Source organism: Pecten maximus, chromosome 5, assembly GCF_902652985.1.
Source record: "Pecten maximus chromosome 5, xPecMax1.1, whole genome shotgun sequence".
Classification (NCBI taxonomy): domain Eukaryota; kingdom Metazoa; phylum Mollusca; class Bivalvia; order Pectinida; family Pectinidae; genus Pecten; species Pecten maximus.
In genome coordinates, this window is record NC_047019.1 from 55,053 (window position 1) to 343,410 (window position 288,358).

Genomic DNA, 288,358 nt, shown 5'->3' on the forward strand with positions numbered 1-288,358 from the left:
AGATGGAATTGATACCTAATTTTGAAATAATTGTTCTTAAAAAAATGATGTCTTTGTTGAGTAAAAAAGTAATAATTGTTAAAAGTCGTCAATCTAAATTTTGATTTTATTCCAAGTTCAAAATAGAAAGGAATAAGCAATTGTTTTTACGAGATATTGAAAAACATTGCACATTTTCAACAAAAAAGTAGCAGGCACTCCTGTATTTTATATCGTTTCGACCTTTCTAATACCTAGGCTTATTAGGTATAAGCTGGTTTTAAACACATAAATGCAAATTTTGAACTACTTAAGTATAAAAGTTGGTTTAAAGTATGAATGTTAACGACATGTACCTAAGTAGAGGTTAGTTTGAAAAAAAATGAAATGTTTAACTTCTTAAGTAAAGGTTTGTTTGAAATTAGAAATGCTTAACTGCTAAATAGAAGTTGGTAAAAACTTGAAGATGGTTAAAACCATTATGTACATCGGAACAGTCTAAACCATTACATTCATCAGGACTGTGAAAACCATTTTGTCCAGTTGGTTTGACACAATTTAGTGGAAATGTTTCATCATGTTGATATCAGTTTAATTTCTCTTCTTGCTTTATTTCAAATATCACCTTTTACATCTGACTAACGCCTCCTGTAGTACTTTCAGTACTTTGATTAAACGACTTCTTCTCAATAACCAACAGTCCCAGAGACCTAATATTTGGCCTGTAGCATGCTGGGGTGAAGGGCTCTCAAGTTTTGTTCAAATGAATGACCTTGACCTTCATTCAAGGTCACAGAAGTCAAAAAGGCTATAACTTTAAACGACTTCTTCTCAATAACCAAGAGTCCCAGGGAGTTGATAATAAGTCTGTAGCATGCTGGGGTAAAGGGCTACCAAGTTTGTTCAAATGAATGACCTTGACCTTCATTCAAGGTCAAGGTCACAGGAGTCAAAAAGGCTAAAATCTTGAAACGACTTCTTCTCAATAACCAAGAGTCCCATGGAGTTAATATTGGGTCTGTAGCATGCTTGGGTGAAGGGCTACCAAGTTTTTTTCAAATGAATGACCCTGACTCACATTCAAGGTCACGTCAATCAAGTGTGCTTAAATCTTTAAATGACTTTTAGTGAAAAGCCAAAGTGCAGAGAGACATTATATTGGTCCTGAGGCATGCTTTCAAATAACTGCAGGATCCATATATGAAAAGATCACTGCATTGCAGGTGAGCGATTTGGGCCCATTGGGCCCTTGTGTTGTAGGTATCATATGATGCAGGCTGCTGTCATTCAACTGAACTCAGCTTCAGATGAGGCCCTTCTGTAAAGATGGAGGGCTTACACCAACAGTAAGTATTGCATTGTTACTGGGTTTTTTTCTTTCTAAATGTTTTTATTCAGTATAGTTACATTACAGATATTATATCTCTACAAGTAAATCATTTTGAATTAACTTTCAGCGCACATTAAGTTCAGCACCCAACATTCAGCCCATATTCAGTAACCAAAATTAACTCTTCTTAAATTGACATTCAGCACCCATACCAGATACTCTCAAATCAACATCCTCTTGACCTCAATCTAACCAAAACCAAATTTAGATTGTCATGCCTGCTCGTTTACTCCCAGTACACACTCAGCACCCACACTAATCAGTTTCATTTAACACCCAACACCCAGCACACAGTCTCCACAAATTAAACTTAAATTGTCTTAAATTTCACATTAACATTTTAGCATACATTTAGTACTTACACTTTATTTAATATTTCATACCCATCACATATTCAGATCTACATCTTAATTTACAGCCGGTGCTTTCATCACTCTCATTTAAACAACACATTTAACATGGTGCTATTTATAGAAATTATACATCCCATTCCTTGAAGACTTTCATTAGATATATCAATATTCATACTTGACTTCACATATTCAGTTCTACCTTTTAACTTACAGCTTACATCACTCTCATTTAAGCAAAACATTTAACATAATGCTATCTATAGAAATTATACACCCACTTGTTAATTGAAAAATCCAACACTCACTTAAATTACCATTACATTGTTACTGTTACAGACCCTGAAGCGTTTAACGATCCCTCCAAACGCGGCCGAAACGCAAAACGAATTGGGAAAACCAAACGCAAACGCTACTAAACGCAAATGCAAAGCGCTCAACGAAAAACGAAAAACGCGTTTCCGTAAACGCAAAACGTAAAACGCGCACGCTCGACGATAAATGCAAATGGAAAACGGAAAACCAAAACTGAAAGTTATGAATGAGACCGGAAAAGCAAATCTTCATCGTAGTTACCGATCCGGAGTCCGGTCGTTAAGTGATCCGGCACTTACAAATACTATCGGTGCTTGGATTCTACGGATATCGTTACCATTTCAATTTTTCTTTTACAACTGAAAGTCGTCTCATATAACATATTATCGTTTTGCACATATATATTACTATTCCAAAACACTATCTTAATATATTTCGTGGCACTACTGAAAATCTAATCGGATAGTGTGTGATTTTGCATCTGCATTTTAGGGGAAAAAATAATAAAATTATAAATATGAGGTCAAAACACATCAGAAACATTTGGATAATTCTTCTCTGAACCTTTTTAAGACATGGAGAAAGTAGCATTAAAAGTAATAAACGGGTCCTTTTTTTTTTAAACTTCTGACTTGTATCTCGCGAAGTCAGTAATTCACTGAAAATTTGTAAAAATACATGAAGAGTACTGCAGTAACTTTTATCCCTTTTTCCCTATCTTCAGGAAATATAAGTCTACAATCATATTATTTCTTTGGATTTTTCATAATATTAATCAGTTCCCGTGGCTCTGAAGACCAGTGTGTCAGTCAAGGCCCGAGAGACGAGGATCGTTCCTGATTGGTTACTGCATGTGATATAGTTGCTACGTGTACATGGACTTTTTCGTAACACAGGTGATACTGTTACCCGTTCGATTATTAATTAAACAAGACTACACACGTACTACCGTACACAATCAGACGATGGCGTACTTTTGTTGTACGTGTACAATGTATAGTCAATAGTCATAGTAAAATGTATTAAAACCGTATGTTTTGATTGAAAAAAACTCCCACACTCCTTAGCAATGAACAAGAAATAAAATGATAATGTGTTGACGTTCTAATAAATGATGGAAGTATATATTTTCATCTACAATGTAGCCACACGTCTGCTTGACTTTAAAATCCTGTTTAACTGGCCTGCCCGGACAAATAATTTTCTTGGTGAGCAAATTCATAATGTTATATTTGTTTTACGTAAATATCACAGTGTTTCAATTTTCTTGTTTCAGGTATCCCGTGGCTGAAATACGTCTGCAGAATTTCCAATCAGATGCAGTTGTCTTACCTGTATCTAGCCGTAACGAGCCTGGCTATCTTGTTTGATTTAAACACACACATACACACCCTTATATGTAACATTTTGACAATATTCATAATATAACAGGACGTACAGATATCTTGTAACATTTTGATTATTTTCGAAATCAAATGGACGTAAATATCGTACAGAGACACATATGTATCATGGACCATTTTAATAATTTCCTGAATAGAAACAGACATGCGTATCGTTAGCATGTTTATAGGTTTGTGAAACATAAAGAAAACGGGATGTACTTGTATTGTCCATGTTGGTAACTTTCTCTTTATAACGGGACGTATATATACAATAGTGGGTCACATTCTAATAATTCATTAAACAGAACAGAACGAACATATCGTACGACTATTTTTATGGAGGCGTTTTTACGCCTGCCATATTGCGATCACCTACGAGTTGTGACATCACAATCTCTCACTTTCGTTTTCGTTATATTTCCTTTTACAGTTCATTTTGCGGTTTCTTTCGGTTCATATATGATGTAGTTGAACTATGTATATATTTTTTAATATAACAGTATATGTATCGTGTGATATTTTGACAATTTTCTTGATACAATAATTTGTTATATCACTACAGACTAAATATGTGATATAATTGTAGTAGCTCCAGACCAATATAAAAGAATGGGAACCAAAAGGTTATTTTATTTTAGGTAATAATATGTTAAATCATATATCAGGGATATAGAATTCTCGAAGGAATTCCAGAAGTAGAAATTTGGATCAACCCATGACTAGCAAGAGGATGTCTTCATAATTTCATCAGATGAAAGATCGTGAGGTTGTAGTACAGAGGACGTAAAACCTGTTAAATAGATAATATGTAGAAGGAGTGGAAGCATGCAGTCACAATGTAATTTCGGTCAGATGAATAACTTGCAGATAAATACATTGTTGTTTGATATTGACTGCGCATGTGTCATTTAAAACAATGATTTGATAGCTTTGTCAAAAACTGAAATACATGTATATTCCAAATCTGAAAATAATAGGAACAAGTTACCCAGACGTTGTTATTTTTGTGAGTAAATGTGGCCACATCGCTATAGGTTGACGGATACGAGTTGGAAAGGATACCCGTCATCTGTTAAATTAGTCGTATTGGATTTAATCAATATTATAGCTTTGCTAGCTGTAAATATCATTGTGAATGTCTTAATGTATCGATGTTCGTTGTACGTCAGTTTTCAGCCACAGTTAAATCAGAGACCTATATAATAAATATAGGTCTCTGGTTAAATCTAGATTTTCTATGAATTTCAATCAAGATTAAAAACTTGGACCCACGGACGGATAGAACATAAAAACATCAGAACACATATTAATTTGCTGATCTTCCTTGTTAATTGATAATAAACATGGTGCATTTTGCGAGTATAATATGATCGATGTCGCAAAATAGAACCATTATGTTTGTGAGTTGTATAATGTTCCCCATTTTAATAGTGAATCGTCTGATATGGATGCAAGATTACCCCCTTTTACAAATAATACCAAACTAACAATTATATATCATATTCGAGGTTATACAAATAACTTGCTGCATTTACGAAAGCGCCAACTCTATCAAAATTACATTTGGTCAGAACGGAATGTCTACCGGACATATACCCGACACCTGCACATGGCTAATTAGGCCACCCGTGGATAATGTCTTGACAGAACACAAGTGCCAAAATAATACAAAAATATAAGATAATATTTAACACTGTTACTTTCGTCAGATATTTTTAATTTTATTTTTGTTTGAGGGGTCGATGTATGACGTTGTGTCCTTGCCATGGATATCCACTACTTAAATTATCAACGGTACAGCCTGAATTTGTTACCGTTTGGATGTCCGTCGTCCATTTGTGAAGAGAAAATTTCATAAGAAGCAAAAATTCATGCACTATGTTATTGTTGAAAGAATCTGATGTTGCCACTGCCCTAGTTAGTTACAATACACAACCTCTGCTGGTCAAGATGACAATAATTACATGTCAATTATCTTGTTCACTCGACCTATATGAGAAGTTATAGTTATATTTAGAAAATCGTCAAAATGATACACTGTGTATACCTGCTGTTCAGAAAATTATCAATTTGCTACTGTACACGATATAAAAATGTGTGATTAAATGTGTATCTCGTTGTATTCAACAAAAATATTGTACGATACACAACTGTTTACGGACGTAAATTGAGTCTCTGATGTGTCCCATTATTAACGTCAGGATGCCTTTGGCACCTGCCGTTAGAGTCGTGGGTAAATGTTGTTAATCACACATTTGTTTCCGGCTAACGACTTCTCTTTTCTGTAATACAAATGACATTCATCCGCAGCCACATATAGTTCCTATTTTAACACAGCAATTATTGACACGATTTAACTGATGGTTCCCGTGTTTACTGCAATTACTTAAGATGAAATATGAATTTTCGGTGTTCTAAACTATTTTATAATATAAACATTTTCCTCATCAGTATAATTATGCAATTTTGTTGGCGTAGGATTACGTAGTTCTGTCTCAATCCTGCCTTGAAAACGAAAGTAAAAAAAATCAGTTTGATCATCGTGGAAATTTGCATGCGTCCACAGAGAAGCTGTCCACATGTCTTAGACTCATATGTTCATCCTGAGATCATATGCAGGAAATTTCATATAAGCCTAAAACCAACTGGTTTACGTAGTCAAATGTTCACAAATATATAAATAATTCTGCAGCGAAACAGGGATAACTTCTGTCACGTGACTAATCACGTGATCATCAGCCAAAATGGTGGTTATGTCTAATGTAACTAAACCAACGACCGTTCGCAGTTTCATATTTATTTGTCTGTCGCTAGAATACGCAAGAAATGTCAACAGGAATTGAAGGCACGTTGTAACAAACTACAATGTCGTTTTTCATGAGGATTTTGTTAAATAAGATTATTATGTGTTTATTTGAAAAGAATCTAACTATTATGATCCGTGACTGATGTACCACGGTACTAGCATCTTGTTTGTCAAAACTGTAGGCCTATATATGTCTCGCCGGACAGCGTGACCGACAGCGCGACCGTAGTTTTATATCGGAGGTGAAATATTTGCATTTTCGATGTTACTAGGGGTAATAAAATAGGTGTTTGTTAGGCCTAAAGTAATTAACATCTTATGGTATAGATAAAAAAACTTAGGGTGTGTACATCTTGGAATATATCTCTGGTTGTACAGTACATGTAACTGGTAATAAACCGATTTGTCCTTCAGTAATGTTTTTTCAAAGTTTACAAACAGCTTTACTGATTCAGAAGTATTATCAATAGAACTATACTCAGCTATTGGAAAGTTTTCAGCAGATAAATTTGTTAATCATACATGTTTTCTTGAATATATATATATAATAGGAATAACCAGATTAAGACATTTCATCTGATACAAATGTAGCTGTCTGACTATAAATTCAATTTTAAATTTCTTATTTTATGACCTCAGACCCTGACGTTTCTCAGGGCCTTTGGCCCTTTGATACTAGCAAAGACGTATTTATGAAATCGATCAGATATACATGTACATGTGATATATATATGTCTGCATATTTGGAAATTTATTAGAACGCTACCGGGTAAATATGTCAAAATATGTTAACGGATATAGGTATAAAGTATTTATCAAAAGTGATAAATAGCCAGATTCGCTCAGGCCGTACACAAGTAAGAAAACTGCAGCAACTGGTCAGAAATTTGGTCCGATTTTCTGCAATCGTATTACAGCCATGGGATACCTGAAACAAGAAAATTGTAAAAGTATTATATTTATGTCAAAACAAATAACTTGTTTACTAAGATTAAGACTAATATTTTTCCAATTCTGTCAATTAACCATTAACACAGCGATGAATCCATATTTAATTAAAAGGACAACAGCGGCACTCACGCTAAGTAGTGCAGGTAGCTAAACATATATATATATCGGGGTTTTCCAGAACACGGATAATCGTCGTGCCACACCCAGCAGCTGGCTCCACTTTTAGTTTTTCACGCGCATGCGTACTCAACTGTTGTCAATTCTAACAGGGAATTACAACCGGCAGACGATTCGCAAACGAAAGGAAACGCAAAATGCAAACGCACGCAAACGCAAAGGCAACTAAACGCAAACGAACGCAAACGAATGGAAATGAGCGCAAAACGCAAACTCAAACGAAAAACGCTCAATGAAACGAAGCGCAAACGAAACAAAACGAAAGGAACGCAAACGTAACGTAAACGCGTTTGAGGAAATGTTAAATGCTTCAGAGTCTGTAAGTAATGGAGATTATTATTTCCCAACTTAGTAAAACGGTGAGGGGTGTATAGTCATGTGTCAATGTGACAATAATTAGCTCACCTGGACCGAAGGTCAACATTTGCTTCAAATCGCTACTAGTCAAAACGTTTTTATTGGATTTTGACCAAATTTGGTCAGAAACATCCTTGGCGGAAGGGTATCAGATTTTGCATAAATGGTGACTCTGACCCCCAAGGGGCCGGAGGGGCGGGGCCCAATAGGGGAAATTGAGGCAATTCCTTTAAATCGCTACTAGTCATAAAGCTATGAAAGGAGTTGAACCCAATTTGGTCAGAAACATTCTTAGGGGAAGGGGAACAGAATTTGCATAAATGGTGACTCTGACCCCCAAGGGACCAAAGGGGCGGGGCCTAATGGGAAAATAGAGGTAATTCCTTTAAATCGCTACTAGTCATAAAGTTATGAAAGGATTTGAACCCAATTTGGTCAGAAACATCATTGGGGGAAGGGGAACATATTTTGCATAAATGGTGACTCTGACCCCCAAGGGGCCAAAGGGGCGGGGTCTAAAGGGGAAATAGAGGTAATTCCTTAAAATCGCTACTAGTAATAAAGTTATGAATGGATTTGAACCCAATTTGGTCAGAAACATTCTTAGGGAAGAGGAATAGATTTTGCATAAATGGTGACTCTGACCCCCAAGGGGCCAAAGGGGCGGGCCTAATGGAGAAATAGAGGTTATTCCTTCAAATCGCTACTAGTCATAAAGTTATGAATGGATTTGAACCCAATTTGGTCAGAAACATTCTTGGGGGAAGGGGAACAGAATTTGCATAAATGGTGACTCTGACCCGCAAGGGACCAAAGATGCAGGGCCTAATGGGGAAATAGAGGTAATTCCTTTAAATCGCTACTAGTCATAAAGTTATGAAAGGATTTGAACCCAATTTGGTCAGAAACATAATTGGGGGAAGGGGAACAGATTTTGCATAAATGGTGACTCTGACCCCCGAGGGGCCAAAGGGGCGGTGCCTAATGTGGAAATAGAGGTAATTCCTTCAAATCGCTACTAGTCATAGAGTTATGAATAGATTTGAACCCAATTTGGTCAGAAACATTTTTATGTGAAGGGGAACAGATTTTGCATAAATGATGACTCTGACCCCCGAGGGGCCAAAGGGGCAGGGCCCATGGGGGAAATAGAGGTAATTCATTTAAATCGCTACTAGTCATAAAGCTATGAAAGGATTTGAACCCAATTTGGTCAGAAACATCATCGGGGGAAGGGGAACAGATTTTGCATAAATGGTGGCTCTGACCCCCGAGGGGCCGAAGGGGCGGGGCCCCATATGGGAAATAGAGGTAATTCCTTTAAATCGCTACTAGTCATAAAGTTATGAAAGGATTTGAACCCAATTTGGTCAGAAACATAATTGGGGGAAGGGGAACAGATTTTGCATAAATGGTGACTCTGACCCCCGAGGGGCCAAAGGGGCGGTGCCTAATGTGGAAATAGAGGTAATTCCTTCAAATCGCTACTAGTCATAGAGTTATGAATAGATTTGAACCCAATTTGGTCAGAAACATTTTTATGTGAAGGGGAACAGATTTTGCATAAATGATGACTCTGACCCCCGAGGGGCCAAAGGGGCAGGGCCCATGGGGGAAATAGAGGTAATTCATTTAAATCGCTACTAGTCATAAAGCTATGAAAGGATTTGAACCCAATTTGGTCAGAAACATCATCGGGGGAAGGGGAACAGATTTTGCATAAATGGTGGCTCTGACCCCCGAGGGGCCGAAGGGGCGGGGCCCCATATGGGAAATAGAGGTAATTCCTTTAAATCGCTACTAGTCATAAAGTTATGAATAGATTTGAACCCAATTTAGTAAGAAACATCCTTGGGGGAAGGGGAACAGATTTTGCATAAATGGTGAATCTGACCCCCAAGGGGCCAAAGGGGCGGGGCCTAATGGGGAAATAGAGGTAATTCCTTCAAATCCCTACTAGTCATAAAGTTATGAATGGATTTGAACCCAATTTGGTCAGAAACATCTTGTGGGAAGGGGAACAGATTTTGCATAAATGATGACTCTGACCCCCGAGGGGACAAAGGGGCGGGGCCCCATAGGGGAAATAGAGATAATTCCCTTAAATCGCTACTAGTCATAAAGTTATAAATGCATGTTGTAAACTCAGAGAGTCTGGACTTCATTATTTCTTTTAACCATATATAGCATTGTTTGAGGTTAACAAACAAAAGGAATTGAACATGAACATTATTTTGACATTTGGTCAAATCCAACCAGGTGAGCGATACAGGCCCCATGGGCCTCTTGTTTGTTAATTAGGGTTTGGTGGTCATCGGTCAAGGCTAAAGGTCAAAGGTGCAACTTGACCACTTTTGAAATAACAATCATGAAGTTCCACATTTGAAAAGATTTTGGTCCATGTTAAAGATTAAATGTCGTACTTGTTGACTTTAAAAAACAAAATGATTTTGTACAAGATATCTCATGGATTTGTGGACAGATTTAGTCCATATCCACACCATAACATCACAGCATCAGGTTCTACACTTGATAAAATTTCAGTGATTATCAATCCAGGTTTTGGTAGCTCTTAATCAGTTTTAAGATAAAACAGATTGTGTACAAGATATCTCATAAAGATTTATTAGTCCCCTACCGGTGAAACCAGGGGGACTAGAGGTTTCCTCTCCATCCGTCTGTCCGTCCGTCTGTCTGTAAGTTTGTCCATTCAGTTTCCGAACTTCTCAGCCTTGCTTCAAGGTATGTTTTTTGAAAGTTGGTATACAACTTTGGTATGAGTAGGGCCAGATCAAGTTAGAGTTTTGGGGTTTATGGGGAATGGTAGGGGACAGGTGTTGCTCTAGCAATACCCAGCATGCTTGTTGATGATGGGGTGGGGGGTGTATCTATGTGACCTCCTGCTCACTTTATTTTATTTCATTACAGAATCTGCCCTGGGTAGACGGGACCACACTGAGCTATGTGACATATATGTACTGTTATCCCAGAAGGAAGAACTACTGAAAGCTATTGCCTCCCTTCAGCTAACAAATTACACAGATGTTATCAAGGTAAATAGCAATGATAATTCAGTGTTTTTGTTTGGCCAGTTTTACCGCCGAATATCGGCTGTTTCCCCTATGCCAAAAATGGTGTATTTTCCTAAAATTTCAAGGAAGTTTCCAAATAAATATAGTTGAAATTTTTTTTTTTAATTGGTTCTTTTACCTACTTTCTGACATTTTGTAAATGATACCATCGCGATTTCCGAAGCCATAAAGTATTTTCAAAACCTAACTAATATGAACATTATCACTTCAAACATGTAACATCATCCTGTAGGCCTAGTTCTACTAAAAAATATGTGTACATACAACCGCCCTGTGCGGGGCTTGCTACACTATCGGCTGTAGCCTGAGCAGGAGGGATTTCTATACCCTGTCGGAGTGCAGTGCATGCAGGGTATGAATACCCGTACTCGTTCTAACCAGGATTTGCCACCTGAACAAGGAGCTTTCGTTGACTGATTTAGAGGAACTTGTTGATCTTTTCAAAGGATTAAAACAACGAATTCAAAACTTTACTAGCAACAAGTCATATCTCACCATGATGGCATATTATGGGCACATTATGATTTTAGACCACTTATAATGTGTTCGTTTTGTAGCATGGTGAACTATATATTAATAAATTTATTTGACAAAATCAGTGCTGATTTTTTTTTTTGCAATTTGATATTTTCCCAAATTTCTCAAAATGTCGATGAATTTTCCCAACTGAAAAGCCACGGGAGGCTGAAAAATAATTGGAACAAAAACACTTGATATATTTCTGTAGGACTCTCCTGTAGACTAGAAGAAGGTATAACAATAATTCTGTATTCTGTTTAAATTTATTTATGAATTCATTAAATATTATTTTTTAAGATATGTAATATATATGAGACCAAACACACGTTTAAAAAAAAATCAACGTTATTAAAATTGCTTACTTCGATGAAGTTCTATGTTTTAAATATTGTATTAGTTATTCAGGTTTCATACTCTATAGTTTAAAAGATAGTTTATGCACCAAAAAGAGAAATAATTGATTAAAATGATATGATTGATGCTGTAACGGACGTGATTTGTCAAAAAGATAATAAGCTGAATATCTGCCAATATAGTTTAATGAACCTATCTGGGAGTTAAATTCGTGATGCACGACATAAAGCATACCTATTGCATAGATAATATACTGTTGTATGGCTTATATATACGAAATACTAACAATTGACACAGTCTTGGCCCCACCTATGAGCATAAAAGTTCTGTCAGTACAGAAAAACAATCCTCTATCCACTGAAACTAAACTTAAAATGAGTTTACCATTCATATGTAACCAGACAGTAAAAAGTTACACAATTAGTCATTAATTACTGTATTTTTATCACAAATATGTAACAGACATACAATGGACAATGTAACGGATGTGATGTAACGGATGTGACGATTGACAAATATTTTGTTGATAATTCAAAGTTATGTTACCACAAAAGAATAATACATCTTATTATAACAATAAGCAAGATAGATGAAAACTGGATATATAGTTCAATTTATCTTTCAATTGTTATTATCTTTTAAATCAATAAAGATTCCATGTTGTCAACTGTCGTGTCCGTTACTAAATTCTTCTAATGAAGAAATTAACAGTGACTTTAACGTTATTGAAGTCACAATCCTTCCACAGGCTAATTTTATATTTCTCAAACCACTACTGATAATTGAAGTGTTATAGAAATTGACAAACGAAATATGTTGGTAACGCACGTTACTTTTGACAAACATCAAGACAACAACTTATGTCAACATGCATCCGTTACCCTACGTCGTTATATCTAATAATCTAGCGAACAATCTGTCTAGTTGGAAACCCTGCTATGCGTGGGTTCATTTTCATCAAAAAAACATGCAGAGCATTAGTTAGTAATGTATCATAACGCGAATCATTCTTATAAATTGATAACGACTGTGAGTTTGGACATACATGGTCGATGTCAAACATCACAGCCGTTTGCCTGGTCAATGCTGTTATCGGTGATATTCTCATTCTTTTCATGGTTACGGTGGCGAGGCAGTAATCCATCGGCATTCTAAATGTGCCATTAAGATATGATCCTCAGTTTGATCATATTGTTGCAATAGATTACAAAGATAATGTGTCACTTGGTAACGGAACGTGACAACACAAAACGGACATGATTATGCTCATACGATTGACGGAAAACACTGACCGGCCTACAGGTACAGCCATCTTGAATTCAAGTTCGCGCGGTCGTGACGTCACATTGATTAAGTGCAGAAGAGTTCCAAAAAGGCCCTGCATCGCGGCTATTGTGATTAACGTGTGTTTTATGCTTGGTTGAAGATGCGGGTAACGGACATGATTTTTTGACGGAATCGTGCTGTTGATTGTTCAAAATGGCATTCCGTCTTATCTCGTAATATTGATGGTAAAAGCATGCACACAATGGATCTAGACTATATTCAGTACAATTTCCTCGGCAGAAAGTATAGATGATGCATTTGTAGATATATATAAAAAAAATGTATATGTTACGACATTAGTTGACGGAAAAAATCATGTCCGTTACGCTGATTTATTTTCCTAAAATCAGAAAATTTAGTGAAGAAATACAAATTTTACTTATGTACAACTAATATGTATTCCTTTTCATTATACTTAAAGATTTGTCCGATAAAAATATGATGATAGAAATAACAATAAATTACGATAGTTGCTTGGCACCTGCACAGGCGACAAATTTCACCCTAAAAATCGGGCATTTTTAATTAAATAATGTTTCTAGTTTATTCCTCGTATTTCGTAGCGACATAAATTGATGTATAGTATACATGTATCTCTGTTAATATTTCTTTCCATTGGTACCAATTTCAACAAAATCCGATTTAGATAAATAATTATACCACTTCTTATCAGCATACCCCAAACACTACACCGTAGCGTGTTTTCTCTCATATATATATTAAAGTGATGTCATTGAGTGTGATGTAGTAGATGATAGCCTTGACTGTTACATATAGTTTCTGTGACCTTGACTGTTGTAGTTACTCTGACCCCGGCCATTTTTGGTACATTGACCTTGACCTTGACTATTTTAGATACTCCGACCTTGACTTTTGTAGGTACTCTTGACCCTGACTGTTGTAGGTACTCTGACCTTGACTTGTGAGTACTCTGAACTTGACTGTTGTAGGTTCTATGACCCTGACTGTTGTGGGTACTCTGATCTTGACTGTTGTAGGTACTCTGACCTTGACCTTGACTGTTGTGGTTACCCTGACCTTGACTGTTGTAGGTACCCTGACCCCAACCTTGACTGTTGTGAGTGATCTGACCTTGACTGTTGTGGTTACTCTGACCTTGACTGTTGTAGGTACTCTGACCCCAACCTTGACTGTTGTGAGTGCTTTGATCTTGACTGTTGTAGGTACTCTGACCTTGACTGTTGTAGGTTATCTGACCTTGACTGTTGTAGATACTCTGACCTTGACTGTTGTAGATACTCTGACCTTGACTGTTGTAGATACTCTGACCTTGACTGTTGTAGATACTCTGACCTTGACCTTGACTGTTGCAGGTTATCTGACCTTGACTGTTGTAGGTTCTCTGACCTTGACTGTTGTGGGTACTCTGACCTGGTCTGTTGTGGGTACTCTGACCTTGCCTGTTGTGAGTTCTCTGACCTTGACTGTTGTAGGTACTAGATGCAGTGAAGTGGAGGTGTAGACTTTTGAATGCATGTGAAGGTTCTATCACAGGAGAAGAAATGGAGTACCACTACATGGCCTTACACTGGCACATGTTCTACAAGAGGACATGGCCCCTAATTAAAGACAGGTGGCACAGTGGTAACACACTTGCCTTTCACCGAGGCGGCCGGGGTTCGATTCCCCGATCGGACGTGAAAAGGTATGGGGTCACCTGCCCGTCCACGCGGGTTTTCCCCGGATACTCCGGTTTCCTCCCATACTAAGACCCCTCACGCGCTTACATCCGGGCCAACAAGCGTGATTAATATAAGTTAATATAACTTCGCAATTGCTGAAAAATAAATAAAGTTTACATAATGTATTTTCAAATTTATAATGCTGTTAAATATTACATATATCTTGTTTGAATATTAAGGATGCTTGCTCTTTGCTAGAGCCAGCTGGTTCATGAATTTGCCCTGATGCCATAGGTAAGTTCCATTTGCGATGTGTGCATACTTCAGTTGAGCCATACTTTTGAAATCTACATATAAGAAAATAATGTAATTTTCCTTGAAATCATTAATTCTGAGTCATATGCAACTGAAAAATTAAATGTTTTGGTCCTTGCAGATGAGTACCACATGAAGGTTAAACAGATTCAAGAGACTCTGAAAAAATGTGACTTGAATAAAAAGACTGAGGATGATTTGACTACTGACATTATCAAATCACAGACAGAGAGTATTGACATAGCTACCAGGTCACCATGGCAACATGTGCGTTTGTGGCCCTCGTTCCCTTGTTGCTGAGGAAACATCAGTCCGTCATCTCTACTCTCGCAACATTCCTGATGGATGCCAGAGCTTAACTGACATCTGTTTGACCTTCACCCAAGTGTCCCCAGAACAAGTCACTCAGTACAAGAACCTCGAACAAACTGACCAACAGGTAAAGTCACAGGTCACTCAGTGCAACAACCTCGGACACACTGACCACCAACAGGTCACAGGTCACTCAGTACAACAACCTCAGACACACTGACCACCAACATGTCACAGGTCACTCTCGGACACACTGACCACCAACAGGTCACAGGTCACTCAGTACAAGAACCTCGGACACACTGACCAACAGGTAAAGTCACAGGTTATTCAGTACAACAACCTCGGACACACTGACCACCAACAGGTCGCAGGTCACTCAGTACAACAACCTCGGACACACTGACCACCAACAGGTAAAGTCACAGGTCACTCAGTACACCAACCTCACACACACTGACCACCAACAGGTCACTCAGTACAATAACCTCGGACACACTGACCACCAACAGGTAAAGTGAGAGGTCACTCAGTACAATAACCTCGGACACACTGACCACCAACAGGTCACAGGTCACTCAGTACAACAACCCCGGACACACTGACCACCAACAGGTCACAGGTCACTCAGTACAACAACCTCAGACACACTGACCACCAACATGTCACAGGTCACTCTCGGACACACTGACCACCAACAGGTCACAGGTCACTCAGTACAACAACCCCGGACACACTGACCACCAACAGGTCACAGGTCACTCAGTACAACAACCTCAGACACACTGACCACCAACATGTCACAGGTCACTCTCGGACACACTGACCACCAACAGGTCACAGGTCACTCAGTACAACAACCTCGGACACACTGACCACCAACAGGTCACAGGTCACTCAGTACAACAACTTCGGACACACTGACCACCAACAGGTGAAGTCACAGGTTACTCAGTACAACAACCTCGGACACACTGACCACCAACAGGTAAAGTCACAGGTCACTCAGTACAACAACCTCGGACACACTGACCACCAACAGGTCACTCAGTACAATAACCTCGGACACACTGACCACCAACAGGTCACAGGTCAATCAGTACAATAACCTCGGACACACTGACCACCAACAGGTAAAGTCACAGGTCACTCAGTACAACAACCTCAGATACACTGACCACCAACAGGTAAAGTTACAGGTCAGATACACCGACCACCAACAGGTAAAGTTACAGGTCAGATACACCGACCACCAACAGGTAAAGTCACAGGTCAGATACACCGACCACCAACAGGTAAAGTTACAGGTCAGATACACCGACCACCAACAGGTAAAGTCACAGGTCAGATACACCGACCACCAACAGGTAAAGTCACAGGTCAGATACACCGACCACCAACAGGTAAAGTCACAGGTCAGATACACCGACCACCAACAGGTAAAGTCACAGGTCAGATACACCGACCACCAACAGGTAAAGTCAAAGGTCAGATACACCGACCACCAACAGGTAAAGTTACAGGTCAGATACACCGACCACCAACAGGTAAAGTCACAGGTCAGATACACCGACCACCAACAGGTAAAGTTACAGGTCAGATACACCGACCACCAACAGGTAAAGTTACAGGTCAAGTTCAAGTTCAAGTTCAAATATTTCATTAAAGTGTCACACATCTGATTCACAATATAAATACAGAGTATAAAAAGAGTTAGTGTAAAAACCACTCTTAAAACTTAAAAGATTCATATCTACACAACATTTAAATCTGACGTCCATTCCACATTGGAATTATGAGACACTATGAGTATCAATAATATTTTTTTTTTAAACAAAAAGATATATCACAATCAATTACTACTTATATAGGATTTGTCTACGTCGACATAACATATTATAGCAGGTCTTGGCAGTAAAACGTAATAAACTAGAATCACTGAGAAGCGCTGACATTTTATCCATATTATTCATAGAGTTAAAATTGTCAATAAAATATGCAGCCTGAGCTTGGAGCTCCTTACTTAAGTCAACATACACAGGACATTCGAATAAAACATGCTGCTCGCATTCAACTTGGTCTGTACAATTAAAACATATTCTCTCCTCAACTGGCAATCTCTCATAACGCCCTGTTTCTATACGTAACGGTGCTACACCACACCTAAACTTAACGAGAGCACTTCTATGAGCTTTAGGCATTAAAACATGTACATATCTCTCGGGTTCATATCTATGTTTAAAAAGCTTGTAAAACCTCAACTTATTTCCACCTTGTCTCCCATTCTTACTTACATCTCTATTTACATCTAAATTCCAATCCTTTAAAAACTCATCCATTCCTCTCTGCTCGCCGTTATATAAAAGTTCATTTGTATTAAAAGGGCCGTTATCAAATATCGACAGATCTAATGATCTTAGCCTCTCACGCACATAATATACATAACTTCTACAGCGGCGCGAACTTCTACGGTAAGCATACATGAAAAAATGTTTATTTAGTCTATCGTTAGACATATTCAGAAATCTACCCCAGATCACTCAGTACAACAACCTCGAACAATCTGACCACCAACAGTTAAAGTCACATGTCAGATACACTGACCACAAACAAGCAAAGTCACAGGTCACTCAGGACAGCAACCATAGACACTGTGCAATGACCACCAACAGGTTAAGTTCAAGGTCACTCAATACAACAATCTCGGGACACACTGACCACCAACAGGTTAAATACAAGATCACTCAGTACAAGGGGGCCGCGGTGGGTGGCCGAGTGGTTAAGGTGTCCCGACACATCACACTAGCCCTCCACCTCTGGGTTGCGAGTTCGAAACATACGTGGGGCAGTTTCCAGGCCGGTGGTTTTTCTCCGGGAACTCCGGCCTTCCTCCACCTCCAAATCCTGGCACATCCTTAAATGACCTGTCTGTTAATATTTTGTATAAAATAAAAATCCATTTTAATTTTGATTTTTTTTTTCCACAGCACAGTTGGATGATTCTGCAAAAACAACTGTTCAGAAAAACTTTGAACTGTACAGCTGTGAAACATATTGACTCCTGGCTTCAGTGGAGTGAAGAAGAAGAAGAGCAAATGAACTGTACAGCTGTGAAACATATTGACTCCTGGCTTCACTGGAGTGAAGAAGAAGAGCAAAACACAGCCATGTGTCACCGTAACGACAGTGTCTATGTATGTCACATTAAACAGATAAATCATAATGTCTGTTCCTTAACATATACCTGCAGACTTGATTCATTGTACATTTTGTAGAAACTTGAAGTTAATTGTAAAGATAAAATTCTTCCTTGTAAAGTCCAACAATAATTTAACATCCAGACTTAAATGTATCAGGATAATTGAATATATTGTCCTTGGCTGAGTTTGATATAGATATTTATGAACCTGAAGATAGTGATATTGACCGATGTAAAGCTGTTACCTAGTGTACACTGGTTAATGACCATGGTCACCTATTCTAGGCAATGTAACGACACTGATATATTTAATGTACATTTTTAGGTCATCTGACCCGAAGGGTCAGGATGACCTATAGTCATCATGCTTCGTCCGTCGTCGTGCGCTGTCCGCCGTCCGCCGTGCGCCGTCCGCCGTGCGTAAACTTTTCACATTTCAAACTTCTTCTCGAGTTCCATCAGTGGAATTTAGCTGAAACTTGCCTGAAATGATGCTGGGATGGTCCTGACCAAGTGTTGTTATTTTTCAGGTCAGTCTGAAATCCAAGATGGCCGCCACAGCCGACATTTTGAAAACACATTTGAAACTTCTTCTCAAGTTCCACTGGTGAGATTGAGCTGAAACTTGCCTGAAATGATCCTGGGATGGTCCTGAGGAAGTGTTGTTATTTTTCAGGTCGGTCAGAAATCCAAGATGGCCGCCATGGTAACCATCTTGAAAAACACATTTTAAACTTCTTCTCCAGTTCCACTTGTGCCATTGAGCTGGAAATTTGTGAGGATGTTAAGGAAGGAGAGCCAACAAAGTGTTGTTATTTTTTGGCCACGTAAAAACTTTGACAGGGCAGCCATGGCGGCCATTTTGTAAAATGATTGCGCAATCATGGTTCTTCTAAACAACACCTATTTAAAACTTCTTCTCAAATTCCAGCAATGGGATTCAGCTCTTACTTACCAGAAATGATCCTGAGATGGTCCTGAGGAAGTGTTATTATTTTTCGGGTCGGTCAGAAATCCAAGATGGCCGCCATGGCAACCATCTTGAAAAACACATTTTAAACTTCTCCTCCAGTTCCACTGGTGCGATTGAGCTGGAAATTGATGAGGATGTTAAGGAGGAGAGCCAACAAAGTGTTGTTATTTTTCGACCCCGTAAAAACGTTGACATGGCAGCCATGGCGGCCATTTTGTAAAGTTATTGCGCAATCATGGTTCTTCTAAACAACACCTATTTAAAACTTCTTCTCAAATTCCAATAGTGGGATTGAGCTGAAACTTGCCTGAAATGATGCTTGGATGGTCTTGACCAAGTGTTGTTATTTTTTGGGTCATTCTGAAATCCAAGATGGCCGCAACAGCCGCCATTTTGAAAACACATTTGAAACTTATTCTCCAGTTCCACTGGTGTGATTGAGCTGGAAATTGGTGAGGATGTTAAGGAAGGAGAGCCAACAAAGTGTTGTTATTTTTCGGCTTCGTAAAAACTTTGACATGGCAGCCACAGCGACCATTTTGTAACATGATTGCGCAATCATTGTTTTCCTGAACAACACCTATTTAAAACTTCTTCTCGGATTCCACCTGTGGGATTCAGCTCTAACTTACCAGAAATGATCCTGAGTCTTGATCAAGTGTTGTTGTTATTTTTCGGTTTGATCCAAATTCCAAGATGGCCATCATGACCCACAGTGCCACTATACCTGCTACAGAAAATGCATACTACAATAGTATAAGGGTCTTTAATTTAGAGTCAGATGACCGTTAAGGCCCTTGGGCCTCTTGTTAACTTTTAATACCAGAAATCTAACCATTTCAGGCAGATGTAAACAAAAATTAAGAAAAAAATGGTAACTTTAACATAGAAATCTAATTAGAAGTTAATCAGCCTTTCAACTATATTTAGCCCAGGGGATAATTGCAAAGACCTATTTTGACTCATTTTCGACTCGTTCATTTAATGAGGATGTTGCACAATCAATTAATTGGAATCAATTGATTGTGTAAGCCAACAGTTATCAATAATTATCTATCATCAACACTAGTTATGTAAGAATGTTTAAGGTTTTTGTAAACTTTGATTCTCACAATGAAACCTTCACCTCAACAACAACAACTACTGTGTGTATAATCTATTTAATATCTTTTCCTGTCAGGGTCCGTATGCATTCCATACGGCCATGCCAACCTATGCTGTGTGTACATTTCTGCGTGGGGGTAGCCAGGACAAGAGGCCCATGGGGTCCAGCCCATCTGACCTCCAGTGTCTACAGGTGTATCTAGGACAGTGTCAGGCCCAGGCTCAGAGACTCTTGTTGCTAGGCATCTCTGGTCACATGCCTCTTCGTTGTCATGCCAACAGCTCTCTCCAAGGTAAGTTCTCATACTTCAAAGTCATTATATGGTTGATATTATCACTTCACAGGGATATCGTTGGGCTGTATGCTCGTGACATCTTATTTTTAAAGCAGAACCTTAGGCAGGTCCTTAATTCCATTCAATGTCTTTGACACTATCAAGGATTAAGCCACCATTTTGTGTATGTATACCCCAGTTTTTAGTAAAAATTATCACTTTGTCTGTGTGTCCATATATATATAATGTGCATGTGTCTGGCTATCCATCCATGAAAACCTTGAGTATACGATATCTCATGAATCCCTTGACATACATGTATTTAGTTCATATTCACACCGTACCGTAACATCACTGCATGATTAGACTTTGGTGGTTATCAGTCAAAGTTAGAGCTCAAATGTCGCACTTGGCCACTTTTGAAATCACCGAAAAAAAGCTTAGAATATTTCATGAACCCCTGGACCGATTTATTTTATTGACAAGGGTGGGTGGCAGTGGGTATATCTATGTGAGCCAGCACTCACTTTTATTGGTTTAAGATGTTTGATATAATACAGTCAAACCTGTCTATAACGACCGCCCAAGGGGAGTCAGAAAAACGGTCACTATAGACAGATTGCCTTATATCGCACCAACCAATTTACGTGAAACTGCCATAAATAACTTGTCATTGAACAGGGCATTCAGAAGACCAGCCAAAAGTCAAATAAATGCATAAACTTTCTTAATCTGAAGGGTTTAATCTTTAATGATTTTGTGGACCCAAAGACAAAATATAACTCAAAATGGTCTTATGGATACTTTTTTTAGCTCACCTGGCCCGAAGGGCCAGTGAGCTTATGGCATGGCGCAGCGTCCGTCGTCCGTCGTCATTTAGTCATAGTATAACAGCTATAACCTCCAATGTCACCTTTAATATGATATAATATTAAAAAGTCCTGGTCCTGACGGTAAAATGTAATACAACTCACTTTGACTGAGCTTAAGCCTTCAGTTGAACGAGTAAGCGGCGCGAAGTGTCATGGCGTTATTGCATCCGGAACTCCTCTGGGAATCTACATTTCAGAGACAAAACCCGATGAGTTCAGGATGGGAGTTTACGTCATCAAAACACTCGATCGTCTGCTATTTATAGCAAAAAAAACCTGTCGAGTGGAAAAATACTGAGAAGGTCGAAAAATAGGCCATTTCAAAACAATCTTATGACCGTTCTGTAAAAGATATCAAAAAACTAAACAGACCGTTTTCTTCAAGAGACATTTATCTATTCATAAGTGCGATAAATATGTTCTGGATTTTTTTTTTTTTTTGAATTTTGAGGGCGATTAAAACAGAACCTCTTAGTCAAAATGACGATTTTGGCATGTTTGACCCAAAATATCTCATAAATACGAATTTCCACAGGGATACCAGATACATCCAGACCTAGATCGAGCCGAGTTTTACAGTGGTTCAAAACCCCATCAAAATTGTATGTGCCATTTTTTTCACCCCCAAATCGCTACAATAGCCGGCAAAAATCGCGAATTAGCTCATTACGTTCCGTAAGGAACGATGACGAGTTATCGCCCCTTACTACACTGCATTCTTTATTTTATAATTATAACTAGTGTGGTGACACCTGAAGGATGTCACAGAAAGAATGAAGTGTAGTGAGGGGCGATAACTCTGTTTCAGCAGTCTTCATCAAAACCGCTCAAAATCTAAGTTTCGACCAATAAAATGACTGTGTGGTTCCTAAGACAAAAATAATGCCCATAAAGTTGAACTTGCATTCCCCTAATGCCTCCTTTTACCAAATGTAATGGAAATAGAACTATATATATCTAAATTTTGACCAATCAGAAAGCAAGAAATTGGCTGCCATTTTGTTTAAAGCATGAAAATGAGGCTACGACAGGAACTGTTGTCCCTTGATGTACTTGCATATCAAATTTGGACGATATCTAAATCCAGACCAATCAGAGGTCAGGAAATGGCACTAGTTTGTTTACATGTGAACATGAAGTTACAAGAGTGACCGCTGCCCCATCATGTACCTACATATCAAATTTCATCAATATTGGACAATATCTAAATATGAACCAATCAGAGCTAAGTTGATGGCGGCCATTTTGTTAAAACCATGAAATTGAGGTTATGAGAGGGACCTGTGTGCATGATGTACATGTAGGTATGGAATGTCATTACAATCTGACAATACTTTAATTTGGACCAATCAGAGGCCAGTAATTGGTGGCCATTTTGTCATAATGTGAAAGTGAGGTTACAAGAGTGACCGCTCTCCCATCATGTACCTACATATCAAATTTCATTAATATTGGACAATATCTATATCTGAACCAATCAGAGCTAATATAAGTTGATGGCGGCCATATATATGCATTTTGTTAAAACCATGAAATTGAGGTTACAAGAGGGACCTGTGTACATGTAGGCATGGAATGTCATTACAATCTGACAATACTTAAATTTGGACCAAGCAGAGGCCAGTAATTGGCGGCCATTTTGTTATAATGTGAAAGTGAGGTTACGAGAGTTGCCGGTGTCACGTGATGGACTTACAAACCAAATGTCATTAAAATCAGAAAATATCTTAATTTGGACCAATCAGAGACCAGAAAATAACAACCATTTTGTTAAAATGTGAAAATCAGGCTACGAAAGTGACTGAAAAATCAGACAATATCTTAATTATGAACAATCAAAAGCCAGGAAATGATGGCCACTTTGTTAAAAAAAAGTTAAAGTGAGGTTACGAAAGTAACCGATGTCCCATGATGTACCTACATATCAAATTTCATTGCAATCATACAAAATCTAAATGGACCAATTTCCTCAAGAAAGAGGGATTAACTTGTTCAGATGTAAATCTCCATAATTTTGTGGGAATTAACTCACCCCAATTTCAATCTTCGAGGAAAAGGTTAATAATTCATAATAATACAGCTTGCGTGAGGAAAATCCCATTTCTTTTTATTGCCCAGTGGAACCAAAATACAAAAAGAGAAGGAAAATGTTTTGGATTTTTGCTTAAGCTATTTCAATAAAATGGCATTTCAAGAATTTCCCTGTTGTTCAAAGTCATGATCAGTGTCTGTGTTAGTGGTCCATGTCAAGCAAATTAGGAAATGTCTATAATATTTTTTTTTTATTTGAAAATTTTGCAACTTCTTATAAGTAGTGTTTGGAATCGATATAAAGTTCTTGATCGATCGATCATCATCATTTCTTAAACAATCAACGATCAATTATTGATCGTTCATGAGTAGAAAGGGAAATATCAATAATTGCTACATTATTATTTATAATTCATTTTAAAAGTAAACATCATGACCAGATGAGCAAGTTATCTCCCTTTATCTTTCCCTGGTGAAATATAGGTAATTAGCAGGTTTTAAATTGTTTTAAGTCAATCTGAACAATACTGTATGCAAATGAAGCTTAATCAAGCATAATACATCATGTTTTTCTTTTTAATAACTTTTTTCAACCCTTTTATTAGATAGCAGTTTGCCCGGTTTCTGAAAAATAACTGGCATCTCTTAGTTTGAGGCTGGTTCTCATTGTAGTAGTTGGTGACTACATAACTGAACAACATGCAGGTGGGCTGTCGTATGCCGGCATCCAGAACACAACCACGACAGCACTGAAAATAAATATCTTGCTCTTACATGTTTGTTTTCTATGATTCCTGTGACAATCACCCTTTTATTTAGAGGTGGGTCTCTTTGTAGTAGTTTGTGAATACCTCACTGAACAACACATTGGCAGCCCGTCTCACACCATCAACAGTAACGAAAGTACTTAAAAGTGTTTTGTCCAAGGACAACAATGACAGCATAGACCAGGCTGATTTTCACCTTCCCTTCTCTATAAGTAAACATCAAATTACTGTAACAAATAATTGAAAAATGTGGAAGATAGTGTTTTCTCAATATCTGAATAGCTTGAAATTGAGAGAATAGTACTAGTTCTACAATATGATATTAAAACCAGATTTTGGGCTAAGTTTCAAAATATTAAGTAAAACATGTAGGGAAATTTACTGCTGTTTGAGGCCTTCGATCACTTTATTTTTCTTGTTTCTACAGTATGAAAAAGTTACAATTGTAAAAGATGATTATTTATCAAATGCAAACCAGATTTCTGGCAAAGTTTCAAAATATTTCAATTTATTTTTTCTTCAGTAGAACATAAGAGGGAAATTGATTGCAGTCAGGGGCCTGTAAAGTAGAATGCGCCTCCTGATGTAAATATATTTTCCGTGGCAGTGTGGGCAGAAACAGAAACACACTGCGAACTGTTTACACAGGTCCCTGTGCATTCTACCTGTGTACAGATAGCATTTTGAAGACTATTTTGTAAAATTTTGATAATTAGATCCTGTTATTTAATTCTTTGATTTTGTCAAATAAGATCTATTAAACCTTTTGTAGTAAGTTAAAATAAATCTAAATACAAAAGTAATAAAAATCATACAGTATATGGTTCCCCAACTTACTACAATACCTACGAAGTTGACTTAATGAGACATAAATATCTAATTTAATAGTTCAATTTTTTTTTCAGGTTAAACTTTTAATTTGAAAGAATTTGTTTCTTGCGCATTCTTTTCTTCGATATATGTAAGTGAAAGGTTTAATCAAATATGGTACAGTTAGTATGTTATTTGAGGCAAAGATATTTTCAAAATTTACTTATTTTTACCTGTAAGCAGATGACATTTCCAAGGGGATTATTTTGTAAACTAATCACTTTGTCTGGTTATTTTCTATAATGCCTTTTGTATTGAGTGTGAAATTATTTTAAAATCAAAGTATCAAAACAAACTGTTAACTGTTACCTTTATAACATGGTTTTGAAACAAAAATTACTGAATTTAACTTAATGTGACATAATAATTTAGTTGTTTTAGTATAATTTTGTTATAACAGGTTTTTCGCAATGTAATTAAATGCGACAAAATGTATCAATTCATAATTGACATTATTTTAGTACTTCATAATTTTGTAAGAACAAGTTTATGCAAACAAAAGGTTGAAATATGTTAACTTGATATGGAATTTATACTAAAGCAAGCAACTTCAGAGATATATTTGAAAATTTACTAATTCATGAAATCTTGAGGTAAACTACACTGTATTTTGTTAAATTGTGATAGTTAAAGCCTGGTAACTGTTTCAGTCTTTGATTTTGTCAAATAATTTTCCATCTGATACCTTCTGAATAGGTTAAAATTAGTTTAAAATTAATTTTAAAAGATAAAAAAATATATGACATGCATCTTTCTACACCCAAACAGAGACTTGTATATCTGATATACAAGTCTCTGACCCAAAGTAACTGAATTAAACTTATTGCCACATAATAATTGACAATATTTTAGCATGAATTGGTCAGAACTGCTTTCTTGCATATTATTTTCATCGGTGCATGAAAATGAAAGGTTTAAAAATGTTGTATGGTATTTGAGGCAAATGTATTTTAAAAATTTACTTCATTTATTCATTTATGCAAAAGATGATATAATTTGACCCTACCCTAAGAACCATCTCAATGAAGGGCAGGTCAGAGACTTTTACACGTTTGTATTTCAAAATTTAAAGCATTTGAATATAAATATTTCATTAAAAAAAATGAAAAAAAAATCTATTAATGAAAACAAGTTGTTTATTATACTGTTAGTGTGTATTGAAGTATATGTCCAGTAGTCCCTGAAAATTTGTGTCATCGTTAAAGCTAAAAATATGTCCGTGATAGATTCTCGAAACGTTGCTACTCGACATACACAAATATCAGCTGATCAAGATATCAAAACATCAACATGCATCAACTAACGAAACAGTAATTTCATTAAACAAACAAACAATAAAGAAAATAGATATTTCCTATTCAAACGTCGCCTGTCTCTAAAACGTTAATGAACACGTATGACGTACATTTACAGAAGGCCTACCCGAACTGGCCGAAGCTTGTTAGGCCTATCGAAAATTATTTGAACGCTGGTCTGGGTTGACGATGCATTCTGATCATGTCAAGCAACACATTTGGTCATAGTAGAACATGCTATCACTTCCAATGTCACCTTTGATATGAAAGAATATTGAAAAGTCCTGGTCCTGACGGTAAAATGTAATACAACTCACTTTGATTGCAGTTTAGCCTGGAGTTGAACGAGTAAGCGGCGTGAAGTCCCTTGTGTTATACCATCCGGAACTCCTCGGGTAATTATTTCAGAGACAAAACCCGATGGGTTCCGGATGGCGTTATCCTTGCGTCATCAAAGCAGACGGTCTAGATCTATTTATAGCAAAATACCCCTGAAAAATACTGAGAAGGTCGAAAAAATAGGCCATTTTCAAAACAATCTTGTGACCGTTCTGTTAAAGATATCGAGAAACGAAAAAGACAGTTTTCTTCAGGAAACATTTATCGACATATACGTGCATTGTATTTGTTTCTGAATTTTTTTTCGAATTTTGAGGACGGTTTAAACAGAACCTCTTGGTCAAAATGACGATTTTGGCATGTTTGACCCAAAATATCTCTTCAATACGTATTTCCACAGGGATACCAGATACACTTAGACCTAGATCGAGCCGAGTTTTACAATGGTTCAAAAGCCCATCAAAATTGTATGTGCCAGTTTTACCGTCCTCAAAGAGCCATTATATCCGGCAAAAACAGTGTATTCTCTCGTACCTTCATTTCGTTCCGTAAGGAACGATAACAGAGTTATCGCCCCTTACTACACTCCATTCTTTATGTTAAAAAATAGTTTGTTTCTGCTTACCACTCTCAAAATGTCTTTCGTGTTACCATGATGTTTGTCATGGTTTTTTTTTCTAAAGTCTGTCCAATACCACATGCAAATTGGTTTTTTAATTATAGTTTTGTTGAAACAAAATTGACTTGATAATTTTACATAATTTCCTAAAGACTGAGTAAATTGAAAGACGAGAAAAGCAGAGAAAGATTCGACTTTCCTTTTGTGACTAATATAGATCATACAATGGAGGATCTTTTGTATATACACCAGATACCATTTACTTTTATGTGAAAACTATATAAATGTAGTAGCCATATCAAATATTTTTATACAATAAATGTATTTTATAATTATAATGTTAAGAAATAGTTTGTTTCTGCTTACCACTCTCAAAATGTCTTTTATGTTACCATAGTGTTTGTCATGTTTTTTTTCCAAAGTCTGTCTAATACCACATGCAAATTGATTGATAATTAATCACATACTATACAAAAAATCAATCATCTTTAAAACAAAAAACAAAAAAAAACATGATATTGATGTATAACTATATATTTAAAGCAGTCATTTTGAGCATTGATACTTTTAACTTTTCACTATAAAATGTGAAAAATAAAACAAATTGATTACAGACAGCTGTTATTGTTATTTTGTTAAACAAATTGTTCTTCTCTGACGAGTTGATTTTTGCTTTTTTTGTCAAATTAAAATGTTATCTCTGATAATGACTCATATATGAGAACAGTTCCAAAGTGGCAAAGGCCATGATAGATTATTAGTTCTTAAACAAAATATAGTGACGCCGCTGGCGTTAGATTTGAAAGAATTAAAACCCCACTCATTCCTTATTATTTTTGAATATTAACATTGAATATATGTTAATTTGGCGTTCCATAAAAAACGGCCAATCAAATTCATTCGATTTTGTAGTTATCTTCTTAACGGTAACACAGTAAGCCCGAGCACAAAACAACAACAAACTGCCCATTGTGTTTGAATTATTAGCCATTTACGTCAAAGGAAAATGGTGTTTGGAAATTGGTAACAACGTTAGCGCTATGACCAGTCATCCCAACCACAAATGCCACCTATAATTCAAGCCTACTGTATGTCGCTCACACACGTAAGCTAACTATGTAGCTCCTCATCCCGATCAACATCCACCATGTAGCGTCTGGAATGCCGTTCTTAATATATTGCTTTCTCTTAATTACTGGTGTACACACCTTATTGTCAATAATGTAATATGATAGTAAATGTATTTAACACATTTAAATAGTTTGTTTGTTTGTTGGTTTAGGTTTAACGGCCAATCGACAGCCATAGTCATTAAGGGCCAAACAAAGCACTATTGATTTATTTTATTTAAATTTAAAAAAAAAGATAAAAAAGAAAACATTTTTTAACAGATTCGCATTGTATATTTAGATCATTCTGATAAAAAGTGGGTTACAATAATAAAAAAATATAACGAATATATTATGTGAACTTTCGGATGTATGCATAACGCCAAAGAGAGTAAGGTAATTCAAAAAGCTAAATAGAGCTTTCGAATTCACGGAATTGAAAAGAGTTTCCAATTCTGTGGCTCGAAAGTATTTATCACGAAAATGCTTGAATTCGGAACATTCTATTAGAAAGTGCTAAACTAGAAGGAAAGACAGAGAGTCGGAACAAATGATTGTCTTTATTTATGAGGTTTCCATCGATGTGGTTGAGGGCCAAACCGAGTGCACTTGCTTCCACAGAGAAAAAAAAGAGGCACCATCTGTTAAACGGATTGAAGAACAAAATGTTGATCGGTCAAGCATACTGCCGAGACCTTTTCACCATCTTTTGAGCCATCAGTGTAGATCTGAACATGATGGGACGGGGAAATCGACTTTTCACTCTCATGCAGAGTAAGGTTAATATCGGATGTTTCAACAAGCCACGGTGGTAGATCAGATACGGTGTACTTGGCTATATTGTCTAAACTTATTTTAAGTTTCTGTAAACAGTGTGAGATTCTTATGCCAAATGTGTGTAAGAGTTTTTGGTTTTGAGTGAATATGTGTCGGTATTGCGGATTGACATCAGAATCAAAATCAGGGTTTTTCGGACTTGACTTTAATTTGGCGGCATATTGTAGGCCAAATTTTCTTCCTTCGGTCATTTCAAGATTGTTCATTTGTCTATACATAAAGGCTCTATACTAGTGTTGTTCGAAAAGCACCAAGTGCTAGACGTAATACTTGGTTCTGGATAGGATTCCGCATCCGCAGGTAAGAATTGTGTGCCGATCCATAAACGATGGAGCCATAGTCGAATTTTGATCGAATAAGTGCCCTATAAAGGCGCAAGAACATACCACTGTATGCACCCTAATCAGTATGGGACAATACGCGTAAAATGTTCATTGCCTTTGAACACTTATCCTTCAAGTGTTTTAAATGTGGAACAACAAAGGAGTGATTCGAATGTAAAATTAGTCCTAGGGATTTAGTTTGCTCGACAACTGGAATTTTGCTACCATTTAATGTTAGTTCTGGATCATTATGTGGTTTTCATTTTTTACAGAAATGCATACAGACAGTTTTTGATCTGAAAAATTTGAAACCGTTTTCGTCTGCCATGTTTGTAGTTTACCTAAACATTGTTGAAGTTGTCATTCTATCGTGTGCATTTTTTTCGACCTATCGCAGATCAAGAAGTCATCAACGAATATAGACTCTTTAGTGTACTTACCGAGACATTTAGTTATACTGTTGATTTTTAGACCAAATATAGTTAAGAAAAGGATCCCACCGCAAGGGACTCCAATTTCTTGTTTGGTTGTTTTGAAATTAGTTGAGGCAACGCGAACTTTAAAATGTTTGTCAGATATGTAATTTGAAAAACAATTTGGGAGACTCCCGCGTACACCAATTTCGTGCAGGTTTTTCATATTACCATATAGGCATGTAGTATCGTTTGCTTTCTTCAGAACACAGCAACAATATGTTCCTTTTTTCCGAAAGCTTCTCGAATGAAGGTTTCTAATATGACTAAATGGCTTACCCTCCTCAACGATTTCTAAATCAACTTTGGAGTGGACTCAAAATATTATTGGATTCAAGGAACCGAACTAGTCCAATGTCTATCACCCGTTCAAGTGTTTACAGAAGCAGCTCGTTAGAGAGATAGGGCGATATTTAGTTGGTTCATTAGCGTCTTTACCAGGTTTTGGAATTGGAATAATAGTAGATTCCTTCAAAGACTCTGGGATCTTTCCGGAAGCCGGATACTTGATTAAAAATATATATGAGACATCGTAATGATGATTCTGGTATATGTTTCAGAAATTGGTAAGGAATTTCATCGGACCTAGCTGCTGAATCGTTTGATCTGTTTTGCGATTCAAGCAACTCCGGGAGGTCGAAAGGCTTTTTGTAATTTTCTGTGTTGCAAGACTTAAAGTTAAGACGTTTCTTTTCTTCTTTTTCGAGTGATTTCTGGCGCATGAGATCTGGGATTTATTTTTGAAAAATGTGTTTTTTGTTGATAAGATAGGGTGCTGGTGCTGTTTTCGCTTTCCACTTATTTTTCATATCTGATCCCATACCTTTTTAGATGATATTTTAGAAACGTATTTCTTCCGGCTATTCTTTTCGTCTCATTGCATAGATCGCCGAGCCTTCGCCCTCCAAATTTTAAAATTATTGTAATTTTCAGGGGCAGAGGAAGCCTAGAATCGTCTTAGAGCTGCCTTTTGGCCGGGTCTATTAAAAAAATATTCTTCAGATAAAAGGAGGTTTTGAAACGGACTTTTATATCGTTTTTGTGGCAAAAGAAGCTATTGTTTTAGTGAATATTTAATTGGATCATCGAGGTTAACATTTTTTGTACAGTAAGCTCCCCGTTGCACAGGTGTTGGAATTGAACCCAATCTGCTTTCTGCAATCTGTTTACCAAGAGGGGTCCCGATATTCTCACGAAAAATAGAGAAGTGGTCACTCCAACATAGATAATCATGGCATAATCATAGGTCGATGTCGGTACGAGAGCCTGTAGCAGGAGGTAGATATGTTGGGGTATTATCGTTCAAAAGACACAAGTTGTTTTTATCTATAAATTCCTCAATACGTCTTCCTCTCTCATCTGTGTTCGGGGAGCCCAACAGACTGTTATGCCCATTAAAATTTCCGAGAAGCATGTATGGTGCTTGGAGATGCGATACAAGATAATCAAGTTGTTCACAAATGAAATTAATACTCGGAGGAAGATAAATTGAACAGACAGTTACTTGTCTGTGTAAAGTAAAGAGTTATATGTTGATCTATTTCTGAGTAAGTGGTTTAAGCAACGGAGGCTGGAAGGAAGTTGTAAACATCCGGTACTACTGCGCGTATGGACGAAAATGTAAATATCCGGCGCTGCGTATGTGAATATGAATATACTGTACAAAGTTTATCGTTGACCTCTAGCCGATTCGCACATTTTCTACGTCATTAAGAATTCCCATTCATCATGGATGTAAGCTTTATGAGCGCATGCATGTGCAAAGTGATCTTCTGAATATAGTTCATTAGTTTGAGTAAAATTGTGGACATCTGTGTTGATATATCGCTAAGTCTATGGTTTGAAACGAATTATTTAAAGTAAGCCATATTGGATTGAAAACAGAAATAGAGACCCGTGTACGTTCGCAGTTCCGATTTTAGCGTGGCGTTTCCGTAGCACTTCCGTACCATTTTCGTAGTATTACCGTAGCACTTCCGTAGTATTACCGTAGCACTTCCGTCGCATTTCCGTAGCACTTCCGTCGCATTTCTGTACCGTTTGCGGCCACTCACCGTAGCATTACTGTAGGACTTGTGTTTACTTATTTTCACTCGCAGACCGTCTCATAACCGTTCGGTAGAATATTTTGAGAAGTGTATCTTTTATCAAAACGAAATTTCGTTAAAAAAAAACTTACTGAACGTCAGAAAAGAAATGTAGCGACAGCAAATAATTATATAAGGAGGTGAGAATTAAATAGATACGGCTATAAATCTGTCTGTATCTTTGTATAGAAAAAAAAAGCACGCTCGATCTTAGTATGATAAGAAATGACGGATCCTAGGAGTCGACGTATTACGATGGAAACAAGATGGAGATCGTGTCAAATAAACAATTTTACAGTTACTGTGGTAACCTTTAAGACAGTTACATGTACAATTCACTGGTCAGGTTACATGTATAGGGTACAAATGGTCCGGAACAGTATCACACAGGTAAACTAGGGTGGTTAGACTTAATTGTCACCAATGAAAGAGGCCGCGGTGGCCGATTGGTTAAGGTGTCTCGACACTTTATCACTAGCCCTCCACCTCTGGGTTCGAAACCTACATGGGACAGTTTTTCTCCGCAGGTGGTTTTTCTCCGGGTACTCCGGCTTTCCTCCATCTCTAAAACCTGGCACGTTCTTAAATGACCCTGACTGTTAATAGGACGTTAAACCAAAACAAAACAAAACCAAAGTCACCAATGATACAAACAACACACATGTTGTAAAAAGGTTAACTAAAGGTAATGCATTTTGTTGACCAAGTGATACTAGGTATGAAAGGTAAAACAATAAGAGATAATTAGGACCTAATGCTATAGACCGCATCATAAAACTTCCAATTTTAATGAGAATGCCATCGTGATCTTTGGAGTTATTCACTATTTACTTCAATTTTAACACCCAAAGGTCTAATCACAGAATTGATAACAAATTGATAAAATCATAAAAGTATATATCACATAATATATGTAAAATAATATATGTCTCTGATGAAGTATAACAAGAGTAAATAAATTACATAGAAAAAGCAAATACGGTATATAAAGTGCGTACACATGTAAAATAAAACTGATGTTTTAAATAGAAGTCATCCAGACAATCAAGTAAGTCATGTTATGAACAGTAAATAATAAACTGAATTCTGAAAACGAATCTTCGTCCGTCATAAATCTCTCAAGTGAGACGTTGAAAAACTGCCAGGAACATGACCAAGGCTGTAGTTAAAATGAATGGACTCTTTTAAGAACATTAGAATTTCTTACAATAATCCAGCATTTACAGGGATAAAGCAGGGTTGAGCTACTTGACCTAGTAAAATAAGATGTGGAACTAAAAAGTTAAATTCTCCTGTCAAAGTTCAATCAAGCAGGCCATGTACAGGTTTGAGTTAAAATACATGTATTAATGCCTACATACATGACTAGGTAAGTTCAATTATGTACAAATTTACATAGTCTAAGTTTGATTTAAAACACAGAAACTTAAAACAAACTGTATAACTTCAATCTGGTGTACGAGATTTGCTTGATATGGTGACCATATTTCAGAGCAGTAATCAAACTGACTGCACTAATGTACAGAGAGCGAAAAACATTTTACGTTTTGAAAATCCAAACATAGATACCTACCACTTATCTAACATGTAATAAAAAGTTAAGATTCGGAGTGAGCCATACACCAAATTCTTTAGCACGTGTGTCTTTCTTTAGATATTCCCCACCCAAGCTATCAGGATACTCAGTTGTATATCTTTTGTTGCTAAACCTTATGTAACAATATTTCTTATATTAACGTGCATTTTCAAGTATTACACCAGGCGAAGACTCTGTCAGATATCGGAGAGGAGTTCACCACAGTCTTGAATATTACGTGTACGTGTTTGCCATCATCGGCTAAAAGGAAAATGTAAAAGAGAAGGTAAATCATTTAGATCTGGTAGTTTCAGGATTTATATATCTTTTTTTTGTGTCAACACACTAACATAATCATCGAAGTCTTTATCGCTGAGTTCGCCGAATACCTCGTTAAAGATAGTTAGGATAGCACAAACTTGTGTTCATGGCAACGTTGCTTTACTGCATTAAGAAACACATCCGCTGCTCTTGAGATGATGGTTTCATGATATATGTTGGCTTAATAAACTTCGGTTTTTTCCGTAAATATCTAAGATTGCTATGATGAAAGTGTTTGTCTTGCCCTAAATGTATTCGTATTATGTAAAAATCTGGTAAAAATTTAATAAAAATAACAAAAAAATGTTATTTTAAGTAGCCTCTTAAATTAATTTGAATCATTATTTTATCATATCAATACTTGACATTTTCATATTTTCTTTCATGAAAAGTAAGAACAGGCTATAGCTTAAACTCACTCAGGTGTAAAATTTGACATGCTGGCCAAGTAATACAGGTAAATTTCAGAATGTTGGCTAAGTGACCATGAGCCATAATTGGACCCCGGGGGGTTAATTGGGGACAGGTTACCTGGCAAAGTGTACCATGTGTCAGACACAAAAGAGCTAGACTGATCATCATTTTACAGGTAAGGCGTGATATGATGCATGTCCTCAAGGCTGTGGAGGGGTTGCATATTGGGCCCAGGTGGCCATTGGCAACAGGGTTAAAGGCCTTTCCTAGATATATGGCTTCAATATAGTATTATGCAATGTACATGTAGTCCGGACATGTACATGTCTCAAGATCTGTCGACAGAACATGCAATGTATAATATCATAAAGATGACATGTACATGTTTCAAAATCAGCCAAAAAAAAGCCTTTCAAGTTTGTCGTTAAAATTCATATTGCTCCGAAATGTTTGTTTAAATGCACGGTATCTTGAATGAACAAATCACAGAATAAACATTTATTATCACTATGACTAGTAAAAGCATACATACGAAATTCAGGAAAGGACCGATAATTGAATCTGACAATGATTAGTCTAATATTCAGTGGTGACGTTCGACTTCGCGATGATGGTGTCGGCTTCGAATATATTTGAGGGAGTCATTTAATCAAGTTACCTATTAATAAATCACACACGCAAGGACTGTCAAAGTAATATTTCGTTTTGTGAAACTATATCATTTACAAATATAGTACCGAAGAGATGTGTCGTGCATCTAAAATATATGATAAGTTCATAACGAACTATATTTTGTCGCGTAGTGACTTGGTTCACATAATTTAGTTGCTACATTGGGGGATGTAAACTTGACAAGTTTATATTGGTAAGTAAAGAAGTTATGGGATAAACAAGTTCCCCAACCCGTGACGATTGTTTATATTTGTTATCCAACTCTCGTCAGTTAATTTTCTAATTTTGAAAAAACACTCGCTAAAGCTCGTTTCTTTTCAAAATTAGAAAATTATCTTACTCCAGTTTGCTAAAGATGATAAACAATTTGCACTCGTTGGGGAACCTCTGTGTTATGGTATATGATCTGTAAGTCTCAGCAAATTTACAATAATGTATTACTGAACCAAGTAATAGGCCAGATAGGCACATAAACATTGAACAAAACTACAACAAATACATATTTTTTTGGTTTTAGTCATTTTAATAGTACTGCAATTGAAAACTATGTTTTATTATAGATAACTAATACAGTTTTTTTACAATCCAGCAAAAATGGCACAATATACCACAGGATGGTTCTGCAAAACTATGTTTAGTGACTGGGAAACACACCTCAATGCATTTTGTATACCTCTGAAATATATTAGCCAATATCATCACATTTTTGTCAATGTCCATGAACCAGGATTTGTCACCTGTACGGAAAGCATTGCGTCTCCTGAGGTGAAATTGAACCTTCTGCGAAACAAATACATTCTCCTTGTGGCCGGAGCACTTCCTGAACCCATTGAATGGAAAGAACTTGAAATTGCGCGACAGTGTAATTTATTTTTGTCCTTTGGCTGAAATCATCATTTGATAATGTTGTTCATATAAAGTAGTCCACGATGATATCCTTTACATGTATTTTGATGTTATTACCAAGTGGCTATTTTATGTTTAAAAAACCCGTGCCCTTTCCATTTTCCGCCAATTCAGTGATATATTATCACGTTGTCATTTGGTTTGAAGTTTCTGACATAGCTGAAACTGATTACCTTCATGTACATAAAATGTTGCAGTTTTATATTCAAATTATAGTTGATTATGATGACAACTTAGTCTTAGATAGGCAACCTATTTGGAAAATGTGTACTTGCTTATCAATATGAAGTGATAACACTTTTCATTTGCATCTTAAACACGTACCTATAAGGGAGTTCGATGATCCTATATTGACACAAAGATCAGTTTAATTATTTTATATTAATAAATATATTATTTTCAAAACGAGAGATATAATCGGATCTCATACATCAGATTAATTGTTAATTAGCTCGTATACCAAACAAATTATAAATCTAGATTGAATTTCAATTATGTTGATATACTACAACTTAAGAAATGTTAAACATATAGGAAATATGAAAGATATGTACATCTATTACTTATATATGTAAGGTTGTACTGAATATGAATGAAGGGTAAATAAATTCCAACTAAAAGCAATTCAATTCTTAAGTCATCTTATAATGCAACGTCATCACCCATGTCGCTAAAATCGCTGAAGCATAATGGTTGCTGTATTCAAAGCAGAATCTCACAATTTATTTTATCACACGACTTCAAAATTGTGGAAACATGATATTCACAACAAGAAGTATAAACAAATGCGAACAAATATAAATGTGATTTTCTCTCCTCTGGGCCCATCTTGTCAGCCACGATCCCAAATAGTGTGCTTTGTTTCATTACTCTATAACGTGAACGTTTAGTTTTAATTTTAGTTTAAAAATGCATCATTGCATTTCCTCATACTTGGTTCCAGAGAGCATGTATTTTAAGCCAATCACTTATTTTCTGGCCTGTATAGTGACTGTATTTTAACTTTCAGAATGCCTATTGACTATTCAAAAAGGCGACTCTTACCGTTTCAAACACGTAAGCAGTCTGTTTATTTCATTGTTAATTGGAATCAATACACGTCATTGACAAGTTGCTGATTTCAAATACTCTAGCTTTCTTCTTAAAACTAACGCTATTCCATGCATACATGCATTTTTAGGCAAATGCTGATTAAGTGAAACAGCAATGGGCTTCATTATATGCCAATTAATTTAAAAGGATCAATTTTAACTTCATCTATAATCATTATTTTCAACACAACTGTCAGGTTGACACACTATCAAGTGACAGTTTCTGGTCGTACACCAAACAAGAGGTTTAAAGTGTAAACAATATTGATATATTACTAAGAATCCAACATCAAGCTTGAACCAACTCTTATTAGCCAGATTGTATACAAAACGCCAAATATGAGTATTTCTAACACAAGCATCAAAATAGTAAGCAAGCCACCTGATGTCTATTTCCTGGACACTTAAAGGATTATGCTTCCCGATTAAACGTCTATAAAAAATCATGTGATTGTCTTGGCAAACATTACGAGTCATCACGTTCTATTGAAACGTAGATATACCAATTTAGAAAGTTAATCTTAGCTGAATCCGGTTAACACTCCAATCAAAAGGAAAACAGAAACAAGTATAAGGGAACTTGAGGGAGGAGTGACGAATCCCGCTCCAACACAATTCTCAGCTCCAGTTCCGTTTACAAACTTGATGCGTCCCTCTAAACCATGGTACAGGGGTGACATCTCCTGGATGTACTCAGTCAGCACGTCCGTGTCAAGGTCACCTGTCAGGTACAAGAACAATGGATACATTTTAATTTATTTCAGAAATTAATATTACCTTATCAAAAAATATAATAGAATGTAATATCGTCCGATACTGATTCTTTATGAGCATATAAGATTTTATATGGACGTTGAAACCTGTATATGGTCCCATACAGGATAGATATAGAAGGGGGGTTTCTTATACCATCCTATACAGCTTGTAGTATGATGGTGAAACATATTTACGGCCACGTGATGATTTTATTCGGATAGTAGTTACTGTTATGAGGGGTTTCTGAAGTATACAAAGAGACTACTATAAGTTTCCAAATATATTGACTTTATTTGTAAAATGCTGCGTTAAGAATGACCACAATAAAATTTACAATTAGGATTTCAATATGTCGAGCATGCCTAGAATGCTAATAAATGGACATACATAAATGCATCACGCGTAGATGTTATACGATAAATATTTAAAGAGAATGTCTTTTTTTTATCATGTCAAAACAATCTGTACATACATATCCATACTAATCTGACATTTGGGGAAATGTGCAAATTTTATGAAAAATGTGGTGTGCTACACCATATACATATCAAAATACATTGTACATCACAAAATGAAACACGAAGTAATTTCAAGGAAACAGTAAAAATGTACACAAGTCACAATCCCTGAGAAATTGTAGTGATCCATTGTAGAGTATAGAATTAGTCCAGTAGGTTTCACATGTATATCTCACAACATCAGATGGTCACTTCACTGGTAGAAAATGGTCCATCGAGGCACATCGTATAAATCCAAAGAATACTTGTTGAATGCACAATGTCCAATACTTGAAATTCACAGTAATATGTTGCTCTTTCATAAAAAGAACAGGAATTAATGCACTCCAGTGTCCTGATTCTGAGTTGATTGTCCATGGATTCATGATGGCCAAAGCAATTAATTAGCGATATATGCGTACCAGTGCAGAAAACTTTAAAATGTTCAAATAGTTCAATCATTATAATGGGTGTAAAATTTCAAAGGAAATAAAATCGTGATAATATGTACAAAATCTATATACATTTATGTTGATGCTTTTCTAGTTATTGGGATATAATGCCGGAACGCAGGAATAATGAATATTCAACCTGTATCTATGTCTGGTAGAGTTTGTTACTGACATCTGTTGTCCGAGTAGTAGATGTAATAATGACAGGGTACATAACTCTTCCTAACTGTTTGTATAACAAAGCTGTAAATGTTGTACTAATTATTCTTTTAGTTCTGTATGCTAACAGAGGATTTAAGAATATCTTTGAAGGAATACTGAATGTTCGACCAAAACTTGTATCTTTTATTGAGAAACTTGCCCAACTAATATCCAAAAATGACCTGACACCATATGTGACCTTGAAATCTGACAATGAAGAAGATGTCAAGAAGGTTATACTATCATGTGCATATGGCAGAATGACAACCGGTATTAGAACCGTGTCCTGATTGTTTGTGAGTTCAAGAACAAGTTTGAATTTATCTTTCTTGAAGAAGTTGTAGAGAACAATTATTAATATTATGATAAGTGATCAAGTTCCAAGTACTTCTGAAGTAGAGTAGATGTGTGGTGTAAGGTTAATTGAGCCTGTAGTTGTAGTAACTGTAGATGCTGTAGTATAATGAAAAACGGATGGAAGTATATAGCTGTGTGCATTATTAGCTTTTGACAGCAGTGCTACAGTTGAAAGTAAAGCTCTGTACTTCAAGAATAAAAATGCAGAAGCTAGTAGGCTAAGAGTAGCTAATGCCGCTGAGATATAAGATAAAATTGAGGGAAAATCTATGTTCTGAGATAAATTACATCGGTAATTGGTAACATTGATTCTGATAATCTCTGAAAAATGACTTTATTCTCTTTTGCAGCTATGGCAACCTTCTTCAAGTCTAGTTTAGCGTTTTGTTCAGATTCTAGTATATTTGTGAAATTGTGTGTATTAAGCTTAAAATGTGTAAAATGTGGCAATTGTATGTTTAATGTTTGAGAAAAAGTTGAATTGGGTTTGATATCTATCAAAGATTGATTGAAACATTGGTGAAGAAGTATTAGGTTAACTCCATGAACTTTAGAAATAACATCAGTGTTATTGTGGTTACATCTATTCCCATATGGATCTAAGTACATAGACGAACTTGAAAGAGAACACATGGAATAGCTATAATACAAATGGAGCAACCTTTTTCAACTGTTTTACCATTCTCACAGTAATGTCTGAGACATTAAACTCAATGACTGTGATTAAGTTGATGACTTGTGGGTCGAATAATGTCTTGAACAAATTGGAAAACACAATTAGCATCAACATCTGCTTTGTTTTCATGGAAAAGACTAAACAAGCATGACCTATGTGTATCATTTCTTAAGATAATATGTTCATCACAGTGCCAAATATGATTATTTTGTGAACAGGCCTGTAGATCTTCAGAAGATATTTCACTATATAATTTTCCATCTTTAGATAATAATAAGTGATTATTTGTGCTCTGTAGTTGTGTACCATGATTTGTGGATTCATTAAGGGGAATTGGGAATGTAGCAATTTTAAAAAGTTGCAATGTGATAGTGGAAATTGGAAATTGTACAGCAATTAGTATGTTTGAAAACCTACGAAAAATAGCGAACTTTGCATGTTTGTAATAGAATGATGGATGAGAATGTGTTAAGTACAATCCCCGGGGCTGAACATTTCTTTGCATATGTGACAAAACACTACTTAAGGTGTGATGTGGTATTAGCTAGGGAGACAACTTTCCTTGCATTGTTGACAAAACACCTATTAACAATTCCTCAAATCTAGTTAAGATCCGTAATGTCAAGCGAGTTTGTTTAGTCATTGCTGCTAATAACTTTGCCTGAGCTACCCGACTAGATATTAGAGAATTATTAAAATTTTCTCCTAACTTCTCAATAGCCTCATTATTGTCAGTTATACCTTGAAAAACAGTATCAATTCTGTAATCAAAATTCTTGATTGCAGCTGTGAACAAATCAATTTGATGAGATGCAGCGTTAGCCATTTGCTGCTGCTTTGCCCTAATCAAAGCTACATTTTTCGAAAGACTGGTTAAATCTGAACTTGTGGCTGTTCCGAACAATGTTTTGCTATAGATTCTACAAATGGTAAAAATGATCTTCGTTTTCTTGAAATTGGTAATCTCACTAAGGAGTGGTGAGGTAACAGTGTCTTAATTTCACCCAAAATTGCTCCTACATCGAACGCTGTCTGTCTGTGTAAGGCTAAGATTTCCGCCATCGCCTCGCTGTACCATGGACAGTTAGAACAGGGTGAAGGTGTTTCAGACACATATGGAAAAGTTTGTAACTCTATTTCGAAGAAGTGTTTCCAATGATTTCCTGATGGATATAAGGTGCCTTTGTCCTCAAACGTAACACCATAATTGAAGAGTTCTTTTCTTATCATATAGCTTTCCTGCCACATTCCCATTTGCCATGGCGATGGAAAGTACACATAAAAGTATTAAAGGAGACATCTTGATTGGTTTAACTACAAATAGATGGAAAAGGTATTAAGTCTACTGATGTTTAAATATATTTATCATTTTTATACCGGTTTTACCTGTAGTCATATGGTTGATAGTAAAAACCATGGGCTATTGCAATTCACCCTAGCACTATTAAACAACTCAAATGAGAGAAAAACATGGATTTCAACTAACACCCCTAGGAATGACAGGCAAGAAAAATAAAAGTGCCAAAAAGTAGGTAATATCAAAATATTTCCAAAAATGATCTTATGCATTTCCACAAAGGATTTCTGTGGAAAATAAACAGATATCTGTCAATAATAATGCCATTATTTCAGGCAATCTTTCTGGAGCTACACTTATCTCTAAATAATTATGTTTATTATACTGGTTATGTCTAAAACCAACTAGTATGTGACCGACCTACATTGAACAACTCGCACCAAGCTGAGATCAACTTACCCATGAAGTTCTTGCCTCAATCTGAAACAAGTGTTGCAGGACAACCATATCTTGTAAAGATCTCTTTGTACAATACTCTAGCAATTTCTGAAGACTCTTGACTCTGCAAAGGATGAGCCTCACACCACTGAGAGAAACTGTCTACTACTAACAAGATATAAACATATTTCTCTTTACTGGCAGGCAGTGGACCTTATATGTCCATGTGCCATCTCTTAAATTTCCCTGCGACCGGTAACGGTGTTAGCGGTACCTTACCTTTTTTGTAGTCTCGTTTGCATGTTTGACAGACTATACATGATTTAACATATGTCTCCACATCTACAAACATAGACAGCCAATAGTACCTGAGTTTTAGTGCACCATGAGTACGATTGATACCTATGTGTACACCTCCAGCATGACTGTCATGAAAGGCTTGGATAATATTTTGCCTGTATGTTGTTGGTATAGCTAACCGCTTAACGAATCTGATTGGGCCCCTGACACCTGTAGTTCTTTGGTTCCAGATATGATAGAGTACACCGAGGTGATCAATCTCGAAGGAATGAGACTGAGCTACTATAGATCTTGCTTTACTTTTATCATCAGGCAATATACCTGAAAGCTTGAAGTCTACAATAGCCTTGAAACTGTCATCACTTCTCTGTTGAACAATAAGTCCTTGAGTTCTAATATTATTGATGTCAAGAGGACCCTAAGGTTGTATGTCATCAAGGTCTAAGGCTACATGTAAGTCCTCATCTGGTTCAGGTGCACTTACCTCTAACACTGTGGGTACAGGCTTAGACTGTAACTTTTCAACATCATTAAAGTGTACTTGAACCCACTCACCTGAGATATCAGAGTCAACAGTATGCTGAGCTAAAGATTTAGCCACTGGACCCTGGATAGCTGGTTCTCTATTTTGTTGGGGAACTGTACTTGCCTCATTAATCTCTAGTGAATCTGACTCACCTGATTCCGCTACCTGTTCATAAGTGCGTCGAGATAGGGCATCTGCATTTTTATTTCTAACACTTGGCTTATGGTGAATAGTGCAGTCATAACCTTGGATTTTCAATGCCCACCTACCTAGTCTTCCTTGCTTGTCTTTTATAGTTTTCAGATATTTGAGAGCTAAGTTGTCTGTATCAACATTAAAATGTCTGTTGGCCAGATAAGGGTGATATGATTGCACTGCTTCTACTAATGCAAGACATTTCTTTTCAGAAACACCAAATTAACCTCATTACCTCGAAGTGCTCTTCCTCCGTATGCAATGACACGCTCTCTACCTTGATCATCTAACTGACCTAAAACCCATCCAATAGCAGTACCTGAAGCATCTGTTGACAAAACAAACTCTCTATCCATCTGTGGAAATGCTAAGATAGGTGGTGAGACTAAAGCCTGTTTTAATGTGTCAAAGGCATTTTGACACTCAGTTGACCACTCAAACTTTAAATCTTTTTGTAGAAGCTTATTTAAAGGCCTCGCAATCTTAGCAAAATCCTTGACAAATCTCTTGTAATAGTTACAAAGGCCAATAAATGCTCTGACGTCACGAACTTTGCTTGGTACGCGAAAGTCTCTTACCGTGTCTGTAGTAGCTGGATTTACTTCTACACCATCCTTGGAAAGGAAGTGTCCTAAATACTCAATCCTTGGACAGGAAGTGTCCTAAGTACTCAATCTTTGGACAGGAAGTGTCCTAAGTACTCAATCCTTGGACAGGAAGTGTCCTAAGTACTCAATCCTTGGACAGGAAGTGTCCTAAGTACTCAATCCTTGGACAGAAAATGTCCTAAGTACTCAACTCTCTTTAAGGCAAACTGACATTTTGAAGGTTTTAACTTCCGATTTGCTGTACGCCAACGATCAAAAACTTGCTGTAAATGATTTAGGTGTTGCTTGAAATCTGTACTGTAATAAGTATGTCATCTACATAGACAAGAACAAATTTCCAGAAAAGACCTCTTAACACCTGTGCCATAACCATCTGAAAACTCATTGGTGCATTCATTAAACCAAAAGGTAACCTTTTAAACTGAAATACACCATGATGAGTTACGAAGGCAGATTTGTGTTTAGTTTTCTTATCTAATGGTATCTGCCAAAATCCAGAGGCTAAATCTAGGACTGAAAATACCTGAGCTTTTGACTCACCAACACTATCAAACACATCCTCTAGTCGTGGCAGAGGAAAGCTTACAGGACGAGTCTGACAGTTTAGTCATCTGTAATCTACTGCAAATCGATACTCACCTGTGCGATTCTTGACCATTACGAATGGTGCATTCCATACTGAAACTGATGGTTCTACAATATCATTATCCAGCATCTCTTTAACCTGGCGCTCAACCGCAGTTTTTTTCCGCTGGGGATGGCCTATACAACCTTTGCCTATGTGGAGGAGCATCATCTGTCTCTATCCTATGATAGTGTACATCTGTACATCCTAATTCTTCTATACCTACTGCCAATACATCCCTATTTTTTCCTATTAAATGTAACAAATGAGTTTTCTGGTCCTTATCGAGGTCTGCATCATCTAAGGGAATACCTAATGACTGTGCTGTAGCCAGCAACTTAGCACTGTCTTCTGAACTTAAGCTACACACTGAATGTTCATTCTTACCTGTGTCTTGATCAAGTTCCTTTGATTCGTGTAACTCTGAAATTGAGCTAGCATCTATGGGCAATAACTTACCAATGATTGTTCCAGCTTTCATACATACAGGTATGTTATTTGGGTTAAGAAGCAAACAAACAGATTTTCCATTCCTACAAGTGACTATGATTTTACCACCAACTAACTTAGAATTTTTATACAAATCTACTACTGGCTCCAGTATTGCAACTGTGCCTTCTGGAATTATAGACAACTTTACAGGGATCAGAACTTGCTCCTGTGGCTGGACAGTAATGGTAGTACTTACTCTAGCTACCCCGACATTGAATATAGAATGGTTCTTACTCTCTACCAAAGCAGACCCTACAAATATAGACATCTTTTTGTCCCCCACACTTACAGTTCCTTTATATTTCCCTAAAAAGTCCATTCCTAATATTACCTGTTGGTGTAATCTAGAAAATATATAGAATTTCTGCTGAACCTCTTTTTCACCCAAAGTAAAAGACAATATAGCACTCCCTTCAATTTTATGTATGTTTCCACCTACATCATACACATGTTCTATATCTGAATGTTCCATGTTTCCCTTTGGATCTATCTTATGAAATAGGGATTTTGTTAAACAGCTTACACTAGCCCCTGTGTCAACTAACAAACTAGTAAAAACATTTGTCCCAGAAAAAAGTAATATCTATAAAGTTATCCTTAAGTTCTGTGGAAAATCAAGGACTTAATGTTCTTGGTCTCGACAAGAAAACCCCTTTAACCTTGCTAGGCGAAAAATCCTATTGGTCAGACCTATCTCTCTGTTTGCACATGCTGTTAAAGTGACCAATTTTGCCACATTTTGTTTGTTTGGCCTATTGTGCTGTTGCTTGTGTGAGTGTGTGTAATTTTTGTTTTGCTGTTGGCAGACCTAATAACATTCACTTCTGTCCTGATTGATTTCATGTCAGTAGCTAATGCCTCTATCCTATCTAGCACTAGAGTTGCTATGTCATGTTCAGGTTCTTTCTTTATGTTTCCTGTCCCTACAATAGCTACCTCTGCTAATTCAGCTACTTTTATCAGTTCATCCAGACTGTTTGGTTCTCTTTGGATGACTGAAGAACGGATCTCTGGTCTTAAACCCCCTAGAATGGCATCAAATATTTGCGTTTCAGACATCTGGGCAATTTCGCCTTTATATCTAACATTTTGAATGTAATCTAGCACTGGTTGCAAGTATCCCTGACACATTTGATTTACTTCCCTAACACTTGACCATCTTGAATAAGCCTGTGTTGAAAATCTGTCCAGGAATGCTTTTTCAAGTTTTACTACAGCTTTTTTTACTGTATTATCCAGTCCATCGTACCACAGGTAAGCACTTGAGTCGTGAGTTAAGCTTAGAGCAAATAGAGGAGCTTTTTGCTCATCTTTCGCCTGCACGAGGGCTAAATAGTTTTTATATCTTTCAATGAATGCAACAGGATCTTCATCCTTATGGCCTGAGAATTTTCCTATAGACACACCGTGCCCTATAGATGCCATACCTTGATTTGTTCTGATTACTGCATGCTCTGACGTAGGCATATGACTATCTTCTTGTGTTGAAGGTGGCTGGTCTCTGCTCCGTAGCCAGAGCCCCACTCGATTTGCACTCTTCTCAGAAGAGAAGCCTTCTAAGAAGATCGCATTCCGTTAGATGTAAATCAAGTAAACCGGGAGAATATAACCAAAAATAAACAATTTTTTAAGTTTTCTCAAACACTATGATACAAACACATGCATGTATGTGTCATGTATCCTTCTCTAGTGAAACTCATCACTCGCACACTTAAAACATGGTCGCCGCCATCTTGGAAGAGAAATCTTCCAGCTTCGAGACGGAAGAGGTAGAAGATCTTCCAGAAGCAGAAGAGCTACAAATCGAGTGACCGGAAGATATATTCTAGAAGGAGAAGAGTGCAAATCGAGTGGGGCTCTGTACTCGCTTTGCACTGATGATGTGATGTCGTTTATAGGTGTTGACATCTGCTGTACGAGGTTCTAAGGATCTTTGATAATTCTCCGCCAATTGTTATGAGGGGTTTCGGGGGATTCTGAAGTATACAAAGAGACTTCTTCAAGTTTCCAAATATCTTGACTTTATTTGTAAAATGCTGCGTTAAGAATGACCACAATAAAATTTACAATTAGGATTTCAATATGTCGAGCATGCCTAGAATGCTAATAAATGGACATACATAAATGCATCACGCGTAGATGTTATACGATAAATATCTAAAATTGATTTCGTAGGAACCTCTATCAAGTTACAATGCAGAATATTCACAACGCTCATTCTGACCCCGAAGCCGGTGGCTAGTTCTCGGGTGACAGACCAAATAATTATGAGTAACCGTAATTAAAACATTTTTTTGAATAAATACTCCCTTATAATTTTTGATGGGTATTTCTTTAGCCAAATTCATGCCAAAATAAAAGATTTGTATTCTTCTAAACCTCACGACAATTGATCCGGAAATATAACATGTATATATAGAATTAGAAACGATTCCGGAGAGGAATTATAATTTCCGAATAGATGGTGAAAACGAACAATAAAATAATTACAGTAAAAAAGATTATTTACAAGCAGATATTAAAGAGAAAAACAATAAGAATTATTGTTCATTGGCTCGGACATGATTAATATAAAATTATTTCTATGATTTGTCATTCAATGAAAATATCTATTTGAACTACATGTACTCGAGACCAAATCATAAAAATATATACAAGTAAGAAAAATATTTAAGTAAACTTGACTCACCTGAAGTATACAAAGAGACTTCTTTAAGTGTCCAAATATCTTGACTTTATTTGTCAAATGCTGCGTTAAGAATGACCACAGCTCTGCCTTGGAAACTCTACTATACCCCAAAATTGTTGGAAGTTCGATTAACCAATCAAATTACTATTTCTATTATTTTAGCCAATCAAAAGTTATATTTCTTGTTAGGTATTTAGGTAGAATTTACTGCGCATGACAAGCGTCCACTACATGTCATAATTTGCTCTACGTAAATACGCCGTAAGCGTATCGCCTAAAATAATGCTTAATTATCGCCCATTGTAACACACCGTGGTGTCAACAGGTAACTTAACATACGCGGCTGTGAGTTACTTTGATTGATACAAATCAATACTGTTCAGCACGCTGAACTAAATAGCTATAAAAACACTTTTATAATTTTGTATAGAAAGGATTTTTTTCTGTTAGACGTCTAAATTGAGTTTTTATCTGACATCCTTTGTACTGAAACTAGTAGTACAAGTTAATGGCTAATTCCAACCTAACAATTACAGGATTAGGGTATTTTCTGCCTTTCCGAAAATCAAGCATTTCTAAATTATTGTCTGTTTGTAAGTAAATATAAAGTTTGATATAAAGTTTTTATTTGAATAAATTTAATTACTTTATTTATTAAAAATCACTTGATTAAAAGGCGTGATAGATTTATACCGTCCAATACACATTTAACATTGACGAGCTCTGTTTAACCTTCCATGCAGATTGCATATATACGGCGAATTCTTTGTCATCATACACAAATTTTATGTCAATGACAGAATCTTTTTTCCGTCTCATACAGATTTCATGTAGAGGGAAAACTTTTTTACAGTCAACTACATATCTAATATCGACTGCAAAAACTTTGTTAGAACTAGAACGTACATGTAGATGATTGGGAAACATTCGACAAAAAGATATACATATGCCATATGGAAATGTATGTGTTATGGACGGGGACACTTTTATACGATCCTATCTATATATTTTTTTTATGGATGGAGAAACCGTTATATAGGCTCATACAGATTTGTTATGCACTAGAATTGTTTATACTGTGCAATACAGATTGCATCTATACGAAGAAATCTCTGTACAGCTTCATACATATTTGATATGGATGGACAATTTTTAGACATTGCAGAACAGCTTCAATATGGACGGATATACTTTTAGAAAGGAATCAGTCATATCATTCAAATCAGATTTTATATGGACGGAGTCATATTATATAAAATGTACGGTCCATTACGTGATATAAATGGACAGGTCATTTTCTTCGTTTACAGATTTGATATGAGTGTAGAAGCCTTCCACACGGACCAATGCAGATTTCATCTGGAAGGAAAAAAACTTAGACTGGCCACTAGCCCCAAAGGTTTTTGTTAGCTCCACTAAATTTTAATACTAGATTATCTCCCCCTAGTTTGAAACTTAGAATCAGACATAGCCTAGTGACCAAAATCATACAGGTCAATTTTATTTATAATTTTAATATTCTAGAGACAGGGAGCCAGTCTAGAAACAACTTCATACCGGTCAGTACAGGTTTTTTTAATTGACAGAGAAACCTTCCTTCGCTCAGGTATACATTTCATATAAACTGGAAACATACAGGATTTAAATGGACGGTAAAATCATTGTCTGGAGAATTTTTTTTTCGGTCACATAAAATTTTTAATTGGATGCAGTATTCTGTAAACTGTCGTATACAAATTTTATATTGATGAGGATACCTTTATCACGTCAAATACAAACTTCGTATGGATGGGAAACGTTAATATTATCAAATACAGATTTTGTATGGGCGGTGAAACATTTAATGAGATACATACACATTTAATATGGACAGGAAGTTCTTTATACCATGATATACAGAGTGTAAATAGGCGGAAAGCATTGATCGGACATCATTATGTATTTCCATACATATCTTATATGGACAGGGAACCCTTATACCGTCCTTTACATATCTTATATGGACGGGGAATTTTTATACTGTCCATTACATATCTTATATGGACGGGGAACCTTTATTCCGCCCTTTACATATCTTATATGGACGGGGAATTTTAATACTGTCCATTACATATCTTATATGGACGGGGAACCTTTATTCCGCCCTTTACATATCTTATATGGATGGGCGACCTTTATATCGTCCTTTACATATCTTATATGGACGGGGGATCTTTATACTGTACATTACATATCTTATATGGACGGGAACCTGTATATCGTCCTTTACATATCTTATATGGACGGGAACCTTTATACCGTCCTTTACATATCTTATATGGACGGGAACCTTTATTCCGCCCTTTACATATCTTATATGGACGGGAACCGTTATTCCGCCCTTTACATATCTTACATGGACGGGAACCTTTATATCGTCCTTTACATATCTTATACGGACGGGGAACCTTTATAACGTCCTTTACATATCTTATATGGACGGGGGACCTTTATACCGTCCTTTACATATCTTATATGGACGGGGAATCTTTATACTGTCCTTTACATATCTTATATGGACGGGAATCTTTATACCGTCCTTTACATATCTTATATGGACGGGGAACCTTTATATTGTCATTTACATATCTTATATGGACTGGGAACCTTTATACCGCCCTTTACATATCTTATATGGACGGGGGATCTTTATACCGTCCTTTACATATCTTATACGGACGGGAACCTTTATACCGTCTTTTACATATCTTATATGAACGGGGAACCTTTATATCGTCATTTACATATCTTATATGGACGGGAACCTTTATACCGTCCTTTACATATCTTATATGGACGGGGAACCTTTATACTGTCCTTTACATATCTTATATGGACGGGGAACCTTTATACTGTGCTTTACATATATGATATGGACGGGGAACCTTTACATTGTCCTTTACATATCTTATACGGACGGGAACCTTTATAACGTCCTTTACATATCTTATATGGACGGGGAACCTTTATACCGTCCTTTACATATCTTATATGGACGGGGAACCTTTATACCGTCCTTTACATATCTTATATGGACGGGGAACCTTTATACTGTCCTTTACATATGTTATGCGGACGAGAACCTTTATACCGTCCTTTACATATCTTATACGGACGGGGAATCTTTATACTGTCCTTTACATATCTTATACGGACGAGAACCTTTATACCGTCCTTTACATATCTTATATGGACGGGAACCTTTATACCGTCCTTTACATATCTTATATGGACGGGAACCTTTATACCGTCCATTACATATCTTATACGGACGAGAACCTTTATACTGTCCTTTACATATCTTATATGGACGGGAACCCTTATTCCGCCCTTTACATATCTTATATGGACGGGAACCTTTATTCCGCCCTTTACATATCTTATATGGACGGGGAACCTTTATATCGTCCTTTACATATCTTACATGGACGGGAACCTTTATACTGTCCATTACATATCTTATATGGACGGGGAACCTTTATACTGTCCATTACATATCTTATATGGACGGGGAACCTTTATACTGTCCTTTACATATCTTATGCGGACGGGGAATCTTTATACTGTCCTTTACATATCTTATACGGACGGGAAACCTTTATACCGCCCTTTACATATCTTATATGGACGGGGAACCTTTATACTGTCCTTTACATATCTGATATGGACGGGGAACCTTTATACCGCCCTTTACATATCTTATATGGACGGGGAATCTTTATACTGTCCTTTACATATATGATATGGACGGGGAACCTTTACATTGTCCTTTACATATCTTATGCGGACGGGGAACCTTTATACCGCCCTTTACATATCTTATATGGACGGGGAACCTTTATACTGTCCTTTACATATCTGATACGGACGGGGGATCTTTATACCGTCCTTTACATATCTTATATGGACGGGAACCTTTATACCGCCCTTTACATATCTTATATGGACGGGAACCTTTATACCGCCCTTTACATATCTTATATGGACGGGAACCTTTATATCGTCCTTTACATATCTTATATGGACGGGGGACCTTTATACCGTCCATTACATATCTTATATGGACGGGGGATCTTTATACCGTCCATTACATATCTTATATGGACGGGGGACCTTTATACCGTCCTTTACATATCTTATATGGACGGGGGACCTTTATATCGTCCTTTACATATCTTATATGGACGGGGGACCTGTATATCGTCCTTTACATATCTTATATAGACGGGGGACCTTTATATCGTCCTGTACATATCTTATATGGACAGGGGGCGTTTACACTGTCCGTTACATATGTTATATTGACGGGGAACCTTTATACCGTCCTTTACATATCTTATATGGACGGGGAACCTTTATACCGTCCTTTACATATCTTATATGGACGGGGGACCTTTATACCGTCCTTTACATATCTTATATGGACGGGGGACCTTTATACCGTCCTTTACATATCTTATATGGACGGGGGACCTTTATATCGTCCTTTACATATCTTATATGGACGGGAACCTGTATATCGTCCTTTACATATCTTATATGGACGGGAACCTGTATATCGTCCTTTACATATCTTATATGGACGGGGGACCTTTATACCATCCATTACATATCTTATATGGACGGGAACCTTTATACCGTCCTTTACATATCTTATATGGACGGGAACCTTTATATCGTCCTTTACATGTCTTATATGGACGGGTAACCTTTATACCGTCCTTTACATATCTTATATGGACGGGGAACCTTTATACCGTCCTTTACATATCTTATATGGACGGGAACCTTTATACCGTCCTTTACATATCTTATATGGACGGGAACCTTTATACCGTCCTTTACATATCTTATATGGACGGGAACCCTTATTCCGCCCTTTACATATCTTATATGGACGGGAACCTTTATCCGTCCCTTTACATATCTTATATGGACGGGGAACCTTTATATCGTCCTTTACATATCTTACATGGACGGGAACCTTTATACTGTCCTTTACATATCTTATATGGACGGGGAACCTTTATACTGTCCATTACATATCTTATATGGACGGGGAACCTTTATACTGTCCTTTACATATCTTATATGGACGGGGAACCTTTATACTGTCCTTTACATATCTGATACGGACGGGGGATCTTTATACCGTCCTTTACATATCTTATATGGACGGGAACCTTTATACCGCCCTTTACATATCTTATATGGACGGGAACCTTTATACCGCCCTTTACATATCTTATATGGACGGGAACCTTTATATCGTCCTTTACATATCTTATATGGACGGGGGACCTTTATACCGTCCATTACATATCTTATATGGACGGGGGATCTTTATACCGTCCATTACATATCTTATATGGACGGGGGACCTTTATACCGTCCTTTACATATCTTATATGGACGGGGGACCTTTATATCGTCCTTTACATATCTTATATGGACGGGGGACCTTTATATCGTCCTTTACATATCTTATATAGACGGGGGACCTTTATATCGTCCTGTACATATCTTATATGGACAGGGGGCGTTTACACTGTCCGTTACATATGTTATATTGACGGGGAACCTTTATACCGTCCTTTACATATCTTATATGGACGGGGAACCTTTATACCGTCCATTACATATCTTATATGGACGGGGGACCTTTATACCGTCCTTTACATATCTTATATGGACGGGGGACCTTTATACCGTCCTTTACATATCTTATATGGACGGGGGACCTTTATATCGTCCTTTACATATCTTATATGGACGGGAACCTGTATATCGTCCTTTACATATCTTATATGGACGGGAACCTGTATATCGTCCTTTACATATCTTATATGGACGGGGGACCTTTATACCATCCATTACATATCTTATATGGACGGGAACCTTTATACCGTCCTTTACATATCTTATATGGACGGGAACCTTTATATCGTCCTTTACATGTCTTATATGGACGGGGAACCTTTATACCGTCCTTTACATATCTTATATGGACGGGGAACCTTTATACCGTCCTTTACATATCTTATATGGACGGGAACCTTTATACCGTCCTTTACATATCTTATATGGACGGGAACCTTTATACCGTCCTTTACATATCTTATATGGACGGGGAACCTTTATACCGTCCTTTACATATCTTATATGGACGGGGAACCTTTATACTGTCCTTTACATATCTTATATAGACGGGAACCTTTATACTGTCCTTTACATATCTTATATGGACGGGGAACCTTTATACCGTCCTTTACATATCTTATATGGACGGGGGACCTTTATATCGTCCTTTACATATCTTATACGGACGGGGAAACTTTATACCGTCCTTTACATATCTGGTATGGACGGGGAATCTTTATATCGTCCTTTACATATCTTATATGGACGGGAACCTTTATATCGTCCTTTACATATCTTATATGGACTGGGAACCTTTATACCGTCCTTTACATATCTTATATGGACTGGGAACCTTTATACCGTCCATTACATATCTTATATGGACGGGAACCTTTATACCGTCCTTTACATATCTTATATGGACGGGGGACCTTTATACCGTCCATTACATATCTGATATGGACGGGAACCTTTATACCGTCCTTTACATATCTTATATGGACGGGGAACCTTTCTACCGTCCTGTACATATCTTATACGGACGGGAACCTTTATACTGTCCATTACATATCTTACATGGACAGGGAACCTTTATACCGTCCATTACATATCTTATATGGACGGGGGACCTTTATACCGTCCATTACATATCTTATATGGACGGGAACCTGTATATCGTCCTTTACATATCTTATATGGACGGGAACCTTTATACCATCCATTACATATCTTATATGGACGGGGGACCTTTATACTGCCCTTTACATATCTTACATGGACGGGAACCTTTATACCGTCCTTTACATATCTTATATGGACGGGAACCTTTATACCGTCCTTTACATATCTTATATGGACGGGGAACCTTTATACCGTCCTTTACATATCTTATATGGACGGGGAACCTTTATACTGTCCTTTACATATCTTATATAGACGGGAACCTTTATACTGTCCTTTACATATCTTATATGGACGGGGAACCTTTATACTGTCCTTTACATATCTTATATGGACGGGAATCTTTATACCGTCCATTACATATCTTATATGGACGGGGAACCTTTCTACCGTCCTGTACATATCTTATACGGACGGGAACCTTGATACTGTCCATTACATATCTTACATGGACAGGGAACCTTTATACCGTCCATTACATATCTTATATGGACGGGGGACCTTTATACCGTCCATTACATATCTGATACGGACGGGGGACCTTTATACCATCCATTACATATCTTATATGGACGGGAACCTTTATACCGTCCTTTACATATCTTATACGGACGGGGGACCTTTATACTGTCCATTACATATCTTACATGGACGGGAACCTTTATACCGTCCTTTACATATCTTATATGGATGGGCGACCTTTATACCGTCCTTTACATATCTTATACGGACGGGAACCTTTATACTGTCCTTTACATATCTTATATGGACGGGAACCTTTATACCGTCCTTTACATATCTTATATGGACGGGAACCTTTATATCGTCCTTTACATATCTTACATGGACGGGAACCTTTATACCGTCCATTACATATCTTATATGGATGGGCGACCTTTATACCGTCCTTTACATATCTTATACGGACGGGAACCTTTATACTGTCCTTTACATATCTTATATGGACGGGAACCTTTATACTGTCCATTACATATCTTATATGGACGGGAACCTTTATACTGTCCATTACATATCTTATACGGACGGGAACCTTTATACTGTCCATTACATATCTTACATGGACGGGAACCTTTAAACCGTCCTTTACATATCTTACATGGACGGGAACCTTTATATCGCCCTTTACATATCTTACATGGACGGGGGACCTTTATACCGCTCTGTACATATTTCATATTGACGGAGTGACCTTTTAATGGCCGCAAACAGATTGCATATAGACGAAGAAACATTTATACGGTTCTCGTAAAATTTGCTGCAATTGGAAGACACTTATACTGTTTAATACATATTTGATATTGACGGTGACATTTTTATATTGTCAAAGATATATTTTGTATGGACGGGTGATTCTTACTACCGTCCTATGCACATTATATATATTGGCGGGGAAATCTTTCTCCTGGTCTAATACATATTTATATGGGCGGAACACGTTGATAATGTTGCAACAGGGTGTATTCTTTATGTCTTGATAGAAGTGGAATGATAAAAATTATTGTGCGTTTTGTAACCTTATATAAAGATTAAACATTATATATCATGGCATAATATGATGCATCTTCAATATATATTCAATTCCGTTTTTTGTGTTTATTATAGGTAGCTTAGTTTAGGTAGAGAGATCACAATTGTGACATTACACAAATGTTAGGTTAATTAAATTATTCATTAACCTTTGTTTAAAATAATATAAATGTAAGTTGTTGCATACGTAAAGTACAGTTTCGCTCTTACCAACAATATGCTCCTGTTCTGCGTTGTTTTTGATGACGTCATACCCGTCGCCTCCATTGACGATGAAATTAGATACAATCACTCCGTACATTTTGTCGTCGTCCAAAGGAAGGTATTCCGGTACTGGACAGTCCGAACACACAGCCTGTACGTCTACAACCCTATGGCCAACCGCCTTTGAAAGGTCATACGTAACATGCACACCTAAACATATTATGAAAAGATAAATCGTCAAATAGATGCTAGATTCCATTTTATCGTTTTTGAATGATCTTAGTTTACATGTTGTTTTTAAGAGCTCAACAGAACACACAACAGAGACTGCAATATTCCTCATTTTCTCATATTGTTATATTGACGTGTTTTCTTTAAATGCCAAAACATGAAGATCGACATTCCCCGTACAACCTAAAATCAAAGATACTACAGACACTTCAACAACAGTGCCTTACACCGATCTTTACTAATAACGTAACCAGAATGGCCAGCTTACTGAACCGTATGATTAACGTAACCAGAAGGACCAGCTTACTGAACCGTATCATTAACATAACCAGAATGGCCAGCTTACTGAACCGTATCTTAACCGTAACCAGAAGGACCAGCTTACTGAACCGTATGATTAACGTAACCAGTAGGGCCAGCTTACTGAACCGTATCTTTACCGTAACCAGAAGGACCAGCTTACTGAACCGTATCTTTACCGTAACCAGAAGGACCAGCTTACTGAACCGTATCATAAAGAATGGAGTGTAGTAAGGGGCGATAACTCGTTATCGTTCCTTACGGAACGAAATGAAGGTACGAGAGAATACACCGTTTTTGCCGGATATAATGGCTCTTTGAGGACGGTAAAACTGACACATACAATTTTGATGGTGTTTTGAACCATTGTAAAACTCGGCTCCATCTAGGTCTGGATGTATCTGGTATTCCTGTGGAAATTCGTATTTATGAGATATTTTGGGTCAAACATGCCAAAATCGTCACTTTGACCGGTAGCTTCTGTTTAACCGGTCCTTAAAAATCAGCGATTAAATCCAAAAATTTGAAACTCCAAACATAACAAGAAGAGATAGTTCTAAAGAAAAGTGTATCTTTAGTTTTTCTATATCTTTCATAGAACGGCCTCAATAGGGTTTTGAAAAAGGGTCGTATTTTATCGAGAGGTGGCGGATGTTACGTCACCAGTCACCTAAATATCCAATCAGTAGGCCCGGATGCATTCACCTTCCTATTAATTCTTCTGCCCAAACGGGAAAAACCCACAATCTATTTTTGATTTGGTGCTGTGGTCCCTAGAAGCCCTGATTTTGACATCATAATGATATACATGACATTTGTTTTTATCTTTGATCGTATATGTAATTATTAATCGATTAGAATACCGCGAGTAATCTGTTACTAAGATGAACTTAGGGTTGATTGTTTGGTTGTTTTATCACCACGTGTATATATATTGCAATCAGGATCGTTTTGAGGCTGGGTCTCCTTATAGTAGTGGATGACTACCTCACTGAACAACAACACACGAGAGACCCTAACGTATGCTTGCATAGATGCCAATTGATGTCTCATAATCAATTAATGTGTCATATTCCAGAAAACTGAAGAATTATGAAAATTATTACAGTGGTAACCCTCAAACCTTCAATTTCCTCGCGCCAGTATTAATATTTAAACGTATTTGAGAGTTTTAAATGTCGCGCGAATAAATTAAGTGCAAGTGAGAAAATTAAGTGAAAGTGAGGAAATTAAGAGCAAGTGAAGGTATTTATGCTAAAGGAAAGGAAATAAAGGTTTTTGGGGTTACCAGTGTTATAAGATAACCAATAATCTATTTAGTGCCCAACTTAAAAAAAAATTGACACAAATGTTCTTCAATGTCATTGGGTTTGCAACTGATCTTTTATTTTCCGATCGGTCAGCCAAGATGGCCGCCACAGACTTATTTGCCTCTGACTGGTGAAAATTTAGATATTGTTTGATTTCGATTACCATTGGTATATGGTATATATTGGTATTAGGGGACTGCGAATTCCATTGCATGGGTATCATTGCCATGTCAAGGCTTCTGATTTGTCGAAGTTTAGACAATGGATTTGGATGCAAAATGGTACATTTTTGTAAATAGAGGAATTCGAATTCAGCCACATGGGATTCATTGCCATATCAACCACATTGAGGAATTCAATCGGTCAAATTTTAGATGCAAATTCAACCTCACGGATATTCTTGCCATATAACCACGCTGATGTTTCTTATTGGTCGAAATATTGACATTGAACGATTTGATGTAAACCAGGACTCGTGCATGGAACCTCTGAACTCAAGACGGACATTTCTGTATCACCCTCAGCATTTATTTTTTTCTGTCTTTCGTGCTCATCCAGAGTTATCTTCCCTAACTCCACTTCATTCTTTCTGTGACACTCCTTTAGGTGTCACCCCACTAGTTAACATAACCAGAATGGCCAGCTTACTGAACCGTATCTTTACCGTAACCAGAAGGACCAGCTTACTAAACCGTATCAGTAACATAACCAGAATGGGCAGCTTACTGAACCGTATCTTTACCGTAACCAGAAGGACCAGCTTACTGAACCGTATGATTAACGTAACCAGAAGGACCAGCTTACTGAACCGTATGATTAACGTAACCAGAAGGGGCAGCTTACTGAACCGTGTCATTAACGTAACCAGAAGGACCAGCTTACTGAACCGTATGATTAACGTAACCAGAAGGGGCAGCTTACTGAACCGTATGATTAACGTAACCAGAAGGACCAGCTTACTGAACCGTATCATTACCGTAACCAGAAGGACCAGCTTACTGAACCGTATCATTACCGTAACCAGAAGGACCAGCTTACTGAACCGTATCATTAACATAACCAGAATGGGCAGCTTACTGAACCGTATGATTAACGTAACCAGAAGGACCAACTTACTGAACCGTATCATTAACGTAACCAGAAGGACCAGCTTACTGAACCGTATCATTACCGTAACCAGAAGGACCAGCTTACTGAACCGTATCATTACCGTAACCAGAAGGACCAGCTTACTGAACCGTATCATTAACGTAACCAGAAGGACCAGCTTACTGAACCGTATCATTACCGTAACCAGAAGGACCAGCTTACTGAACCGTATCATTACCGTAACCAGAAGGACCAGCTTACTGAACCGTATCATTAACATAACCAGAATTGGCAGCTTACTGAACCGTGTCATTAACGTAACCAGAAGGACCAGCTTACTGAACCGTATGATTAACGTAACCAGAAGGACCAGCTTACTGAACCGTATCATTAACGTAACCAGAAGGACCAGCTTACTGAACCGTATCATTAACGTAACCAGAAGGGCCAGCTTACTGAACCGTATCATTACCGTAACCAGAAGGACCAACTTACTGAACCGTATCATTAACGTAACCAGAAGGACCAGCTTACTGAACCGTATGATTACCGTAACCAGAAGGACCAGCTTACTGAACCGTATCATTACCGTAACCAGAAGGACCAGCTTACTGAACCGTGTCATTAACGTAACCAGAAGGGGCAGCTTACTGAACCGTGTCATTAACGTAACCAGAAGGGGCAGCTTACTGAACCGTATGATATCCGTGATGATTTCAACAAAATCATTTGGGTTTTTTTTCTATTTCTAGAAAGTAACACCTCTGCCTACTTTACCTAGTTCATGTCCCAGATGATTTGATATATAATGGTTGGTTCCCGTATTCATGATTCATCATGATTTCCATGACAGCATTTGACTACTAATGGAGAAATTAACAGCAACAGGTTTTGAGGTGTAGGTTGATGACATTTCCCTTGATAGCTGATGGGGACCAAGAATAATTGGTTGTATATTGACAAGTTTGACGGCTAATTGGGACCTGGAATGATTGATGGTATATTGACAAGTTTGACGGCTAATTGGGACCCGGAATGATTGATGGTATATTGACAAGTTTGACAGGTGTTTGGGACCTGGAATGAGTAATGGTATAGTGACAAGTTTGACAGATAATTGGGACCTGGAATGATTAATGGTATAGTAAAAAGTTTGACAGGTGATTGGGACTTGTAATGCTTAATGGTATAGTGACAAGTTTTACAGGTGATTGGGACCGGGAATGATTAATGGTATAGTGACAAATTTGACAGGTGATTGGACCCGGAATGATTAATGGTATAGTGACAAGTTTGACAGCTAATTGGGACCTGGAATGATTAATGGTATAGTGACACGTTTGACAGGTGATTGGGACCTGTAATGATTAATGGTATGGTGACAAGTTTGACAGGTGATTGGGACCTGGAATGATTAATGGTATAGTGACACGTTTGACAGGTGATTGGGACCTGGAATGATTAATGGTATAGTGACAAGTTTGACAGGTGATTGGGACCTGTAATGATTAATGGTATAGTGACAAGTTTGACAGGTGATTGGGACCTGGAATGATTAATGGTATAGTGACACGTTTGACAGGTGATTGGGACCTGTAATGATTAATGGTATAGTGACAAGTTTGACAGGTGATTGGACCCGGAATGATTAATGGTATAGTGACAAGTTTGACAGCTAATTGGGACCTGGAATGATTAATGGTATAGTGACAAGTTTGACAGGTGATTGGACCTGGAATGATTAATGGTATAGTGACACGTTTGACAGGTGATTGGACCTGGAATGAGTAATGGTATAGTGACAAGTTTGACAGGTGATTGGACCTGGAATAATTAATGGTATAGTGACAAGTTTGACAGGTGATTGGACCCAGAATGATTAATGGTATAGTGACAAGTTTGACAGGTGATTGGACCTGGAATGATTAATGGTATAGTGACACGTTTGACAGGTGATTGGGACCTGTAATGATTAATGGTATATTGACAAGTTTGACAAGTGATTGGGACCTGTAATGATTAATGGTTTATTGACAAGTTTGACAAGAAGGTGACCTAAAGTTCAACATAGCCTCCTTCGGAGATAAAATGGAAGTAACATGGATTCCGTAATAATTTGTATAATATTCAAATTCAAAAGAAAACAAAAGAAATATATTTATTTACATATCGAAATATCAATAGTTTAACTTTATTTAAGAGATTTATTGATTTATATATGGCAACAGATGCTAGTCATAATGACACTTAATGACTCCGTTTCGTTTCACGGTGCAATATTAAATGTTGTTTTAACTTGATAAAAATCGCACTGCTGGATTAAAAGCTCCGATTGATCAATTTCTGTAGTTCTGTGGTATAAAAGGTAAAATAATGGACGATTTTTATATTTATTTCACCAACTATATGTGTTGCCGGAAATGGTCTCGAGAACTTATGACACCACAACAGGAGGCCTGAAAGTTACTCTTATTACAAGAGCATCTCAAGAAATGCGATTGTTAGGTAGGAAAAGTGAAATTGTAAAAGGGTCAAATGTTAATGATGATTAAACATGGATCGACATCAAGTTTACGTATAGGTTAACTTTACCTATACACACATTCTCGAGATAATCGTAAACATATATTGAAACCAAATAATCAGCAAACAAAAACAAAAAACAAAACAAAAAACAAAAACACGAACAAACAAACAATGGTTTTCAACTATAATTATCTTTATAACGAATAAGAATACCTCAATTTCATCGGGCTTCTTTTGCAACAATATCTAAATTGATCATTCATCAGTTATATTTCGAAAGTGGTTCAGTGACAAGGTGTTAGAAAACATTGTTTGTGTCGTCAGACTTTTCCTGTGGGAAAAAAACCAAAGCAACAACTAAACTGACCTGAGACCTGAAAAAAGCGACCGGAGGGATCCACTGTGTTCCATCTACTAACACTGTTCTCTAAGGCTGCTCGAAGGTGGCGCCCCTGTAGACGAATCGTCTCCAACGTGTTCCTAAACGGTTGTACCTCCACGATGAGTCCAAACGTTATATTCCCTTTAGTGAATTGCGACAAAGACATGGTTAGTGATCTCACAGACATGGTTAGTGATCTCACAGACATGGTTAGTGATCTCACATGTGGAGTGTGTAAGCGTATTTAAGACAAAGACATGGTTAGTGATCTCACAGACATGGTTAGTGATCTCACAGACATGGTTAGTGATCTCACATGTGTAGTGTGTAAGCGTATTTAAGACAAAGACATGGTTAGTGATCTCACAGACATGGTTAGTGATCTCACAGACATTGTTAGTGATCTCACAGACATGGTTAGTGATCTCACAGACATTGTTAGTGATCTCACAGACATGGTTAGTGATCTCACAGACATTGTTAGTGATCTCACAGACATGGTTAGTGATATCACACCTGTAGTGTAAGTATAATAACTCTCACAGATGCACTATATCATTTTTTGTCTATGCCATTTGAACAAATTATTAATTGTGATCATTGACGTATGAATCATATGAATTATATTGTTACTGTTTGTCTCCATTTTGTTTTTACAGTGAAAGACTAGATATTTTTTAGTTGTGCAGTCAAGCATAGGCAGGGGAATATGGGTTGAAGTCAAACATCAGTCGGCTGATTCAGGAAAGCCTATCGGCTCTGAAAAACTTTCATTCATATTTGTTATTATCTTGACACTTTGACAGTCGGCTTATTTTTAAAGGTATACCAAAGGGTAACCATATTTTTTTCTCAACATTCCAAATATGTATCAGTCATCGAGAAAAAATAAATAAACAAAACGTTACTATATAATAGTTTCACAACGCTTGTTGGATTTTCCCAAGCATTTCAGGAAAAAGGTGTGAGAAAAACAGTCCATCATATGTCGGGTGTATGATTGGCCTATCCCACATACCTAACATATAATGGCCTTAATCTTAGATAGCATTTCATGCGCGCGGAGTAATCTGCGATCAAGTTAAAATACTCTTATATTGTCTGCATGTGTTAACATCTGCTAGTCGTTATCGTCAGTGGAAGGTTTTAAAAGTTGAACTTAACTGAATATATATATATATATACAGGGTGTCCCAAAAAACATGTCCCGAGTTTGACGCTTTATAAAAAATGTTTTAATAGACGGAGGAATTCGATGTATATACCATAAGAAAGGTAATGATCTGCTTAGTACAACGATATATAACAACCCTACAAAATATCTTTTTGTTAGTACTTATATTGAAATTCATGAGAAAGTGACATTTCGCTAATTTTGCGATTTGTTCAGAAAATTGATAATTTCAGTCAAAGAATGTGTTCGAGGTGTCCGCCCTTCTTTTCGATGACATGCTGAATTCTGTCCCTGAAATTCCTCACCACCTCCCTGCATGTGTCTGGCCGGATGTTCCTGGTTTCCCTGATGATGGCAGTTTTGAGTTCTTGGAGATTAGATGGAGGAGGAGTGTAAACACGGTCCTTGAGGTAGCCCCAAAGGTAAAAATCTATCGGGTTCAGGTCTGGAGAATGAGGTGGCCACTCAATGTCAGTACGCAACGATATCAGCCTATTGCCAAAAGTGTCTGCTAGCCAGGTCAACACTCGATTTCTGTGTGGGGGGTCGCCCCATCTTGCTGATACCACACACCATTTAGTTCATGTCCATTTCTCCTCAGTGCTGGTATGAACCTCTTGCTGAGGATTTGAAGGTATCGATCTGACGTCACAGTAGCCGTTTCGCCTGCCGACTCATAGAAAAAGGGTCCAATGATCCCATGTCTGCTTAAAGCTGCCCATACAGTTACCTTGTCACTATGCAGAGGTTTTTCTTCATAAAAGTCTGGTTTGGATGTCCCCCAAAACCTATGTTCTGCTTGTTCACTTGGACACTCAATGTGAAGTGAGCCTCGTCTGAGAACCACACACTGTCCAAAATGTCGTCGTGTTCCAGCACCCAGTTCGTGAATGTTAATCTCGACGCAATATCACTTTCTTTCAGGTGTTTCATTACAGATATTTTGTATGGTGTCAATTTGAGATCGAATTTCAGAATCCTTTGCACTGATGATTTACTTGGATGTTGGTTCATGTCAGACAGTACCTTTCTGATGGACCTCTTTGGTGTTTCCTCTATGATGGTCTTCACTTGACTGATGTTCTCGTCGCACCTAGCGCTCCTCCGTCTACCACTGCTTCCTTTCCTGCGATCGGTGACACATCCATGAGCTTCAAATTTTGACACAATTATGTAAATCTGCTTCCTGGAGATGGACTGCATACCTGGGTGACGTTTTCGTAACATTTCATTCACTAAAGTAGGGGATTTTCCGGTCACATAGTAGAGTTCAATAATTTCAGCCTGAATCTTCATGTTGCTGGAAAGTCACTGAATTGTGACATCATCGATGACGTCATCATTTTTATTATGACGTCATCACACGTACTGATGATGTAATCAGTACATGTGTTCCCAATTAAGTTAAATTAGGATACTCCTGCTTTCCAAAGCATTTTGAATTTTCAAAAAAAGTTTAGTATTGCAAAAGTTATTACCTGTCAAAGTCGGGACATGTTTTTTGGGATACCCTGTGTGTGTGTGTGTGTGTGTGTGTGTGTGAGTGTGTGTGTGTGTGTGTTTGTGATGATGATGATGTGTGTGTGTGTGTGTGTGTGTGTGTGTGTGTGTGTATTCCGTAAGTATATGTATCGTACCAGCAATAAACCGATAGAGCTCTCTGGATTTTCAAATTTTGCTTTTCCCATGCATGAATGACGAAAAGCTGCACGCAGTAGTTTTTGTTCAAGTCTCTATATACTGAACCCATTGCTAAATCTGCTTTTGTCTTCTACAATCGTTACCTGGGTCGAAGGAGGCCCGAATAGATCCAGAGTTGACAAGCGCTATGAATATCCTGGATGTTGCCAAGGAGTCGGCGTGTCGAAGGTTTTGATACACCATGCCATCAGCAATCATGTTCCCCATGTTACACTCCCACAGGCGGCACTTGAGGCGTTGTCCTTCCATTCTGACCAATGTACGGCCAGCAACCTTATTTCGAAAGGCATCTAGTTGTGGCCTGTATATATCCAACAAGACTTTGGCTGCTTCGTCTGGGCAACAAAAATAAAAAAAATAATAAAAATAAATGTCGACATTTGAGCATTTGATCCCTATACTGGACGCAGGGAAGAAGTTCATTATGAAATTACTTTGATTAGTTTATTTGATTTTTGCTATGTGAATTGTGTTTTTACGCTTATTATACTATTTTATCTGTTGAAATAGAGGATGTGGATCCTTAACAATATCCGGATTAGTAAGCGAGGAGGTAACACATTCAAGATATTTCTATTTGTTAAATAGTATCTCCTTAGACAAAAACATTGCTTTGCGCCATTTCTCGATAGAGTTTTGTTAAGACTATTTCAAAACCCAACAACAGTTCACCCGTGACATTTTCTAAAGTGAATTTAGGTGCCCACTGCTATAATTGATGGTGTTTTAGTACCCAGCTAGGGCGGGATATAATGTGTGGGTAAGTAATGCTTATTTATGAAACATACTGTATTTATCACGCAATGCTATTCAGCTGATTAATTTTCCCTGTGATCACATCAAAAGCCACCAATGGTGTCTACTCTCAACTTCTATATGGATTTTGTAGAACACACCATCAGGATGTACACCTCTGTTTGTTTGTTTGTTTGTTTGTTTGTTTGTTGTTGTTTTTTTTTTGTTTTTTTTTTTGGACGAACATAACTTCATTAAAGATCGTTCTTTTCCATACGTGCTCAGTGTGTCATGTAGATCATAGTTGGGCTGATATCATGTTATCAGAGAATGTGTCCACGTAAAACCCATGATATTGGGTCAAATCTTAAAGTCTCTAATTGTGTCATTTTAACCGTTTATGAAAGCTTATGGCCCGCTGAGATTGAATGAGCAATTGTTGGATCATCGGCTGGAAAATGACGGAGATATGGCACTTTGAAAAAACAGTTTTCACCGCAAAATTTAAAAAAAATCAGGCAAAAATGAACTTAAAATGATTCAGCTACTTCATCTATATAAATACAGACTTGATATTTGGCACAAAAATAACAGGTAAGTGTGGCAACAAAGTTCCTTACATTGCATTGACCTTGACCTTCATTCAAGATCACATTGGTTAAAAAATCAAATCAATTTCGTTTTTTAGTTCGTTTTAGTCCTTGCGCGCTAAGTGTAACGTGCAATTCATGGCAGTGGCAAGCTTTTCTCATTTACATGCTATCATAAAATGTGTCAACGTCAAGGACCCAATGCCAGGTGAATTAAGGTCAAAAACATCAACTTGAAATTGATTCACTGGAACGGAAATGTGTTTTGCGCAGAAATAACAATTCGAAAATAATTTTTTTTCCCCGCCAAACATTTCTCTAAAGTTCTCTAAAAAATGCGGTTAGTTTGCTAATACTCCTTTACCTTTTCACAAATTTCCTATTTGGTACATGTACATCTATACCATGCACGTGCGCCTAGATTTCGAATTGCTTTCCATTGACCTTGACATTCTTTCAAGGTCAAACATGTTAAATAATCATAATATCCTTAAAATAACGCAGAAACGTCACTTAGATATGTTTATTTCTGCCAAAATTCAAACTTATCGTCAAATTGCATTTGGAATGTTTTTAGCCAATTCTCTTACACATACATATTTGATTATTAGCGAATATTTAGCACGGATGACTTGCTACAAAAAGGAATGCAAATCGTTAACCTTGACCTTCGAAGTTCAAGGTCACGAGCAAGGTTCAAAGTCAAATGGACGGTTACAGAAGGGAAATAAAGATACAACGAAGAAAACGAATAGAAAACGTAAGTGAAACTTATCTAAGATCATTGAAGAATGAAAATTACGAGTTTTTATCTTGATCAAATCTAGTTATTTGTGGTATTTTCACCATTTTGAGGTCAGAAATTTAAACAAAAACAAATAAAAAAGATATATACTTTTCCACAATGTTGCATATTACGTTCATTTTGTTGTACATTGCATAGTGATACAGCAGAAATGAGTTTGCCACAATTAACAAGAAGCCCATGAGTTTTAACGGTCACATAGTTCTGAATACTTTTGTACTATTGCAGTATGCATACTCAGTAGCAAGTATTGTGGCACTATTGGTCATGACGGATAACTTGTATTTTTGACCGACCCGACAAATAGCAACACTTGGTAGGATGCAAAAACAGTTAGGACACGGTTGAGATGAATGCCACTAGTACAAGGTTAAAATATATGTTGTATTTAGGAAAACAATGGTTGCGTAAGCATGTTACAGAATAGTTGCCGTGGCTGTCATATCAAAGTTTTTTGCAATGCCGAAAAATAAAAACACTTTATTGGCTTCCATTTAAAGCTCAACCACACAAATAGAACTGGGGAAGATGTTTAAAATGTGTTTTTTACAATATGGCTGCCATGACGGCCATCTCGGAAACATCTCGGAAATTATCTCAGGATGATTTCAAGTAGGTAAGAGCTGAATCTCATTTCTGGAATTAGGGAAGGAGTTTGAAATAGGTGTTGCTCAGGAAAAGTATGATTGTGCCATTATATTACAAAATGGCCGCTATGGCTGCCGTAACAAAGTTAATATGGGACTGAGAAATATAGCATCAGCTTGTTGGCGCAGCGTCCTTAGAAGCATCGCTGATTTCCAGCTTAATGGCAACATTAGAACTGAGGAAGAAGTTTAAAATGTGTTGTTTTCAAGATGGTTGCCATAGCGGTCATCTTGGATTTATACTGACCCGAAAAACAACAACAGTTTGTCACGACTATCTAAAGATTATTTTAGGTAAGTAAGAGCTGAATCTTATTAGTAGAAGTTTGACATAGGTGTTGTTCAGGGAAATCTTGATTGCGAAGGCATTTTAAAAAAATGACCGCCGTGGCGGTCATGTCCGGCCATGTCAAAATTGTCACGAGGTGGAAAATAACAAAACATTGCTTGTTTCCTTCCTCAAGATATCCGCCAATTTCCGGATCAACGACACCAGTGGGATTTAAGAAGTGTGAATTGTGCTTTTCCAGAAGGCGAACATTGTGGCAATCGTGAATTTTAGACTGACCTGAAAATGAACACCACTTGATAAGGACCCTAACCCTAACCCAGAATCACTTTAGGTACGTTGACATAAGGACTACTCCAGAATCACTTCAGGTACGTTGACATAAATCCGACTCGAAGAAATTGAGAAGAAGTTTGATATAACAAAAACTTTTTTATCTATCAATTGATATAATTCATACACTAAGCATTTTCATGTAAGACTTACAACATTACATTTTTCTTTCACTCAATATAAGAAAAAACTAAATAGAGCTAAATTACTTGAGCTTCCAGTTAGGCAAACCCCAAACTTGAACGATCCCAAGCTTATCTTTGAGGCATAGGTAATGAGAAGAGAGATTTATTAATCTTGAGCGATCTCAAGGCACGCAGTAAGCAGCTTGTAGCAGGCGGTTCTATATGGATTGTTTCGGACAAGGTTATCCTAAGCTTGAGCGATCCCAAAATTAACTGTGGTACTAAGTTAGGGAAACAAGCGATTCCTTTTAACTTGAGCGATCCCAGGACACGGAGTAAGCAGCTGGTTGCAGATGGCCTTGCTTCACCGTGAAGAAGACTTGGAGGTCGCATGACTTCCATCTCATGTATTAGTTCGGCAATAACTAATCTATCGTTGTGTGGAGTTGATTTCAGCAAGGAATTCGCGATTTACTCTAAATAAGGCATATTAACGACGCAAGTGGAGACGGACGATCGATTTCTACGTTTTCATTGCTGAAATGTACTGTAAATTCAAAAAGTAATCAGATTAAGATGTTATTGTAATCAGTAACATGTTTTGAGAAGTATACACTATTGGGTTACTGTGATCCGTGTCTTTGTTTTCATCGGTCTTGAAGGTACGGTAGTATAAGAGCCATTGCAAATGACGACGGCGAACTGGGAACAAATTCCTTAGACGACTATTGTATAAATTATACTGTGTCTGAGTTATAACTGTATTTTTAACTAGTGGGGTGACACCTGAAGGATGTCACAGAAAGAATGAAGTGTAGTGAGGGGCGATAACTCTGTTCCAGCAGTTTTCATCAAAATCGCTCTCTATCTACATTTCGACCAATAAGATAAGACCTTGTGTTGTGGGCCGCCGTAGCCGAGTGGTTAAGGTGTCCCGACACTTTATCACTAGCCCTTCACCTCTGGGTTGTGAGTTCGAAACAAAAATGGGGCAGATACCTTGTTCTGACTCTAGGTCGGTGGTTTTTCTCCGGGTTCTCCAGCTTTCCTCCATCACGAAAACCAAGCACTTCCTTAAATGATCCTGGCATTTTATAGGACGTTAAAAAAATAAGTAAAACTGTGCTGTTGCCAAGATAATGAAACCCATTAAGTTTAATTTGCTGTCCCATAATACCCCTATTTCATTGAAATCAAACAATATCTAAATTTGGACCAATCAGAGGCTAGAAAATGGCGACCTTTTCGGTAAAATATGATTATTGTTAAGTGTTATACAAGAGTAACCAGTGTCCCATGATGTACCTACATACCAAATTTAAATTTCATTGCAATTGGACAATAACTAAAATCTTCGAAAATGAATACGTTCTGTTACCACACTTCATTCTTTATAATATTCTATCGTCAATTTATCCATCGGAATCATGAGATCTCATTACCACGATAGTTAAGAAATAATTAACGATGATTCGTGTATTGTTGCAGGATATACAACGAGGACGAGGATATTTTGCAATTAAATTAATAACGAAGGCCGCAGGTCAAAGTTGATTATTTCTATTCTACCATGTACTGTTTAGTTCTGAGATCTATATAGAAAAACGGAAAAGAAACCCCTACCATTTACTGTTTAGTTCTGAGATCTATATAGAAAAACGGCAAAGAAACCCCGGAAAAACCTTGTAATTTATTTCTTGAGTATTGCATTATTTTGTTGATAAATTATATACATTTGTATTTCTTTACAGGCACTACAGTACTACAATTTTTTTTGAATTTTGAAAATTAAAAAAAAAGGATGAACAAAAAATAGGCCTTCGTAGGATTCGAACTCGCGTCTTGATAAAAATAGAAGAAAGTCTAACCATTAGTCCACTCGGCTACAGTAACCGTATTACTTAATGGTTGAATATTAGATACATAACATTGTAACAGCCGTTACTCACAAACGTCTATTATTGACACGTGCGTGTATTACTGGAAAATAATACACGGTTTTTAACCAATCAAAACTGTCGTTGCATAGCAAACATGGTAGAATATTAAATAATTAATGAATTTCGTTGCTTATACTGCCATTCATTATATTTCAAAATTAATAAAATATTTCTATTACTAAGTTTAAAATACCTCTTGAGTATTAATACTAAAAAAACAATTCCACAAGTGTACACAAAATCCTAAACATCACTTCTGGTTATAACATCATATATTGGGACCGAGTTCACAATTAGCTTCGCTATATGTTTCATTGTAATATTAAAATTCATAATAAATTCCCAAAATTGCATTTACAACTTTCTATTTCACCTGGTCAAGACCAACATCTGAGAAACAAAATATAAAAGTTCAACACAGCATGTTGGACATTATCAGGAGATATCTGTCAGCAGATGTCAACAAATACCGATTATATACATCCGGGTCAGGGGTAGAGGTCAAATCTACACCCAAAAGTGTGTTAACGACTTGCGCAACACGATCGGCCAATCAGCTTGTGTTTCTCCTGATCCAAGTCCCTTTGGAGAATGCGTTTCTCTGGTTTGTAGCTGTTTTCCCCGAGTAAATACATGTAACACATGAAACGGGTACTGTATATAAATAGTAGTGTGTTGACATTTAGAAAATCACAAATACACACTGTTACTGAAAATAGACTGACGTAGGATTCTGGTGTAAAAAGGCGGGCATTCCCCAGGCTGGGGGTTCCCCAGTGCAGTACCCATGTGACTTAAGCGGAAACTGTTGCATCATGGACACGACAGGGAAAAGAACTTAAACCAGCAGTCAAAGTGTCGATTTTGGCGTGTTTGTACCCAAAATATCTCCATAACTAGATTATTCCCAGAAATACGGGATATGCCTGGACATACATGTAGATCACACCGAGTTTTGTAAGTGTGGAAAGTTTTATCAAAATGTATAGAGTCGCTTTTCAGTTAGTTCCGGCAAAGTGGTCTGAATTTGCCGCATGTACATTACATTCCGTCCTTCAATACACTACATTCAACCTCTACTTGGTTACGTCACTGGTGACGTAATATCCGCCACCTCTCGATAAAATACGACCCTTTTTCAAAACCCTATTGTGGCCGTTCTATTAAAGATATAGAAAAACTAAAGTTTTCATTTTCTTTAGAATCTTCTCTACTTGTTATGTTTTGAGTTTCAGAATTTTTCATTAAAGCGCTGATTTTTAAGGACCGGTTAAACAGAAGCTACCGGTCAAAATGACGATTTTGGCATGTTTGACCCAAAATATCTCATAAATACGATTTCCCACAGGGATACCAGATACATCCAGACCTAGACCGAGCCGAGTTTTACAATCGTTCAAAGTATCAACCGAATTGTATGTGCCAATTTTTCTGTCCTCAAATCGCTATTATATCCGGCAAAATAGGCGAATTAGCTCGTATTACATTACGTTCCGTAAGGAACAATAACTCCGTTATCGCCCCTTACTACACTTCATTCTTTACCAGTTTAAATAAATTTAAAAATAGATTTAAAATAAATTTAAAAATAAATTTAAAATAAATTTTTAAATGTTAAATAAATTCAAATAAATCTGGATTTCACGCTGGCGTTGACTGGTGTGCATTTAACACAAGCGTTTACTGGAAAGCATTAAAAATGTATAAATACATTTAAAATAAATTAAAAAATATATATATAAATCAATTCAAACAAGGAGCCGCAAAGCCTGGCATTATCCCCCGCGCCCTACAGTTGGTATGAAAACCCAAATACATGTATAAATTAAGCTCAAAGTAAGAGTTATTAAGGAAACAGTAATTTGGTATTTTTGATTAAGTCTCCATGGTGACAGAAAAAATACCGAAAATGGAAGGTCCGCAATAGCAAAAGGCACAACTAGTCTGATATATTCAGAAAGTTTCAAGGAGCTGCGTTGAACAGTTTTGGAGTTGTAGCCAAGAAACAAAAGGAAACAGTAATTTGGTATTTTTAATTCAGTTTCCATGGTGACAGAAAAAATACCGAAAATGGAAGGTCCCCAATAGCAAAAGGCACAACTAGGGCACTAGCCTGATATATACAGAAAGTTTCAAGGAGCTGCATTGAACGGTTATGGAGTTATAGCCCGGAAACAGTAATTTGGTATTTTTGATTAAGTTTCCATGGTGACAGAAAAAATACCGAAAATGGAAGGTCCCCAATAGCAAAAGGCATACCTAGGGCACTAGTCTGATATATACAGAATGCTTCAAGGAGCTGCGTTGAACAGCTATTGAGTTATAGCCCGGAAACAGTAATTTGGCATTTTCGATTAAGTTTCCATGGTGACAGAAAAAATACCAAAAATGGAAGGTCCCTAATAGCAAAAGGCACAACTAGAGCACTAGTCTGATATATACAGAAAGATTCATGGAGCTGCTTCGAACGGTTTTTGAGTTATAGCCCGGAAACAAAAGGAAACAGTGATTTGGTATTTTTGACTAAGTTTCCATGGTGACAGAAAAAATACCGAAAAATCGAAGATCTGCAATAGCAAAAGGCACAACTAGGGCACTAGTCTGATATATAGAGAAAGTTTCAAGGAGCTGCGTTGAACGGTTATGGAGTTATAGCCCGGAAACAGTAATTTGGTATTTTTGATTAAGTTTCCATGGTGACAGAAAAAATACCGAAAATGGAAGGTCCCCAATAGCAACAGGCACAACTAGGGCACTAGTCTGATATATACAGTAAGTTTCATGGAGCTGCTTCGAACGGTTTTTGAGTTATAGCCCGGAAACAAAAGGAAACAGTAATTTGGTTTTTTGACTAAGTTTCCATGGTGACAGCAAAAATACCCCAAATGGAAGGTCCGTAATAGCAAAAGGCACAACTAGGGTACTAGTCTGATATATACAGAAAGTTTCAAGGAGCTGCGTTGAACGGTTATGGCGTTATAGCCCGGAAAAGAATCTCGGACGCACGGACGCACGGACGCACGGACGGAGCCCAATTTAATATCCCCCGCAAACGCGTTTCGCGGGGGATAATAATCTGGATTTAACACTGGCGTTGACTGGTGTGCATTTAACACTGGCGTTGACCGGTGTCCATTTAATACTGGCGTTGTCCGGTGTCCATTTAATACTGGCGTTGACCGGTGTTCATATAACATTGGCGTTGACCAGTGTGCATTTAGTACTGGCGTTAACCAGTGTGCATTTTACACTAATGTAGACATATCAGTGTCAAATGCACACTGGTCAACGCCAGTGTTTATTGCACACTGGTCAACGCCAGTTTTAAATGGACACCGGTCAACGCCAGTATTAAATGGACACCGGACAACGCCAGTATTAAATGGACACCGGTCAACGCCAGTATTAAATGAACACTGGTCAACGCCAGTATCAAATGGACACCGGTCAACGCCAGTGTTAAATGGACACTTGTCAACGCCAGTGTTAAATGGACACCGGTCAACGCCAGTGTTAAATGGACACCGGTCAACGCCAGTATTAAATGGACACCGGTCAACACCAGTATGAAATGGACACCGGTCAACGCCAGTATTAAATTGACACCGGTCAACGCCAGTATTAAATGAACACCGGTCAACGCCAGTATTAAATGGACACCGGTCAACACCAGTATGAAATGGACACCGGTCAACGCCAGTATTAAATGGACACTGGTCAACGCCAGTGTTAAAGGGACAATGGCCAACGCCAGTGTTAAAGGGACACTGGTCAACGCCAGTGTTAAATGGACACTGGTCAACGCCAGTGTTAAATACAATTTTCGTTATCGCCCCTCACTACACTTAAGCTGGTTCCGGATTGTAAATTTTCAGACTTTGCGAAAATGTGTTAGTGCGTTGGATTCTGAGTGTAAAAAGGCGGGAATTCTCCAGGTGGGAGATCCCCAGTGCAGTGTAAATCTCTGGATTACTGTCTTTCGATCGTCCGTACCCTTGTGTCCTTAGCGGAAACTGTTGCATCACGGACACGACAGAAAAATGAACATAATGTACCATATATGACAAAACAAGATTAATCCTGTCTTTTGGATGGAGATATTTGTGAAAAATAAGTAAAAAAAAAAAAAAAAAAAAATGTGCAGAGAATTGTGTCGTTCGTATTTTCTCTGATATCGTAAAATTGTTAGAAATATTTGCAGTGACAGTAAAATACAACCAGCTCATCGAGCGCTATAAGTTCAATCAGACAAGCAGAACAGACTTAGTAACGTCGCTCGTGACGTACTTCCGTACATGTAATAGACTCTCCGAAATGTGTGACCTCGCGGTACATAGTACCTATGTTTAAAACCCTATTGTGACCGTTCTGTGATAGATATAGAAAAAATAAAAATACTGTTTTCTTTGGAATTACATGTTCTTGTGATGTGTGGAGTTTCAATAAGATGACTTTATGCGTTAGTTTTCCAGGCCGAGTTGTGCAGAAACCAGCAGTCAAAGTGTCGATTTTTGCGTGATGTACCCAAAATATCTCCATAACTAGATTATTCCTAGATATACGGGATATGCCTGGACATACATGTAGATCACACCGGTTTTATAAGTGTAGAAAGTTTTATCAAAATGTATAGAGTCGCTTTTCAGTTAGCTCCGGCAAAGTGGTCTGAATTAGCCGCATGTACATTACATTCCGTCCTTCAATACACTACATTCCACCCCTACTTGGTTACGTCACTGGTGACGTAATATCCGCCACCTCTCGATAAAATACGACCCTTTTTCAAAACCCTATTGTGGCCGTTCTATTAAAGATACAGAAAAACTAAATATTTCATTTTCTTCAGAATCTCCTCTACTTGTTATGTTTTGAGTTTCAGAATTTTTCATCAAAGCGCTGATTTTTAAGGACCGGTTAAACAGAAGCTACCGGTCAAAATGACGATTTTGGCATGTTTGACCCAAAATGTCTCATAAATATGATTTCCCACGGATACCAGATACATCCAGACCTAGATCGAGCCGAGTTTCACAATCGTTCAAAGTATCAACCGAATTGTATGTGCCAATTTTTCTGTCCTCAAATCGCTATTATATCCGGCAAAATAGGCGAATTAGCTTGTATTACATTACGTTCCGTAAGGAACGATAACTCCGTTATCGTCCCTTACTACACTTCATTCTTTACTAGTGTGGTGACACCTGAAGGATGTCACAGAAAGAATGAAGCGTAGTAAGGGGCGGTAACTCGGATTCAGAGTGGTTTTCATCAAAACCACTTAATATATAAATTTCGACCAATAAGAAGACTGTGCTGGTCCCAATGCAACCAAATCCATCAAGTTGAAATTTGCAGTCGCCTAATACACCAACATATCAAATTTTATAAAAATCAGACAATATCTTAAATTGGACCATGTACCTTATAATTTACCAAATTTTATTGAACATGGACATTATATAAAATTGCACCAATCAGAGGTCAGTGAATGGCAGTCATTTTGTTAAAAATGCTAGTTAGGTGACAAGAGTAAAGAGTGTACCATTTTGTACTGGTATCCTTTTCAAATTTCATCAAAATCCGACTATCTAACTCTGGGCCAATCACAGGTCAGTTAAAGGTGGCCATTTTCTTTAAATGTGAATTTTAGGTTACAAGAGTGACCACTGTCCATAGATGTGCTTACATACCAAATTTCATTAAAGTCAGACAATATCTAAATTAAGACCAATAAGAGGCCGGAAAATGGCGACCATTTTGTGAAAATGTGAAATGATGTTGCGAGAGGGACCGTTGTTCCATGATGTAGCTACATATCAAATGTTGTTGAAATTGGACAATATCTTTATTTGGACCAATCAGAGGCCAAGAAATGGCGACCATTTTGTTAAAATGTGAAATGATGTTGCGGAAGGGACCGGTGTCCCATAATGTAGCTAAATATCAAATGTCTTTAAAATCGGACAATATCTAAATTTAGACCAATCAGAGGCCAGAAAACGGTGGTCGTTTTGTTAAAATGTGAAATGATGTTGCGGAAGGGACCGGTGTCCCATAATGTAGCTAAATATCAAATGTCTTTAAAATCGGACAATATCTAAATTTAGACCAATCAGAGGCCAGAAAATGGTGGTCGTTTTGTTAAAAAAGTTAATGTGAGGTTACAAGAGTAACTGGTGTCCCATGAAGTACCTACATACCAAATTTCATTGCAATCGAACAATATCTAAATTTGGACCTATTTCCTCGAAAAATGGGAATTCACTCAATCACTTGTAAATCTTAAGGATTTGATGGGAATTTGCTCACCCCAATATTTTTAATCTTGGAGCAAAAGGGGAATAATTCACACTTGTATGAGGAAAATCCTTTTTTTTTTTTGTATTCCCAGTGGATTACAAAGGAGAGAAGGAAAATTATTTTTTTTTTTTTTTTGCTTTAGCCACTTATAAAAATGTACTCAGAACAATATTTCGAGACATCATCCATAGAATTCAAAGTCAGTATTAGTGTCTATTACAATAGTTCATGTCGAGCAAATAGGGAAATGTCTAGGTATTACAATTTTTTGCTGTTTTGAAAATTTTACAACTTCTTACAACTAATGTTTGGAATCACTTTAAGTATAAAGGTCATGATAGATCGTCATAATTTCTTAAACTATCTATGATCATTTATTGATCGATCATGAATAGAAATATATCTCTACAAGAAGCCCAATGGACCTGTATCGACCACCTGGCTCTACAGCAACTTTGAAATTGATTGAGGTTATTTCTACAGATACTATGCTGATTACCTCTTTATTCAAATATCATAGTTAGCTAGGTTCATTCATAATAATAAATTTTCTAGTCCTTCATTCCAGCATTCTTTTGGCCTAATATCAGGTCTTGGAGGCTCTTGGCTATCACAAAATTATTGTTTACAGATTTAAGCCGGTTTCACCCCTGTGAGTGTAGGTCAAGGTCATTCATTTGATTCAACTTGGTAGCCCTTCACCCAAGCATGCTACAAGCTTAACATCAAGCCCCTGGGCCTCTTGGTTATTAAGAAGAAGTCATTTAAAGATTATAGCCTATTTGACTGATGTGACCTTGAATGAAGGTCAAGGTCATTTATTTGAACAAAATTGTAGCCCTTCAACCCAGCATGCTACAGGCCCAATATCAAGTCCCTGGGCCTCTTGGTTATTGAGAAGTTGTTTAAAGATTATAGCCTATTTGACCAATATGACCTTGAATGAAGGTCAAAGTCATTTATTTTAACAAACATTGTAGCCCTTCACCCAAGCATGCTACAGGTCCAATATCAAGTCCAAGGGCCTCTTGGTTATTGAAAAGAAGTTGTTTGAAGATTATAGCCTATTTGACCCATGTGACCTTGAATGAAGGTCAAGGTCATTTATTTTAACAAACTGTTTAGCCCTTCACCCCAGCATGCTACAGGCCCAATATCAAGTCCCTGGGCATCTTGGTTATTGAAAAGAAGTCGTTTAAAGATTATAGCCTATTTGACCCATGTGACCTTGAATGAAGGTGAAGGTCACTTATCAAGTCCCTGGGTCTCTTGGTTATTGATAAGAAGTTGTTTGAAGATTTTAGCCTATTTGACCCGTGTGACCTAGATTGTGAGTTCAAGGTCATTTATTTGAACAAACTTTGTAGCCCATCAGCCCAGCATGCGACAGGCCCAATATCAAGTCCCTGGGCCTCTTGGTTATTGAAAAGAATTCATTTGAAGATTATTGCCTATTTGACCAATGTCACCTTAAATGAAGGTCAAGGTCATTTATTTGAACAAACTTTGTAGCCCATCATCCTAGCATGCTACAGGCCCAATATCATGTCCCTGGGCCTCTTGGTTATTGAAAAGAATTCATTTGAAGATTATTGCCTATTTGACCAATGTCACCTTTAATGAAAGTCAAGGTCATTTATTTGAACAAACTTTGTAGCCCTTCCCCCCAGCATACTACAGGCCCAACATCAAGTCCCTGGTCCTCTTGGTTATTGAGAAGAAGTTGTTTGAAGATTATAGGCTATTCGACCAATGTGACCTTGAATGAAGGTGAAGGTCATTTATTTTAACAAACTTTTTAGCCCTTCACCCCAGCATGCTACAGGTCCAATATCAAGTCTCTGGGCCTCTTGTTTATTGAAAAGAAGTCGTTTAAAGATTATAGCCTATTTCACCCATGTGACCTTGAATGGAGGCAAAGGTCATTTATTTGAGCAAACTTTGTAGCCCTTCACCCCAGCATGCTACAGGCCTAATATCAAGTCCCTTTGTCTCTTGGTTATTAATAAGAATTTGTTTGAAGATTATAGCCTATTTGACCAATGTGACCTTGAATGAAGGTCAAGGTCATATATTTTAACAAACTTTGTAGCCCTTCACCCCAGCATGCTACAGATCCAATATCAAGTCCCTGGGTCTCTTGGTTATTGATAAGAAGTTGTTTGAAGATTTAGCCTATTTGACCCGTGTGACCTTGATTGAGAGTTCAAGGTCATTTATTTGAACAAACTTTGTAGCCCATCATCGCAGCATGCTACAGGCCCGATATCAAGTCCCTGGGCCTCTTGGTTATTGAAAAGAATTCATTTGAAGATTATTGCTTATTTGACCAATGTTACCTTGAATGAAGGTCAAGGTCATTTATTTGAACAAACTTTGTAGCCCTTCCCCCCCAGCATGCTACAGGCCCAACATCAAGTCCCTGGGCCTCTTGGTTATTGAGAAGAAGTTGTGTGAAGACTATAGGATTTTCGACCAATGTGACCTTGAATGAAGGTCAAGGTCATTTATTTCAACAAACTTTGTAGCCCTTTACCCCAGCATGCTACAGATATAATATCAAGTCCCTGGGTCTCTTGGTTATTGATAAGAAGTTGTTTGAAGATTAAAGCCTATTTGACCCGTGTGACCTTGAATGAGAGTTCAAGGTCATTTATTTGAACAAACTTTGTAGCCCATCATCCCAGCATGATACAGGCCCAATATCAAGTCCCTGGGCCGCTTGGTTATTGAAAAGAATTCATTTGAAGATTATTGCCTATTTGACCAATGTCACCTTTAATGAAAGTCAAGGTCATTTATTTGAACAAACTTTGTAGCCCTTTACCCCAGCATGCTACAGGCCAACATCAAGTCCCTGGACCTCTTGGTTATTGAGAAGAAGTTGTTTGAAGATTATATGCTATTCGACCAATGTGACCTTGAATGAAGGTCAAGGTCATTTATTTTAACAAACTTTTTAGCCCTTCACCCCAGCATGCTACAGGTCCAATATCAAGTCTCTGGGCCTCTTGTTTATTGAAAAGAAGTCGTTTAAAGATTATAGCCTATTTCACCCATGTGACCTTGAATGGAGGCAAAGGTCATTTATTTGAGCAAACTTTGTAGCCCTTCACCCCAGCATGCTACAGGCCTAATATCAAGTCCCTTTGTCTCTTGGTTATTAATAAGAATTTGTTTGAAGATTATAGCCTATTTGACCAATGTGACCTTGAATGAAGGTCAAGGTCATATATTTTAACAAACTTTGTAGCCCTTCACCCCAGCATGCTACAGATCCAATATCAAGTCCCTGGGTCTCTTGGTTATTGATAAGAAGTTGTTTGAAGATTTAGCCTATTTGACCCGTGTGATCTTGATTGAGAGTTCAAGGTCATTTATTTGAACAAACATTGTAGCCCATCATCGCAGCATGCTACAGGCCCGATATCAAGTCCCTGGGCCTCTTGGTTATTGAAAAGAATTCATTTGAAGATTATTGCTTATTTGACCAATGTTACCTTGAATGAAGGTCAAGGTCATTTATTTGAACAAACTTTGTAGCCCTTCCCCCCCAGCATGCTACAGGCCCAACATCAAGTCCCTGGGCCTCTTGGTTATTGAGAAGAAGTTGTGTGAAGACTATAGGATTTTCGACCAATGTGACCTTGAATGAAGGTCAAGGTCATTTATTTCAACAAACTTTGTAGCCCTTTACCCCAGCATGCTACAGATATAATATCAAGTCCCTGGGTCTCTTGGTTATTGATAAGAAGTTGTTTGAAGATTAAAGCCTATTTGACCCGTGTGACCTTGAATGAGAGTTCAAGGTCATTTATTTGAACAAACTTTGTAGCCCATCATCCCAGCATGATACAGGCCCAATATCAAGTCCCTGGGCCGCTTGGTTATTGAAAAGAATTCATTTGAAGATTATTGCCTATTTGACCAATGTCACCTTTAATGAAAGTCAAGGTCATTTATTTGAACAAACTTTGTAGCCCTTTACCCCAGCATGCTACAGGCCCAACATCAAGTCCCTGGACCTCTTGGTTATTGAGAAGAAGTTGTTTGAAGATTATATGCTATTCGACCAATGTGACCTTGAATGAAGGTCAAGGTCATTTATTTTAACAAACTTTTTAGCCCTTCACCCCAGCATGCTACAGGTCCAATATCAAGTACCTAGGCCTCTTGGTTATTGAAGAGAAGTCGTTTAAAGATTATAGCCTATTTGACCCATGTGACCTTGAATGGAGGTAAAGGTCATTTATTTGAACAAACTTTGTAGCCCTTTACCCCAGCATGCTACAGGTCCAATATCAAGTCCCTTGGTCTCTTGGTTATTGAGAAGAATTTGTTTGAAGATTATAGCCTATTTGACCCATGTGACCTTGAATGAAGGCCAAGGTCATTTATTTGAACAAACTTTGTAGCCCTTTACCCCAGCATGCTACAGGCCCAATATCAAGTCCCTTGGTCTCTTGGTTATTGAGAAGAATTTGTTTGAAGATTATAGCCTATTTGACCAATGTGACCTTGAATGAAGGTCAAGGTAATTTATTTTAACAAGCTTTGTAACCCTTCACCCCAGCATGATACAGGCCCAATATCAACTCCCTGGGCCATTTGGTTATTGAGAAGAAGTTGTTAAAATGAACAAGAGATCCCAGAGGGATCTTGGCGCCCACCATTTAATGATTTTCATAGATTCCATGTCAGATTGATCTTTTCTCTACTTTCCCCTTACTGTAAGTCATACTAATCTGTAAATTCAGAATCGGCCCTCTAGTACTTTTCAAACCAGGGGAACCTATATATATAATTTAAGATTTAGCGATAATGGCTGTCTGTTGGCCATGTTGTTCCGATTGGTCCCAAAATGCAATACCAGGGACCAAGGGGAACCTACAAATGAAATTTCAGAAAGATCCCTTCAGTAATTTCTGAGGAATAGCGATAACAAATTTCAATTGTCAAAATTCAAGATGGCTGCCTGTCGGCCATGTTGTTTTCCGATCGGTCCCAAAATGCAATATGCAAAATAAGAAACCAAGAGGAACCGACAAATGAAATTTGAAAAAAATCCTTTCAGTATTTTCTAAGAAATAGCGATAACAAACTTCAATTGCCAAATCCAAGATGGCTGCCTGTCGGCCATGTTGTTTTGCTATTGGTCCCAGGATGCAATAGGCATAACTACAGTCCAAGGGGAGACTACAAAAAAATTGGAGAAGGATCCCTTCAGTACTTTCGGAGGAATAGCGATAACAAACTTCAATTGTCAAAATCCAAGATGGCTGCCTGTCGGCCATGCTGTGTTCCGATTGGTCTCAAAATGCTATATGCATAACTAGGCACCAAGAGGAACCTACATATGAGATTTGAGAAAGATCCCTTCTGTGCTTTCTGAGAAATAGCGATAACAATCTTCAATTGTCAAAATCAAAGATGGCTGCCTGTCGGCTATGTTGTTTTCTGATTGTTCTCAAAATGCAATATACATAACTAGGCAACGAGAGGAACCGACATATGAAATTTCAGAAAGACCCTTCATTATTTTCTGAGGAATAGCGATAACAAACTTCAATTGTCAAAATACAAGATGGCTGCCTGTCGGCCATGTTGTTTCCCGATTGGTCTCAAAATGCAATATGCATAACTAAGCACCAAGGGAAACATATATATGAAATTTTAGAAAGATCCCTTCATGGCTTTCTGATAAATAGTGATAACAAGAATTGTTTACGGACGGAGGGACGGAGGGACGGAGGGACGGACGGACCACGGACCACGGACGCAAGGCGATGATGTGATGACGGTGAGCTTAAAAGTTGACGCGGGATGGACAGACGGCCGGATGACAGACGCCGCACCACGGCATAAGCGAGCTCACTTGCCCTTCGGGCCAGGTGAGCTAACAATAACCATTCGAATTTGATGAAATATGTACATAAAAAACATCAATTATTAATTATAAAAAAGTTATCACAATTCGTTGATCAATAGTCTGAGTATGCAAATTTTGTGACATATAGGATAAAATGGCTTCCAATGTGAATCGACTGTGGTTGAAAACTATAACAGCTGCCGCAATGAAGAGAATAATAGGAAAATGGGTCAAACACAATCCTTGAATTAAACTTGGGAAGCAGTACAATAGATTGTAACAGTTCAAACATGAAAACAGCAGTAATACGGACGCTACGCTGCTGCTCGTATTCTGCTTGATTGCTGGAAAGTAGGTCATGACAATCTCGGTAATATTTACACAAACTTGATAATAGTTACACAAACTCAGTAATATTTACACAAAGTTGGTAAAAGTTACACAAACTCAGTAATATTTATACAGTCTGTACCAGTACATAGCTACTGTCACTATACTACCTGTATATGTACAGTGTTTACACTTATTTGCACATAAATGTGTGTGCCAGAATATATACAGAACATGTAATTTAACATTTTAAAACACTGTATAATATTGTTATCCAACTAACCCAGATGGAATATTTGTGTTGCCTCGATTTCAAAACAGTCACGTGATGATTTAAAAATAATTTCCGCGCTAAATTTAGAGGGTCCGAATAACCACCTTAATCGAGTGGTCAAGCTGGACATAGGGATCGACTGTGAACATTGGGACAGCACAGAAATATAACTGGAAAGGAACAAAACACATACATTCAATAAAAATAGCAACGTTTATACTGTGATGTACCTTTAATATCATACCATCCCAGATGACAAATTAGGAAATTAGCAAGTTTTAAAATATTTCAAGTGAATTTCAGCAATAATTTATGTAAATAAAGATTTAACCAAGTATAATAAATCATGTTATTCTTTTTAAATGATTTTTTTCAATCTCTTGTTATGTTTCAGTGTACATCAGTTTGGTCGGTTTCTGAAAATTAAGTGGCATCTCATACTCTGTCACATGCCATTGTCTATATTTGTGTATAGTTATATATATGTGTTTTGAATTACTCACTCTTTTCTTAGTTTGTGAGTACAAAGTTAAGTTACGCATGTGTGAGCAAGTGAGAACCGAGGACATGCAGGTAAATGGTAAACAAACCTTACATTGGAGCGCGAGGGATAAATATATGTTCAAAGCGCAAACTACAGCTTGTTGTAAGTTAAACTATTCATTATAACTATATATCTATGAGGTATTTAGGGGCCGCGGTGGCCGAGTGGTTAAGGTGTCCCAACACTTTAACACTAGCCCTCCACCTCTGGGTTGCGAGTTTAAAACCTACGTGGGGCAGTTGCCAGGTACTGACCATACTGCGAAGGCCGGTGGTGTTTCTCCGGGTACTCCGGCTTTCCTCCACCTTCAAAACCTGGCACGTCCTTAAATGACCCTGGCTGTTAATAGGAAGTTAAACAAAAACAAACCAAACAAACCAAAGTATATTTGGTTAGACAATTTTCATTGTTTAAATGCAGTATTTAGGTGTATTTCACCCGGTGATGTATGCGTACTCGGTACGGTGCGTGCACGGACTGTCTATATATTCGTGTGTATGGGGCCAGGTTTTGTGTACAATATTGTTATATATAAGTCCTACCGTATATTAACCTACCATACGTACATGCATATAGGCGTATGTTATTCCAACTATGGGCAAGCGTCGTAAAGACAGGAGACCATATATAATACAGATGGTCCCAGGCAGTACAAAGTTTCGTCGGTGTCCTTTTGAAATAAACCAGTATGTTACTGGAAGTGACTGGTCTGTGTGACCCATACCTGATTATGTACATAATGTCTGGTCTGTGTGACCTACATGCTACTTGCTGGTCTGTATGACCTACATGCTACTGATTGTGACTGGTCTGTATGACCTACATACTACTGATTGTGACTGGTCTGTGTGACCTACATGCTACTGATTGTGACTGGTCTGTGTGACCTAAATGTTACTGATTGTGCCTGCTCTGTGTGACCTAGTACTGATTGTGACTGGTCTGTGTAACCTACATGTTACTGATTGTGACTGGTCTGTGTGACCTACATGTTACTGATTGTGACTGGTCTGTGTGACCTACATGCTACTGATTGTGACTGGTCTGTGTGACCTATAATGTACATGCTACTGATTGTGACAGGTCTGTGTGATCTACATAAACCCATATTGACCCATGTATTGGATTCGCCAGAGAAGGAATCATTGGATACAGGCCCGTTCGAAAGACTGAATTTACTATTTCAATAACTGTAAATAAGCATTTGTATAAATTATTCATAATACTTAGGATATTGAGATATATAGAGAGATGGAGAGAGAACCAGTTGAATGTGAGAGTGACCATTTATTGTGTAATTATTGTTGTAAATAAATTGTGTATATTGTTTCTCAGTATTTAACCTTATGTATTAGGGAAGTGAGCAATCCTGTTCGGTTCTCGTTACACTTACATATATTAAATGTAAATAGATGTAAATATTTGCCTATGGTGGTGTGGACCTAAAAATAGAACCATATAAACTATTTACACTAGTCCCTGTGTTTCTGTATTTAAAATGTACGCAGATGACACCTCAAAGAAGACTATTTGCAGAATTGTTACCATTAAATCCTGGTCATTGTTTGAATTTGTCAAATATTTTTCAATAATACCTTTAATAGCAATAAGTTGAAATAAGTTTAAATTCAAAAGATAAAAAAATAATCAACTGAACATAATTTTACATGGTTACACCCCAAATTAAATTGAATTTAACTTTGTGCGACTCAATTAATACACAATAGTTCAAAAACTTTTAATATAAATTTGCCAGAATTGGTTTCTTGCCCATTTTATTTCTTTGGTATATGTAAGGGAAAGATTGAAATATGTTGGTATGGTATTAAAGCCAAGATATTTTAAAATGTACTTATTGCTACCTGTGTGCAGATGACATTTTGAAGACAAACTATTTTGTAAGATAGTGATTATAAAATATTGGTAATTCTTTAATTTTGTCAAGGAGTTTTCTATAATGCCTTTTGTAATCAATTGAAAATTATTTAAATTCAAAAGACAAAAAAAAAAATAGAACATGACTCAACATCATAACTTAGTTAATTTAACTTAACGTGACAAATCAATTAATTGACATAATTTTAGTTTTCTTTGGCAAATGGTTTTCTTTGGCACATGAAAGCAAAAGGTTGAAATATGATGATATGGAATTTATAATAAAGTGACTCAGATATTTGAAAATTTACTATAATATGAAATTCCAAAGAAGACTATTTTGTAAAATTGTGATAACTAAAACTTGCTAACTCTTTGTTTTTTTCAAATAATTGTTGATCTTATTCCTTTTGGAATAAGTAGAAATTAATATAATATATCTTTCTGCACCCAAAGTAACTGAATTGAACTTGACAAATTTTAGCATGGTGTACATGTGTTACCCTGGTGTACATCTGTTACCCTGGTGTACATCTGTTAACTCTGGTGTACACCTGTTACCCTGGTGTACATGTGTTACCCTGGTGTACATCTGTTACCCTGGTGTACATGTGTTACCCTGGTGTACATCTGTTAACTCTGGTGTACACCTGTTACCCTGGTGTACATGTGTTACCCTGGTGTACATCTGTTACCCTGGTGTACATGTGTTACCCTGGTGTACATCTGTTACCCTGGTGTACATGTGTTACCCTGGTGTACATCTGTTAACTCTGGTGTACACCTGTTACCCTGGTGTACATCTGTTAACGCTGGTGTACACCTGTTACCCTGGTGTAGCTATCAACACATGTTACCCTGGTGTAGATATCAACACTTGTTAACCCTTGTGTACACCTGTTACCATGGTGTACACCTGTTACCATGGTGTACACCTGTTACCATGGTGTACACCTGTTACCATGGTGTACACCTGTTACCCTGGTGTAGATATCAACATATGTTACCCTGGTGTACACCTGTTACCATGGTGTACACCTGCTACCCTTGTGTACACCTGTTACCCTGGTGTAGATATCTACACCTGTTACCCTGGTGTAGATATCAACATATGCTACCCTGGTGTACACCTGTTACCATGGTGTACACCTGTTACCCTGGTGTACATATGTTACCCTGGTGTACATCTGTTACCCTGGTGTACATGTGTTACCCTGGTGTACATCTGTTAACTCTGGTGTACACCTGTTACCCTGGTGTACATGTGTTACCCTGGTGTACATCTGTTACCCTGGTGTACATGTGTTACCCTGGTGTACATCTGTTAACTCTGGTGTACACCTGTTACCCTGGTGTACATCTGTTAACTCTGGTGTACACCTGTTACCCTGGTGTAGCTATCAACACATGTTACCCTGGTGTAGATATCAACACTTGTTAACCCTTGTGTACACCTGTTACCATGGTGTACACCTGTTACCATGGTGTACACCTGTTACCCTGGTGTAGATATCAACATATGTTACCCTGGTGTACACCTGTTACCATGGTGTACACCTGCTACCCTTGTGTACACCTGTTACCCTGGTGTAGATATCAACACCTGTTACCCTGGTGTAGATATCAACATATGCTACCCTGGTGTACACCTGTTACCATGGTGTACACCTGTTACCCTGGTGTACATATGTTACCCTGGTGTACATCTGTTACCCTTTCTGCACCCAAAGTAACTTAATTGAACTTGACAAATTTTAGCATGAATTGGTCAGAACCGCTTTCTTGCATATTATTTTCTTCGGTGCATGAAAATGAAAGGTTTAAGTATGTTGTATGGGACAGTATTTGTGGCCAATATATTTTTACTTCATTTTTGACCCTGTCCTAAGAGTCGTCTCAATAAATGGCAGGTCACTGAGGTCAGAGACTTTTTCACTTTTGTATTTCAAAATTTAAAGCATTAATTTGAATGAGTTTTTACAAGAATTTATTTAAGATATATATCGGTGTTTCTTTTATACTCAGAACATTTTAAACATACAGTTATTACAGTCACAATATGTATATAAGTAGATATACGTCATTGTCTGTTTTTATAATCAAAGTACTGTAAGTACTGAAGACACAGGGGTCAGGGGTGCACATGTTTTTTTTTTTGCAGTCATGAGAGAGGTAGGCGGAGCTCATTCTGGGTGTTGTAAGGTGTAGTAATGTAATTTGAAAAGTCGAGTACTCTACTTCACCCAAATACTATTTTCGTGACTATGATAATGAAAATAATTGCACTATTTCATGGATTCAAAATGTTTTTTTTAATATGATAAAATGGTAACTGGCTTATATTGAAAACTAGAAATGGCATTTACACCTCTAGCATATTTAAAGGGGAAGTAACTCCATACTATATGGATTGTAAGGTTTGCACAAATTTGTTTCAATATATACACTCATAAGCAAACAATACTTGTTGTGTTCATTGCATCTTTGCTATCATATATATATAATAAATATAATGATTATGTAATATATGTATCCACACAGTGTACTGGTGAATTAACCTACTGAATTTGTTGTTAGGCAATACCTTGGTACACTAATACCAAAATAATATATTGATAGTGTAAGTAGTAGATGGTTTATGCTACAAATTCCAACATTCTACACATATCTGCCGGAAACGGGCGATTTGTTTTTAATTTCTTTGTTTGCAACAAGTAATTGCTATAAATGCCAAGAACATTTTTAACTCATAGGAAAGTAACAGATCAGTCATATAGGCATTCGGACTTCGCCGAAAATAGCACAACGGAATGCAGGGACACATCGAGATTAAATGTCCCGTCACAAAATTAAATTCGACAACCTGAAATCCCCAGGAGGAGGGAGGACTTCCATGTCTTGCAGACATATTTCTAATTTCCAAAAAATAAATCCTTTCTTTATATATATATGTGTCTTTACATGCATGAGAGAATAAGAAGATATCTCAATTTTGTCCACATCATACATACTGTACCTCTCAAACATATCAAAGAATTTTCTAGTCCTTCATTCCAGCATAATATTTGCCTAATGTCAGACTTCAGAGACTCTTGGCTATCGCAAAATTATTGTGTACAGATTTAAGCCAATTTCACCCCTTTGACCATGAATGAAGGTCAGGGTCATTTATTTTAACAAATTTGGTAGCCCTACGACCCAGCATGCTACAGGCCCAATAGCACGTCCCTGGACCTCTTTGTTATTGAGAAGAAGCTGTTTGAAGATTATAGCCTATTTGACCCATGTGACCTTGAATGAAGTTCAAGGTCATTTATTTGAACAAACATGGTAGCCCTTCACCCCAGCATGCTACAGGCCCAATATTAAGTCCCTGGGCCCCCATGCTTATTGCGAAGAAGTAGTTGGAAGATTATAGCCTACTTCCCCTCTGTGACCTTGAATTAAGGTCAAAGACATTTATTTTAACAAACGTGGTAGGCCTTCACCCCAGTATGCTACCGGCCCAATATCAAGTCCCTGGGCATCTTGGTTATTGAAATGAAGTCGTTGGAAGATTATAGCCTATTTCACCTCTGTGACCTTGAATGAAGGTGAAGGTCATTTATTTGAACAAACTTGGTAGCCCTTCACCCCGGCATGCTACAGGTCCAATATCTGGTCCCTGGGCATCTTGCTTATTGAGAAGAAGTCGGAAGATAATAGCCTTTTTGACCCATGTGACCTTGAATGAAAGTCAATGCCATTTCTTTGAACAGACTTGGTAGCCCTTCACCCCAGCATGCTACAGGTGCAATATCAAGTCCCTGGGCCTCTTGGTTATTAGCAGAAGTTGTTTAAATGAAAAATTGGCGCCGGACGGACGGACGCCGCACCACGACATAAGCTCACTTGCCCTTCAGCCAGGTGAGCTAAAAATAAAACTACTCATTAACAAAATTGCAGTGTTTATGTTTAATACTTTTTGCTTCAGTGGCTTCTTGACATAATAACTAAAAGATCCGAGTGCGAGATCTTTGCACACACCATTAAATGATCTTTATTGGTCAAATGAAAGATCCTGTTAAGCACTGTTATAATAAGCTAAATTGGTACATGCGCAAGAAACACAAACCAGTCCAGTCAGGCCATCTCTTATCTAGTTTCTATTCTATTGAGATCATTTGGCTACAATGCTTTGATATTATATTTAGATTCGCTATTAGTATTATTGATATCGGATAATTCTAGGTATGGATTATACTGTGAGTGGGTATGTATACTGACTATGTAATATTTTGTGATCTGGAACATGTCAGTGAAAATTTGAAAGATGTGTTGAAAATGCATGACAGTATAAGTCACTGCTTTGAATCATTTTTTGAATTTTATTAGCTCGTTTTTTTTCAAAGAAGATGTAGAGCTGGAATCATTTTTTTAAATTTCATTAGTTAATTTCTTCAAAGAAGATGGAAAGCTAATGTTGTCACCCCAGTTTCGGTTACGTTGGTTTTCAAATGTTAGTAGTTTTGGTGTTAGCTGTTTATCAATACATGAATGGCACATGACTAGTACAGTTGATCAATAAACGTCAATGTCATATGACTAGCACTGTTTATCAATGGATGTCACATGTCAAATTAATAGATTTTGTGACAAAAAGCTGCTTTTTAACATGCTTTGAACTTTATCGATTGTGTGAAAACAATATTTTTTTGGTGCACGTCTAAGAGTTAAAAGGTGTCAAAACATTACTTTACAGATATTCGGCATATATAACGTTTTGGAGTTACACTATCCCTTCGAATCCCCAAAGCCAAATTAAATGGGCTTTGTTGTCGTCATTCACATTTTTTAGTAACAGTATTGCATATTTGCCAAATATGGTCATTGTGTAGCAAATACATTGGGTTTGTGTGGAGACCTCCTCCTACACTAAATAATCCATTTCTTTCAAACTTAGTATACATATACCATGGCATAAGTTGTTCGTTAAATTGGCCTGGACATCATGTATCAATGTGGTTTGTTTGGTAATCTCTTCAAAGTTTTCAAACTTGGTATGTTTCATAACCATGACATAAAATTGTGTTTTCCTGAACTGCAGTTTGATTTGACAATACATTAACTAGAGATATGGACAGAGGATAAGCCCTTTGTGGAACTTATTTAATTCAGGCATTATGTGGTTTGTTCGGAGGTCTCTTCCCACCATCAATAACCATCTTTTTTTTCAAACTGGGTATGCCATGTCATGAAGTTGCGTTTATTTCATTTGAATATATTTTACGAGTTATGGCCCTTTGTTATATTTTGACTGAGTTAGAAAAAGCAAGAACCTTTCAGCTACAATTTCTTTTTGTGATGAGTATAAAGTTTACTTAATATTTATCCAACAATTGAAGAATAATTTGTAAATATTCATCATTTACAATAATCTAATGACAAGACAAGTACGAGCGTATGTTGTTCCATTCTGTCTGGTACACGTTATAGATCTGTCAGTGTTACTTAATTTGATTGATAGGGTGGCGGTATCAACCTGGAGAAGGTTAATGGACTTGGAGGGTGCAGGACTTGTGCCCCCTTGTATTAGGTGGCGAAACGGACTTGTGTATTAACTGAAACGGAGGAAACTGGGCCTGAAATTGGCATCATTTTCAGAGAATGGACATAAATGTTCTTCATGTTGCACAACTGTATTGTATGTAAAATAGTAAGGGTTTATTTGACCGAGAAGTACTTCAAATTAGTTTTTGTAATAATTCATGAATCACGGCCCAATTGCCGTCTGAGTTGGATATTAATATTTTAATACAAGACATAAATCAAAATATTGAAGACACTTGAATAAACTGTATATAATTCAATAATCAACACAAAGGTTGCTTATCATTCAACTTTTTAGAATCTTGTTATATTTATGCTATAACATAACGCTTTCACTTATTTATGTTTTATAATTCCAAAATCTCATTATGCAAATTAAATTCCACATAAACTTGATAACACAAAATAAGAAAAAAATGATTCAAGATATTATCAATGGTTAATTACATGTTACAAAATATGCAAGAAATTGTGAGTGCAGGGCACAGTAAAATGTGATGATTTCCGTTCTTATGTGGTCTTCTATAGATCTATATCTTTTAAAATAACAAAAAAGTGACGCCATCACCAGTTTATATTATTGCTTTTCCTTGATGTAAGATTATGAACTATATATGATTGACTAATTAGATTCAATTTGTTGTATGAAATATTTGTTTGCTTTCCTTTGCTATCATAGTTTGTTTTATATAGATTTGCTGGACAATAAGACATATTTCTTACTCCATCCTACTCTTTTAGCCACCTAATACATTCACAGTTATGGAAGTTATTTCTACCATATTTTAAGATTAATTCCTCACACTTGGGCAGATGTAATCAACATGCCAGTGTAACTCTTTTGCACTTTGACCAGTGTATTGAAAGATTCCCCGAGGCCTGAACTGTCCAGGTAATAAAAGGGTGTCGCACCCTATCAGCAGGGGAGGGGGAAGGGAAGGCGAGAGGGGTTGAATAATAACCTATAGATCTCAATGTTTCACCTGCATGATATACACAGAATTTTAATTCCTAAGACTGTCTTTATGATAACATAAACTAGATGTTAATTATCTTTGACTATAGGTTTAAGGTTCCGGTATCTATCATTTTGTATCGGATTAGAAAACTAGCTACTGAGCTAGTTACACTTCATTTCCATTAAAACATATTCAATTGTGTAATTAATATATATAAGCACTTCATTTCCATTAAAACATATTAAATTGTGTAATTAATATATACATATAAGTACAAAAAAACACCCGGGTATGCTAAACTACTCTGGAGGCAAAGAATGCGGATGTAGACAGGGCAGGGTATACCATTATATATACGGCATTGGCATCACTGACGGGCACATCAAACTAATTTATAATAGCATTCAAAACTTAGAATTACATGCTCATATCAGCTCAGACTTGTGGCGATTTCTTAATCGCTCATTAGAGTGAACATGATTTTCATATAGCACTCTATGTTATATGTTTACACTCCATACTGTATTGTAGCTACAAATTATCTATAAAAAAACACATTCATTCACATGTACAGTTCAAATCAATTTGAAGTGGAATTTAGTTTTTAACTTATATTTTTTTTGTAAGTACATTACATCAAATATTCTCCACAATAGTATATGTACCATATACATAACTGTAACTGCATGATACATATGGATGTATATTTAAGAAATAATTAACGATGATTCGTGTATTGTTGCAGGATATACAACGAGGACGAGGATATTTTGCAATTAAATTAATAACGAAGGCCGCAGGCTGCAATTTTTAATTGCAAAATATCTTCGTCCTCGTTGTATATCCTGCAACAATACACGATTCAAAGTTAATTATTTCTATTCTACCATGTACTGTTTTGTTCTGAGATCGACCTCTTTCGAATAGAAAAACAGCAAGGAAACCCCGAGAAAACCTTGAAATTTATTTCTTGAGTATTGCGATATTTGCTGATGAAATATACAGGCAATACAGTACATATTGTACTACGATGAAGAGCATCTATCATATGGCATTGATTTTGAAAATTAAAAAAAAAAAAAAAAAAAAGAGAGTTATCTGCCCGTAGCACGGGCTCGGTGAAAGCTCGATAAACACGGCGAGTTCGTTGATCGTCGGCGCGGTTACAAAACTGTCAAAATTTGACACCAAGTCACATTCAATATATGTTGAAATTTATATGTTTGAAACCAGCTATGTTTACTTGTTGTTTGTATCTAGTAATATATCTAAATAAAAGCATGAATCGGAAATAATTAGCAAAAAACATGAATAGTCCCTAACCCTAACCCTTAAAATACATTTCATGAAAATCCACATGCACGGATTGATTTAAAACATGAAATCAAATCTTGGTAGAAAAAATCACTTTAATCCATTCAGTAATGAAGGAGAAAAACGAAAATATCCAAAGCTCGGGCTCGGGTCAAAAGCTCGGGCTCGGGTCAAAAGCTCGGGCTCGGCTCGGGATACACAAATTCTATACCACCCTCGGTGTTATTCCATCCGGAACTCCTCTGGTAATCATTTCAGGGACAATACGCGAAAAGTTCAGGATGGCGTTATCCTTGCGTCATCAAAGCAGACGGTCTCGATCTATTTATAGGTAAATAATACCCCCTGTTCAGTGGAAAAATACTGAGAAGGTCGAAAAAATAGGCCATTTTCAAAACAATCTTGTGACCGTTCTGTAAAAGATATCGAAAAACGAAACAGACTGTTTTCTTCAGGAAACATTTATCTATATACATGTACGTGTGCATTGCATTTGTTTCTGGATTTTTTTTTTCGAATTTTGCGGGCGGTTTAAACAGAACCTCTTAGTCAAAATGACGATTTCGGCATGTTTGACCCAAAATATCTCTTCAATACGTATTTCCACAGGAATACCAGATACACTCGGACCTAGATCGAGTTTTACAATGGTCCAAAAGCCCATCAAAATTGTATGCGCCAGTTTTACCGTCCTCAAAGAGCCATTATATCCGGCAAAAACGGTGTATTCTCTCGTACCTTCATTTCGTTCCGTAAGGAACGATAACAGAGTTATCGTCCCTTACTACACTCCATTCTTTACAAGTTGAAATAAATTTAAAAATAAATTTTAAATAAATCTTAAAATGTTAAAATAAATTCAAATAAATCTGGATTTCACGCTGGCGTTGACTGGTGTGCATTTAACAGAAGCGTTGACTGGAAAGCATTTAAAAATTGATGAATACATTTAAAATAAATTAAAAAAATATACTAGTGGGAAGACACCTAAAGGAGTGTCACAGAAATAATGAAGTGTAGTGAGGGGCGATAACTCCTTTTCAGCAAGGTTTTCATCAAAACCGCTTAATATATACGTTTCGACCAATAAAAGATCGTGTTGTTCACATGGCAACGAAACCCATACAGTCGAATTTGCAGTCCCCTAATACACCTTCATACCAAATTTAATCGAAATCGAACAATATCTTAATTTTGATTAATTAGACGCCAGCAATTGGCGGCCATATTGTTTGAATGTGAAAGTGAGGTTACAAGAGTAGCCGCTGTCCCATGACGTACCTGCATATCAAATGTCATCAAAATCGGACAATATCTTAAATTGGACCAATCAGAGGCCTAGAAAAGGCGGTCATTTTGTTAAATGCAAAAGTGAGGCTACAAGAGTGACCGGTGGCCAAGTATGTACCTACATACCAAATCTCATTGAAATCAGACAATATCTAAATGTTGACCAATCAGTGGTCAGTATAAATGACGGCCATTTTGTTAAAACGTTTAAGTGAGGTGATGAGAGTAAACAGTGTCCCATTATGTACAATAATGTACCTGTATCATTATCAAATTTCATCAAAATCCCACAATATCTTAATTTGGACCAATCAGAGGCCAGTTAAAGGCGGCCATTTCTTTAAATGTGAATACGAGGTTACAAGTGTGACCGGTGTCCATAGATGTACTTACACAGCAAATTTCATCAAAGTCAGACAATAACTAAATTTGGACCAATCAAAGTCCATGAAATGGCAACCATTTTGTTGAAATGTGAAAATGAGTTTAAGAGAAAGACTGGTGCCCCATGATGTATCTATATATATACATATCAAATGTCATTAAAATCAGACGGGCAATATATCTTAATTTGGACCAATTAAAGACCAGGAAATGACAACCATTTTGTTACAAAAGTTAAAGTGCGGTTATAAGAGTAACCGGTGACCTATGATGTACCTACATACCAAAATTCATTGCTTTCGAATAGAAAAACAGCAAGGAAACCCCGAGAAAACCTTGAAATTTATTTCTTGAGTATTGCGATATTTGCTGATGAAATATACAGGCAATACAGTACATATTGTACTACGATCAAGAGCATCTATCATATGGCATTGATTTTGAAAATTAAAAAAAAAAAAAAAAAAAAGAGAGTTATCTGCCCGTAGCACGGGCTCGGTGAAAGCTCGATAAACACGGCGAGTTCGTTGATCGTCGGCGCGGTTACAAAACTGTCAAAATTTGACACCAAGTCACATTCAATATATGTTGAAATTTATATGTTTGAAACCAGCTATGTTTACTTGTTGTTTGTATCTAGTAATATATCTAAATAAAAGCATGAATCGGAAATAATTAGCAAAAAACATGAATAGTCCCTAACCCTAACCCTTAAAATACATTTCATGAAAATCCACATGCACGGATTGATTTAAAACATGAAATCAAATCTTGGTAGAAAAAAATCACTTTAATCCATTCAGTAATGAAGGAGAAAAACGAAAATATCCAAAGCTCGGGCTCGGGTCAAAAGCTCGGGCTCGGGTCAAAAGCTCGGGCTCGGCTCGGGATACACAAATTCTATACCACCCTCGGTGTTATTCCATCCGGAACTCCTCTGGTAATCATTTCAGGGACAATACGCGAAAAGTTCAGGATGGCGTTATCCTTGCGTCATCAAAGCAGACGGTCTCGATCTATTTATAGGTAAATAATACCCCCTGTTCAGTGGAAAAATACTGAGAAGGTCGAAAAAATAGGCCATTTTCAAAACAATCTTGTGACCGTTCTGTAAAAGATATCGAAAAACGAAACAGACTGTTTTCTTCAGGAAACATTTATCTATATACATGTACGTGTGCATTGCATTTGTTTCTGGATTTTTTTTTTCGAATTTTGCGGGCGGTTTAAACAGAACCTCTTAGTCAAAATGACGATTTCGGCATGTTTGACCCAAAATATCTCTTCAATACGTATTTCCACAGGAATACCAGATACACTCGGACCTAGATCGAGTTTTACAATGGTCCAAAAGCCCATCAAAATTGTATGCGCCAGTTTTACCGTCCTCAAAGAGCCATTATATCCGGCAAAAACGGTGTATTCTCTCGTACCTTCATTTCGTTCCGTAAGGAACGATAACAGAGTTATCGTCCCTTACTACACTCCATTCTTTACAAGTTGAAATAAATTTAAAAATAAATTTTAAATAAATCTTAAAATGTTAAAATAAATTCAAATAAATCTGGATTTCACGCTGGCGTTGACTGGTGTGCATTTAACAGAAGCGTTGACTGGAAAGCATTTAAAAATTGATGAATACATTTAAAATAAATTAAAAAAATATACTAGTGGGAAGACACCTAAAGGAGTGTCACAGAAATAATGAAGTGTAGTGAGGGGCGATAACTCCTTTTCAGCAAGGTTTTCATCAAAACCGCTTAATATATACGTTTCGACCAATAAAAGATCGTGTTGTTCACATGGCAACGAAACCCATACAGTCGAATTTGCAGTCCCCTAATACACCTTCATACCAAATTTAATCGAAATCGAACAATATCTTAATTTTGATTAATTAGACGCCAGCAATTGGCGGCCATATTGTTTGAATGTGAAAGTGAGGTTACAAGAGTAGCCGCTGTCCCATGACGTACCTGCATATCAAATGTCATCAAAATCGGACAATATCTTAAATTGGACCAATCAGAGGCCTAGAAAAGGCGGTCATTTTGTTAAATGCAAAAGTGAGGCTACAAGAGTGACCGGTGGCCAAGTATGTACCTACATACCAAATCTCATTGAAATCAGACAATATCTAAATGTTGACCAATCAGTGGTCAGTATAAATGACGGCCATTTTGTTAAAACGTTTAAGTGAGGTGATGAGAGTAAACAGTGTCCCATTATGTACAATAATGTACCTGTATCATTATCAAATTTCATCAAAATCCCACAATATCTTAATTTGGACCAATCAGAGGCCAGTTAATGGCGGCCATTTCTTTAAATGTGAATACGAGGTTACAAGTGTGACCGGTGTCCATAGATGTACTTACACAGCAAATTTCATCAAAGTCAGACAATAACTAAATTTGGACCAATCAAAGTCCATGAAATGGCAACCATTTTGTTGAAATGTGAAAATGAGTTTAAGAGAAAGACTGGTGCCCCATGATGTATCTATATATATACATATCAAATGTCATTAAAATCAGGCGGGCAATATATCTTAATTTGGACCAATTAAAGACCAGGAAATGACAACCATTTTGTTACAAAAGTTAAAGTGCGGTTATAAGAGTAACCGGTGACCTATGATGTACCTACATACCAAAATTCATTGCAATCGGACAATTTCTGAATTTGGACAAATATCCTCGAAAAATTGGGATTAACTCATTCAGATAGGAATATCCAGGATTTGAGGGGAATTTGCTCGCCCCAATATTAATCTTAGAGAAAATTGTTAATAAATCACACTTGCATGAAGAAAATCCCATGTTTGTATTAATTCCCCAGTGGAACATAATGATACAAATGAGAGAAGGAAAATTGTTTCTTTGCTTGAAATAGCCATTTCATTAAAATGATATTTCGAGACTTTCCCTATATTTCAAAGTGAGTATCAGTGTCTTTGTCAGACAATGTCAGTGGTCCATGTTGAGCAGATTCGGAAATTGTTTATAACATTTTTTTTTATTTGAAAATTTTGAAACTTCTTCAGTAGTGTTGAGAATCACTTTTGAGTTCATGATCGGTTATCATCATATCGATAATTGATCGATCATGAATAGAACTTAAGGGAAATATCTGGAAAAGCAATTAATTAATATGCATGGTACATTATAATTAATCAAATATCAAGAACAGGTGAGCGAGTTATCTCCCTTTTTCTATCACAGATGAAAATAAGGTCATTAGCAAGTTTTAAATTGTTTTATATGAATTTGAACAGTAATTGTTGTAAGCTTAACCATGCTTAATAAATCATAATACCTTTTATCAGGTAGCAGTGTACACCAGTTTGCCCAGTTTCTGAAAATTAAGTGGCAATTATCTCTTACTATTACATATATTTCCTTTGTTAGCATGGATTATCACCCTGTGAATAGCCAGAGTCAGTTTGAGGCTGGGTCTCCTTGTAGTAGTTAGTGACTACCTCTGAACAACATGCAGGAAACCTGTCTGTCCACATGCCATCCAGGAAATGGAACAATAATTTATGAAAATGAAGTTTACCAAGCAAAAAAAATCATGTTATCTTTATAAATAAATGTTTAAAACTTCTTATAAGGAAGCAGTGTAGGCCAGTTTGCCTGGTTTCTGAAAAACCAGTAGCATCTCTTCGTCTGTGGCTGGGTCTCCTTGTAGTAGTTGGTAAGTACCTGACTGAACATACAAGAGGCCCATTGCATGCCATCCAGGGCAATAAGGGTAAAGTGATAGTGCCCAAAGACACAACCATGACAGCACATACTGGCCTGATTGTCAGCTTCCCTTCTCTTTTGCAGGATAACTGTTCAAACTGTTCGGTTTATTTGGTTTAAAGTCCCATTAACAGACGGGTCATTTAAGGATGTGCCTGGTTTTGGAGGTAGAGGAAAGTCGAGTACCCAGAGAAAATCCATCGGTCTATGTTCAGTATCAGGCAACTGCCCACCATAGGTTTCGAACTAGCAACCCAGAGGTGGAGGGCTAGTGATAAAGTATCGGGACACCTTAACCACTCGGCCACCACAATAATTAATAATTATTAGACTATCTCACAGTGGCAATAGTACCAAAGATTTTGGTTTGTTTGGTTTATTTTTGTTTAACGTCCTATTAACAGCCAGGGTCATTTAAGGACGTGCCAGGTTTTGGAGGGGGAGGAAAGCCGGAGTACCCGGAGAAAAACCACCGGCCTAAGATCAGTACCTGGCAACTGCCCAACGTAGGTTTTGAACTCGAAACCCAGAGGTGGAGGGCTAGTGATAAAGTGACGGGACACCTTAACCACTCGGCCACCGTGGCCCCATTAGTACCAAAGAAGTGAAAAATATGGAAAAATGTGTTTCTTAATAAATTATATATAAATGGCTTGAAATTGAGAGAATAGTAGAGCATGGAAGGTAATTTCATGCAGTCTGAGGTCTGCAATTACAATAACTGTCTAAACTTTCTAATTCTTCTTATTTGTCACAGTTGCAATTGTAAAAGATGTGAATATTGAAGATAATTGTGTTATCCCAATATCAAAATACTTTGAAATTGAGAGAATTTTTCTACAGTATGAAAATAAAGCCAGATTTTATGTAAAGTCTCAAAATTCTGAATATGTTTCTTCAATAGAACAAAGAGGGAAACTAACTGTGGTCTTTGGCAAGCAATTTAGAACATGCTTCCTATTATGTAAATATTTGCCTATGGCGGCGTTGGCCTAAAAATAGAAACATAAAAACTATTTACACTAGTCCCTGTGTTACTGTATTTTACCTGTGTGCAGATGACATTTTGAAGAAGATTATTTTGTAGAATTGTTATCATTAAATCCTGGTCATTGTTTGCCACATAATTTTCTATAACACCTTTAGCAATAAGTTGAAATAAATTTAAATTCAAAAGATAAAAAAAATTCAACTACATGGTTCCCCACTCCAAAATAATTGAATTTAACTGCGTGCGACACAATATATACATAATAGTTCAAAATCTTTTAGTATAAATTTGTCAGAATTGGTTTCTTGCATAGTTTTTTTTTGTATATGTAAGCGAAAGGTTGAAATATGTTGGGTATGGTATTTAAAGCAAAGATATTTCTAAATTTACTTATTGCTACTTGTATGCAGATGACATTTTGAAGAAAAACTATTTTGTAAAATAGTGATAATGAAATATTGGTAATTCCATAATTTTGTCAAGTATTTTTCTATAATACCTTTTGTAATAAGCTGAAACTGATTTAACCTCAAAAGATATATAAAAAAATATAACATGGTTCCACACCATAAGTTAGTTAATTAACTTAATGCAATGAAACAATTGAAATAATTTTAGTAAAATTTTATCAGAACAGGTTTCCCGCACAATGTTTTCTTTGGCACATGTTAACAAAAGGTTGAAATATGTTGATATGGAATTTATAATAACGCAACTTATAGATATCTGAAAGTTTACTAATTATGAAATGTCTACATAGACTATTTTGTTAAATTGAGATAGCTTAAACCTAGAAACTCTTTGATTTTGTCAAATAATTTTCCATCGTATACCTTTTGTATTAATATAAGTCATAATTAATTTAATTTCAACAGATGAAGAAAAAAATCAAAACATGACATCTTTCTACATCCCAAGTAACTGAATTTTACGTAATGGGACATAATAATTGACAGTATTTTAGCTTAAATTTGTCAGAACAGCTTTCTTGCATATTAGTTTCTGTGGTGTATAAAAGTGAAAGGTTTAAATATGTTGTATGGTATTTGAGGCGAATATATTTGAAAATTTACTTCATTTATCTATTAATAAAAACCGAGACATATATAGATATATATGTCTCAGATGCAAAAGATGATATAATTTGACCCTGTCCTAAGAACCATGTCAATAAAGGGCACCGTATTTGTAGCACCGTTATGTGCTGTAAACAGGATTTGATCCTACACACAAACGAAAACACCATTGAAGGTCGCCATCACCATGTGGTCTCTTTTATTCACAGTACGCATGCGTAATTGGATATTACGTAACATGAATGATATACGCAACTCACTCCATTAAGGATGCTTGACCCAAGATCTCGCATACACTACATCCCTCCTTTTTTTTCAAAACAGAAGTATTCAACAACAAAATTTTAAATCGAAATTCTCAACATATTTATAGAACAACCTGATGCTTTAAGAGTTCAAATTGTATAGCACCAGGTAGAAACACATTTAACTAGAACTGCATTAAAGTTCATCAATTCCATTGGCGCATATGATATTCAACACTTTGCAAAACTTTTAACAAAATTAAAGCTCATATGAAAACATCAAATAGCAAGTGTTATTACTTGTACACATGATAATCATCAAACTTTGTAGGCATCTTATGCTCACGCCTAGGACGTTCATTTACACTCTGTGGAATAGAACCTTTTGGTTCTTCAGCGAGCTCAGCTTGAACCACCCCGCCTGTATCTACAGGTGGTTCCATTTCCGGTACCACAACAGGTTCCTTTTGTGGTTCCTGTGGTTGTACTGGATTTTCTACAAACTTTTTCAAATGAGTAACATTCCGTTTGTGACCCGAATCTAGTGTTACAGAATTACCCGTTTTCTTCAAAACCTGACAAGGCTCTGGGTGAAATGTAGTAGAAAACTTATCATGCCTATCTTGTTTCCTAAGAACTAGATCTCCCTCATGAACTTCGCTCTCTCGTGCTCCACGTTTGGCATCAGCATATGCCCTCCCTTTCTCCTTTTTCTCAGTATCTCGATCTCTCACCTCAGTGTTAATATCATCAGTACTATAATGATGGAGATCTGGAAGTTTTGTACGCAACTTCCTACCGTACAACAGTTCAGCTGGACTGATACCAGTTGTGCTATGTGGGGTACTACGGTACATAAGTAAGTATGAATTGAGGTCATCTCTCCATGATCGACCTTCAGCTTGTGCGATACGGACACGCTTCATAATTGACCGATTTTCACGCTCCACTTGACCATTGGCCTGAGGCCACAATGGAGTTGTCCGACGGTGTTCAATCCCATGGCTACTGCAGAACACTTTGAAATGTTCGCTGATAAACTGAGGACCATTATCTGTCTGAATGGATTCTGACAATCCATGAGTGAGAAAGAACTTGGATAAAATTTGTGTAATTTTCTCAGACGTTGTGGTCTTTGTTACTTCTACCTCAAACCACCTACTATAATAGTCCACCAAAACAAAGATGAAATCACCGGTTGGCAACGGCCCTAATAAATCTGCCGCAAGATGTTGCCATGGTAATGACGGTAACTCACGACGTTTCATTGGTTCCGGTTTACACGGTTGACTAACTAGCTGACAACCATAACATTTCCGACAAAATTTCTCAACTTCATTGTCAATCCCCGGCCACCAAACTTTGCTACGGAGTCTGTGTTTCATACTGACAATACCAGGATGACCTTCATGAGCTAGTTCTAGAACACGTTCTCTCAATGACCTTGGAACCACTAACCTGGTTCCCCTAAGCACTATCATTCCTATAGCACTAAGCTCATTTCGAACAGGTAAGTAAGCAGTATGCTCAGTTTTGTGCCACTGACCGTTTAACAGATGTTCCCGAACTTCAGAAAGTTCTGGATCTTTCTCCGACTCACGCTCGACCTCACGGGTAGTCATGGCAACGGGAGTCGCTTCCTTAGCAACGAACCTAATGTACTCTTCACCGACTTCATGACTAGAGTTCGATACCTTTGACACCTTTAGAAGTCGCGACAGCGAATCTGCGATATTTCTCGAACCTGGAATATACCTCACCCTATAACGATAAGGTTGTAACCGGAGGACCCATCTCTCGATCCTCGCACAGGGTTTTGACCTGGTTGAATAGATACATTCTAGCGGCTTGTGATCTGTTAACAACTCAAATTCCATACCATAAAGGTAAACGTGGAACCTCTCGCAGGCCCAAACAATAGCTAGCGCCTCTTTCTCAGTCTGCGAATAGCGCTTCTCTGTGTCACTCAAACTCCTACTTGCGTAACAAATTACTCTAGATTCACCGCTTTGAGATTCCTGCACTAACACTGCCCCAAGACCGACTGGACTTGCGTCTGTAATGACCTGTGTCTTAGCATTCTTGTCAAAGTAACCCAACGTCTCGGCCTGTGCTAAGCACTTCTTAAGAACATTGAACGCGACCTGTTGTTCTGCCCCCCAGACAAATTCTTCGTCCTTTTTCGTCAGTTTCCGTAACGGAGCGGATATCGTAGCTAAGTCCGGAATAAACCGAGCACTGTAATTCACAAGACCTAGGAAGCTTCGTACTTCGCTCGCAGTAGTCGGCTCACGCGCATCAAGAACGGCCTTGACCTTGACCTCGGACGGACCGATCCCCTTTTCAGATAATACATGACCCATGAACACAAGTTTTGACATATTAAATTCACATTTGTCACTGTTCAATGTCATTCCCGACTCACTCAGGACTCTCACAGCTTCTCTCAGCCTCTGGTCATGCTCATCTTGACTACTACCATGTACAATAACATCATCCATGATATTTTGAACTCCCTCACAACCTTGCAACACTTGCTGTACAACTTTTTGAAACATTTCTGGCGCACAACTTACCCCAAACATCAACCTTTTGTACCTATACAAACCCTTGTGGGTCACAAAAGTTGTAATGTCTCTAGACTTCTCTGCTAACATAATCTGGTGGTAGGCCCACTTAATATCTATCTTGCTAAAAACCTTGCTACAGTTCATGTCTTGCAGTACCTCATCAACAGTGGGGATGGGGAATCGTTCGCGTAGGACAGCCGTGTTGGCCTGTCGCATATCTACACACAATCTAATGTCAGTGTCCCCTTTTGGTACCACCACGATCGGAGAAACCCAAGATGTGGGTCCATGTACTGGCTCAATTATGTCCAAGTCCTCAAGTTCCAGTAGTTTCTTTTCAAGTCTGTCCCTCAGGTTGTAAGGCACCCTCCTAAGTGGTTGTGCAATAGGTTTGACCTCGGGGTCAAGTGAGATTTCAAGTTCAAAATTCCTCAAAGTTCCTAATCCCTGGAATGCCTTGGGATACTTCCTAATCAACTCGTCCTTGATCCCCAGAGTTGTAGACACTTTGTTAATATCATGTCTCTCATTAGGTGACGGTAGTGGTCCCAACCTCAGAACCCCTAGTTTTATTGAGGTGTCTTTACCAAGAAGGGTCTGGCCCCTTCCCTCTATAACCAGAAACTCCACGCCGTCCTCGTATCTATCATTATATGCGATACGGGCTACAAATGATCCAACCGCATGAATCGGTGTCTGGCTACCATACACAAAAATGTGTTTGTCACTCTTCTTTGATGTACACTTAATAGACTGTCTTTTAAGTGTTTCCCATGTGCCCCTGTTCATAACGTTACAGCTGGCTCCAGAGTCAATAATAGCCTCCATCTGGATCCCTCCAATATTAATGACAATACTGTTTTGAGTCTGACCTGAAGTACCATGTACACTAAAGGCATAATTTGCAGGTCCCTCACTCGAAACTTGGCGAACCGTAGATTTCTGACCCTTGGACTTACATCTTGCCTCAAAATGTCCAACTCCATGACATTTCCGACACTTTTGTCCTTTAGCTGGGCACTTATCATCTTTGGCTAGGTGTCCTTCCCTACCACAGTTATAACATGGCCCTATTACTCTGTGACTGTTAGTGTTACCAGACTTCCGGTTGTCTTTCCTTGGTCTAGAGAAAGTTCTACTTTTGGCCCCCTTGGCGCCCCATGCTACCTTGTTTACTTCCTCTATCCCCTCTATGTTCCGTGCTTGTCTCTCGGATTGCTCCATGGCCCTAGCGATTTCTCGTAGCTGTACAAGTGTCAGAGTTCTCCCCTTTTCCAGTAACTTGCGACGTAGGTGATGTTGAGAACACTTTTCAATCACCTGATCTCTAATCTGTTCGTTCACAGCATTAAGATCACCAAACTCACATGTCTCCGCCTTCTGTCTCAAACGTGTTATAAATTGTTCTACAGTTTCATCAGCTTTCTGCGACATGCTTCTAAACAAATGTCTCTCATAGGGAATGTTCACTTCAGGTGTAAAATGTTTATTGAGCGTACTCACTGTTTTCTCGTACACGTCAGCCCCCTCCGTACTTTCTGTTAGGGTAAAGAAGATGTCCTGTACACTAAGCCCCGAACAATGCAACAACAGAGACTTCTTCTGGGCAGGGTCCTTCACCCCTCTCCCTCCCGCGTACAAGTCGAAAGCCCGCAGCCATCTTTTCCAACGCGGTCCGATTGCTGCTGTGTCTGAACAGTCAAACACTCCAACTCCACCTAATTCTGGCAAATAACTGGTTGCCTGCGCCATCCCTGATCACGTAGGCTCACGATCGTTCACTCGTCGCCAAAATGTAGCACCGTTATGTGCTGTAAACAGGATTTGATCCTACACACAAACGAAAACACCATTGAAGGTCGCCATCACCATGTGGTCTCTTTTATTCACAGTACGCATGCGTAATTGGATATTACGTAACATGAATGATATACGCAACTCACTCCATTAAGGATGCTTGACCCAAGATCTCGCATACACTACAGTCAGAGACTTTTGTTTCAAAATTTAAAGCATTTGAATATAAATATTTCATTCAAAATTTGAGAAAAAAAAATTCTATTATAGAAAACAAATTGTTCAATATACTGCTAGTGTGTACTGAAGTACGTGTACAGTCAGTAGTTCCTTGAAAGTTCGTGTCTTCGTAAGCTAATATGTACAGTGTATGTGATACGATTCTCGAAACGTTGCTCCTCGACATAAACAAAATATCAGCTGATCAAGATTTCAAGAAATAAACATGCATCAACTAAAGGTAACGAAACAGTAGGCCTAATTTCATTAAACAAACAAACAATTAAGAAAATAAATATGCATGTAACATATTTAAACGTCGCCTGTCTCTAAAACGTTAATGAACACGTATGACATTGACTGTAGATCTACTGGAAGCTTACGAGTAACAGATTTGTTATCGAAAACAATGGAACGCTGGTCTGGGTTGACGATGAATACTGATCCTGTCAAGCAACAAATTTGGTCATAGTAGAACAGCTATAACCACAAATGTCACTTTTAATATGATATAATATTAAAAAAATCCTAGTCCTGACGGGAAAATGTAATACAGCTTACTTAGACTGCAGCTAAACGCCTTTGAGTCGAACGAGTAAGCGGCGTGAAGTCCCCGGTGTTATTCCATCCGGAACTCCTCGGGGAATCATTTAAGGTACAATACCCGATGAGTTCAGGATGGCGTTATTCTATAATTTTCCTTTATATATGCGGACAAGCCGACCAAACCAGTTGTATCAATAGTATATTACGTATAAATTTCATACATCAATCTTTTTCTTGTATCAAGTTTAATAGCATCTATCTGTTGATATATATTTGATCATAATTCAAAAATACATGTTCAGTAACAGTTTGAAATTCTACTGTAGATGAATTCATTCATTTTTTAAACATACCTGGTATGCAAACAACAAAAACATTATGCAGACCACATCCAATATGACCTAACTGTAGGTTCAAATCTCTATATCCATTTACTTAAAAGTTATTATCAGGAGTCATATTGCACAAAAATACACCTACAAAGTATAGACTTTGACGATACACATTACACTAAAACTTAAACAAACTTACCAAGCTTATTCCTCAAAAATGTTAGAGAAAAGAACATTTCTAGAATATTCTAATGTTTGGGACCAGTTTCGCAACGTTCTTAATGTTAAAAGTGTTATCAGGCGTCATAAGTCTTAACACTTTATATTCTAGGTCACTGGCCCTAAGGTCAGTGTTAATCAAATATTTGTTTGACTAAATGTGACAAGATCTTAAGTTTGGGTAAATAGATTGGTTGGTAGGGGAAACAACTTCATTTTTCAATAGTTAATTAATTTTTACTCTATTGGATCAATCAATAAAATAAAACTATCCAAGTATAAATGGTGTGATGCTATAGTGTGAATATGAACTAAATCTGTCCAGAGGTTCACATCTTGTTCACAAGCTTTTTATTGCAAAAGCAGTGAAGTGTGACCTCTGACATTTATCCTTGACCAATAACCACCAAAATCTAATCAGGTGTAGAAATTGGTAGAAAAAAGGTATATTACATGTACATCAGTTTATAACAACATTCAAAATTTCAATAGGATAATAAGAGCAGAGTTATTTCTAGGCCAGTAGGGTTCAGACATACTGTTATCATTTGATATCATACATCAATCTTAACGGACCTCTTTATGTTTCTGCAGGCTTTGAAAGACATCATCAAGATGATTCGCCCTAAACAAATATAAAACCGGCTGATCCATAATTATTTTAATGCTAACAACTTTATATGCCTACCCGGTCTATCTGTTCAACCGCTAAACGGAATGGAAACGCCCGTTCTAGCGTCATCAAAACAGGCAGCCTATTTATAGGGAAATACCCCAGTCGAGTGGGAAAATACTGAGAAGGTCGAATAAATAGGCCATTTTCAAAACAATTTTGTGGCCGTTCTGCTAAAGATATCGAAAAACTAAACAGACTGTTTTATTCAGAAAACATTTATCTCTTTGTATGACCATTGTAGAACTATATATCTCTGGATTTTTTTCTGAATTTTGAGGGCGATTTAAACAGAACCTCTCGGTCAAAATGTCGATTTTGGCATGTTTGACCCAAAATATCTAACAAAAACGATTTTCCACAGAGATACCAGATACACCCAGACCTAGATCGAGCCAAGTTTTACAATAGCTCAAAGTATCAACCGAATTGTATGTGCCAATTTTTCTGTCCTCAAATCGCTATAAATCCGGCAAAATAGGCGAATAAGCTCGTATTATCATTACGTTCCGTAAGGAACGATAACTCTAATGAGTTATCGCCCCTCACTACACTTCATTCTTTACATTTCGACCAATAAAAGATCGTGTTGTTCACATGGCAACGAAACCCATACAGTCGAATTTGCAGTCCCCTAATACACCTACATACCAAATTGAATCGAAATCAATTGATTCGCACAGTTTTACGTCATTAAGCATACGCATTCATCATGGATACATTTTTTATAAGTATAGATATGAAAAACTTTCTTCTGTATATACTTGAACAGTTTCAGAAAAAATACGGACTTCTGTGTTGATATATCGTCAATTCTGTGGTTTGAAGCGCATGCTTTGACGTCAGCCATATTCGATTTAAAACGGACATACACCGGTAGGTGTCGCATGGTGAAAAACTCACCAAATATGGGCATATGCAGTAATTCTACTCTGGATTCTAATAGACGAACAACAATGTTCGTTTAGAAATAGATATATATATATACATCCATAGTTAATCTTCCCACTATCGGGACCACAGAATCAAATCAAAAATAGATTGTTGGTCTTCCTTGTTTGGGCAGATTTAATAGAAAAGTGAATGCATCGGGGCTTACTGATTGGATATACAGAAAAAAAAAATGTTTTTGTTTCTAGTCTGTTTTTGTCAGGGGGAGTTAATCAAATGTGTAATTTGTTGTAAATTTAGGTGATTTTGTGGTGCTGAATTCAATACAATATGGTGGCCTCCAAATGAAAAAAAGTTTAAATTTTTAAATATTCTATTCACAGGACTGCAAGATGACATTCTTCAAGATTAGGGCTAGTGGAACGATTTTGAAAAAAAACAACAAACATTTAAGCAGGACAGTGGTAAACGCTAAAATTATCGTCTATGGGAAATCATTTGGTTCCGTAGTTCATATAGGTAGCTAAAAGATATTATGTTTTATTCCATTCAGCGTCCATGGACAGCGGATGATTGGACCCTTCTGCACATTTTCGGCTGGGTTTTTCATCATGGAGGTATTTTGGCAAAATTTAGAGTGGAAATTAGATTCAGTGATGTTCTTAAAGGGAAATATGGACTGATGCAGTGTGTGTAGGGTGCCAGAGACCAGGGTGATACGGAGATATGGTTTGGATTTTTGGTGGTGTTTCCTGTTGTTCTGTTGTCACTACCCCGGCTCAGTATCATGTGTCTGTGTTTGACTGATTTATATAAATAATTGCTCTAGTTTTTTAGACTTAGGCCAAAAATAAGGAGATGGTGTTATGTATATGGTAATACTGTTCGGTGAGATATCTATCTATTTCATGTACGGTCAAAGGGTAGATAACTCTTTTTCCGGATATTTTAGTTCCATTTCATTCTTATTTTTTTAGTTTGTACTTTATTCCGGAATTAGTCCGTCCGGCCTATTTTTGTTGCTTAGAATGGAGATGAAGAAAATAAACATGGTCGACACATCGAAGCTGGCCTTATGTTTTCCCCATAGGCCTAAATTCACCCCTCTCACAGCGTGACAACAATGGGGAGATCGCATTGAGTTATCCCCCCCCCCCCCCCCCCCCCCCCCCCCCGCCCCCAATCCCCAATAATTTGATTCCGTGGTTTCCATATAACGAAACAAAATGTGAAAATGTATTATATATAGTTCATCACGGCACTGGACAAACTAGAAGCACCAAAATGATATATTAACTATTAAATATCTAAATAATTTATTATTTATAATTAATCCCGCACTACAGAAATAAACAAAAAATTAAAATGCATAATATATAGTTCGTCCCGCACTAGATAAAGGTAAAACCTAAATATTCAATATATATAGTTCATCCCGCACACGATAAACATCATAAACCTTAAATAATTTTTATTTTCACAGTACACGGAGTTAGTTTGTTTTGTTTTTTTGTTGTTGTTGTTTTTGTTGTTTTTTTATTGTTCATTTATCGATATTCAATTTCAGTTACGATTATGTTTTGATGTGCTGGTTATTCTAAAGGTATTAATTATGGCATGTAAAACAGCAAAGTGAAACCAGTCAAATGTGGCTAATTAAGATTATATTACATATTCTTCTATATAACATATATTTGTTTAATGATTTTATACGCTTGGACATCAATGAGTACATCAAATATATCCTAAAAGTGAACTTAATGACTTCATCTATTGTCCATTTATTAATACATTAGACAACATCAAGATTTTGTTGAAGTATCTGATTACCAAAAAAACCAGCTTCATAATTCTTATAACATCGTCTCAAACCATGCTTTCATTTCCAAATAAAAGGAAATTACCTGAAAATTGTTTTTCTATAGAAAACACAAGCTCAAACATCGGTCTCTAGACATCAAAGAACTGATAAATATCCCCATTCAAAAGGTAATTGTATTGGTTTTACAAATAATTATAGGCGTCCCATTGAGAATAGATATATAAACATCACGGGAAAAAATCGATATTAAGGACGTAGTACGTTATAACTGTGTCATGATTCTACCCGTAAAATGATTAGACTATTTACAATAAAGCTGTATTAAGGCCTGGTCGGTAACTCGCAGTCCTGACGCTCATGGACAGAAACTAGGTCGATTAATACACTTTTCCTCGCTCCCCGTAAAAAAATTTCGTCGGGAATTTGGACAAATCAAAAGACCGCTTTCTTGGTTGTTTCAGTTCAATATTATACCGTAACGATGGCCTCTACAATTTGCCATTCGATAGTGAAAAAACTGCTGCAGATACATATTTCTAAAGACTAAAGTTGTTACAATGTATGAGAAAACACGATGTATATTTGTCCATAAAATTCCTCGAATATTAGTAGGAAATATGTTGGTGATGTCCGTATCTAACCGACGATGTAATATGGAAGAGCAGTGGTGGCCAATAAATAGGTTACATTATGGAGAAATAGTGGTATGTTAAAAGTATACTGATATAATGGAGGATAATGTGTTGAATATAACATTTTGATCGGATATGCCAGATGCCATATTCCATATGAATTAGCCAAAATTGTAACATTCTACTTATCACAAAAGCGTCATTAATGAGAATATAAGCAAAAAAATATTCAATTTTCCTGTCTACATCAGACAGGCGAAATGCGGTTGATATGAGACGTGTCCGTCTACTCAGACGATCCTGCGACGTTACATAGCAATTGTGTATTGGCATTGCCTTATGGCATTGCGGACGGACTACTTATGTGATTAATTTGACTCTGTCGTGGATTATAAATAGTGTTATATTATTAGCCTTTTCCTTATTTTACACTATATCAAAAGTTCATGTCCCGGGTGGTAATTTAAAGTGCTACTCCCCTCAAACCCCTGGAATAACTTTGTATTAAGGACGAGTACGGGCGAACTATACGTAGTGCCAAACTATGGACGGTCAGAGGTGAAATGTTAACACGGTTATATTATAGACGATTAGTAGTGGACTATGGATAGGGCTATATTATGGGCTAGCAATGGTATCTAATAAATAGCCTGATATGGTGGACGAATAACTTAGGACTGTAAATAGAGGATATTACTTGAATGGCTTAGTCATTCAACTAGTTCAATAACTTGATATGGCACAAGCCTTGAGGCGAGTGGCATATCAAATTATTGAACGAGCATAACAAATTCCAAAAGTCATAGCCGCCAGTGTAAGATTCAATTTATCACATACCTATTTAATCTTACATTAGTGATACAACAGATTTCGGTGAACGTTTCCTGTCGGTTTGTATTACGCATGTGTGTGATACAAGATGTTGTATCACCATGCCAGCCGGAACTACTTTTAAGGGGAATTCCAATGAATTAAAAATAGACTGTTCATTTGAAGAAATAAACTGAGGCTGCATATAGCAGATGCGTCTAAAATTTATGAAAATACATCTTTAAAAAAAGCAATTGGATTTAAATAAAAAGAATAATAATAATTGCTTGAATATTTTAAATGTATGTTTATTTTACATAAATAAGTATTTTCCTCCGTCATTTTGTCGTCTGCTTCAGTCTTTTCGACAGCTTATGAAATATCATCATAACATAAATCTTTCTGACGTTAACTTTGGAAATCTCATTATATGATATTTGAAAAAGTGGATAACGAGGAGGGGTCTGTAAAGGACGAAGCAAACCACAGTGCTCGTTCACAACAGCCCTGTACAAACTTCTGACCCCCATTACCTGCGTCTGCTCCCCAAATTATGCCTGTCTCCGCCCAATGCCCGTTCCCAAACAATCATAGCACTGTTTGATCATGTGTTTACAACTTCCCCCGAACAATCATTCACATCAGGGATAACAGACTTTAGTAATTACATAATGAGTAAAAGAAAATCAAGCACAGTAAGACAAACTGGACATGTTATCTGGAGATTTGTTGATACGACTGTTTAAACGCCCGCTCTGACGTCAGGCCATTTGATGATATTTAACCATTGAAAATGGACACATACATTGGTTTTTATCGCGAAATTGACCGTTACCTACGCGAAATGAACTACAAACTGTACTCATGTGCGTTAATGACATCAGAGTTATTTAGCACCAGTCGGCAGGTGCTACAGTTCCGTAGGAAAGAACCGAAACAACGAGGGTTTGAAAATAAACCGAACAGGGCTGAGCCGGTCAGTGAACATGAGGAAAACGAGCTATGGCAAAGTGGTCAGCTTTGATTGGATCATCCACAGTCTCTACTCAATGTGGTATCATAATACAAAATTGTTAGGGTTCAGAGGTCGGGACGAAAATAGGCAGTTAGACTGTTTGGGGGTTGGGGGAGGGGGAGGGGGGGGGGGGGGGTATCTTGAACTGAAAACTGACGAAAATGACCCAGATTATTTGGAATTTAATGAAAGATCGACAAAAAACTCGTCTTTAATCAAATCAAATACATTGATAATGATGACATTGTCGTATGATATGTCAGAATGACTAGTTATGTGTTAAATAGGGCGATATAATGGATGCGTAGTGGTGCACTATAAATATGGTAATACTATGGATGCGTAGTGGTAGACTAAACATACAGCTATATTAAGGACAAGTGATGTTGAATTATAAATAGGGCCATGCTATTGACGAGTATTGGTGGGCGTATATCATGGACGAGTAGTGCAGGAATATCAACAAGGCCTATATCATGGAGATAAGTGGTGGGCTGTAAATAGACCTACATTAAGGATAAGCAGTCGTGGGCTATTGCTAGAGGTCAATACAATTACATATTGTATCTTTGTTTAAGACAACTATAGGTTTTCTGAAGCATAAACGGGTATACTCGATTGAAATCACTAGAATGTCTGTTACCACAGATAGTACAATGCATTTTAGTGGAGGCACGATAGCCTAGTGGAAAGAAGGCTATATGGCCTAAGGGTCGCTTGTTTGCGCTGTTAAGGTAGCAGTGTACAGTAAAAATGCCAAATTCTGAAAAAGGCACATGTTTTTTATATGTAAACATAGCCAGTTAACCCTACATATTACCTATAATCAAGTATGTATATTTGTAATCTATACAACATTAGCAATTTTCATACAGCTCTGAAGGATAAGAAAATCCATTTTTTCGGCATAGCCGTATAATTTTCTTTTGGCCCCGGATATGACGCAACAGGTGGCGTTACTGGTCAAGATGAAGTATGTGATTGGTCAATGTAGCGGTTAATGCAACATGCAGATATGCAGTTAAAAACGAAACAAAGTTAAGATTGAATGCAAGCTGAACGTATCTATTCAAATGACACATTAATAAAAGAATATTCCTGATTCAAATGCAGTCTTATAATCACCAAAAATGATTCAAACTGATACGGTTTTTTTTTGTTATCCGTGCTGAAATGCGTTAGTTCGTTAATTTATTTAACCAGCAGTTTTACATTATAACCACCAGCATTAAAACTATGCCGTATATCTTTTTTAAAGATATTTCTTGTTTAGAACTATGAATACCAGTCTTTCTGTGGTCTGCTTCCAAATGCATCTTTGAGTACATAATTTTTTGTTTAAGTTTTTAGCGCCGAAACAGCCGCTCCGGCTGTGATAAAGCGATTTATTAAATTCTAAATTATCAATATCATAATAACAAGCAAATTATTGTTATAATATACATGTATATAGAACTGAAGACTTGGCATGGCACTCTGCAGACGGATAAACTGTGATACTCAGTTGGTAAATAGATTAGGAAACACTTATCAAAACATTTAAAAACATGATTCTGAAAATTTGACAGGGTATATAGACGTTGAACAATTCCCTACAGCGTATGCATATTAATACTAAAGAAATGTAATAACTTGAGTTCTTAAGATAATATTACTTAAAAGAATGAACAACACAGCTGCATGATTCTTAGAAACATGTCTACACCATTATGAAATAGGTTTAAAAGAAATTTGGAGTTGATAGTGAGGTTAAGAGAAATTATGTTGATTATAGTAATGTTTGGAGAACTTTGTGATATACGATACTGAATATAGAAGTATATGATAAATTGTATGGTATGTAGTTAAGGAAAATATGATACTTTTCTTCAAAGGTTATCATTTCTATCTCAAATCCGCATTGAAAATCACTGATCGTGCCTTCATCCCAAAAATTACCAAAGAACATAATCGATTGCCACTCTCCAAAATACACGGAAACAAACGTCGTTTTAATAACGGTTACAACCGTTGATGTCCATTTGATAAAAAAAAAGTTAAAGGAATGGTGTTAATGATTAATCAATGTAGATTCGGTTTCAATTTTGGATTAATATATCATCCTATATCGTATACTTTCTTATTGAAATACAACTCTATGATTATTGTAATTTAAATCCAGTGATGATATGGATTGGATTAGCATAGGAATGAATAGAATGGGTCATGAGCTGACAAAGTTTGGATAGTATAAAATCTCACTTTTTGCTATACTTGAATCGAGAAGAATGGGATTCCCTCCATATTTGGTTATCTCTCCCTGATCGTTGAACGTGACGTTGAGCACACCAAGGTATTTTCCATAAGCGTAATCTTGAACGACAAGTACGCTGTTTCCACTGGCCTGTGTGACAACGGTAGGGTAGTCCGCTAGCGGTGACTCATTCGAGGGGGCGTCACCTACAATGTACATACATATACTGCAATATACAATAAAAAAACTTATTTGCATACTTATACTGTAATATTCAAAACAATACAAAGTGTACATTGGTATGATGTATATACAATACAGTTTTAATGTACACAAATATACTGAAACATACAATAATATACAAATGTTTATAAACATGCTGTAATATACAATAAATCGCAAGTATTATATACTGCTATATACAACAAAATACCTGTGTACATCAATATACTGTAACATACAATTCGATACAAATATACATATATAGACCAAGGTATACAATATGATATGAGTGTACAGAATCAAACTGTATTGATACAAATAATGACAAGAAACACAAATATAATTTGTTTAAAATATAGTATAATACAGTTACGTGTTCGTATATATACCGGTGTAAAGAAATGTAAAAGATGTTTGTCTTTACATGTTTAAGAAAAAAGTTGTTTCATGTTACATGTATAGATTAGTTTTCTTTTTGCCTGTATAAATAAAGGTGTTTTATTGAAATGTTTAGAGAGAGGTGTTTTATATTTAATGTAAAGAGTAAGGGGTTTTATATTTAATGTAAAGAGGAAGGTGTTTTATATTTAATGTAAAGAGTAAGGGGTTTTATATTTACGTAAAGAGTAAGGTGTTTTATTGAAATGTACAGAGGAAGGTGTTTCATATTTAATGTAAAGAGGAAAGTGTTTTATATTTAATGTAAAGAGGAAGGTGTTTTATATTTAATGTAAAGAGTCAGGTCTTTTATATTTAATGTAAAGAGTAAGGTGTTTTATATTTAATGTAAAGAGTAAGGCGTTTTATATTTAATGTAAAGAGTAAGGTGTTTTATATTTAATGTAAAGAGGAAGGTGTTTTATATTTAATGTAAAGAGTCAGGTGTTTTATACTTACGTAAAGAGTCAGGTGTTTTATATTTAATGTAAAGAGTCAGGTGTTTTATACTTACGTAAAGAGTAAGGTGTTTTATATTTAATGTAAAGAGTCAGGTGTTTTATATTTACGTAAAGAGGAAGGTGTTTTATATATTTAATGTAAAGAGTAAGGCGTTTTATATTTAATGTAAAGAGTAAGGTGTTTTATATTTAATGTAAAGAGGAAGGTGTTTTATATTTAATGTAAAGAGTCAGGTGTTTTATACTTACGTAAAGAGTCAGGTGTTTTATATTTAATGTAAAGAGTCAGGTGTTTTATACTTACGTAAAGAGTAAGGTGTTTTATATTTAATGTAAAGAGTCAGGTGTTTTATATTTACGTAAAGAGGAAGGTGTTTTATATATTTAATGTAAAGAGTAAGGTGTTTTATATTTAATGTAAAGAGTCAGGTGTTTTATATTTAATGTAAAGAGTAAGGGGTTTTATATTTACGTAAAGAGTAAGGGGTTTTATATTTACGTAAAGAGTCAGGTGTTTTATATTTACGTAAAGAGGAAGGTGTTTTATATTTAATGTAAAGAGTAAGGTGTTTTATATTTAATGTAAAGAGGAAGGTGTTTTATATTTAATGTAAAGAGTAAGGTGTTTTATATTTACGTAAAGAGTAAGGTGTTTTATATTTAATGTAAAGAGGAAGGTGTTTTATATTTAATGTAAAGAGTAAGGTGTTTTATATTTACGAAAAGAGGAAGGTGTTTTATATTTAATGTAAAGAGTCAGGTGTTTTATATTTAATGTAAAGAGGAAGGTGTTTTATATTTAATGTAAAGAGTAAGGTGTTTTATATTTACGTAAAGAGTAAGGGGTTTTATATTTACGTAAAGAGTCAGGTGTTTTATATTTACGTAAAGAGGAAGGTGTTTTATATTTAATGTAAAGAGGAAGGTGTTTTATATTTACGTAAAGAGGAAAGTGTTTTATATTTAATGTAAAGAGGAAGGTGTTTTATATTTAATGTAAAGAGTCAGCTGTTTTATATTTAATGTAAAGAGTCAGGTGTTTTATATTTAATGTAAAGAGTAAGGTGTTTTATATTTAATGTAAAGAGGAAGGTGTTTTATATTTACGTAAAGAGTGAGATGTTTTATATTTAATGTAAAGAGTCAGGTGTTTTATATTTAATGTAAAGAGTCAGGTGTTTTATATTTAATGTAAAGAGGAAGGTGTTTTATATTTACGTAAAGAGTCAGATGTTTTATATTTAATGTAAAGAGTCAGGTGTTTTATATTTAATGTAAAGAGTCAGGTGTTTTATATTTAATGTAAAGAGGAAGGTGTTTTATATTTAATGTAAAGAGTAAGGTGTTTTATATTTAATGTAAAGAGTAAGGTGTTTTATATTTACGTAAAGAGGAAGGTGTTTTATATTTAATGTAAAGAGGAAGGTGTTTTATATTTAATGTAAAGAGTCAGGTGTTTTATATTTACGTAAAGAGGAAGGTGTTTTATATTTAATGTAAAGAGTAAGGTGTTTTATATTTAATGTAAAGAGGAAGGTGTTTTATATTTAATGTAAAGAGGAAGGTGTTTTATATTTAATGTAAAGAGTAAGGTGTTTTATATTTAATGTAAAGAGTAAGGTGTTTCATACTTACGTAAAGAGGAAGGTGTTTCATACTTACGTAAAGAGGAAGGTGTTTTATATTTAATGTAAAGAGTCAGATGTTTTATATTTACGTAAAGAGGACGGTGTTTTATATTTAATGTAAAGAGTAAGGTGTTTCATACTTACGTAAAGAGGAAGGTGTTTCATACTTACGTAAAGAGGAAGGTGTTTTATACTTACGTAAAGAGGAAGGTGTTTTATATTTAATGTAAAGAGTCAGATGTTTTATATTTACGTAAAGAGGAAGGTGTTTTATATTTAATGTAAAGAGTCGGGTGTTTTATATTTAATGTAAAGAGTCAGGTGTTTTATATTTAATGTAAAGAGTCAGGTGTTTTATATTTAATGTAAAGAGGAAGGTGTTTTATATTTAATGTAAAGAGTAAGGTGTTTTATATTTAATGTAAAGAGTCAGGTCTTTTATATTTAATGTAAAGAGTAAGGTGTTTTATATTTAATGTAAAGAGTCAGGTGTTTTATATTTAGTGCAAAGAGTCAGGTGTTTTATATTTAATGTAAAGAGTCAGGTGTTTTATATTTACGTAAAGAGGAAGGTGTTTTATACTTACGCAAAGAGGAAGGTGTTTTATACTTACGTAAAGAGTCAGGTGTTTTATATTTAATGTAAAGAGTAAGGTGTTTTATATTTAATGTCAAGAGGAAGGTGTTTTATATTTAATGTAAAGAGGAAGGTGTTTTATATTTAATGTAAAGAGGAAGGTGTTTTATATTTAATGTAAAGAGTAAGGTGTTTATATTTAATGTAAAGAGTCAGGTGTTTTATATTTAATGTAAAGAGTAAGGTGTTTTATATTTAATGTAAAGAGGAAGGTGTTTTATATTTACGTAAAGTGGAAAGTGTTTTATATTTACGTAAAGAGGAAGGTGTTTTATATTTACGTAAAGAGGAAGGTGTTTTATACTTACGTAAAGAGGAAGGTGTTTTATATTTACGTAAAGAGTCAGGTCTTTTATATTTAATGTAAAGAGTAAGGTGTTTTATATTTAATGTAAAGAGGAAGGTGTTTTATATTTACGTAAAGAGGAAGGTGTTTTATATTTAATGTAAAGAGTCAGGTGTTTTATATTTAATGTAAAGAGTCAGGTGTTTTATATTTAATGTAAAGAGGAAGGTGTTTTATATTTAATGTAAAGAGTAAGGTGTTTTATATTTAATGTAAAGAGTAAGGTGTTTTATATTTACGTAAGAGGAAGGGTTTTATATTTAATGTAAAGAGGAAGGTGTTTTATATTTAATGTAAAGAGTCAGGTGTTTTATATTTACGGTAAAGAAGGAAGGTGTTTTATCATTTAATGTAAAAAGAGTAAGGTGTTTTAATATTTAATGTAAAGAGGAAGGTGTTTTATATTTAATGTAAAGAGGAAGGTGTTTTATATTTAATGTAAAGAGTAAGGTGTTTTATATTTAATGTAAAGAGTAAGGTGTTTCATACTTACGTAAAGAGGAAGGTGTTTCATACTTACGTAAAGAGGAAGGTGTTTTATATTTAATGTAAAGAGTCAGATGTTTTATATTTACGTAAAGAGGAAGGTGTTGTATATTTAATGTAAAGAGTAAGGTGTTTCATACTTACGTAAAGAGGAAGGTGTTTCATACTTACGTAAAGAGGAAGGTGTTTTATACTTACGTAAAGAGGAAGGTGTTTTATATTTAATGTAAAGAGTCAGATGTTTTATATTTACGTAAAGAGGAAGGTGTTTTATATTTAATGTAAAGAGTCAGGTGTTTTATATTTAATGTAAAGAGTCAGGTGTTTTATATTTAATGTAAAGAGTCAGGTGTTTTATATTTAATGTAAAGAGGAAGGTGTTTTATATTTAATGTAAAGAGTAAGGTGTTTTATATTTAATGTAAAGAGTCAGGTCTTTTATATTTAATGTAAAGAGTAAGGTGTTTTATATTTAATGTAAAGAGTCAGGTGTTTTATATTTAATGCAAAGAGTCAGGTGTTTTATATTTAATGTAAAGAGTCAGGTGTTTTATATTTACGTAAAGAGGAAGGTGTTTTATACTTACGCAAAGAGGAAGGTGTTTTATACTTACGTAAAGAGTCAGGTGTTTTATATTTAATGTAAAGAGTAAGGTGTTTTATATTTAATGTAAAGAGGAAGGTGTTTTATATTTAATGTAAAGAGGAAGGTGTTTTATATTTAATGTAAAGAGGAAGGTGTTTTATATTTAATGTAAAGAGTAAGGTGTTTATATTTAATGTAAAGAGTCAGGTGTTTTATATTTAATGTAAAGAGTAAGGTGTTTTATATTTAATGTAAAGAGGAAGGTGTTTTATATTTACGTAAAGTGGAAAGTGTTTTATATTTACGTAAAGAGGAAGGTGTTTTATATTTACGTAAAGAGGAAGGTGTTTTATACTTACGTAAAGAGGAAGGTGTTTTATATTTACGTAAAGAGTCAGGTCTTTTATATTTAATGTAAAGAGTAAGGTGTTTTATATTTACGTAAAGAGGAAGGTGTTTTATATTTACATAAAGAGGAAGGTGTTTTATATTTACGTAAAGAGTAAGGTGTTTTATATTTACGTAAAGAGGAAGGTGTTTTATACTTACGTAAAGAGTAAGGTGTTTTACATTTAATGTAAAGAGTCAGGTGTTTTATATTTAATGTAAAGAGGAAGGTGTTTTATATTTAATGTAAAGAGTCAGCTGTTTTATATTTAATGTAAAGAGGAAGGTGTTTTATATTTACGTAAAGAGTCAGATGTTTTATATTTACGTAAAGAGTCATGTGTTTTACATTTAATGTAAAGAGTCAGGTGTTTTATATTTAATGTAAAGAGGAAGGTGTTTTATATTTAATGTAAAGAGTCAGATGTTTTATATTTACGTAAAGAGTCATGTGTTTTATATTTACGTAAAGAGTCATGTGTTTTATATTTACGTAAAGAGTAAGGTGTTTTATATTTAATGTAAAGAGGAAGGTGTTTTATATTTACGTAAAGAGTCAGGTGTTTTATATTTACGTAAAGAGTAAGGTGTTTTATATTTAATGTAAAGAGTAGAGTGTTTTATATTTACCTGTATAGAGTAAGGTGTTTTATATTTACATGTATAGAGCAAGGTGTTTTATATTTACTTATATAGAGTAGGCTGTTTTATATTTACATGTATAGAGTCAGGTGTTTAATAATTGCATGTATAGAGTCAGGTATTTTATATTTACATGTATAGAGTAAGGTGTTTTATATTGACCTGTTTAGAGTCAGGTGTTTTATATGTACATGTATAGAGTAGGGTGTTTTATATGTACATGTATAGAGTAGGGTGTTTTATATTTACCTGTATAGAGTCAGGTGTTTTATATTTACATGTATAGAGTCAGGTGTTTTATATGTACATGTATGGAGTAAGGTGTTTTATATTGACAGGTATAGAGTAGGGTTTTTATATTTACCTCTATAGAGTAGGGTGTTTTATATTTACATGTATAGAGTAAGGTGTTTTATATATACATGTATAGTGCAGGGTGTTTTATATTTACATGTATAGAGTAGGGTGTTTTATATTTACCTGTATAGAGTAGGGTGTTTTATATTTACATGCATAGAGTAGGGTGTTTTATATTTACATGTATAGAGTAGGGTGTTTATATTTACATGTATAGAGTAAGGTGTTTTATATTTACATGTATAGAGTAGGGTGTTTTATATTTACATGTATAGAGTAGGGTGTTTATATTTACCTGTATAGAGTCAGGTGTTTAATAATTGCATGTATAGAGTCAGGTATTTCATATTTACATGTATAGAGTAGGGTGTTTTATATTTACATGTATAGAGTAGGGTGTTTTATATTTACCTGTATAGTGTAGGGTGTTTTATATTTACCTGTATAGAGTAGGGTGTTTTATATTTACATGTATAGAGTAGGGTGTTTTATATGTACATGTATAGAGTAGGGTGTTTCATATTTACATATATAGAGTAAGGTGTTTTATATTTACCTGTTTAGAGTCAGGTGTTTTATATGTACATGTATAGAGTCAGGTGTTTTATATGTACATGTATAGAGTAGGGTGTTTTATATGTTCATGTATAGAGTAGGGTGTTTTATATTTACATGTATAGAGTAGGGTGTTTTATATGTTCATGTATAGAGTAGGCTGTTTTATATTTACATGTATAGAGTAGGGTGTTTTATATTTACATGTATAGAGAAGGGTGTTTTATATTTACATGTATAGAGTAGGGTGTTTTATATTTACATGTATAGAGTAGGGTGTTTTATATTTACATGTATAGAGTAGGCTGTTTTATATTTACATGTATAGAGTTAGGTGTTTTATATTTACATGTATAGAGTAAGGTGTTTTATATATACATGTATAGTGTAGGGTGTTTCATATTTACATGTATAGAGTAGGGTGTTTTATATTTACATATATAGAGTAGGGTGTTTTATATGTACATGTATAGAGTAGGGTGTTTATATTTACATGTATAGAGTAGGGTGTTTTATATTTACATGTATAGAGTAGGGTGTTTTATATTTACATATATAGAGTAGGGTGTTTTATATGTACATGTATAGAGTAGGGTGTTTTATATTTACATGTATAGAGTCAGGTGTTTTATATTTACATGTATAGTGTAGGGTGTTTTATATTTACATGTATAGAGTAGGGTGTTTATATGTACATGTATGGAGTAAGGTGTTTTATATTGACAGGTATAGAGTAGGGTGTTTTATATTTACATGTATAGAGTAGGGTGTTTGATATTTACCTGTATAGAGTAGGGTGTTTTATATTTACATGTATAGAGTAAGGTGTTTTATATATACATGTATAGTGTAGGGTGTTTTATATTTACATGTATAGAGTAGGGTGTTTTATATTTACATATATAGAGTAGGGTGTTTTATATTTACATGTATAGAGTAAGGTGTTTTATCTTTACCTGTATAGAGTAGGGTGTTTTATATTTACCTGTATAGAGTAGGGTGTTTTATATTTACCTGTATAGAGTAGGGTGTTTTATCTTTACCTGTATAGAGTAGGGTGTTTTATATTTACCTGTATAGAGTAGGGTGTTTTATCTTAACCTGTATAGAGTAGGGTGTTTTATATTTACATGTATAGAGTAGGGTGTTTTATCTTTACCTGTATAGAGTAGGGTGTTTTATATTTACCTGTATAGAGTAGGGTGTTTTATATGTACATGTATAGAGTAGGGTGTTTTATATTTACATGTATAGAGTAGGGTGTTTTATATTTACATGTATAGAGTAGGGTGTTTTATATTTACATGTATAGAGTAGAGTGTTTTATATTTACATGTATAGAGTAGGGTGTTTTATATTTACATGTATAGAGTAGGGTGTTTTATATTTACATGTATAGAGTAGGATGTTTTATATGTACATGTATAGAGTAGGATGTTTTATATTTACATGTATAAAGTCAGGTGTTTTCAATGTAGATGTATAGAGTAGGGTGTTTTCAATGTGAATGTATAGAGTAAGGTGTTTTATATTTACCTGTATAGAGTCAGGTGTTTTATATTTACCGGTATAGAGTCAGGTGTTTTATATTTACCTTATAGAATAAGGTGTTTTATATTTACATGTATAGAGTAAGGTGTTTTATATTTACATGTATAGAGTAAGGTGTTTTATATTTACATGTATAGAGTAGGGTGTTTTATATTTACATGTATAGAGTAGGGTGTTTTATATTTACATGTATAGTGTAGGGTGTTTTATATTTACATGTATAGAGCAAGGTGTTTTTTATTTACTTGTATAGAGTAGGCTGTTTTATATTTACATGTATAGAGTAGGGTGTTTTATATTTACTTGTATAGAGTAGGCTGTTTTATTTTTACATGTATAGAGTAGGGTGTTTTATATTTACATGTATAGTGTAGGGTGTTTTATATGTACAGCTATAGAGTAAGGTGTTTTATATTTACATGTATAGAGTAGGGTGTTTTATATTTACATGTATAGAGTAGGGTGTTTTATATTTACATGTATAGAGTAGGGTGTTTTATATTTACATATATAGAGTAGGATGTTTTATATTTACATGTATAGAGTAGGGTGTTTTATATTTACATGTATAGAGTAGGGTGTTTTATATTTACATGTATAGTGTAGGGTGTTTGATATTTACATGTATAGAGCAAGGTGTTTTTTATTTACTTGTATAGAGTAGGCTGTTTTATATTTACATGTATAGAGTAGGGTGTTTTATATTTACTTGTATAGAGTAGGCTGTTTTATATTTACATGTATAGAGTAGGGTGTTTTATATTTACATGTATAGTGTAGGGTGTTTTATATTTACATGTATAGAGTAGGGTGTTTTATATGTACATGTATAGAGTAGGGTGTTTTATATTTACATATATAGAGTAAGGTGTTTTATATTTACATGTATAGAGTCAGGTGTTTTATATGTACATGTATAGAGTAGGGTGTTTTATATGTACATGTATAGAGTAGGGTGTTTTATATTTACCTGTATAGAGTCAGGTGTTTTATATTTACATGTATAGAGTCAGGTGTTTTATATGTACATGTATGGAGTAAGGTGTTTTATATTGACAGGTATAGAGTAGGGTTTTTATATTTACCTGTATAGAGTAGGGTGTTTTATATTTACATGTATAGAGTAAGGTGTTTTATATATACATGTATAGTGTAGGGTGTTTCATATTTACATGTATAGAGTAGGGTGTTTTATATTTACATGTATAGAGTAGGGTGTTTTATATTTACATGTATAGAGTAGGGTGTTTTATATTTACATGTATAGAGTAGGATGTTTTATATGTACATGTATAGAGTAGGATGTTTTATATTTACATGTATAAAGTCAGGTGTTTTCAATGTAGATGTATAGAGTAGGGTGTTTTCAATGTGAATGTATAGAGTAAGGTGTTTTATATTTACCTGTATAGAGTCAGGTGTTTTATATTTACATGTATAGAGTAAGGTGTTTTATATTTACATGTATAGAGTAAGGTGTTTTATATTTACATGTATAGAGTAGGGTGTTTTATATGTACATGTATAGAGTAGGCTGTTTTATATTTACATGTATAGAGTGGGGTGTTTTATATTTACATGTATAGAGTAGGGTGTTTTATATTTACATGTATAGTGTAGGGTGTTTTATATGTACAGCTATAGAGTAGGGTGTTTTATATTTACATGTATAGAGTAGGGTGTTTTATATTTACATGTATAGTGTAGGGTGTTTTATATTTACATGTATAGAGCAAGGTGTTTTTTATTTACTTGTATAGAGTAGGCTGTTTTATATTTACATGTATAGAGTAGGGTGTTTTATATTTACTTGTATAGAGTAGGCTGTTTTATATTTACATGTATAGAGTAGGGTGTTTTATATTTACATGTATAGTGTAGGGTGTTTTATATGTACAGCTATAGAGTAAGGTGTTTTATATTGACATGTATAGAGTAGGGTGTTTTATATTTACATGTATAGAGTAGGGTGTTTTATATTTACATGTATAGAGTAGGGTGTTTTATATTTACATATATAGAGTAGGATGTTTTATATTTACATGTATAGAGTAGGGTGTTTTATATTTACATGTATAGAGTAGGGTGTTTTATATTTACATGTATAGTGTAGGGTGTTTTATATTTACATGTATAGAGCAAGGTGTTTTTTATTTACTTGTATAGAGTAGGCTGTTTTATATTTACATGTATAGAGTAGGGTGTTTTATATTTACTTGTATAGAGTAGGCTGTTTTATATTTACATGTATAGAGTAGGGTGTTTTATATTTACATGTATAGTGTAGGGTGTTTTATATGTACAGCTATAGAGTAAGGTGTTTTATATTGACATGTATGGAGTAAGGTGTTTTATATTTACATGTATAGAGCAAGGTGTTTTATATATACATGTATAGAGTAGGGTGTTTTATATTTACATGTATAGAGTAGGGTGTTTTATATTTACATGTATAGAGTAGGGTGTTTTATATTTACATGTATAGAGTAGGGTGTTTTATATTTACTTGTATAGAGTAGGCTGTTTTATATTTACATGTATAGAGTAGGGTGTTTTATATTTACATGTATAGTGTAGGGTGTTTTATATGTACAGCTATAGAGTAAGGTGTTTTATATTGACATGTATGGAGTAAGGTGTTTTATATTTACATGTATAGAGCAAGGTGTTTTATATATACATGTATAGAGTAGGGTGTTTTATATTTACATGTATAGAGTAGGGTGTTTTATATTTACATATATAGAGTAGGATGTTTTATATTTACATGTATAGAGTAGGGTGTTTTATATTTACATATATAGAGTCAGGTGTTTTATATTTACTTGTATAGAGTAAGGTGTTTTATATGTACATGTATAGAGCAAGGTGTTTTTTATTTACTTGTATAGAGTAGGCTGTTTTATATTTACATGTATAGAGTAGGCTGTTTTATATTTACATGTATAGAGTAGGCTGTTTTATATTTACATGTATAGAGTAGGGTGTTTTATATGTTCATGTATAGAGTAGGGTGTTTTATATGCACATGTATAGAGTAGGGTGTTTTTTATTTACTTGTATAGAGTAGGCTGTTTTATATTTACATGTATAGAGTAGGGTGTTTTCTATGTTCATGTATAGAGTAGGGTGTTTTATATTTACATGTATAGAGTAGGGTGTTTTATATTCACATGTATAGAGTAGGGTGTTTTATATTTACATGTATAGAGTAGGGTGTTTTATATTTACATGTATAGAGTAGGGTGTTTTATATGTTCATGTATAGAGTAGGGTGTTTTATATGCACATGTATAGAGTAGGCTGTTTTATATTTACATGTATAGAGTAGGCTGTTTTATATTTACATGTATAGAGTAGGCTGTTTTATATTTACATGTATAGAGTAGGCTGTTTTATATTTACATGTATAGAGTAGGCTGTTTTATATTTACATGTATAGAGTAGGCTGTTTTATATTTACTTGTATAGAGTAGGCTGTTTTATATTTACATGTATAGAGTAGGCTGTTTTATATTTACATGTATAGAGTAGGCTGTTTTATATTTACATGTATAGAGTAGGGTGTTTTATATTTACATGTATAGAGTAGGGTGTTTTATATTTACATGTATAGAGTAGGCTGTTTTATATTTACATGTATAGAGTAGGGTGTTTTATATGTTCATGTATAGAGTAGGGTGTTTTATATTTACATGTATAGAGTAGGGTGTTTTATATGTTCATGTATAGAGTAGGCTGTTTTATATTTACATGTATAGAGTAGGGTGTTTTATATTTACATGTATAGAGAAGGGTGTTTTATATTTACATGTATAGAGTAGGGTGTTTTATATTTACATGTATAGAGTAGGGTGTTTTATATTTACATGTATAGAGTAGGCTGTTTTATATTTACATGTATAGAGTAGGCTGTTTTATATTCACGTGTATAGAGTAGGCTGTTTTATATTTACATGTATAGAGTAGGGTGTTTTATATGTACATGTATAGAGTAGGGTGTTTTATATTGACAGGTATAGAGTAGGCTGTTTTATATTCACGTGTTAGTAGGTGTGTTCTAATAGCCAGGTTTAGTTTTTCGTATCATGTCTGTGCATGAGTTACAGGTTTGTCTAAAGTTAACCCAGTGGTGTTTACTATTTGTTTGTGTTGCTTTTTTCATTGATTTATCTATTCCGTTGTGCTTCCATGGTGCGTTGTTTTTCGTAATTCTCATATTTTCATATGTTAGTAGTTTGTTTTCTAATAACTTGTTTGTTACGTAAGTACAGCTGTTTCTAGGAACATTGTTTTCAAAACGCTCATGGCAATTGATTTCTGCTAATCTTTCTTTATAGTTGGAAAAGTCACAACGTTTGTAAGGCAAAATGTTTCTAATGATGTTATCGGATAATACGTTGTTTTGTACATTTATATATATATAAATTGGACAGTGATACTTCTGGCAGGTAAGAATCTGTCACCAACTCCGACGTCAGAGCTTAGCACAACATTACTTATCAGAAATATATCTAATAGGGACGACGATGTTTCAGTAAAGTTGGTTGGTTGGGTAATTAATTGAGATTAATAGTAAATATTTGTAATTTCACAAAAAAAAATCGTTATTAAGAGATAGCTAGTTTCCATTAAAGTCACCAGTAATTACTTTTTCCAAATTAGTATTGATTACTTGTTTGATTAAATGTTTAATGCGATTTTAGGTATCGACAGAAGAATGTGTGGCTCTGAAAGAGGTACCTAAGATAACTTGAATGTTTTTAAGCATACATATTATTTCTGACATAAACTACAACACCACCACCAGTTCTATCTGATCTACTGCAAAAGTAAGGAGCTTGTTATCCAATTAAAATGATATCATCGGTATCTTCTGTTAAAGGATTGAGCCAGGTTTCGGTAAAAGCAAGGACATCGCATGAGTGAAGTTCTGTGACCAGAATATCAATTTTTGGTAATAAACTTTGAACGTTATAGTGTATATGCTGATGTTGTCTTAAGTGTGGTTTAATAAATAGAGTTGTTGAAAAGAGGTCCAGGATTCGATATCATCACAGAGGTATCAAGTATCACAAAAATGTGTGTTACTTTCTTGTTTTTTGTTTTTGTTCTTTTTGTTCTTTTTTGTTCAAAAGGTATACCGCCATGTCTAATATTTGTTATAGTGAACATTGTTAGAGCTATTATAATGGCCAGAGAAATATCCCCATAACAAACAAATATGTCAACATACAATATTGTCGATATATCAAACAATTTTCTCTTAAATAAAATGCTAGATCTTGGGTAGCAGAGTCCGGTTGTAACACCGTGGGTCAAAAAATAAGTAGGCATTTATTATGTAACACTATATAAATAGGGACGAAAATTGCATGCATTAAACCAGGAGTCCCTGCAGGTACAGGTAGGGCGTAAGAATTGTACCTGCTGCCCCCATTGCATGATCGTAAGAGGCGACTAAATTTGGGATATTATTTTTTCTCTTCTTTCTCATCAGCTTTCTTCTTCGTAATGTCTCCCTTGACAATGCCTCACTTTTGGCCTTTAGTTGAGCGTTCGCCCCTGTGAGGAAGGCTTTGAGTTCTGTCCCCTGGCCGAGACAAACCAGAGTCTTTAAAAATGGTAGTTTGCTACTCCTGCTTAGCGCTCAGCATATTTGGAGTGGGACGACTAGTTCGCCCGTTGTCAGTATAATGTGACCGGGTGGGGTGTGCTGCTTGGTGTCTTTGACAGTATGCTTCAGTGAGGTAGCACTTTAAATCGGCAAAAGTTCCGGCCTATCACAAGGAGACTTAACACGAACATACCGCAGCCTCCGAAAACACCCATACGCACTCACAACACGCATGCATGTCGCACGCACGGGAGGCCGTCCTTAAATGACCTTAGCTGTTAATAGGACGTTAAACTGTATAAACCAAACCAAGTTAAACCAGGACCCGGATAACTGGATGACCAGGATATATCAACTCAACATTAATTTAAATACATATTCCACATATTCCACAGAGAGAACACATGAAAGTAACATAAATAAGTTAAGTTTTCAGTGGTATGGACATTTAGGAAATGGATGCTCAGAACTCAGCATTAAGTCATACTCAAAGAGAGATTTCTGTCATTTAGTAAAACGATATTACTTATCAGTACTTGAACATTTTTAATTTCCGTAAAGAACGTATGACTACTTTTAAAATGTTTTTTTATCAGATTGACTAGTAGTCTGATCAATCGTACCGATAATCCAGGCTCTGTGTTAGAATATGTTGTATGGTATTTTAGGTAAATATGTTTACTTCGTGTTTTTATTAATGCAAAATATGATATAATTTGACCCTGTCCCAAGAATCATCTCAATAAATGGGGACTAGGGACTGTTTACAAAATTTAGTGCATTTGAATATAAATATTTCATGAAAAATTCGAGAAGAAACTTCTCTTATCGGAAACAAATTATTCAATATACTGCTTGTGTGTGCTGAAGTACATATACAGTAGTTCCTTGAAAGTCATCGTAGGCTAATATGTATGTGATATGATTCTCGAAAAGTTGCTGCTCGACATAAACAAATATCAACTGATCAAGATATCAGAACATAAGCATGCATCACCTAACGAAACAGTAATTTCATTTAACAAACAAACAACAACAAAAATATTACATATTTAAACGTCGCCTGTCTCTAAAACCTTATGACACGTATGACATTTTTAGTGGGCCTACTGGAAACTTACGAGTTAAGATTTGTTATCGAAAATACTTAAAAGCTGACCTGGATTGACGATGAATACAGATCCTGTTAGGCAACATATTTGTTATGTAAAATTCAATACAACTCACTTAGATTGCAGCTAAAGATTGTGAGTTGAACGAGTAAGCGGCGTGAAGTCCCCGGTGTTATTCCATCCGGATCTCATTGATGAATCATTTCAGGTACAATACCCGATGAGTTCAGGATGGCGTTATTCTATAATTTTCCTTTATATATGCGGACAAGCCGACCAAACCAGTTGTGTCAATAATTTTATGGAACAACCTTAACTGACCTGCTGATGTTAATGCAGGCTTTGAAAGACGTCATCAAGATGACTCGCCCAAAATAAATATAAAATCAGTTGATCTGCAATGATTTTAATGCTAACAACTGTGTATGCCGACCCGGTCTTACGTCATCAAAACAGACGGTCTATTTATAGGAAAATACCCAGTCCAGTGGAAAAATACTGAGAAGGTTGACAAAATAGGCCATTTTCACAAACATCATGTGAAAAAGTTAAAATGACGATTTTGGCATGTTTGACCCAAAATATCTCTTATATACCAGATACATCCAGGCCTTGATCGCACTGAGTTTTACAATGGTTTAACATATTAACCAAATTATATGTGCCATGCTTTCCACCTCCAAATCGCTACAATAGCCGGCAAAAAAATGCGAATTACCTCATACTATCATTACGTTCTCGTCTTCAGTAATACTTTATGGACATGGCAGTCTATATCAACTCTTTCAGTAAAATATCGTGGTCAATATAAAAAATAACGCTGTAATTGTATGAATGTGTTAATATTATTACAAGTTTACCGGTAATAAGTTATATATTGATGTATCTAAATGTTGCCGTACCTTTCCCCTGTGTTTATTGAGGAATAACAAATATTCTGCATGAGCTAATACTTTTTTACTATCGACGGAAAGCAAAGTATTTCATTGACAAAGCACTGAACGAGGTCTGAGTGCTCCCAATATAACTTCAAGTAACGTACATGCTTTTTGTTTTTCTTATTATTGAAGCATTATCTTTTACCTTTGACTACCAAACCTGAAGCTACATGTAGTATTCTAAGTAACGATAACAGAGATATCGCCCCATACTACACTTCATTCTTTATTTACCTGCATTAAGAAAGGTGTTTCATGTTACATGTATAGAGAAATGCGTTTGTTTTAACTGTATATAACAAGGTGTTTATATTACGTGTATAGGTAAAGTGTTTTATATTACGTGTATAGGTAAAGTGTTTTATGTTACGTGTATAGGTAAAGTGTTTTATGTTACGTGTATAGGTAAAGTGTTTTATGTTAAGTGTATAGGTAAAGTGTTTTATGTTACGTGTATAGGTAAAGTGTTTTATGTTACGTGTATAGGTAAAGTGTTGTATGTTAAGTGTATAGGTAAAGTGTTGTATGTTACGTGTATAGGTAAAGTGTTTTATATTAAGTGTATAGGTAAAGTGTTTTATGTTACGTGTATAGGTAAAGTGTTGTATGTTACGTGTATAGGTAAATTGTTTTATGTTAAGTGTATAGGTAAAGTGTTTTATGTTACGTGTATAGGTAAAGTGTTTTATGTTAAGTGTATAGGTAAAGTGTTTTATGTTAAGTGTATAGGTAAAGTGTTTTATGTTAAGTGTATAGGTAAGTGTTTTATGTTACGTGTATAGGTTAAAGTGTTGTATCGCTACGTGTATAGGCTAAAGTGTTTTATGTTTAAGTGTATAGGTAAAGTGTTTAGTGTTAAGTGCTATAGGTAAAGTGTTTTATGTTACGTGTATAGGGTAAAGTGTTTTATGTTACGTGTATAGGTAAAGTGTTTTATGTTACGTGTATAGGGAAAGTGTTTTATGTTTACGTGTATAGGTAAAAGTTGTTTTATGTCCGTGTATAGGATAAAGTGTTTTATGTTAAGTGGTATAGGTTTTAAAGTGTTTTATGTTAGTGTATAGGTTAAAGTGTTTTATGTTAAGGTATAGGGTAAAGTGTTTTATGTTAGTGTATGGTAAGTGTTTATGTTACGTGTATAGGTAATGTTGTTTTATGTTCGGTGTATCGGTAAGTGTTTATGTTCGTGTATAGGTAAGTGTTTGTATGTTACGTGTATAGGTAAGTGTTTTATGTTAGTGTTAGGTAAGTGTTTTTGTTAAGTGTATAGGTAAGTGTTTTATGTTAAGTGTATAGGTAAGTGTTTATGTTACGTGTATAGGTAAAGTGTTTATTTAAGTGTTCGGTAAGTGTTTTATTTCAGTGTTAGGTAAAGTTGTTTTATGTTTACTGTTAGGTCACAGTGTTTTTATGTTCGTGTATAGGTAAAGTGTTTATTTTACTGTATAGGTAAAGTGTTTTATGTTACGTGTATAGGTAAAGTGTTTTATGTTACGTTATAGGTAAAGTGTTTTATGTTAAGTGTATAGGTAAGTGTTTTATGTTCGTGTTAGGTAAAGTGTTTTATGTTACGTGTATAGGTAAAGTGTTTTATGTTACGTGTATAGGTAAAGTGTTTTATGTTACGGTATAGGTACAAGTGTTTTATGTTAAGTGTATAGGTAAAGTGTTTTATGTTAAGTGTATAGGTAAAGTGTTTTATGTTAAGTGTATAGGTAAAGTGTTTTATGTTACGTGTATAGGTAAAGTGTTTTATGTTAAGTGTATAGGTAAAGTGTTTTATGTTAAGTGTATAGGTAAAGTGTTTTATGTTAAGTGTATAGGTAAAGTGTTTTATGTTACGTGTATAGGTAAAGTGTTTTATGTTAAGTGTATAGGTAAAGTGTTTTATGTTAAGTGTATAGGTAAAGTGTTTTATGTTAAGTGTATAGGTAAAGTGTTTTATGTTAAGTGTATAGGTAAAGTGTTTTATGTTAAGTGTATAGGTAAAGTGTTTTATGTTAAGTGTATAGGTAAAGTGTTTTATGTTAAGTGTATAGGTAAAGTGTTTTATGTTAAGTGTATAGGTAAAGTGTTTTATGTTAAGTGTATAGGTAAAGTGTTTTATGTTAAGTGTATAGGTAAAGTGTTTTATGTTAAGTGTATAGGTAAAGTGTTTTATGTTACGTGTATAGGTAAAGTGTTTTATGTTACGTGTATAGGTAAAGTGTTTTATGTTACGTGTATAGGTAAAGTGTTTTATGTTAAGTGTATAGGTAAAGTGTGTTTATGTTAAGTGTATAGGTATAAAGTGTTTTTATGTTAGTGTATAGGTAATTGTTTGATGTTACGTGTCTAGGTTAAAGTGTTTTATATAAGTGTATCGGGTAAAGTGTTTTATATTAAGTGTATCGGTAAAAGTGTTTTTAGTTAAGTGTATAGGTTAAAGTTGTTTTATGTTAAGTGTATAGGGTAAGTGTTTTATGTTACGTGTCTAGGTTTAAGTGGTTTTATGTTCCTTGTATAGGTAAAGTGTTTTATGTACGTGTATAGGTTTAAAGTGTGTCTGTTAAGTGTATGGTAAGTGTTAGTATTTTATATACGTGTATAGGTAAAGTTGTTTTTATGTTACGTGTATAGGGTAAGTGTTTATGTTAAGTGTATCGGTAAATTGTTTTATGTTCAGTTGTTAAGGTAAAGTTGTTTTATGTTAAGTGTATAGGTAAAGTGTTTTATGTTACGTGTATAGGTAAAGTGTTTTATGTTACGTGTATAGGTAAAGTGTTTTATGTTACGTGTATAGGTAAAGTGTTTTATGTTAAGTGTATAGGTAAAGTGTTTTATGTTAAGTGTATAGGTAAAGTGTTTTATGTTAAGTGTATAGGTAAAGTGTTTTATGTTTACGTGTATAGGTAAAGTGTTTTATGTTAAGTGTATAGGTAAAGTGTTTATGTTAAGTGTATAGGTAAAGTGTTTTATGTTAAGTGTATAGGTAAAGTGTTTTATGTTAAGTGTATAGGTAAAGTGTTTTATGTTAAGTGTATAGGTAAAGTGTTTTATGTTAAGTGTATAGGTAAAGTGTTTTATGTTAAGTGTATAGGTAAAGTGTTTTATGTTAAGTGTATAGGTAAAGTGTTTTATGTTAAGTGTATAGGTAAAGTGTTTTATGTTAAGTGTATAGGTAAAGTGTTTATGTTAAGTGTATAGGTAAAGTGTTTTATGTTACGTGTATAGGTAAAGTGTTTTATGTTACGTGTATAGGTAAAGTGTTTTATGTTAAGTGTATAGGTAAAGTGTTTTATGTTAAGTGTATAGGTAAAGTGTTTTATGTTAAGTGTATAGGTAAAAGTGTTTTATATTAAGTGTATAGGTAAAGTGTTTTATGTTAAGTGTATAGGTAAAGTGTTTTATGTTACGTGTATAGGTTAAAGTGTTTTATGGTTTACGTGTATAGGTTAAAGTGTTTTATGTTAAGTGTATAGTAAAGTGTTTTATGTTAAGTGTATAGGTAAAGTGTTTTATGTTAAGTGTATAGGTAAAGTGTTTTATATTAAGTGTATAGGTAAAGTGTTTATGTTTAAGTGTTATGTAAAGTGTTTTATGTTACGTGTCTAGGTAAAGTGTTTATGTTAAGTGTATAGGTAAAGTGTTTTATATTACGTGTATAGGTAAAGTGTTTTATATTAGTGTATAGGTAAAGTGTTTTATGTTACAGTGTATAGGTAAAGGTGTTTTCTATTCACGTGTATGCGTGTGTTTTTCTTCCGTTCTCGTCCAGTGTTTTTCTGTTTCCTGTTGGTCCGTGTTTCAGTTTGTTGTTCCGTGTTGTCATGTTTCACGTGTTCGGTCCCGTGTTTTTCTTTTCCTGTTTTGTGTCCCGTGTTTTCATGTTGTGTCTCGGTCTAGTTTTCTGTCTTTCCCTGTCACCGTGTTTTATGTTAGTGTCTCGGTCCCGTTTTTATGTTAGTGTCTGGTCAAGTTTTTCTGTTCCGTGTCATCGGTCCGTGTTTTTTTCATGTTCCGTGTTAGTAACTGTTTTTCTGTTCCGTGTCTGTTCTTTCATTTGTTTGTACGTGTTTCTTTGTGTCTGGTCACGTGTTTTCTGTTCCGTGTCTCGTCCCTGTTTCTGATTCCGTGTATCGCTTGTTTTCGTTTCGTGGTGGTCCTGTTTTCTGTTCCGTGTCATGGTCCCGTGTTTTCATGTTCCGTGTTCGGTCCGTGTTTTTGTTCCGTGTACTGGTCCGTGTTTTCTGTTCGTGTTAGGTCCGTGTTTTCTGTTCGTGTATCGGTACGTGTTTTCTGTTCCGTGTCTCGGTACCGTGTTTCTGTTCCTGTCTCGGTCCCGTGTTTTTGTTCGTGTCCTGTCACGTGTTTTCTGTTCCGTGTCTAGGTCACGTGTTTTCTGTTGTGTCTGGTTCCGTGTTTTTGTGATTAAGTGTTTTGTCTCGTCCCGTGTTTTATGTTAGTGTATGGACCGTGTTTTATGTTAGTGTTAGGTCCGTGTTGTATGTTCTTGTTAGGTAAAGTGTTTATGTTACGTGTATCGGTAAGTGTTTTATGTTAAGTTTATAGGTAAAGTGTTTTATGTTAAGTGTATAGGTAAAGTGTTTCATGTTAAGTGTATAGGTAAAGTGTTTTATGTTAAGTGTATAGGTAAAGTGTTTCATGTTAAGTGTATAGGTAAAGTGTTTTATGTTACGTGTATAGGTAAAGTGTTTTATATTACGTGTTTTATGTTAAGTGTATAGGTAAAGTGTTTTATATTAAGTGTTTTATGTTAAGTGCATAGGTAAAGTGTTGTATGTTAAGTGTATAGGTAAAGTGTTGTATGTTACGTGTATAGGTAAAGTGTTGTATGTTAAGTGTATAGGTAAAGTGTTTTATGTTAAGTGTATAGGTAAAGTGTTTTATGTTAAGTGTATAGGTAAAGTGTTGTATGTTACGTGTATAGGTAAATTGTTTTATGTTAAGTGTATAGGTAAAGTGTTGTATGTTAAGTGTATAGGTAAAGTGTTGTATGTTAAGTGTATAGGTAAAGTGTTTTATGTTAAGTGTATAGGTAAAGTGTTGTATGTTACGTGTATAGGTAAATTGTTTTATGTTAAGTGTATAGGTAAAGTGTTTGTATGTTACGTGTATAGGTAAATTGTTTTATGTTAAGTGTATAGGTAAAGTGTTGTATGTTAAGTGTATAGGTAAAGTGTTGTATGTTACGTGTATAGGTAAAGTGTTGTATGTTAAGTGTATAGGTAAAGTGTTTTATGTTACGTGTATAGGTAAAGTGTTTTATGTTAAGTGTATAGGTAAAGTGTTTTATGTTACGTGTATAGGTAAAGTGTTTTATGTTAAGTGTATAGGTAAAGTGTTTTATGTTAAGTGTATAGGTAAAGTGTTTTATGTTACGTGTATAGGTAAAGTGTTTTATGTTACGTGTATAGGTAAAGTGTTTTATGTTACGTGTATAGGTAAAGTGTTTTATGTTAAGTGTATAGGTAAAGTGTTGTATGTTAAGTGTATAGGTAAAGTGTTTTATGTTAAGTGTATAGGTAAAGTGTTTATGTTAAGTGTATAGGTAAAGTGTTTTATGTTAAGTGTATAGGTAAAGTGTTTTATGTTAAGTGTATAGGTAAAGTGTTTTATGTTACGTGTATAGGTAAAGTGTTTGTATGTTAAGTGTATAGGTAAAGTGTTTTATGTTAAGTGTATAGGTAAAGTGTTTTATGTTAAGTGTATAGGTAAAGTGTTTTATGTTACGTGTATAGGTAAAGTGTTTTATGTTACGTGTATAGGTAAAGTGTTTTATGTTAAGTGTATAGGTAAAGTGTTTTATGTTAAGTGTATAGGTAAAGTGTTTTATGTTACGTGTATAGGTAAAGTGTTTTATGTTACGTGTATAGGTAAAGTGTTTTATGTTACGTGTATAGGTAAAGTGTTGTTTTATGTTAAGTGTATAGGTAAAGTGTTGTTTTATGTTAACCTGTAATAAGAAAGGTGTTTATGTTTTCTGGTGAAGAGAAATTAAAAAAAAAAATTACCTGTATAGAGAAAGGTGTTGCTATGACCTCCAACTATTATGTCCAGTCCATCCACTTCTGCTGCCATCTGTGTGTCCACTAGGTAGCCGGCATGTCCCACAGCGATAATGATATTGACTCCTTGGCCTTGGAGACGTGTTACCTCCGACCTTACCGCCGTTATTTCATCTTTGAAGGTCAAAGATCCTAGAACGTTAACGGATATAATTGTTGAGAACAAATACTATGTTAAATCTCGTCTTGTGTAATACTTTTCGGACATAGTTTTCTAAAATATATCAACTCTTTCAGTAAAGTATTGTGGTCAATATCAAAACTAACGCGAACATTTTATGAATATGTTATTATCATTACTACCAAAGCTAACCGGTAATAAGTAATCAAATATTGATGTATCTAAAATATTGCCGTATCTGTCCCCTGTGTTCATTGAAGAATAATATGTATATATATATTATTTTCGGGTCACGTTTTAAAAGCATACGCTTCTGGTTACGTCATCAAATGTAATTTTTCACGAATACATTTGGAAATCTAATTTAACCTTATAAATGAAATAAAATGAGAGAAATATAGATTACCTAAAAAAAAAGACATTTTTGTCAGTATTGAGTAAAAAAATTAAGATTAATTAAAGAAAATTACTATGATTCGCTCACCTAAGCATAACTATTTAGAATTAACTATTTCTAAAAAAAATTCTCATATTGTTTTATAATCATAATCATTTGATCTCCAAATAGTTTAGACGCTTTGCAGTACAGACTCTTTCAAACACACATATGTAATGATATGAAAAAAATGGCGAACTGAAGCTGATAGGAAGTTTAAATTGAAATGAAATTGAGAACATTTCGGCAAGTAACCATCTTACAATATAACCGTGTGGTCAGATAATATAATTTGTCAAAATATAATTAGAACAGTTGTTGTTTAGTCGTTACAGTTATTAACATAATGTTAAGGGTCGTCATATCAATACTTATTCAGCTATTATCTTTTTTAAACATTATAATACTTTGGAAAAAGCATACTGCATGACAATCGCAAATCACGCAAAGTTTGGCATATAATTCGATAAAGGTCTGTGTAGCACATCGCAATTACCTGGGTTGGAGATTATTGCTGTGTCCTTGGTGGTGTACCCGATAACCCCGATCTGTTCCCCACCAATAGACAGCACAGTAGTGCTGGCGAACTTTCCCTGGATGGACGGTTCCAACGTGTCATCTATGTTACTGCTGAGAACAGGAAATGTTACGTTGTTGAGGAAAGGAAGGAGGCCAGTTACTCCCCGATCAAATTCATGATTTCCCAGTGTCTGGAAAATAAAGGAATATTCAAGTTATTTGTTTCAAAATTTGCAGAGGAAAAAGTATTCGTTATAATGGTAAAATGTATCCGGAGCAAAAAAAAACGATATTCAAATATGTTACTTTATGCAACCACCAAAAAGGAATGTCGCACACCGTATCAAAATCGGGGTGACGGGTCCCGAGAAACCGTACATCAAAAGTATGCGACTTGCACCTGTCGGTCGACTGCTGATTTGTAAATATTCAGTCCGTGACGTCACGGGTTTAACGGAGTAACTGAAATGGTGGCCAGTAGTATAGGCGAAAGTGTGAACAATAGCAACACAGACATGTCTGAATACGATCTGGACATGAGATTCGAGGTTGATTACTTTGGGGAATATTACCCACAAGAAGATGAAGTCTAACCATATCAGTTTGAGCCTTTAAGAGAATGAAATCTGTGTGAAATGGACTCAGACAATGACAATTTGAGTAACAGATATGTTATACCAGCGACGTGCATATGTTATGTACGATCCTATAATCGGCCAATCACCAATAAATGTATATTATTTAAGTGTTTACAATTTCTTACTTATTACTATGAAATGGAAAACGGCTCCAACATTTTTTTTTATTTATGATATTGTGCCATTTCATTCGCAAATGAATATTCAAATAAACATACCAGCAATACAACAGTTCTGGATACAATGATTGTGAGACAAGACGAAACACACGTACAATTAACCTATGAATTGTATTCTCTACAAAACCCGGTTTTGGTCATTAAAGACACATCATTCAAAAGGTAAGGTAGCACACCACAGTAAGACAGCCTGGCCATGGGCAATTTTTTTAAAAGCCTCAGCGCGCGAAGCGCGCTCGGCAAAGATCGGCCGGAGGCCGGTCTTTGCCGAGAGGCTTTTAATCTGTTTTTGCCCCTCTAAAACGGAAGTAACTGTAAACCGGAAATCGCGGTTTCGAGATCTCGCGGGTTTTATGAATAAGAAACAGAAATAAACTGATTTCAAGAGCTAAAATCGAGAGAATTCTCATACAATAGATATTTTATTATAAAAGTAAATGTGTAGTTGAAGTTCTATAGTATTTTAGTAGAAATATCTGTCGGACAGTTGGAGTTGGTTCGAGATTAGGCCGGAAATCGACAAGGTGTCATGGTTGCCAAGTGGAAGCAGACGCTCGGCGATAGAGAGGAGAGAGTTTGTTTTGCGGGAACAATTTGAAAGGTAAGTTCGTTTGTAAGTGTTTATATCAGCTAATTTTGGTCTTCTTATGCCACTTACATCTTTAAATAAGGATACAATGGACTTTTCAGGTAAGATAGAAGACTATTTGTGCTGACTTGAACGTTCATTGATAAAGTTTATTGAATGAAGTGATACTGAACCGATCATATTTATGTTTACATACACTTCGGAAGGCTCAGTTGCGGTAATTTGAATATAGAATATTAATTGAAATAATAACTGGAAGTCTAGCAAGAAAGTGCGGAGAAAAATGTTCATCCAGACTTTTTGTTATTCTTTGTAAGATACAATTATTTCTTAAAATTTCTAAAACTTTTTACATTGAAAATTGTCATGTGTGCATCACAGGATATTACTACTGGAGTCAATAGACGACAGTTTCGTTGTTTCAGAAGTTCTTGCTTGTAGTTTTTGTTACATTTCGGTGTATTGGAGAATGGATATAGCTAAATTGGGTATATTCTAGAGCAAATAACTTCTCTTTCGGACGAGAAATCTTATCCCCGAAAGATTGCAAAATTTGCTATAATCTTTTTTATTTTTCAATTTTAGCCTCCAGACCTCTGGCCAAAAACATTTTGCTCGCGACTATGGCGCTCGGATTACCACTAAATTACTGGAACCCCCCTTTATCCAGTAGATTAGAATATTGGGTTGCATCAATTGAAGTACAAAGGTTGACTAATGTAATTATAAACTCACATAGTATTTTTGCAAAGATTGCTGCAGACATCAATAATTGTTTACATAAATATCCAGCTGTTTCTAATAGAGATTTGCTTTAATCCATTCTGTAAATAGTTATGATGGATTATACGTATAGATATATATACCTTATACACTTTTTTACCAGTGGGTGTACATGTAGCTATTTGGACTTGATTTCTGTATGCAGATAGTGATAGTACATTATCAAATGGATTTGTGCGTATGCTGTTAAGGGATATGTAATATTGATCAATCACAATATTGTTGCTAAGGAATATTAGCCTTTATATTAGTCCATTCTTGAATATATAGTTTTGACGGATGGTTATAGATTTAGCTAGTGAAAGTTTTATGATTGCCAAATGAATTTTCGATAGTTTTAATTAAATGGATTGATTCAATGACTTAATGGTTGTGCTGATGAAATTAGTTTGTGAGGAAAGGAGGAATAATTTATATCTACTTGTGAGAATTGCTTTCCATGAACCACACCATGCAAAAATCCTTGATAATTAGTAAATGAAAGTAATACACAGTTTAGAACATATATACTTCTAAAGAGAGATAATATGATGATTGACTACTTTCACTATATTGATTAGTCATTTAAAAAGGATAATTAATCCAAAGAGAAATTGTGTATCATTTGAAATTAATATTTTTATCTTTAAACTATAACACACTTATATGCTGCAAAGTTAAAAATTTAAAACTTGTATTTTGCAGATTCAACAAAAAAGAAAAGTAACTGTAATTACAGGATGGACATGCACTTAAAGCCACATACCCACAAAGAAACATATACCGGTATATCAATGTTTACATTTTGAGCTTTTTACAGTTTTCGGACTTGATGCATACCTACCAGATTGATGTGAATCAGAAACTGAAAGAAAATGTGTATTTATGAAAGTAAACGGGGAATTCCCAAAAATAATAACTGTGGCTGCTTGACCAAGTTTCTCTGAAAATTAGCCCCACAATGCAACGGCGGGTTTTACAGTCCATACAAAATAGCGGAATGACGCAAGCGTGGAACTGCAAAAACGGATTCTGCCAAAAAAAAAAAAAGACACAAAAGTGTGTGGAATCTGCAAAACCCAAGTATTTTCTTGATTCAAATGATTCACTGGAACTTAATGAGAGAAGAAAACGGAATGGACTCGAATTCCGATTTTTCTGGACGTCTATTTGATTGCTGGTTAGCTTTTGAACATTGTCAACTTTACCGATCTATGATTTTATCAACGTGTTGTTTGCATTTTGCTACATTATAGAATAAAGGATTTAAATGTTAACTTTGTTTGTTTATTTTGTTCAGTTACCTGTGTATTACGCGATTATTCTGTTAATATGTTTAAATGAAAGCATTATTAGGCTATTTTATACACTGATGTCTCAAGGACTCCCTCGGTCAAGCGTCCAGGCCAGTAGTCATTTTAATGTTAGGAGAGCGTGAATGAGCATCTTGGATTGCCATTAATGCATGTGTGCAACTAGAAATTCAGGTTGTTCGGGAGTATGTAGCTTTAAAGACGTCCGATTACACGTAGGATACTAAAATTTTGAATGGTAAATATCTCTTGAGATTAGTCATAAGTGATAAATAAAAAAATTCCATGATTTACATGTCTTTGAAGATTTTTTTTAATGAATCTATCCAGCAGCTTTGCTGCATTTTCTTGTTTTGTTAAGCAAATAACTCCTGTATTATAATATGCATAAAAAATGAAAAAAATAAATGTACACTATAATTGATATATTCAGTATGAAGTAGTACATACAGGCTTCACATTTATTAAAACAAAAATCAATAAATTGGTTCCGGATTTTAAATATCCGGATTTTCCGAACGTGTGTTTACACAGGAAATTTAGTTTTGCCTACAGCGCAAAATGGAAGCCCACAGAAAAGGTAAGATAGCGGAAAAACTTAATTTACAACATATGTCCAAACAAGATTAATTCTGTCTTTGGGATAGAGATATTTAATTTTAAATAGGTTTCAGAAAAAAAATTGTGTAGAGAATTGTGCCATTTTGGGTCAAATATAATAATATTTTGCAATTTTTGAGAATTTTTTAAGCTGTTACCATGGTATTCACAGCTCTAAAAATCACAGAAAATATCAGTTTACTTATCCTTCAGAGCTCTATTAAAATTACAAATGTTGTACAGATTTCAAATATATATACTTTATTAGAGGTTATATGTAAGGTTAACTGGCAATGTTTACATATCTAAAACATGTGCCATATTTTTCAGAATTTGGCATTTTTACTGTACACTGCTACCTTAAGCCTGTACAGTAATATTATTTTATAGATCTATAATGATCTACAATAAATCTTTCCCATATGAAACCAGTGATTGAACATATAACATACTTCTACACATATATATCTTTAAAAGTCATGGTCTCATGGCTTAACACCGATCAAGCGCTTGAGAAAGATATACAGTTTTGCATATACGATATACGATAATTGTCAGTGAAATTATGTAAAAGTGTTTTCGCAACAATTATATTGATAGTTTACAAACGAGTAGATATTTCAAGGTAAATTAGCCTGGATGGATAGCTAAAAATTCAAGTGGCTGAAGTGTCCTATACCACATATCACAATTGCTATTAATCAAGGGAAATCATAACATTTTGTCACTGTAAATGTAGCAAGGTGAATTGTACATACTTTGTATTTACTAAGTTATTGGTTTCCTAATACTTAGTTATTAATATATTAGTCGTGGATCACATGATAATCACGTGATTTCAAATATACTGTATACGCTATATTACTGTTAAATTAAGTTAGGTTAATTTAGTTTTATTATAATTCGGAACATCACTGATATGGAATGTATGTGCTTAGATTAAGAAGGAAATGTAAAACATTAATTCACGGAAACTCCGATCTATTTTGACCAATCGGATTTGAGGGGTCAGTTTAAACACAAGGCCTTTGTTACTGGTCAGTTCAAGAACATCGTAGCTTTATAAATGAATCCAAGTCTCGTACTTGTGAGATCAAATCCCGGAGACTAGTAAAGGGCCTGTCTCCAGTAATGTTAATTCTCCATAGGAGCCTGCCCCCGTATAATTTCTTATTTAGCTCAACTACAGTTTTTTTTCTTTTCCGAAGAATAATTTTACACCTTTCCGACACCCAGATTTTATAATGTCAGTGAAAATGTATTTTTTATAAAGTTGTCATTTTGAGCATCAAAGACATAAGGTCGTAAATAAAAGAAGGTTATCTCGAAATTGTAATTCGCAACATAGTATAAATTTCTTTTGATAAATATTTCCGAAACATCGTGTTTATTCATAAAACATAAAACAAAAATTTTCTCGGATGAAAATGCACTTGCAGAGACACAATTATGAAGAAAAATGCCATAAAATTGCAATTTTCTCCCGTTATATAGTTTTGGATGCAAATTTCCATCACAAAATCGAATAGAGCTTTACTTGTTTCATATGTGTACCAAAAATCAGCTAAGCTAATTCCATGTGGTGGAACGTTCTCATATCGCCGCCTGAATGTGGTTGTAAATTGAAAGAAAAGGGGAAATGAGTAACAACGATATGTTATCAGAAAATATGTCAAGGTCAAGGTCTAAGCGCAAGGTCAAATCAAGGTCAAAAATGCAAAATTCAAAATGAGTTATTTTTGACTGCATTGCAAAGTGCATGAATAATGAAGACCAACGGTGCAAGTTTTATGGTCGTGCGATAAAAAATGACGTAGAAATGGCACTTTGAAAAATGTTTGTTTTCCCGCCAAAATTCAAATTTTCCCCAAAATGCCCTTAATTGCCCTCTGCTCCAAAATCTTTACATACACAGATATCATATTTGGCACGGTGATAGCATGTACGGATGCCTACAAACTTGATTGCTTTTCAATGACCTTGACCTTCGTTCAAGGTCACAGAGGTCAAATGATCAAAAATCGAAAATTTCAAATTCTCTTTCAAACGGTTAATTTTTATTGTATATTAAAGAAAACGTTTGTTTGAAGATGTTTGCAACGTTTCCAGGTCAAAACGTCAACTTTATTTCAGAAAAAATACATAGGAAAACATTTAACTGCCAAAATTAAATATGATCCTACAATTACACTTGAAATGTTTTTCCTCCAATACTCTGACACTAACAGACTTGATAATTGGCACATATAAAGCATTAATGACTGGCTACAAAAGGTATGCACATATTTGACCTTGACCTTCGAAGTTCAAGGTCACAGAGAGGGTTGAAAGTCAATTGATCGGTTAAAGAAGGGAAGCGAAGAGAAAACGAAGAGAAATCGTAGGTAAAACGTACAAAAGCGTTCGTCAGAACGAGAACATGTCTGCATTCATTTTCTAGTTGGTAATCCTGTGTTTTGATCTTGGATTTTTTTTATGAAAAAGTGTTTCTCTCACTTTTTTCATATCTGTGTACATATTCTCAACATACCGAGCAAATACTCTCGTGTTTTTGTTAATTATCTAAAGAAAGTGGAAAATCGGCAATTCAACCATAGGCTAATTCAACCCAAGATTTGAAAATGTTCCACCACTTACATGTTGATGATTTTTCCTCTCATCAATAGCATATTACGTACTGTTTAATAGGATAAAATTGGTTTGCATCCAACGCCCATAAAAGGGTGTATTGTCTAAAAAACACAGTTTTTGTGTCTTAAATGTTATCATCGAAAATGGCATTTTTGAGATTGTTTCTTCCATAAAACAGCCAAATGGCGCAATGGAAACATGATTTCTTGTCACAATCATGCCATGAACGTATTCTTTACGGTGACCATCATTTGATTAGATTTTCATTAATATTTTACATAACATGCACATTTTATCAACACTTAGACAGCTTCTGAAAGGTACAACTTTGAGGAGCGATAAAAAACAAACCAAGTGACTTAAATCTTTATACTTTATAGATTTGTGACCACAACGGCATGGGCAATGCACCACCAACAGGAAATTTGAATCAGAGAAGGTGCCATTTTGAAAAACAAGCCCTTTATTTATGTTGTAATTTCTAATGTTGAAATGTGCATTTACTCACATTGTTAGTGTGTGATTGAACACTTGTATATTTGTTATCACAGGTTGGAGAAATCGATTCATAACAAGAAAATGTAACGGTGCATTCCCATCTTGTACTCTTCTAGTGGACTACGTTGAATGCTACTGTCGTACTATAACATACTGTCGTACTATAACATACTGTCGCACTATAACATACTGTCGTACTATAACATACTGTCGCACTATAACATACTGTCGTACTATAACATACTGTCGCACTATAACATACTGTCGTACTATAACATACTGTCGTACTATAACATACTGTCGTACTATAACATACTGTCGTACTATAACATACCGTCGTACTATAACATACTGTCGTACTATAACATACTGTCGTACTATAACATACTGTCGTACTATAACATACTGTCGTACTATAACATACTGTCGCACTATAACATACTGTCGTACTATAACATACTGTCGTACTATAACATACTGTCGTACTATAACATACCATCGTACTATAACATACCATCGTACTATAACATACTGTCGTACTATAACATACTGTCGCACTATAACATACCGTCGTACTATAACATACCGTCGCACTATAACATACCGTCGTACTATAACATACCGTCGTACTATAACATAATGTCGTACTATAACATACTGTCGTACTATAACATACTGTCGTACTATAACATACTGTCGTACTATAACATACCGTCGTACTATAACATACCGTCGTACTATAACATAATGTCGTACTATAACATACCGTCGTACCATAACATACTCTCGTACTATAACATAATGTCGTACTATAACATACTGTCGTACTATAACATACTGTCGTACTATAACATACTGTCGTACTATAACATACCGTCGTACTATAACATACTGTCGCACTATAACATACCGTCGTACTATAACATACCGTCGTACTATAACATACTGTCGTACTATAACATACTGTCGTACTATAACATACCGTCGTACTATAACATACCGTCGTACTATAACATACCGTCGTACTATAACATACTGTCGTACTATAACATACTGTCGTACTATAACATACCGTCGTACTATAACATACCGTCGTACTATAACATACCGTCGTACTATAACATACTGTCGTACTATAACATACTGTCGTACTATAACATACTGTCGTACTATAACATACCGTCGTACTATAACATACTGTCGTACTATAACATACCGTCGTACTATAACATACTGTCGTACTATAACATACTGTCGTACTATAACATACCGTCTTACTATAACATACCGTCGTACTATAACATACCGTCGTACTATAACATACCGTCGTACTATAACATACTCTCGTACTATAACATACTCTCGTACTATAACATACTCTCGTACTATAACATACTGTCACTCACAGGGTATGACAGGTATACCACTTGATGAAAGTGGTAGCCGTTTATTATTAACAATAATATTTCATATATTTTATAATCAAAACATATTTTTTACCAAAGGTGATCGAGAACTACGTCTACGCGTTAAAAACTATGATAGTGATATCTAACCACTCTATTTATGGATCATCAAGCACTTCAGGAAAAAACACTAAAAATGAAACCTGCGCCCGGCAGTGTGGCAAAATGACCAGAAGGGAAGCACCGGGACTCCGCTTACAAGTGTTATGAGATTATCTAGCTGGACTGGTGATTTTTTTATAACAGGTATTTAAATTTCCGTTTGCAGTTTTAGAAAAAATATGAAAATATTAATATTGTATTAAAAGTGTGGCATATTTTGATGATATTTACTTTTTCATGTAAAACCATTTTCACTGCGATATGGAAAATATTTGCTTACACACGTATCAGCTACTCTCTCAAACAGGCTATAGCCTTACCTGTATTTAGTGCCTATTGTTCTACCCTGTAACAATATTACCTGTGCCCTAAATTAAGATCGGATATGTTGACTGGGTGGGAAGACACCACTTGAAGGATGTAATGTTCGATCTACTAATCAGGGTTTGGAAAGGACAGAAACCTGGCTATTGATCACTTTGTAACCATACATCAATTCAATTCAATTCAATTCAATTCATTTCAATTGATGTATTCCTTTGACCTTTCGGCCAATAAGATTTTCATCATACACAAGACATATACATATGCATAAGTAATAAAGCATTGTGGAAAGATATCCAACCATCGATATCAAAACAGCATATTGCATGAATTACAAGAGATATAGTACGGTAAAACTGTGATAGTACAGTAATAGAAAGATGTATGATGAAACATGATGATATATTAACCAGCTGTTTGTATATATAATAATGCATCACAAGAGCAAATGTTTCGACTGATTAATCAGTTTTGTTTTCAACCGCTTATCTATCGAAATATCGTTTTCGACTGATTGTGTTTAAAGTGATACACTTTACAATGTGAACGGACATGAGTCAATGTTATCTCTACATTCTGTGTACAGTTGAATCCATGTCGAAGCAGACAGGCTTTCACAATCGGGGGAAATCTTTTGCTGACACTGTTACAGATGGCACTGTTTGAATGATCTCTGGGAGTCCAACATAAGTGTCCGTTTTTTATGAGAAAATATACGAAGAGCGGCACGATGTAGCCGCGAAAGTACAGGGAGACAGCAGATCTGTGTTTGACTTTTTATTTTATTATATATATATGTTTTTTATAACATTTTTTGGTCTACGATAGGCCAATAACGGTGGTTCTGGAAAGATCCGTTTGAGTGTAGCTGACGACTCAATGATGCGCCAATGATTATGTAAAATGGAAGAAATTGACGGCAAGTTAGGATGGAACGTGACCACACAAGGGACCCTTTGTGTCGGAGTTCTAGAATACAAAGTCAAAGCATATCGTAGACCAATGTAAGAGATATGGTGGTGAGCAGCAAATTACATTCATCTGCCTCTGTCGTTACAACAGGCTCCTTCAACACATGCAGCAAATAAATGTGCAAATTGTGCCCATAGTCCACAGACACGTTTAAATGTGTAATAAACAACCGTGTTTATCACATTTTACAAACACTGACATGCACATCAGCCAATGTTGTATATCTCCTCTCCTGCAAAAAATGCAAAATGCAGTATGTTGGAGAAACCAGCACAAAGCTCAACATCAGAATCAACAATCACCGTTGCTCCATCAAGCAAAACAGACCAGACTTTCCTGTGGCAAGGCATTTCAATTTACCTAGTCATAGTTGGAAGGATATGCAGGTGGTCGCCATTGATCACTGTCCTACCTGGAATGAAACGAAACGTCGTTCCAGAGAAAGATACTGGATTACCAATCTCCAAACCTGCTACCCTCGGGGTATGAACGAACGTTGAAGGACCTCTTCTGGGTGTATTCTCCGTGTGACCATTACATTTGACAATTCATGTAGTTAATTGCTGTACTTTTTTGGGCATCAATTCATTGTTGCTCTTTGAGAATCACATTTAGTCGCCTCCCGCCATCAACAACATCTTGGTCCGATTTGGCCCGAACCGTCTGTTTCCCGTAGCGTCCTGTAGGGACACTTCGGCATTCGTATTTCTTATATTCTCAGTCTTGATAAATATTCGTAGTAGTTTTTTTCACACAACTCTCTATAATTCTAATTATCTAAAAGATATTTTTCAAAAGTTTTTCAGACTTTGTACACGATTTTTAATCTATCACTGTAGAGACGATAATGCAACATTTTTATTCTGAAATCTGATATCAATGCAATGTCGTCCACTAGCAGTATTTAGGGACGCATCGTCTTTGAACTCTTCGATATACTTTCACCTGCGGGGGAATTCAAAATATCTCTGCCGTTGGTCGCATAGCGTTCTAGTGTTGACCGTGATACAGTCACGCTAGTATCCGCCTTCGGCCAACGTTTGCCGAAGGGTTCATTGTTGTTTCTCCAGTTACTAAAACATTATTCTTATTGTATTTTATTGTATTTCCAGTACTTCTTATATATATTATATGATTGTATTTGTATTTTTTGTGTTTTGATAAAGGGGCGGATTGCCTCGAAAATTTAACAAACCTTATTGTTTACACTGTTTGAATTACTTCTTTGCCCCATATAATCATTACAAGTAATTTGTATCCTCCATACATTTATGTGAGGATCCAGTGTTATCTGGATTATACTGTTCATATTACTTCTTTGACCCTTATATATATATTTATATGAACGTTATAAGGTTTTCAACAATCACAGCATGTGTGCATTAATAACTGCATACTATATTTATGTTCGATAAAACCATATTTTCCTCTCTCAAATAATAAAGGCATTTAGATAGCGACACGGTACACGATAAGATTGTGATGGCAAGACATATCATTGTGTCTGTAATTTTATTGCATTAATGAATTGTTGTTTGATCAAAAATTAAATGTTACACGACCCTTTTCTCTGCGATCTGTATAGACGAACTACAAGGTAAGGCATTATGTGTCGAGTGCGATTTCTTCTAAAAAGAAGATCGAGGGGGGATCTTGGTGCTTCCATCGAATGACCTTGATTAAACCTCTATCCTCTATCAGAATGATCTTTTCTCTACTCATACCTATTCAATCATACATATTTTATCTAATGTTAGGCATATTATCACAAGGACACTATTAACTGTTAATTATACATATATTTACATGGATACGATGTAATATATATATTTCTCTCGGTACAACTACGACATGGAATTTAAATCTATATCTTCGGATCCCCAACACATAGTGTATATCATACAATGTGCTAATAAATAGATATATAACTTAGCAAACACAAATGACGAAGGAAGACAACGTTTTGACTCGTACCCTGACCGGGCCTCGAACTCACGATCTACGGCACCCAAGTGAGTTTTTACTACCAATCCTTACGTGAAATGTATTCGATGCATTTGCATAGGTATTATATTTTTTATCGATGAGACGTATATCCTCAAGTTTAATAAGGAATATCGAAATATCGTAATCTTGACGGCAACGCACATGTGAAAGTACTTGTGGATAAGGTATACATATGGGAATTATACCTCAGCTAAACCGTAGGGGTTCCAATGGGGTCCTGGCAAGACAGGTATACTCAATTATATTACAGTTTTCATCACTACAAGATTATGTAACTACAGCGTATATGATATAATCTAGAGGGGGCGCAGCCAAGTGACATTTTTGCAAGAATTAAAACTAAGAATTTCATCAGAACATCCTATACACATCTCTGGGGCGTTGGAACCTGGATAATGGTGACGTCATGTCAATACGACATTTTCTTTTAAAATCCCAATTAAAAGGGAAAAGAAAACCAAGAAAACCATGGTATCCTGTTGAGTAATATTTCTAAACAGCTTTTTGAGGTTTTAATCACATGCACCTGGCGGATTACCACACACTTTATTGTTTCTCTCACTAAAGATTGATAATAAAACATTTGTCCGATAGATATAAATACTCAGGAAAATGTCAAATATGACACGACAGGGGCCTGCAACCATATATAGATATATGATAACAATAAAGAAAGAAAGACGCCAAAAACATGTTTTAAGCCTACATAAAGCGTTTTTATAGACACATTATACCACGTAATTTGACAATATATATATACATAAAGCCATTTTTTCATTTCTTTATGTGTACAAACATGTCTGATTGTAATATTAGTCCGTCCGCCTGTACGTCTGTCATCAGAGTTACAATATACGGTTTTTTTTAATTTTTTTTTCGTTTTGGGTTTTGTGTGAAGCCTAATTTTGACTCGGGACCTACGTGTACAGGTATCAAATAAATACTCCGTTGTTCTTCTTTTCACCACAAGTAGAACTAGAAGCCTGCGATTCGCATCTAATTTAAATGAGGCCCAAAGAGGTGTGTTCTTGCAGTGTCATTTGCACAATTTTTATTTTATACCGTATGCATAAGCATATAGGATTATAAGATAACCCAAACTATAACATATTTCATTTGGCAAGATGGCGTAGAACACAACCAGCTTAATTCAAAACCTTGTTATGCCAGAAATAGTATTGAGATTGAAAATGGTACGATTATGTATCACTTCATAATTGAGATTTTTTTGGTAAATATCAGTGTTTTCATTTTCTATATTTCACAGAAATATTTTTATTTCTGATAAAGTTATATTAAATCTGATTTTTTAATAATAAAAAAATCATTTATACATGTAGACACTTGAATAGCATTCCAGATAGGTAAATAAAAATATAATATTCTTAATTCCTTAACAATTACCTGTTGTAATATCAATTGAAGTGTACAGTGCTTATTTTTAGACGTCTATTAGGCAGTCAATTAGGCCACAGTGAGACACAATAGGGGTTGGGTTGTTGACAACCCCGGGGTTCACCAGCCATATTTGCAAACATGTATTTTAAGGTGTTAGACACGTTAAGCATGCGCGCCTTGACCCCTGGAGCGAAGGACAGCGAGGTTAGCGACGGTCAAGTCACTTGAAGCTTGACCACCGAGAAATAAACATTGAAAGTTAACCTCTGCTGTTTGTTCTCAACAGAATATAGCCTTAAAGGAAACTCCTTATTCAGTGTCCAAAATCCATCACCACACACAAGAGTGGATAACAAACATTAAAATACAGCTCAATGCATTATAACATTATGATGTCATCATGAAAAAGTTCAGTAATATACACCCTCGTTTTGGGCAGTAGGGAAAACATGTTCTTTTGATATTTATTGATCACAGATAACAAAGAAACTGTTGATGTTATACCAGTACTTGTAAACAACAAGACAAACAATAAAAAGTCGATACATAACGTTAAAAAATTACAAATATGGACAATATCTTAACTTTTTAAAAGTAGTTTTCTCTTAGTCGTAGCATGAATCAAATATCTTCTAAAATTTCTGAAAGTTGGAACATTATTGATAGAGAACAGTTCTGTTATTTTGTAAACCGATGATCGACGGTAAAAGTATGGCTTGATATATCTAATTCTTAATAGGTTGGACACAACAATATCAAATTAGTTTCATTTTCAAATTCATTACTTGCACATATCGTACATAGCCTTTCAGATCTATATACACCATGGTATCTACCAGTTTCAACATTCAACGAATGTGCACTCATCCTATATTTAGCTAAAATATGTTTTATTTTCAAAGTCAATGGCTTGCTTAAGTGGACCTGTGTAACAAACTTGTCGACAAAATGCTTATATATAATTTATATATAATAAATACACTTTGAAGATTTTTTCTAGATTAATTCTCAATTCCTGAATGAAAATATCATATATCCATTTTTTGTGTAGCAACAAAAATATTTTTCGTTAAACGCATTCTGTGCCAACCATACATCTCCAAACCCGGTCTTCAATTGTTTTAGGCAGTATTTAATAATATAAACCTGATGCTGTACATGCTATGGAAAACGACCAAGTTCAAAGCAAACAATATAACTTCTAACAGCTTTCTTCACACCTAAAACAGATTTCAAAACAACAAATGTAGCTTTTCAACGCGTGAAGCCTCAGAACTCACAACCATAATTCAAAATGCATGCTATGTAAGTATCGAAAAATGATAATTTAGTATTTTCATTCAATATAAACATCTTTATATCTTAGAATTGAGGAGATAATATGCCTTCCTGCCTAGCGCAGTGATGATACTCTATGCCACTGTAAATTTCCACTTATAATTAAAAACCAAGTCTAAGTAACAAAACTTATATACCACCTCTATAACTTATATACCACCTCTATAACTTATATACCACCTCTATAACTTATATACCACCTCTATAACTTATATACCACCTCTATAACTTATATACCACCTCTATAACTTATATTCCACCTCTATAACTTATATACCACCTCTATAACTTATATACCACCTCTATAACTTATATACCACCTCTATAACTTATATACCACCTCTATAACTTATATACCACCGCTATAACTTATATACCACCTCTATAACTTATATACCACACCTCTATAACTTATATACCACCTCTATAACTTATATACCACCTCTATAACTTATATACCACCTCTATAACTTATATACCACCTCTATAACTTATATACCACCTCTATAACTTATATACCACACCTCTATAACTTATATACCACCTCTATAACTTATATACCACCTCTATAACTTATATACCATGTTTCCACTGTTCATTTGGTAACAATCGTTTTTTTCCCACAAAGTCACTGTTTTCGTTTTATCTGCATTTACAGTCTAATCCCAACGCTCCTAATACCTCTTTAAAAAATCATGCATATTTTGGACAGATTAAGTAGTTGAATATGATAACTTTGGCAATTAGATCCAAGTAATTCTGTTTCTATGTCATTAACAAAACAAACAAAATCGGCGACAAAGATTCTCCTTGTAATAAACCGAACTGTAAGACGAACATTTGAGACAATTTACAATGCAACCTTACACAAGACTTAACACTTTCATATATAGACTTAACAACATTCACGAAACGTCCCCTTACACATTATTTCCATAGTTTTAACCATAATTTATCATGTGATATACTATCAAACGCTTTTCTGTAGTCGACAAAAACACAATAAAGTCTTTTTTTGCTATATAAAGATGTAAGTTATCATACTATTAAGAACAACAATTGCGTCTCGGGTACCGCTTCCCGGCTTAAAATCAAACTGAATAGAACACCCTTTCTCTTACTCCATTTAAGCAGATGTTTATTCAAAAGGGAGGTAAACAACTTAGCTTGCTGGATTAACAATGTAATTCCCCTATAATTACAACAGTTTTATCACCTTTCTGATTCAAAGGTATGATGACTCCTTCCGACCAAACTGTCGGGAAATAACCCACATGTTATATGGTGTTGAATTATTTTAATAGAACTGGTGCAAAACATCACTGTATATAATAACATATTCATAAAGTACCCAATCTAATCCAGATTACTTCCCTAGGCAATCCCTTAATTGAAACTAAAAACTCGTCGAGACTAAAATCAGTATCAAGGTCAGAGTAGATACATTCGTTATATGTAACATAGTATGTATGTCCAGTGGAAGGATCTACTGAAATATTAGCAATATCTTTAAAATGTTTGTAAAAACAACTTAAGAATAAATTTCCAACTTCATCTAGGAAAAATGTTTATAAAAAGATTTGGGGTCGTTTTTTCTTTAAAAAGTTAAACATTTCACCCTTCATCTGAAGATGATAAAGATTATTTTTTGCTTCATACATCTTGTGCCTTTTCTTATGACGAACTAAAACCTCTCTATTGTTTGAAGATCCATATCTATTAAAAGAAAACAGAGCTTTTCCGTACACTTTATGTAAACTTTTACATTCCCTATCAGACCATGGCTTATCGACTTCCTTAACCTTGCGTTTAGACCACTCATGACATGAACACCTACATGTAATAAAAACTTTGTCATTTAAGCAGAACATATCAAGAACAGAATGGATATTATTCAGCTACACTTTTAGACAAGAATCAATGCCGTTTTAGTATGTTCTAATCCATTCAATGAGATAGCAACTAATTCCTTATTTTCATTAAGACATGGCAGAATTCTTCCTAGCATCATCTGTTTATATTACAGAACAAACTGTGCAGATTATAGCATATATCACAACACAGCTACTGGTGGCTGCGCTCAAGCTAAAAACAATGGAACATAGTCAGAATCTGATAAACATTTCCGACATTAAAATTTTGACAATTGGCAAGAACTTAGTATAAAGTACTTTTACCTTAGGCGTTATGAAATGTAAAATAACCGTCGGTATTTCCAGAGTCCGATCATTCAAAATTCGAAAATCAGTTACTTTGCACATTTGTAACAGACGACGCCCAAATTGATTAACAAAATAATCTTTAGACTTACGCATATTGTTAAAGTTTTCATCTACATATGGGATAAATAGAGGTTACACAACGAGTGATTGTTGGATATGGAATTTATTTAACACTCGTAAGTTATTTTTTAAAAGTTACTAAAGACACGAGCTTTAGCAAGTGTCTTTTGCAACTTTTAAAAAATAACTTACGAGTGTGAACTAAATTCCATATCCCACAATCACGAGTCATGTGATCTGTTTCCACCACAATAATATCGGCTTGAAGCAAAGCGAAACGTGGCCAAGTATAATTTCGCGTATGCAAAGAAAGTATACCGGTGACGTCCGGGGCCCAGTGATGTGACGTCATTTGATTATTTATAACGTTAATAGCAAATGCAGCTTGGGTCAAAGTTCGAATTCTTGACCTATCAAAAGACTGGGAGGTCATATACCACTAGTGGTATATAACATATATTTATCCAACAGTCGGCACATTTATACGGGGCCGCAGTGGCCGAGTGGTTAAGGTGTCCCGACACTTCATCACTAGCCCTCCACCTCTGGGTTGCGAGTTCTAAACCTACGCAGGGCAGTTGCCAGGTTCTGACCGTAGGCCGGTGGTTTTTCTCCGGGTGCTCCGGCTTTCCTCCACCTCCAAAACCTGGCACGTCCTTAAATGACCCTGGCTGTTAATAGGACGTTAAACAAAACAAACCAAACCAAAAGCAGATTTATACAATGGCTTGACAGTGGAATAACACAGCGTATTGTTGTAGAACATTATCTATAATATGGTGTGCAGTATTTTACATCGAATGTTATAAAGTCAGGATCTCTACCTGATCTTCTATTAAAATCACCGGCGATAAACGCATCTTCCCATACTGCTAAAATTACCAATGCCAGCTTCAAATGTATCAACATCATAAGTATCATAAAATGTCGCCCTCTCTGGTGGTAAACAGACGTATCAATATTATCTTTAAATAATCTGCGGTCAACCCAAAAAACGCTGTCGGCTTCAACAGTTATAAATGAGATATATTGTTTTGAAATGACTTGAGTAAACACACTATACCACCAACTTTACATTTGCTTCTCTTGAATGACGGAAAAACCTCAAAGCCATTCACTGAACAATTTTCATTTACCAAGCATTCACTTCGAAAAACTATGTCTGAATAATCAAAATGTTTTATAAAATCATTCTTTACGATCTTATTACAGATATATCTATGAATGTTCTAGAAGCATATCTTGATAGTCGAAAGAAATGTTCTCCCGTAATCCCTATTTTGACAGAACCTTTGCAAAAGTCTGGTCCTCATCATCACTATCATTTTGTCTGCCGGTGTCATCAACGTAACGAGCACGTCGTGAGAGCGGCTGATTAGAGGACGAATGACCTCTTCTATTGGGGGTAGAAGGCTCGTGCGATCTCGTGGAATTGTCAGCCAAACAATTGTTACGACTGACGTGGTGTATTCTGTCGGTGACCGCTCATGCTGCTACCTGAACCTGATTGTACAATTCCCCATAAACAAACATCTTGTCCAGAACAAGCCTGACATTACGCTCCTCCCTGCGTTTCTCCTTCAATATAGGATACAGTCTTCTCCTGGTCTCTTCAATAGCAGGTGGGAATTGTTCGTTGATTCCACATGGCTTGCCCCTCAACCGAAACACATGCCTCGAAACTTCGTCGTGCTGGTGTTGGTAAATGAATCGAGCTACATAGGTCGAGGTTTACTTCCATGACGCTTACCAAACCTATGGAGATTGCCGATTTTAAGATGTTCATCTGTTCAGAGCTCATAACAGATGGATTGTCTTATCAAAGCTTCCGTAATGTCCCCCGTGCTCTCTTGCAATCCTCAGAATACAAGGTTACATTTCATGGATCTACCTTAGCGATATCTTAATTGTTTCTGCTGACAGTAGCGTTAACACTATCCTACATATCACTGATAAACTTGGTGCTCTCTTTCATTTCCTGCGTAACTTTGGTTACGTCGCTGACCTTGACCTCAACCTCTTGAACTCTTACAGACAACGATAACAGTGCTGATAGGTGTCATAATTTTTAAACCTGAATTTCGATAGACCTTCATCCGAGTGTCAATAGTATTGTAATGACTATTTTTAGTGTAAAAGATTGTCACCGAGGTAGAATCTTAGGTGCACGGTCCATTGTGTGATTTCTCGACACTGATTGACCTTATAGAAACTCTATATTTAACCTGTACATTTTTGTTTGCACGTTCTCCTTCTAATTTGGACTCGCTGGGTAACACATCATTCCCTTATGACCATGTTAGATAAATTGAACGTAAATGTTGTGTTAACGAGAGTGAAGATGTGATATACAAATTCGAATGCTATTAAATACTTTAACGCTACCAAGGTTTATTCGTACATTATTTCGGCATTACGTTCGTAGCAGCGGTAATGTTTGGCTCATATCTCCATTTTATGATGTTCGACGTTATTTCGTAATAATGGATAAAGCAAACATCAAAGAAAGAAAATGAAGTCATATCCCTCTAATGGCCATGGCGACGATATAGAATCTCCAGGAGTCAGAAACATTAGAGGTCATATTTCCCAAACTCTGCCGTCATCGGATCATCATGAACATATAAATTGTATTCAGAGCCGTATTGATGCGGAGATCCGAGATCTACGGAATGAGCTGGCCAGAGATACAGAGAAGGCGAGGAAAGATCGGAATGAAGCCGGGATCAGCAAATGGATATCGGATCAACTCTCTGCCAAAGATGGATCATGCTTTTCTGAAACAGACAATATAACAAGAAGGGGGAAACAATACCACAAAACCGACGGGATTGATATGAAGCTAACAGATCTTTAACTACCTGCTCCATTACAAAAGATAGAGAGGGATGATGAGTTCCGAGATCAGATTAACTCCGCCAAATCTGAGATGAAGGTCAAAGCGGAAGAATAGAAAAATGTCTATGTTGTCTCACGAGTTGTCAAAGACAACAGATCAGGAATTTCAATTATCAACATTCCACAGATGCATGTGATTACGTTGGCAGACCGATTGAATCAACGCTAAACTATAGAAGGCCGAGAGTGATTCCGGAGACATTCAACGGATCCACCCCTTTGCCGGAATACTTTAAAATGTGTTCCCGATCAACAAATGGACCGATTAAGAGAAAGCAGAGTACCTTTGCATAAGTCTCAGAGAACATGCACAGCAAACGATTTCTATTTTACCATGTTCTGAGCTACAACATTTTGAGAAGATCGTAGCAGCTCTGAACAGACGATTCCATCCGCAGAAGCGGGGGGGAGTTAAATAGGGCACAGTTAAAGGCAAGGAGACAAGGTGACGGTGAATCTGTTATGGAGCTGAGCCAATCCATAAAACGCCTTACTATTGAAGCTGATCCGGGGATTGAGCATAGTCTTCCTGATGTTTTAACTCGTGATAATTTCATTGACTCTCTGGTCAACCTAATGCGATTGTGTGTTCCAGGTAGATTGTAAAACATTCGAAGACGAAACATAGAGAGCTATACAATATGATTCCATAAAAACAGAAAATCATCAGATGAAATCCAGGTCGGATAGAGTGATCCGTCTGGCAGACTTAGAATCCACGGACGAGCTTCGAGGTCATAGTAATGAGGTAGATAGGAAGTTGAAGCAAGATGTGAAGGGACTCCGACAACAGATTGAGGCACTAAAGATACTGCTGAAGCAACAGCCTGTAGACAAACCAGGATTTGTTGGAAGCTGATGCCACAAAGGACATATCAGTAAGGATTTTAAAGAGGACAGAAAGAGGCGACATCCAAAACCCAACAAGGATGACCATGATAAGCTGTCGAAAAACTAAACCGTGTGATCGCCGCGGGTCACTCGATTACACTGACGTAAAACCCCAATTAACGATATTATGACGGATGATTCATCCTATGTAGTATTAATGATACTGTAAGATTAAGTTAAGTTTTAACACCCATTTTTAATTTCGGAAATTAACTATGGTGGTTTGTTGGGTTTGAATATCTTGTGAGCGTCAGATTCAGACAGATTGTGAAAAGATCCGGATTGTTCCGAATCAGGAAGATTAAGATCAGAGTTGCGGAAGATGTCGTTGTTCGACCGGGCCATGAACTGATTTTACCCGTAGAGCCGGATCAGGCGTGCTCATGCTCGCTGATCATTGAACCAACAGAGAATTTCGTCCGTGACTCATTGGTGTGTAAAACGATCGTTGACAGTGTGACAGACCAGAGTGCGCTAGATTTTTTTATCGAATTCTCATTTGGTCCCAATCATAGAACAATGCTCCAAACTGAGCCCTCTGCAATCCGAACAAATATCCACGTCCCATGCATGTAAGAACATCTGCTGAATGACGGAGTGTTGCATTTTGGTAGTAAGGTAAGTAAAACAGTCATGTTTTATGATAATGTTGACAATCTTAATGTCTTGGTAGAATAACACATGAAAGCAGAGACGTATAATCTCTGACAGGAGGAAAGTGTTTTTGGCTCACGCCATTTCAATGGCAGGGAAACCGGTTGCAATTATCTCTTTTTTGTGATCATCGTGGTCCATCTGTAACAGGAAAAACGAAATACAAGTGAAGATTAATTTCTTTCCTGTGAAGAAGATCGTTTTCAAAATGCGTCTTTGGACATGTATGGAACATGCAAGTAAGATGTTGATGTAACACATAGCTATCAGCTCTTATTCACGGAATGTTTAAATAGCAGACAGAATATCCTATACAATAAGGACAGACATAATATTATTTGTACATGTCCGTCGTGAGGACAAGCTTGTTGGACCAAATGCATGCGACCATAAAAACAAGACAGAGACTGGATAGAATTGAAATTGGTCGTTCATTATATATAAACGACGGACTTGCAAATATGGATTTTCAAGTGTGACACACAACTTGATATAAAAGGAAACCATTTGGTCCTAGGACGGGATAAAAAAAAACACCACCATGTTGTTCTACACTCCAGAACACCATACCCCACCCGAAGCCCTCACGACTATTACATTCATACAAGATGCACAAATACCGTTAACCAGTGAACATAGCAAATTACATGCCAATACGACTTTTTCCACACTTAAAATGTCCGAACTTATTTACTTATTTGAATAAGAATGCTTGTAGGTCCGTCTAAGGCATTCTCATATAGCTTTGCCCAATGCCCGGGCTAATACAAATGTGTCCGGTAAGAGCATATCGGTGAAAGCGGATCACCCGAGAGTCACTAGATCCGTCCCCAAATGGTAATTAACTAAGGTACTCTGTCAAAAAAGGTCGCCCCAATGAATCCAAGGTCATCAACGTTGGAAGCAATATCCATTCACCAAAACAGTAACAATGTATAACAAAAAAATATCATGACTTTTTATAATACTTCACATTATCATTTCAACTTCGACCCAATGCCAAAGGTGATAATAAACAACTTGAATTACAACTATGCTGATGCAATATGTGTTCCTCAACATAATACCATGGTGTATTTAAATGAAATAATGGACATGTTTAATTATCCGCCGGTTTCTAGGGAAAAGATAAATCGAGCTTACACAGGGTGGGTAAAGACAGACGGCACGCGCTATATGACGCTGTTTACTAAAAACGTAACGTCATCATTTAAAGTTGAGTAACCAAGTCGTAAATGATGACGTCATCGATTTTGACGCGCGTTCCAAGGAACATTGAAGACGGCGCGATGGCAAACTTTCATAAAAGCTTACGTTTGGTTGCAAGTATGTGAGAAAAGTAATCGATCAATGGTCGGTTCCGCGAACAAGGATATCTCAACCCTCGTGTAAGAGTTTGGCTGGTCAGTACTCGGCAAGCCTCATGCTGACTGGCCAAACTCTTACACTCGGATTGAGATATCCCTGTCCATGGAACACACTCATGATAGATTCTATTAACCTTATGACATACATTAAATGAGCTTGCTAATTTAAAAGAGCTTACCGCCATCTCTTCGATACCTTCTTCAAAAATTCTTCGTGTGTTTTCTACGATTGCATCGGTAGGAGGCATTGCCCTGTCCACAGCCTTCATAGCGATCTGCACGATGGCAGCAGCGTCCATTTTGTGGTAAGCTCAACCTAAGTCATCATTTGAGTTTTTATGGTTGTCGCAATATTGTTTGTAGTAGTAACAACAGCGCATTGCCTAGAGAAGGCGGTTTCATATTGGTCGGATATTAAACGTCAAATGATTGGTCAATCATTGGACTAGTCCAATTCCATCCTCAAATGTTGGTGTTCAGATGCCCAACTCCATTTAATGTGCATTCTGTTATTTTCACTTAAATATAAAAGATTCATCCTTAACGGAAAACGATTTTCTCTTCAGATGATATAAAATTTATTTCACTGAAGGGAAACCTTTTTCACCAAAGTGAAATAAAACACAATGCAAAAAGAAATCTATTGATCTTAAGATAAACAGTATTCCACTTAAGTGAAATAAATTCAAATCATATTTCATCATTAGAGGTAATGGGATTTTATGTTAAAAACGGCTTGCCATATATCCTGACTCAAAACATATAGTTACTAGAGCAAGGGTAATTATTTCATCAATATGGCAATAAATGAAAAAAATCGCACTTACGTAAAAACTGTTCCCTTCAATTTCAACAATCTAATTCATTTATACAAGTCAGATATATGCGATTCTGAGACATATTATCAATCACCTTTTCAAGCTTGTGCATACTTATTAGGCAGACGGCACTAATATCATCGACAATGTATAAACAACCTGTAAGAATGATGCTATATCGCTGACATAGTATACACAGCCTGTCACAAACAAGTAATATCACCGACAATATATACACAGCTTGTCACAAACACGTAATATCATCGACAATATATACACAGCTTGTCACAAACACGTAATATCATCGACAATATATACACAGCTTGTCACAAACACGTAATATCATCGACAATATATACACAGCTTGTCACAAACACGTAATATCATCGACAATACATATACACAGCTTGTCACAAACACGGAATATCATCGACAATATATACACAGCCTGTCACAAACACGTAATATCATCGACAATATATACACAGCCTGTCACAAACACGGAATATCATCGACAATATATACACAGCTTGTCACAAACACGTAATATCATCGACAATATATACACAGCTTGTCACAAACACGTAATATCATCGACAATATATACACAGCTTGTCACAAACACGTAATATCATCGACAATATATACACAGCTTGTCACAAACACGTAATATCATCGACAATATATACACAGCTTGTAAACAGATATGGTATATCGCCGACAACTTATACACAGCCTATATACTACCCGTCATAAAGATGTATCTTTTACGCAACTTGTCCAAAACATATTACATTTCAAATGGCATATATTTACATTCTGTGTTGCATTTGCCTATATGTCGTTAGTAAACCAAATTGTATTCATGAGACTGTATACTACAATTTACAGTGATTCGGTCAGAGTAGGGATACAGCTCCAGGTGTTGCTGGTCAAAACAATGGTCCCCAGTTATATTCGGCCAGGAGATATTTCGAATGCTAGCATTTATCTACATAAACCACCACAAAAAAAGCAACGCAAGTTATGAGAGTAAAAGTTAATAATAGAAAAAACGACACAAAATTATTATAAGCTCTATTCCTGATATAGAATGGAAGTAATCAAATTGTCACTGTCGTCACACAGGGACTCGTTGTCGAATTGTCAGAAATGCTAGACACGACAACATTTAAAGTCCAGCATATTTTTTTTTTAAATCTTGCAAAAAATCGGCAGTATCGACATGGTTTCTGGTTGTGTATGCATACTGAATTATAGTTATGTGGTTATTCACTGATGTCAAAGGCCTACAGTACCTTACTCCAAAATCGAGCCCCTGTGAAGTTGAACATCGTCTGCTAAGTTAGCGACACTGATGTGACCGGTTAGACTGGATTCTGTTTCTAATGAAATATCCTTGGAATCGTTTTCACCTACTGTCAAGACGACGTTTATTTAGAATTTAAGAGATGATATTCCTCTGAAAATAACGTAAATCCAGTCGATAGAAACATAAGTGTTTCCGAGGAATCGAGTCTGTCTGTGCAGTACCCATTCAACGCCGCATCACTTCTAAATGTTAACCGTATATCATGCGCCGAAAAACGGCTTTATTTTTAAACAATCAGAAATTATGCAATTGTGAACAATTTGAAGATATTTACAAACGTTTATAAAATATAATATAAAGCCAAATTGTGCAAAAAACATTTCATGTGATTGCTGTTGATAACGACATGAGGGACTATATTATTCCTTCTGGAAATTTCGGCTGTTCCGGTATTTGAACTTGATGATAGGAGAAGCGGCAAATTTAAACGCGTCTTAAGCTACAGTAAATAAAATAAAATTATGAATGTAAATATAAGCATTGAACTGTTACCAAATGGTAGTATACAGTCGATATGAATACAATTTGGGTGAGGGCGACATTCTATTTATCTGTCACCCAAATTGTATTCATATCGACTGTATACTACCATTTGGTAACAGTTAAATGCTTAAATACACAACATTTCACAAAGGTTTATACAAAAAAATGTTACGTCACAGTAAACGTATATAAGACATCGACAAAGATGTAAGCACAGCCGGACACAAAGATTTCTCATCGCCGATAATGTATACTGTAGCAGGCCGGGTTTTAATTGTAGATACTGTACATAGTTGTATGGTCGCCTTCTAGTTTCCGGCTAGGGGGTTCGATCCCGGCTGGCTGCACACTACTACTCCTTGAACTTTTACATTTGTGCCGCAGACCACTCCAAGTGAAAGCAAGAGGCTTTCTTGGAGATATAACCTGGGTTGGTGTGTTCGGGGGCGAACACGTTTGAAGGAGGGAGTAGTGTAGCAGGCTGGGTTGTTATTGTAAATACTGTACATAGTTATATGGTCGCCTTCTAGCTTCAGGCTAGGGGGAATTTCCCTTTAACTCAGTCGGTAGAGCGGCGGACCAGTAAGCCGAGTGTCGCGGGTTCGATCCCGGCTGGCTGCATACTACAACTCCTTGAACTTTTACAATACACTACCTGTCACAAAGATGTAACATGACCGACAGCCTATACACAGCCAGTAAAAAGATTGTTCATCGACAACAGCGTATACACGACCTGTCACAAATACATGTATGTTACAACGCTGACAATGTATACACAACCTGTCACAAATATGTTACAACGCTGACAATGTATACACAGCCTGTCACAAATATGTTACAACGCTGACAATGTATACACAGCCTGTCACAAATATGTTACAACGCTGACAATGTATACACAGCCTGTCACAAATATGTTACAACGCTGACAATGTATACACAACCTGTCACAAATATGTTACAACGCTGACAATGTATACACAACCTGTCACAAATATGTTACAACGCTGACAATGTATACACAGCCTATCACAAAGATAGTACAACAGAATCTCGCTATATCGCCCCCTTCTGGAAATAATCTTTAAAAATCGTTGTCAAATGTAAATTTAAGTATTGAACTGCTTTCAGTTGAAGTTGGACAAAGGCAAATTCAACATGAAGCTTCATTAAATTTGCCTTTGTCCAGTTGGCATTCATCAGCCCATAACTTCCAAGTGAAAGCAGTTCAATGCTTAAATATACATGTATATGCTTTGATAAGAAATAAATATTAAATTTAATTTTGCAACATATGACCTAGTAATCGTAACATGATTTCCACCGTTACATGACCCTGCAGGTAGGGCGTAAGAATTGTACCTGCTGCCCCCATTGCATGATCGTAAGAGGCGACTAAATTTGGGATCTTATCTTTTCACTTCTTTCCTAACAACTTTCTTCTTCCTAATGTCTCCCTTGACAATGCCTCACTGTTGGCCTTTAGTTGAGCGTTCACCGCTGTGAGGAAGGTTTTGGGTTCTGTCCCCTGGCCGGGACATTCCAGAGTCTTTAAAAATGGTAGTTGCTCTCCTGCTTAGCGCTCGGCATATTTGGAGTGGGACGACTGGTTAGCCCGTTGTCAGTATAATGTGACCGGGTGGGGTGTGCTGCTGGGTGTCTTCGACAGTATGCTTCAGTGAGATAGCACTTTAAATCGGCAAAAGTTCCGGCCTATCACAAGGAGACTTAACACGAACATACTGCAGCCTTCCAAAACACACATACGCACTCACCACACGCATACATGTCGCACGCACGGGAGGCCGTCCTTAAATGACCTTAGCTGTTAATAGGACGTTAGACTAAATAAACCAAACCAAACCAAACATCGTTTAATTGTGTGCTTGTTTTACCCGGCGCCGAAAAACGTATCAATTGTCGTCTGTTTTGACTTCAACTGACCAACTGTTGAAGAGATAAACATTTCTGAATGTTTGATTCAGGTGTAGAATGCTTATGTTCTAGACATTTGACAACGTTTCATCATTAACTCGCGCGAGTAATGTTTTTAGATCTTTGTCCGGTTATTGTTAACATTGCGTCATCACGTGGTACGATAGCTCTGTGTATCCGACATCTTACTGTTGTCTCTGGAGTAATAGAGTCCCATGATACTTTAACAAAGCGTGGAGCGGTACCACAAAAGTGAGTTTTATTCATCATTACTTACGAAACTTACCTAAAGAAAGACCACAAAGCACTAGTCAAGACTCATTGATTTTATTTGTGTACACGCGCTCACGGTGTGTACAGCTAATTATATAGTCGACAGTCAGTCACGTAACAATGACATATAAACACACATCCTTCTGAACTCAATTTGTGGGTATAAACGAGGTCAAACTGATATTATTTTTTGCCGCTTGTACTGGAAATATGATGGTGGATTGTGGTATGCAAGTTTGGCGGTAAAACGGATGTATTAGCCTGGGAGGAAATCATGGCGATAAGCGAGACTGGCGGTACAACAGGTGGCAATATAACGGGGTTTTACTATATATCGCTAACAGTGTATACAAACGCTACCAAACAGATTTTATATTGCTGACAATGTATACAGACTGTCGCAAAAATGCCATATCGCCGACACTATATATATAAAATTAAAAAAAAAGAGAAACATATCAACGCATTAAAAGACAACTACTTTGTAAATGTAGATATTTTCTAATTTACACCAACTAATGAAAAAAATATATAATAATAACAGCGACCTAAGAATTATCACCGATTGGACTGAATGTTTGATTTAAGCTTAAATCTTAACAAAAGAATGAGGCATGAGTTTTCATAGATCACCATTTTCTTTCGAATATATAGATTCAAAAATATCGAAAGAGAATTTCGTCACAATGGAATATCGAATATCACCTACATGTATAAATGTGTAGCGGGATTGGACCGGGTCGATCATCGGTGACCAGGTAGCTCAATCGGTAGAGCATCCGGCTAGTGTTCGGAGGTCCCAGGTTCGAACCCCGGTGTGGCCGCTACATTTTCTCCTCTCCTGTTACAAAATTGGCGCCCAATTAAAATACCTACGGAGGTGGTATAAGAGTACCGTGTGTCTTCGAGGGCGAAGACTTGGAAAAAAGGAGGGAGGTGTGTAGCGGGACTGGACTGGGTCGATCATCGGTGACCAGGTAGCTCAATTTTTAAAGCATCCGGCTAGTGTTCGGAGGTCTCGGGTTCGAACCCCGGTCTTGCCGCTACATTTCCTCCTCTTCTGTTACAAATGTATGAAACATAGAGGCGGAATACGATATTACGAATTAATCGTGTTTTAAACATAAGATCAAACGACATTGTTTTAGGGGAAATAGTGTAAAGTTCATAGCTTTTGGCATTGTATTGGAAAATACAACAGCCTGGTATTGTATTGGAAAATACAACAGCCTGGTATTGTAACAACAGCCTGGTATTGTAACAACAGCCTGGTATTGTATTGGAAAATACAACAGCCTGGTATTGTATTGGAAAATACAACAGCCTGGTATTGTATTGGAAAATACAACAGCCTGGTATTGTATTGGAAAATACAACAGCCTGGTATTGTATTGGAAAATACAACAGCCTGGTATTGTAACAACAGCCTGGTGATGTATCAACGGCCTGGTATTGTATCAACAGCCTGGTATTGTAACAACAGCCTGGTATTGTAACAACAGCCTGGTATTGTAACAACAGCCTGGTATTGTATCAACAGCCTGGTATTGTAACAACAGCCTGGTGATGTTTCAACAGCCTGGTATTGTATCAACGGCCTGGTATTGTATCAACAGCCTGGTGATGTATCAACAGCCTGGTATTGTATCAACAGCCTGGTATTGTATCAACAGCCTGATATTGTAACAACAGCCTGGTATTGTAACAACAGCCTGGTGATGTATCAACAGCCTGGTATTGTATCAACAGCCTGGTATTGTAACAACAGCCTGGTATTGTAACAACAGCCTGGTATTGTAACAACAGCCTGGTATTGTATCAACGGCCTGGTGATGTATCAACAGCCTGGTATTGTATCAACAGCCTGGTGATGTATCAACAGCCTGGTATTGTAACAACAGCCTGGTATTGTAACAACAGCCTGGTATTGTATCAACAGCCTGGTATTTTATCAACAGCCTGGTATTGTATCAACGGCCTGGTGATGTATCAACAGCCTGGTATTGTAACAACAGTCTGGTGATGTATCAACAGCCTGGTATTGTAACAACAGCCTGGTATTGTAACAACGGCCTGGTATTGTAACAACAGCCTGGTGATGTATCAACAGCCTGGTATTGTATCAACAGCCTGGTATTGTAACAACAGCCTGGTATTGTAACAACAGCCTGGTGATGTATCAACAGCCTGGTATTGTAACAACAGCCTGGTATTGTATCAGCAGCCTGGTAATGAATCAACAGCCTGGTATTGTAACAACAGCCTGGTATTGTAACAACAGCCTGGTATTGTATCAACAGCCTGGTATTGTATCAACAGCCTGGTATTGTATCAACAGCCTGGTGATGTATCAACAGCCTGGTATTGTAACAACAGCCTGGTATTGTAACAACAGCCTGGTATTGTATCAACAGCCTGGTATTTTATCAACAGCCTGGTATTGTATCAACGGCCTGGTGATGTATCAACAGCCTGGTATTGTAACAACAGCCTGGTATTGTATCAACAGCCTGGTATTGTATCAACGGCCTGGTGATGTATCAACAGCCTGGTATTGTAACAACAGTCTGGTGATGTATCAACAGCCTGGTATTGTAACAACAGCCTGGTATTGTAACAACGGCCTGGTATTGTATCAACGGCCTGGTGATGTATCAACTGCCTGGTATTGTATCAACAGCCTGGTATTGTATCAACAGCCTGGTATTGTATCAACAGCCTGGTATTGTAACAACAGCCTGGTGATGTATCAACAGCCTGGTATTGTATCAACAGCCTGGTATTGTATCAATAGCCTGGTGATGTATCAACAGCCTGGTATTGTAACAACGGCCTGGTATTGTAACAACGGCCTGGTATTGTAACAACAGCCTGGTGATGTATCAACAGCCTGGTATTGTATCAACAGCCTGGTATTGTATCAACAGCCTGGTATTGTATCAACAGCCTGGTATTGTATCAACGGCCTGGTATTGTAACAACAGCCTGGTATTGTAACAACGGCCTGGTGATGTATCAACAGCCTGGTATTGTAACAACAGCCTGGTGATGTATCAACAGCTTGGTATTGTATCAACAGCCTGGTATTGTATCAACAGCCTGGTATTGTATCAACAGCCTGGTATTGTAACAACAGCCTGGTATTGTAACAACAGCCTGGTATTGTAACAACGGCCTGGTATTGTATCAACAGCCTGGTATTGTAACAACAGCCTGGTATTGTAACAACAGCCTGGTATTGTAACAACGGCCTGGTATTGTATCAACAGCCTGGTATTGTATCAACAGCCTGGTATTGTATCAATAGCCTGGTGATGTATCAACAGCCTGGTATTGTAACAACGGCCTGGTATTGTAACAACAGCCTGGTATTGTAACAACAGCCTGGTATTGTATCAACGGCCTGGTGATGTATCAACAGCCTGGTATTGTATCAACAGCCTGGTATTGTATCAACAGCCTGGTATTGTATCAACGGCCTGGTATTGTATCAACAGCCTGGTATTGTATCAACGGCCTGGTGATGTATCAACAGCCTGGTATTGTAACAACAGCCTGGTATTGTATCAACAGCCTGGTATTGTATCAACGGCCTGGTGATGTATCAACAGCCTGGTATTGTATCAACAGCCTGGTATTGTAACAACAGCCTGGTATTGTAACAACGGCCTGGTATTGTAACAACGGCCTGGTATTGTAACAACAGCCTGGTATTGTATCAACAGCCTGGTATTGTATCAACAGCCTGGTATTGTAACAACGGCCTGGTATTGTATCAACAACCTGGTATTGTATCAACGGCCTGGTGATGTATCAACAGTCTGGTATTTTATCAACAGCCTGGTGATGTATCAACAGCCTGGTATTGTATCAACAGCCTGGTATTGTATCAACAGCCTGGTATTGTATCAACAGCCTGGTATTGTATCAACAGCCTGGTATTGTATCAACAGCCTGGTATTGTATCAACAGCCTGGTATTGTATCAACGGCCTGGTGATGTATCAACAGCCTGGTATTGTAACAACGGCCTGGTATTGTAACAACAGCCTGGTATTGTATCAACAGCCTGGTATTGTATCAACAGCCTGGTATTGTATCAACAGCCTGGTATTGTATCAACAGCCTGGTATTGTAACAACGGCCTGGTATTGTATCAACAACCTGGTATTGTATCAACGGCCTGGTGATGTATCAACAGTCTGGTATTGTATCAACAGCCTGGTGATGTATCAACAGCCTGGTATTGTAACAACAGCCTGGTATTGTATCAACAGCCTGGTATTGTATCAACAGCCTGGTATTGTAACAACAGCCTGGTATTGTATCAACGGCCTGGTGATGTATCAACGGCCTGGTGATGTATCAACAGCCTGGTATTGTATCAACAGCCTGGTGATGTATCAACAGCCTGGTATTGTATCAACAGCCTGGTATTGTATCAACAGCCTGGTATTGTAACAACAGCCTGGTATTGTATCAACGGCCTGGTGATGTATCAACGGCCTGGTGATGTATCAACAGCCTGGTATAGTATCAACAGCCTGGTATTGTATCAACAGCCTGGTATTGTAACAACAGCCTGGTATTGTAACAACGGCCTGGTATTGTAACAACAGCCTGGTATTGTAACAACGGCCTGGTATTGTATCAACAGCCTGGTATTGTATTGGAAAATACAACAGCCTGGTATTGTAACAACGGCCTGGTATTGTATCAACAGCCTGGTATTGTATCAACGGCCTGGTGATGTATCAACAGCCTGGTATTGTATCAACGGCCTGGTATTGTAACAACGGCCTGGTATTGTAACAACGGCCTGGTATTGTATCAACAGCCTGGTATTGTATCAACGGCCTGGTATTGTAACAACGGCCTGGTATTGTATCAACGGCCTGGTATTGTAACAACAGCCTGGTATTGTAACAACAGCCTGGTATTGTATCAATAGCCTGGTGATGTATCAACAGCCTGGTATTGTAACAACGGCCTGGTATTGTAACAACGGCCTGGTATTGTAACAACGGCATGGTATTGTAACAACGGCCTGGTATTGTAACAACAGCCTGGTATTGTATCAACGGCCTGGTGATGTATCAACGGCCTGGTGATGTATCAACAGCCTGGTATAGTATCAACAGCCTGGTATTGTATCAACAGCCTGGTATTGTAACAACAGCCTGGTATTGTCACAACAGCCTGGTATTGTATCAACAGCCTGGTATTGTAACAACAGCCTGGTATTGTATCAACAGCCTGGTATTGTAACAACAGCCTGGTGATGTATCAACAGCCTGGTATTGTAACAACAGCCTGGTGATGTATCAACAGCCTGGTATTGTCACAACAGCCTGGTATTGTAACAACAGCCTGGTATTGTATCAACAGCCTGGTATTGTATCAACAGCCTGGTGATGTATCAACAGCCTGGTATTGTAACAACAGCCTGGTGATGTATCAACAGCCTGGTATTGTAACAACAGCCTGGTGATGTATCAACAGCCTGGTATTGTCACAACAGCCTGGTATTGTCACAACAGCCTGGTATTGTCACAACAGCCTGGTATTGTATCAACGGCCTGGTATTGTATCAACAGCCTGGTATTGTATCAACAGCCTGGTATTGTATCAACGGCCTGGTATTGTAACAACGGCCTGGTGATGTATCAACAGCCTGGTATTGTATCAACAGCCTGGTATTGTATCAACAGCCTGGTATTGTATCAACGGCCTGGTATTGTAACAACAGCCTGGTGATGTATCAACAGCCTGGTATTGTAACAACAGCCTGGTATTGTAACAACGGCCTGGTGATGTATCAACAGCCTGGTATTGTATCAACGGCCTGGTATTGTAACAACAGCCTGGTATTGTAACAACGGCCTGGTATTGTATCAACAGCCTGGTATTGTATCAACAGCCTGGTATTGTATCAACAGCCTGGTATTGTAACAACGGCCTGGTATTGTAACAACGGCCTGGTGATGTATCAACAGCCTGGTATTGTAACAACGGCCTGGTGATGTATCAACAGCCTGGTATTGTATCAACAGCCTGGTATTGTAACAACGGCCTGGTGATGTATCAACAGCCTGGTATTGTATCAACAGCCTGGTATTGTAACAACGGCCTGGTGATGTATCAACAGCCTGGTATTGTAACAACGGCCTGGTGATGTATCAACAGCCTGGTATTGTAACAACGGCCTGGTGATGTATCAACAGCCTGGTATTGTATCAACAGCCTGGTATTGTATCAACGGCCTGGTATTGTAACAACAGCCTGGTGATGTATCAACAGCCTGGTATTGTAACAACAGCCTGGTATTGTAACAACGGCCTGGTGATGTATCAACAGCCTGGTATTGTATCAACGGCCTGGTATTGTATCAACAGCCTGGTATTGTATCAACAGCCTGGTATTGTATCAACAGCCTGGTATTGTAACAACAGCCTGGTATTGTATCAACAGCCTGGTATTGTAACAACGGCCTGGTATTGTATCAACAGCCTGGTATTGTAACAACAGCCTGGTATTGTATCAACAGCCTGGTATTGTAACAACAGCCTGGTATTGTATCAACAGCCTGGTATTGTAACAACGGCCTGGTATTGTATCAACAGCCTGGTATTGTAACAACAGCCTGGTATTGTATCAACAGCCTGGTATTGTATCAACAGCCTGGTATTGTATCTTACTCCTTATCGGTGATGTACTGCAGCTTCTTTAAGTATCCTAAGCTTTAGGTGCACAATAAGAACACAATTTCAAATTCATTTTTAAGCCAGTATCAGTAAGACATGCATTCTTTAAATGATAAATATCTTGACAATAAGTCATTTAGTGGTGCTAAGTTGTCGGCCTGGTTAAACTGAACGATACCAAAGGTGTGAATGTCAAACACGTAAATCGTGTTGTATGAATTGATATTTAAAGTAAAATTGAACATATATTCGTCTTAACATGAAGGCGACTACTCTGTTGACACGAGTAGACTCTGAAGGGATCGCATACTGAGATTACTTATAAAACGTACGTTATATACCTACAATGAATCGTGACATGGGTATATGGTGATACACCTGTACGCAGACAGCGATATCGGGAGTTTTTTTGTAATATTTACTCAAACTGAACTGATATATTCTACCATTACCGTCCTTCTTATTATTGATATAACCTAGATTTTTACTGGTTTACATACGGAGTCATTTTAATCCAGTTGAGTGTGTTTTTTGTCAAATTTTCTTTGGCGTCATTTCATGAATACAAGAAAGCCTCGAACTTGCTATTATAGGGCTGTACCAGTAGACATCTGTCACAAAAAAAAAAGGAAAAAAAACGTTTCTCTTTTGCTCATTAGTAGATCTAAGTGATGATTTGATTCTCTTTTGACATACATTAAATTAGCTAAGTCATTTTAATCCAGTTGAGTGTGTTTTTGTCAAATTCTTTGGCATCATTTCATGAATACAGGAAAGCCTAGAGCTGGCTATCACAGACACTCGTTGGTATGGACACATGTTGATACAGATAAGACTTTATTTAATTGGTACGTGTTCAGGTTACTTTTTATTCAATCTACAAAGCGTTGGAAATCTTTGTATCCTATAGTAAGGACACTCTATAGAACGAACACTCGGTACTATGGACACTCTAAAGTACAGACACAATTTATTTAAATATATCACTTACTACATGTTCAAGTTTCTGTCTATTCGGGAGCAATACTGGAAATTCTATAACCTTATAGTACGGACACTCGTTAATCCGGACACTCGTTAGTACGGACACTCAATAATTCGTGTTCCCATAATCTTGTATATGCATCAGTTAGGTAGCGCATTATTCTTTTTCTGTTAAAGGTCAATAGTCGTGTATATTTCCGTTTTAAAAAGATTCGATAAAGGACGGTCTCTGTCATGTTACTTTTATTCAGATGTATCACATGGGCCTTTTTCTTATATAGTCTTAAACAATTTAAAGTCTAAAATATATAAATTGAAAACGATCCGCAATGAAAAACTCATTTCAGGTGTAGAAGTGAACAATGGAATTAGTATCGGAATCGACAGAAATTACAGATATACTAGGACTTTGGATAGGGAATTACGTATGGGTATACATTTGTACACGTACATTGTATTATTATGTACTGTACCGAAACAGGCACAACGAAAAGCTCAGAAAATGCATAAAGAACGACCACATAGCTCGTGTTATAAACCATTGGCTTACCATTGCGTCATATCCGAGAAAGTTTGCAAAGTGACCCGTAATGGCACCACCGAAATGGTTGAACCAGACGGTCCCTTGGAACATATCTCCTCCATCCAGTAATATAGTGCTAGGTACAGACGCTCGGAACTCCTCGATCTTTGTCTTCAGACGGGCAAGTCCTCCGTAACAGTTGTCACCTGAACAACTTCCACTATATTTGTTGGTCTCTTCATATCGCGCGTGAATATCGTTTGTGTGTAACACCGTTAGGTCGAACGCGGACGACAGACTGACACTGACGAGGAGGTAGACTAGCACGTGATGAGTTTTGATCGACACTCGACATTTCAATCCTAATGTGTTGGTTAACATCCTCGTACTTACGTTATATACCAGAAACTGTTCAAAAGTCGAGTATAATTCCTCGCGGTGTTTAACACCAACTCCTCAATGACACTGTTTACCCAGAAATCCGTGAAAGGGAAGCTACTAAAGATAATCCAATCCTTTAAAACCCATATATTGTATGCCGTATGATAAGCTGTATATACAGCATCGTCACGTGATTTGTAAGAAATATTATAAGCCCTGGGGCTTCGTGTCACGTGAATGTAAACACCATTTAATGGAGTTATTCCCGTATGAATAATATTAAATTTCCAAGACGACACCCACCAGGTAAAGCCCGTTACATGTAGGTAGCTTCCGACAGGTAATACCAAGGATTAGTTGTATATCGGTCTAGTACACACGAATAATATGGCTAACCTGGCCGTAAATGATTAATCAAACATTTTATGTTAGCCTGCGTAGCCTTACTTGGAGTACTGGCGAAACAGGCCTTACTACAGTATGGTCCCAGTGGCCTGTCACATGATGTATGCGTCTCCTCCCTTCAACAGTATGTCAATAGATCAACACTCAGGTAACGTTAAGCGTAATTAAACGCCGTTAAAATGTAGGACATTGTATTATACAATCTCAGTTTGAGTTTAAACGTATTTTATTGTAACAAATTTATAACAGGATTGAGCACAAGTTATTACAACTTATAAACGCCCTCTCCTAACACAATGACATATAAATAATTACAAAATGCTATAAAATACATATTTAGTATTGAATAATAGATATATATTTATAGAGAGAGAGAGAGAGAGAGAGAGAGAGAGAGAGAGAGAGAGAGAGAGAGAGAGAGAGAGAGAGAGAGAGAGAGAGAGAGAGAGAGAGAGAGAGAGAGAGAGAGAGATGGGGGGAGGGGGGGAGAGAGAGATAACTAATGGATGTGCAATAAAAAAAAAATGTACAAAATAACACAAGCAACAATGGTATACATTCAATAACGTATAACGCATATAACAAACAAGTTGTTAGTATAAACATTCCCATTTAAGACACAATGGATACACGTTTTACTTTAAAATATAAATCGATTGACTTCTTAAAACCTGTTACTGTCCTTTATGAAATGTTGAACACATAAGAATACTTCAGAATTAATATTAAAAGACATTTCTTGATTACCATATAACAGAAAGTCTAAATCTAAGGTAAAGCATGTTTCTTTGAATAATGTAACGGCCACACTCAAAGAAGAAGTGATAAGCATTCTCACACAAATGTCCACACGAGCAGCTCGGAGTTTCCGCAAGGTTCACTCGAAATAAATCATAATTTAAAGAACTACACTGGTGCCTAAGCTTCGTGTGACTAATGTTAATTTTGCGGTCACCGATACCAAAGAAGGGAGGAGGAGAAAAGTGATTTCTAGGTTTCAAAGAATTTTTGAAAATGCTAAGAGAAGCCGACGATCTGACAGGATTTTCAAGGGAGTTCCAACAACGAAGCGTAGACGGTAAGAATGAAGAGGAAGTTGACGATAATCTGCAATATGGGATTCTATAATCATTTACATTTCTCAATGGATACCTAACATTATCTTGAACAGTAGAGGGAAGTAAAGAAGAAATATACTCTGGAGTTTGATTTTTATGCATCTTATACAAAAGTTGAAGTTTTCTCCTCTTTCTTCTACATTTAGCAGACAAAGTTTCTAAACCAGTTTCAAATTGTAAGGAGTAAACACTTGCATATGATGGAAGACCCGTGATAATTCTTGCCGCTTCGCGTTGGGCTTTTTCTAACTTTTAAGATTCTAAATTAGTACATCCATCCCACAATTCACAAGCATACTCTAAGATTGGTAAAATAAAAGTTAGGTAAATTCTCAATAGAGCGTCTCGTCTAAGTATAAATTTCAATTTTCTCAGAGGATTTATTTTCTTCATAACAGAAGTGTATATAGCTTCTACATGATCCCCCCATTTTACACTAGAGTTTAAAGTAACACCCAAATGCTTATGGCTATCTGTAAAGTCTAAAATGTTTCCGTCAAATTCAAGCTCTAATATTTCATCTATTTCATTTCTATTCGTGATAAAAAGTACATCGGTTTTATCAGGATTAAAAGTGACCAGCCAGGTTTTGGTCAAGTATTAAGAGATTCCAGATCTCTATTAAGAATAGTTTGAATTTGAATACAAGAAGAGGAGGAACATTGAAGAGAGAAAATCATCAGCGAAAAGACGAGAAGCTGAATCAAAAATATCTGCTATATCGTTAATGTATATCAAAAATAATAGAGACCCTAAGATCGAACCTTGAGGAACCCCGGCATCAATTGAGCTCAATTTTGAGACAGACTCATTAATACATACCATTTGCTGCCTTTGATGTAAGTAATCCTTTAACCAAACGGTCAGTTCTCCTCCTATTCCATATGATTTTAATTTTACTAATAGACCTTTATGCCAGACACGATCAAAGGCTTTGGAAATATCACAAAATACAATACAGGTATGTTTTTTCTCTTCAAGCGATAAACAAATATTATGATACATTTCTATCAATTGATATACGGTGGAATGGCCAGGTAGAAAACCAGACTGGTATTTATAAAACAATGAGTTCTCTAGAAAATAGTTATAGATATGTTTAAAAAAAACACGCTCAAAAACTTTACCAACAGTAGATAATAGAGAGATTGGACGATAGTTAGATGGAGAATGCCTATCACCTTTCTTAAATAAAGGCATAACTTTTGCTAGTTTCCATGCCCTGGGATAAACACCCGTAGTTAGTGACATATTAAATAATATTTCAAGTGGTTTACAAATAGTGCTACAAACATTTTTTAACATATGGTGACTTATTTCATGACCCGAGGCCTTGCCGAGTTTCAAAGTTTTTAACACATCTTTAATTTCACTATAATCTAATCTGACAAAATTAAGATTTGTATTAGTTTTGGGTGGTACTTCGGGAAGAGGGGTGTTACTATCACCAATACGAGTTATACTACAAAAATAATCATTCAACAAATTGGATTTATCTTCATCACTATTAACTAAATTTTCACTCGCAGGACCAATGAGGGAAGGGATGGTCTGTGAAGTACCACTGGATTTCATAAGCCTTTTTATCAATCTCCAATAAGCCTTGGGATCAGAAGAAAAATAATTATCGATGATGCCATGGACATTGTCATAAAAATGTTGACGACTATACTTTTTCATATTATTGACCTTATTGCGCTGTCTTTTGAATGTTTGTATATCACGAGGATGATTAGATGTTCTTGATACTTTGTGTAATCGATCTCGAATTCTGATATGTTTTCTAAACTCTGACGTCATCCATGGTTTGTCATTTGGCCTGATTATAACCTCTTTAGTAGGTATACACTGAGTTGCAAAATCAATAAACAGTTTGGTAAAAATCTCACATGCGATATATACTGAATCAGCATTATGTAAGGAACCTTCCCAATCATATTGAGATATAAAAGTATTTAACTTTATAAAATCAGCTCTTTTATACATCCAAATCTTACGTTTGTACACTGATTTAAAGGCACATGGCAATTTAACACTAACTACACAACCTTCATGGTCACTTATAGATCTATCAATATTTAAGACTGACGCATCAATATAAAGTACAGAATCACTCAACAATATTGGATCAAGCAAAGAGGATCTAGTTTGACCTATCCGTGTAGGTTCCCGTATAACATTAGATAAACTAAAAGAATTAATGATGTCAAGGAAAACAGGATTCGGTGCAACAGTTAGCAAGTCAACGTTAAAGTCACCTGTGATGATCAAATTTAGTGAAATGTCGAAGGCGTCATATATAGATACTCTCAAGTTATCCCAGAATGGTAAAACAGAATTTTCAGGCCGGTATACGGCACAAATAATAAAATCAGTATGTTTTAGTTTGACCTGTATCCATATTACTTCATCACCCGGATGTTCTAATCCTACTAAGCGGTTTACTTTTAATAAATCATTTACATAGACAAGAATACCACCACCCGTAAAATTTCTATCTAATCTAAAAGGAGTGTGAAAACCTGAAATGAGTAAATCTTCTGTACAAACTTGGTCATCCAAGTGACTTTCGGTAAGACACAAAATATCGTATTCACCTGCAATATCTTCAATATAATTCAATTTGTTTCTGATACTTCGTACGTTTAAATGAAATACTGAAAGCTCGTCAAAACCCGGGCCAGGATTAGATTCGATATCCACACATAATAATAAAAGAAGCAAAAGAGTTAAAGAGAACTGGGTATTTCGAAAGCATAAATACACAAACATAATTAGTGAATTAATACACTTTTTTAAATGGTCAAAGTTAACCATTTGACTTTGATATCTATATGTACTTGAATAAGGAGGTGTAGAATTACTTACAGTCGGACCACGACTGTCAGATTCATCACATGACAGCATAAATTTAAGTAATAAAAGAAAAACTATACTGTTCTGCTTCACAAAGACTTGCATACATGTTAGATAAACGAAAAGTACACTTGAATACACAGCTGTTTTAAACAAATCAAAAAAAGAATCACACTTGCCGGTAAAGTATAACCGTTTACCAATACCATGTGTTTTACAGTAAAAGGTACCAATGGAATACCTCCACGTATCAGTGCAACAACCCACTAAGGAGGATAAAAATAATAACTAGAGAAATACGTGTGAAGGTGGCCAGAGGTAGCTACATATTCATAAGAGTAATGCACCATCCGATTAATCAGTTTTGTTGGGTAGGAAGAGACAGAGAGATAACAGAAATTTAAGAGAAAAGCAAAGATGTATTAGGAACAGAAAAAGAACAAAGGAAAAACCAGGTCGACTGGAAAAAGATATTTGGAGGAAATATAAGAGAAGATGCATGAGGATCCGATATGTGTTCGCGTCGACCCGGGTCGGGGCGACACTATAATAAAATAATACAATCTCAGCGGTCAACGTATCCTCTCTATTTTTTCTGCTGTGTTCCAAAAGACCACACATAATTGGGTGTTCAAATCACCATTAATGGATGGAAAACGACCAAATGGAATAAAAATATCCAAAGTCCGCGTTAGTTTCGCGTAATTACGCGAACGTTTCGCGATATAACACGTTAGTTTCGCGTAATTACGCGAAAGTTTTGTGATATAACACGTTAGTTTCGCGTAATTACGCGAAAGTTTCGCGATATAACGCGATAGTTTCGCGTAATTACGCGAAAGTTTTGTGATATAACGCGAAAGTTTCGCGATATAACGCGTTAGTTTCGCGTAATAACGCGAATTTTTGTTTTATTTTCTTCTACGAAAATGGTCCCAACCGGCTTTCGTAGAATAAAGAGGTTGGATTAGCCAGGAGTTTATTTTGTTGAAATGTTTTAGAAAAAAAAATGGAAAATGAAATGTTTTTGATCCGAAATTTGAATGCTTTTTGTGATAAGATATAGAGAATACATGGTCAGTGTCTTAAAATATAAGCTGTATTTTGGCGAGGGTATTTTGGCAAGGCTCGCCACTTGTTGTCTTTCTGTCCCGAGCCAAAAATACAGCTTATATTTTAAGACACTGACCATGTATTCTATTTATCCTGCAACAGTCATTAAAATAATCATCAAAAATAATCATTTTTAAGTGAAACGGTGTCAAAAAAGACAGAAATATGTTCGCCTTTTAAACGTAGTTTCACTTTGAAGTAGGTCAGTCGAACTGACGCACGTGCTAAGATTCCAAAATACAGCTGTTTTCCGTCACTGCCGTATACAGCAAAAATATATACGGTGGGTGTATTCCGACAATGCGGTGGCAGTTGCAGGATAAAACCTAATATAGTGTTTTACTTAGTGTAAGCCATGGAGCGCGTGGTTTTGTGTCGAGCTGGATTCGTAAAGGATTATTTTGGGAGTGGAGTGGCCGATGTCCTATTCTCCTTACTATACGTATCTATTGGTATCATCAGAATCTAATTTATCATAAGCTGGTTTATGTAAGTGTTTTAGAGTAAGTGTGAGTTTTGAAATGTAAAGCTTGACATGTGTCCCTACCATGTGTTACGGATTGAGTGTAACTTACCACGATGTAAAGTATATATATATATGTATATAAACTATGCTATATAATCAGAACCCAGCTGATGCCTAAAATGAGCTTTTTCTTAATGGTGACCAAAAGCAATTTCCTACACTGCCTTAAAAAATTCTTTGACTGCACATATCCTTTAACCGCTTTTACAGTTAAGTCCTGGCCCTCCCAGAATGATCTTGTAATCTCCCAAAAAACTGGTAAAAGAAAAACTGAATCTTTAGAATTTCCCCAATAATTCTTAAAATACCCATATTTAGTACATAAATACACACCGGGACACATAAACGACAAGACAGCCGATTTGGTAAATAGCCTCTAGCATCCCTATAGAGGAAAATACAAGAAATCACATGATGATGCAACCAAACTAAGCTGGAGTATTGCTTGAATTCTCTAACGACCATGTGAACTTATTCCCTTGCTGGAATCTTGCTGGAAAATATTGAGTACACAGTTTACAACATTCAATACAATAGAATAATTAAACTTCAACTTACATACAAATTTCATTACATTTCCAACCATGCACGACTATGAACTTAACTCCAAAATACCATATTATTAGGTCACCTGAGCATAGCTCAATGACCTTTTCCGTCATCCGTTATTTTTTCTGCTCCTTTATTTATATATTTAAGATAGCATATATGACATTCGCTACAAATGCTATGCTTATCTTTAACCTTGACCTTTATTCAAGGTCACTGGTCAAATAATGAAAACAAAAATATAATCAAAATTCTTTCAAAATCATTTATTTGGATTACATTTTAAAGAACCTGCTCTTATGAAGATGTGTGCAAGGTTTCAAGTTCAAATTATCAAAAATGATGCATATATGGCACTTTAAAGAAATGTTTCCTACTAAAATTCAAAATTATCCAAAAAATGCAATTAAGATGTTTTTTGTTCCAATACTGTAATATACACTTGTTATTTAGCACATCTACAGCATGAGTTGTTGGCTATGTAAAAAGTTCACCTTGACCAACAAAGTTCAAGGTCACAGTAATCAAATGACTCTGAAAATATTTGCGATATTATTTGATAATTGTGATGATTACTGAAATATCTATCACGGTGAGCATTACATTTAAGAGAGAGAAAAATGAATTGATTAGGTAAACTGACACATTTTTAGCTCATCTGGCCCAAGGACTTCTGCTATGGCACATCCAATTGTATCTCAGCAGTTCCTTAAATCCTTACTTGTCCTGAAAGCCTGAATGGATTTTTATAAAAAAAAAAAGTGGTCGGGAGCATTATTAGGCAAATCAGATGGACACATTATTGAAGGGTATAGCTATGCTGGGGCTGGAGAATAGGGCCCAGATAGGACCGCCTAGATGGATTTTAATGAAATTTGGTCCGGGGCATTATTAGACAAATGAGATATAATGTTGTAACAAAATGTTGCTCCCATTACACTGGAGGGTTGGGTAGTAGGGAAATTGAGGTAAGTCCTTTAAATTGCTACTAGTCCTGAATGCCTGAATGTATTTTGATGAGATTTGGTCTTGAGTGTTACTGGGTAAAGAAGATCTGATGTTGTATAAAAGAAGGATTTGGCACTCTATGGGCAGAAGAAAGAGGGCGATAGGTGAAGTATAGAAAAAGAAAGAAGAAATATAACCTCTTTTGACTTGTTCAAAAATGACAGGATTTGGTCCACTTTAAGTCTTGTTTTGTTTCTCTATAAGAAAACCCTTCAGTTTGGCATTGAAACTTTGATGTCATTGTCAACAATCAAGTTGTAGTAGAAGCCTTGGAAGACGAGCCCGACTCTGACAGTCCTGGGAGGACACAAATGGAAGTGAAATCAGCTTATTTTTCGAGAAATCCCAAGAAAATAGCTGAAACTATTGTTTTTTCCTTTCTTCAAAAGAATATAGCCATTTTTTGTTTCCTTGTATTGGGGTCAATAGCAAAGATATGGTGGTGTATTGTTTTGATTCTAAGAATGCTGTTTTGCTTAAAAGTTTTTCATTGCATTCATTATCGGGAGATGTCAATTAAGTGGCAATAGTTGTGTCTTGGTTGCTTGTGAATCTCAAATATCTTTGTGATGGCTTAACAGAGGGTCTGAAGAAAGAAACATCTGGATTATTTCACCAAGTTGAGAAAGCGTTTCTCAGTTATGAAAATGAATTACAGTTTAGAGATGTTGGGATCTCTTGTCCAAAACCAAAACGTCAATTCAATTTTGTGGATGATCTATCAAGACATGAATTGGAGAAAGACTGGATTGAAATTATAAGCGCAGTGTTCATCTAATACATTATTTTGACATAATGAAGTGAAGTCGCTTAAGTGACATTTTGTTCTGAAGCATTCTCAAGTGAATTTAAAACTTCTCAAGTTCTACCGGTGCGATTCAGCTCTAACTAACTTGAAATGATCCCGAGATGGTCCTGACCATTTGTAATTCTGGTCAATCAGAAATCAAAGATGGCTACCATTTCACTTGTGCTATTGAGCTGAAAATTGATGAGAATGTTAAAAAAGGTCAAATGGCTAAATTATGTAACATGATTGCACAATCATCTTTTTTTTCCTGAACACAGATCTTAGACTTCTTCTCAAGATCCACCAGATGGATTCAAATCATCTTGAAATGATTCCCCAATGGCCACTATCTTTAAAACCATAGTTTGATGTTCTTCTTAAGTTCCATTTGTGGGATTTAGCTCTTGACTTCCCTGAAATGATCCTGAGATGGTCTAAGCCAAGTGTTGTTATTTTTAAGTTCAGTCTGAAATAAAAACAAAATGGCTGCATTGGCTGTCATGAAAAACAAATCTTCTCAAGTTCCACTAATTGGTTTTTAAACTCAAACTTAACTGACATGATGCTTAGATAGTTCTCATCAAATGTTGTTATTTTTGGGATGCTCAGAAATTCAAGATGGCCGCTATGGCCACACATACAGTATTGCACAATTGCAATTGTTGGTATACCACTATATTGCTACTTAATATGAAAACTATACTAGTACTAGGGTCAGTTGAAGTCAGATGACCCGAAAGACCCTTAGGCTTTTTGTTGTATAAACTAGAGCCGTGGGTCACCTGGGCAGAAGGGGCAGGGCCAAATAGAGGAATAGAGCAAATTTTTTTATCTGTAGCTGGAATGACCTACTATTGTCGTAGTGTTGTATGAAGCATCCTTGAGTGAAGTGAAACTAATTTTGTAAGAACAGTTTGTCTTGCTCTCCTGTGGCTCTATGAAAATTCTTTATGGGAATTAAATTGTGTATAACTGGTTGGTCTCCCTGAGGCAGAAAAGATAGTCAATTCTTTAAAACCATGTCGGAAGCATCCTTGGGTAAACACTTTGATTTTGTATGAATTGGTTGTCTTGGCCTCAATGGACACGAGAGGCAGGAACAATAAGGGGAATAGACTAAATTTATTGATTTTTTTCTTCTGAATTGGGAATTTCTGGATTCTGTTTTACTTTGGTCTGAAGCGTCGCATCTCCTTATGTTTTGTCATAATGGATAACAATCTTGTGGAGTGTGGCATTTTGGAAATTTTTGTATAACATCTAGATCTTGTGTAAATGAAAAATCTTTGTTCAGTAACTTGTTAAATTTGATATTGCTTTGCTCTTGCATACATTGTTTAAGTGTAATAACTGTATGCTGATTTATATTAATTAACATCAAAGATAAATTAAATTACCAATGCATTGTTTTTTTAAATGTTGGTAAAATTAATTGTTATTACCTGTATTGTTATCACCTGTATAAGAAATGCAATTAAAATTATACATACCAAATATCTATATTTTAAAATAAATTGTGTTATATACGCTATTTTTCTTTCATACTTATTTTTAGTGTTCATATTCAAAATGCAATATTATACAATTATAGCATTTTGATAAGGTCGATACATGGTTATATCAACCAAAGAAAAATATATTGTCCTTGACCGAAATCAAAATGCTATATTTGTTATATTTTTCTTTATTTTTTAATATTTTTTTTTATTTTATTCATTTATTTTTTTTTTATTTTCCTGATTGAAAATTTAACGAATAGAAACATTCAAACAAAACCAAAAGCTATTTTCTTGTCTCTGTAATGTAAACATGGTAAATCAAGACATTATTTTAAGGAATGATTTTATAACTAAACTGTAAGTCAGAATTGTAAACATTGAATGAGTGAACTGTTTAGTCACACATGGTGTGTCATCAAATTCTTTTAACGATTTTCGACGTCATACACTCCCTTAGTAATTTCACCGCTGTTTTGGCCCCTTTGCATTAGCTGAATCGGAGTTATCCAATATAGATTAAATATCCTCTCCAGTGAGCCAGAGGAGTCGTTATGTTTTCCGCTGTTTGTTAGCCTGACATCTATTTCGTCCATTTTGCCAAAAGAGCGACGCTTGGTTACTAGGTCTTTAGAGTGCTTGACTCTGAAGAACTTAGTGCGCCATTCAAGCTTCAAAGTGATTTACGGCGGGGATTCCCCATAGGGTCTCTTTATAACCATGCAATACACTTTGAAGTCTATGTATGGCCGTGCAAAACACATTTTTACCAACTTGTTTGTTTCTATCAAGTCAATACAGTGGAACTTCGTTAACTCGAACTCGGATAAACCGAATACCCCGCTTAACTCGAAGTACCTCGCCGGTCCCGGCCGAATTCTCTCTTTATCTTAGTAAAAAAAAACTCGGATAATTCGAATTCGGATAACTCGAAAAACTCGGATAATACGAAGTAGAATTTGGTCCCAACAATAAAAATCCTACTTGAAATGTTCGAATAACTCGAAGTATCATTTTTGAGTCTAAAAAAGATCGTTGGTAAACACCGACATTTTTTCAACATCAAATTTCCGGTTGTTATCGGCACTTCAAACCTACCGATTATTATATGCTACTTAAAGTTCACAATAAATTAATTAAGCACATTCTATGTGGAATCGTATAATAACAACTTTCGGTGATAAAAAAGTACTGCTTAATCATACATCAAGCAATTTCCTTAGGCGGTCGCCGAAATAACACACACCGCAGTCAACTCACCTACCCGCTCGCTCAAGCGGAACTAATCTCTGACACGCTACACAGTTAGAATCACAACCTGGGGTCGGTACTCGGCTAATGTTTTTACAGGTGAAGAAATAAAACAGTTGCCGCGTCCTATTAAATCGTTCAATGACTGAAACAATAGCGTAATTACTGCTGAGGTGTTCAGAGTACCTCTGCATTGAGGAGATGTCATATGTCATTTAGACATAAAAGAAGGGGTGTTTCTCTGAAAATTCATACCCGTTTCGGAATGTCGAAGTCAATTGAGCAATCCAAGGAAGGACCCGGTAATCCCGGGGGGATAATTGGATCAATGGGGTTCATCGGCTGCATTTTTTGCCGCCAGATGGCGTTTGTGCTCTAGTTGGTATGTTCTCGAAAGACTGAAGAGTTCCAATACACTTTTACAAAGGTCAAGCTGGTGTAACTTTTACGTAGCGTTTGTAAAATATGCCATATTATTGTTGCGTTCCCGGTTGTAAATCTGATGGAAGCGGACATACATTCCCTTCTGATCCAAACCTTAAAAGGTTATGGCGAGTTGCTATTCGTCGTGTCGACGAAAAGACTAAAGGTTTATGGGAACCAGGCAAACATTCCAAGGTCTGTTCGGAACACTTCTTGGACTCTGACTACGTTCAACAGACTCTACTCGGTAAGGATATATCGATATTATCGCTGTATACGGCCTTCTTCAGAGGAAAGACGAACTTTTATAAAGGAACATTAAAACGTTCATTGATAAGATTGACTTGTTATGATTATGCCGAATGAAATGTCGTGTGTCAGCATACATGTAATATAACCTACCTTTGTCTTGTAAGTTGGGACTTGTCACGAAATGTTACCCGCTTCCGGTTCAGTTAATTATTATATACATAATCATAATTGCGTGAAGTTTCTTATCTGGATACAGCAGTGTGATCACACACCTACATGTATTTTGTTTTAGCTGAAATAGATGTTAGAAAACGAAACTCACCGTTTTTTCTGTTATAATGACAACATTTCACTCATAACATTAATTCACATAAGCGTTTTCCAATCTGTTAATGAAAAAAAACACTTACTCCATTTCCAACCTAATATCATTTTATTATATTGCTATACATGTATAAAGACACCAATAAATGACCAGATCATGTTAATATAATTCAGTTTAACTGATCTATATTTTATGTACATGTATATAGACATTACAAAAGATACAACATCATGAACATGTAGTTAACACAATATTATCACTTCATGGGATAGCAATAACAGAAATATATCAAACTGAACATTAGGAACAATATAATGCATTTACCTGGTATACACCAGATAGATATTTCACCATTTATGAAATCTGAAGGGTTCAATATAATTATGGTCAAAGTGTAATTTACATCTAGCAACACCCAAAAGTAAAATACTGCGAGTGTTTTTTTCTCATCAAAGACCTTATCCTTACTTGGTGTTTTATTTCAGGAGAACGCAAAAGATTAAAACCTAATGCTGTCCCTTCAGTATTCTTATTCTCATCTAGAAATACTGCCAGTCCTTCTGCTAAAGCACGTAGTGAACGTCAAAAGAGACGAGAAGACATAGTAACTCCTAGTGATGTAGTGCCCACCCCTAGTGTAGGAGACAGTGTTATCATAGAAAGTGAACCTGAGATAATGATAAACACTCAACATGTTGAAAATGATCAATGTCAATCATTCAGTGATATGTCTGTTCAGTGCGAGATTCAAGGGGGAAGACAAGGATATTCCATCGAAAATTATCGCAGCTGTCCCAAGATGCTCAAATACTATACAGGTTTCGATGACTACGACCATTTCATGCTGTTTTTTAATATACTTGGTCCAGCTGCACATGATTTGCAGTTCAAATCCTCTGTCTTGTCACCAGAAAATCAGTTATTTTTAACACTTATGAAGTTACGCAGAGCAACAGAAAACATTGAACTTGGTCATCTCTTTCATATCAGTGAAACCACTGTTTCAACTCTGCTAAATGTTTGGATAAACTTTCTATATTTTCAATTGAAAGAACTTGATATTTGGCCCTCACGAGATATTGTGGATGAACACATGCCAGAGAACTTTTCCCAATTTAGCAATACAAGAATTATTTTGGATGCAACTGAAATTCCGATTCATAAGCCACGCAATGTCAATGCCCAGAGCGCTACATTCTCCTCATACAAAAACAAAAACACTCTTAAGACTATGGTTGGGTGCACACCAAAAGGTGCTATTTCCTACATATCTGATGCCTATGGAGGCTCTGCAAGTGACCGTCAGATTATTGAGCGCTCTCGTCTTTTACATGATCGTTCAATGTTTGATTCAGGTGATAGTATCATGGCAGACAGAGGAATCATGGTGCAAGATCTGTTTGCATCACGTGATGTTAAAGTAAACACACCAACTATGCTGAAGGGCAAAAGTCAGTTAGATGCAGAAGATGTAGTAAGAGATCGGCGCATTGCTTCCAAAAGAATTCATGTTGAACGTGTGATTGGCTTAGCTAAAACCTTTAAAATATTGAATTCAAATCTTTCACATTCAAAGGTTGCTCTTGGATCTAGAATATTGTATATATGTTTTGTTATTCAGAACTTCAGACAATCCATAGTAAGTTAAATAAGTTGACTTTCAAAATCTTAATCTTTCATCATCTTTCTTGTTCCAGGAATATAACAGACTAGCCATTCCAAGAAAAAAGTATTTGAAAAATGATTCTTGTAAAGCATCTGTAATGACTTTAAAACAACATTGTACAGGATATTTGTAACATAAAAATACTTCTGGGTTTGCCATTATGTGAATTATGGCATATATAACTTAAAGATTGCAAAACTACATTTTCCCTGCAACGAATTTTCTGTAGTATTTCTGGTAAAATAACTCTAATTTTGGCAGCATACTACCTGACCAAAAATAATTGTCAACATAAATTTCCTCTACAAAAATATCTTTAAAAGTATAGACTACAAAAAAGCACCTCTGTTTCTTACAAATGTTGAGTTGCCCTTGAATTTGATAAAAATAATTGTGATTTTGCTTAAGATGCATGTCTCCATTTTCATCTTTTCCTAAAAAAGGAAAGTTGTTATTTACAGAAATTGCATTATTTCTACCTTTATATGGACACTTGATCTCTACAATGTCACCCTGACTTGTTATGCCATCTGGTGAGGCAGCAAGGAAGTTGTTTTCAATGTCCACTCTCAAACCACACAAGTTGACTGTTATACCATTAATTTCTTCAAATATTTTAATAGCAGCCCTCTCAAAAGTTTGTCCATGGATGATGGCTGGTGAAGTGAGTCTGGCAGGCCTGAAGATAGACTGGCACAGTTTTTCCTTATTTCTACGGTCTGTTGCCTTACAAATCTCGCCAAATCTGGAGGATGTCAAACGCCATCTTCTCTCCTGGTGCCATTTCTTGCACACACTTTGCTTCTTTGTAGTTTCTTCAATCTCCAGGACTTCTTCCATAGATGACACCTATAGAAAACAAAAACATATTTTCATTGTTAGGATTTAATTAATGTACCAAACATTGGTTATCTGAGTTACTTGAACCTCATACTGAACCCAATTTCTTTTCTTTTGAAGAATTCGACAACTTCACTAATAATAAACTTTGTGAATAACCCATTGGTATAATCACTCTCTCTGTATTACTTTTATGATCCCATTCACTGAAATTATTTTCTTTAAAAGTACAGTTTCTGCAATATCCCTCATCAAGTTATCAGTATTTATATTTTGGAAGGGAAGTGGCAGAAAATGGTTTTAAGTATAAGTCTTTGACAATCATGTATGTCTCATTAGGAAATCAAACATTATATAACATATTTCTTTGATTTTTGATAACCATACCTTAGTTCCGGTATCAACCCAATGTTCTGTCATTGGTAGTGTAGTGTAGTCATGGTCTCTTGCTGCCACTTGTATATTTGCCTTCGGCATAAGATATCTGTTTCAAAATTACTGAATGTTATTGTATGTATGCATTCATTTCCAACTATATATTATTTAGTAATTTCATAGTACAAGGTGTTGCATTGTCTATAATTTTGCTATCAAGTATTAGTCTGGATATAGAATGGATAAAGTTTTGTAGAACTTTTGACATCATTGTATAATGATACTAGATAACTTATAATAGTGGTAATTAATGGCTGCTAAAATGAATTAAAGATGTAATATTTTTACCAATGTTAATAGATCTAATTACAATAATGCACTTCTATGATTAAGTGTTTATCATTTTACCTAAATGCAAGGTCCTTGGATGATACTGCACAATAGTTGATCACTTGGCTCCTTACAAATGAGTTGTATCCATTATTGCCTCTGAACCTCTCAGGTCTTGGATCATCCATGTTAATGTCGAAGTTGGATTCAATATCTTCAGCCTTTACTGGTGAACCTGTGACAGCCAAAACTGATTAATGTTAGTTACTTTTAAGTTTTCATTGGTGAAGTTCAATATTGAATACAGTAACATACAGCGAATAATTATACAAATGTTTAAAAAAAAAAGATATATAAATAGTGAGTTGAGAGTTGTGTTTTATTGACCTACATGGTCTGTTGTAATGTAGTGAACTTATGTATTATATATTCGTTCAGAGATATGTAAAATTCCCCTAAATTGAGGTTGTATATTCTGTTAATTATAGCCATCATACTGAAATGAATATACTAAACTAAAATTAAAAAGTTATCAAAAGTAGCTGATATGGTTTACTTTTTTTTAAGTAAATGCTTATTACATGGTTATTATGATGTAAATCATTAACTTATCACTATATATCATTTCTTATGACAGTATGTTTTGGATCCATGAAAAAAAACAGCATAATAATGAAAAACAGAAACAATTTACTAACAACAACAACAAAAAGTTTTGTGGGTGTGGCCATTGACTTTAGTAACATGTTACCATATCAGTATAACGTTCTGAAAAGGAACTGAACATTTTCAATTAACCAAAGGCAGATTTATAAAACTATGAGTTTCTTTGAAAGCTTCAACTTTGTAAATGGACATTCAGAAATATAAAATGGAGCCATATTTCAGAAATGACTATCTGCCACTGGTTTATTGATTGGTTAAAAAACACAAGCAAATTGAACGAACACTTCTTTTGTTATTGCCTTGATAATTCTTCTTCGGTTTGTGAAAAGTTTGTAGATGGTCTGTACAACTTCCCCGAATAGCAAGCCTACCAGTTTCAATAAACTTGATAAGCACAAGGAGAATAGCTGCGATATGCTTGCATGTCCCACACGGACCTTTGCCAGCTGGACATTCACAATCAGTATTTATTATTTCACCATTTGCCCCAAGTCTAATCTTGTAGTTGTAAGAAATCTGTAAAAACCATACCACATTGAACGAAATTACAGTGTTGCAAATCTTAAGTCATGAAGCATTGTTTCAAGAGCTAAAATCATGTGATTTTTTTTCTGGTGTATTGCAATTGTGTAAGCTTACTTTTTTCTTCATTGCCGCTGCAACTGTTCCGGTCAGAAACACATCATGTCCATTTGCTTTGAAGCTGCATGCCTCAACCCTTCCTGATTCCATTAGCAAGCTCCCTTTGGAAATAGCCTGAATGTCTGACTGGCATTGGTTGTCTGCTGCCATTCTATACAGAAAATAACCTACAAAATAGTTTATATAATTCATAGGTTAGGATTATGTACAAACAAAATTATATTAAAATGTAAATGATGATTTAAACTCAGTGATGATGATAAATAAAATGTTAGTTTCATCCAATTTAATTCAATTGTTGCAACAGTTTTACATATGTTTACATATTATGTCCTGTAAAGATTAAGCCATGTGTTTGTTACTGAATCACTGTGTTACTCAATACTGTATCAATGTTATAATCATACAGAATGTATTCAAAGGATAAATATTTTTATATACACTGAATATGCAGGCTTCTCAATGTAAATCACACACCAATGTATGTAAAAATATGACGAGCAATGTTTAATATAATTAAATAAAATGTGCAATATACCTTCTACCTGTGCCATTCCAAGAGTTGGCAATTGATTTTTGTGGTCAAGTGTCAACTGCCGAAACCCGAATATCCCTACTGGCCAATTAGGCAACGCGGGAGGTCTTGGTAAAAACGCAACATTGTCCCTGAAGTTGTGGTTCCTGTCGTATGCCTCTAACCTGAAAATAATATGCAACAATACACTTGAGACTTACAATTATTACATTTTATATGACAGCATAGTTTTCCAGATAACATATTCTAAGCATAATTTGCAATAGACAACTCGGTGAATTGTATTTGTCAACAAGTAGTTATACTTGGTGCCTACTCGCGATCGGTGCCCTGATAGGATCTCACAGGCCTACGCATTATTCTTATCGCCGCACAAAATTATTTGCCCATTATTAATTTATAGGTATACATACAATCATTTCGACGTCAATTAACCTAAAAGTGGATAGACTGTATTTATTCGTGTTATGAGAACCATCTAACGATTTTATTGTGATCGGGTCTCGACATCACATGTCAAGTTGTTTCACTGTCATGTTGACAGCTCGTTCTTCGCATTTGACTTCCTATTCCACTTTTTATGAGTAAACCTACCATGATGAAAGATATTCATATACACAAAATATCAAAGTTTACCTTTCAATCAAATCTGCTTTCCTCCCCCGCAATACTGCACCACGCTTCGCTAATTCCAACTTCAGCCGCTCAACTTTCCAGCCGTCATACGCCATATTGTTTACGTTTTACCAACTAAAACACGGGCGCCCCCTAGTGACGTCAAGAGGGATAACTCCCCGATGAACCCCCATTGATAGGGGGAAGACCGGCGTGAAGAGGAAGATGACGACACATACAATTGAGACGAAGTACCAGGCCATCTTAGCTGTAGAGAGGGGAGACAGGTCAAAATCAGACATAGCGAGAGAATTTGGTATTCCATCTAATACCTGGTCAACATGGTTAAAATCAAAAGAAAAGATCGTGACTATCTACAGCAACAACGGACTGAGTCCCGCTAGAAAAAGGATGAGAACTGCGAAGTTTGACGACATTGATGCTGCTTTGTTGAAATGGTTCACCTATGCCAGAGATCACAATCTTCCCATTTCCGGTCCGATGCTGAAATCTAAAGCCAGCGATCTCGCAGAGAAGATTGGAGAGAAAAACTTCGCCAGCAGCACAGGATGGGTCGACAGGTTTAAGGAACGACATGGCATCTGTTTTAAGAAGATCTGCGGCGAGGCCAAGTCTGTTGATACCTCAAGCGATGCCATGACAAAGTGGGCCGACGACCTCCGTACTATCCTCTCAGAGTATCAGCCGAACAACATATTCAATGCAGATGAAACCGGCATCTTCTACCGACTACTACCCGACCGGACACTCGACTTCAAAGGGACCGACTGTCATGGCGGGAAACGAAGCAAAGAACGCCTAACTGCCCTCGTATGTGCCAACATGACAGGTACTGAGAAGCTCCCCCTGTTCATCATCGGGAAGTCGATCAAACCAAGATGCTTTAAGAATGTGAGCTCGCTACCAACAGAGTATACCGCAAACATATAAACGTATATGTTTACAGATGTCCACGTGACACAGTTCTAACCATCGGTGAGCACCAAAAACCAAGAAAAATGATAAACAATTATAGCCTTTCGATAAGTCTGAGGTAGATATTTTTCAGGTTAATCAAACTATGTATTGACTTAAGGTACACGATCACAATTCTGACATAAAATCTCCGTTCAGATTTGATTTACCTGTAAATCCAGGACTTCTTATGAAGCGACTTATCACACATTGCATATATGCCCAGGGCTATTGAGACAAAACTCTCAGTGAATCCTATTGTAACACTGGTACCATCATGCTTGACCACAGACACCATACTGGCTTCCAAACAGGTTTTGCTGGTGATATACTGCATTGTGTATTTTCGAAACTGAAACACGTTGTTATGCAAGATTCTATTGAAAATGCATACTGTTCCCGCAATGGACCAAATTTTCCTTGCACTTTCACAATCCAAGGGCATACTATCTGTGTATTTCACCTATACATTGCCCAATATTAACAAATCCAATGGCAACATTATTTCTGTTCAAAGAAATCCAGAGCCATTTCTGGAACTAGAATTATTATAAAAATAAAATAAGTTGTTTTTCCATTTGTCTGAAAGGCACTGCTATCAATATTGTACCTGAGTATTGATTATGAATACCAAAAAATCATCGACACATGTACCTCCCCCCTCTGAAATCTGTTGTTACAAAGGTCGATGAGTTTGCCTCACTGTAAGTTAAAATCTAAAATATATCTTTAAAATTCAAGTATAGGAGTATGTTTGTAAATGTCATCTGGTGATCCATAGAAAAGCATAAGTTCGTACCTGTTACCTGTTTTGAGATAAAAAAAAAAGTTTCTACTTATTCTCGTTGTGAACGAACCAATCAATTTGGTTTTTTATGAAGAGTTGGTAGGTCTTTGTGAATACAAAAGTGTTCCATTTTTAAAAGAAACACAGGTAAAACCATAGCTAATCTCGCAAACACCCCGGTGTTTGTACAAATTATTTCAATAGCAAATAATATTTACTGGAGGTCTGATCATGAACCTTAAATCAAAAGGTTACGGTATTTTTTTTTTATAACAAGTGTTTGGAAAGGTGATGGGTTTCAGATTTTAATGTATCTAGACGATGGCCTATGACACAATAGGTCAGAGTTAGTAAGACAGGGCGCAAAGGTCAAGTGTGAATTGATAGAGTCTGGGTTTGTTCCCAAAGTAGACAAATCCCATGCCCTCCCCCCCCCCCCCCCCCCCCCCCCCGTTTCAAAACTTGAAAAAAAGCATATAATTATATGCACCGATATTTTATATTCATTGACAGATGATTTATCTCCAACTTAGTCTCCTACATGTATATTTTTTTTAACTTATCAGATACACCAAGATTATTAAATATTGGTTCATAACAAAAGAATGCACTGAGTCATTCTCTATATAACAATTCCTGCATGCAAGCGGAAACTTGTCGTACCATAAATTGGGCTAAAGTAATAAATATATGATGTACTAATGGTTTTGGTTATGTTATGAACAAGAAGTTTGAGATATTGATGTATTTTATCATTATTCCAATCAAGGGTACGAGACATATTTATACTGGCATAGAGAGCTTGTAGACTCGCCACGAGCCAGATGTTTTGGTTACAAGAGATACAAAATGTATCCTGATATTGTTAACATTATTTTTTTTCAAATTAACAAGGTTTCGGGTATCTTCTCATAGATTAAATATAGAAGCGGGAAGATGGCATCGTCCGATTCCAATACCTGCAGAAATCCGTTACTGTAATCGTTGTACTCAAATTGAAAACGAATATCTTTTTCTTATGGAATATCTCTTATACTCAGAAATTAGGTAAATGTTTTTGTATAGGAAATATTATGTAAAACCTAATATGTTTACATTTATAGATCCTGTGGCACTAGAGAACTGTCCCAGGGGGGGGGGGGGGGGGGGGAGGTGTGTAAAGAGTGTCCGATAGCGACAATGCTTCCCGTACGCTTACCAAACATGTCACGTGTCAATCTATACCATTACTCACCATTTTATTACCTGGTCATGTTTATTTACAAACCAAATGAATTAAGTGAATTAGGAAATGAAATACCGTTTAACTAGACAGACATGTGAAATTACATGTACCGGTTAAGCATGGTATTTTGAATCATGATGAAATGACCCTGGGGTCAAAATACTATTATGTTAAAATGACCCCCCACCCTCACCCCCCTCCTCCCTCTTCCAAAACAAGTCACCATTACTTTTTTTTTTTCATATATTATGTAACATATGTTTTTGATTAAAAGCGATGATAGAAACGGAGAAAGTGATAATGGGTCAACTAGGGGTCACTTTACCATGTCCACAGTGAAATAAAGAACTTTATCATTTAAAATTGATTTTTTTTCAGTAATCCTCAATTCATTATTTATATAATAAGAGATAAGTGATTTTGATGTGATCATGTAAGGGGAGGAGGGGGGTGCATGGTAAAGTGTATTGCCATCATAAAACATTTCGTTTGTAATTTCTAATAAACAGTGTCCATGCATATTATGTGATCCTGCAAATTTATACTCATATTTGAAACGTTTAGTGTGGTTTTGCATTCTATTGACAACTTTCAAGCTAAACAAATATGGCAAAGTTTGTATGGTATGTCTATAATTAGTATTTCATTCGATAAACAAGAAATATTACACTTACTGATATATATCTGGAGTAGGAAAACAAATATTTCTATGGATATTAGCTTCAATGGTCAATAATCTACCACACCTGTATATCATTAAAATAGAGCAATTCATACTGACTTCTATTTGTTTTTAATTGTAGTTTTGCTACATTTACTGTCGGTATAATCACAAAGTACAGGTGATGAAATTAAGGCTGAACAAAATTCATCAAAACTGAAAAGTGAGTAAATTGACCATGGTTTTAGTGACTGAAAAGCATCTTTCTTTGAATGGATTTTGCCCAGTTGATAATATCTGCTTATGAGCTGATGATTATATCCTTTTTGGCACAAGAAATAAAGAAATGATGTCATTTTATAAAAAAAATAAAACATTGCCAATTTTTTTGAATGTATACTTCATGTTTTAACAAAATTATTTATATACACTTGTTGGTCTGCAAAGTTACGCTTTAGAGGTTTTACTGTTGGGATCCGGGGAGCTGGAACACCTAGTGCCATGTATAATATGTGTTTCCGACATAGAAAGTAAGTATCCGGATACTTTCCGGATACGTTTTAAATAACTACTAAAATGTACTCCATTTCCATAAAAGTACCCCTTACCAAAAATCTTTATTTTAACTCTAGCAATCTTAAATAGTGATGATATGAAGAGACTACACAGGGTTTATAATTCACAATGTCTCTGTCTCCATACCACCTAATTCCAACATACGGGCAAGCAAAAATATATTTTTATAGGACCATCATGGGAAATTCCTCATATGCATATAATAGACATCTTGCAAAATCCCTAACATGTGGATACCTATTATTTCCCTGCATACTTGACAGATTAAGATTTGTATGCATCTCTATTGAAATAACATTTGGTTTAAAGATGATCTAACATGGATTCTTTGAAATATCTTTTTTTTTAAACCATAATCATGAAACGATATACGAACTATGTAACTGAACGCTACAAAAAAAGCTTTATCTTTAAACATGTATAACAGTAAATTCTTAACAGATCTTAATCTTCATTATGTCATCAAGCCTAGAAAAAAGGAAGATGTGGCCAACAACCCTTTTAAATACACATTCTGAAGGCTACGTGAGTCAATCGAGTGTCGTTATAGATATATGTAAATACAGGATCATTATTAGGTAGGAAGTGAAATACTACTTCAAGAAGAGAAAAAATATGTATTACATAGTACCAACGCAACTCTAATAAAACAAATCGAAGCCTCAACATGTTCAAGTCTGAATGAAAAAGCGTTGCAAGAATGATGCAAGGTTTGTAGTACAATCCAAGATCAATATGGATGTCATTTGCAAAGAGGATTTTCATTTCTGAAAGATATGTATAGGTAAATTTTGTTGGACCTTAGAACGTGTCCCTAAAACACGATAAAGTCATAGGTTCATTCACCAGATCATTGGTTTTGCATTGACGACAGAAAATTGCTAGATGATATGTTTCCTATGAATAGAAATAGAGACCTGAAGTATTGGCTTTGGGCATGACTAGCATTAATATTTGTATACCATTTGATATCATGTAGATGTCACAACCACTGAAGGGAAAACTAGAAAGTTTTCTGAGATGTGATTGTTGGCCAACTTAAGATGAGGGCTGAAACAAGGAAAGACGAGCTATCAAACATGGAAGGCTGAATTCGTGAGACTATGTTGCATAATTAGTAACACTTTTATATTGTGTGGTATATAATGTGAAAGTATAAATATAAAGACGGTATTACACTGTACTAAAGTTTTCTACGCAAACACGGATTGACACTGAACCAATACAAGTCTTAACGAACAAATGTCGCAGGAAAGATACAAGATTCACTTATGGATGACTGGTAAACCCCAGGATCCATATTGGATGTCACTTGTGTAGGCCGTAAGTAGGGAGTGGCAGGAATTTGGGGAAAAGGAGGGGGGAGTTGGTGGTGTGCAAAAATAAAGGTCAGCATCGAGTAAAGATTGTTCTTAAGAGCTGCGTTGCAAGAGGTACTTTAGGCAAGTAAATGAGACCAAAGCGACAAAATCTTTCATTCCTGAAGAAAAGAATCAAAAACAGAAGAATAAAAGAGGCCAATTAAGGTAGAAACTACTAAACCATAGAAGGCCACCGACGGGAAAAAATCAAGAAGCCAGTAGCTAAGAAACCAGCAACTAAGAAACCAGGTACCAAGCCAACGAATGCCAAGACACAAAAGAAGCCAGCAGCTTAAATATAATGAGCCATCTAAGAACCATAAGTCAAGACTTAATATGGATATCAGAAAACTGGATGCAGACAGGGAGCGGTAAACACGTGACAGTATATTGGAAGACAATCATCGGATATTGCCATCACAACATTTCGTTTGTAATTTCGAATAAACAGTGTCAATGTATATTATATGTTCCTGCAAATTGATACTCATATTTAGAATATTTAGTGTGGTTAATTGTTTGGCATTATATTAACAACTTTTAAGTTAAAAATAGATCACAATGTGTGTATGGTATTGTAAATGTTTGTGTTGCTACTCGAACGCAATGCAGAATGTACTGCGCATGTGCAGTTTAACTTCCGCCAGCGTTAGAAGCCATGATGCTGAAGGAAAAGGAACGATGCCTTTAACGAATAGTATATACATTTACCTAATAGCTCCTTGGTCAGAAAGAATGGGGTAAATATTTAAGTGCATAGTGTATTATGCGCATACAGACAGTTTCTATAACATACCTTTTTATTGATAATGTTTATCAAGCATTTTGTAGTAGTGCATATTTATCCATAGATAAAACATTTGTTTTGTTGTCATGTGGGCAGTTTCCAAATGCTTATGTAGGTTTTACTGCGATAATTTGTATTTCGAATATCATTTAGAGATTATTTGCAGTACCGATACTTTATCAGTATTCACACTTACCAGTTATTGTGCGGTTTATTTGATTGTAAGAGCCATGCTACTTTTTGTGTATTTTAGTTGGAGTTACCTCCCTTGGTGCACTTGATAGCCTATAATAGCTACAATGTTTCTGTAGAGTTTGTTTGCATAATTTCAATTTCTTGTATTAGAGATTTGTATGGGTTTTTTTTTGGGGGGGGGGGGGGGGGGGGTTGTAGTTCATACATTGACGTGAATAAACAACGAACAACGATTATCAACGTCATTAGTCTTTGACCATTTTTGTTGACCAAGCCAGCTACAGGTATCAACCATAATCAATATTGTAGTCGATAAACAAGATATATTACACTTACGGAAAACAAATGCTTCTATTGATTTGAGCTTCAATGATCAATAATCTCTCTCACCTGCTTTTCATTAAAATTATCTTTGTCTTTAATTGTAGTTTTGTCACCTACACTGTAAGTATAATCCTTTAGTTCCGCTTTAGAAAGATTCACAAGAACTTTTGTCCTGCAATATCACTGTGGAATCGTAATGGAGATCTCTGTGACGTAACCTTGTATGAAATTGACCGCCTTGAGATAAGTTTCCTACCAAGTGTAACACATGGAGCATCTGTTGACCACCAATATCAGGTTTCTCCCAAGTTCACATTTTCGAATGTGATGGTATCCATTTGAGTTTTGAGACAAAGTTTGGACTTATTGAAATGATAAATTTCTATTCGGTTATGACGGTATTAAGGTCTTAATTATTAAATGTACATGAAATACTTCCAATGTAATTGTATATACATGTAATAGATTGTGTACCTAATTTGTCGTTAAAAGGGGAACCCCCTAATTAAATACTTGGTTGCTTCCCTATTCAAATTCCTGAGTCGACTTATTCATCACTATTGATTATATATGATCTCAGTAAATACTTAATGTAGCATCTTAAGTGTTATCATAAATAAATAAATAAGTATTAACACTATACATTGTATTACACAAGATCCTGAAAAAGCAAACAATACTATTTTTTTTCTTTAAATTTTAAATAAGGTTTTTTTTTTTTTTACAGCGTTAATTAAACCCCTTTATTTTACACATACTGTCATGGACATATTGCCTTCCATCGTGTTTATTTTACACATACTGTCATGGACATATTGCCTTCCATCGTGTTTATTTTACACATACTGTCATGAACATATTGCCTTCCATCGTGTTTATTTTACACATACTGTCATGGACATATTGCCTTCCATCGTGTTTATTTTACACATACTGTCATGGACATATTGCCTTCCATCGTGTTTATTTTACACATACTGTCATGGACATATTGCCTTCCATCGTGTTTATTTTACACATACTGTCATGGACATATTGCCTTCCATCGTGTTTATTTTACACATACTGTCATGGACATATTGCCTTCCATCGTGTTTATTTTACACATACTGTCATGGACATATTGCCTTCCATCGTGTTTATTTTACACATACTGTCATGGACATATTGCCTTCCATCGTGTTTATTTTACACATACTGTCATGGACATATTGCCTTCCATCGTGTTTATTTTACACATACTGTCATGGACATATTGCCTTCCATCGTGTTTATTTTACACATACTGTCATGAACATATTGCCTTCCATCGTGTTTATTTTACACATACTGTCATGGACATATTGCCTTCCATCGTGTTTATTTTACACATACTGTCATGGACATATTGCCTTCCATCGTGTTTATTTTACACATACTGTCATGGACATATTGCCTTCCATCGTGTTTATTTTACACATACTGTCATGGACATATTGCCTTCCATCATGTTTATTTTACACATACTGTCATGGACATATTGCCTTCCATCGTGTTTATTTTACACATACTGTCATGAACATATTGCCTTCCATCGTGTTTATTTTACACATACTGTCATGAACATATTGCCTTCCATCGTGTTTCAAAGTCTTATAAGCAATTCAGGTCCATAGTATTTATCAAAAGTGGCGATATCATCTTGAATTTTGTGACAATATTGCTTTCTCTCCCAGTTTTCAATGTTTAAAAGTATCGCAGACTTTTTAATATAACCTTACCTGTGTAATTAAAAATATTTAACACAATATACATTTAAGGATATATTGAAGGTGGTATATGTGTAGAAAATACATGTATTGTATTGGTATCATACAGAGTTATGGTTCTTGATGATAAAAGGTTAATGTGGTCATCCTCGATATTAAAACCACCAACCTATTAAGACCACTTTTACTCAGTCCCTCAGGTGGTCTCAATAGAGAAGTTTCACTGAACTTTCAACACATAGCGGCTAAAAGATACAAAAATCCACGCATTTCATTTTGTATAGATTGTGTGGTTTTGGTCGTGATGGTACCCTGTAGATATTTGATGAGGTATTTTGATGGCTTCGAATGTATATACTAGTCACTAAAGAGTTTGACGTGGACAAATTGATTAATTAAGTTAAAAGTTAAAACGGGAAGAAACACTCACTTACCAAAAACAAATAAATCTAAAAACACCCAAGCAATATATAGGTATAATGATTATATTGTGTTATACAAAAGGCATTGTTCCATGAAAATTAGCACACAATATACTTAAAGAGTAATTATGGTGCAAAAAGTAATCCATATTACTACATTTCTTGTCGTCCTTGTATAAGTACATGTATGTTGTTTCAAGCCGCATCCGAATCGGTCGACCAGTTACCGAGCTATTACCATATTACTAAATGTCACACAAAATTGCAGAAGCAAAATGAATGTAGTTATACGGATTCATTTCTTGCACTGTAATTTTTAATATGATCAACTTGTTTTAGACACATTTTAATTGTTTATTGTTTTTGCTAGTATCCTCGGAATTTCCAGATCAGAAACTAATTTACTTTAGAAACATTTTAATTGTTTATTGGTTTTGCAAGTTTCCTCGGAATTATCAGAAACTTATTATCTGCCAATCAACAAACATGCTTCAAATACAAACATATGTATGATTAAACAAAAAAAACCCAGATAATATCAAAGTGAGGGAAATGCCCTCTCTGAACCTTGCAATGAAGAAGGAGTACCTCGCAGTCAAAAAACTCAATGAAGGACGAATGCATAAAAAACATTCTTCTCATCCATAGATCGATCATTTTCCTTTTGATGTATACAGTATATGGTAAATAAGTGTCACAGTTAAAAAGCTAAAAATAAGTTTATTTCCACATGCCCGCGAAGTTTTTTTTCTTACGCGATTCCTTGACTTGTTCCTTTCATTGTATAGTATGATTCTCATTTAAGACAGTTTTTTTTCTCATCGAAGCCGCTGAGGATTTTAGGGTGTTTCAGCAAAAACCAAATTATGACCTGTCTTCCTATAAATAAAAAAAAGTAAAACTTAAATATTTTTCAAAACTATCGAAATAAATAGCATTTTTTCTTTCTTTAAAAAAAAAATTAAACTAACTAATGACATTCCATGCTCTTGTTAGAAAATGTGTCCTGTATTGAGCCCCTTACATGTTGGTTATAATTTACCTGAAATCAACCATATATATCACCAGCCATTAATAGTACATATACAGTCAATATTCAATATTTGGGTAGGATTTTGATGGAAGCAAAGAAAATATCGGACACGTACCCTGCTGATATTCTGATGCTTGCCTAATGTACTTGACCTATGGTTTGTTTGTTTTTGTTAAACGTCCTATTAACAACCATAGTCATTTAAAGACGTACCTGGTTCTGGAGGTGGAGGAAAGCCGGAGTACCCGGAGAAAAAACCACCGACCTATAGTCAGTGCCAGGCAACTGTCCCACTTGGGTTTCGAACTCGCAACCCAGAGGTGGAGGGATAGTGATAAAGTGTCGAAAAACCTTTACCACTCGGCCACCGCGCCCCTTTGACCTATGGTTCTATGGTCAGTTGACACCATAGCAAAATTAATCATCAGTAGATCAAAATGACAAAAAAATACCTTGACTTTTTAAGTCACATTGACTTTAAATCAATTGTCGGTTATATTTATTAATTCTGCTTAATAATCTGCTTCGTCCTCATCATATTGAAATGACATTGACTTTTGACCCGATGGCCATGACCTTAGGTAATTGACTTCTTTTGTGATTCGTATTAAGAAATGTATCAGTACAAAATACAAACTTTGACCATGACCCCTTTACCTAAAAAAATAAACTTTATGTCTTAACTGAAAAATAACTTTTCATTCAACTTTATTTCATATTGAAATAAACTAGATCTTTGAACGAACGGCCTTCTCATAAACTTTTCGTCATGATATCCGTTTTCTACCAAAAATGCAAAATTTGGTCTTGCAATTTGAAGTGACTTTGACCGCTTAGCTTGACATTATGTCAGATGAACCTTGATTGATTCTTATTAAGTTTCCTTCATAATGTCAAAATATCCATTAAAAACCCGCGTAATTTGAAATCGACATTACAGCACGATATTTGATCTTTTGTCAAGTAAACATATTGACCAAATTTCAAGTGCATCGATCAATTAATACTTAAGTTATCAACACTAACAACAATCTGTGGAGTTATTGAAAGGGAGGGTAGTAATGTTTTTATTCTGACTAGAAATGTATTCGATTTTCTTTTACTTTTAGCATAATTTAGTTCCATATACCTGGTAAAGATCCCTTCCTGTCGAAGGATAAAGTATCATCTACCCACGACGAGAAATAAGTTCACACAGAGCATGTAGTTTCAGGTGTCCAGATATGACGTTGACCTGTAAAACAAAATCAAAAGTTATTTTGATCAATAAGGTAATACATGTTTATGCCTTAGATAAGATAACTGCAAGCCAATGACTAACTTTTAAAGATTTGATCATGAAAACCAAATGTCATCATATTGATAATATCATACATGTAGTGTATACACACCTATGGTTGAATACACTATATCTGCATGTACCAACTGTCGATTTATCAGACAATATGACCAATCTCCAGCCTGCATTATTTTGTTATGGCAGCAGTTCTGGAAACAACTTTCTTATTTGATGGTGATGAAAATAGTCCACAACTGGATGAATGTTTACTAAAATCTAATCAATGCTATAGAATACCTTTTGTTTGATACAGCCATTGTTATTATGTAAAATTCTTAATCCTCCTCTACCCCATCCTCTTCACTAGAATCACATGTGTTATCAGCATCAGTGTTTGAACCGGGTTATTTGTAATCATTGTCATCTGCACCGTTGTCTCTACATCCGAGCTGTTGTCTCCGCTTTTTTTCAGGATCTAATTTTATCGAAAAGATTTCTTCATGAAACATTTTCACAATAGTGCATTGATGAAAGTATAGCTTTATATATATATTATGAACGGTATATATTTATTGATGATATGTAAGATATGATTAAATTGGCTATGGAGTGTTCTAGTATAACAGCATGTAGTATAAAGATGTATCTATGTGCAGAAAGTTGAATTCAGATCTTTGTGCTATTAATCGCATTTAATTGTGAAAAAAAATTTATCTTTGACAACTAAACAACTACCAAAAATAAAAATAAAATTACCATTAGAGCTATTGTTGGAAAGATCTCATACAGAATATAAAAAATAAATACTACACATACCGGTAAGGTAGTATTTGTCATATCTTCTGGTACAGACACAAACTCTTCTGAAGGACCTGCAGTGGCCAACCTTCAATTAAAGTAAACTTATAAGCACGATCTATTGTGATATTTCAATTTTTAAAGTGCTTTATACGATTTCTATCAGGGCAAATGTGGTTGGCACTTAATTTTATGATTGTAAAACAACAGAGGCAGTGCATGGCAATAACTTCTAACTAACCAGGTTAAGGACGAGCATATTATTTGCGGGTGAAAACATGATATTTTTTGTCTTCACCAAAAAGATAAAAATGCTTCAAATACCTTTTTGATCAGTTAATTCTCTGACAGTGTTTCACAGGCTGGATGACTCTAGTCGACTGTTCAGTTTATCTGAATGAAAAAATAGAATATGTTATTTTTATCAGTAAATTCTTTCTATTCAAGTAGCTGTCTACGTGCTCAATTCATGTATTTTCTCTATATCAATATGCTACTTACGTTGTGCCTCCATGGTAGATTCTGTACACCGTAGTCATAGCGGATTTCCTCCCCCGTAAAAATATCCCTTGAAGCATAGAGACAGAGATATGGGTGATCATTAAACGTTTCCAAAACCATGACACTGTTCCGCTGCCTACCAACCCCGTCATTGACGAATCTGCAAAGTCCATCAGTAAATTTTGGCAATACAATTTGGTTATCTTATGACCATATATGAGTGTCGCCTTGAGCCTTCGGCCTAGTGACCGAATATAGGACAGGCTTAAATAACTCTATCATTGCATCATTTCGTAAAACAAGATAGTGTCTTTGCTAGTATCACATATGAGCCCTGATGTGATAATTATATCGACGTCTTCTCCCGAAAACTACAGTGTATTGCTCAGGCCATCATATAAACAAATTATAACTGAGGTCATCTGCCGTGCATCATCTATGATGATGCATTTTACAAAATGAAAGAGCCATCTTAAACCACTCCTTTCACTGCTTTTAATTGTATTCAATCTATTGTTAATATTACATTCATTATTGTTTTGAGATTTGTAACACAGAAAAGTGTTAAGTCATATGTTTATCAAAACAAATATATTTCATCATCTATAAGGCATCACACTTTATGATCTACTCTTCTGTGACATCGTGGCCGACTAAGTTGCACCAACGTGGAAATAGATAGTAAGATTCAAATGTGTTTGTAAAGTTGCGTTGTGGTAGTGATTTTCATCAGAACCGCCTCAGGATCTTTTCATGTAAGTTTGATCTGAAACTCACCAGTTACACTGGTGGATCATATTTAATAATCAGGTTTTAGATATGAAAAAATATGGAGTGAGCATGGCGGATGAAAAAGGAGGAATAGCTATAAGTCATCCTGGTGACTCTGATCGATTATTACATTATTTACCTGTGTCACCATGGAAACACTACAATTCCGGAGTATAGATAAGATCAGAGCTAGAACTAATATAATATTGTGTAAAAAGTGAATATTGGATCACACATATTTTTTTGCCTTTCCATGTTATGAAATAGAGGAAGCTTCCTAGTTTAAAGGAGAACATTTTCCCGCCGCAGTATTTCGTCATAGCTAGTTCACCAGTATATGACATCAGAAAGTCTCCTTTCCTAAACTGCCTAGTTGAAAATACTCCTTCATCTGTGAATACAAGGAAATGTTGAATTAAAAAAGAATTGTGTGCCTTATTCAAACTAACTAAAACAATGGATTATTATCTCGTTATCACGAGATAAGGTCTCTCGTTCAAATGTGATAATTTTGTTCATAACAGCAAGATAAATTATCTCCTTATGACAAGATAAAAGTCATAATGACACGTACAGGCTTCCATACTATCATAACCTTGTTATAATTAGATAAGCCATCTTGTGAGAACGAGATAAGTAAATCTTTTTATAACGAGATAAAAAGATGGCATGTTTGCTCGTCCTTTGGCTAGACTAACATTTACATAAAGATTGTATTGCCAAGTTTGACACCATATATAAACACTTGTTGATATAATACACTACCATCATGTGGCCATGGAAGTATATAATTTTGATAGATCAGAGTAAAATAACAGATTCTGTTACTTAGCTATATACTTGTTGATGATATTGATTTCAAATCCGTCTTTGTCTTTTCCCAACTCGATGTTTTTTTGGCCTCTAATTACGGACAGTCATTACTTTCTCCAGTATCAGACAAGACGGATTTCTCTCGCTTTCTTCGGATTCCGACCCGCTTCATTTTCCAAGGTTAATTGGGTGTTGCTATCAACCTGATTGCCAATGTTGCAATACGCGAAGCATGTAACATGATATATTTACATTATGTGTGACAGTCTCCCATTACTCCTATGTTAAACCAGATGGTATTGATTACCGTATAAATGCAGCCCAGATCACTTGACGTCACTTCCGTCATCGTCAAAAAAATGTTTGGCAATGCGTTGCGGGTGAATCAAACCTAGCAAAGATTTCGACTTCGAACAATCGCGTACTTATGACGTCATTTTGGTGCTTTGTTGATCATAGTCACGCGGAGGCTTTGTATCACACATCAATTTGAATGTAAAGCAAGCATTACAATGAAATCGATTTCACATGTGCCGTCCTTTCAATTGGACAAACAGGGGAATAGCTTAACTTAAACCCCAGATTTAGCAAAGAGAAAGTGAATGTAAATATAACAATTAAACGCTTGTTACATTGTATTTATTGTCAATATCAATGCAATCTGGGTGGCAGATAAATATTCATGACGGGCGTCATGCTATTTTTCTGTCACCCAGAATGCATTGATATTGCCGATAAATACGATCTACCAAGCATTTAATTGTTAAGTAAACAAATATACGATCATTGATGATATTCTTCAATTACCTCAGCAAACCTTAATTGTATGATCCAAATCAAGATTAAGTAGCATAGTATAATGGATCCTTTTAAATTATGATTGCACAATATTTCAAGACGCAAAAGTTTCAATTAACGATGACTGCTTTGCAAGAAATTAAGTAGTATTAAGTAGTATCATATTTACAGAATCACATTTGTTTCACTGAGTCAGACAAATCAGAGAACATGCTCTTTTGTTTTCAAATATCACTACTCCGAAAAACATCCATAATTAGAAACCATCATGAATTTCCATGCCTTTGCAGGACTACGTACATCTCGCTTAGGTCGCCGTTCCTACATGATTCGCAAAACATTTCCTGAGGTGACATGAATAGTCGACTTCCTTCACCAGCTTTGTTCCTAATCGTATGAACTAGTAATGACACGAAGTTTAAATTCTAATACAAAGCTCATCTTTAATATGCGGGTTGAAATAGAGTGCAGGCATGTTTGGTATTAGACGACAGAAATAGCCTTTAAAAGCATGACACAACTCTCTGAGGGTACCGAGTACTCTCACACATTTGTATATGCTTTGCATAATAAGACTATCAATTAGCGGCGTTCCCCGATGTAGCTCAATTTCTTTAAGTCTTTTTAAGATCCGTCCATTATGATCAAACCAACATTGCTGTATTCTATGCCATTTTCACTTGTTTTCATATTGTTCCAGGGCGCTGGGTACTCGCCTTTCGCCATTGTCACTCAGCTGCAGTAGAAAATGCATCACAAGGACTACTAAACAGGGAAGTGTGTGACACAGACTTGCTGGCAGAGCCTTTAGTGTGACGGTAGACATTACTCAGTATTTGTGAGCAGGTTGTAAGTGGCGTTAAAACCTGTCACTGGGACCTTTTACCAGCCATTAACCCCCATTGTGTGATCTCGTTTCTTATTTTTCTGATTTTTTTATTTTTGTTTTATTTTGGTAATTAATGCAAACAATTAGAAAAACAAAACGGTTTTAACCTATTTTGAAATGCATTTATATTAGTAAAAAGTATGCATGGATTGTGAAACTGAAATTTGTTCTTTTGAAAAAAATGTACCATCAGCATTAAACAATTAAATATATTTACCTTTTCACCAAATAGAGCTGAACGTGTACAAGTATGGAAGTGTTACCCTCTTCTTCAAATTAAGTGATTATAGGAGGAAAAGTGAGCTATCTATCACTACACACCGGGAGGAAAGATAATGACCTTCATATGACAAGCATATTCCTCACACAGCTGATTCTTCTTCAAATATTATTAATCTGAAATTAGGGTCTAAAACGAAGATCCTTCCTCCTTAAGCGAACATTGTGTCCACTTCTGTATTAAATTGATCTAAATGATTCATTTTTTGGCGTTTTTAGCTAACAATCGAATTACCGGTGTAAAGAGAGACTATTCCGAGACCTCGGGGTCTACCCCACCGTTTGTACAATTTTGAATATCCACCCGATAGTGAATGTTGCCAGGCAAATATAAGCGATATAAATTGCACTGTTTCAGAGCAGGAGCCGTTTGTGTCAATATAGCCAAATTAACCTCTTTAAGCCCCCCATATATATGTCGTATGTATTGTTGTTCGAGTTTCTATCTCAAAGAATAAGCAAACAAAGCTTCACAGAATGGATATATGCATCACTTAAAACTATGTACACATATATATCCATGAAAAGGGTCAGTAATGGTATACATATTATCAATATTTGCATTAAAAACAAAACTAAAATAAATCAAACTTCGAGACCATTTACGGTATTTCCATTTCTGAACATGAACAAAGATATGCTCTGGAAATGATGTTCGCTTTTGTTCATTTACCTTCGTTTTCCTGCACTTACTCACATTTTAAGTTTATCCGGTATACAGGCATATGACACATTAACCCAGTATACAATGTACTTATACCATCAGATTTTGCATGTTGGAACATACATTAATCCCACAATTACTCTGCTATGTTTTTTGGCAATAAAACAACAAACACTTTGGTTGTCGAAAATTGAGCATTTATTCAAATGCCAGTTACTTGTTAACAAACCAAAAAAGATGGGGGTTTCTTACTAATAAAACGCTTTTATTCAAATGCCAGTTATTTGTTAACAAACCAAAAAAGATGGGGGTTTCTTACTAATAAAACGCCCCATATAAATGTAAGTAAGCTTTTACATTATACACACAAGTAAAACAATAATATCAATAGACATATAAATACAAGGAATATTTTTCATTAACATACAAGTAAAACTATAATATGAAATGCACTCCACCCTACATCCTAACTTTAGGAGGACATTAAAGCAGGGGAGGAGGTGGGTATTAGCAAAATACTTGGATAAACCAATTCTTCCTGGCAGTGAAAATTTTCTGTAGTAGTCACGTGATCATCCAAATCAAAACATCACGTGACTATCCATTCTGGGAGATACTAAAAGCCGAAACGGAAAATCTTAACAATCCGGAAACTATATCAAATACCACACTTAACAAATAACAAAACCGGACTAATATATCAGTCCGAAAACTCACTAATTACATAATAAATAGATGATATAAATTACTTTATGTTTTACATAAATCCAAATGTAGGTGACACGTGTACCCGGTTTACCTAGAAGTGACACACATCTAGTATACATGTATGTGCTATGTACACAAGGTAATATATGCAGGCGACATGTGTACCGGTATACGTGTATGTATGTGACATTTGTACCCAGTATACGTGTAGGTGACATGTGTACCTGGTATACATGTAAGTGACTAGACTGACCACCAGACCCTAAGTTGTTTTGTTAAGAATTGCCAAGCTAAATTTTAATACTAGATTATCTCCCCCTAGTTTGAAACTTAGGATCAGACATAGCCTAGTGACCAAAATCATAAAGGTCAATTTTATTAATAATTTTAATATTCTAGAGACAGGGGGCCAGTCTAGTAGGTGACATGTGTACCCGGTATACGTGTATGTAGGTGACATGTGTACCAGGTATACGTGTATGTAGGTGACATGTGTATCCGGTATGCGTGTATGTATGTGACATGTGTACCCGGTATACGTGTATATAGGTGACATGTGTACCCGGTATACGTGTATGTAGGTGACACGTGTATCCGGATACGTGCATGTAGGTGACATGTGTATCCGGTATACGTGTATGTATGTGACATGTGTAGCCGGTATACATGTAGGTGACGGTATACGTGTACTCGTCATTTAAAAATCTATAGTCAATACTCCTACGCTATATCCCTGTTTCATTTCGATTGACGACGTCTATAAATTGTAGTAAAGTGAATAAAACTTTATCTACGAGTATCGATCCCAATATGAAGTGTTTGTGCCTTTTGGTTACAGGGAAAGTTATAAATATGCTTCAGCATATTCGAAACATGTGCACTTGAATGAAGACCAAGGTCAATGCACAGATATACATTTGGTAGTTATGATACAATACCGCCATTGGTGTTAAATATCAAGTATGTTTGTGAAATATTAAAGGAGCTGATACATCCTTAATTTTGGCGTGAAAATTCACATTTTTAACACTACACAATGACCTTGAAATATGTGAAAAAATAAAGGCACTTAAACTTTTTCAAATGGATCAAAATGCCATTATCCAAGTGCTATATCGTCGCCATCTTGACCTTGAAACTCTGCATTATCTGTTAGTTAAATCATGCTGAGAGAGAGATTACAAATTAAATAACTGTATAAACATATAAGATATGTCATGTACAATAGAGATGTTTAATTCGATGAAATATATTTTTAACATTGAACACTACTTTAATAAATGTTGAGTTGGCTTGCTTTTTTCACTTCAGGAGCAATGTGTTGACTCTTCAGCGCAAACAGGACACGGACGGTGTTCGTAGCAGACATATGCCCCGAAGGACCGAATTACCTTATACATGTCAATGGCTATGACAAACTGAAACGATTTGGTTTTGCCATTCACGGTGCAATATGCAGGGTTTTTTTCACAACAAAGCTTATTTTTTTTATTTCTATCTGAAGTATGTAAATAGGTTTGGAATATGTGCGATATTATTTTGAGGTCGAGGCCAATATACACTGTACGGTGATTAAGTTTCTTGATTAAAACAATATTGGAAAAAAGTATAGTTTTCTTTCATATCAACTTCACATATGTAAGTATTAATGAAATTATAGGTACAAACTTCCAATTTCGTTTCTTTTTTCGAAATAGTCGTGTCTGTTTACAACGACATTCAACCGACATCACACGTGTTATGACGTCATGTTTTTTAATGTCACAATGACTTTATTTAACAATTGAATGATTGGTAGATTGTATTTATAGTCAAGGTGAATGCAATCCAGGTGACGAGGAAATATACTGTCACATTAACACACGTAAAGTTTTCCTTTTACTAAATCCGTGGTTAATATTCAGCCATTCCCCATAGTTTATGTTTAATTAAAAAACGGCAAACTTAAAATCCTTTAACCTCCTGTGATTGATTTGCATTCAAACTGACACAGCCATATTTCAAAGAATCGTCGTGATGATGGTAGACAAAGCGCCAAAATGAAAATTACGCGATGGTTCTAATGACAAATCCTCGCTACGTTTGATTTACCCCCAACGCATCGCAAAGAATATTGTGACGTAAATAATACGTTGTACATATTTGCTTTATGATATTAATGACATGACAGAGCAGGCCAGTTATCGGATAAAAAAATGTTTTGTGAGATTCATGAAGGACACCAAGGACCAAAAGAATCTTCATGATTGAGAATTGAAAATTGAATACAGTCAAGCCATATGGTTAAATAAACTGCAACACACAACTTGTTTCTTATTGCAAACATATAGGAGCTAGTTCACTACTTGCACGAAAACAATCTACAGATAGCCTATATAATGGCATAGTAGAGCAAAACGTGAGTGTGCTTTTTTCTGTCTCACTATCAGGCCTACGTACAGACAGCGTATAAAGGATAATATTTATAGTAATCAAAATATGTGACGAGAAATACTAATAGGTTTTGAAGGCAGAAGCGAATTTCAGTTCGAAGTTCTTGTAGTTAGCCTGAACTCATATGTATACCTACACTTCTTGTATTTTACAAGCAACTACACTTCTTTAAGAATGATATCATAATGTATACATTTTTATATCCAATGTAACTTTGGTAATTAAAGAAGCATGCATTACCTTGTTTGGACAAATCTAGTTCCATTTGGTGTATTTTGTTTACGAAACATATTCCCGCATTAACAGATGTATTGATAATTATTGATTTTGATTTTTGCAAATATTCATAAAACACTGATATCCCATCCGTATTTCACATGCAAAAAAAAGTAATAAAAACGTTGCAAAATAGTTTAAACCTACCTGGCATGATGCAAATGATCGAAAAAATTACATTATTACCACAAACATAAATGCTCATGAACCATAAAATATCAAGTTTGAAAATATTTGGGTGATAAAAGTCTTCGGACAATTTTAAGGAAAGTCCGAGTTATTATTGCGATAAAAACCAGTTAGGCCCGGTGTCATCATATCTAACAACTACTATGATCGTTAAAGCATTATTAGTTTGTGGTATGTCCATTTATACATTGAACATTTCGTTCGCACTATTTATGCGAAAGGTGAGTTTATTGTGTAATGTGGTACCATATTGAAAATAAGATGGAGTGAGCTGTTAGAATTTAATGAATTAAATTCGGTTCTTCACAGTTTTACATTGCTGTGAAAAACATGAATCACGGTTGTGTACGACACACATTCAGCTTCAACAGCCGTTCTTATTTCTTCACAATTGGTTTAGCAAATAAAAGGACCTGTTGCTCATAGTAACCATCACTTATAGTCTGCCCTTAATTCATTGCTATTTTTCGTCACGTTCTTTAGGGTATGGAATACGGCGTTTACATTTAAAAGTGTACAAAGAAAAAATAGTTTCAGTCTGTTACGAAATGATAGCTGAATTCATACTATTTTGATTGATTGAAAGCTATTATAGTTTGCAGATATGTTGGAAAATAGGGAGTTGGAAAGGAAGATTCCATATAATATTTATCAAATAACCTTTTTTGCACAATTGTATTACAGTTTCAATTGTTCACTTCAGCTATGTTAAGTTTCAAAAATGTTATCGAGTACAGTACTACATGAATAGCATCGTCAAAAAAGGGTGTTAGCGACTGAACCTAATGTAAATTGTCACATTTAAAGTATTTTTCTCCGATAATGGTAACCATTGCCAAGCTCAAAAGAATTTGATGATAATTTATGAACCATTGTTATGAATGTTTTATTTTCTGTGTTTGTTCTATCTTGTAACAAATGTTTTTGTATATATAAATTATATTGAAAAACGTACCACTTAGCCATTTTCCAGTGACATTTAAGAAATGAATACTCACTCGTTGGGATGTTACTATCATAAATCATTACTTATCATTAATGTAATGAAAATCAGTACTGCAACATTTAAAGCGGTGAACATTTGGAGTTTAAAGCAATAGATTGGTCAAAGGCTGTATAGAGGAGGGACAATGCAATAAAATTTGACTGATATATGATGATATAAAATTTGATAACAAAGGGAAAATATGATAATTTTAAAAGAATTTAAAAGGATATTTAATTTAGGATTGAAATAGCTTGCAAACAAATTCACTTTTCAAACAAGTCTCATATGTATTGAAAATTGTCAAATGTCTGACAATTCATTTGCAATTTTAGATAACGCATGCTACATCTGTGTTATTATCTATAGGTATAAGGAACACTATAAATGGGACTGACAGACGAATGGAGAAGTCCTTGTCTTCCCTCATATTTCACTCTTTGGTAAATCATAAAACTATATAAACTATAAACTACTAAAGTATAAAAGATTTTCAAGCCGTAGAATTAAACAGGTACTGACATGTCATTTTAAATGACAATCATGTATTTGCTCTTTCTTATAATGCCGATGGAACACAAACATTTTAAACACAAGAACATAATCATGCAAATCATTATCCGTACGTAGGTTGAAAGGTTGACAATTTATGCTCCGTTCCAAACAAACAAAACATCCCAGAGGGATCTTGACGCCCACCATTGAATGGTCTATATCAGTCAAATGAAATAAATGTACCTATTTTTTTCTTCTTTTCCCTACTTTTCACTTCTTTCAATCTCCCTTTAACGAATTTGATAAACACAACCATGTAGCATCTACTATACAGCAATTGTCCAAGACCAATATGGCCATACTCTATGTTATCCACTTAGTTCCTCCTATCAGACTCAGATCGGATCAAGTGGAACATCAAAACCTGTTTGGTATTATCAGATAAATTACAATAGCAATAAGGTTTCATTTGGCCAAATCCTAGATGGTTATCTGTCGGTCAGGTTGTTTTCAGATTGGTCCTGAAAAGAAGTATGCGTAACTCGAGAGAACAGAAAAGCTATATATATATATATATATATTGATATGACATCTGAAAAATAGCGGTAACAACTACAGCTGTCATAATTCAAGATGTCCGCCTGTAGGCCATGTTGTATTCGGATTGGTCCCGTGTACAACTAGGGACCAAAGGAAACTTATATATGAAATTTGAGAAACATCCCTACAATACTTTCAGAAAATTAGTGGTAACAAGAATTCTTAACGGAAGGACGGACGGGCCACGGGCCACGAACGAATGGCAAGTTGAAAAGCCAACCACACCGAACCATCGCGTTTTGAAATCAAATTACAATTTGTTTTGTAAGCTTAATAATATTATGATTTTTTTTAGAAAAGTCACTGCACAAACATCATATTTTTATCTCAAAGTCTACGCAAGATGGAAACCGCAACACCACTGAATAGCTTTTACCATGTCATTGCAAAAGACATTTGGATCCGAGTACCCCCGCCAAATACACAATACTAGACCACATGTGTGTGCGGTGGGTAACTGTTGAGTACTTCCGAAGCTCATCTCTAGCTTGTTAGGGAATCCCAAGGGCGTTACAGTGGAGGCCCCAGTCGAAAAGGCCAGTGGCCCCTCCTGTATAATAAACACAATGAATACATTCAACTGCTGGTGACTATGCATACGAAATAATGCAAGTTAACACTTCTTTAAAAGCTTAATATTGAAAAAAGGTTTTATAATGCAGTATGATATTGTATTAATCCCGGCAGTTATTTTTCAGATATGATATAGCTATGAAGACACGCATTTTTCAATAGTACATAATTCCAAGTAAGCAACCCGACAAGTAGACAATTTGAGGATTTTACCCCGACAATATAATACTCTATGCCCGCTATTTAGCGTGTTCATAATGTCGTGTTGTCTAGTTGTCCGGTTTCTATAAGTATGCAAAGTTATTGATGGAGTAAAATTATTTATGGATTTCTAAACCCTGTAGCACGTTCTTAAATATATTACCTTCACAGTCAACCAGAAATGCTTCAAGACAGTACATTGCCTGGTTTGAGCCCTCCAAACTAAACTGAACCTTGTACATTTTGCCTGAGGTTTCTAAATGATAGTGGTTTGTTCCCAAGTTTAGAGAAAAGAGTCTTGAAATCGTCCGGTGCGATCATGACTGCCTCAAACAACCTCCCGACTATGTTGAGTCCCTTTCGGAATTGGTCAATCTCTGTATACGTACAATATTATTTATTTATAACTGAAACAAGAATTTGAATCGGCTTAAAATCTATGCTGTCATCCCATATACATGGCATAAAAATGACGACGACGTTTGTGCGTCGATTTTGATTGACTAATACGGGGTGTAATAATTAAACAAAAAGTAATTTTCGTTATGATGGGTATATCTTATTTTTTATGATACATTTTTGATAAATGTTATTTTGATGAAATTTTCCCAGAGTGATATTTGCAGTGGCTTAAATGACATGAAAATTGAAAAGAAATGTTCTTTAATTTGTGGACTTTCAGTCAAATGAGTGGGTGAAACATATTGTTAGAAAATATCAGATGACTCAACTAGTTTGCTTAGTTGAAAATGTAATCCTGTATAACAAAAAATGTACGTTGTGTGAAAATGTCCGTTGTAGTCGTGGTTGCTATGGAACAATGAATATAAAAATAAATACATTTGTTGTAAGAAATATTGATAAAGCGGTTTCAATGTTAACCATGCATTTCTGCACTCATTTCAAAATAAGCTCCAAATCATGGAGGAAGGTACCAAAGAAGGGTTGATGTTATACAATACTAATTTCTGGTATCTACGATAAGAATTATACCTGTATAATGTTTCATTCTTCAATAAAGCTAGTATACGCATTTCCCTGTCCGCTATATTTCTGTATGGCAAGATGGAAAGTCCGCGGTCACAGCACCAGTCCGATATATCACTAAGAGCTTGTCGGTAGTGTTCTTCTGTCTCTGCTTGTTCTATCTAGGACAGGACAATAGGCAAATGACACCATTTTATTTGAATTTTATTCATTTCGCATTCAATTAGGGGTCATCAAAATATTTTCTCCTATCCGACCAGCATTGCTTTAAATCCATTCGATACTTTATGACTAGTAAAAGGATTTACCTCTATCTACCCTATTGGGACCCTATTGTATGACATTTCTGTTCCCTTCCCCGAGAATGTTTATGATTACATTTGTTTGAAAACTGTTCATTATTTCATGACCAGTAGCGATATTAATATTGACCGACGACGGACGCCGCGGCATGGTATTTCATGACTAGTAGCAATAAATCTAAAAAAAAAATCAAAAAAATCTGAAAAGTTAAATGACCCTCCTCATGGATAGGACACGCGACATGCACATACAGTGTATTTTTTGTAGACTAGCTTGAGTCAAACAACCCAATGGTTTCACTTGGTTTGGTTTTATTTTGCTTTACGTCCTGTTAACAGTCAGGGTTATTTGATTATGTATTTAAACTCTGATACGTACCTTTTCTTTCACATCTTGTAACCTGTTTAATACGCCACAGCATGCATGGGCACATCATGCATCCATATCAAAACGACGATGTTTAGCGGGGCGCCATAACGATAAACAGCGTTATGGCGGGGCGAAAAGACGATGATAAGCGGGGCGCCATAACGATAAACAGCAGGGCGAAAATCGGGGCGAAAAGACGCTGTTTATCGGGGCGCCATCACGATAAACAGCTTTATGGCGGGGCGAAAAGACGCTGATTAGCGGGGCGAATCAAATCGCCCAGCTGATTAGCGACTTCACGTTTTCGTTATTTCGCGTTGATTTGTGGCGTCTTTTCGTTATGGCACCGTTGTTATGGCGCGGCGCCATAACGCTAATTATCGGGGGCGAAAAGACGAAGATTATCGTTCTGTCGGGGCGCGAGAACGAAACAACGAAATGGCATAAATCAGCCACCATAGGACATTGAGGTTGCTTATGAAGTCACAATTTTGAATATTTACATTTTCACTTCCCATCGCCTTAATGAACTAATGAACTCAAGATTATTTCTTTCACGATGAAGATTTTGGGTCGCGTGCTTCTGTTCTAAGAGACGAATCACTTTCTGGCTGGCGTGTGATTAATACATTCACTGTTTCCATTGGCGATCGAGTTTTGTACCACCTCAGATCTGAATGCACTTTCATTTTGTAAATTGTGTAACATTGTTATTAAGCGTATATAAACACAAACAGAAGAGCCGCACTATGTTCTAATAAAAATTCCAGACAATTAAGAAAACAGGATCTAACAGAACACTGACATTCCATACGTAGCACAGTAGGTCGTATCTCGAATGAGATACAATACATGATATCATTTTAGTGGTCACTGAAAATCAACCTTAATTACAAAACTATTTCACAACACAAAACAGACTGGTATCAGCATTATGCTGTATCGAGCGCAGGGACACATAATTATTGCCATCAAAACATTTGGGGGACACAATTTTCGGGCCGTTGAATACCGCCAATTTTCAAATCAATGTTTCTTTACTTTCTTTTATCAGAATTTACATCCCAAAACGCCAGTGCGACAATGAAATTCCACACTTGAAGAAACATAAATTCCTCGGCTAATCTCCGACTAAAATCCACTTTGTTACACTTTTTCTCGATCTCTGAACATCCCAGCTATTGGACTGCATCGCATACGATCACAGGAGTTCGGTTTTAGATTTTGAGTAACATATTAAATCAATAAGTAATCGCGAGACTAAAGATCCAACATTCATTCATATTATCAAACCTTACAAAATGGTATTTAACAAGGTTTAGAGTGCATATAAACACAGGTTTTTGATGTTGTGATATTTCACTGTTGTCATGTTAAGGGGCATCTAAACAGCAAATCCAGTCAAAACATTGATATTTTACAGGCCTTTAAATCCCTATTATGGTGCAATGTCACAGAAGTAACATGATGAACTTTTAGTGTGTATCATGGCAAACCTAGGGACTTGCTGTTGACATGTAATTTGTTAAGCTGTTTGTAAATTTAAACAAAACGTAAGAAAAATGCATGTTTCAGGGGGACATAATTAACTCATTTGTATCCCATATATTACACAAACTTGCTATGTCGTTTTGCTCACAAGTGTCTAAAGCACAAAATAGGAGCATTGGTTTGACCAGCTTTGACGTTATTATATGTATAAACGCTGTTTTTATTTTGACCTTGAATTGCAAATGGCGGTCGTGAATGATATCACACAAATACGGCATATAGGGAGGTATTTAAAACATCAAAAATGCTCTTATTAGACAATATAAAGTATTCTTGAAGTGGCAAGAAGACTACTTTTATGAAAAAATGTTCAGCCGTTGAGTTTGGGGTAAAATATGCCTATTTCTGAAAAAGACTGCAAACTCACCAGTTTAACAAATTGACTTTAAAATGTTCCTCTTACTATGATGAGATGTCCTAAATGTATGATATAGGAGTGTTGTTATTAACTGAAATGCCCCCCTTTAAGCCTTATTTGTGTAAAATTATTCACAGCCGCCATTTGCATTCCAAGGTCAAAACAAAATAAGTGTTTATACGTACATACAGTAAAATCCTGTCAAACAAATGCTCCTACCCTGTGCTATAGACACTTGTGAACATAACAGCTTGGCTATTATTTAGGATTTGTCATTTGCGTGACTTAGAGTTATTCCATGCTACATCTTACCACAAAGTTACTCTATAGAAGAAACTGGTAGCATCTATAACAATTTATTGGTGATTGTAAGAAGCTATATGTCCGTACAAACATTTTGGTATATTACATGACATTTTTTGTGTAAATCTTTAGGTATTGATTCGTGTTTGAAATTCAACATTATTCTGCTGTATAGATGACCCTTAACCGAGTTTTGGTGTTACGTCATTGTATATGACGTCATCATTAAGATTTGGTACGTAACCATTTTTTTCAAAGTTTTGTCAGCCTTTTGCATTAGATTTGACGACGTCAGTCTAGTTAGATTGGTTTAAAACATTAGATAAATGGCGATATTCCAAAAATATAAAGTCTATACATGCAGTTTGTACACCTGCGCACTTTCACAGAGTGTGGGTAACCCTGGTCTTTTAACTGCTTGTAATGATACACCGGTTGATAGCGCTACACTACGCTTAGCTACATTATTGTACGTAGTGTAGTGTAGTGGTGTAGTGTAGTGGTGTAGTGTAGTGTAGTGTAGTGGTGTAGTGTAGTGTAGTGGTGTAGTGGTGTAGTGTAGTGGTGTAGTGGTGTAGTGTAGTGTAGTGTAGTGTAGTGTAGTGTAGTGTAGTGTAGTGGTGTAGTGTAGTGTAGTGTAGTGTAGTGTAGTGTAGTGTAGTGTAGTGTAGCTGTGGGTAGTGTAGTGTAGTGTACAGTGGGTAGTGTAGTGTAGTGGTGTAGTGTAGTCGTAGTGGTTGTGGCCTGTGGTCTGTGGTGTGGTTGGTGGGTGTGGGTGGTCTGGTGTAGGTGTATGGTGTAGCTGCTAGTTTGTAGTGTGAGTGTAGTGTAGTGGTAGTGCCCTAGTGTAGTGTAAGGTAATGTAGGTAGTAGTGTAGTGTTAGTGGTGTAGGTAGTGTAGTGTAGTGTAAGTGTAGTGTCGTGTAGCTGTTAGTAGTGTAGTGTAGTGTAGTGTAGTGTAGTGTAGTGTAGTGTAGTGTAGTGTAGTGTAGTGTAGTGTAGTGTAGTGTAGTGTAGTGTGGTGTGGTGTGGTGTGGCGTGGCGTGGCGTGGCGTGGCGTGGCGTGGCGTGGCGTGGCGTGGTGTAGTGTAGTGTAGTGTAGTGTAGTGTAGTGTAGTGTAGTGTAGTGTAGTGTAGTGTAGTGTAGTGTAGTGTAGTGTAGTGTAGTGTAGTGTTGTAGTGTAGTGTAGTGTAGTGTAGTGTAGTGTGTGTAGTGTGTTGTAGTGTAGTGTAGTGTAGTGTGTGTTAGTGTAGTGTGTAAGTGTAGTGTTTGTGTAGGTGTAGTGTAGTGGTAGTGTAGTGTAGTGTAGTGTCGTGTGTAGTGTAGTGTAGTATAGTGTAGTGTAGTGTAGTGTGTGTATGTGTGAGTGTAGTGTTGGTAGTGTAGTGTAGTGTAGTGTATGTGTGTAGTGTAGTGTAGTTGTAGTGTAGTGTAGTGTAGTGTAGTGTAGTGTAGTGTAGTGTAGGTAGTGTAGTGTAGTGTAGTGTAGTGTAGTGTAGTGTAGTGTAGTGTAGTGTAGTGTAGTGTAGTGTAGTGTAGTGTAAGTGTAGTGTGATGTAGTGATAGTGTAGTGTAGGTGTAGTGTAGTGTAGGTAGTGTGTGGGTGTTGTGTGTGTGTGTGTAGTGTAGTGTATGTAGTGTAGTGTAGGGTAGTGTAGTGAGTGTAGTGTAGTGTGTTTGTGTTGTAGGTAGTGTAGTGTAGTGTAGGGTAGTGGTAGTGTAGTGGTGTGGGTGTAGGTGTGTAGTGTAGGTAGGTAGTGTACGTGGTGTAGTTAGTGTAGTGTAGTGTGTGTAGTGTAGTGTGGTAGTGTAGTGGCGGTTGTCGGTAGTGTAGTGTAGGTAGTGTAGTGGTAGTGTGTTGTGCGTGGTAGGTGTGTAGTGTAGTGGGGGTAGTGTCGTGTAGTGGTGTGTATGTGGGGTGTGTGTGTGTAGGGTAGTGGGTGTAGTGTGGGTGTCGTGTAGTGTAGGGTGTTAGTAGGGTTGTGAGTGTAGTGTCGTGTGTGTAGTGTAGTGTAGTGTGTGTAGTGTGTGTAGGGGTGTGTAGTGTAGTGGTGGGGTGTAGGGGTGAGTGTATGTGTGGGGGTAGTGGTGTAGGTAGTTAGTGTGTGTAGGTGTGTAGTCGTAGTGTAGTGAGTGTAGTGTGTGTAGGTGTGTAGTGTAGTGTATGGATGTGTGTGGGTGTAGTGTAGTGGTGTAGTGTAGTGTAGTGTAGTGTAGTGTAGGGTGTGTGTGTGGGTTATGTAGCTGATTTAGTGTAGTGGTACGTAGTTTAGTTGTATGTCAGTTGATAGGCAGTAGTTAGTCATATTGTAGTGGTAGTGTAGTGGTAGTGTAGTGGTAGTGGTAGTGTAGTGTAGTGGTGTAGTGTAGTGTAGTGTAGTGTAGTGTAGTGGTGTAGTGTAGTGGAGTGTAGTGTAGTGTAGTGTAGTGTAGTGTAGTGTAGTGTAGTGTAGTGTAGTGTAGTGGTGTAGTGTGGTGTGTAGTGGTGTGTAGTGTGGTGTGGTGTTGTGGTGTTGTAGTGTATGTAGTGTGTTGTGTGTGTGTCAGTGTAGTGTAGTGTGTTGTTGTTAGTGTGTGTAGTTGTAGGGTGTGTCATGGTGTGTGTAGTGAGTGTAGTGTAGTGTAGTCGTGTAGTGTAGTGTAGTGTAGTGTAGTGTAGTGTAGTGTAGTGTAGTGTAGTGTAGTGTAGTGGTGTAGTGTAGTGTAGGTGTAGTGTAGTGTAGTGTAGTGTAGTGGTGTAGTGTAGTGTAGTGTAGTGTAGTGTAGTGTAGTGTAGTGTAGTGTAGTGTAGTGTAGTGTAGTGTAGTGTAGCGGTGTAGTGTAGTGTAGTGTAGTGTAGGTGTAGTGTAGTGTAGTGTAGTGTAGTGTAGTGTAGTGTTAGTGTAGTGTAGTGTAGTGTAGTGTAGTGTAGTGTAGTGTAGTGTAGTGTAGTGTAGTGTAGTGTAGTGTAGTGTAGTGTAGTGTAGTGTAGTGTAGTGTAGTGTAGTGTAGTGTAGTGTAGTGTAGTGTAGTGTAGGTAGTGTAGTGTAGTGTAGTGTAGTGTAGTGTAGTAGTGTAGTGGTGTAGTGTAGTGTAGTGTAGTGTAGTGTAGTGTGGTAGTGTGGGTTGTAGTGAGTGTGTGGGATCGTGTCGTGGCAGTGTGTAGTGTCGGTGTAGGGGTGTGGAGTGTAGGTGTAGGGGTGTAGTGGTGTGTAGTGAGTGTGTAGTGTGAGTGTAGTTGAGTGTGTGTAGTGAGGTAGTGTAGTGTAGTGTAGGTGTGTAGTTAGTGTCGTGGTTAGGTAGTGTGGAGTGTGTAGTGTAGTGTAGTGGTAGTGTAGTGTAGTGGTGTAGTTGTGTAGTGTAGTGTAGTGTAGTGTAGTGGTGTAGTGTAGTGTAGTGGTGTAGTGTAGTGTAGTGTAGTGTAGTGTGAGTGGTGTGTGTAGTGTAGTGGTGTAGTGTAGTGTGTAGTGTAGTGTGTGTCGTGTAGTGTTTCGTGTCGGTGTGTTGTGTGTAGTAGTGGTGTGTGTGTAGTGTAGTGGTGGTGTGTAATGTGTGTCAGTGTAGTGTCGTGTAGTGTCGTGTACGTGTAGGGTCGTGTTGTAGTGTAGTGTAGTGTAGTGGTGTAGTGGGTAGTGTGTGGTGTCGTGTAGTGTCGTAGTGTAGTGGTGTGTGAGTCGTTAGTGTGGTGTGGTGTGTAGTGTAGTGTAGTGTAGTGTAGTGTAGGGTAGTGTAGTGTAGTGTTGTAGTGGTGTAGTGTAGTGTAGTGGTGTTAGTGTCCGTGTGTTAGTGTGTTGTAGTGTGTAGTGTGTAGTGTAGTGTAGTGTAGTGTGGTGTAGTGTAGTGTAGTGTGTGTAGTGTAGTGTAGTGTAGTGTAGTGTAGTGTTGTGTGTAGTGTAGTGTGTAGTGTAGTGTAGTGTGTGTGTGTGTGTGTAGTGTAGTGTTGTAGTGTAGTGTAGTGTTGTATGTAGTGTTAGTGTCAGTGAGTGTATGGTGTAGTGTATGTATCGTGTGCTTTCAGTGTAGTAGTGGTGGTAGTGTAGGTGGGTGTCTGTGTAGTGTAGCTGTAGTGTAGGTGTGTACGGGTGTGATGGTAGGGTACGCTGTAGGTAAGTTAGTGTAGTGTAGGTAGGTAGTGTGTGTGGTGTAGTGTAGTGGTGGTGTTGTGGTAGTGTAGTGTGTGTAGTGTAGTGTAGTGTGTGTGTTAGTGGTTGTGTGTTAGTGTAGTGGTGTAGTGTGTAGTGTAGTGTAGTGTATGTAGTGTTAGTGTAGTGTAGTGTAGTGTGTGTAGTGTATGGCTGTAGTGTGTGGTATGTTTGTAGTGTGATGTACGTGTAGGTTAGTTAGTGTATGTGTAGTGTAGTGTAGTGGTGTAGTTGTTGTACCTGGACGTTTAGGGTGTGGTGTACTGGTCTTAACGCTTGTAGTGTACCGGTTGTAGCGTACGTGTAGGTACGCTTGTAGTTATTGTAGTGTAGTGTAGTGTAGTGGTGTAGTGTAGTGGTGTAGTGTAGTGTAGTGGTGTAGTGGTGTAGTGTAGTGTAGTGTAGTGGTGTAGTGGTGTAGTTGTCACCTGGACTTTAGAGTGTGGTGTAGACCTGTGTTTTACTGTGATGTCCGGTGTAGCGTATGTTAGTCTATGTTGTAGTGTGTGTTGTGTAGTGTAGTGTAGTGTAGTGTAGTGTGTAGTGTAGGTGTGTAGGTAGTGTATGTGGGTGTAGTGTAGTGTAGTGGGTGTGTGTGTAGTGTAGTGTTGTGTGAGGGTGTAGGTGTCGTTGTGATGGTGTGTGTAGTGTGTGGTAGTTGGTAGTGTAGTAGTAGTGTAGTGGTGTAGTGTAGTGTAGTGTAGTGTAGTGTAGTGTAGTGTAGTGGTAGTGTAGTGTAGGTAGTGTAGTGTGGTGTAGGGTGGTTGTTAGTGTAGTGTAGTGTAGTGTAGTGTAGTGTAGGTGTAGTGTAGTGGTGTAGTGTAGTGTAGTGTAGTGTAGTGTAGTGTAGTGTAGTGTAGTGTAGTGTAGTGTAGTGTAGTGTAGTGTAGTGTAGTGTAGTGGTGTAGTGTAGTGTAGTGTAGTGTAGTGTAGTGTAGTGTAGTGGTGTAGTGTAGTGGTGTAGTGTAGTGTAGTGTAGTGTAGTGTAGTGGTGTAGTGTAGTGTAGTGTAGTGTAGTGTAGTGTAGTGTAGTGTAGTGTAGTGTAGTGTAGTGGTGTAGTGTATGTAGTGTAGTGTAGTGTAGTGGTAGTGTAGTGTAGTGTAGTGTAGTGGTAGTGTAGTGGTAGTGTAGTGTAGGTGTAGTGTAGTGTAGTGGTAGTGTAGTGTAGTGTAGTGTAGTGTAGTGTAGTGTAGTGTAGCGGTGTAGTGTAGTGTAGTGTAGTGTAGTGTAGTGTAGTGTAGTGTAGTGTAGTGTAGTGTAGTGTAGTGTAGTGTAGTGTAGTGGTAGTGTAGTGTAGTGTAGTGTAGTGTAGTGTAGTGGTGTAGTGTAGTGGTGTAGTGTAGTGGTGTAGTGTAGTGGTGTAGTGTAGTGTAGTGTAGTGTAGTGTAGTGTAGTGTAGTGTAGTGTAGTGTAGTGGTGTAGTGTAGTGTAGTGTAGTGGTGTAGTGTAGTGTAGTGTAGTGTAGTGTAGTGGTGTAGTGTAGTGTAATGTATGTAGTGTAGTGTAGTGTAGTGTAGTGTAGTGATGTAGTGTAGTGTAGTGGTGTGGTGTGGTGTAGTGTAGTGTAGTGTAGTGTAGTGTAGTGTAGTGTAGTGTAGTGTAGTGTAGTGTAGTGTAGTGTAGTGGTGTAGTGTAGTGTAGTGTAGTGTAGTGTAGTGTAGTGTAGTGTAGTGTAGTGTAGTGTATTTCAAACAGCTGGAGTATCCGACGATGGTCCTAGAATGGCCGGTCATACCCCTTCGCCTGAATCCTCTTTTAAAGGTTGTTGATTTACGTGCTGGCCCTTCTCCTCCTCTAATTCACTCTTTTCGTCGACGAATATTTGTTGTGTATACTCCGCTTCACTGTCGTAACATGTACATTGTGGCTTTTACTGTTTGTTCTATTGAAACGTCTTGCTTGCGATGGTTTTCATGCAGTTGATGCAACCTTCTGGAATCCAATTCGTTCCTGAGGAATTTATGTAGAGCAATGAATCCCAGATTGAGTAATTCATCCGAAACGAATCGGATTTCAGAGGGAATACGTCTTTAAATGCAATTGGTTGGAGAAATTTACTTCCTCACAGGCGATTAGTTGAAATACGGTTAGTTTACAGAGGAGAACATTTGACATCAACACATGTGGAGCGATCGACATATTCATTAGCGGAAAAAGACGTAAACTTCATTAATCGTCTTTGTGGCAACATTCACAATTCGGAACACAGGCCGTTCGTTTGTGTGAATAAGAAATTCCGTTGAAAAGTGATCAGTTGAAGAATTACTGTTAAATATTTTAAGTAAATTCTAACTAGACTGAAATGTTCAGATACTTGATGAAATGTTACAGAAATTTACGTTTACGTCGAACAGTACTCGTAAATCGACATCGGAATGATATGTTAGTAACAGTTAGTAGTGAACGTTATTTGTGGAGAGTAGGGGTTCATCTGTTTTGATATAGCGCTGTCAACTATTTCAGAGAAATGGTCTTGACTTTGAACAACCAGGAATAACAATGGAAAGAAATTGATGCGTCTCCTTTGGAACTACACAAAGTACTAACTTTACAACATAGAATTAATTATTTAATTTTAACTACAAATACACCTCCATATGAAATAGGCATAGAACAGAATCCATCCGGTCCTTTTTGTAAATCGTACCTAGAAATCATTGGATACCTTTTTGGGATTGTGATAAAGTATGTACTTAAATGTGAGATTTAAACCAACTGCTTGCAACTAATAACGTTCGGAAATGATTTTATTAAATAGGGATTTATATTTTGAACATTTAATTTTAATGATGCTGATTTAATTATTAATAAACTTATGTTGCTACTGATAAAACAATACCTATTCAAAATAAACTCCCGTTAAGTTTTAATACTGAGACTGAAAACAGAAACAAAATCGCAAGAAATAATCAAAAGACTAAATTAAAAGTTAATGTTCTTTCCTGCGCCTCTGTTATGAGTCTGTTTTGTTATGTTCCGTTATCATATCACTCCGTATGTTAGTATGTTTAGTCGTTCCGTGTTTTAGTCTGACCTGCAGGTAGGGCATAAGACTTGTACCTGCTGCCCCCATTGCATGATCGTAAGAGGCGACTAAACTTGGGCTTGCAGCGAACATATTATGACGCTTTCCCAATTGTGACGTCATCAAACAAACAGCATGAAGAATTTCCTAGGTGTATTTGATAACTTAGGGGATAGTAAGTTGTTTTGAGTGGCTATACTGGCGATTAGAACATGAAATTTGGTTTGAACTCGAGACCGATAGGTCGAGAGTTTAAACCAAATGTTCATGTTCTAATCGCCAGTATAGCTACGAAAAACAACGTACTATCCCCATTCTAACACGTTTACTATCGCATATATTGAGAAACATTGATTTACAGCGCTACAAGTACGCTGTTAAGTACTCTGTGACCTCCGCTAGTGACGTGTCATACTGTAGCGGATTGACCAACCAGAAAGAAGCTATCAAATTCGGTCAATTGGCCACGCCCATACTGGCGAGAGCTCGGTCTGTATGTTAACGAAGCGGGGTATTTGGATTGTTGTGAAAGTCCTGTTTCCGAAGATTTAAAGACATATTTGGATTTAAGCAGCATGCTTAACGACATGTGCATTTTAACAAAGTCAGGGTTGATGTGTTTCTACAGGCTCATCCGTTATGTGAAGTTGTGTGCACTTGTTCCATTTCATTTCGGATTTTACTTGACCTTAGATGCTTACACACGGACGAAATGAAAGTTTCAATCAATAAATGACGGTAAGAATGAAGTTAACGATTTTTATTAAATTTATTAAGTTAATTCATTCTATTCGATTTCTTCACTTTCGATTCCAATATCACGGGTCATCAATCATAAAAATGGTGCAGAGTGTTGAATTTCGCTACGAGTCGAACTTGACGCCATATTGTTTTGATTAGAAACGGGGCGTGGCTTAACACGATATGTTATGGTTCTATCGCAGATTAGAAGTCGGTCCGCAACCAATCAAAACACGCGTTGCAAACGAATCGTGTTAGAATATAATTTAGACGTCATAAGCCGATTTGATCTACATTGTTTACCGAGTTGAAAATAGCATTGCACAGTGTATGTTTATTTGTGAACAATTTTCAGGGATATGCATTTGCGTATACCATTGAAAATATCAATGGAAATCAACACAATATAAAAAGGTGTAAGTCAGTTTTTCGAGCACGTGGTCCGTGTTAGTCATACTCGGCATTTGTAAATGACAATAACAGTGCATGTACATGTTCTCTGTTAGTTTATTTAATCCTAGTTAATCTAATATTTCACCGACATCATCTGAATAAGGGGAGCACACACAGCAATCCCGTTCCGTTCCTGGAGGTAGTATGACCAGGATCTGGCGTTGCCGACGTGCGCGTCTGGGCGAGACAGTCGGCTCGCGACCAGACAGGGACTCGACAACCTGCAATATGAACTGTAGTCGACTCAGCACGGGGCGGTCTGTAGTGTTCTCCCTGTAAAGAATATAAGCATTTAGCATAATTCTATGCTGTCAGTTAAATTATATTTAAATGGCATTTAAATCTAGCCATTATTCATAACTTTGAAACACGTTTTGTACATAATACAGCACAGTTCTCTCATCATTTCACCAATTGTCAAAATAAACACCAAATGTTATATCTCTGTACATGCGATGTGCCTTTCCTGACATTGTCTATGAAGTCCCATTTTGCACAGGGAACAAACAGTTCTACTCCTTCAGCGTATTCCCCTTCCGTGCCGCACATGGAAGTATATGTAGAAACACCTTTTTCCATACTTTCTTCTTTTTCCGCTGTTTTCCATAGGCACTAAATAACCAATCATCCATATCAACTGCACCCATGTTACGGGTATACGCCATACCTATAATTGGCCGCCCGTTTGGAAGGTTTTGGGCAGGAAGAATTGTAGACAGAAGCCGCAATGGCTTTTTGTGGTCGGCATAGCGAGAAGCTACGCATAGGAAGTTGCCCCGCCTCATGTACACAGCAGTCCCTGGCCGGGGGTCAGCATTCCGTATAGTTAAGGGCATCGGTCTTGTTTTCCGAAGTGTACCTTTCATCAAGAAAGAAAGAAAGAAAATAGTATTGTATATATCAAACTACTGCAGAGTAAATTTGATAAGGTAACTTGGTTTATTTAATTAAAAACGTAGCAATTCATTAGTTCAATAGCAGAATGGTGTTGCATTGACCCGTACCCGTCACATATGTATGATGCTGCAGTAGCACATGGCCAAGATGCATGGATGTGAAAAAACTATCACAGAACACATGGTAGCCACGGCATAGTAGGGATGCTTCTTGCAGTAGGTTGCGCACTACGTTGGTGCCCTGTAGTTGACCAGGAGGAGTAGGGTCAAACTGTCTGCCCCTACACGGACATCTGGAGCACGTACCCTGAAGCCGATTCACACAGTAACCAGAAATTCCCACCGTATTCTGCCGCCTTTGAGGGAATGTATTGCCTCATTACACTGTGACCTTTGGTGCTAACCAATGACTCATCAACGCAAAGCTCCCTTCCGTGGAACTATAAATCGCAAGAACTGTCTGTTGACAAAGTTGAGAAGAGGCCGGAATCTTGTGGCTGGGTCATACGCTGGATGCTGAATAAAAACAAAAAATAACTGGTGAATTATTCTGGTGAATCTTTATTCTTATAATCATATCAAGATAAGATAGTCCTAGCTTAATATGGTGTTCCGTTAGGGCCAAATTTCCAATATCGCTCTTTCGCTCCTTCGACCTAAACGCGAAGGAGCGAAGAATCGAAGGAGCGAAAACACGATGCCGAAGGAGCGATGGAACACTACGCCATAGTGTTTTCGCTACTTCGTTCCTTCGCGTTTAGATCGAAGGAGCGTTATTGGACATTTGGCTCTAACGGAACACCATAGCTTAACGTACAGCCCCACTTTTTACGCCACTCTAATATGTATACCAGTACGTACACTTTGTTTGGGAAAAGAATTTGTATAAGCTTTAAGCTTGTTTTCTGACCCCAGATTATGCAAATGTATGTATACTTGAAGTCGAACTAATTCTTTACTTGAAAAATAGGTAGACGACATCAATGTCGGCCTAATAATTACTGCAGCTGGCTGTTATACAATGACATATGTAGTTACAGTTAAAAACATGTACTTCTAAAAATCCTTGTGATCGGCCCAATCGGCCCTCTGGCACACTGGAAACCGAAAGATCGGCCCAATCGGCCCTCTGGCACTCTGGAAACCAAAAGATCGGCCCAAATCGGCCCTACGGCACTCTGGAAACCAAAAGATCGGCCCAAATCGGCCCTACGGCACTATAAGTGTTAAATAACGTCTTTGACGGCGTTTCCGTGTCTCAAGTCTCAAGTATGAAAGACACCACGGACTACCTTAAAAGGACGCCATGTAGTAATCTACCTGATGACACACTCCTGATCACCATGGATGTGGTTTCACTCTACACCAACATCCCACATGAGGACGGAATCATAGCCTGCCGTTCTGCTTGGGACACTCGGGGGAATAAGCACCCTTCAACAGATAGTTTAGTGGAACTTCTTAAGTTAGTACTCACGCTGAACAACTTCACATTCAACGGAGAGTACTATCTTCAAGTTAGTGGTACGGCAATGGGCACCAAAATGGCACCATCTTACGCGAATGTGTTTATGGGCCATCTCGAGACAAGGCTTCTAATAGCGGCCCCATCGAAACCACTCAGCTGGTTTAGATTCATTGACGACATCGAGATCAAGTATAGGCATATTTGACAAAAGACCTCTATATTGTTAAGCAAAATGTTGGAAATGAAGAAGGATTTGATTACAAACCATATTGGAGGTTGATTAAGGAGTATGGCCGCTTTATACCGAGATGTAATTATTGGAAATAATTGGCCTTAAGGAGCTACAAAACAGATTTTGACATTTAAGGTAACATGTATCGAGATTTCGGTCACCTCTTAGGATTTTATTGCTGTATGGCCTTTAAGTTTAGATTCATGATCTGACACACCGTTGATAACACCGAGCTCATAAAACCAGTAAGATCGGTAGGTCCCCGGCGTTGAATACAACAGATTTTAACATCAATGTCTCTCTTCTTACTTTTTATCGGACTTAACATCTCAAAAGACCCTTGTCAATTTGCGACAATTACATACCCTATTTCAAAAACAATTTCATGAATTTCCCACTGATCTGTGACTAATGTCAACATTCTTTCCCTTTTTCTCGATCTCTGTAAACATCTGGGATGTGGTTTCTATTCCTATTTCATAAGGAAAACGTGTTACAAAATTGTAAAAATATTCAGTTTTTTGATATGGAGTTGTTTGAAACTGGTGTAAGCTTTGTCCTAGTTTGTAATACGTTCGATTTTGTTCATTTGTCAACTTGAGATTAAGATCAGCCATTGCATGAACATTCGAAGGTGCTCCGATCAGGGTCACGTCTAGGTGACCCCCTCGACAAGGAATGCTCATTTTTATATTAGCTTATCAGTGATGAGCTGTTTAAAGCCTTTGATTGCATTTCGGTTTGCAACAAAAGATGCGACAAAGATGGCAGATTTAAATGAAGCGAAAGACAAACTTCAGTTTTCTTCCATAAAACGTTTAAAATGACGTAAAATCAGAAAATTCGTGCGATTTCATGGGCGTTGTTTTGCATCGCTGAGCTCTGTTCGATTTCTCTCGGATCTAATAGCATGACTAAGCGTACCGACATGAGGAATATCGAAGCGCTGGGCAAATTTTGCTAGCGGTAATATGATTGGCAAATCGAAAGGTCACCTGAACGTGACATGATCGGAGCACTTTCAGATGTTCAGTAGTAGTACGTTGTAATCGTAGCCATGCAACAGCAGATGGTAATCAAATTGACAAATGAACAAAACTCAACGTTTCCGTGAAATCTGTTGTCTGGGAATTAGTCCATCACATTTCTCATCCGTAACATATGACCGCCAAAGAATCCGGACAGACAGAGCAAGGATAACAATTTAATGTGACAATGTACGATAGTTTATAATCTACTTATAGTCATTAAAGTTATCACACAAACTATAAAAAGTTCAGAGAGAACTCAAAATATTTCTACAAAGTATATGTACATGTGATCAAGGTAAACCATAAGAGTTACTAGTTAGCACTAACATTTCAAACGATTTCAAAAACGTTTCTCGGAGGAGGATACCGCCACTCGATTTCTTAGGTTTGATGACTCCTCCCGACTACAGTAGAAGTACCCTTCAATAAAACTGAACTATTGTTGAAAAACTAAACCACGTTTTCTCAGCCAACATTCAGTCGGACTTAAGTTATTTACACATACATGTTGTTTTCAGTTGTTGTTTTTTTCAATTCAAAAGGAAGAAATAATTAAGAAAACGAAACAGTGGTGTGGTGGATGATTACAAAACATGATTCATTGTTGTGTATATGAATGTGTGTTTGTGAATGTGCGTTTGTGTGATTGTGTATGCGTGGATGTGCGTGTGCGTGTTTATTTATTGGTCCTCTATATACTCGATACATGCATAATAACAACAAACTCAATATATGCGATTAGCTGCTCGGCCTTGGAACGACTGAGTCGGCATTTGATTTTTAAAATATAAATTCCAAATGCGTATACATCGAACCCACACTCAACCAACTCCCCCTCTCAGACCGTGATTGCCCTGTAAAACCAAGCCTGCCACCCAACCTGAAAAAACACTTATGAGGGAAACAAGACAGGAGGTGCACCAGCTCTATATGCTTAAGTTTTATTTTGCTAGGATTTCTAAACATCGAGTACAACCACGATCGCCACGCATACTAGATATAACCCGATACGACATAAAGAGCACCACATATAAAAACTTATTCTACAATGAACTAAATTTATTGAAATTAAGAGGGGGCGTTACCGTGCTGACCGAAAGCTAGAATGACTTACAAGACCACCTTACCACGGCCCATACTTCTGAACAAATCCCATTGGTCAGTACAAACTGCGTACTCCCCGATCTATACGACCGACACGTACATATATTTAGCTATGCATCAAGATAGGTGTGGATGTGCTCTGTTTGTATAAAGATTAAAAAGATAACAGAATCAAGATTGAAAGTGAAAAATGTCATTTATTAAATCTTCTAAATGACGAATAAATTTCATCTTTACTTTTTGTACAAACTTGTACAAAGTGATCTGTTACATAAAATGGTACTTATATTCAGAACCCCTTTATACAAAGATGGGGAACCAATTACGCCACCATATAGTCAAACGGTTGGATATATACCCCCATCCACAGCATATGTATACACGCGAATCTATAGGACACATATTTCCCGCTATTATCCGAAACGCGGAAAAATTGAATTCTCTGTACTGTTTTGAAATTTTGACTTAAACTATGCAAAAATGAAGCAATTACAAAAAGAACGCTGTACTGACAAACATCGTATTAAAAAGAAAGCTGCACTGACAAACATCAATTGTTGAAGAAATATTAACCGGCATACAAACAAAAATAAAATAAAATATAAAAGTAAATACAGTACACGCAATATATATAATTATTATATATATGATAGGGTCTAGAAAGTAAAAACGACAGTATGGTCCAATATAGGTACTAGATCCTAAAAAACATATGTTCACTGGATACGTAAAAAGGTCAAATTGTCTGCATCCTCATATCATTCAATGTAAACACACCCGCCTTAAACCAGTAACAAATTTGTTATTAACCTGGATATCATTATTATACCAAAGAGGAGATTTTAAGATAGAATCTTGTCTAGTACAATTCATAAATTCCGAGTTATTGAGTCTGCCCCATGCTTTCAAACATCTTTCCAAAATAGATTGTTGCATCTGTGTCCACTTAATTTGATATATTCTTTTCCACAATTAAACAGCTTTTTGGGGTCAATAATTGTATTCAACAAAAATTTCCATTTGCCTGATGACTGAGCAATTCTTCTAACCCAACTTAGCTTCAGGGAATTAACGAAGGCATGAACATCAATCATCTTTAACCCCCCTTCCATATAGTTTTGAACGACCACATCTTTTTTTATGCTATGACATTTACCATTCCACAAATAATCAAAAAGTAGTGAGCTTAAAAGAGAAATATATTTTTCTGGTGGATTTGGCAAATTTAAAAACAAATAATTCAGTTGTGAAATTAGCAATGACTTAATAATATTAATCTTCCCTAATGGAGTTAAGGTTCTTCTCTTCCATGTTTGAATCATTGCCTTAAGGTTTACGATTTTTTTTATCAAAGTTCATTTTTGGAATTTGACTTAAGTCTACAGAAAAGTCTATCCCTAAAAATGTGAACTTATCTCTTCCCCACTGTAAATAAGCTTCTGGAATAAAAGTATCTTGACTATATATCCTACTCCCTATCCATATAACCTGGGTTTTACTAGTATTAATGTTTAGTCCAGATATTTTTGCATAATTCTTCAGTTCAAAGATAGATTCCCTCAAAGACCCCTCAGACCCATCCAATATCAGCCCAGTGTCGTCTGCATATTGCACATTTAAAATGACAGTTATCAACATTGATACCTTTAATAAGGTTATTGTTTTTTATTTTTGCTGCTAGGACTTCAGCACAAAGAATGAAAATGTATGGTGCGATTGGATCACCTTGACGACATCCACGTTCAATTTTAATACACTGAGAAACATTGCCCCCCTGATTAACTGATGCACTAATGTTAAAATGAAAAATCTTTACCCACTTTCTTGCGTCTTCACCAAAATTAAAATAGCTAAGTACTTTATCTACGAATTCCCATGAGACCGAATCAAAAGCTTTTTCAAAGTCTACAAGCATTAACATTCCTGGAATGTTGTGCTCTTCTGCAAACTGCATAATGTCGTAAACTGTGCGAATATTTTCCCCACTGTACCGCCCCGATAAAAATCCTGTCTGGTCTTCGCTTATAATTTTTCCCAATACTGTTTTAAAACGACGTGTGATAACCCCAGAGGCAATTTTATAAGTAATGTTTAAAAAAGTAATAGTTTTTTTAAGAAATGTCGTGGTTTATCTCCCTTGGGGATACAAGTAATAACACAATGTCTTTGCGTAACTGAAAGCTGACCAATTGTAAAACCATAATTTATCGAACGTACAACAAAATTACCTAAATTTTTCCAAAATACTTTAAAAAATTCTGAGATGAAGCCATCTGACCCTGGACTTTTGCTATTTTTCATTTCCTTAGGAGTTTTCCCAGCTTCATCATGTGTTATTTTACCCTCTAAGCTGTTAGATTCATTGTTATTAAGTTTTGGAACATCACAATTTTGAAGATGTTTTTCTAAGTTAGCATCATCAACCTCCCTAAATCTATATAAATTGTCATAAAAAAATTAACTTCTTCTAAAATATCATCTTGCTTTGTAATAATATCATTGTTATCTTTCTGAATTTTTGGGATGATTTTAGAGGTATAATTTCTATTTTCAAGATTGAGAAAGTAAGATGTTTGTTTGTCTCCCTCTTCTACCCATTTGGCCCTGGATCTGATTGTGCTGCCCCTAATCCTCTTTATTCGGATAGATTCCAATTCCCTTTTTTGCTCATTTAATAACTCAAGATCTGGGTTTTCTTCAGCATCTATTATTGCTATGCATTTCTTTATTTTCTTTCTCCCTGAGATTAGTTTGCTTTTTCCTGTAAGATGAGTATGATATAGACTTACCCCTTATTTCCATTAATAGAGTCTCCAAAAAAAGTTGGTCATTTATCACTAACTGTATATCACTATCTGGAATATTTTTAACAGACTCGAAATTGTAAACAGGTAAGCAGTATTGTAACTTAATATTTTCAATACAATTTTTAACAATATTTATATATTCAGGGTCATGTAATAAGGAGTTATTAAGTTTCCATAGACCTTTGCCTTTCTTAAATTCATTTAGTTTTAAAGTAATAATGGGGGCAGAATGATCTGATCTATAGCCAGCGTCGATTCTAGAGTTTGTTATACAATTGTACTTGATAAAAGGTTCTCTGAAACAAGAAAAAAATCTAACCAAGCCTGTTTGATAGGGTTACTTCTACGCCAGGTGTATCTCCTGCTTGTTGGATTATATTCCCTGTAAATATCAATCAAATCAAAATTCTCAATCATTTCCAAAACCTTATCTCTAGCATTACTATTATTAACATTTCTGTAACTACTATCATAGTCTAACTCTGGGTTCCATACTAAATTAAAATCCCCGCAAATAATTATGTTATTATTTTCAAAACTATCAAGTGTATCTGTAATAAGATCATAAAAATCAGGATTATCCTGGTTCGGGCCATAAAGACAGATGAGTGTTAACCTTAGACCCTCAATGTCAATATCTAACGCAAGGAAATTCCCGTTCAAATCCTTCTTTTCTCTATGTATTTTGTTTTCAAAGTTATTATTTATCATGATGGCAACACCTCGAGAATTAGATCTAAACGAGCTGAAATAGCTCGAAAACCCCCATTCATTTCTAATGATACATTCTTGTTCTTCCGTAAAATGAGTATCCTGAAGACAGTAAATGTGATTATTCTTTTCTTTCATATACGAAAAAACATCCTTTCTCTTAACTCTATCGCCAAGACCCTGACAATTCGCCGAAAGTACACTGATACTACTCAAGTTATGCCCGGGTTGCATCGATAGATACTGAAAACTGGATCTCCCAAAAAAATAAAGAATAAAGGAAGGATAAAGAGGCAGAAAGATAGATGTAAAAACATACTTTAGGGTAAAGACACAGGCGAAACCGACTACCACACAGCACTGCAGTAAATAAAACATACTTGTCACTGTAAACAGACCCACCGCCACACTTGCCGTACCGGAAGCATACTACCGGAAGTTACACTACGAGACTAAGTATAAAAACAAATCCGGAATGAAAAGTGGGCAGATTACCCGGAATATAATCTGACTTTGGCACAGTACATTACAACCTCATTTCAGTTATAACTACCAGCAAACGACTAATAGTACTTAAATCAATACGAGTAAACACTTACTTGCCGACTGAGAAACAATATTATTAGGCAATATAAACAGATAAAAGTTAGCAATATATTTTTTTACATTCGTATAATATCAGCACATTTACACACAGTAATGTTAATAGCAAAGTATTAATCTTACCTTTATTCTAGAATGTCCATTCCTGAACTAATTCCACACCGAAAAATAATACACTTTCATACCACGCACATGCTAATAATATTTATAGCAAACTCCTTGTCTTTGAGCAGGTAAAAACTCCTTTATACACAAAAAATACACAAATATAATCCCAAGATCGGTAACCAGATAATACTGGCGTTATGTCCATACCGATCTTTCATTATGAAATCACACAGAGTTTTATTTCCTATTCCAGAAGTTGGAGTCATTCAGTAAATAGTTCTCATCCAGGGGCGTGTCAAATAAAAGTTTACGTTTTTTCCCGTTTTTCAGTGTCACGAAAAGTTTCCCGTCAACACTATATGAGTTCTTAACACACTCCATTCGATAAGCTTCCTTTAGTTTCTGCTGATTTAGCCGTGTCAGAACCTCGAAAATGACAAAGCCTGAGCCTCTTAAGTTCCTCCGAGCGCGAATAATTTCCAGTTTCTTCCTGCGATGTGTGAACTTCACTATCACACATATGGATTAGCTGCTTAAGCTTTGTTGTACATGTGTGTAGATCTATTTGAATGTTATAGTAACTTGATTTTGATTTGTGTCATTATTTGAAAGTGTATAAGTGGAATGAAAGAAATTTAAGAGTAAGGTTGAAAGTGGCTTGATAGCTAATTTGATCTTCAGACATCACATGCATGTTAAATACATGTGTTGGATAAATAGATTACAGACTTAAATAGTTATATATATATCTATACATGTTTACTATGCAAGCTTAATTAAGTGTTATCATATTTTCAATTTGTCAAATAATCATAGTCATAAAAATAGTCAGTAAAAGGATGTGCCTGGTTTTAAGTAAACTTCAAACTCACAATCAAATGGTTAGTCAGATTTCCCTCCGATCCGATCATTACATGTAAGACAGCTGATTGTTACAAATAATCAATAGTCCATTATAACATTATTCTGCCAGAATTTATCGCATTGTTTGCCGGAATTGAATTATTTGATAATTTTAGAGAAATAAAGGCAGTCCTTTATCCCACAAGTCTAACAAACAAAAACATTTTTTTTGTTTCCAGCTCGATAAGGATGTACATTTTACTTCAAAAAGAGATAATGAACACTCTTTATATGAATAAAACACTACTTTCTTACATTTTTTCAATGTTTACAATGCACATTAAATTACAGAGTAAACGTCAATATATAACTGGAAACAATCTTTTTTGTATGTTAAACTTCATTAGGTAAATCATAATAACTTATGATGTAACCTAGCTAGTGTAACAATGCAAATGTCCTGTGGAAGAAAACAAGGGGGGGGGGATAAAAAATAGAATAATTGTCTTTAATTTAATATCAAAATTTGTCTTCATATTCAACAAACTGTAAACATGGTAATAATATACCTCATTATATATATCTACCTGTTATAATAATGCACTGAAATTTAAATATCTCCAGTTTCAATGTCAATCAAAATTCACAACCGAACCACACAAGTTTGTTAAACAGCAACAAACAATTACAATCTTATCGACCGTAGGAACGTATCCTTCAGGAGCAATCAGATAGTCCACCGGTATAGCTTCCGACAATATGATGTATTTGTTCCTCACAAACCCAATAACTCTTTCCACATGGATTCGGACATGTGCGATATTTCGTGTGGATTCTAATTCTAGGTGGGACAACTGACTTTTTCCCTTCGTGAAGCTGGGAATTGTAACCTCTGCATACATCAAACCAACACTGTCCTGAATATCGAATCCTCTGTCCGCTAGAACAACATCTCCAGGGATAAGCTTATCCTGGAAATCACTATTTTCAACAATGTATTTGTCACTGACACGTCCTCCCCAAGCTCTTCATAAGTATGTCATAGCTCCTTGTGGCGCTATTCCAATAAGAAACTTTATGGTATTGTGGTGTTTATAGGCGGACCACGACTTGGCTCTAGCTAGAAGGTCAGATGGTCTCTCTGTAAAAATTTCAAAACAGTCTATCACCACTGCAACTTTCAGGCCGAAGTGTTTTTTGAACTCCATGGGCATGGACATTCTCAGTTCCTTTCTTTGTGGCCAGGAAATACACTTTCTCAGTTTCCTATACATAATATCCAACACAGTAAGAAATGTTCGTGATGCCGTAGGCTGGGATACACCAAAAAGATATGCTAGGAATTGTAATGATAATCTCAAACGCAGTTTCATCAATAAGTTTATCAAATTTTGTGAATGGCACTCGCCCACTTTCAGGTATATCATCTTTGATAAAGTCAAACACAGTCATTAAAGTCAGAAATCCTGGCAGCCCAGTGAGGAAGCTTATTTTCTTATCATTTCCTCTCAGTGCATCCTCACTAAAAGCAAGTCCATCCAAAAGCTGCTGCTTTAACGATAGGTTTTCTGTTGTCCGTTCTTGACATTCAGCCAAGTAATTCCTAAGTAATTCCTCTCTTTGTCTGCTCTTTAGTTCCTCTGAACCTTGGGTTTCAGACCTTACAACTCCTAATTTCAAAAACAGCACTTTCTTTAAATTTCCTTCTGATGATGTTTGTTCATCCTCTTCAATGGTGCACGTACTTGCTGAAACTGAAAGATCAATCAGGGCTCTTGCTGCAATATGCTGTTGTCGTTTGTTCTGTCGCTGATTAGTCCGGTGAAAACGCTTACTGCTGCTTGATGTCAAAGAGCTGGTTTGTTCTTTTCCAGTTAGTTTTAATGAAGGTACCCAGTCAGGATTCAACTTGTCAAAACTTTTAGCTGGTTTACCTGTAAAAAAGAAAGAACTATGTAAACAAATCAAATAAAACAGAGTGTATGTGATTTTGTTCAAAGGAGGTGGTGCATGGCGGCCCACGGCCGAATCTTATTTTATGAATGATATTATGATAGACTTTTACCAAATACATGTCATTTTAGACACTAAAACGAAAATTGGCAAATGCTGTATACGCAGCGCCACCTAACATGATTTCTGTAAAAAATGTGTACCCTCCCTTTTAAATTCAATATATTTCTCGTACAAAAGTACTTGATAAATTTCATATTGCATTGATAGTCTCATGTGATGTTATATTTTATAAAAACATGTGTGTTTAGTATGAATTTGTATAATAGAAAGTGTAATTACAGCTTTTTTAACAAAATTATCAGTAAAAAAATTACCTTCTTGAAATTTTCTTTTATTTGTTAAGTAGATAAAATGTAATAATCGTTGGAGTACTATCAAATTTTGCTTTTAAAAAACATGTTTGCACATTAATCTTAATACACAACCAAAAAAAATCATCAAAAATTACTGGATAACAAAAGATTTTTGCATACAAAGAAAGTTCATGGAGTAAATTGTATTAAAAAACCAAGGGTTAAAAAGGAGCACCCTGTCTGACAGAAGCAGTAAAGTCTGATTGCATTGTTATTTTTGTTGCAAGTGTGCTTTTTTATTTAGGAACTGGCAATTAGAACAAAAAGCCATTACAACAACGGAATTTTATGTCACTGATGATGTAAATCTCATAATAAACTACACGAAGCTACATGGTGTGGTTACAATCATAATTAGATAAGCCCACAACATGATCAGTAAAACGTTGGTCATAAAATAATGTTTAATCGAACGTTTTGATGTACCTTTTGTAGCATTTGCCTCTATTTTTCAGTACTTTCGGTACTTTGATATGTTGTCCAAAATTTGGGGTGTATGCATTTAACATAATAAAATCTTGGCATATCCAGTAATTCACAAAATAAATTTGTTTCATTAAATGTTTATGAATATCCATAGATTATTTCTAACCGGAAATTTTGATAGTACTCCATTAATAACTTTGTGGTATTAGACTTTAAATGAAAAGTTAAAAACAATGATTTTCACAAAGAAGACATCAAATTAGGCTGAAATTTAATTTTAGTGTCACGGAGCGTGATGATTCATATACAAAATTAAACCTTAAACAAATGGGGTGAATTTGTTTCACAAATAGGAAATAAAAATGTGTTCTATAATAATTAGTGGTCAAAACATTAGCTTCTTATGCAGTTTGATGGGGAAATAATGAAATCACCAAAAAAAGAATATATACATTGAGGAATGGAAATTAATTCCTCCCACATAATCGGGAATATTATGCTTTTGACAAAAATATGTTTCCGGGAAAAAAATCGCCGTGGGCCGATTTAGCCCTCCTGTGCACCACCTCCTTTAAATTATAATGGATAACTTGTACATGTAAATCATTTTTAAGACAATTCATATATTTAAGCAGAAATTATTTGCAAAATAAGTAGTCATAAGTCACAAAGATCTACTAAACTTCTAAATGTAAGTGAACCACAACAAAGTTTTATTAATACAATTCAGTATGTATCGAGGATCAATGCAAGATATCTGTGCAATCTATACCATTTTTTAGTTTTTTTTTTTTTTTTTTTTTAAACATAATTTACATATTCTAGGTACAGGTGGTAAATTTATATCAAACATTCATCTTAATTCGTGATATTGAATATATTAATCTGATACAAAGTAGTGTCTATATATGCTAGGGGAATATAACCCATTAAATGGTTAAGACATGGGTCTATGCTAATCCCTGTAGTACACGTATAAATATTGTGTTATTGCAATTCATATTTGACTCAAAATGCGCTCCAGTGTATATATAGTAGGTTATATATATTAGTCCATGCCAGGAAATGTAGTGATAATTTTAAAACGCAGGCAATATTGAGACGTGTCCCTGTGGCAAACAGTCATAAATAACTTGTGCTATAAAGGGCCGATCTAAACGCCAATAGGCTATCAAAGTAATGGTTATAACACACGTCTCATCAAGATACAGTTTAATTTCCGAAGCGTAGTCATAATCAGTAGTGAATGTTACCTTCCACGAAATGATCCGAACAGACTTTTGAGTGAACTGACGGCGTGAAGCCCTTTCTTCCTATGGCGGCGATCCATTTCGTTCTTCTTTCCCTGCTCAGTTCCTCAGACCATTTGTCTTCATGTAGTCTAACTGTTGGAAAACCATAAAATCCACGCTTCGTACTGCTGTCTGCTCGATTGGTACAACCATAAACAACACACGTGTGAACCATTATGCGATTGTTTACATGTGCTGCGGGTGACTTATCATGACCTCAGGAAATGTTTGACCCACAAAATGGCGGCGGTCGCCGGATCACGTGATGTGTGACGTCATCAGAATTCTATCTATTGACACAGCTGGTTTGGTCGGCTTGTCCGCATATCTATAAAGGACAAATATAGAATAACGCCATCCTGAACTCATCGGGTATTGTCGCTGAAATGATTCCCCGAGGAGTTCCGGATAGAATAACACCGGGGACTTCACGCCGCTTACTCGTTCAACTCAAGGCTTAAGCTGCAGTCAAAGTGAGTTATATTACATTTTACCGCCAGGACCAGGACTTTTTAATATTATATCATGTTAAAGGTGACATTGGAGGTTATAGCTGTTCTACTATGACCAAATTTGTTGCTTGACAGGATCAGTATTCATCGTCAACCCAGACCAGCGTTCCATTGTTTTCGATAACAAATCTGTTATCTGGTAAGCTTCCAGTAGATCTACAGTCAATGTCATACGTGTTCAGTAATGTTTTAGAGACAGGCGACGTTTAAATATGCTACATGCATATTTATTTTCTTAATTGTTTGTTTGTTTAATGAAATTAGGCCTACTGTTTCGTTACCTTTAGTTGATGCATGTTTATGTTTTGAAATCTTGACCAGCTGATATTTTGTCTATGTCGAGGAGCAACGTTTTGAGAATCGTATCACATACATATTAGCTTACGGAGACACGAACTTTCAAGGAACTACTGACTGTACACGTACTTCAGTACCACTGGCAGTATATTGAACAATTTGTTTTCTATAATAGAATAATTTTTTTTCTCAAATTTTGAATGAAATATTTATATTCAAATGCTTTAAATTTTGAAACAAAAGTCTCTGACCTGCCCTTTATTGAGATGGTTCTTAGGACAGGGTCAACTTATATCATCTTTTGCATTAAAAGATAAATGAAGTAAATTTTCAAATATATTTGCCTCAAATACCATACGACATATTTATACCTTTCACTTTTATACACCGCAGAAACTAATATGCAAGAAAGCTGTTCTGACAAATTTAAGCTAAAATACTGTCAATTATTAGTCGCATTAAGTATAATTCAGTTACTTTGGGTGTAGAAAGATGTCATGTTTTGTTATTTTTTTCTTCATCTGTTGAAATTAAATTAATTTCGACTTATATTAATACGAAAGGTATAAGATGGAAAATTATTTGACAAAATCAAAGAGTTTCCAGCTTTAAGCTATCTCAATTTAACAAAATAGTCTATGTAGACATTTCATAAATCACGTAGTAAACTTTCAGATATATATAAGCTACGTTATTATAAATTCCATATCAACATATTTGTTAACATGTGCCAAAGAAAACATTGTGCGGGAAACCTGTTCTGACAAAATTTTACTAAAATTATGTCAATTGTTTCATTGCATTAAGTTAATTAACTAATTTAGGGTGTGGAACCATGTTGTATTTTTGTTTTATATATCTTTTGAGGTTAAATCAGTTTCAGCTTACTACAAAAGGTATTATACAAATGTAGAAAACTACTGGACAAAATTATGGAATTACCAATATTTTATTATCACTATTTTACAAAATAGTTTTTTTCTTCAAAATGTCATCTGCATAAAAGTAGCAATAAGTAAATTTTGAAATATCTTTGCTTTAAAATACCATACCAACATATTTCAACCTTTCGCTTACATATACAAAAAAAAAGTTTTTGAACTATTATGTATATATTGTGTCGCACGAAGTTAAATTCAATTATTTTGGGGTGAGGAACCATGTAGTTGAATTTTTTTTATATTTTTAATTTAAATTTATTTCAACTTATTGCTAAAGGTATTATAGAAAATTATGTGACAAATTCAAACAATGACCAGGATTTAATGATAGCAATTTTACAAAATAGTCTTCTTCGAAATGTCATCTGCACACAGGTAAAATACAGTAACACGGGGCCTAGTGTAAAAAGTTTCTATGTTTCTATTTTTAGGCCAATGCCGCCATAGGCAATTTTTTACATTAGGAAGCATGTTCTAAATTGTTGGCCAAAGACCATAGTTAATTTCCCTCTTTGTTCTATTGAAGAAACATATTCAGAATTTGGAAACTTTACATAAAATCTGGCTTATTTTCATATTGTAGAAAAATTCTCTCAATTTTAAAGTATTTTGATATTGGGATAACACAATTATCTTCAATATTCCCATCTTTTACAATTGCAACTGTGAAATAAGAAGAATTAGAAAGTTTAGACAGTTATTGTAATTGCAGACCTCAGACTGCATGAAATTACCCTCCATGATCTACTATTCTCTCAATTTCAAGCCATTTAGAGATATTGATAAAGAAACACATTTTCCGATAATTTTCACTTCTTTGGTACTATTACCCGTCTGTTAATGGGACTGGATGGCATGCAATGAGCCTCTTGTATGTTGTTCAGTCAGGTAGTCACCAACTACTACAAGGAGACCCAGCCACAGACTAAGAGATGCTACTGATTTTTCAGAAACCAGGCGAACTGGCCTACACTGCTACATTATAAGAAGTTTTAAACATTTATTTATAAAGATAACATGATTTTTTTTGCTTGGTAAACTTCATTTTCATAAATTATTGTTCCATTTCCTGGATGGCATATGGACAGACAGGCTTCCTGCATGTTGTTCAGAGGTAGTCACTAACTACTACAAGGAGACCCAGCCTCAAACTGACTCTGGCTATTCACAGGATGATAACCCAAGCAAATATATGTAAGAGTAAGAGATAATTGCCACTTAATTTTCAGAAACTGGGCAAACTGGCGTACACTGCTACCTGATAAAAGGTATTGACAAATAAAAACATGATTTATTATGCATGGTTAAGCTTACATAAATTATTGTTCAAATTCACATAAAACAATTTAAAACTTGCTAATGACCTTATTTTCATCTGTGATAAAAAAAAAGGGGGGGGGGGGGGAAATACCTCGCTCACCTGTTCTTGATATTTGATTTTTTATAATGTACCATTCATATTAATTAAATGCTTTTCCAGATATTTCCCTAAAGTTCTATTCATGATCGATCAATTATCGATATGATGATGATCGATCATGAACTCAAAAGTGATTCCCAACACTACTGAAGAAGTTGCAAAATTTTCAAATAAAAAAAAAATGTTATAAAAAATTTCTGAATCTGCTCAACATAGACCACTGACATTGTCTGACAAAGACACTGTTGGGATTATGTATATATGTTGTTTATATGGAGAATATCCAGAATATGGGGTAGTCGTTACAGCCCGTGGCAGATGTATACCTCGTGGCAAGTCGTATTTTGCCTACTCAAGTCGTTACGTTTACACCCCGTGTGCTATACGGTAAACAAGGCGATGATTGGATAAGGTAAGTCAGGTGAGGTTAACTGACCAATCGTTGCAAGAGTATGTCTGGGAGAGGGGTGTGAGGTCTGCGACATTGCAGTAACGTTTGCGGGAGTGGACCGAGTTGTTGGGTCCTGCGGGCCGTGTTGCGGCAATGACATCTCATGGTGAGGTGATAATTTGATACAGCAGGAAAGCTGGAGCCGTAAGGGTAAGTAATTTCCCGTAGCAAACCATTTATTTGTTCATATTTCGGGTTTTACAAGCGAACACAGACCAGTATTAACCACATGTCATACTGTACTGATATTATCGTGTTGCGAGAATTGTCGCGGTGAATTTTGTGGTATTGTGAAATGCATAGAAATTAAGAATAGCGGTATGTTAATGGCTAGGTGGTAAATTGTTGTTTTGTACCATAATTTATAGCTGACATGGTTGGGGCTTAGGACCGCCAGCTGAAACAGGGCAGTTAAACAGACCAGTTCGGGGCCATGTGAGGAGCCTAAGTGGTACAGTCGCACTCAAGCCATGTTATATGCATCAGAGGCGTCCGTCACCTGTGTTATGAAGTTCCGGTGTAAACTTCCGGAGTAACTACTTCCGGCGAGATGTCAGCAAGTGGTTGAACTTGGTTGTGAACCTCAGGAACGGAGTGTCGGTTCCGTCCTATGTATCTACAATTGCGGTAACGTACGGTATACTTTGTGTACGTCCAGTCGTAACATCGCCAAGGTTCCTGAAATACTCAGTCAGAAACTGAACAAGGAGGACTGGAGATAGTATCCAGTATATATTACTGAACACTACAGGTTCAGTTCTCGAACATTATATACCAAGTTATTGCTGCGTACCCTACGTAGTCAGTGACATTGTCAGTTGTCGTCGTAGCTGTGATGAACTGTCAGATGATTAGATTTTGCATATAATTGTGTTATAACTCAGTTGTGTATAAAAGTGTAACATTTTCACGTGTGCATTCAATCCTGGAATACAGACCAGTGTTACTGTGTACTTATTATGACTAGGAAATGTAATTGAATATTTCTGATTCATTCTACCCTAGAACTAGGTGATATTATCATAGGTAATTGGATAATTGTCTATAATTAATCAAGTAATTTGTATGATATAATTGTACTTCTTTCATAGAATAGGTAGAGCGAGAAAGAGGCCTATCTTGTGAGAGAGAGAGTGAAGCTATTCAAGTCATTGTAAATACCATTTACACTTGTTTCTTTTATTATTAAATTGTTGAATTTAGAATGTGGTGGTGTTGTATGTTTCCTGCAATAGAGCTTCAGTACTAGCCACTCGGTATCGCAACAGACACCGATACTCATTTCAAACAAAGAAACAATTTTCCTTCTCTCATTTGTATCATTATGTTCCACTGGGGAATTAATACAAAAATGGGATTTTCCTCATGCAAGTGTGATTTATTAACAATTTTCTCCAAGATTAATATTGGGGCGAGCAAATTCTCCTCAAATCCTGGATATTCCTATCTGAATAAGTTAATCCCAATTTTTCGAGGATATATTGTCCAAATTTAGAAATTGTTCGATTGCAATGAATTTTGGTATGTAGGTACATCAATGGTCACCGGTTACTCTTATAACCTTTATCTTTTGTAACAAAATGGTTGTCATTTTCTGGTCTTTAATTGGTCCAAATTAAGATATATTGTCTGTCTGATTTTAATGACATTTGATATGTGTATATATATAGATACATCATGGGGCACCAGTCTTTCTCTTAAATTCATTTTCACATTTCAACAAAATGGTTGCCATTTCCTGGACTCTGATTGGTCCAAATTTTGTTATTGTCTGACTTTGATGAAATTTGCTGTGTAAGTACATCTATGGACACCTGTCACACTTGTAACCTCATATTCACATTTAAAGAAAATGGCCGCCATTAACTGGCCTCTGATTGGTCAAAATTAAGATGTGGGATTTTGATGAAATTTGATAATGATACAGGTACATAATGGGACACTGTTTACTCTCATCACCTCACTTAAACGTTTTAACAAAATGGCCGCCATTTATACTGACCACTGATTGGTCAACATTTAGATATTGTCGGATTTCAATGAGATTTGGTATGTAAGTACATAATTGGACACCGGTCACTCTTGTAGCCTCACTTTCGCATTTAACAAAATGACCGCCTTTTCTAGGCCTCTGATTGGTCCAATTTAAGATATTGTCCGATTTTGATGACATTTGATATGCAGGTACATCATGGGACAGCAGTTACTCTTGTAACCTCACTTTCACATTTAAACAATATGGTCGCCAATTGCTGGCGTCTAATTGGTCAAAATTAAGATATTGTTCGATTACGATTGAATTTGGTATGTAGGTGTATTAGGGAACTGCAAATTCGACTGTATGGGTTTCGTTGCCATGTGAACAACACAGTTTTTTATTGGTCGAAATGAATATATTAAGCGGTTTTGATGAAAACCGTGCTGAAAAGGAGTTATCGCCCCTCACTACACTTCATTCTTTCTGTAACACTCCTTTAGGTGTCACCCCACTAGTATGATGATATGCATAAAAAATGAAAAAAAATAAATGTACACTATAATTGGTATATTCAGTAGTGAATATTACATACAGGCTTCATATTTGTTAAAACAAAATTCAATCAATTGGTTCCGGATTTTAAATTTCCGGATTTTCCGAAAGTGTGTTTACACAGGAAATTTAGTTTTGCCTATAGCGAAAAATGGAAGCCCCCCAATTTCAGAATTGGGCATTTTTACAGTACACTGCTACCAAAGAGAAAACGAATAAGTAATGAAGGAATCGAATAAGTAATGGGGAAATTGAACAAGTAATGATGTTTGGATACGGTATAGAATGGTGGAATGAGCATTGAGAATGCTTAATAATTAGTTTTGAACCATTTAAAGTGTTTATTAGTAAAAAGAAATGGAATAAGTAATGAAGGAATCGAATAAGTAATGGCGGAATTGAACAAGTAATGAAGGAATTGAATCAGTAATGAAGGAATTGAATCAGTAATAAGGTATGGATAAGGAATGAAATGGTCGACTGGATGATGGGAATATTTAATAATAAGTTTTGAACCATTTAAAGTGTTAATTAGTCAAAAGAAATCGAACAAGTAATGAAAGAATCGAATAAGTAATGGAAAAATTGAACAAGAAATAATGTATGGATAAGGAATGGAATGGTGAAATGAGCATTGATAATGCTTAATAATTAGTTTTGAACCATTTAAAGTGTTTATTAGTAAAAAGAATCGAATAAGTAACGGAATAAGGAATAAGTAAGAAATTTGTAACGATTGAATCGAATAAGTAATGGAAAGGGGAATAAGTAATAAACTTCACGGAGGTGTTAGTGAATACAAATGAATTGATAAACTTATGTTCAACTCTTATAGTTTTGTATATGTGACGTCTTTCTATAAAAGACGTACTAAAGAACAATGGGTCAAGGGTCACGTAGTTGTTTGAAACATGTATTAGACATGTTATACCACGAGCCTTATCCAAAAAGGCAAACTATTAATAATAAGATGTCATTTCGGGATGTTGATTGTTTCCACTGTGTATGAAAGTCATATCTTACATCCGAACTCTGTATATCTACTACACACCGAGTCCCTGGAGAAGAAGGGGTATAAAAGGGAGCAAATGAGAATTAATATGAATCGATGAGGCATATGATGTATGTTTTGGTCAAATTCAAGTATCAAATGACATGGCATGAAGTCTGTCATCAACATAATCATCAGTTGTCTCTGTGTCTTCTACACAAGCAGTTTGTCCTTCTATACATGCTTCGTTTTCCTCAATGTAATGTTTCCTTCATTCGTCAATTTCCACATCTCTGTACCACTTGTTTTCTGTCTCCAAAAACTTAATTGCTTCTTTAAGACGACTCGTGTTTATAACATGATAACGATAATGACCCTTGTATGAAAGTTTTCTCTGAAGTTTAACTCGTAACAATTGATTATCCTTTTTACACATTGGTAAGTCTCTGATAGATATATTTTTATTCTGCAGGTACAAATAAAATAGGTCCGTGAACTCCATGCTGTCTACCTTTAGGTAAAGGTATCATTTTCATAAATGGTACAATAATATATGTCAAATGATGTTAAATGTCTTTTAATTGGATTTAAACATCGCAGTTCTTCAGGAATTGATTTCGACTCCATTGTGATACCAGAAGCATCAGATGAAAGTTTACCCTTTTGAATTTCCATTTGAATATATATAGGACTCCAAAAGTGACATCTACTTTATACACTTTAGCACCTGTGTTTATATTACAAACTAATAGAGTGATTGAAAACATCTTCAACACAACGGTAATTCTAAGGAACACATGCACCACATGGCGTTTCAAGAATGGGAATCAAACATAAAATATACACTATTCTCTTTAAGAACTATTAACGTATTCCCTTTGAATGTGATCACTGCACTGTGACGTTTACGTTCATACAATACAGAAACCAAACCAGAACCACAAACAATAACGTATAATTCACCTGTATGTCCAAACCTTCCTTCAAGTGTTTCTTTGGAATCTAACTTGTATAATTTCCCGTAACAATCGAATTCGCTCGGCAATCCATCAATAATCTACAGTAACTGTCCGCTGTTTGAGATCTGTTATATCACACACTATGTTATTTACTACAGTAACTGTCCGTTGTTTGAGATCTGTTATATCACATACTATGTTATTTACTACAGTAACTGTCCGTTGTTTGAGATCTATTATATCATACACTATGTTATTTACTACAACAACTGTCCGTTGTTTGAGATCTGTTATATCACACACCATGTTATTTACTACAGTAACTGTCCGTTGTTTGAGATCTGTTATATCACACACTATGTTATTTACTACAGTAACTGTCCGTTGTTTGAGATCTGTTATATCACACACTATGTTATTTACTACAGTAACTGTCCGTTGTTTGAGATCTGTTATATCACACACTATGTTATTTACTACAGTAACTGTCCGTTGTTTGAGATCTGTTATATCACATACTATGTTATTTACTACAGTAACTGTCCGTTGTTTGAGATCTGTTATATCACATACTATGTTATTCACTACAGTAACTGTCCGTTGTTTGAGATCTATTATATCATACACTATGTTATTTACTACAACAACTGTCCGTTGTTTGAGATCTGTTATATCACACACCATGTTATTTACTACAGTAACTGTCCGTTGTTTGAGATATGTTATATCACATACTATGTTATTTACTACAGTAACTCTCCGTTGTTTGAGATCTGTTATATCACACACTATGTTATTTACTACAGTAACTGTCCGTTGTTTGAGATCTGTTATATCACACACTATGTTATTTACTACAGTAACTGTCCGTTGTTTGAGATATGTTACATCATACACCAAGTTATTTACTACAGTAACTGTCCGTTGTTTGAGATCTGTTATATCACATACTATGTTATTTATTACAGTAACTGTCCGTTGTTTGAGATATGTTATATCACATACTAAGTTATTTACTACAGTAACTGTCCGTTGTTTGAGATCTGTTATATCACACACTATGTTATTTACTACAGTAACTGTCCGTTGTTTGAGATATGTTATATCACATACTATGTTATTTGCTACAGTAACTCTCCGTTGTTTGAGATATGTTATATCACATACTATGTTATTTACTACAGTAACTCTCCGTTGTTTGAGATCTGTTATATCACACACTATGTTATTTACTACAGTAACTGTCCGTTGTTTGAGATCTGTTATATCACACACTATGTTATTTACTACAGTAACTGTCCGTTGTTTGAGATCTGTTATATCACACACTATGTTATTTACTACAGTAACTGTCCGTTGTTTGAGATCTGTTATATCACACACTATGTTATTTACTACAGTAACTCTCCGTTGTTTGAGATCTGTTATATCACACACTATGTTATTTACTACAGTAACTGTCCGTTGTTTGAGATCTGTTATATCACACACTATGTTATTTACTACAGTAACTGTCCGTTGTTTGAGATATGTTATATCACATACTATGTTATTTGCTACAGTAACTGTCCGTTGTTTGAGATATGTTATATCACATACTATGTTATTTACTACAGTAACTGTCCGTTGTTTGAGATATGTTATATCACATACTATGTTATTTACTACAGTAACTGTCCGTTGTTTGAGATCTGTTATATCACACACTATGTTATTTACTACAGTAACTGTCCGTTGTTTGAGATCTGTTATATCACATACTATGTTATTTACTACAGTAACTGTCCGTTGTTTATTTGTGTTACACAACTTCTTAACCGGAAGTGTAGATGTATTCTGATTTCCTAAAGATTATGTTACCGTTTAGATTAATTGTACGTAACTTCGGAGCCGTACTGCATACACTATAAGATATTACCGCGTATGCGCTGCCATTATGATACATCAAACATTGCGTAATCACAAGGTATCCTCTACTATAAGCCTAGGTATGTCTATCCAAGCATATGAAGGTATCCTCCAGACGCCTCCACAAGAATATTTCTGCCATTAGTTAACACCGGAGCACTTCATCAATCTAGTGCAGCTCTCCTCCTGGGGCTTCAATACCGAGATTTCTACCATAAGTTCTCTACCCATACATATGTAAGTATCCCCAGGAGGCTTCAGAAAGGATAGTTTTACCATTACATACGTAACACCGAGGCAAGTAACCGGGGAATCTCTACCCATACATATATAAGTATCCCCGAGAGGCTTCCGAAAGGATAGTTTTACCATTACATACGTAACACCGAGGCAAGTAACCGCGGAATCTCTACCCATACATATATAAGTATCCCCGAGAGGCTTCCGAAAGGTTTTTTCTTCTCATTACAATGTAGTAGGTGACGTTGAGAGTACACATGCACCCAAGTAACCAAGGGAGGTGTTCTATCACTAGACAACCACAGGGATGCACTACCAATATGTACCCACCAAGACCTGTTTTATAATGAAATAAACCCGACGGGTCTCTCACTAGCCCGAGGGTCTCTCACTAGCCCGAGGGTCTCTCACTAGCCCCAGGGTCTTTCAAACATTAAGCATCCATGGCGTAAACGTACGGTCTGCCTACTATAGCTATTACGATAAATTATAACAAAACTTGTGAATATTTCAACGTCGACATAGGCTATGTTGTATAAAGATAAAAGTCTGACATTTGATATGCAAAGAGCATACATGTTTTTTAAAGTGTCTCATAAGTCGAATACGGCTGGATACCATGTACAATTTTAACAAGCTTTTAGCGTTATCCTCATTGTGCATTTGTAATATGATGTGTGACACTCAAATGAAATATTATTGTATTGTACTACAGTACAGTATTACGTATCATAAGGATACATGTAATTTACTATTGAATAATCACATTCTACTGTAAAGCCATATTAATCACACCAGATGTTTACACAAGATTGGGGCCGCGGTGGCCGAGTGGTTAAGTTGTCCCGACACTTTATCACTAGCCCTTCACCTCTGGGTTGCAAGTTCGAAACCTACGTGGGGCAGTTGCCAGGTACTGACTGTAGGTCAGTGGTTTTTCTCCGGGTACTCCGGCTTTCCTCTACCTCCAAACCTGGCACGTCCTTAAATGACCCTGCCTGTTTAATAGGACGTTAAACAAAATAAACCAAATAAACCAAAATTACACAAAATTACCACGAGATCCTCTCTAGTGGCAGGTATTGTTCCTTACCAATGTTTAACCATAAAAGGCGCTCAATGACTACCTTGCTACCACTGATATAATTGACATCATGTCTAGTAGCTGTGTTTCATCTTCACCTCTTGTGTTACATTATGCGCCATCACATGTAGCTACATTTACATTGGTCAATATCTCCATACTTTGAGTAGAGTGTGACATGTATTATAATAGTCTCGAGTATCCCTGGTCATTCAAAATTTACTTTCAGATATTCAATGCACGTTCCCCAGGCTGAATTGGCAGCACGTTCCACGTTTTCGGTATAAATGCATTGTCTTAAACAATGGTTTAGATTACAGAAACACATGATAATATACAGGACTACGTTGTGAAATAATATGTACATGAAAAAGTAGTGAAATGATCTTTACATGGTAAAGTATTGAAATGATATGCATAAAGATATGTTTTGACTGGGACTGCTTTATGTTTCAGCAGAATGGAGAGGGTAGACGTGATTGATGAAATCCCCTCCAACGTGTACAGCTATAAGCGGTACCAGGGTCGGCCTTTCCACCTTATAACTCCAGGAAACGTTCGGGATCAACTACAGCTATTCTCGGAATTCCAGTGTCGGGAAGATGATGTGATATTGTGTACATTCCCGAAGTCTGGTAAGTCTTTGTAAAGTTAATAGAGGGTTAGGGGTATGTCGTTTAGCTATGAATTACGTGTTTATTTACTTAGTAAAATGTTGATTTAGCACAACTAGCCGTATGGTGTTGATCTCTGGAACCTTGGTATGAACACCGGGCCGGTCTGTGCTGTCGTGGTGATGTCTTTGGGCAAGCTATGTTACCCTGCTTTACCGGAATTGACCTACGGTACCATATCGGCCTAATCTGCTGGTTTACGTTTTATCCACATTGACATGCAGTACAATGTCGCTATAATATGTTTATCATATGTTAATTCCATTAGACATATTTTCGACATATTTAGGGGCCGCGGTGGCCGAGTGGTTAAGGTGTCCTGACACTTTATGACTAACCCTCCACCTTTGGGTTGCGAGTTCGAAACCTACGTGGGGCAGTTGCCAGGTACTGACTGTAAGCCGGTGGTTTTTCTCCGGGTACTCCGGCTTTCCTCCACATCCAAAACCTGGCACGTCCTTAATGACCCTGGCTGTTAATAGGGCGTTAAACAAAAACAAACCAAACAAACCAACTAAACATTTGACATACGGTTACATGTCAGTATGCTCTGTCTAATCTATGGTTATTCGACTTTGAACTACGTTACATCTGAACGTTTTCTGTTTATTGAAGTTTATCCCCCATTAATTTGACCTACACTTATATGTCAACATAAACTGTTGACGTATGTTGATTCCACCTTGATCTTCACTCACATGTCACTACAATAGGTTAGTTTACGTTTTTTCCCACATTGGCCTACGTTTTCATGTCGGTTTACCCTCTCTATTTACGCTTAATCGACCTCTAACTAAACCTCCTTGTCATTATGCTCTGCCGATTATGGTATCATATCAGTATACTGTGTTGATTTACGTTTATTTCTGTTTGACCCACAGTTACATGTCAGTATATTCTGTTGATCTACGAGTATTCCACATTGACCTACGGCAACATTTCACTAACCTCTGTTGATCTACGAGTATTCCACTTTATCCAAAGAATACATGCCATTTTACTCTGTTGAGGAATGTTGATTCCTTTTTGACTACGGATAACTGTCATTTAACTGTTTTGATTTACGTTTACCTTACGGTTTAATGTAACTTTTCTCTGTATATTTTCGATTATTTCACATTAAGCTACGGATACATACACTTGATTTACGTTTATTCCTGTTTGACCTACGGTTACACGTCATTATTCTCAATTGATTTACTTTTTCCATTCGCGACAAAAAAAAAATTAAAAATAATAGTAATAACTTGTTTTTTTAAACATGAAAAACGAGTAGCAATGCTCTTTTAATACGTGTCATGATACATTGATATTGAATTCTTATTAGACTGTACATTGCAATGTTTTTTTGCTTTTTTGTTTTGTTTTTTTAATGGAATAATGTAATATAGAGTTAAACAGCAACAATAATCGAACGTTACTTTTAAATTCAACAGTACCGTTTGCAAAGATTCACAGTGTATTAATTTGTAGGATTCAGTAGTACCATAAGACTAGCCTCTTCAATCGTGACATATTTTACGCATATTGTGCTACCAATGTAGATATATGTATATATATAATACCACAATGCGTATCGCAGGCTCCCATTGGGTCTACAATACTGTACAGATGCTTCGATCAGGAAAACTGACCTATTCCGGGACACCTTTGGTAGCTGACTTTGAAGATCTTGAACTAATCAGTCGCATGGAGACACCCCGAACATTTCTCACACACCTTACCTTCCCATTGATACCAACAGACGTAAAGAAGGGCGTTCCGAAGGTCATCTTCGTCTCGAGGAATCCGAAAGATGTACTGGTGTCTTATTTTCATTTCATTGACAACATGATTAACACCGCATTTGAAGGCGACTTCAACTTCTTCATGAAATTCTTTTTGTCAGAGGAATGTAAGTAAACGACATATTGGTTTGTTAAAAAATGTATGCGTCATCAACAGCATTTGTGTCATTAATTAGAATGTGCCGCGATACTGTGGTAAATGTTAATGATAATTTAGATTTGAAATAATACTAATGCATATTACATCGTTCCTAAAACCTGCATAAATAGAAACGCAAGAAGCCGACGAAAATCCGTGAAATATGAAAACAACGAAGTCGAGATAGATGTAGGATGACTGTATCTATGATGGCCCTTAGTTACCGAGTACCAAAGATGATAAATATATGGTTACTTCAAGTTCACCAAATACCGACTAGTTAGATATATGACTCTCTGATCCACAATTCATTGATTAGTTTTCAAGTTTTTCTTTACAATCTTATTAGGTTTCGAAACACATAGATTTTGACAAAATCATAAAAAATGTGTTAAATAATAGAATACCCTAATTATAATGAAACGTGTAAATAAATACCTTATATGTTCTTATAATTGTGAACCGAGAAACTACCAACTGATTATGGGTAATATCTAGTGCGATGCTCCACTCTCTGTGTGCAAATGAGCGGCGGGAAATATGCCATACACGTGTAACGGTTTTAATATCGCTATAACCCAGGTTCTTAATTATATATATATAAACCACACAAAAACTAGATACAAGTCCTACATTTATTCAGCACTATCATTGGCAATATAAAGCAACTAGTAACCATAACTATTTACAGCATCACAGAATAAAAGCCATCTTCCACACTGTCTTACACGAAGCAGCTATTACCTCAAAACATAGACTGAAAGACTGAAGGAATGTAACTAGCCAATGGCTTCTGTTAAGTGTAAGGAAAGTGTGGATAGGAAAGTATAGAAGGGAAGTATACAACCAACTTGCAACAATGAAGTACCAGCCAATGGCTTCTATATCTTCATACAACTTCCCTCATATACTCATAACATTCACGTATATAAACTAGATGCTAGGTCAATTGACAATGGTGCACATTAGCATACACTGTTTTCAATATATAATACACAATCATAGTTACTCGAACACATTACCAAACTAAATATATACTCTCAAACTACATATAACTTTACATTTCGAACACATGTATTCACACTCACAATTAATAAATCAACAAAATACTGTCATATATACACAACTCTCAATCAAAGGTACATAACTCACAAAATCCATTCCCGTTACACACGCATGCACAAACTGATTGTACTGGTTGCTGCCGCGAGGGTATACAAAAGGGAATGGGCAATATCAAAACATTATCTACAACTAAGAGGGTATGGGCAATATCAAAACATTATCTACAACTAAGAGGGAATGGGCAATACCAAAACATTATCTACAACTAAGAAAATCAACGTGAGTGTTTTAGCCATGGATTCATGTTAAACATGAATTATTAGTTAATCTTCAATTTGTTTATGTTTATCACCAGGGGATGTAACTTCGGCGCGCGCCAGGTTGGATCTGTTTTAAGATGTGTACCACATACTTTATTTATGAATCGTTGATGTAAATGAGCAGATTTATTAAGAATATACCCGAACGGAATCATGAAGTTTCTCTTCGTTAAGTTGTGCATCTATGGAAAAAGACAGGCTTTAAATACTGCAAAAAATGCAATAATTGTACGAAGATTAATGTGAAGCAAACAAAATATCTGATAAATTCAGTGTGATATTTTTTTCACATTATCCATATCATTATGCGGGAAATGCTAAAAGTGTCTACTGCAAATGATATGTGATTGCCATGCAGCATTTGTCGGTCGCACACGTGCTTCAGTCCCTGACCCCGTAATAGTGATCCATGGTGGTTGTTTTTTTCTGAAGTTATTGAAATAGACAGTGATATTTTGGACCATGCTACTACCACTGTAGAAATCAAGCTTAATTATTTATTTATTTATTTTTTTACATTTAAACGCATGGTAAAGTGCTATAACAAAGCTGATGGCCTCAAATTTAAAAACAATACTGAAAAATCACTTATTGGAATAATGAGGTAATGCTGCTCCAAGCATGTTATTTACCAAAAATACATGGAATTTGTTTATGATTGTATATTGTATCCAAACTTAAATGGTTTTGGTGCATATTGGCCTGTTTTCACCTTATGGTGACCGCTTTCAATATAAAAATGAATCAATGAATAAATAAATAAGAATTAAAAAAAAAATAGTTTTGAACGCAACCTTTAAATCTATAACATATAAATATTTTATTTGCATAAGAATGTATTAATTGCAACGGGTATTTCATTAATTGACCTTAAAATTGCATCTACGGTCTATTTGCAATTTTTGAGAATTTTGTTCTGCATTCAAACCACTTTTGACATAATGCGTGTCGGATAACAACTTTTACAATGTCTTATTTTTAGCTCAACTGCCAGAAGGACAAGTGAGCTTATGCCGTGGTGCGGCGTCCGTCGTCCGTCCGGCCGTCTGTCCGGCGTCAACTTTTCATTTAAACAACTTCTTCTCAATAACCAAGAGGCCCAGGGAACTTGATATTGAACCTGTTGCATGCTGGGGTGAAGGGCTACAAAGAGTGTTCAAAGAAATGACCTTGACCTTCATTCAAGGTCACATGGGTCAAGAAGGCTATAATCTTCCAACAACTTCTTCTCAATAACCAAGAGGCCTACAGACATGATATTTAGTCTGTGACATACTGGGATGAAGGGCTACCAAGTTTGTTCAAATAAATGTCCTTGACCTTCATTCAAGGTCACATGGGTCAAATAGGTTATAATCTTCAAACAACTTCTTCTCAATAACCAAGAGGCGCAGGGAATTGATATTGGGCCTGTAGCATGCTGGGGTGAAGGGCTACCAAGTTTGTTCAAATAAATGACCTTGCCTTTCATTCAAGGTCACAGAGGTAAAATAGGCTATAATCTTCCAACGACTTCCTCTCAATAACCAATATGCCCAGGGACTTGATATTGGGCCTGTAGCATGCTGTGGTAAGGGGCTACCAAGTTTGTTCAAATAAATGTCCTTGACCTTCATTCAAGGTCACAGAGATGAAATAGGCTATAATCTTCCAAAGACTTCTTCTCAATACCCAAGAGGCCCAGGGACTTGATATTGGGCCTGTAGCATGCTGGGATGTAGGGCTACCAAGTTTTTCAAATAAATGACCTTGACCTTCATTCAAGGTCACAGAGGGGAAATAGGCTATAATCTTCCAACGACTTCTTCTCAATAAGCAAGAGGCCCAGGGACTTAATATTGGGTCTGTAGCATGCTGTGGTGAAGGGCTACCAAGTTTGTTCAAATAAATGAACACAGGGTTGAAATCAGCTTAAATCTGTAAACAATAATTTTGCTATAGCCAAGAGTCTCTGAAACCTGATATTAGGCAAATATTATGCTGGAATGTAGTACTAGAAAAGAGGTATGGCGCATATTGGCCTGTTTGGACCTAACGGTGACCGTTTTCAAAATGAAAAAATAAATGTTGAAAGCTCAGTTTTTTAATACAAACCGTAAATCTTTAACATATAAAAATTCTTATTTGCAAAAAAAAAAATGTTTGTTCATTGCAATGGATATTTCATTAAGTGACCATAAAGTTGCATCATCGGGCTATTTGCAACTTCCGAGGGGGTTTTCCCACATTCATATCATTTTTTGACTTAGAGCGCATCGGAAGACCAACTTTTACAACGTCTTATTTTATTCTATGTACCAAAAGACAACTAAAATCCTACTCTTATAAAGTGGTCCTCCGATGCGCTGGTATCGAAAAATTGAAAAAACGTAGTTGATAAAATATTTCAATTTTCACATTAACTAGACAGACTATAACTGATAACATAAAGTTCACAATCCCATAAGTCCGCATAGCTCATATGGTAGAACCATCACTTAGCAACCGGAAGGTTCGGAGTTCGAATCACCAAGATGTATCTTATTCATATTTTGCTATGTTTCTAAGAATAATACCATATAATTTTTCTAGGTCATATTTGAAAGATTTTTAAAACATTAATTTTAACATAAACATGCATATTCAATATAAAATATTTATTATTAAGATAAAATGTTGAGATAGAAAATTTTAACTTGGATAAAAAAGAGTAAAATCATAACCGATTTACTCCATTTACATTTTACTTTGAATGATATGAACTGCAGTGTCGACCACAGGCATACATGTATGGGTAGTGTAAAATTCCTATTTAACACGTCAATTTAACTTTATTTCCTATGGTATTGATTGACTACATACATGTAATCCGTTCACAACACACGACGCGCCAATGGACCATGACGATCTATTTTGGTAATGTGGGAATCACTGGGGTCACGTGATATTTTACCTGTATTTTTAGCCCAGACTATCGCCGTACGTGGCCTAGGTCAGGATAAGCCGAAAACGACAATACCTCTTTATTGATATGAAAAACCAAGCATACACTGATATTTGAAAAAAGAGGTAATCAGCGTAGTTTCTGTAGAAATGACCTCAATCAACGTCAAAGTTGGTGTAGAGCCAGGTGAGCGATACAGGCCCATTGGGCCTCTTGTTCTTGTATGTACCAAAAGACAACTGGAATCATATCCTTATAGAATGGTCCTTCGAGGCACTGGTATCGAAGACAAAAAAGAAAACATTATTTAGATCCCATAGTTCCCATAGCTCATAGTATATAACCACTGTTTAGATCCCATAGTTCCCATAGCTCATAGTATATAACCACTGTTTAGATCCCATAGTCCCCATAGCTCATAGTATATAACCACCGTTTAGCAACACGAAGGTTCGAATTAAGAAGATAGATCTTTTTTTCTATATTTTGTTATATATCTTAATGCCATTCATTTTTTCTTGGTGGTAGTTGAAAGATATTTTGAACATTAATAGCATATTTAATAAAAGAAAATCCTTTCAGATAAAAGATAAAAATGCTGAGATAGACAATGTCCACTTGAATAAAAAAAACTATGTAGTAAATAAAAAGTAAAATATAAACAAACATGTATAGGTGGTGTAGAATTCCTATTTAATATGCCAATTTTACTTTATTTCATATAGTATGGTGGCATATTTCTGCCATCGTGTTATTTTAGGTTGCGTTACGGTAACACGACTTGTCGAGATAATTATGTCGACAAGTCGTGTTATTAACACGGCAAGTCGTGTTATTATGACGACCTGTCGCGATAATTTATCACGACCAGTCAAGTTAGGTTATCGCGGATCTCGACCTAAAATGTGCTTTTACCCAGGTATGCCTTACGTTATAAATAAGACACCCAGCCGTTACGGAACGTCTCGGGCTTTACACATCAAAAACAACAAAGACACAGAAAAAAAATTTGATTATACACAAATAACAACTTTTTCGTAAAGTTATTTAGAAAAATAACTAATCTCTCATTACAATGATATGAATAATTTGCGATATAATCCTGCATGTACCATTGGATGAGTGTTATGACCATGAAACGTCCATAAGGACATTACTCAGGAGCATGTATATTTAGTATATAGGTCTCTGATATGATTATATATTTTACAAATAATGTTATATATTACAAACTATCATAATGTTATAGATGAATATCAAAATAAAATAAATTACATGAATAACATTTTAAAATCTTTAACCATCTTGTAGCATTGATAAACTCATGCACACACTCCAACAAATACTCATTCTGTGCATCTGTAGAATAAGTACTTCTATTTAAAGTCATATCTTGAGTGACAGCCATGTTCATTATTAAACTGTACATCTTGTATAAACTTTTGCCTTTCATCAGTATATAATGGGCATTTGGTGGCTGGGAAAGGACATTACATAGCATGATAAAAACATTTTCTATCTCGATCGATCGACTTATCATCTCGATCGATCGACTTATCATCTCGATCGATCGACTTAATTATCTCGATCGATCGACTTATTGTGACGTTTACAGGGTGCGTATCAGTCACTACTGATGATCCATATTGTCTAACATATAATTAGTTTTACTCGAGTCCTCAGTGCAAAATTATACAGAAATATACAGCAGACCTGGCTGTGTTTATGTAATATACACCAAGTACCAACTAGCTATACAGTTGAAATATAACACAATGATTGCTCAGTTCCTCTGAGTAATCCTACAGTAGAAATACAAATATACCTAAACAGAGAGCTATTTATATTAACAGAACAGAATGATATTCTACCTGAAATAATGAGTGCTTCCTGACCAAAATGAACCTTCCCTATCTGGGGTTTATTCAGGGCAATATCACATTATACAACTATAATTACTATGAGGGTAAGAGAGTTTCAACACTCATTGACCGAGTGAGCACTCACTTTGACTGAGTGCTCACTTTTACCGAGCGCTCACTTCACTGAGTACTCGCTGCTACCGAGCACTCACTTCTACCGAGCACTCACTGAGTACTCACTTCTTACTGAGCACTCCCTAGCATATATTTAACGTTAGGCATGTACGTACAACACTCGGGGCTCTCAGACACTTTCTTATAAACCACGAGCAGACCCAAGGCTATTGATATTAATAAGAGCGCAGCTCTTACGCGGCCGAAGGCCGCGTAGAGCGAAGCTCTACTAACCATAACACGTGTGTAAGCAATACAGTCCAATACAATCCTATACCCCTTGGACTTTGAAATTGTGTCCCGCGGGAAAAGTCTCGCGCCTCCATGCAGGCAGCCATGTTTTAATTCTCGTTACCTGTATGGTGAGACTTGATCCATTTCTTTCTGATCGACATACCTCACCGATATTCACTAAAAATTACCTCATTCTTTACATATTGATATAAAAACTGCCTAACCGCCGGTATACCGACTATCTTCCATTTCTGTTATGACTGATGACATGAATGTAATCGGCGAATTTGATTGGATGAAAATATTTGGTTTGTTACCAAAAATAGGAACGCTAAGTGCAGACGACTAAATTGTGATGCGCTTGAACTGCCATTGTCGCAAAAATAAATTTTATGATAGAATGGAAATTTTAAAACACTTAGATACATTCTATACTTTTATTTTTACTTTGCACACTAAATTTCCTGTCGCAGACGACAATATTCGCCAGACGACTGCAGGTTAACCCAGCGTCATAGAAATCTACGTCGGGCCTATCCCATAGCATATCAAGTGTAGTAAGTTCATGCAAGGTGTCTATATGCACGTACATGTAAACAAAATGGAGTTTTAACTTACAATCAATACAGTTTAAATCAATAATAACAACAATTATTTTGCCAAATTTATCAGGAGAAATGGCATAGAATTCTAGTAGAAAATATTCACTTTCAAAGCTTAAAATGTTTAGACTAACTTTACTGCCGATCGCGCGGACGGCTGGAGATTAAGCTTACAATGCGTGTAGCTAGTCTATAAGATATGTAGGACCTATGTACTGTACGTAAAGATGAAAATTCACGTGATCATTTGCCCAGAATAGACTATTGTCGAAAAAAATATTTGTAATTTTCACTTTTAAAAGTTGAATTTAAAATAATAACAAGGCCTCCCTTTTAATTTGAAAAAAAAATGCAATGTAGGCTAGATGTTTGATCTAATTAGAGGTAGATTATGAAATAAAGCCAGTCTGTCTTAAACTTAAAACCGGGTATAATATTAATTCTAAATTCAAGCAGGCAGATTTAAACATGTAAATATTCATTGTGTGTTTACTAGACTTTTTTGGCGCCAATTGCCTGTTTTTACTACTCAGGAAATCTGGTGTGACCTTGTGATTCAAGACCTACAACACAGCACTTCAACACATCTACATTCAATTATGTCATGTAACATTCAGAAAATAAGGAAGTACATGAGTAAAAAAGAAAAAGCTCTGGAAGACAAGACCATCAAACATCGCCTTGTATTCATTACAGACAGCAAGGGCCGATATTTACAAAAGCAATTGGTGAACCTCAGCACAAAAGATATCAATATTAAATGGTTCTATGTAAGTGGGAGGAGGTCAGTTGATGGTCTAAAATGTATAACAGACAACTTACCATATCTAACAACTTGTCCTACTCAAATTATCTATTGGCATGGGACTTGTGATGTTACCCTTAAGAGAGACAGATTCATTTTTACCAGGTATCAAAGTCTTAATGCTCTAGAGAAAGATACTAGAGAAGTCTTTCAACAGCTGAAGGCCATTTCATCCAGCTCGCCGAATTTGAAAATTGGTGTACTTGAGATACCCCCAATATCTATCGTTAAGTGGAACCGCCTTAAAGATTATGTACATTGGGAGGCCCAATCAGAGCAAAAGGATGACGAATCTGTTAACAAGCATATCAATGTCTACAATTCCATAGTGCGTGAGTACAACTCTGAGCTAGGATTCCATTCACCCAAGTTTGTATGTGACCTTGAAAGATCAAGAAAAAATGGAAACCGCAATGGACAGGAGCACGGATGTCGCTATTCATACAATTTCAATCTACTCTCTGATGGAGTTCACCCAACAGAGGAAGTGGCTCAATATTGGCTTTTACGAATCTTGGAACACTGTGAATAAATTCTTCATCTTTTTTTAAACAGTATTAAGGTTAGTAAGTGAAGGTGTGGATTGCCTCATCTCACTGAAAGTCTTCAATACAAGAATATTCTTTTTTTTTTTAATAATTTATAAATCATTCCAAACTATTCAAATACACCAGTACCAGTTTTAGCAATTAATGTGATATCATGTGAATTTATGAACTAATGGTAACTCCACTATGTCATCACCTCCACTATGTCTTGACACCTTGCATGAACTAAACTGTTATATACATCATGATAGACCCATGTATACTGTCGACGGACTCATCATCATGAATCAGAAACCATTACATAAGTACTGTAAGTATTTCAACAGAATCATTGAATTTGTTGTTATATCAGTTCAATCACAGGAGTTTGACGACTTGTTTTGATCATGAATTAAATATAATGTAACAAACCAAACCATTTTAATAAGTAGAAAATGTCACACTCCTGTTACTAGTGTTAATGTTATTACTAATATCGTTACTAAGTTTGTGTCATTAATTATAACTAGCTGCGCTCTCCCAAGGCTTTGCCTTCATTCATATTACACTTACAACGTATGTGATGTACCGATCACATAGACTAACTAGAGTCCCCACGGAGAAGGGAAGCCTTACTCAGGCACGTATGCCTCCGTACTCTACCGTAAGTTATTAAATACACAATACAGTACTTTGATGTACATGTAGGGAAGCCTTGTTCAGGCACGTCTATATCTTTACTATTACCTTTTTTTGCCGGCCTTATCTCGTTCGTGTCAGACGAAGAAGTGAACAATATCTAGTTTCGACCGCCGCCTTTTATACTCTCGCGAAAGGGAAACTAGCGCCACCTATTTTAAAATCATGATCTTTAGAACGCTTCTAAACCTCCTAGGTGTATATTACTTACAAACATCTACCTGACGTCGAGACTAATAAACAAAGTGGAAGACGGACAGTCCGGAACGACAGGTAACATAACACACAACAGTGGTTCACCACACTATCATCTCGATCGATTTCTTCATTAGGTATGTGCATGCTCATGCGAAATATGCATTCTAAACATAGCGGGATGCATATATACTTACCATCGAGCTTTCAATTCAGTACAGCACAGATACCGGATGTCCAAAGAAAACTGCGACACACGTGTTGAAGTCACGGAGTCTCGATTTAATATATCGATCGAGATAATTAAGTCGATCGATCGAGATAGAAAATGTTTTTATCAAGCTATGTAATGTCCTTTCCAAGCCACCGTAATTGGTGAAATATGCACCAGATTTGTTAATTATAAGGTTGTCATCCCAGGGGCTCTGAGGGGCGGGGCTAAAAGGGGTCAAATGGGCTAAAATTTAAAAAAAAAATCTTCTCAGGATCCAGATATGCTGGAAACCAATACTCTTCATAGATGAAAGGGTCTTGGGGTGCTTTATCAAAATTGTGAATTTAATGACCCCCAGACTCCACGTTTGCCCCAGGGGAGGGGCAAAGTTTATATAGGAGAATGATACTTTTGGGTATATTTAGTTTATTTTCTACTGGAGATCATTAAAACTTAAATGACATTATAACCATGGGATAAGAGTTTCATACTATGACATTTTTGACAGTATCCCATCCCCGGGGCCTAAGGTGTGTGGTCAATGTAGCTCCAACGAGCTCCATTGTAGTGATTTCCGTTCATCTTTCTGTAAGATAATAAAGATATACATTTACTTCCATGTAATACGAAATATTAGCAAGCTGTGTGGAATTTTCACATTTCTAGTATCGTGAAATAGTAACAGTCCTAAGTAACCATTTGTATCGACGGGTCGAACACAGGGCGCCTGATTACAAATCTTGCGCTCTACCAATTGGATATCCGAGCGGCAGAATGGTGGCTATCGCAGTGGAATGTCATTTTTGCATGAACGTAATTTTCAGTAGGGTGTCAAATAAGAATTTTTAGGTTTTAGGACAATTCAGAAACATAAAAAATCACATGGTGTTGGCACATTTCCAACCCACGGTCCATATACATTGTATACATGTAATAAAATCGGAAATTATTTTCTTCAATCTTCAGATGCTTTGTACAACAATGGTTTTGGTAACCAGATATGACTTCCTGAATAACAGCTTGGTTGTCTTTTATGACGTCATACATATTTTTATGGTAGTCTGTTCAATTATGGCCAGTACACGATATAGCCAAAACCATTTAGAAACGTGTATAATTATCTCCAAAACCAATATTAAAGTTCTCATTCTTTACTGATCAAAAGTGTTTCCAATTTCCAATTTCATAATTTTCTATGTATACATGTGTATATATCGCATGTTCGATAAGGACGAGGGACATTAATATTGTCCAAGTCCGATTTTTATGAGTGTCGGGGAGGACTTAAAAACGGGAATATGTGAATTTAGGTGTTAAAGTGGAGGGGTGGGAGACAAATATCCATGCACAGGGGAAACGGAGTTTTTTATGTACGGCTTTAATAAAGAAGCCAAGTTTAATTGCTATATTGTAAACAGACCTAGAGTATGACCGCTTTAGCCAAAACCATTTGTAACTGTCACAGGGAGAGGTACCAAAGTCGAGGGATCAAATATTTCATAGATAAACACATCTTAATGACTTTGGTTCGTGCATATCCCGTTTGGTAACGGTAGGGACTTAGCTAATATAGCACTTGGTAAATAAGTTATTAGTTTGAATGATTAATTACAAGTCTACATTATTGTTTGAATATTACAGGATTAAAAAAAAACACATTTTAAGTTCTTAGGTCAAAGTAACTGTTCCCTGTCAGCCATGCGTAATAATATCAGTGTAAAGCCCAAAACGTTCCGAAACGGCTGGGTGTCCGTTTATAACTTATCTCTGGGCAAAAGCACATTTTAGGTCGAGATCCGCGATAACCTAACTTGACCGGTCGTGATAAATTATCGCGACAGGTCGTCATAATAACACGACTTGCCGTGTTAATAACACGACTTGTCGACATAATTATCTCGACAAGTCGTGTTACCGTAACGCAACCTAAAATAACACGATGGCAGAAATATGCCACCATACATATGATACTTATTTACCACATAATCTGTGGACCGATTGACCACTATGTTCTATTTTAGTAGTGTTGAAATCACTGGGGTCACATTATATTTCACCCGTATTTCGTCATACGTATAGGCGGAAAACGACCAGATAATCTCTTAGATAATTACTGATAGGTGAAAGTGAAGGAAATGCTAAAGGAAGGGAATTTATTTATTTTTACCTGTCTTTCGTGCTCAAACAGAGTTATCGCCCCTCACTGCACTTCATTCTTTCTAAGACACTCTTTTAGGTGCCATCCCACTTGTATATGATGATGACAAATATTGACAAAACTTTACACCGAAAATGACAACTCGCTTAATTCGAACACTCGGATAACTTTCCCGTGGTCCCGAGTTCGAGTTAACGAAGTTCCACTGTACTTAATATCAAAATAAAACTATTTGTTACTTGTATCAGTATCTACAGATCTCTCTAGCACCACCTTTACTAAACCTATATCTAATACAATTGTTGGAGAAGATGGTCAACGCAAGCCGAATATTCTAGGTGACTATTTTGCATTCATTTCTACCATGGATAATTTTGGCATACCTTTACCACCAGTTGATCTATGAACACAATGTATCATTAATGACGATACATTTTACCTGATCGGATATGGCTAACACACTAAAATCTCTTAACAAAGGTAAAGCATTTGCACACGATAAGACTAACCACCAAACAATACCACCTACGCTGATCCATGCCTCAGATCCCTATATTTAGAAGGTCGCTTAGCCAAGATAACTATCCCAGTTAATTGAAAAGGGCATTAGCTATATATACCATTTGTTTTCAATTTGATAAGCAAAATCCTAGTAAATTTAGACCCATATCTCTGTTAAGTACAGTTGGCAAAGTATTTGCAAAGGTAATCATCAAATTTATCCAAAACCTTTAATAAGACAAGTGATTACTGTGTAAATATAAGTTTGGATTCTGGAGTACACCAGTGTATCACAATGAACACAATAATCTGTCGCAAACATACCTTCCTTGTCTTCTGCGATATGTCTCAGGCTTTTGATAGACATAAATTAGAAAACTATGGAAACTCGTATTTTTTTTTTATTTGGTTACCTAATTCATTCCGTCTTTATTTTGTTTTCACCGAATTCCTGTACAGGGGAGGTAACTCATGTCGCCAGTTATGTGGGGCTCGCACTTCTAATTTAACAAGCATGTACGCATATATAAGGACTATTATTTCCTATATCCGTGCCACACACATATATTTATATTAAAACCACATACAAATCTTTATGTTGACAACAAGTATTAATATAATAAGCAGTGGTAAGTATTCACAATAATATTACGTCATTTGCTATTGGCGTTAATAATTTGATTAATGTTAATCACCAATTGCTTCTAATGGATAATGTTTCGTAATTGTCTCCATTAGTTTTTTCATCGGGTGCCTCTTGGTGTACGTACATGAAGGAGTGGACAAACGGAACAATTCGCTTTCCGGAAATGCGTATCCTGTCCCTGAGATATGAGGATTTTAAAAAGGTTTGTAATCTTATTTTTTTGTAACACTTATTATATTAACTGTTGTGTATTAGCTTTACTGAATGCTAGTATGAATAATTTCGTATGTACATTGATATTTTCTGTGTTATTAACAAATAAAAATACAAGTCTTGATAATACAAAAGAAACTATTCCAAACGTTTTTCAGGACACTTTCGGCTGTATTGTAAAACTGGCTGAGTTCCTGGAGGTAAAACGATCGGTGACATTTTTAGGTGAGGTTGAAAAGAACATCACGTTTGAACATCTGAAGAAGGGACACGCCAGGATAAGAGGAGAGAGCGATAGGTGGTCAGTTGTCGATAAACACGGCAGGGTGCCAATATACAGGAAAGGTGAGAAATACGTCGCCTTATGGTGTCTTATAGAACAATTGTATATTGAAATATTATGAATAAGGTGAATACCCCCCCCCCCCCCCCCCCCCACACACACACACACACACACACACACACACACACACACACACACACACACACACACACACACGCACGCACGCACGCACACACACTGGTCGACCATGAGTGCCGACAACGTGACGTGCCGTCTCCGTCTAAAACCGGTTGCGGTGGTTCAGAAACAGTAGGCCCTATATTGACATCGCCATGTCATGCACTTGTGGCCGTTCCAGGAACACGTACTATCTCCATTACTCTCCCAACTGAACGGGATAATGTTGTCCAATGTACAACATATTGCTGGACTACATGACGTTGCGAATGCCCCGACATTATACAATTATTGCCCTTGTTCCGGGTTGACATGAATATTTGACCACCCGAGAGGTGTCATGTCACCCGAGGGCGTAGCCCGAGGGTGACATGACACCTCAAGGGTGGGCAAATATTCATGTCAACATGAACAAGGGCAGTAATTGTTTTATTATACCGAAAAAAACATAAGTGAATTAATTTTGGTACCAATAAGTTTATTTATTACTATCAACAGTTTTTAAGAAAAGTTTTTAAGAGGTACCCCATCGTCTTTCTGGACCCGGCATAAAATTCTCCCAGTTGAACTTTCAATGTATGGACGTCGAAGTTTTCACAATCCTTGGTCTAGGCCTACCTGTTGCAGATAGGAAATGTCTAAAGGAATCCACGGCCACATTGATGACCCTTTTGGTGTTTTTAGAATCCTTTTCTTGCAATAATTTCGCCAATTCCTCCTCTGTTGGCAGACGATAGCGTCCGCCGGCAGCCATTGTTGTTGTCAAGCAGAATACTCGGAACTTCTCTGATTCGACTACTTTTGAAGACGTTACGGAAGAGAGTTCCGAGTTGGGGCTCACGAGAGAGTGACATAACGATTTTGGAGGGCTCACGAGAGGGTGACATTATGATATTCAGAGGGTGACATGATGTTTCGAAAGCGACAGCAAGTCAATAATGAATTATTTGGAAAGTTGTGGTTGAAATAACGAATGTTTTTAATCATGTGACATGGTTTTCACTAATCAGAAGCTGTGATACAAGTCTGAGGTATAATAATATAAGTAATATTCCTACCCCATATCGACTTCACTTAAAATGGCATTTCTCTGTGCAGTCGGTTCGAAAAGAAATGTTTTGTAACCGATCTGCATTGTTCGATTTGTAATGATTCACCAGCACATATGATACAAGAGTACCCCGGATGTACCATTTCTATAAAAACCTGCTGAAAGCATGCATCGTCGACTGAAAAATTCAACTGAAGGACATGTTCAAAGTGGTACACGGAGAAAACACCGTATGAAATTGAATTGAATTCAGACCACGTGGCTAAAAGTTATATTAAAAATACGAACTTCCGTTTAGTTTTTTTCCGCTAGTATAAAAACAATGATGATATTTACATTGGAACGATATGTAGCTCTGTACATGTAATTACGGCCCTATAGGTGTAGGTAGACAGTAAAAAAAAAGGGTTAAATTAACCGCTCAAGTTTATTTTTAGTTACAATTCCAAGTTGTCCTATCAATAGGAGATAAAATTCCAGCCACAGCTAGTAACATTGGTAAAACAACCAATGTGCATCAGCTAATGGCTAAGTGGCTAAGAGAGCGTCGTCAAGACTTTATGACCCGTACCCTGACCGCACCTCGAACTTGCGATCTACTTCAACTAATTGACAAGCCAGAAATACCCGCAGCTTATACCGTTGCGCGAAATCGGCGTTCTTTTGAATTTACTGTCGTAGATGTACTGTGATGAATATATATATATATGTATATATATATATTTGGGTCTAGTAAGTAATAACGACGGTATGGTCCAATATAGCTACTGGACACTGACAGACAGATGTTCCCCAGACAGCAAGCGTACGTTGGGCCAATGATACCATTCACGTCGGGCCAACATCGGTAAGTCACGTTTGGCCGACGAAGATAGGTCGTTTTAATGTGACAATGGCAAAGGGAGTGTCGTCATGACTTTATGACTCTGACCGCGCCTCGAACTAACGATCTACTTCATCTTATTGCCAGGCCAGAAATACCCACAGCTGATACCGCTGCGCGAACTCGGCGTTCTTCTTAAGATAAAGATTTAAATTTACTGTCGTAGAGGTACTGTGATGAATATTTATATTTTTGGATATAGTAAGTATTCTACCATGGTTGCTATGCAACGCCAGTTTTGATTGGTTTAAAACCATGTATTATTTTAAGAAATAATACACGCAAGTGGGCTAATGGGTTGGTATCTCATTAACTTTTTATCACGACGCGAGTTCGAATCCTACGAAGGTCGTTTTTTTTTCTTATTTTTTCATCATTTTTTTTTTTTTATTTTCAAAATCAATGCCATATGATGAATATTCTTGATCGTAGTACTGTAGTGCCTTTAAAGAAATGTATATTTTATCAACAAATAATGCAATACTCAAGAAATAAATTACAAGGTTTTCCCGGGGTTTCTTACCGTTTTTCTATTAGAAAGAGGTCGATCTCAGAACTAAACAATACATGGTAGAATAGAAATAATCAACTTTGACTCGTGTATTGTTACAGGATATACAACGAGGACTCGGATATTTTGCAATTTTAATTAATAACTCAGGCATGCGGCCTTCGTTATTAATTTAATTGCAAAATGTCCTCGTCCTCGTTGTATATCCTGCAACAATACACGAATCATCGTTAATTGATCTTAAATAACGCTGGTCCTACATTAGAATAAACAATTGATTTCGGTTGTGTTTGAGTTGATACAGTTGATTACAGCACAAAATCACGGGAATATGGATTACATCTCTGCTCAATGCTATAACCTTCAAAGTACACTTTTAGATCCAAGGTAATAAAAACTCCGACGCTAAGGTACGCACATATAACGTAATGCTACAATAGCATTTTAAGCCCGGAAAAGTATCAAAGTTATATTTTTTTTTTATTTATTTATACGTTGATTGACCAGAGTCATAAATATATACTTGGTGGAGGAAAGCCGGAGTACCCGGAGAAAAACCACCGGCTTACGGTCAGTACCTGGCAACTGCCCCACATAGGTTTCGAACTCGCAACCCAGAGGTGGAGGGCTAGTGATAAAGTGTCGGGACACCTTAACCACTCGGCCACCTCGACCCCTCATAAATATATACACAATTTTAGATGTTTCTGAATGGACTGTCATTATCATTTAGTCGTTGTCCTGATCGGGTGCCTCTTTTTGTTTTGGTTTTGTCTTTAATTTCTTTCTCTTTTTTTCCTTTCCTCTCATCTTTTCCCCTCTTTTTATGTCCCGAATATCTATATATACCGACAGACACTGATGACACAATGTATCTTCTGGCCAGTAGCCACTCAACGTAATCGGTTTTTTACGCACTTCTCCAAAGAAAGATAATTGAATAACGTGCATGCGGAACAAAGAGTTATATTTACACGCATACTTACTATTAACATATCATTATAACTGCAGTGTGTAGTTCATTTGCTTGTCTCGTAAACAATATAACAAATGTTTGATTGGATGAAGAAAACTACACTTTTTTTTCATAAATAAATAAATGTACAAAAACAGGCACTGGTTATAGGATATGTCGGCCTTTATACAGGCTACTTAAGATAAGCTTGTGTGTACAAACACTTCTAGGCACAGAAACATGCTATATAATTATATATAATTAGTCCGTGATCTCACAAGCGACGTTCGGTACAAGCACCTGTAAAGTAAAATATGCCGAGATGACCCTATAAAGTGCACCTGGTGACAGTCGATTATATAAACGCATGACCTTTCAACCCCGTATGTAAATGAGGAATCTGGACAGGCTGGGGGGGGGGGGGGGGGGGGTTGAAAAATGGTGTTTTGTTGGAGGAATTCGGCGATGTTTTCACGGATTATTGTGCTTTGGATGTAACAATTCGTATTGAGTGACAGGGTAGGTTAAAAATAAATGTTTCCTGATAACGGCCGCATATAGTGTGCACAGTGTCAGTTTTAGCCGATTGAAGTGAGATGTGGTGCCGTTTCGCTCGTGACGGAGTTTCTGGCCTTCACTTTTACACAGTACACATACCACTGATATCATTTTTTTTAAATTCTCATTTACTATGCAAGCGCCTGTGATCACAGCCATTTAACTCGCGACGTTATTTTGTTAAACCTTTTAGTTGTTTGATTTATGTTTCTATTTATTTAATCTTTTCGTCCATTAACCACCAAAGATGTTTTCGAATTAATTACGATAGGCCCTCGTCGAATTGCTTATCGACCGAAGGGATCGTTTTCACAACATAATGATATAACGATATTTTTCGTTGTTTATACCCACTTTTTTTGTGTAACTCTTCCATATATGTCTATATGTGATCGTTTGTAATTGACTTGTGTCTTGATAGAGGGCGGATTGCCTCGAAATTTTGACAATGTGGACATGAAACCTTTCCGAGGCAATCCGACCCTTTATGAAGACATAGAGAATGCAAATACAATCACATGATATGTAAACAGTACTAGAAAATACAATATATACATTGTACAGTAAGACTAGTATTTTTGGTAGTAGTTAAAATAACACCAATGATCCCTTCGGCTGGTGTGGGCCGAAGGCGGTGGCTAGCGTGCCATGTACAGAGCCATGTTCTGTTATGGAACGCTTTGTGACCAACGGCCAGGACATTAAACAATATCCTCGCGTGTAAATGCCGAAGTGTTATTGGACGTTTCGTCCCTAAATGATTTAATATGGTACAGCGTATAAGAACAGATGGACGATATTTCATAAACACTTGGGATATTATCGTCCATGAAATGACAATGGATTTAATAAATAGATGCAGGAACGTATAAAAAGAGGGATTCGTAACTGTCTCTTTCTACTTGTAACGACGTAGTGAGAGTAACATCGAGTTAACTCCCCTGTTTTTTCAGAGACACGTCCATATTTCTGTATGACTTCCTCACCGCTTGGCTGAACTAGAAAATTGACGTGTAAACAAACCATTTAAAGTAAGTATTACGTCAACATTAGCCAATATTGTTGACACTGACTTTTTTGATAGCATATTATAGGTTTAATTTAACGTGAAATTGGAATTGATGTAGTTTGAAGTTAAATACTACCTTTATATGTGCAAATTTTCTCTAAAAAATCTTGTCCAATCCTTTTCATTTTTGAATCAGTGAAAAGCTGAATTAGTTTCACGAGTCATGATTTAGTTTTTGTTGGAAATTATTTTGAAAAAGTGCTTAGATTTCGCAAAAAAAACAACAACATCGACATTTCTTTCCTAATGGCGGCCCTTACTGATTATAGTAAACAATGATTGTCGAATAAACAATACCTTTTGTGTGTCTCAATTTTCTCTAAAACACTTGCCCAATCCTTTCCCTTTTTGAATCAGGGAAAAGCTAAATGAATCAGTTTTGATAAATACAAATAATAATATCTTGTAGCTGGTGACTACCCAGTTTACGTAACTTGAGAAGATACGATACAAGTACATATTAATATAATTGGAAAAATCTGGAAATGCACACTTGCAGTATATTCATTTAGTAAACAGTTTACACTCTAAAATTACAACAGAAAACAAAATCAATAACTTACTCATTTGTTAGGTAAGTAATTTCATGAATAAGCAAATCATAATACATATTTGTTATTGGTTCACTGTTGCAAAATCAAACATAAACATTCCAAAACAATAAAAAGAAACAATATTAAATAGTAATCAATTGATATGAGTGACGTCATCATGAGTTATATTAACCGTATACGCGTGATGAGTAAGCTACATGTATCAGAAAGACCCTGACATAAGAATTGGGTATCCTAACGGACGGATGGTCTGTTAAGGCTTCACAGGACTTAGACAAACACCACAAATACATCCTTATGTCTAACAGTTGGTGTCAGGGGCGGACAAAGCTCGGGCAACTCCAGACAATTATCCGAAGGAATGTTGAGGTTCGGTGTTCGGGTCAGAGGAAACTCGGATAACAGCAAATCATTGATATGTAGGAATGTCTTAGTCTGGTGTAAGGGCCAGAGGAACTCGGGACTAGATTTATATGCAGTATACAGATAGAATCAAATTACAACTAAAATGGCTGGTAAAACGTTGTAATTGTGATCTTTTCTTTATTATTCATGCCTAATAGCCTATATATTTATTATGTATAGTATAATTTCACTACTGTGCATAAATAAGAGGACATATATATATATACTAAATGTCACACTACAATAGATGTATGTATCATTTTCTAACTGCAAACGAACGCAACAAAACCAAATGGTAATTTTCAAGTATGAATAAACAAACACACAAAATACAGAATTCGAAAAAACACGAAACTGAAATTTGATCAATGATTCAAAGAAATATAAACAACATGAACGAATAAAAGCATTAATGTTTACCTGCGTTCATGTCGCTGTCGTTCGCCTACATGTAAACTATTCTATTAGCACTTAAATCATAGTAAATAAACAAATTGTTGCACGTTGTAAACTGAAACAACAACGGATCATTAATATCTCATCATTATCATGTACGTTGTTTCTATTTCATAAGGTTTGAAATGCGTGAAAAGGTGACGTGAAATGATACTCATCAAGTCTGATGTGTCGGCCATATTTGCTATAAGAACAGAAAATGTAATGACTTAAATATATAAGTAGTGAGTATGAATGACTGACCACGATTTCATACTTAAGTAACAAAACTCTTCCTCTGTATTACGGTCATCCACGAAACATATTACGGTCAGCCGTTTTCAAAACACGTTGGATATTACGGTCATCTCGGAGATATTTCTCCAGCGCTTCTTACGTTTAAATGGGTTATTGTCAATAATATATTATATGACATTTCGAAACAGCATGTTAAAATCTTTCTACGGCTCGTCTCAGAAACTTTCAATTGTATCATGAACTAGCAAATTCGGTAAAAAACCGAAACTCACCGATTTCGCCGGCATCCATCTTTGATGACCGTAGTACATATTACGGTCACCACTGTGTACTCGGTGATCTAGAAATGTTTTTAGTAAACATGGATAAAAATGTTAGGAAAATGGTTTAAAGGTAACAGGCTACTTATTTACTTCATTGTTTTACATTGTCCTTTATTTTATTTATTTTGTGTATATAACTGAAGTCCAATCAGCTTAAGGATTTATTAACACAAATGATATTCTGCAATATATTGTTTCCAGTTGCATATACTAGAGTACTAGTCGATCTATAGTATAATTAACTGTCTTGTGCTCTGCAATACATTTGTGTCAGGGGCAGCTTTTCTTATCAATCCACATGTCTGTACAGTTACAATATACTATTATTGGCAATCTATATTTAACTTATCAAATAAAAGCATTCCTATTTATTTTTTTAAAACACCGCGTAGAACATAATGAATTACAAATACAATTATACAAAGGTTTGAAACATAAAGAAATTATGTTGAAAAAACCAACTTAAAAGCCTACCTTTTAAGCTTCATCGAATTCGTCCGAAAAATCCTCAGACTCGCTATATTCCGTGAAATCACAAGCAAATACTTCACATCTAAAACCCATCACAAGACAAGAAATAAGACTTGGCCATTGTGCATGATTCATGATGGGGAAATAGACATTTGATCGTACACTCCCAAAGTGACCACTGCTTCAAAGCCAGAACAAAATTTCCTACTAATACACAACCTGCTAATTACGAAAAGGCAATGATAAACTCTATGAACACATATGATATATATATACATCTTTATATATGTCCCTGATAGATTGTTTATAAAGTTTGGAGAACTCTCAAAATATCCTGTAAAGAATCAACGTCTCTGCCAGGAACGTAATATGAAAAAGTTTATCAGGACTGTACAAACCAAAATTTACGAGTGCCGAAATGTCGCTTTGTGATACACTACAGACTGTTCGGGAATGTCGAGAAAAAGTGTCGACGACGGCAGGCGACTGAATTTGAATATCGGTGCAGAAGTGAATGTAAAGATATTGTCGACGACGAGAGGCGACCAAATTAAGTATCGGTGCATGCAGTTAGTGTTTCCCACAGAAAAAAAGGCATGGTATTTATTTCAGAATAGGACATCTTGAGGGTGGTGAAAGATCTTCGGAAGGGCATCTAGATGACATCAAAGACTTCTGCTGACTAAATCCTTAAATTTTCAGTTTCTATGGTCTCAAACTGACCATGACTGTGTATTAGTTATCTCAGCGTAACGTTCTGTTTCAGCTGACTGCTTGTTTAATCAATTTAAATAAGCGCAAGACAAATAATGTGTGTTTTCTATTCCATGAAATTTTCAGGGCAGAAATAATTATATTATACTAATATTACATATAGCGGATATTTACTTTTAACAGTCCTTTTCTAATGTCCAGAGAGTGTTTGAGGTAAACATTGAGATTCCAGGCAGGTTGAGGTAAACATTGAGATTCCAGGCAGGTTGAGGTAAACATTGAGATTCCAGGCAGGTTGAGGTAAACATTGAGATTCCAGGCAGGTTGAGGTAAACATTGAGATTCCAGGCAGGTTGAGGTATACATTGAGATTCCAGGCAGGTTGAGGTAAACATTGAGATTCCAGGCAGGTTGAGGTATACATTGAGATTCCAGGCAGGTTGAGGTAAACATTGAGATTCCAGGCAGGTTGAGGTAAACATTGAGATTCTAGGCAGGTTGAGGTAAACATTGAGATTCCAGGCAGGTTGAGGTAAACATTGAGATTCCAGGCAGGTTGAGGTAAACATTGAGATTCCAGGCAGCTTGAGGTAAACATTGAGATTCCAGGCAGGTTGAGGTATACATTGAGATTCCAGGCAGGTTGAGGTAAACATTGAGATTCCAGGCAGGTTGAGGTAAACATTGAGATTCCAGGCAGGTTGAGGTAAACATTGAGATTCCAGGCAGGTTGAGGTATACATTGAGATTCCAGGCAGGTTGAGGTAAACATTGAGATTCCAGGCAGGTTGAGGTAAGTGAATAGGAAACACATATATTTTCATTTGGCCTTAAATAAATCCAACAAAAAACACAGTACAGATAAAAGAATCAATTAATATACAGAAAACAAATACACATTTTCTTCTGACTCACGCTTATCGTAAGGTCCACACACAGCAGCACATGTACACATTCCTATTTTTCAACACCATCTTTTTAGCTTTCAACCACACTCTCAGTTACTATGAATATACTAGATGTATCACTCAGTCCCACTCGTCCTGCAATCAAATCATTTACACAATAAATATGCCTCAAAAACTCGGTTCCCACAATCACACAGTCAATAAGTTAATAATAAAGATCATACCAAATGACCCTGGCAAGATCAACATAATAGTCTTATTACAGAGTAATACATCACAGTAAGATCAAAGCACTGATTGAAATTGTATCACATAAAATATTGATTTAGCAGCTTTAAATATTAAAACAATAACGCCTTCAATTAAGTTACTAACACTTCCAGTCAAACAATCTTGTCACATTTTCCTTGTCATATTTTTCTAATCTATTTCATTTCAATTATAACTTGAGAAAGTCAACATTTCAATTATTAAACAAATACAAATAAATTCTTTTTCCACAGCCTTATAACAGAGCTATTCACCATCACCATCATAACAGACAGTTGAAAGAATGAATTATTCATTGGAAACCAATCTGATTCTTGTAATAAATCAATAAATACTTTAAGTAACTTTACTGGGATCTGCCTTCTGAGTAATCATTTGAGTTCGAAAAGTCACAGACACCATATCAGAATATAATAGTTTCATCCCTAACAAATCGTCCTTTTCATCTTAGAAAGAAAGCGTTTCACAACTTACTCAGTGTCCAGATCCTCTTCTGTCTTGTTGATCAAACCATGAGGAGATTGCTGGTGGTGGACACATTCGATCTGTTAATATGTGATGTCACTGTCAAATGGACCGGGTACATCATACCCACTGTCTGCCTCTTTGAATCCAGAACCTTAAGGATATAGGGCATGGCGAATTTCTCTAGCTCTCTCTTGAACATCTGCTTGAAGTCTTCCATTCCACCAGTGTCTTGTCTGTATCTATGTTGAAATGATCACAAAGCATGCTGATAGCAGCATCTCCACGGAAGTCCAGATAGTCATCGGGGGCTTTAGAAAGATTCAGGACAGCTAAGGCCTACACCAGATCTGGATTCTGTATCCTGTTCTCATTGTTTTTCATCAATCTGTTGATAAAACTCTCTCTGATATATCTTCAATATCATCTGTGGCTGTTAGTTCCTGTGCCTCTGTGACGCTGGCCAACTTGGACAAGTATAGCCCAGGTCTTTGTTTCAGTTCCGCGGGTTCGTAACAGTGGCCTGTAGCTTGGGTTCGATCATAGAGAGGTCCACACTAACTTGCTCAAACATTCTTGTCAGTGAAGCAACAATGGCACAAGCACGTCACAGAGAAGGTTGTTCTCGCTCTCAAGCTCGCAAAGGAGGTGGTGCATAGGAGGGCTAAATCGGCCCACGGCGATTTTTTTCCCGGAAACATATTTTTGTCAAAAGCATAATATCCCCGATTATGTGGGAGGAATTAATTTCCATTCCTCAATGTATATATTCTTTTTTTGGTGATTTCATTATTTCCCCATCTAACTGCATAAGAAGCTAATGTTTTGACCACTAATTATTATAGAACACATTTTTATTTCCTATTTGTGAAACAAATTCACCCCATTTGTTTAAGGTTTAATTTTGTATATGAATCATCACGCTCCGTGACACTAAAATTAAATTTCAGCCTAATTTGATGTCTTCTTTGTGAAAATCATTGTTTTTAACTTTTCATTTAAAGTCTAATACCACAAAGTTATTAATGGAGTACTATCAAAATTTCCGGTTAGAAATAATCTATGGATATTCATAAACATTTAATGAAACAAATTTATTTGGTGAATTACTGGATATGCCAAGATTTTATCATGTTAAATGCATACACCCCCAATTTTGGACAACATATCAAAGTACCGAAAGTACTGAAAAATAGAGGCAAATACTAAAACTCCAACAAAAATAACAATGCAACCAGACTTTACTGCTTGTGTCAGACAGGGTGCTCCTTTTTAACCCTTGGGTTTTTAATACAATTTACTTCATGACCTTTCTTTGTAAGCAAAAATCGTTTGTTATCCAGTAATTTTTGATGATTTTTTTTGGTTGTGTATCAAAATTAATATGCAGACATGTTTTTTAAAAGCAAAATTTGATAGTACTCCAACGATTATTACATTTTATCTACTTAACAAATAAAAGAAAATTTCAAGAAGGTCATTTTTTTACTGATAATTTTGTTAAAAAAGCTGTCATTACACTTTCTATTATACAAATTCATACTAAACACACATGTTTTTATAAAATATAACATCACATCAGACTATCAATGCAATATGAAATTTATCAAGTACTTTTGTACGAGAAATATACTGAATTTAAAAGGGAGGGTACACATTTTTTACAGAAATCATGTTAGGTGGCGCTGCGTATACAGCATTTGCCAGTTTTCGTTTTAGTGTCTAAAATGACATGTATTTGGTAAAAGTCTATCATAATATCATGCATAAAATAATATTCGGCCGTGGGCCGCCATGCACCACCTCCTTTCCCTCAAAAGTGTCTGTATGGCATTCAGGCTCTTTGTTCGTACTGTGCTGTAATGGTAATATTTAAACAGTCCCATAAACAACTCATCAGTGCTTTTAACCTGTGGAATTGCTTTAAACGCTTTATAGACAGCCAGCTACAGACGATGATTAATGCACTGCATGGTTAGATTGTCGTTCTTCTTGGCTACGACACCATTCTTCCTACCAAGCATCACACATCGTCCACCACTAGCAAAAGAGGTCATCTGCGTCAAAGATAAGCGGGAATCATCAATGTAGGTTTCAATTGTATCATAAATTGTCTCTGATGCTCCTTTGGGATTCTGAATGTCCTGTAGAACTACAAGATTCGCCTCACCATTGTCAATATATCGTGTAGTTCCCTCTGGAGACGACGGCAGTCTGAATCTTGTCCTCGGTTTCTTCCGCCTGGCACTCCACAAATTTTCCTTTGGTCCTGTGACTAGTGTACGGAATAGTCTTTGCTTCCTCTTAATGAGGCAGGTTGGTTGCACTAGATCGACACACAAGTCTGTGCGAGGCTGAAACAGTGTTGTATGGGGCAGGTTGTGGCTGATAAGGAAAAACAGTACCTTCTGGGCATCCTCTAAGAATTCTTTGGTGGTCATGGATTCTATATTCTGCTTCACATTGTGTTGCCCAGTTGGAAACTGGAGACTGTCTGAAGATGCATAGAGTAGCAGGGTCAACTAAAATAAGAAAATATATATTGCACCAATGAAATCTGGTTTGGGAAATAATACATGGATAACTGAAGTGAATAGTAAGCTAGATTTTCATTTGTTCCTACACAATACCATGTTATCAAATAATTTATACTCATCAGGTCAAATGTAAAATTACATTCAAGGGAAGTAATTGATAAATAAGTTTCGTTACAGTCTGTGACTTTAAGCAATAACTTAACGATGTGCACAATTTTGTTGAAACTTATTTAGTTATTTCACTTTCAAGGCAGTCTGACAATCTGTAGTGGGGGATGCTGGTTCTTGTTCAATAATAGATATACAATCATCACTACCCCTTGGCAATCTGCAAAGCAACTGTCAATAGGAAACATCACTTGTGCATTCTCGGTGGATCTGAAATTAATGTACAATTCAATTAATATAACTTATAATTTAAGTCAATTTACAAAACATATTAAGATCTGTTTCACCTTTACCATGTATCAAACGGCGATATATAGATATAAAATAGGACAAAGGACTGTAACATATAAGATATAAAAAATAATGTTTCACGGTAACACTGTCAGACTTTGAAATATTTTCAAGCATACAATGATATCAAAAGAAGGAGTGTGCTCCCCTCAAACAACCAAATGTATTTCAATCACCCAGCGCTTAATCGATTGATCGAACATGATTTGATGCTGTTGTTAAGTTCGATCAAAAACGGATGAAGTTTTAGTATTTTCTAAATATTGATAAGCGGTTTTCATATATGGTTAATGCACTTTTTGTTATTTCCTGCGTTCTGCTTATGCTCAAGCAGGGGGTAAGATCCATAAACCGGGTAACCTGGGTAGACCCATCATCAACTCAATAGGCCAACCGACGGAGAAAATTTCAAAATTCATTGACTTCCATCTACGACCAATTGTTGAAAATCTACCATCATACATTAAAGATATCACAGATTATTTAAATAATAATATTTAAATACATGACCGACAGTACTGTGTTAGTTACGATGGACGACGTGATTCCAAACATCCATCGACTGAAAGTCTAGTAGATTTATTTAAACTTGTTCTCACACTTAACAATTTCAAGTTTAATGGAGAAAATTATTTATAAGTCAGCGACGCAGCTATGGACACTAAGATGGCCCCTTATAACGTATTTATGGGATATCTTGAATCCCAACTTTAAGCATCTGCTCCAACCAGGCCTTTTAGCTGGCTCAGCTTCATTGATGGTATTGAAATGAAATGGACATCGAACCCGAGATCAGTCGATGAATTTATTGAACACGCGAACTCGTTCCAACCAACTATCAAATTCACTGTAGATATAGCCACGGAAACAAACACCAGTTCTACCTTAGTTCATGAAGACGTCAGTACGGATCTGTACTCAAAAACCAACTGACACACCAGTATCTCCGCACATCCAGCTGCAATCCCTTACACACAACGAAAGGAATTCCTTCTTCCCAAGCTTTACGTATCCGACGGTTAATGTCCGATGATAGAGTCTTCGAACGACGATGATTTGAGCTCCAATCCCACCTTGTTTCTAGAGGATATAAATCTACTTTAATAGATCGGGAAATAGGCAAAGACAGGGTTCTGGACAGAGCCAGCCTTCTCGAATATAAAGTCAAAACTCCGACACATAGGGTCAGTTTAATGGTCATGTTCCATCCAAACTTGCCGCTGCTTTCATCTTTTCTACAAAACCATTGGCGCATCATTGAGTAATCAGCCAAATTCAAACAAATATTTCCAGAACTACCGTTAATCGCCTATCGTAGACCGAAAACGTTAGAGATCTGGTAGTGAGCAGCACATTACCTTCTTCTGCCTCTGTCGTAGCAACTGATGCTTTCAATCATGCAGCAAAAACAAACAAAAAAAACGTGCAAACTTTGTCCTTACACAGAGTCTACAGATACGTTTAAACGTGAAATTAATAACAAAGTTTTTTTCACATTTTACAAACACTGACATGTTCATCAAAAGGTAGTTTATATTTCCTTCCTTGCAAAAAAAAGCACAATGTAGTATGTTGGGGAAAACCAGCACAAAGCTTTGACATCAGGGTCAACAACCAATGTTGCTCCATCAAGCAACACAAACCTGAAATCCCTTTGGCACGGCATTTCAGTTTACCTAGTCATGGTAAGAAGGACATGCAGGTGGTTGCTATTGATCATTGCCGTACCTGGGATGAAACGAAGCGTCGGTCGAGTGTGAGATACGTTAAAGGCTTTGTTCTCTACTTGACTTCGCGCTGGTATCTGACAATTCATCCAATTAATTATTCAGTTTGTAAAGTTTGTCCTAATTCCTGAACTATTATTTTTTGACATTCCCATTGAATTCCTCATATATCCGACATTTCATTGCTGCTATTCGATACTCAATTTGGTCGCCTCTCGTCGTCGACAATATTTTTACATTACACTTCTCTACCAGTACTCAAATTCAATCGCCTCCCGTGGTCGACATTTTCTCGACATTCCCGAACAGTCTGTAGTGTATCCCATAGTGACATTTCGGCACTCATAGATCTTGGTTTGTACAGTCCTGATACTTGTTTTCATATTACTTTGTTGTATGGGACGTTGGCCAATTTGACACTTTATGGGATATTTTGAGAGTTCTAAACACTTTATACACAATATATTTATTATATCCATTAGTATTGCATGGACGACAATGCATCAAGTATCTATGCAATATCGTCCACTTGTTCCTATACGCTGTACCATATTAAATCATTTCGGGACGAAACGTCCATTAATACTTCGGCATTTGCACGCGCGGGATATTTACAAATGTCTTGGCCATCGGTTACATAGTGTTCCATCAAAGAACATGGCTTTGCACATGTTACGCTAGCCACCGCCATCGGCCAACGCCGAGGAGTAGGATGGTGGTAACGTTATCCGAGGTTAAACATGAACTTCACAGTGATTTTTATCATACTATACCGGAAGAAATGGTCAGTTAAATTTAACAAGAACGACAAGAGGTTAGGAAATAAATCGCTTACTTTAAGAACAGACAAGATCTCTAAAAGAAAAACTCTTGATATGGGAAATATCTGATGGTAGCGTTGCGGGATATACAGCGAAGGAATTTATAAAAACTGAACTCGGTATATCAGATGATATTCAGCTTCATGCCGCTCACCGACTTCTAAAAGATGACAGATAATAAACAAAGATCACTTCTTGTTAAATTCTCCAGCATGAGAGATAGAGAAAAACTGTTGTTGAAGGCTGCCCCAAAACAAGCAGAGATAAAAGAGTTTTCATTCTTTGAGCAGTTCCTGCTAAAAATTAATGAACGGCGACGGTTATTGTACTCGGTATATATATTGATATTAATATTTGTTCCCAATATATTATGTTCCTGATACTCACACTTGAACACCAGGATGGAGTTTAAGAACTGATGGAGCTCGATCTGTCACGCCCACCAGTGGCCCGCTTCATTTTCGTTACATGTTTTGTGTGTTTTCGTCCAAATGAATATCCTTGTTTTTTGTGTGTTTTTGCAGGTACATTAGACCGCTAGTTCGATACCTGGTCTGGACAAGTCACGAAATTGTCTTCTATTGTCATTTATATTACTATCTCTATTGGCGAACTTTTATCATTGAAATTATTCATTTATTTTATATGAAACGACCAGCGATCCTGTATGATTATATTATAATGTGCTCATTGATTGTGTTAGTCCTATATGGTTTATGAGCTGCATCGTCAGGGTTAGTTGTGAAAAGGTGATTAGGCTTATCATAAGAACAGTTTTAAAATCCTACTTAAATGATTTCTGGTTAAACTAACTTGACAAAGGTTTGTTAAAATATAACATCAAGCAGTCCCTTCGTATCTTTGTTGATAAACTGTTCATAGCAATCCCCCATTTCGGCATGAGTCTAAAGATTTTTTAAATTATCTCAATTTGCTGAGAATCTGTTTTTACAGGTAAAATTGGTGACTGGAAGAACATGTTCACCGTAGCACAGAACGATTACTTCAACGCCATTTACAAGGAGAAAATGGAAGGATACGACATTGTGTTTGAATACGAGTGACCAAAACGCCGTGATTTAAATCAGTAATCACTACTGTACGCGAGAAGTTGGGATTCGTGTGAAACACTCAGTTTGCTGTACCTCGTACGAAGAGCTTGGCTTGAGATGTTTAGGTCACTGGCGAGTGGTCAACTCGAAGTCAAATCTTAAACTTGTGGCAGCACGACGGACCGTTCCCTGATGTTGAGAGGAACATCATTCAAATAATCAGACTTTTTCATTTTATATGTTTTACTCGAATCCTGCAAAAAAATGTTGCCGATTAACTGATTAAAACAAGTGATTTATCAAAATACACCCATTAGGAGATCGGATACTGAAATTTTAATTGGAACCTAAAAAGAGAATAGGCAAATGTTACAGTCCCTGTCTTTGTTAGTGGTAGCGTAATACATGTTTATCACTGGTTTTAACATTTTTATTTTTGACGGATATTTCACACTTTTTAAGGTAGCATTGTGACACTGTATTTCATTGCATCATGGACAAACTATGACGGCAAATAGCTTATCTATCAACACACTATAAAGTATACATAGTAATATATTAGTAAATAGTTACTTAGTTATTGTGAAGTTACAACAATAACAATAGTCTTTGATTTTCATAATTCGGTATGTTTCGGGGAAAAAAAATCTGTGCAGGGATAAATTAGTGCTAATTTGGTAGAATTGGTGAAAATTCTAAATTAGTAGAAAATATGAAAAACTAGGGCATTCGTGACTCCCGTTGAACTGATGAACCGGACCAGCTTATGTTTTTAGCATTAAAATCTTTATTGGTCACCTGGTTTTATATGTTTTCTTTTTGGCGAGTCATCTTGATGTCTTTCAAAGCCTGCATTAACATCAACAGGTCCGATGATATTGATGTCTGAAATGCATTCGTAATAAACATTATTGACAATTGGTTTGGTCGGCTTGTCCGCATATAAAAGGACAATTATAGAATAGCGCCATCAAATTGAATTCAAATCAATTTCAACTCATTACAAAATGTATCATAGAAAACTATTTGACAAAATTAAAGAACTACCAATATTTTATGATCACTATTTTACCAAATGGTTTTTTCTTCAAAACGTCATCTACATACAAGTAGCAATTCGTAAATATCTTTGCTTTAAATACCTTGCCAACACATTGTAAACTTTTTGCTTACATATGCCAATGAAAACAATGCGCAATTCTGACAAATGTGTACTTAAAGTTTTTGGACTATCATGTATTTATTGTGTCGCACTAAGTTAAATTCATTGGTGGAGAACCATGTAGTTGAATTATCTATTTTTTATCTTTTGAATTTAAACTTATTTCAACTTACTGTTAAAGTAATTATAGAAAATTATTTGAAAAATTCAAACAATGACCAGTATTAAATGATAACAATTCTACAAAATACTCTTCTTCAAAATGTACAATGAAACTATGTTGTTCAGTGAGATAGTCACCGATTCCTAAAAGGAGACCCAGCCTCAGACTAAGGTATGCTACTTATTTTTCAGAAAACTGGGCTACACTGCTAGCTTATAAGAATTTTAAAACATTTATTTGAAAATAAAACATATTTTATAAATTATTGCTCAAATTCCTGGATTGCATCTGGACAGACAGGCCTCCTGCATGTTGTTCAGAGGTAGTTATTAACTACTACAAGGATACTCTGCCTCAAACTCATTCTGGCTATTCACAGGGGGAAACCAAGCTAACAAAGCAAATATATATGTAAGAGTAAGAGATAATAGCCACTTGATTTTTTTCAGAAAATGGAAAAAAGCGTTGTACACTGCTACCTGATAAAGGTTAAAATAGATATTTTGAAATAAAATTACGATTCATTATGCATGGTTAAGCTTCCTGTACATAGATTATTGTTCAAATTCACATAAAAAAAAAATTAAACTTGCTAATTACCTAATGTCCATCTGTGATAGGAAAGATAAGGTGATAACTCGCTCACCTGTTTTTGATTTCAAATTAATTATAATGTATCATTCATATTAATGGTTTTCCATATATTTCCTTAAAGTTCTATTCATGATCGATCAATTATCGATATGATGATGATCGATCATGAACTTAATAGTGATTCTCAACACTAATGAAGAAGCTGCAATTTTTGCAGATAAAAAGGAAATGTTGTAGACATCTCCTAATTTGCTCAACATGGACCACTGACAAAGACACTGATACTGACATTGAACTACGGGGAAAGTCTTGAAATATCATTTTGATGAAATGGTTATGTCAAACAAACAAACAAGTGTCCTTCTCTCATTTGTATCATTATGTTCCACCGGGGAATCCATACAAAAATGGAGCTTTGTAATTTATGAACAATTTCCCCTAAGATTAATATTTGGACAAGCCAATTCCAATCAAATCCTGGATATTCCTATCTGAACGAGTTAATCCCTATGTCACAATCGCTTGTATTTGTATATTTGTCATGTGTGTCTGTATATATTGTGACGTGTTGTTACTATCTGTATGGCATAACGGATGTTCCGTAGAGGGTGAGTGAGCGCGCACGAGCAGGAGCCATGACAGTGTTCTAACAGGCCGTGTCGACGGATTTGAGATATTTTAACATTATACGGGCACAGGAACCTTACAGTCTGTGGTAAGTATTGTTTTATCAGTTAGTAATTATATATATATATTGGATAATCATCGTTTATTTTGTGTAAATAGGGGTTATTTTACCTTGGAATGTTGTTCATGCATTATGTCAACGTGCGGTCCAATCATGCATATCGTTCACTGATTTGTAACTTGTAATTTATTTATATACATTT

The 288,358-nt window shown here is 36.2% G+C and overlaps 6 protein-coding genes and 2 long non-coding RNA genes across 12 annotated transcripts; 5 read left to right on the forward strand and 3 right to left on the reverse strand.

The window, feature by feature from the left end:
- Window positions 1-1,286: 1,286 nt before the first annotated feature.
- LOC117326763 lies at window positions 1,287-14,568 on the forward strand. Its single transcript, XR_004532501.1, has 3 exons — window positions 1,287-1,325; window positions 10,639-10,763; window positions 14,456-14,568. It is a non-coding gene; the product is annotated as an uncharacterized LOC117326763 (long non-coding RNA).
- A 22,621-nt stretch (window positions 14,569-37,189) lies between these two features.
- On the reverse strand, window positions 37,190-174,632 carry LOC117326765 (snake venom 5'-nucleotidase-like). Its single transcript, XM_033883483.1, has 8 exons — window positions 174,009-174,632; window positions 137,956-138,169; window positions 136,849-137,034; window positions 114,880-115,077; window positions 64,943-65,194; window positions 61,970-62,125; window positions 56,153-56,356; window positions 37,190-38,145 (listed from the first exon to the last, which is right to left on the reverse strand). The coding sequence occupies exons 1-8, from the start codon at window positions 174,360-174,362 to the stop codon at window positions 37,946-37,948; spliced, it is 1,764 nt and encodes a 587-aa protein (XP_033739374.1). The 5' UTR covers window positions 174,363-174,632; the 3' UTR covers window positions 37,190-37,945.
- Window positions 174,633-185,739: 11,107 nt separating this feature from the next.
- Window positions 185,740-188,179, forward strand: LOC117326686. The gene is made up of 3 exons (XM_033883407.1): window positions 185,740-185,776; window positions 186,960-187,991; window positions 188,172-188,179. The coding sequence occupies exons 1-3, from the start codon at window positions 185,740-185,742 to the stop codon at window positions 188,177-188,179; spliced, it is 1,077 nt and encodes a 358-aa protein (XP_033739298.1).
- Window positions 187,322-192,324, reverse strand: LOC117326767. 5 transcript variants are annotated; one of them, XM_033883485.1, is made up of 6 exons: window positions 192,165-192,324; window positions 191,532-191,692; window positions 190,991-191,160; window positions 189,764-189,920; window positions 189,368-189,464; window positions 187,322-188,989 (listed from the first exon to the last, which is right to left on the reverse strand). In XM_033883485.1, the coding sequence occupies exons 4-6, from the start codon at window positions 189,871-189,873 to the stop codon at window positions 188,339-188,341; spliced, it is 858 nt and encodes a 285-aa protein (XP_033739376.1). In that variant the 5' UTR covers window positions 189,874-189,920; window positions 190,991-191,160; window positions 191,532-191,692; window positions 192,165-192,324; the 3' UTR covers window positions 187,322-188,338. The 5 variants fall into 4 exon arrangements, with proteins under 5 accessions (XP_033739379.1, XP_033739378.1, XP_033739376.1 ...); XM_033883488.1 differs by having other exon boundaries at window positions 190,991-191,144; window positions 191,539-191,692; XM_033883487.1 differs by having other exon boundaries at window positions 191,539-191,692.
- A 44-nt stretch (window positions 192,325-192,368) lies between these two features.
- Window positions 192,369-193,094, forward strand: LOC117326687 (tigger transposable element-derived protein 6-like). The gene has a single exon (XM_033883408.1). It carries the CDS (start codon window positions 192,369-192,371, stop codon window positions 193,092-193,094), a length of 726 nt encoding a protein of 241 aa, XP_033739299.1.
- Window positions 193,095-203,405: 10,311 nt separating this feature from the next.
- LOC117326688 lies at window positions 203,406-209,364 on the reverse strand. The gene is made up of 4 exons (XM_033883409.1): window positions 209,358-209,364; window positions 205,929-205,971; window positions 204,816-204,975; window positions 203,406-203,471 (listed from the first exon to the last, which is right to left on the reverse strand). The coding sequence occupies exons 1-4, from the start codon at window positions 209,362-209,364 to the stop codon at window positions 203,406-203,408; spliced, it is 276 nt and encodes a 91-aa protein (XP_033739300.1).
- A 35,835-nt stretch (window positions 209,365-245,199) lies between these two features.
- LOC117326770 lies at window positions 245,200-246,415 on the forward strand. The gene is made up of 2 exons (XR_004532503.1): window positions 245,200-245,363; window positions 245,582-246,415. It is a non-coding gene; the product is annotated as an uncharacterized LOC117326770 (long non-coding RNA).
- Window positions 246,416-253,177: 6,762 nt separating this feature from the next.
- On the forward strand, window positions 253,178-286,346 carry LOC117326769 (sulfotransferase 1C3-like). Its single transcript, XM_033883491.1, has 6 exons — window positions 253,178-253,206; window positions 253,385-253,560; window positions 255,182-255,493; window positions 268,543-268,652; window positions 268,822-269,008; window positions 285,452-286,346. Exons 2-6 carry the CDS (start codon window positions 253,386-253,388, stop codon window positions 285,559-285,561), a joined length of 894 nt encoding a protein of 297 aa, XP_033739382.1. The 5' UTR covers window positions 253,178-253,206; window position 253,385; the 3' UTR covers window positions 285,562-286,346.
- The last annotated feature ends 2,012 nt before the right edge of the window (window positions 286,347-288,358 follow it).

Coding starts and splice junctions, on each gene's coding strand:
- LOC117326765 (XM_033883483.1), bottom strand. CDS start 174,362: ATGTTAACCAACACATTAGGATTGAAATGTCGAGTGTCGATCAAAACT. Junction 137,035..137,955: donor AGCAATAATCTCCAACCCAG/GTAATTGCGATG, acceptor TTAACGTTCTAG/GATCTTTGACCTTCAAAGAT. Junction 62,126..64,942: donor TCGGGCCTCCTTCGACCCAG/GTAACGATTGTA, acceptor AATTCACTAAAG/GGAATATAACGTTTGGACTC.
- LOC117326687 (XM_033883408.1), top strand. CDS start 192,369: ATGACGACACATACAATTGAGACGAAGTACCAGGCCATCTTAGCTGTA.
- LOC117326769 (XM_033883491.1), top strand. CDS start 253,386: ATGGAGAGGGTAGACGTGATTGATGAAATCCCCTCCAACGTGTACAGC. Junction 253,561..255,181: donor GTGTACATTCCCGAAGTCTG/GTAAGTCTTTGT, acceptor TGCGTATCGCAG/GCTCCCATTGGGTCTACAAT. Junction 268,653..268,821: donor GATATGAGGATTTTAAAAAG/GTTTGTAATCTT, acceptor AACGTTTTTCAG/GACACTTTCGGCTGTATTGT.
- LOC117326688 (XM_033883409.1), bottom strand. Junction 204,976..205,928: donor AGGAAAGGAGACTTTCTGAT/GTCATATACTGG, acceptor TGGACTTTGCAG/ATTCGTCAATGACGGGGTTG. Junction 203,472..204,815: donor ATCTACCATGGAGGCACAAC/GTAAGTAGCATA, acceptor TTTGTTTTACAG/GTCAACGTCATATCTGGACA.
- LOC117326767 (XM_033883488.1), bottom strand. CDS start 189,873: ATGGATGATCCAAGACCTGAGAGGTTCAGAGGCAATAATGGATACAAC. Junction 189,465..189,763: donor TCCAAGGACCTTGCATTTAG/GTAAAATGATAA, acceptor ATTTTGAAACAG/ATATCTTATGCCGAAGGCAA. Junction 188,990..189,367: donor GGGTTGATACCGGAACTAAG/GTATGGTTATCA, acceptor TGTTTTCTATAG/GTGTCATCTATGGAAGAAGT.
- LOC117326686 (XM_033883407.1), top strand. CDS start 185,740: ATGTCGAAGTCAATTGAGCAATCCAAGGAAGGACCCG. Junction 185,777..186,959: donor GCAATCCAAGGAAGGACCCG/GTAATCCCGGGG, acceptor GTTTTATTTCAG/GAGAACGCAAAAGATTAAAA.